Source organism: Dendrobates tinctorius, unplaced genomic scaffold (assembly GCF_039654945.1).
Source record: "Dendrobates tinctorius isolate UK_male_01 unplaced genomic scaffold, ASM3965494v1 ptg000007l, whole genome shotgun sequence".
In the NCBI taxonomy this organism is placed as follows: domain Eukaryota; kingdom Metazoa; phylum Chordata; class Amphibia; order Anura; family Dendrobatidae; genus Dendrobates; species Dendrobates tinctorius.
In genome coordinates, this window is record NW_027361675.1 from 29,891,415 (window position 1) to 30,151,617 (window position 260,203).

The 260,203-nt window shown below is 45.2% G+C and overlaps 2 protein-coding genes and 1 long non-coding RNA gene across 6 annotated transcripts; 2 read left to right on the forward strand and 1 right to left on the reverse strand.

Moving 5' to 3' along the window:
- Positions 1-958: 958 nt before the first annotated feature.
- LOC141087458 (uncharacterized) lies at positions 959-6,015 on the forward strand. Its single transcript, XR_012231654.1, has 2 exons — positions 959-5,493; positions 5,855-6,015. It is a non-coding gene; the product is annotated as an uncharacterized lncRNA (long non-coding RNA).
- A 50,220-nt stretch (positions 6,016-56,235) lies between these two features.
- Positions 56,236-128,400, reverse strand: TUBD1 (tubulin delta 1). 3 transcript variants are annotated; one of them, XM_073573038.1, is made up of 10 exons: positions 128,227-128,400; positions 91,609-91,738; positions 91,341-91,522; positions 91,114-91,261; positions 86,070-86,286; positions 69,223-69,454; positions 68,888-69,052; positions 67,270-67,404; positions 59,761-59,944; positions 56,236-56,502 (listed from the first exon to the last, which is right to left on the reverse strand). In XM_073573038.1, the coding sequence occupies exons 3-10, from the start codon at positions 91,507-91,509 to the stop codon at positions 56,400-56,402; spliced, it is 1,353 nt and encodes a 450-aa protein (XP_073429139.1). In that variant the 5' UTR covers positions 91,510-91,522; positions 91,609-91,738; positions 128,227-128,400; the 3' UTR covers positions 56,236-56,399. The 3 variants fall into 3 exon arrangements, with proteins under 3 accessions (XP_073429139.1, XP_073429143.1, XP_073429145.1); XM_073573042.1 differs by lacking the exon at positions 91,609-91,738; XM_073573044.1 differs by lacking the exons at positions 56,236-56,502; positions 59,761-59,944 and adding an exon at positions 64,634-64,778.
- A 269-nt stretch (positions 128,401-128,669) lies between these two features.
- Positions 128,670-211,693, forward strand: RPS6KB1 (ribosomal protein S6 kinase B1). Of its 2 annotated transcripts, XM_073573024.1 has the most exons (16): positions 128,670-128,915; positions 132,305-132,351; positions 133,399-133,519; positions 153,631-153,699; positions 155,472-155,619; positions 155,726-155,783; positions 162,699-162,799; positions 164,990-165,080; positions 167,335-167,425; positions 185,493-185,600; positions 187,390-187,452; positions 190,179-190,256; positions 192,227-192,334; positions 193,119-193,231; positions 200,281-200,361; positions 208,596-211,693. In XM_073573024.1, exons 1-16 carry the CDS (start codon positions 128,670-128,672, stop codon positions 208,831-208,833), a joined length of 1,761 nt encoding a protein of 586 aa, XP_073429125.1. In that variant the 3' UTR covers positions 208,834-211,693. The 2 variants fall into 2 exon arrangements, with proteins under 2 accessions (XP_073429125.1, XP_073429128.1); XM_073573027.1 differs by lacking the exon at positions 200,281-200,361.
- The last annotated feature ends 48,510 nt before the right edge of the window (positions 211,694-260,203 follow it).

Below are 260,203 nucleotides of genomic sequence, written 5' to 3' on the forward strand. Positions count from 1 at the left end.
ACATTTTGAGGCAATCACTGCAATCAAGCGATTCCTGTAACTGTCAATGAGACTTCTGCACCTCTCAACAGGAATTTTAGCCCACTCCTCAAGAACAAACTGCTCCAGATGTCTTCTGTTTGAAGGCTGCATTTTTCCAGATAGCATGTTTCAGCTCTTTCCAAAGATGCTCAATAGGATTTAGGTCAGAGATCTTAGAAGGCCACTTCAGAATAGTCCATTGTTTTCATCTTAGCCATTCTTGGGTGTTTTTAGCTGTGTGTTTGGGTCAGTATCCTGTTGCAAGACCCATGACCTGCGACTGAGACCAAACTTTCTGACACTGAGCAGCACATTTCTAGAATCCCTTGATAGTCTTGAGATTTCGAAGCAGCCACTGAACGTAACAGTGCCTCCTCCATGTTTCACAGTAGGGACAGTGTTCTTTTCTTGATATACTTCATTTTTCCATCTGTAAACTTAGAGCTGATGTGCCTTACCAAAAAGTTCAATTTTGTCTCATCTGCCCATAGGGCATTTTCCCAGAAGTTTTGTGGCTTGTCAACATGTAATTTGTTAAATTCTAGTCTGGCTTTTTTTATGATTTTTTTCAACATGGTGTCCTCTTTGGTCATCTCCCATGAAGTCCACTTTGGCTTATACAAAAACGGATGGTGCGATCTGACACTGATGTTGCTTGAGCTTGAAGTTCACCTTTAATGTGTTTAGAAGTTTTTCTGTGAGAAAATGGAAACGGTCTTAGGAGCGCAGGAAAGAGACTCAGACAAGAGATGGGTTTAAACCACAACGCGTTTCGACGGAGGATCCATCTTCATCAGGTGGAAGTTTATTAATGACATAGGGGATGGGGTATTTAAATGGGAAGCAGCCAATCACAACAGTCAAAACAGTCACATGTTACGACAAGATGACATCATATATTATAATAAAAAAGAGATAAAAACAACATATATAGATCGTGAGATAAAACGTTTTATATAGGTTGTTTTTATCTTTTTTTTATTATAATATATGATGTCATCTTGTCGTAACATGTGACTATCATAACAAATACATAGATACGAGAACAGAACGGAGCTTACTACATAGATCAAGGAACAGAACTGGATTTACTACATAACTACGGGAACAGATGCGAGCTTATGTCAAAGACATGGGAACAGATCCAAGCTTCTATATAGAAAAAGGGGCAGAACCAGGTTGCTACATAGACACAGAAACAGAACCAAGCTTTCTACATAGATACGGGAACAGAACTGAGCTTACAACAAAGACATGAGAACAGAACGGAGCCTACTACAATGATATGGAAATAGATCCTACAGAGGTATGGGAACAGAACTTAGTTTACTGCATCAATATGGGATTAGAACTGATCTTACAACATACAAGGGGCGTTCATTAAAGATTTCCCCTGACCCACTTACTGTGGACTGAGAGCAATGAAACTTGGCATAGTTATTAGTCCTTCTCTACATAGGTGTCACCTAGGGACACACACTTCTCGTTAAGCAACTGTAAACACCTCACTTGTAGAAGTCGACAGGTTGCTCCAAAACCACGTTGTGACTTCGGAAATCAGAGTCTCATCATCTGGAAAATAAATTCATTGCTGGAAAGAGGTGGAAGTCCGATATTGCTAGGTCGGGTGAATAAGTGGCATGTGGTAGAATTTCAAAGCCACAGGAGCATGCTTCCATTTGGGCAACATGTGAGTTGTGAACTGGTGCAATGTCTTGCAGAAGGTGGTTACCTTTGGTAAGCATGTCACGTCTCTTGGTTTTGATGGTCTCCCGCAATTTACGCAGCAGTGAACCATAGTATGCCCCAGTGGTACCCTTTGTTAGGAAATCCATCAATACTTGTCCGTGCTGGTCCCAAAATACTGTGAGTACAACCTTGCCTACTGAGGGTTAAGCACGTGCCTTCTTTGGAAGCGGTGAGTCATGATGTTTCCATTGCATCGATTGGACTTTAGTCTCAGGATCATAGTGATGGACCCAGCTTTCATCCTGTGTGATCAGTCTGTTGCAAAAGTCCTCCTGGTTTCCATGGCACTTCGTCAATAGAGCCTGAGAGGAATCAGCTCATTTCTGCTTCTGGAAAGGTGTGAGCAGCCGGGGAACGCAGCGAGCGGATACCTTATGCATGTGAAGATAGTCTGGGATGATTTTTTCCACGAACCCCATAATGTCATAATCTTGACATTTTCGGCAGGGTGGCGAATGGTTACGTGGCGATTTTTCAAAATGGCGATCTCCACTTGCTGAATGGTGTGTTCAACAATAGCAGAGTGGGGTCGCCCTGGAATTGGAGCTGTTTGCACCGAAGTCCGACCACATTTGAATTGACAATGCTAGTTCTTGACTTCATCATAATATGGGGAATCATCACCATAAACCTTTCATCTCATCGAACGTCTCCTTTGGTGTGCGGCTTTTCAAGTAAAGGAACTTTATGACTGCTCTGTATGCCACTGGGTCCGTTGTCAAACCTCACGTCACTTCAGCACCTGTAAAATCAAGACCGTTATCAGTTCCAAGTTGAAAATTGGCACGTAACCTATAGAGGCTTATATCATTACACGTGCAGTTTCAGCATCCTGTGATAAATAGAAGTGGGTCAGGGGAAATCTTTAATGAACACCCCTCGTATATACGGGAGCAGACAAAGGGCCACGTCACACATAGCGACGCACCAGTGATCCCGACAACGATATTACCTTGTCAGGATCGCTGGTGTGTCGCTACATTATCGCTGGTGAGCTGTCAAACAGGCAGCTTCACCAGCGATGAGCACCAGCGACACGTGGGTAACAAGCGACGAACGTTGCTTAGTTACCCACCGTGTACCTTAGATATCAGCGCATTGGTGCAGGGAACTGGTAACCAAGGTGCACATCGGGTTTCTAAGCTGCACGCGGCACTTAGAAACCCGATATGTACCTTGGTTTCCAGCTCCCTGCACCAGCGCGCTGGTAGCTAAGGTACACATCGGGTTTCTAAGCGCTGCGCGCCGCTTAGGAACCCGATTTTTACCTTAGTTACCAGCGGCAGCTTGCTGATCGCTGGTCTCCCACCTGTCACACGCAGCGATGCGTGCTGGCTAGCGGGAGACCAGCGATCAAAAAAATGTCCTGGCCATTCCAGGATGATCAGCGATACCCGGCAGGGCGGCCAGTCACTGAGAAGTGTCACACACAGCGATCTCGCTGGTGAGATCGCTGTTGCGTCACAAAATTTGTGACTCAGCAGCGATCTCGCTAGCGAGATCGCTATGTGTGACGGGGGCTTAAGAGAATTCCATGTGAATCACAGTGGCATTTAAATAGTTAAACAGCAGGAACTGAGGAAGCTTTTATTGCTGCTGTTACAGCGTATCAGTCAACATCTGAGGAGCATAGATGGGCTCAGCTCCTGAACCCGCTCCATACATACCCTGACTGTGATGTATAGTTAGACCATTGTGCACTAATGGGTTAATTTCACATGTCTGTTCCTAAAACTGGAAAGACAAATGGAGTTCCGAACAAAGGTGTGAAAGACATCTTACAGATTTATTAACACCTTAAGGACTAGGCAATTATTTTTTTTTGCAATTTTTTTTTTTTCCTTGCCTTATTTCAAGAGACTTAACTTTTGCATTTTTTCCCTTGACAGGTTTTTTTCGGAGATGAGTTGTACTTTTGAATGACATCATCTGTTTTATCATGTGATGTACTGGAAAATGGGGGGGGGATTCCAAGTGTGTTGAAATAGCAAAAAAAAAGTGCACGTTCGCAATTGTTTTTTTATTATTTCTATTTACAGTGTTCATTTAATGGTAAAAATTACCTGGCAATATGATTCACCAGTTCATTACAATTACAGAGATACCAAACATGCAGAATTTGCTTGTGACTCCATTTTCTGAGAGCCGTGCCGTTTTCAGATTTCGGAATATGGAGCTGTGTGAGGGCTTGTCTTTTGCACCCTGTTACAATATTTTATTGATATCAGTTTTTGTGTTGTCTTGGCCGCCAAAAATGCAATTCTGGTGCTTTTTGCTTTTTTCACGTTATACTGGTTACCGATCAAATTAATTTTTTTACATTTTGATAGATTGGCCTTTTACAAATGCAGCAAGCAATATCAAATGCACATTTGTGTTAAAAAATTGTTCTTAATTTATAATAGGGGAAATGGGGGTGATCTTAACGTTTATATTTCTTTCATGTTTTACTTCATATTTTGTAAACCTTTTCACTGTATTTCTCAGCCCCGCCCCCCCCAAAAAACTTGAATTTGAGAGCTCATTCAATGTCTTGTGCTAAACATAGCAGTGCTACAGTTTTGCTGGATATAGCAAAAATCAAGCCACAGGCTGACTTTCGCAGGAGCACCCTCATGAAAGGCACTGGGATCTTCAGCAGACCCTTGGCATCCTGTGATCATGTAACGGTCGCGCTAATGGGCCGGTGGAATGTTGTCAGTATGTTTTAAATGACTCTGTTACAGACTGACAGCAGTATTTGACATGTTAACAATGCACTCCTCCTCCCATCAACGTTATTATTCTCTTAATATACTGCAATTATGAGATGGGTATACCTTGATGTTTGGTAGAGCGTCTTAGGATACATTTTTTGCAAAAAACGTATCAACTAAATACCCTGTTTTGTTATCATCTTTATACTAGCACTTGCTGTTTATTGTTAGATATTTTTTTTACCGTAGAGTATTTTTTCACGTTTGTTGTACTGTGGTTCTCTGTGTTTCAATCATCATATTCTATAGCACTGTGTACTTATAAATACTCATTTTGCCTTTCTACCTAGTAAATTCTTCTCTTTTCTAAGTAGAAAAACAGGAAGTCTGTTTTCTCTGCTAAAACTAAATCCCCCCTTCAACTTCCGACCCATCTGCTCAACTCCTCCCCCTGCCAGGGACTTTTGCAGTGACTTATGAGTCATACAGGGAAAATTGACCTCCTGTTTTTACATAGACTGTAGAAGGATTCAGCTAGTCAGATTTTAATTATGTAATGTCATAGTTCTAATGGAAAAGAAAATAATTAGCTGGAAAGAAGGGCAAAATGAGCAATTGTGAGTACACAGTGCTATACAATATGATGACTAAAATATATTAATAGGATAAAAACTCTGATGGGAGGAGGGCTTCTTTCACAGCTGCAGGTGGAGCTCTGCTCCACTCATGATTGTTATAGCCAGATGAAGGCTGATTTACAACCATGTTTGGCCAGTGTTCTGCCCATTCTGTGCAGCTAGATATTTTTAAGTGCTGTTCCAGCTATCGCCAGTAGGTGTCATAAGTTGCCCTTCTCCTTTTATTCATGTGTGGAATTTTCTGTTCTCCAAATGGTTAATTTTTCAGACCCGCCCCTTCTTTCTGACTGGTCAACAACATGTAACCATTTTTCCAGCCGTCTCCGGAGTAGCTCACACCTGCTCAGCTCAGCTCTTTGCAAACCATTGCTTATAACAAGCGGATTCCGGTAAGGATAATGCAATTATTAGTTATGCATCTCTGTTAGCAGCCATAATGCAGCCCCCTATGATGTTTGCATTGCATGCTCAGCTCCTGTGATGTTATTTTCCTGCATGTTTGTTATAAGCATTCTCTAGTTATGCATCCTCTGTTCAGTGAGTGTAAAGCTGGCAGCCATTAGTGTTAGTTATCTTTCTCCTTTGCTGCTGTGTATGTTATATTGCCCAGCTCTTATATAATGCATGCTAATAGCATCCTGTATCATTGCTACTGATGTGATAATACCCTGCATTGCTATTACCTGCCAGTATTTGTGTATTGTATACTGTCTACCAGTACTGACATGCTGTATTATCTGTCTCTTGTAGTTTTTACCTGAATCATCCACATTGTGTTCAACAATCTTTGATATCATCTACAACTTTGTACAACAACTCCTGATCTCATCTACTACTGCATTCTACTATACCATCTGTTATCATCTCCCATTGTTGTCCATAGCATCCCAATAAATATAGACTTAAGCACCCATACAGTCTTGTTTCTGGGAGTGGATGAAAGGTTAAGCCGTATGCTGGAATCCACACAGCGTCATACGTGGAAGAAGGCAGAACAGTCAGCAAAGATGTGGGCTCAACTTGCGACTTGTACATCATATATCTTTAAGGGGTTAAATTTGCCCCAAACCCACAAATGTTTTTACACATACATGCCACAGAACTCTATTACATAGAAGCACATCATATAAGCATACACAGACATGTACATATACACAAATACATACACACATATTTACAATTCTGTATATATGTACATATACACATATATATATATATACAATTGCACATATACAGGCACATAAACATATACAGTGGTTTGCAAAAGTATTCATCACCTTGGCATTTTTCTCGTTTTACTACCCCACAACCTTTTATTTATTATTCTTTGTTTATATAGCGGTATCTTATTCCGCAGCGCTTTACATACATTATCATCACTGTCCCCATTGGGGCTCACAATTCCCTATCAGTATATCTTCGGAGTGTGGGAGGAAACTGGAATTTCACTGGTTTTTTTTAGGGTTTGTATCAGTTCATGTAACTGTGAAAATTTGGTTTTCATTTTATTGTGAAACAAACAAGACAAAACAACTGAAAACTTCAGTATGTATAAGTATTCACACCCCTAAAGTCAGTACTTTGTAGAGCCTCCTTTGCAGCAACGACAGCAGCAAGTCACTTTTGATAAGTCTCCATGAGCTTTCCACATCTGGCTACTGGGATTTATGCCCATTCCTCAAGACACAACTGCTCCAGCTACTTCAAGTTAAATGGTTTCCTCTGGAAAAAGCAATCTTCAAGTCTGACCACAGATTCTCAATTGAATTAAGGTCTGGGCTTTGACTAGGCCACTCCAGAATATTTACATGTTTCCCCTTAAACAACTCGAGTGTTATTTAGCAGTATGCTTTGGGTCATTGTCTTGTTGGAAGGGGAACCTCATTCTCAGTCTCCAATCACCTGACAGACTGAAACAGGTTTTGCTCATCAATATCCCGGTATTTCGCACCATTCATCTTCCCCTTGACTCAGACCATTTTACCTATCCCTGCTGCCGAAAAACATCTCCACAGCATGATGCTGTTAGCAATTGTGGTTCTGTACTCCCATCTGGGAATTGATTGGGTCCCGTGCTACACTACTACATATCATCACCATATAGTGACTGAATACAATACTGATCATTAATAAAAAAAACACAATACTAATTTTACCATAAGTGCCATTATACACAGGAGCTTTGTATATAGTATACAGTGTATAGTGAGTGAACATAAAATACAGTGATCACCGGTGACATTATACATAGGAGCTCTGTATTTAGCATATAGCATACAAGTAATATAATACCAATGACATTATACATAGGAGCTCTGTATATAGTGTCAGTGTACAGAAAATACAGTGATCACCAGTGACATTATACAGGAGCTCTGTATATAGTGTCAGTGTAAAGGTAATACAGTGATCACCAGTGACATTATACACAGAGCTCTGTATATAGTGTCAGTGTATGGGTAATATAGTGATCACCAGTGACATTATACACAGGCGCTCTGTATATAGTGTCTGTGTACAGAAAATACAGTGATCACCAGTGACATTATACACAGGAGCTCTGAATATAGTGTCAGTGTACAGGTAATACAGTGATCACCAGTGACATTATACACAGGAGCTCTGTATATAGTGTCAGTGTAACGGTAAAACAGTGATCACTGGTGACATTATTCACAGGAGATCTGTATATAGTGTCACTGTATGGGTAATATACTGAAGAATATTTAGAATTGAGAGTCCTCAGTGGTTGATACCTTTTAATGGCTAACTGAAAAGATGGTAACAAATTACAAGCTTTTGAGACTACTCAGGTCTCTTCGTCAGGCTAGATTAATACAACATCTGAAGTATCACATATTTATACACAAGACAGCACATAAATGATGCAATAGATAAGACAAGTGATGTGAACAGAATTGTCATTATGGGAGAGGGTTAAACATAAATATTGGAGCAGTTCATAGATAAGGAGCCTGAAGGTTTTATTGCCCTCTGATGGCGTCTTGTTCTGTGTTGTGATGACCCCAGAAGGTCTGAAGAGCAAATTCCTTATTTGATGTAAAAATACATTCCACCATCCACTTAACACTCAACTATTCCAGCACTGAAATTAACTTTTTAGACACCATCATTAAGCTAAAGAACAATGAAATAGAGACATCCCTGTATCAGAAGCCAATCGACCGTCCAACATACCTTAAATGGGACAGTTTCCATCCAAAACACATACAAAACTTTATTGTCTACAGCCAAGCCATCAGATATAATCGTATATGTCCTCCATATCTTCACTCCACAACACGGACAGTGCCACCACCGCTTTCTACAACGCCACCCTCACATCAGCCATAGACTGAGTCGCTCCTCTCATGCATGGCAAAGTGTGACAAACCAATAGGCAACCCTGGCACAACAACCTCACCAAAAAACGTCGACAAGCATCCAGGGTCGCGGAACGGCATTGGAAGAAAACACGCCTGCCAGACGACTTCACTGCTTTCAAACAAGCTACACTTGCCTTTAAATCAGCCCTCACCTCTGCTAAACAGACCTATTTCACAAACCTTGTATCTTCATTATCCCACAACCCAAAACAACTGTTCAGCACATTTAACTCTCTCCTCCGCCCACCACTGCCACCTCCAACTCCCCTCATCTCTGCTGAGGAATTTGCCACCTACTTCAAAAACAAGATCGACCAAACAAGGCAAACATTTACAGTTCCACCACCCCAGCCACTCCACATACCAGACCTCTGCCCTTCCTTAATAACCTCCCTCTCCAACATCACTGAAGGAGAGCTTACTCATCTCCTTTCCAAATCACGCCTCACCACTTGTGCACTTGACCCTATCCCTTCCCACCTGCTCCCCAACCTCACTAACATGATCATTCCAGCCCTAACCAATCTCTTCAACCTATCACTAACTTCTGGTACCTTCCCCTCTGCCTTCAAACATGCCACCATAACACCCATCCTCAAAAAATCAAACCTTGACCTAACTGCTATGCCCAGCTATCGCCCCATATCACTGCTCCTGTTTGCTTCCAAACTCCTCAAACAGCATGTCCATGCTCAACTTTCCTCCCACCTCTCATCTAACTCCCTCCGTGACAACCTGCAATCTGGCTTCCGCCCCCACCACTCCACTGAAACTGCCCTGACCAAAATTACTAATGACTTACAGCCAAAGCTAACAGACAGTTCTCCATCCTCCTCCTTCTTGACCTGTCCTCTGCCTTTGACACAGTTTACCACTGCCTACTGCTACAGATTATTTGTTCCCTTGGCATAAAAGATCTTGCCCTGTCCTAGATTTCCTCATACCTTTCTGACTGCACATTCAGCGTTTCCCACTCCCACACTACCTCCTCATCCCACCCCCTCTCTGTTGGAGTCCCCCAAGGCTCTGTCCTGGGGCCCCTTCTTTTTTCCATCTATACTCTTGGCCTAGGACAACTCATAAAGTCCCATGGCTTCCAGTACCACCTGTATGCAGATGACACTCAGATCTACCTCTCTGGCCCAGATGTCACCTCTCTGCTGTCCAGAATCCCAGTGTCTATCAGCCATATCCTCCTTTTTCACCTCTCGCTTCCTAAAACTCATCGTAGACAAAGCTGAACTCATTATATTTCCTCCATTTCACGCAGGCGCGGACTGGCCCATAGGGTAACAGGGGAATCCCCCGGTGGGCCCCGTCCAGATCTGGGCAGCAACTCTCCTGTTTGGGCAGTACTTGGCAGAATTCCCTTGATTGACTATGTGCAGAAAAAAGCAGCAATTCATCATTAACCAAACTACCCACTTTATAATTTTATAGAGAAATAGGTACATTTGTGAATGAGGGTAATGTAATATTTATATGCACATGAAAAGTGGGCCCCCAAAGTGAGTGTTACTGGTGGGCCCTTGGCACCCCAGTCCGACACTGATCTCACGTATCTTCCCTACCTGATCTATTTATTATGGTAAACGGCATCACGCTCTTTCCCGCACCTGAAATCCGCTGCCTCGGAGTAACTCTCGACTTGTACATGCCCTCATCATCTCCCGCCTTGACTACTGCAACACTCTCCTCTGTGGCCTCCCTGCCAACTCTCTTGCACCACTCCAGTCTGTCCTCAATTCTGCTGCCCGACTAACCCACCTCTCCCCTCGCATACTCCCCTGTCTCTCCCCTCTGCAAATCCCTCCATTGGCTCCCAATTCCCCAACAAATCCAGTTCAAACTACTAGCACTGACCTACAAAGCCATCCACAACCTTTCCCCTCCCTATATCGATGAAATAATCTCCCAATATCTTCCCTCACATAATCTCCGATCCTCCCAAGACCTCCTACTCTCCTCCACACTTATTTGTTTCTCACACAACCGCCTCCAAGATTTCTCCCGAATATCCCCTGACCTCTGGAATGCCATGCCTCAACACGTCCGATTATCCACCACCCTTGGATCCTTCAAACGGAACCTGAAAACCCATCTTTTCAGGAAAGCTTACAGCCTGCAATGACCATTCTGCCGCCTCACCACCGCCTGAGCTGCTGCACCCCTGACCTTCTGTCTCTTCCCCACTATCACGTAGAATGTAAGTCTGCAAGGACAGGGTCCTCTCATCTCTGCACCAGTTCGTCATTGTAAATTTGTTTACTGTTAACGATATCTATAACTTTGTATATAACCCCCCTTCACATGCACAGTACCATGGAATTTATGGCGGTAAATAAATAAATAATAAATATGTTCCAACCCCATGGATAGAGACAAACACCTTGGTCGCCTCAGAAAGACCTTTTTGAATCAGGGCTACCATCCAAGAACAACTGAAAACCAAATTATAAGCGCCACCAGAATATCAAGGAATCACCTGCTACATTACAAAGCTAAAGAAGAAAATAACTGGGTGCCTCTAGTGGTCACCTACAATCCAAATCTGGAGGTGCTAAGGGGAGCTGCATGGAAATTACAACTTTTACTGCAAAAAGATGCCCAATTGCAATCCATATTTCCAGACCCCCCACTACTGTGTTTTAGGCAGCCCCCAAATCTAAGAAGCATCATTGTCAGAAGCTCCCTGTCCTCTCCAACAGCTGCTGGAACCTTTCCTTGCAACCAGAAAAAATGTAAAACCTGTCCATTCATAATGACCACGGACAAGATAAAGATCCCCAACTCGCATCAGGACTACAAGATCCCAGGTACTGTCAGCTGCATCACATCTAATGTGACAACAAAAATCCCATAAATATGAAATGATGTGGAGACAGGGGACAACCCCGCTCTAACACCATATGCACAAGCTCAAAATCTAATATGAAAACCAGGAAAAGCAAAAGAGCACGCAGTCATTTTAAATATAAAAAATATCAAAATCTTTTTATTAAATACCAATAGTACAAACACATACCAAAGAAGTGCTCATGAACAAGTGTGGGCAATAAATCCCATGACAAACCCCCTCAACCTTCCCTTGATAGAAAACCCGGTAAATGGCACTGATAAGATTGTGACACATATCCTGTGTAGTATTAAAGTACCATATCAACATCCAAGGGCTGAATCTCTACAAGTCAATGGCCAAGTAAAATACAAATATTGACTCCTATAAGGACACAGCACAAGTGTACCATAGAAAACATGCCCCCAAAGCTGCAGAGAGATCCATGCGGCAACTTACCAGGAAAGGGAAGGAGAGGAGAGCCCAGCGTAGGAACCCCCGCCGCGCGTTTCGCGACGTCCCCTGCCGCTTTATCAAGGAGGAGATAGATAATAATGTCCCAGTAGGGCCTTGAAATAGCCCTTGAACCCGGTCACATGACCGGTGTCCACCAATCGTGTTGGCGCTTGCGGCGCATGCGCCATGGTGTCTGAAGGTCCTGCCCTGTAGTCCAGGCGTTAAGCACAGTGCGCACGCGCCGGGTAAACCCAGGGCGAAGCACACTGTGCATACAGACGCCGGCCACAGCGCGGAGCCGCAGACAGCATGGCGATGCACGCGGCCATGAAAAGACGGTGGATCAAAAAGGCATCTACATGTAACCCGGGGTCAGGGAACTAAAAAAGGGCCAGAGCAACATAAGAATTAACCCTATGTCCTCATGCTACACCATGTATAAATGTAGGTAGCAGCCGCTTCAGTAAGCATAATACAGTAGGTATGCACTGAAGCAATAGATGTAATACAAATCTCCTAAATGGGTATATAACAATGCAATGAGTATACACTGAGGTAAAAAATATACATTGAATAAATACATAGTCCCATTAAACATCCTAAATCGAGTGTGCCACTGATAAAGCAGCCTATATCTCCACATATCAATAAGCCATAGATAACACGTTAACAGTTGACCAGATAAATAAAGGGTTTCATGGAGATGCTTGATTGTAGCAGATGATATATCAGATCCACGGTACAGGGCTAGTCCAAGGCCAGACAAGGACACACTGGGTAATAACTAAAGAAATAGAAAGAATAGAAAAACAATAAATAAAGTATAAAAACAAAAAGAGATTAAAAAGCATCCGCTGCTGAGCAGCATGGGAAATATAAGGACATGTGGACACAATAAAAGGAAGAGAACAAGAGAATATCAATATGTAATGTATATCCCTTCATGTCAAATCCAAACATGAGTGGAAACGAGGAAAATATTATGATAAGCCAGAAAGAGGTGGGGGCTTTGATGTCAGCCTGCATAGGGTTTATAAGAATGGGGTGAAACTTAGAACTTCATTGAGGCCTCTCGGACTCATGGTGTCCAATTGGATGATCCATTTCTCCTCCATCTGTCCGAGAACTTTTTTATAGTCACCTCCCCTTATACCCATATGCAGCACATCAATCCCCCTAATTTGTAACAATCCCGCATTGCAGTTATGATACGCCGGAATATGTCGAGGGATGGTTTTATGATCATTGGGGTCAGATATGGTCCTGGCTGCACCAATGTCCCGCACATGCTCCCGTACTCGCACCCTCAGCTCCCTGGTGGTGAGGCCAATATAGATTTTAGGGCACGGACATGTGGCATAATATATGACATTTGACGTGCCACATGATATCCGTTGTTTGATCTTAAATTCCCTCGTACCATCCGAGGAGCTGAAGGTGGAACAGCGCAGGACATTGGCGCAAGCCAGGCAATGTCCACAAGAAAAAGATCCACGAATCGGACCATTGGACCCAAAAAAGATTTTAGGGGTAGGCACATAGTGGCTCCGTACCAAGAGGTCACCCAAATTCCTTGAGCGACGTGGCGTCATGGATGGGGAGTGCCCTAGGGAGGACCTCAGGGATGGATCTGTCTCTAACACGGACCAGTGTTTTTGTAAGATGGCGCGCATATTGCGCCATTCATGATTATACGAAGAGATGAACCGTATGGGTCCATCTCTAATCTGTATACCACTCCTTTTAGTTGGTTGTAAAAGGCCACTGCGCGGGGTATGTCTTGCCCGATTGTAGCCCATCTTGATACACCTGCGGCTATAACCCCTCTTGAGGAAGCGATCACTCAGGTCGTGGGCTTGTCTCTTGAATCGATAATCGGTAGAGCAGATGCGCCGCATGCGGAGAAACTGTCCGACTGGAGTGGCCCTCACCGTGGCCGGCTCATGGGACGATGATGCATGCAATAATGCATTTACAGAGGTGGGCTTTCTGAATACATCCGTCTGGATGCGCCGATGCATATCGACATCCAGGCGGACGTCCAATAAATCCACACTCGTGGCCTCATACTTGCATGTCAAACGAATGTTGCAATTGTTGTCTTTCAAAGACCTCATGAAACCCTCGAGCTGGCCGACAGTACCGTCCCACAAAAATAAAATGCCATCTATGAAGCGGTACCAGCACAGCACATGGGAGATGTCCTGCGGGCCCCTGTCGCCAAAGAGACTCCTCTCCCAGGAGCCCAGGAAGAGGTTGGCGTACGAAGGCGCACAGGCCGCCCCCATGGCCGTGCCCAGCTTCTGTAAATAAAACTGGCACTTAAATACAAAAAAGTTGTGGGTCAAGATAAAGTCGACCAGCTCGAGGACCAGCTCACATAGAGGGCCATCCAGATCGGAGGCCCCCAAAAACAGACGAACAGCATCCACCCCCATTGAATGATCGATACAAGTGTAGAGACTCTCTAGGTCAGCAGTGACCAGAAGAGTGGACGGTTCCACAAGGATGCCATCAACCTGTGCCAGGACGTCCGTCATGTCACGGATATAGGATGGTAGTGCCTCCACCAATGGTTTTAAATAAAAATCAATAAATCGACATACGGGTTCACATATACCTCCAATCCCCGACACGATGGGACGCCCCGGGGGGTTAAGGGCATCCTTGTGGACCTTGGGTAATAAATAGAATGTGGGGGCCCTGGGGGAACTCACCACCAAGCCATCTAAGACCTTCTTAGTAATAACTCCACTTTCAAACGCCCTCTCCAAGATAATTCGAAGTTCATGTGAGAAGGGGACCCTAGGGTCCGAAGGCAGTTTTTGGTATGTTGCTGGGTCCCTCAGTTGACGGAACGCCTCCTTCTCATATTTACAGTTAGGCCACATCACTATATTCCCCCCCCTTGTCAGCTGGCTTAAATACCACGTCCTCCAATGATTGTAATTGGGAGATCGCCAAGCGTTTTTGTGAGTTAGATCATCCCACCTCCTCCGGGAGGACAACTTCTTGAAGTCTTCACTCACTAACTTTGTGAAAATATCTACAGAGGGGCTAATTGTCAAGGGGGGGGAATCTAGTGGATTAGGGCCAAATAGAAGGAGGAAACTTACTTGTAGGCGGACCGTTCTGGACCGGGAGGTTGAGGGGGGTTTGTCATGGGATTTATTGCCCACACTTATTCATGAGCACTTCTTTGGTATGTGTTTTGTACTATTGGTATTTAATAAAAAGATTTTGATATTTTTTATATCACATCTAATGTGGTGTACTTAATTATTTGTACTAAATGTCCAGCTGGGGGTCTGTATGTGGGGGAGACAGGGCAAAAACTGAGAACAAGGATGAATTCTCATTGTCACACAATAAGGCCTCGTTCACACGTACCTTTTTTTCGCGTTTCCGCGGCGGTATTTTCCGAGTGTTTTTGCCGCGAAAACGCGAAAAATAAGCATCCCATGCATTCCTATGGGATTCCGCAATGCTGTGCTAATGCCGCAATTTTTACCGCGGCGGAGTCGCTTCGCGGTAAAAAATGCAGCATGCTCATTAATTTCGCGGAATTGCAGCAATCCCGCACCCATAGGAATGCATTGTTCTGCTTACTTTCCGCATGTGGCTGTGCACACCATGTGAAAAGTAAGCAGAATATTTGCGGATGGTACCCACGGTCCGGAGGAGAGGAGACTGTCCTCCGGGCTTTGGGTACCATATCCCTGTAAAAAATAGAATTTAAAATAAAAAATATTGTTATTCTCACCTTCCGATGTCCCGCGCAGCCTTCCCGCCTCTCTCCACGCTCCCGGTCCCAGTAAGCCTTTGCGAGCGACGACGTCCATTCTCGCGGGATCGCGAAGTCTCGCGATCATTCGCGCAATGTCATCTAAATATTCTTCTATCTACTGGCTAACACAGTACAAAGATATATATCTTTCGGGTAATATACAGTGATCTCCAGTGACATTATACATAGGAGCTCTGTATATAGTATATAGCTTATATCTGGTAACCAGCTCTTTCAATCTCTGCTTTGAATCAACTCCTGTGTGTCTCCACTCCATTCAATGTCAGCAAGCAGTTAATCCTGAATGCTATATATGTGTTTTCAACTATGGAAGCTTATATCTGGTAACCAGCTCTTTCAATCTCTGCTCTGAATCAACTCCTGTGTGTCTCCACTCCATTCAATGTCAGCAAGCAGTTAATCCTGAATGCTATATGTGTTTTCAACTATGCAAGCTAATATCTGGTATATAGTTATTTCAACTTACTCTGCTTGTCCCCTTATGTTATGAGTTCAAGAAACTTTTCAAAGTGCTTTATGATCCATGTAGTGCTGGATATTTGTTTATCTGACCCCAACATTTATTGAGTCCTGCTGTTTCAATTTAGTTTGATTGATTAACGAGAAGAGAGAGCCAAAAAAAAGGAGATCTAAGCCTTAGCCGCCTATATATTCAGACATAGCTTGGGGAAGGCATTTATGCAGGGGGCATTTATGCACATTTAATCGAAGTACATTTAATCAAAGTATGAGGTAGTTTATAACATGGCAGATAGACAGGGCAGGAGACAGGTAAGACCTTTATATACATCTACTCCCTGTACATTTGGATTACAACAAATATATACCATATGCATTTGTGTAATTTATGTCCTGGCCGCTGCATTCACACACATCCACCACCCTGGCATTAACTCTCTACAGTCCATCCATATTGGCCCCTCACTGCTTTCCTCTCCTATGTATAGCACTCATGCTCTTTTTACATTGCTAAATTGTACAGATCCATTCAGTCCCACCATGCAACATCAGAGACGCTCTCACAAATCACTTAACCATCTGCACACTCTTTCTATCCTCCTAGTCGCAGGAGACATTGCTCCCAACCCTGGTCCCCCATGTTATAGAAAGTCAAACCCCCAACTGCTGTACTCAGAAATCCCTCTAATCTTATTAATATTCCCTGCATGCCATTTGTCTCTCTTAATTGTGCCCTTTGGAATTCTCACTCAGTGTGTAACAAACTCTCCTTCATTCATTACTTTTTCCTTTCTAATTCTCTTAACCTTCTGGCTGTTACTGAAACCGGGATCCAGCAGTCAGACACTACCGCTGCTGCTGCTCTTTCATATGGGGACTACACTTCTCTCATACCCCAAGATCAGACAATTGAACAGGTGGAGGCGTTGGTCTGTTCCTATCACCAAAATGTACCTTTCAGGTTATCCCTCAACTACCCTCACTTGTCTTCCCTTCTTTTGAGGTCCATGCCGTCAGACTCTACACCCCCTTCTCCATGCGAGTGGCGGTGCTGTATCGTCCTCCCGGCCACTCCCAACAGTTCCTGGATCATTTTGCCACTTGGCTTCCACATTTTCTCTCCTGTGACCTCCCTGCCCTCATCATGGGTGATTTCAACATCCCCATTGCTCTTCCCCTCTCCCCATCTGCTACTCACCTTTTATCTCTAACCTCCTCGTTTAGCCTTTTGCAGTTTACTAATTCTCCAAAGCATGAACACGGAAACTCCCTCGACTTGGTCTTCTCTCGGCTTTGTGCACTGGATGATTTTGCAAACTCCCCTCTCCCGCGCTCTGACCACAACATTCTTTCATTCTCTATCAAGAACTGCCAGGCCGCTCAGGTCACCCCCACTGTCCAGACTTATAGAAACATACAGGCCATTAACACCCAGAAACTTATGGGGAACTTGCAGTCTTCATTGGCCTCTATCTCCTCCCTCTCATGTCCTGATTCTGCATTGAAGCATTACAATGAAACACTTCAAAGTGCAGTGGATGAATTTGCACCTCCAATAAATAGAACACCACAACACAGACGGCGACAACCCTGGCACACCCTGCAAACACGTTTCCTGCAGCGCTGCTCCAGGTGCGCCGAACGTCTGTGGAGAAAATCCAGTCTACACGAAGATTTCATCCATTATAAGTTTATGCTTAGAACATACAACACTGACCTTCACGTCTCAAAACAAACCTATTTCAACACCCTCATCACCTCACTGTCCAATAACCCTAAACGTCTCTTTGACACTTTTCATTCTCTACTCAACCCAAGAGTACAGGCCCCAACCACGGAGCTTCGAGCTGACGATCTGGCCAATTACTTCAAAGAAAAAATTGACCAGATCCGACAGGAAATTATCTCCCAATCACCTCATACCATGCACTGTCCTCCCTCACCCACTGCATCTAGCTCACTCTCTGATTTTGAACCAGTCACAGAAGAAGTAAGCAGGCTCCTTGCATCTTCTCACCCAACCACTTGCACAAGTGACCCATTTCCGTCACATCTCCTCCAGTCCCTTTCCCCTGCTGTCACCCCTCACCTAACTAAAATATTTAACCTCTCTCTCTTCTGGTATCTTTCCCTCCTCATTTAAGCATGTGCCGCTAACTATAGACCTGTCTCTAATCTTCCCTTCATCTCTCAACTCCTGGAACGCCTGGTCCACTCCCGTCTTATCCGCTATCGCTTTGATAACTCTCTTCTCGACTCTCTCCAATCCGGGTTCCGCTCTTTACACTCTACTGAAACTGCCCTCACTAAAGTCTCTAATCATCTACTAACAGCTAAATCAAATGGTCATTACTCCATGCTAATTCTCTTTGATCTCTCTGCAGCATTCGACACTGTGGATCATCAGCTCCTCCTCACTATGCTCCATTCCATTGGCCTCAAGGACACCGTTCTCTTCTGGTTCTCTGCCTATCTCTCTGACCGCTCCTTTACTGTATCTTTTGCTGGTTCCTCCTCCTCTCATCTTCCCCTTACTGTTGGGGTTCCACAAGGATCAGTCCTAGGCCCCCTCCTCTTCTCTTTGTACACTGCCCTTATTGGTCAAACTGATTTTGAACCAGTCACAGTAGAAGAAGTAAGCAGGCTCCTTGCATCTTCTCGCCCAACCACTTGCACCAGTGACCCATTTTCGTCACATCTCCTCCAGTCCCTTTTCCCTGCTGTCACCACTCACCTAACTAAAGTATTTAACCTCTCTCTCTCTTCTGGTATCTTTCCCTCCTCATTTAAGCATGCCATCATACATCCACTACATAAAAAAACACCCATCGACCAAAACTGTGCCGCTAACTATAGACCTGTCTCTAATCTTCCCTTCATATCTAAACTCCTGGAATGCCTGGTCCACTTCCGTCTGATCTGCTATCTCTCTGATAACTCGCTTCTCGACCTTCTCCAATCCGGTTTCCACTCTTTGCACTCTACTGAAACTGCCCTCACTAAAGTCTCTAATGATCTACTAACAGCTAAATCTAATGGTCACTACTCCATGCTAATTCTCTTGGATCTCTCCGCAGCATTCGACACTGTGGATCATCAGCTCCTCCTCACCATGCTCCGCTCCACTGACATCAACAACACCGTTCTCTCTTGGTTTTCCTCCTATCTCTCGGACCGCTCCTTTACTGTATCGTTTGCTGTTTCCTCCTCCTCTCATCATCCCCTTACTGTTGGGGTTCCTCAAGGATCAGTCCTAGGCCCCCTCCTCTTCTCTTTGTATACTGCCCCTATTGGTCAAACAATCCGTAGATTTGGTTTCCAGTACCATCTCTATGCTGATGACACCCAATTATACACTTCTTCTCCTGACTTCACGCCAGACTTTCTAGAAAACAGCAGTGATTGTCTAAACGCTGTGTCTAACATCATGTCCTCACTATATCTGAAAGTGATCCTGTCAAAGACTGAACTCCTTGTGTTTCCTCCAGATACTAATGTACCTTTACCCGACATTGCCATTTCTGTGTGTGGTTCCACTATTACTCCCCAGCAACTTGCCCACTGTCTTGGGGTCATACTTGTCTCCGAGCTTTCCTTTGTCCCCCACATTCGATCACTGGCTCGCTCTTGTTATCTGCACCTCAAAAACATTTCTAGAATTCGACCTTTTCTTACTTTTGACTCTGCAAAAACTCTTACTGTTTCTCTTATTCATTCTCGACTATTGTAACTCTCTTCTAATCAGTCTCCCTCTTACCAAACTCTCCCCTCTCCAATCTGTCTTGAATGCTGCAGCCAGGATCATATTCCTCGCCAATCGTTACACGGATGCCTCTACCTTGTGCCAGTCATTACACTGGCTACCCATCCACTCCAGAATTCAGTATAAACTTATTACCCTCACCCACAAAGCTGTTATGATTGGGTCACCGAGGAGGAAAGCAAAACCAAGCTAAGCCACAGAAAGTCAGGGAGGTTGGTAACTAAGCAGACCCCTGATGCTATCCACACAACTAGCAGTAGCCGTGGAGCGTACCTACGATGATTCTAGACGCCTCGACACAGCCGGAGAACTAAATAAGCCTAAAGCAAGAAAGGGGAAATCTAAACTGCCCCAGAGCAGACCCCAAAGGAATAGATAGCCCCCAAACATATATTGTCGGTGAGACAAGATGAAAACACAAACACAGGTAGGAAAATAGGCTGAGAAAACGATGGGGCCCACACTAACTAGACAGGACAAGAAAGGAAAGACACTGTCTGCAATCACGCAAAAAAACCTGCAAAAAATGTCCAACACGTCTAATAGAAAAATACTGAAGTCACTCGACTTCGCCCACTATATCAGCACTCTGGCATATTCTAAAAGCAGAGCAAAAAGAGGCCAATCTAATAAGGGACAAAACAAACTGGCACAAGCAGTAACATAAGGATGGAAATTCAGCACAGCCCCAGCCGGGGCTGGCTGACCACATAAAACTGAATAGACAAAACCAAATCAAATGTGAACAATAGCAAAAGAACACTTAGCTTGAGCATGAAGGGACTGAGCTGGAAACTAAGACCTCAGGAGGAAGGAAAAAATCACCAGCATGGATAGACGGAGTCAGCTCTCTTAAATCCAATCAGAAACTCCAGATGTCCAATCACCCTCCTCATTATCAGGTGGCAGACCTCTGTTAATTAGATCAGCTCCATTACCTCCTGTAACCACCAGAGGGAGCCCGGAAAGAGAACTTGTGATCCCTCTGTCAATTTAACCAGCTCCACTACCTTCACTCGTAACCAGAGGTAGGCCAGAAAGTGAATTCACAACAGTACCCCCTCTTGAGGAGGGGTCACCGAACCCTCATCCACACCACCAGGCCGATCAGGATTGGCCCGGTGAAAAGCACGAACCAATTTATCGGCATGAATGTCAGAAGCAGAGACCCAAGAATTATCCTCCTGGCCATAGCCCTTCCATTTGACCAAGTACTGGAGTCTCCATCTAGCCAAACGAGGATCCAATATTTTCTCTACCTCATATTCCACATTGCCTTTAACCAATACAGGGTCAGGAGGTGCCGCCATAGGAACTACTGGCTCCACAAACCTCTTCAACAGAGATTTATGAAACACGTTATAGATCTTAAACGTAACTGGAAGAGCCAATCGAAAAGAAACAGGATTAAGAATCTCCAAAATCTTATAAGGTCCAATGAATCTTGGCTTGAACTTTGAAGACGCAACCTTCATAGGAATATTCTTTGACGACAACCAAATCATATCAACCACTTTAAACCGGAGACCAATGGTCCTATACCAGTTGGAAAACCGTTGGGCTTTTTCCTGAGAGAGGGACAACTTATCCACCACTTGGCCCAAATCTGCTGCATTCTCTCTACCACAGTGTCCACACTTGGGCAGGTCGAAGATTCCACTTGCCCTTAAGAAAATCGAGGATGAAACCCAAAGTTACAGAAAAAGGGCGACATCAAAGTGGCAGAACTAGCTCTATTGTTGAGCTCGAATTCGGCCAAGGGCAAAAATGAGACCCAGTCATCCTGATCAGCAGATATAAAACATCTCAAATAGGACTCCAAAGTCTGGTTTGTTCTCTCAGTCTGCCCATTGGTCTGAGGATGAAACGCAGAGGAGAAAGATAACTGTTTAAACTGTAAAGCGCTGCGGAATATGTTGGTGCTATATAAATAAAGATTATTATTATTATATAAATAAAGATTATTATTATTAACTGAATTCCCAGATTGGAACAAAAGGTTCTCCAAAATCTGGAAACAAACTGGACTCCTCTGTCCGCCACAATGTTCTCAGGAATCCCATGCAACCGAACCACCTGTTGTAAAAACAAGGGCACCAACTCTGAAGAAGATGGCAACTTTGGGAGTGGTACAAGATGAATCATCTTAGAAAATCTATCACAAATCACCCAGATAACAGTCATTCTCTGAGAGACAGGAAGATCAGAATAAAAATCCATTGAGATATGGGTTCATGGCCTCTTGGGCACCGGCAGGGGCATCAACAACCCACTAGAACGAGAACAGGGTTTAGACCGAGAACAAGTCCCACAGGACTGCACAAAATTCCTGACATCACAAGATAAGGCAGGCCGCCAAAAAGAACGGCTCACCAAATCTCTGGTACCAAGAATACCTGGATGACCAGCCAACGCGGAGCAATGAATTTCAGACATCACTCTCTTCCTCCACTGGTCAGAAACATACAATTTTCCCATAGGGCAGCGCTCAGGTTTGTCCTCCTGAAATTCCTTCAGGGCACGTCTCAAATCGGGCGAGATGGCGGAAAGAACTACCCCCTCACCTAGAATGTCAATAGGCTCGGTCACAATAAGAGAATCCGCAAAGAAACTCCTAGAAAGGGCGTCCGCCTTAACATTCTTTGCTAGGAGTCGGATTTCTGCGTTTACTCCGCAGGGATCCAGACCCTCACATTCTGCAGTCTCCTGCTCTTTATCTACTGCAGAGGAGATTGCAGAGGAGATTGCCTTGCAGCAAATCTCTCCTGTGGCTAAGTCCTTCTGTCCTCCTACTGAGCATGCTCATGGGCGATCTCCCATTGGAGATCGGGAGTCATGTGCTCCGGTCCCGCTCCAGATCTCATTGGTCCATCTCAGAGATCTGGAGGCTTGCGGAAGGTCCCGGCTGCCATAAAAGGCGTGCATGGCTGTTCCGCCATGCGCTAGTATAGACTTACTTGCTGCTGTGTGTATGAGGACGGATGCATGATTCTGGTGAATGACTCATTATGAAACCCTTTCCCTCTGATATTACGTATGTGGTCAGGGACTGAGTTAGAATCAGCGCCAGCGCTCCTCTGCTGCAACATCCACAGCTGCTAGTGTCCGACATTGCGCTTGCGTCATAGCATTGTCATTTAGCGGCAGTGTCCACGCCGTGCTGCAGTAGCAGCACTCCTTAGCATCCGCAGCTGCGACGCTGCACACACGGTAGGTCTAGACGGACGTAGTGCCGCCGTCTTGGGCTACTCCTGTGACCGGATACCGTGTGTGTATTTTTGCTGAGTACTGTGAACTCAACAGGCTCAGTCTTTGTGTTTGTGTTTATTTTTGCATCTCTGTGACTTACCGTATTTTTCGGACTATAAGATGCACCGGACCATAAGACACACCCCTATTTTCAGAAGGAAAATAGGGAAAAAAATAATAATGTGCCAAATGGGGGTCCGTCTTACAGTCCGAATTCAGCTTACCTGGGAAGGGATCCGGCACAGGTTGAGAAGTAGTCACAGGGGTCATTCAGTGGTCCAGGCTCGTGCGGTGGTGGCGGCTCTGTGCTGTTGCAGCTGCGCTGGGGCGGGTGGGCTGTGCTGGGGCAGCTGTGCTGGGGTAGGGGCAGCTGTGCTGGGGCAGCTTTGCTGGGGCAGCTGTGGCAGGGGCAGCTGTGCTGGGGCAGGGGCAGCTGTGCTGGGGCAGGGGCAGCTGTGGCAGGGGCAGCTGTGCTGGGGCAGGGGCAGCTGTGCTGGGGCAGGTGGACTGGGGCAGGGGCAGCTGTGCTGGGGCAGGGGCAGCTGGGGCAGGGGCAGCTGTGCTGGGGCAGGTGGGCTGGGGCAGGGGCAGCTGTGGCAGGGGCAGCTGTGCTGGGGCAGGTGGGCTCTGCGGTGGTGGCAGCGGGCGGCGCTCTGTGGTGCGGTGGTGGCAGCGGGCTGTGCTCCAGTGCAGGGGTGGTGGCTCCGCCGGTGTTTCTTCGCAGCCCAGAGGCCCCCGCACACCCCTTGCTGGGCGCCGCCATGTTGCGGTGGCCTCCGGGAGCATGGACGCCGGCAAGATGGCCGTCGGCCTGGGGACGGCGCATGCGCAGCTTCAGATCTCGTGCCGAGATCTCGGGGGACGAGATTCAAACCTCGGCAACGAGATCTCGTCCCCCGAGATCTCGGGACGAGATCTGAAGCTGCGCATGCGCCGTCCCCGGACCGGCGGCCATCTTGCCGGCGTCCATGCTCCCGGAGGCCACTGCAACATGGCGGCGCCCAGCAAGGGGTGTGCGGGGGCCTCCGGGCTGCGAAGAAACGCCCGCGGAGCCGCCGCCCCTGCACCGGAGCACAGCCCGCTGCCACGACCGCACCGCAGAGCGCCGCCCGCTGCCACCACCGCACCGCAGAGCCTCGCCCGCTGCCACCAGTGCACCAGGTACCGTGCATTGCGACCATAAGACGCACCCCCCACTTTCCCCAAAAATTTTGGGGGAAAAAAGTGCATCTTATGGTCCGAAAAATACGGTAACTGAGATTGCTCTGCGCACCTGGGTGAAGTTTAACCCTGTGCGCATTACCGCCATATTGCTCCTGCCACCACTTAGCAGCGGTTATATCACCTACTGCACGGTGGACCCCGAGCGGCGAATGCACTTTATTATTATTTTTATTTAGTGCGTTCCACCGTTCCTAACATTCTTAGTGCCCGGAAGAAAAGAGACCACAAAATTAAAATGCGTGAAAAACAATGCCCACCTAGCCTGTCTAGGATTCAAGCGTTTGGCTGATTCAAGATAAATGAAATTCTTGTGTTCGGTGAGGACCACAACTTGATGTCTAGCGCCCTCCAACCAATGTCTCCACTCTTCAAATGCCCATTTCATGGCCATCAATTCCGATTCCCCACGTCATAGTTACGTTCAGATGAGGAGAATTTTCGAGAAAAGAAGGCACAGGGATTCATGTTAGAAGTCACCGGATCTTTTTGGGACAAAACAGCTCCTGCACCAATCTCAGAAGCATCTACCTCCACGTGAAATGGAAGTGAGACATCAGGTTGCCGTAGAACCGGAGCAGAAGTGAATCTCCGCTTAAGCTCCTGAAATGCCAAGACTGCCTCTGGAGACCAATTCACCACATCAGCACCCTTCTTGGTCAGATCAGTCAGTGGCTTGACAATACTAGAAAAATTACCTATAAATTTACGATAGAAATTAGCAAAACCCAAAAACTTCTGGATAGCCTTCAAAGAAGTGGGCTGAACCCAATCATAAATGGCCTGTACCTTGGCCAGGTCCATTTCAATAGCCACCGGAGACAAAATAAATCCCAAAAATGAAATCCTCTGTACACCAAAGAGGCATTTCGATCCCTTAACATACAGGGAATTTTCCCTCAAAAATCCGAACACACTCCGGACATGTTCCACATGAGAATCCCAATCACTGGAAAAGATCAAAATGTCATCCAGATAAATGATCAAAAACTTATCCACAAAGTCCCGGAAAATATCGTTCATAAAGGATTGGAAGAGAGAAGGGGCATTAGTGAGCCCAAAAGGCATCACCAGGTACTCAAAATGTCCCTCCGGAGTATTAAACGCCGTCTTCCATTCATCCCCGTGCTTGATGCGAATAAGACTATACGCCCCCCTGAGGTCAAGCTTGGTAAACCAGCAGGCACTTTTAACTCTGGAAAATAAATCAGAAATCAGGGGTAATGGGTACTGAAATTTAACAGTGATTTTGCTAAGGGAACGATAGTCAATGCAAAGACTTAATGAACCATCTTTCTTGGTCACAAAAAAACCCTAGCACCTAAGGGCGAAGAGGATGGTCTAATATGACCCTTCTCCAATGACTCCTTGATATAAGATCGCATAGCATCATGTTCGGGTACCGATAAGTTGAAAAGCCAACCCTTGGGAAATTTACACCCGGGCATTAACTCAATTGCACAGTCATAACTCCTATGAGGAGGCAAAGACGTAGACTTACTCTCACTAAATATATCAGAAAAATCAGCCAAATAATCAGGAATATCATGAGACTGAGGAGAGGTGGAGAAAACAGGAGTGTCACTAAGAACACACTGACAACCCCATCTCACCACAGACCCAGATTTCCAATCCAAAACAGGATTATGAGTTTTCAACCAGGGAAAACCCAGAACAATAGTATCATGCAAATTGTGCAGCACCAAAAAGTTACAATTTTTTTGGTGGTCCGGGGCGACCCGCATTATCACCTGGGTCCAAAACTGGGGTTTATTCTCCGCCAAAGGAGTAGCACCAATACCCCTCAAAGGGATAGGAGTCCGCAGGGGTATCATGGGAAAACCAAAACATTTAGCAAAGTTCAAATCCATCAGATTCAAAGCTGCTCCTGAATCTACAAAATCCTTAGCGGAAAATGTAGATAAGGAGCAGATCAGAGTAATTGCCAAAAGGAACTTAGGTTGTACACTGCCCACAGCAGATGTGTGCGCAAAGGGTTTCTCTCATTTAGGGCAGACAGAAAAAGTATGAGAGGCGTCTCCACAGAAAAAACACAGCTTATTACGCCTTCTAAACTACTGACGTTGCGCCCTAGACAAAACCCTATCACATTGCATGGGTTCAGACGTTTGTTCAAAAGGCGGCAACGCCTCTCGTGTAATTTTACGTTCACGTAAATGCCGATCAACTTGAATGGCTAATGGCATAGAATCATCAAGACCAGATGGAACAGGAAATCCCACCATAACATCTTTTACGGTTTCTGATAAACCCTTCCGAAAGAGAGCTGCTAAGGCACCGTCATTCCATGTAGTAAGGACCGCCCACTTTCGGAATTTTTGACAGTATAACTCTGCAGAATCCTGACCCTGGTTCAATGCCAATAGGGTTTTCTCAGCTTGATCAATAGCATTAGGTTCATCATACAACCACCCCAAGGCTTGAAAAAATGCATCCACATTAGTCAGAATAGGATTTCCAGGTGTCAGAGAAAAAGCCCAATCCTGGGGATCACCACGCAGCAAGGAGATGACAATTTTAACCTGCTGCACAGAGCTCCCCGATGCGCTAGGCTTCAAGGCAAGAAATAGTTTACAATTATTCTTAAAATTCAAAAAATCCTCCTACGGCCAAAGAAAAAAAGAGGAATATATATATATATATATATTCTGACACTTTTTTTTTTTTTTTTTACAATTCTCTCCTGCTTTTGAGGTGCCTAGAATCTTCAGTTTAGGCTCGTGATTCTGTTATGATTGGGTCACCGAGGAGGAAAGCAAGACCAAGCTAAGGCACAGAAATCCAGAGAGGTTGGTAACTAAGCGGATTGCAGACCCCTGATCCTATCCACACAACTAGCAGTAGCCGTGGAGCGTACCTACGATGATTCTAGACGCCTCGACACAGCCGGAGAACTAAATAAGCCTAAAGCAAGAAAGGGGAAATCTAAACTGCCCCAGAGCAGACCCCAAAGGAATAGATAGCCCCAAACATATATTGTCAGTGAGACAAGATGAAAACACAAACGCAGGTAGGAAAATAGGCTGAGCAAACGATGGGGTCCACACTAACTAGACAGGACAGGAAAGACTCTGTCTGCAATCACGCAAAAAAACCCTGCAAAAAATGTCCAACACGTCTGATAGAAAAATACTGAAGTCACTCGACTTCGCCCACTATATCAGCACTCTGGCATATTCTGAAATCAGAGCAAAAAGAAGCCAATCTAATAAGGGACAAAAACAAACTGGCACAAGCAGTAACATAAGGATGGAAATTCAGCACAGCCCCAGCCGGGGCTGGCTGACCACATAAAACTGAATAGACAAAACCAAATCAAATGTGAACAATAGCAAAAGAACACTTAGCTTGAGCATGCAGGGACTGAGCTGGAAACTAAGACCTCAGGAGGCAGGAAAAAATCACCAGCATGGATAGACGGAGTCAGCTCTCTTAAATCCAATCAGAAACTCCAGATGTCCAATCACCCTCCTCATTATCAGGTGGCAGACCTCTGTTAATTAGATCAGCTCCATTACCTCCTGTAACCACCAGAGGGAGCCCGGAAAGAGAACTCGCGACCGCTCTGTCAATATAACCAGCTCCACTACCTTCACTAGTAACCAGAGGTAGGCCAGAAAGTGAAATCACAACACAAAGCTCTCCATGGCTCAGCACCACCCTACATCTCCTCCCTTGTTTCAGTATACCACCCTACCCGCGCCCTCCGTTCTGCTGATGACCTGAGGTTAGCATCCTCAATAATCAGAACCTCCCATTCCCATCTCCAAGACTTTACATGTGCTGCACCAATTCTTTGGAATGCACTTCGCAGGTCAACATGATTAGTCCCCAATCCCCACAATTTTAAGCGTGCCCTGAAAACGCATTTATTCAGACTGGCCTACTGCCTCAACACATTAACCTAATCTATCCCTGTGTGGCACAGCCAAAGGTTTTACCATAACCAGGTTCCCCGCATCATGTTCCCACATGCTTTATGCATCCATTAGCCCTCTGTGTCTGTACTGTTACACACTTAACATTATGGCTGGTCCAAACAATCAGGGCAATTGTTACCACCCACCTTTCATGTCTACCTTTTTTCCTCATAGATTGTAAGCTTGCGAGCAGCGCCCTCATTCCTCTTGGTATTTGTTATGATCTATGTGATTATTGTTATGCTGTAATATCTATCGTCTGTACAAGTCCCCTCTGAAATGTAAAGTGCTGCGGAATATGTCGGCGCTATAGAAATAAAATTATTATCATTATTATTATTAGTGTATAGGTAATACAGTTATCACCAGTGACATTATACACAGGAGATCTGTATATAGTTTCAGTGTACAGATAATACAGTGATCACCAGTAACATACACAGGAGCTCTGTATATAGTGTCAGTGTACAGATAATACAGTGATCACCAGTGACATACACAGGAGCTCTGTATATAGCATATAGTGTGCAAGTAATACAGTGTTCACCGGTGACATACACAGGAGTTCTGTATATAGTGCACAGATAACACAGTGATCACTGTGACATTATACACAGGACCTCTGTGTATGCTATGCAGTGTATAGTGTCAGTGTACAGGAAACAGACTGACTCACTGATGACATTTCTAGTTGAAGTCTTTCATCTTCATCCAGCAGAGACTGCCATCACTTCTTCCAGCTAGGACTCATCTCTGCAGAAAATAACACAGTTATCTACAGCACATACCCCAAATTTTGCCCCAAACTCTACACTATGCCAGATGAAGAAAAAAGCGTGCTGCCCTGCACAGTAACAGGAACTCTACTCCCCACACTGAAAACAGTATCATCAAAAATAGTATCCTTTGTAATTAATCCCCTACAGTAATAATGTCCCACATCCTGCTCCTACATGTCCTCCTTTTCTGCTATATATTGTTATCTAACTACCCAGCCTCACAAAAGAAGGTAATTTTATAATATGCAAAAATTAATGTTTACTTTCAAATTTTACTTTATATTCACTATGTTCTAGCAGTGAGGTATTCTGCTCTTTATGTTTATAGTCATGTGCAGAGTTATTTATAATACAGAGATGACGTTCAATCCCATTTATAAACTTGAGTGTTTTAGTTTTACTACAGTATGTATTCAAATACATGGTTTTGTCATATAATATAAAGTTCATCATGAAAAAAGATTAAATCTAGCTGGCAGAAAAGCCCCATCTTGTGGCATGAACCAGCATAGCATGAATCCAGCACATTTTGCATTTTTAAAGAGGATTTGTTCACATGAAAAAAGAACTAGAGTCATCTCAAGGTTTTTAAATTCCAAATTCAAAACCAAGTACAAATAGAGTTGTGCTCAAAAATTGACATACCCCGGCAGAATTTTTGCTTTCTTGGCCTTTTTTTCCCAGAGAATATGAATGATAACACCAAAACTTTTTCTCCACTCATGGTTAGTGGTTGGGTGAAGCCATTTATTGTCAAACTACTGTGTTTTCTCTTCCGTTTCTCTACCGTTTTTTCATCCGTTTTTCGACGGATCTGTTTTTTAAAAATGCCCACAGATAGACAGACAGATCTATGGATGGATAGATAGAGATAGATAGATATGGGATAGATAGATCTATTGTTGAATCTATTTTTATTGAAAGAACAAGTAAACAGAGGAAACATACAGAATAAGAAAAATATGAAAGTTATACACCTTTCTGTACATCGTTACAGCATAAACAGTTACTTATACATCTATCACATCTATTCAAGATGAAATCTTGTAGTTTCTCAGTAAGATGTGTATTAGTGGTTTGCACCCCCGGTTCCTAACCCACTCTGACTGATTGACCTACACTAGGTAATGGTTCACCCATCTGCATAGGACATACCAAATATTTGTTCCTTCTTATTATCACGCGTGGGTAGGTTCATTAAACTATGTTCGTACTTATTCAGAATTCGTTTTGCATAGTTCAGTAGGGGTGTAATATGTAAGAAAAGAGAATGTAGGGAGAGAAGAAAGAAGACATAAGAAATTTCAGAATAGAACTTTTAGGGGTAGTAAGGAGAGGAAGGGAGAGAAAAAAGGAGGGGCTGGGGAGGGATTAGCGGTCCCCAAATCCCGAACCAAACCCCAAAAAGCCACCTCAACCAACTGCGATAACCCAGATAATCCAGAAGGGTTGGATCATAGCGCACTGCCACCATATATGGTACAGTGTGCCCCTCTCAGTTCCACATCGCCAACAGGTGTCCTCCACTGTCGGAAAAATAGACTTTAATCTAACGGGGGACATATACCATCTGGTCAGTATCTTAAAATTTTTCTCCTGTGCGCTCCCGGCCGGGGACATTTTAAATGTAAATAGGTAGGCCTTACTGAGATCCTCTTCCGAGAATTTACATCCCATCTCCTCCTCCCATGCCCGAACATAACTTGGAGTCACCTCCGAGTTCTCAACTCGGAGCTCCTTATATAAACGAGAGATCAAGTGAGAAGGAGGGTCTTGTTGCTGCAATAAGTTTTCCAATCCTGTCATAGGAGGGCGGGAATCGCAGTTCGCCATATGTCTCTGGATAAACGACCTCAGCTGATTATATTCCATCCAGGAGAGCTCCTCATTGGGAGACTGTTCACGGAGAGTCCCCAAGCTTGGAATGTTTCCTCCCACCAGTATCTGTCCCATACGTAAGTCTGAGCTAATATGCCAGCCTAGAAAACAATTTCTGTAACGCCCTGGGGGGAAGTCCGGGTTACCGAAGAGTGGTGTCAACGGATTCAGGGCACTAATCAATTTTTTCTTAATCTTTATAAGATTCCAAAGTCGTAATGTCTCTTGTGCCAAAAATCCAGTCGAACCCACGGAACCGCCCGTAGTAGGATCACAATATCGGATCCAAGGCAGGTGTCTCAAGGGAACACCAAAGGATGTCTGTTCCAGTTGCACCCATTGTTTAGAGCTATAGCTATACTGCCAAACAGTCGTATCAGTATGGAAGCCCTATGGTAGAGTTATAAGTCAGGGAGTCCTGCCCCACCTCTGGACTTTGGATTTGTCAAGCTGGTGTATTTTAAACGAGGCCTAGACGCCTGCCAAATAAAGCGGATCAGCGCGGACCTAATGGTTTGGAAGAATGTCCTTGGCGGTATGATCGGGAACGCCTGAAATAAATATAAAAATCTAGGAAGAACATCCATCTTAAAGGAATTCATCCTACCAAACCATGAGGTGTTCTTTCTTCCATATTCTCTTAATCGTTTCAATGTCGAGTCCAGAAGGGGCAAGTAGTTAAGTTTATAAAGGTCGGTCATGTCTGTAGGGATTTGTACGCCCAGATATTGAATAGCTCCGTTTTTCCATCAGGATAGATAGATCTATACATAGATCAATAGATATTGTTTATCTATCCCATATCTATCTATCTATAGATCGATCTATCTAAATGGAAAAAAATCAGGCAGCACTCCAGTTCAAGGAAAAATTGTGGACTTTAATCTAGCACCAAGTGGTGCAACGTTTCGACCTCACAGCATGGTCTTTGTCAAGCACTGTCTTGACAAAGACCGTCCTGTGAGTTCGAAACTTGCACCACTTGGTGCTGGATTAAAGTCCACAATTTTTCCTTGAACTGGAGTGCTGCCTGATTTTTTTCCAAATATATTTTGCTTTGGACAACCGCATTACTCAGGAAGTATTGCACCCAAAATCTGCTCAAGTTTGTGCTGCTGTCTGTTTTTTTCTATCTATCTATCTATCTATCTATCTATCTATCTATCTATCTATCTATCTATCTATCTATCTATCTATCTATCTATCGAATCCATAGATATATCTATAGATATATCTTTTGATATATATGGATAGATAGATAAATAATAGCATGGCCGATGTTTATTAATGAACAATGTTTAATTTTGAAAAAAAAAAACCGGAAAAAATTGCGTTGGCTACCGCGCAATTTTCTGCGCTAGAGAGGGAAAGCCAACAGCCGGGGGCCAATATTTGTAGCCTGGGAAGGGGGTAATACCCATGGCCCCTTCCCAGGCTATGAATATCAGCTCGCAGCTGTCTGCATACCCTTTACTGGGGGACCCCAGAAAAAAAAAATGACGTGGAGTCCCCCTATATTTTATAGCCAGAAACGCTATGCAGAAAGCTGCCGGCTGATATTCATAGTCTAGGAAGGGGCCATGGATATTGGCCCCCCCGGCTACAAATACCTGTACGATGCGCCAATTCTGGCACTTTGCCTCTCTCTTCCCACTGCCGTGTAGTGGTGGCATATGGGGTAATAAGGGGTTAATGTCTCCTTTGTATTGTAAGGTGACATTAAGCCCGGTGAATAAAGGAGAGGCGTCAATAATACGCCTATCCATTATTAATCTTATAGTATCAAAGGGTTAATAAAACACACACATAAGAATAAAGTATTTTAATGAAATAAAACACAACACGATTTTCAATCTTTATTGCACGCCTAAAAATCATGCGACGCCCTCGATCTCCTGCACAAAATGTAAAATAATAAACCAATCGTATACTCCCTGTTCAGTCCAATTAATAGCGAGTGTCCCACGATGATCTCCCCTATAGAACAGTGACATCAGGTGATGTCACCGCTCTATAGGGCCTCCCAGTGATGAACTGACAGGAGATAATCCTCCTGCAGTGCATCACTGAAGAGGTCAAGTGAGTTCATTCTCTCACTTTACAGCAATGCTGTGTGGGAATTTTCTCACCCAGCATTGCCGGTGAGAGAATGAACTGAAGTGACCTCTCTCCCCGCAGCGGCGGACGGATACACACCGCGGAGGTTACCTCCGCTATCAGTGCATGCTGGAGGCCGTGTAGAGCACTGACATCACCCTATATCAGTGTTCTACACGGGAGATTGTCGTGGGACACTTGTTATTATCTGGACTACAGCGGAAAGGTAAGTATAGGTTGGTTTTCTGTTTTATTTTTATTAAAGGAGACGAGGGCTTCGGGGACTAGGTGTTTGATAAGTGTGTACTCTGTTATGTGTTGTATGTTATTTGTATGTACTGTATGTTATATGTATGTTATGTATGGTTTTTTTTACCTTCTACAGATCACAGCCATTGTCTGATGGGACTCCTTTCCCATCAGCGGCAATGCGGTCATTGTGAGCATTCATTGGCGGATGGGAGCAGTAGTCCTATCAGACAATGGCTGCCTACACAGACACACACAGCGACACACACGCACACACACACAGCCCCGCAGACCCCGCCCACAAACAGACAAGCACACAGTCACCACCCACACACTTCCCTCCTCCCGGTCCACAGCGTTTCTCACACCCACATCCGCAGCAAAACCGCAGATCTTTTTTACATCTGCGGTTTTGCTGCGGAAGTGCCCGACTCAATTGTCGGAGTATGCTCAGTTAAAAAAAAGAGAATCAGTCACTGGATTCTGTCATTTGACAGATTACGACGATGGACGGCGATGGATCCGTTGCTGTCCGATTTTTCGATGTAGACAAAAAAACGTTATGTCATGTTCATTGTCTTAGGCCGACAAACAAACAATTTTCAACGGATCCGGTGAATGACGGATGAAACGTGCAGCCATCCGTCGCAATCCGTCGCTAATACAAGTCAATGAGAATGAAACGTATCCAGCGGCATCAGTTGCCAGATCCATTTTTTTCAAAATTCGACGGATTGCGACTGATAGCAAAAAACTGAGGTGTGAAAGGGGCTTTAGCAACCAGGCAGGTTACATCTTACAATGCATGGATTTACGTGTCGTATACTTTCAAATTAAATGCCGGCATCATATTCAAGCACTAATGCAATGTGCTAACTGTGGATCATTCTAGACTAGAAATATGCAGAATCTAGTTTGGTTCCCATTGAACTTGTTCTTTTCTGAATTGAGAAAATGGGGCGACTACTTAGCATCACCTTTTTGGACACTTGAAATACCCTTATGTTGAAGCGCTACCTATCTGCACTTTCTATGATTTGTATTTGGAATTTAACTCCTTCTTGACCTTGGACATATCCATGCATCCTGGCTGGGAAGGGGTTACTGATCTTGGACGTATGGATATGTCTTGGTAAAAATGTGGCACCGTGACTTTGGTCATGGTGATTGTATCAATGTGAGTGCTGATTCAGACAGCAGGGCACCAGGACTCATCACCACAAGAGGTTTTGCCGTCCCCTCGCAACTTTGATCGCTCTGATCGGCTGTTCAGTTGGAGCACATTGGCTGGGCCTTGTGGTGCCACAGACTTTTTGAAGCCTGTGCTATCACTTCTACTGCTGCTGCTAGAACAGATGTTCATGATCAATTCTTGACAAGTTTCTGTCACCTGCTTTTTCCCAATCCCCCCAATCCCCCTCTTGCCTTTTTCCCCGCTTTCCCTTCCTCCATCCCCCTCTTCTGCTGCGGTTATTCCTGATCGTGGGCATGTACCCCAATGTAGCGACAACATGCTGGTGATCAAGTGCAAGAGGGATGTCCTTTTCTTGACCACCATTAAAGGTGATGCAGCACCAGCACCACTATACGCGGTACCTCTACACAGGTCCACAAGCTAGTCTGTGTCCTGGGGTACAATAAAAATATGGGTGGAATTGATGTTGCTGATCATATCCACCAGCCATATAGTGTCATGCAGAAAGCTAAGGTGTCGTGCAAGAAGCTGGCCATGCACATTGTACAAATGGCACTATATAATGCTTTCATGCTATCACGATGTGCAGGCTAGACCAGTACATTCCTTCAGTTCCACGAGGTAGTGATCATGGCCTTAATATTGTGAAGTCAACAAAAATCGGGCCCCAGTACTTCTGGAACTGAAGGTGCCCTTATCGTACCAGAGCAACATTTCCCAGGGGTGGTCCCTCAAGTAGTGATGAGCGAACGTGCTTGGATAAGGTGCTATCCGAGCATGCTTGTGTGCTAACAGTGTCTTCAGCGTGCTCGAAAAATATGTTCAGACAGCGCAACTACATGTCTCATGGCTGTTAGGCAATTCCTGCATGTGTTGCAGCTGTCCAACAGTAGCATTAGCTTCAGCGTTCTTCTGTGCAGGTGAGTCACTGCTACTTCTGTTGCAGTGACCTCTAGTGTGCATGGCGATAAGGTTCTCTCCCCACCATGCATACATGGGTGACAGGGGCATCAGAAACTGTACAGCTCCTAACTATGCATGAAGGAAGTGGGGAGTGTACCTGGGCAGAAGAACGCTGAATCCAATGTCCATAGAACGGCAGAATAGGTACTCTATATTTGCACTATTGCAGGGCACAGGTGTGGGATTTCGGGGCCACCACTACACATCAGGGCACTTTGACGCTGATGGGAGGGGAATGGTACGCAAATGAAGGCAGGAGGCAGAGCTTTATTCCAGGCACCGCATGCCCCAGGAGTTTGGAAGAAATCATTAGCATAAAGAAATAAAGGATGATTTTTCAACAACAGCACTGCAGATGAGGCAGACAGATAGGACTATTTTAACATTTCTATCAATTGTATGCCCATATTAATAATTATATACATATACAGATTCCCTTTAAAAGTTTGAAAATTGCAAAATTTTCATCACATTTCTGACTTTTTCACAAATAAACACAAGTCATATAGAACAAATGTTACCACTATCATAAAGTACAATAAGTCATGAAAAAACAATCAGAATCACCAGGATCCTTTGAAGCGTTCCAGAGTTATTACCTCATGAAGTGACGATGGTCAGAATTGTAAAATATGGCCTGATCAGGAAGGTGAAAACAGGCTCAGGGTTGAAGGGGTTAAGGACTTGTCCCTTATACTTGTAGATGTTGCCATCCCCATTTACTTTAATGCAGCTGTGGCACTGTTTGTAGAAGGAACCATATTTCCTAATTTTGCTCACCCCTGATAAAGATAGTCTATTAAAATGTTTAAAGGGAATCTGTAACCCCATTTTTTGACTATCAGCTGCCGGAACTGCCATCAGGGGCTTATCTACAGCATTCTGTAATGCTGTAGATAAGCCCCCAATGTAACCTGAAAGATAAGAAAAATGAGTTAGCTTATACCCACCCAGGGGCGGTCCGGGTCCAGTTTCGGTCCGATGGGTGTAGCAGTCTGGTGCCTCCCATCTTCTAACGGTGACGCTCTCTTCTTTGCTTCCTGTCGTGGCTCCTGCGCAGGCACACTCTGCTCTGCTCTCAACAGAGCAGGTAAAGTACACCTGCGCCGGAGCTGCGACGGGAAGCAGACTACGTCATCGCTACAAGATGGGAGGCGCCAGACTGCGACACCCATCGGACCAAGACTGGACTGCCCCCCCGGTGAGTATAATATAACTCGTCTTTCTTCATTCAGGTTACAGAATGCTGTAGATAAGCCCTTGATGGCGGTGCCGGCAGCTGGTAGTCGAAAAATGGGGTGACAGATTCCCTTTAACATTAAAAAAACTAAATAAATTGTTGTGCAAGTCATAGAAATATCAAACAAAAAAATCTTTATAATACTTATTATTATTACACATTTTTATAAGGTCATTTATTCAATGGCGCTTTACGTGTGAAAAGGGGAAAATGTGGACAAGTACTATAAACATGCGCAATGCAAGACACACACACAAGTACAGGAGGAGAGAGGTCCCTGCCCGCAAGGGCTCACAGTCTACAGGGAATGGATGAGGATAGACTAGGAGAGGGTAGAGCTGGTCGTGCAGTGGTTCAGTAGACTGAGGATCACTGTAGGTTATAGGCTTGTCGGAAGAGGTGGGTCTTCAGGTTATCCTGCAAGCAGGAAGAAACAAGGATCGTGGAGTATTCTGGACAATTAAATAAATTTTATTGATACAAAAAATTACATATTTATCAGAGCAATACTCACTAAACAGGCAATAGAAAATATATTAAGGGGTTAAATGTTTGCCCAGCAGTTCAAGTCAGATTTCCTTTCCTTAACAAACAAGTTTTAATATGTAAGTTGCTAATTAATAGAAAATACCTATTAGTCCACCCAATAAACAGGATTTGCATGTGCAGGACTGAGTGTGTTTAGTGAGTGTTGCTCTGATAAATATGTAATTTTTTGTATCAGTAAATTTAATTGTCCAGAATACTCCTCGATCCTTGTTTCTTCCTGATTGCAGGATAAGTATTATAAGGATTTTTTTGTTTGATATTATGTTTTGAGTTGGACTAGTAATGATCCCCATTGGATAGAGGAATTTATTTGGTAGTATTAAGTCATAGAAATAGAAGTAAATGTAAACCTGTATGGTTACAAAGTGATGTGCCTACATGAAAAGTATACAGTGCCTTGCGAAAGTATTCAGCTCCCTGGAACTTTTCAACCTTTTCCCACACATCATGCTTCAAGCATAAAAATACCAAATGTAAATTTTTGGTGAAGAATCAACAACAAGTGGGACACAATTGTGAAGTTGAACGAAATTTATTGGTTATTTTAAATTTTTGTGGAAATTCAAAAACTGAAAAGTGGGGTGTGCAATATTATTCGGCACCTTTAACTTAATACTTTGTTGTGCCACCTTTTGCCGCGATTACAGCTGCAAGTCGCTTGGGGTATGTCTATATCAGTTTTGTACATCGAGAGACTGAAATTCTTGCCCATTCTTCCTTGGCAAACAGCTAAGGCAATGTTCCCCAACTGTGAGGACTGATTTTTCCAGCAAGACAATGTGCCATGCCACACAGCTAGGTCAATCAATGTGTGGATGAAAGACCACCACATCAAATGCCTATCATGGCCAGCCTAATCTCCAGACCAGAACCCCACTGAAAACCTCTGGAATGTAATCAAGAGGAAGATGGATAGTCACAAGCCATCAAACAAAGCACTGCTTAAATTTTTGTACCAGGAGTGTCATAAGGTCACCCAAAAGCAGTGTGAGAGACTGGTGGCAATCATGCCAAGACGCATGAAAGCTTTTATTCCACAAAATATTGATTTCTGAACTCTTCCTGAGTTAAAACATTAGTATTGTTGTTTCTAAATGATTATGAACTTGTTTTCTTAACATTATTTGAGGTCTGCAAGCACTACATTTTTTGTTATTTTGACCATTTTCTGAAAATAAATACAAAATTTAGTGCTTGGAAATTCAAAGACATGTCAGTATTTTATAGAATAAAAGAGCAACTTACATTTTACTCAAAAATATACCTATAAAGAGAAATATCAGACAAACTGAAGATTTTGCAGTGGTCTCTTGATTTTTGCCAGAGCTGCGTATATATATATACACTCACTGGCCACTTTATTAGGTACACCTGTCCAACTGTGTGTTAAGACTTAATTTCTAATCAGCCAATCACATGGCGGCAACTCAGTGCATTTAGGCATGTAGACATGGTCAAGACAATCTCCTGCATTTCAAACCGAGCATCAGTATGGGGAAGAAAGGTGATTTGAGTGCCTTTGAACGTGGCATGATTGTTGGTGCCAGAAGGGCTGGTCTGAGAATTTCAGAAACTGCTGATCTACTGGGATTTTCACGCACAACCATCTCTAGGGTTTACAGAGAATGGTCCGAAAAAGAAAAAAAATCCAGTGAGCGGCAGTTCTGTGGCCGGAAATGCCATGTTGATGCCAGAGGTCAGAGGAGAATGGGCAGACTGGTTCGAGCTGATAGAAAGGCAACAGTGACTCAAATTGCCTCCCCTTACAACCAAGGTAGGCAGAAGAGCATCTCTGAACGCACAGTGCGTCGAACTTTGAGGCAGATGGGCTACAGCAGCAGAAGACCACACTGGGTACCACTCCTCTCAGCTAAGAACAGGAAACTGAGGCTACAATTTGCACAAGCTCATCGAAATTGGACAGTAGAAGATTGGAAAAACGTTGCCTGGTCTGATGAGTCTCGATTTCTGCTGCGACATTCGGATGGTAGGGTCAGAATTTGGAGTAAACAACATGAAAGCATGGATCCATCCTGCCTTGTATCAACGGTTCAGGCTGGTGGTGGTGGTGTCATGGTGTGGGGAATTTTTTCTGGGCACTCTTTGGGCCCCTTGGTACCAATTGAGCATCGTTGCAACGCCACAGCCTACCTGAGTATTGTTGCTGACCATGTCCATCCCTTTATGACCACAATGTACCCAACATCTGATGGCTACTTTCAGCAGGATAATGCGCCATGTCATAAAGCTCGAATCATCTCAGATTGGTTTCTTGAACATGACAATGAGTTCACTGTACTCAAATGGCCTCCTCAGTCACCAGATCTCAATCCAATAGAGCATCTTTGGGATGTGGTGGAACGGGAGATTCGCATCAGGGATGTGCAGCCGACAAATCTGCGCCAACTGTGTGATGCCATCATGTCAATATGGTCCAAAATCTCTGAGGAATGCTTCCAGCACCTTGTTGAATCTCTGCCACGAAGAATTGAGGCAGTTCTGAAGGCAAAAGGGGGTCCAACCCCTTACTAGTATGGTGTACCTAATAAAGTGGCCAGTGAGTGTATATATATATATATATATATATATACTAGCTGAAGAGCCCGGTGCTGCCCGGGCATAGTAACAAACTGTGGTTAGTTACACTGTGTTCCAAATTATTATGCAAATTGGATTTAAGTGTCATAAAGATGTAATTTTTTGTTTTTCAAATAAACTCATAGATGCTATTGTGTATCAGGGCTCTTTGGATCACTGAAATCAATCTCAAATGCTTGTGATAATTAGTTTACCAGGTGAGCCCAATTAAAGGAAAACTACTTAAGAATGATGTTCCACATTATTAAGCATGGCACAGGTTTCAAGGAATTTAGGAAAGAAAAATGATCTCTCTGCTGCTGAAAAGCATCAAATAGTGCAATGCCTTGGTCAAGAGATGAAAACATTAGATATTTCCTAAAAACTTAAACGTGATCATCGTACTGTTAAGAGATTTGTGGTTGATTCTGAGCACAGACATGTTTGTGCTGATAAAGGCAGAATGAGGAAGGTTTCTGCCAGGCAAGTTCATCGGATTAAGAGAGTGGCTGCTAAAAAGCCATTACAAACCAGCAAACATATTTAAAGCTGCTGGTGCCTCTGGAGTCCCTCGAACCTCAAGGTGTAGGATCCTTCAAAGGCTTGCTGTGGTGCATAAACCTACTATTCGGCCACTCCTAAACAGTGTTCACAAGCAGAAATGGTTGCAGTGGGCCCAGACATACATGAAGACTAATTTTCAAACAGTCTTGCTTACTGATGAGTGTCGAGCAACCCTGGATGGTCCAGATGGATGGAGTAGTGGATGGTAGGTGGATGGCCACTATGTCCCAACAAGGCTGCGATGTCAGCAAGGAGGTGGAGGAGTCATGTTTTGGGCCGGAATCATGGGGAAACAGCTGGTAGGGCTCTTTAAGGTTCCTGAAGGTGTGAAAATGACCTCTGCAAAGTATATAGAGTTTCTGACTGACAGCTGTCTTCCATGGTATAAAAAGCAGAAATGTGCCTTCAGGAGCAAAATCCTCTTCATGCATGACACTGCACCATCTCATACTGCAAAGAATACCTCTGAGTCATTGACTGCTATGGGCATAAAAGGAGATAAACTCATGGTTTGGCCACCATCTTTCCCTGACCTCAACCCTACAGAGAACCTTTGGAGTATCATCAAACAAAAGATCTATGATGGTGGAAGGCAGTTCACATCAAAACAGCAGCTCTGGGAGGCTATTCTGACTTCATGCAAAGAAATATAAGCAGAAACTCTCCAAAAAACTCACAAGTTCAATGGATGCAAGAACTGTGAAGGTGATATCAAAGAAGGGTTCCTATGTTTACATGTAACTTGGCCTGTTAGGATGTTTTGGAGTTAAATAGGTTTTTTGTTCGGTGAATGTGACCTCCTAATGCTGCAAATTCCACAAATGAGCATTTTCAGTTCTTTAAAACATATCAAATGTTTAGAAATTCTATTGTGCATAATAATTTGGAACAGTGCAATTTGAGTTTTTAGTCATTTTGGAGATTATACTGTTATCATTGGGAGGTTTCTTCAATAAAATTCGATGTATACTCTAACGACTCTATACTCTAATGACTTTTATTAGACTGACTGTCATTTGTACCGAATATTTAGGAAAATCAGAGAAAAATATAATTTGCATAATAATTTGGAACACAGTGTATAGCAAGTTATAATTATCCTCCATCCCATAGTCCCGTGCCCATATACCCACCATACATATCCACGATCCCATAGGCCCATATACCCATCATACATATCCTCCATCCCATAGTCGAGTGCCCATATACCCATCACACATCCTCCATCCCATAGTCCCATGCCCATATACCCATCATACATATTCTCCACCCCATAGTCCCATGCCCATATACCCATCATACATATTCGCCATCCCATAGTCGAGTGCCCATATACCCATCACACATCCTTCATCTCATAGTCCCATGCCCATATATCCATCATACATATCCTCCATCCCATAGTCCCGTGCCCATATACCCATCATACATATCCTCCATCCCATAGTCCCGTGCCCATATACCCATCATACATATCCGCCATCCCATAGTCTCGTCCCCATATACCCATCATACATATCATATCCTCCATCCCATAGTCCAGTGCCCATATACCCATCACACATCCTCCATCCCATAGTCCCGTGCCCATATACCCGTCATATATATCCTCCATCCCATAGTCCAGTGCCCATATACTCATCACACATCCTCCATCCCATAGTCAACCATTATGACATTATAATGAGCGGCAGGGCTTGCAACCTATGATGACATCAGCGTCGCCATGGCAACCATTATGACATCATAATGAGGGGCGGGGCTTGATACACACACACTTTTTCCCCATTATGTAGATAGGGGCAAAATTGTTTGGTGAATTGGAACGTGCGGGGTTAAAATTTCGCCTCACAACATAGCCTAGGACACTCTCGGGGTCCAGACGTGTGACTGTGCCAAATTTTGTGGCTGTAGCTGCGACGGTGAGGATGCCAATCCCGGACATACACACATACATACATACATACATACATACATACACACACTTGAGCTTTATATATTAGATATATATATATACACAGTTGTGGCCAAAAGTATTGACACCCCTGCAATTCTGTCAGATAATACTCCGTTTCATCCTGAAAATGATTGCAAACACAAATTCTTTGGTATTATTATCTTCATTTAATTTGTCTTAAATGAAAAAACACAAAAGAGAATGAAGCAAAAAGCAAAACATTGATCATTTCACACAAAACTCCAAAAATAGGCCAGACAAAAGTATTGGCACCCTCAGCCTAATACTTGGTTGCACAACCTTTAGCCAAAATAACTGCGACCAGCCGCTTCCGGTAACCATCAATGAGTTTCTTACAATGCTCTGCTGGAATTTTAGACCATTCTTCTTTGGCAAACTGCTCCAGGTCCCTGATATTTGAAGGGTGCCTTCTCCAAACTGCCATTTTTAGATCTCTCCACAGGTGTTCTATGGGATTCAGGTCTGGACTCATTGCTGGCCACCTTAGAAGTCTCCAGTGCTTTCTCTCAAACCATTTTCTAGTGCTTTTTGAAGTGTGTTTTGGGTCATTGTCCTGCTGGAAGACCCATGACCTCTGAGGGAGACCCAGCTTTCTCACACTGGGCCCTACATTATGCTGCAAAATTTGATGGTAGTCTTCAGACTTCATAATGCCATGCACACGGTCAAGCAGTCCAGAGGCAGCAAAGCAACCCCAAAACATCAGGGAACCTCCGCCATGTTTGACTGTAGGGACCGTGTTTTTTCTTTGAATGCCTTTTTTTCTCCTGTAAACTCTATGTTGATGCCTTTGCCCAAAAAGCTCTACTTTTGTCTCATCTGACCAGAGAACATTCTTCCAAAACGTTTTAGGCTTTTTCAGGTAAGTTTAGGCAATCTCCAGCCTGGCTTTTTTATGTCTCGGGGTAAGAAATGGGGTCTTCCTGGGCCTCCTACCATACAGTCCCGTTTCATTCAGACGCCGACGGATAGTACGGGTTGACACTATTGTACCCTCGGACTGTAGGGCAGTTTGAACTTGTTTGGATGTTAGTCAAGGTTCTTTATCCAACATCCGCACAATCTTGCGTTGAAATCTCTTGTCAATTTTTCATTTCCGTCCACATCTAGGGAGGTTATCCACAGTGCTATGGGCTTTAAACTTCTTGATGACACTGCGCACGGTAGACACAGGAACATTCAGGTCTTTGGAGATGGACTTGTAGCCTTGAGATTGCTCATGCTTCCTCACAATTTGGTTTCTCAAGTCCTCAGACAGTTCTTTGGTCTTCTTTCTTTTCCCCATGCTCAATGTGGTACACACAAGGACACAGGACAGAGGTTGAGTCAACTTTAATCCATGTCAACTGGCTGCAAGTGTGATTTAGTTATTGCCAACACCTGTTAGGTGCCACAGGTAAGTTACAGGTGCTGTTAATTACACAAATTAGAGAAGCATCGCATGATTTTTCGAACAGTGCCAATACTTTTGTCCACCCTCTTTTTTTATGTTTGGTGTGGAATTATATCCAATTTGGCTTTAGGACAATTCTTTTTGTGTTTTTTTCATTTAAGACAAATTAAATGAAGATAATAATACCAAAGAATTTTCAGGAAGAAACTGAGTATTATCTGACAGAATTGCAGGGGTGTCAATACTTTTGGCCACAACTGTATATATTATACGGGGCTGTGGGTGTGGAGTGGGCAGGGCTATGTGGAGGGGGCATAGCTTGACACACATGCATACACTCAGTTTTATATATATATATATATATATATATATATATATATAGACTAGCTGAAGAGCCCGGCGTTGTCCGGGCATAGTATCCCCTGTATATAGTATATAACTGTATGTCATCTCCTTTTGTATATAGTATATACCCCTGTATGTCATCTCCTCCTGTATATAGCATATATGTGTATGTCATCTCCTCCTGTATATACCTGTACATCTCTCAGGTTCCCTCCCATCTGTACAGGATTTGGATGCTTCGCCCCCAGCAGTTCGCCCCTGGGTATATTTCGCCCCCGCACATTTCGTCCCCAGCATTGGCCCCCAGGATGTTTCGTCCCTGCACATATCGCCCCCAGCAGTTCGCCCCCGGATGTTTCGCCCCCAGAAGTTGGCACCGGCAGTTCGCCCCCGGATGTTTCACCCCCAGCAGTTAGCCCCCAGATATTTCGCCCCCAGCAGTTCACCCCTGGATTTTTCACCCCCGGATGTTTCACTTACAACATTTTCGCCCCCAGCAGTTCGCCCCCAGCAATTTGCCCCCAGCAGTTCACCCCAGGTACATTTTGCCCCCGCACATTTCGCCCCCAGCATTTGGCCCCTAGGATGTTTCGTCCCCGCACATATCGCCTCCAGCAGTTCTCCCCCCGGATGTTTCGCCCTCAGCAGTTTGCCCCCGGATGTTTCGCCCCCAGCAGTTTGCCCCCGGATATTTCGCCCCCGGCAGTTCACGCCTGGATGTTTTGCCCCCAGCAGTTTGCCCCCGGATGTTTCGCCTCCAGAAGTTCGCCCCCGGATGTTTCGCCCCCAGCAGTTCGCCTCTGGATGTTTCGCCACCGGCTGTTCACCCCTGGATGTTTCGTGCCCGGATGTTTCACCTACAGCATTTTGTTCCTGGATGTGTCGCCATCTGATGTTTTGCCCCTAGCATTTTGACCCCAGATGTTTCACCCTCTACATGGGGTCAACATGCAGGGAACAAAACATCTAGGGCTGAACATACCTGGGGGTAAAATATACAGGACCCCAATTGCTGGGGATTCCTGTGGCTGCCTTTTCAGCAGCTCACCCAGTGTCTCTTCTGGCTGGCCTTAAAGGAGTATTATCAACCTAGAACACAAAAAACCTGACATACTTACATGTCGAAGCTGCAGCTACTTGGGTCCCGTAGTGCAGTCTAGCGGTTCCTCGTGACGTCTTCTCCTGCTTCCAGCTGTCTTTTCATCTTGTCTGGATCACTGTTCCATGAAGCATGAAGAATGCATTGGCAGTGAGGCCCAATGTCTCCTGGCCGCTCACTGACATGACGTCACTCCTGCCCCATTCATCAGTCAATTCAGGGGCACAATGCCTCTCTTGTCACCAAGACACTGCTGCACATGCGCAGTGCCGCGACGAGATCAGGCAGAAGAGGACGCTGGGAAGGAGAGGACTCGTGGTGGCCTCCGGATCCAGCATGGCGATCGGCAGCCCACACAGCCAGGAGATCAGGCAAAGATGAGCAGAAGACCTCTAGGTAAGTACCAGGAGGGGAAGATCGTCAGCATGCTTACCGCAACATGATTGCTGAAAGCATGCTGCCTTATTTTGCTGTTCGGCATGAGAAAACCCTTTTAATGCGGGCTATGTATGGAAGCAGAGGGACTGTTGACTGACAACAGGGATAATCCCACCAACCATCTCTGCAGAACTGAGATATTTGCTTTGCTGAACTAAAGTGGTGGTTAACCAGCTTCTACAGAACCTCTTTATCAGGTCTTCAGAAGGGGGGTTTGGGATTAGCCTTCACAGAACACTCTGCCAGTATACCTATGAATGAAGCAGCAGATAAAAGTGGTATTATCACTTCAGGATCCCTTTTTCTATTGATGCACATTCCTCAGATAAGGCCAAGAATAGGGTCCAGTTGTATTCTGCATTGAACCAGCTGTTTATCAACAGCTTTCAGCACCAACGACAAGTAACTGGAAGCTGCAGCCATAGCTCTCCATTTCAGTGAGATCCAGGGAAGATGTGACAGCGCCTGGTAAAGAGCTGATTCACCGTGACATGCCTTATACATGGGCATGCATTGCTCAGTGCAGAGAAATGCATGTTCTGGACGGGACTTGGTTGTGTGCATCCGGTCTTTCAGTAACAAACGGCCCTTTCAGGACAGCCATTAAATTGGTATGGCCCTTGGTGAATATGAGTTTGACACCCCTGATCTAAGACAAGTGACCATCATTTTACTGTCATGTATTAGTGGAGTTACACTTAATGGCTTCTTTTTGTCATCCATTACATATCATACTGTATCTAGTGATGAGCAAATCCGATCTGGAAAGTTCAGGTTTCGAACATTGGCTGCTCGGGTTCAACCACACCGACCCCAAACAGGCAATGTTTGGAGTTTGCTCATCAGAAAATAAAAATCACTTCCCTCCCCTTTGCTGACGTCCCGACCTGTGTGGGGAGTCTTCTTGACCAAGGGAATCCCTAGCTAGGAATCCTGAAAGGGATTCCCTTGGGTACGATAACATATTCACACAATGTGGAAGTGCATGGAAGAGGACGCTCCGCGTCTGCTGATACCTCAGCAAAGGGGTAAGTAGCAATATATATTTTCTTTTTACTATCTGGTCAGTGATGAGGATGTGGTGGACAGATTCTCCACTCCTCTGAGTCTCCATACCCATTGAGTTCAATGGAGATGATAGTTTGGGGTTGCTGAACCCGAACCCGGATTTTCTTGTGTGTTTGGGACGGAACTGCCCAAACTGAACTTTGGCAGGTTCACATCTCACTAATCATATTTTGGGTCTAAGATGTATAAATGTGATCAAGTTATGTTTTTTTTTAATTCCACAACTTTTAGTTTTCTAGATAAGTAACTTTACAAAGAGACAGAAAAATATTAACAATAGGTCAAACCAACCAACATTGCAGAACAATATATTTAAAGCGTAACTCTAACATATCAAAAGTTTTTTGTTTTTTTTATAGTACCTGTGGCACTGATCTTTTCTAATGGAGACCCCCTTCCAGCAGCTTTAATTTTCTTTTAAATATAATTTTTTTCTAAATTTTATTTAGTTTTGTGTGAAAAGTCCCATCTAAGTTACAGCAGCAGGCTCTATGTGCTGCAGGATTTCAGTGGTTACTAAGGAAGTTGGGCCCCCTTGGTAGCAGGAATTGTGGACGGATTCAGGCTTCCTGTGATACATTCAGGGCTGCTCATTCACAGCCCTCTTGAAAGTTCCCCTTCCCCCTCCCCTCAAGTGCTTCATCCTGGACAAGAGGAGGGCTTCCCCCCTGTGTAAAGCCAGTAAAGGACTGAGCACATGGGGGTTTGGGGAGCTTTGCAGGGGGCTGTGAACTAGCAGCCCTGTATACATCATAGGGGCACGTTGATGCCTCTTCAAGACTTGCTGTTTTCCTGGCAATTACCGTGGCAGTTTAAAACCGTAGCGGTAATCGCCAGGAAGATAGAACATGTTTTAAAATGGCAAACCACACGGCTTTCTGCTGCACAGTTTTCCCTCGATTTGAGCCCATTGACTTGCATTGTACAAATCGAGTGCTAACTAGTGGTTTTGCCGGCGATTACTGCCGCGGTTTTAAACTGCTGCGATAATTGCCATCAAAACCGCTAGTCTGAAAGAGGCCAGACAGTTGCACTTCTCGTGTAGCCACACCCCCTAGAGTCCATCCACAAGTTCTGCTACTAAGGCGAAACAACCTCCTTAGTAGCCACTGAAATCCTGCATCACATGGAGCCTGCTGCTGGAACTTGGATGGGACTTTTCACACAGTTGCTGGAAGGGGGTCTCCATTGGAATAGAAGATCAGTGCCACAGGTACTATAACATAGCAAAACTTGCTTTTTTTGTTTAGCGCTACGCTTTAACTGTATAAATTAAAACTGTTAAACAAAAAACATAAAGGGTAATGAGAGGGAAGGGTTATAGAAAAAGAGGAAAGAAAAGAAAAATTGCAGGTGTTAATGTTTGAATTATTTTACAGCTAAATATGTGACCATCAACTAAAATTCAAAGCTGTAGGCGATGCCTCTCAGATAATCTATCAAGCTTCTATTGCTGAAATCTTGCACAATATATTTAACCCTTGCTGAAATTGCAGCGTATTTTTTGTTTCTTGCAGTGGTGGGATTTCCTGCTATTATCTAAATAATTTCTAAACTGTCGAGCTCTTGCTGATCTTTCAGACACTTAATGAACCGGGATATATTTGGGAAAAGAGTACCACATGTTTCTTGAAAGCTGTTTCTTGAATCCTTCAACATCATTATTTGTTCGCTGTTGATCATTTAATGTTCGTTCATACATATTCCAAAGTTGAACTGGAAACAAAGGTGCCTGATGTCCTCTGCGAGTGGTAGTACGTGTGCCGACTGGGGGTGGTCCCTATCGGCTGCAGAACAGACGGGAGACAGACACAGAAATCCGTTCAATCAGGTCCAAACTTTATTGGGTAGAAAGAACACCGTGAGCACAACTCAAGATGGTGCTAAGGTTAGGTTCCCAAACTGTTAAAGCAACAAATATGAACCTAGCACTCAACTTAAAGGTATTTGTAAGGCGGTTTATTGTAGTACACGAAAAAAGACGTTTCGGTCAATGTGACCTTCTTCAGTTACGTGTGGTATATAGATTGTGTAGAGCTTATAGGCATCTATCAGAAAGGACGATGGTGCTTTAGGCATTGAGGAGAATGATCTCTCTAAGGAAATGAGCTTGTCCACCGCATCTGGAGGCACGTTTGCCCCTCTCCTATATACTGACAAGCTCATTTCCTTAGAGAGATCATTCTCCTCAATCTTCCACTAATTCTAGCTGTTGTCCCACACATATATATACATGTCAGAATAAAGCATTGTATACATCATCTCTTTTACATTTCCATCTTTATCAGACAGGTCCATAGGTCAGTCCACCCCCTACAGAGTCATTTGACTAATATAGGCATCTTATAAATAGTTGGCAGTGGGTATGGCTTCTTGTGGAAAGTCAGGATTTTCCACTAAGGCCGGGGTCACACTAGAGAGGAATATGGACGAGTGAGAGGCGTTAAAAGCACGCATTACACACAGACAAATGATTCTCTATGGGGCAGCTCCCATCAGCCGTATATTTCTCGTCTGTATTCTACGGTCCGTGCCAATCGCAGCATGCTGCGATTGTCAGTGTACTACGCCCGTAGTACACCAATGCAAGTCTATGGGTGCGCTAAAAATACGCATTACACACGGACCAGATGTGTGACTTGCGAGAAATACGCACCCAGTGTCCTTTAGAAAAGCCGGCAATTCAGTGCGCTATACAGTAAAATCACACTGACAGGTTTTATAACACAAATGAAAGGATAGAGACACATAGAATACATACATATATATATATATACACATACATACATGTCATTGAGACACATATATATATATTTATATTTCACAGAGTTCTTCATAGCAGAATAGCCGCTAATTCAATTGCCAGCTTTTGTCAAATCATTCCCCAACCTGACATGAAATGACACATGGTTTACATACAGTAAACCATTTCATTTCATGTTTTGTTTGTCTTTCATTAGTAATTAGATGAGGGTTGATGTGTAAAATTTGGGAGGTGTAGGTATTAATTTAAGGGGTTAATTCGTTGTAAAAAAATGTGTGGGCTCCCGCATTGACAAATTACCGCAGGAGCCCACACATTTTTTTTACAACGAATTAACCCCTTAAATTAACACCTACACCTCCCAAATTTTACACATCAACCCTCATCTAATTACTAATGAAAGACATACAAAATAAAACATGAAATGAAATGGTTTACTGTATGTAAACCATGTGTCATTTCATGTCGGGTTGGGGAATCATTTGACAAAAGCCGGCAATTGAATTAGCGACTATTCTGCTATGAAGAACTCTGTGAAATAGAATATATATATATATATATATATATATATATGTATATGTGTCTATATCTATTCTTTCTTTTGTGTTATAGAACCTGTCATAGGGCTCCATTTTGCAAGCCGGCAAGAAAATCTCAGCATACGGATGGCATACGGATTACATACGGATGCTTACATGCGCAGAATACGCGACCACACCTTGCTTACGGATGACATTCGGAGCACTATTTAGGGGTCATTCATCCGTATTACGCCTGTAAACTACGGACCGTATTTTGCGTCGGTTAGTGTGACCCCGATCTAACGCTTCAAATGAAGGAACATTCTGTGTTGGTAGAAAAGCAAGGGCAGGTATCATGCGTATCCAACTAGCAAATTCATGGTCACCTTGATATTGCACCTTGAGTCCTTCATTTTGAACTTTACGCCAAACTGACTGTGATAGGTGGAAGAAGCAACCGGTCTTCTCGAGGTCAGGGAATTCACTCTCAAATGCTTGGATTGCAGCTAGTTCAAAATCCAACATCAGGTTGTGTGGCTGCAGTCCAGGTTGCACGTTCTTCATCTCTTGTAGCAATCTCTGGTATGTTGAACGGTTCTTTTCTGTCAGCAAGGCATACACTACAGGAACAAGAAGGACATTGTGGACTACATGGATTGTATAAAGTTGGTTGAACAGGGATGGTGTAGTGGAAAACATGCCATCAGCAAACCACTCTTTACTTTAGGCCAGTAGATGGAGATTGTCTCTTGTTCCAAATATCAAGATACAGCTGTTAGGCATCAGGTTTCTCCCTCTGCACAGGAGGAATCCTGAGCCTTGCCTTCTGCGGTCTCCCATTCAGTCCTGGCCGCAGAGGAGCCTGCTCAGCAAAGACGTCATTACCGGCACCTTGCTCAAGCTAGTGCTGTCAGGTTGGTTGCTGCTGTCATCCCTGGTTCAGCTATAGCAGCCTGCACTAGCCAGCGACGAGCAGCTCCTGGGACTAAGTCCTTTTTCCGCTCCACTGAGCATGCCTGTGGCTCAACCTCCCATTGGAGTTCAGGGGTCACATGCTCAGGTCCCGTGCCTGTTCCGATTGGACCACGGGGAAGGTCCCGGAAGGTCGCCACTATAAAAGACTCACATGGCCGCTCGGCCATACACTAATATAGACTCATATTGTCAGTGGAATGTGTGATGATGGATGCATGTACAGTATCTGGTGAATGAATCCTTATGACTCCCTCCCTTTAGTTGTGCTCGTTATAAGGTTTAGAGATAGTCAGCGTCAATAATGGCTGTGTCCACTTCCTAATTAAAAGTGAAAGTATTAGTACAGGAAACAATGAGAGACAAAACAAAAAGTAACAAGTAGCAGACAGAGAATTTCGGGATTAATTCACAATAAATTTTCCTAATCAGAAGCATCTGCTGTTCATATCTCACATTAAAAACTCTCATTTTGCTTCAGATTTTCTGATTTTATAACAGAAACATTAAATTGAAGCAAAATATGGTGTGAAGGGGTTAAACAATAGTTTTTTTTATACATGTATTGTCCCAGTGGAAAAGTTCACATGCCCCGGAAGTGTGTCCTCCATGTGAAGACTTCCTGGGCTTAGACCGCGCTGGAAAATACCGGCGCATGCGCAGTACAGATTATATGCTTCGCCCACAGTTGGGCAAAGCATGCTGCGCAGGCGCCGGAGGCTTTCCAATGCGCAAGCGCGAAAACCAACGTTATCTGTGATATTCACAGCTGAAGATTACGTGCAGCAAGCCGAGGAGGGGGGGAAGGGTACTAAGCCACGCCCATCGGACCAGACCACGGCGATTTGCATACATCCCCAACAAGATAAAAAAAGGTATTTATGCCTCAAAGGTGCGGGGTCGGGGGGAGTCAAAAGCCCTAATAGAATCCTTATGGGACGCACAATTGGGTGATATCACTAAATATGGGTGACAGATTCCCTTCAAAGGAAGGACTTCTACTTTGAAGCTGAGCAGAGAATCAGACTGCAAATAAACAAGTGAGGCATAGTTGGAATCAGTAGGATTCACCCTACATTATACTATCCTCAAAGTTTTCCTTTATGGCAAAAAATAAATAAATCACATAGTATTCTATATCAGCACTGTATAATATATGATTTTTCACATTTTTGTGTAACATAAACTTTGCAATAATTCTGCTTTATGGAAATGTTAAATGCTCACCAGAGTCATGCAGAAGGAACTGCTGCTGGATACCATCAATATTGATCCCCTGGAACTCCAGGGGAATAACAAGTTGATCAAGGGTTTGGGGTAACTTTGGAATATTGCCAAGTTGCCTTGATAATCGTATTGTTCTCTTCAGTGATGCTTTCCTTGGGAGAAGTACTACAACATTAGAATGGGCTCCTGAAATGACTTCTGTGAGAATCTGTTGTGGTGTCTCCTGTGTTGTCCTTGCCCTGGTGACCGCCTCATTGACAAGTCGGATTGCCTCAGGTCTTGCTGCTTGTGCTGCGTGGTTGTGGGGATTGGTTACTTTGATCACTTCGCAAGATGCTTCATTGGTCCAAACACGTCCCTTGAAAGTCGACCATTTTTCACACACCCAGATGGAGTGGACATCGTCAGCCGTTCATTTGGAAAATATGTAAACGTGATTCTCGTAGACCAACTTCTTCCCACGTTTGGATAGAACTGAATTCATACTTGTAGAAAGTGAATTGCTGTGGAAGCTGACTGATTTTTTGTGCTAGCACACCTCTCTCTTTGTAGAGATTTTTGACACTGCCATATTCTGATGTAAAGATGGAATAAAAGCTAGTCTAATGTAACTTGCAGGACACCTGACATGAAAATTGTTACATCTGCAACAAAACTTGCAAAAAAGCAGGTCAGTGCTGGGTCAGGTAAAAGTTCACAAAATATTTTGATTTTAGAGTGGTTTACATTCTCTACCTAAATCAGGCCTCATTCACACTACATTTTTTTAATCTGTTTATTTTTTTCGTGTTATGCTTTTGCAACACAAAAATGTTTTATATCCAAGAAGTATTGTTTCTCCTTGCGTAGAATGACATGCTAAGCATGCCGAGATGAGGAGACTTAAAGCCGCAATGCTCCTCTGGGAAATATGTAAATTGTCTCTTCAGAGAGGAAGAGGGCTAGAACTCTAGTGCCACCTATTGGAAGTAGCAATCCTAAAAGTCAATGTCGACCCTTTAACGAGCCTTGTTACATGACTTAGGATAAAAGCCACAACGAGAATCTCAATTTGCAGACACTGTGTTTTGGGGTACTGCCCCTCATCAGTGCAAAGTGTGAGATCTGGTTTGGCTGTGTGAGAGGCGTCTGACCAATATTCACGAAGTATTGTTTCTCCTTGCGGAGAATGACATGAAACGTTTTGGAAAATGTCTTGTTAAAAGTGCGGGCAAAATGCTCTGACACTATAATGCAATCAGTTGTGAGGTTTATAGATGGATACAGTTGATTTAACATGTCACAAAAGTGCAGCACTCTGTACAGTACTTTTGTGACATGTGGATTGATGACAGACGGGAATTTATGAACCACAAGGACAAACTGATGAAGCATCCAAACACGAAATTCTGGGGGCAAAACAGGGTACAAACATCCGGGGGCGAACCATCTGGGGGCGAACTACCGGGGGCAAAACATCTGGGGGCGAACTGCCGGGGGTGAAAAATCCGGGGGCGAACTGCTGGGGGCGAAACATCCGGGGATGAACTTCCGGGGGCGAAACATCCGGGGACGAACTTCCGGGGGCGAAACATCCGGGGACGAACTGCTGGGGGCGAAACATCCGGGGGCCAACTGCTGGGGGGTGAAACATCCAGGGGCGAAATGCTGGGGGAAAAACATCCAGGGGCAAAATGTGCGGGGGCGAATCTTCCTGGGGGCGAAATGGGCGGGGGCGAACTGCTGGGGGCGAAACTTCCTATAACCCATCTGTACACGGTGGAGGCGCAGTCTCTGCTGAGATGTTTCAGTGGCCCTTGAGGAAGCGGCTCTTGCCTCCCTTTCTTCCATTTCTGTACTCCTTTCTGTAAGTCTTGCCTCCCTTTAATTTTTCTGTAAGTCTTCCTCATTGAGGCATAATACAGCTTTTCTCTTAGAGAAAGCAGATTTCAACCTCGTGGGAGTGTAATACCATTGTTAGAAATTGTTAAGGACTAATTTAGAGTGGCATTAGTTGTAGCTGTATAAATAAGTTTAAAGCAAACCCAGGCATTGTCAGATTGGCGTTGTTACACCGATTAAAATGATACATTGGTTGGAGAAATCCATCTTGTGTTTCTTTTTTTAATCTGTATTTGAATTTTTAAGTTAGGGCACCGTTACACTTGGCGATGCACCAGCGATCCCGACGATATGGATCGCTGGTGCATCGCTAAGTGGTCGCTAGTGAGCTGCCACACAGGCAGATCTCACCAGCGACATAGCAGGGGTCGCTACTTACCTGTCAGACGCGACGATCCTGACGTACTCCCGCCCGCGTCCACACGTCGCTCGTCGGCGCCACAGGAAGCCCAGCAGGAAGTGCCCGACGAGAAATGATCCAGGACCTTCTCGCTCGACCAGCGGGGGAGCCGGTCGGAGGTAAGTATCAGACATAGCGATATCGCTAGCAATATCGCTATAACGTCACAAAATCGGTGACGTTACAGCGATATTGCTAGCGATATCGCTATGTGTAACGGGGGGCTTTAATGAGATGCTTCATGCCAGACAAAGATAAGATCCTGATTCTGGGCTCCCACTGCAGTCTGTGTCAGAGGGTGGTCTGTGTCGACACAGTAATAAATTGTGTTATTTCCAGCTTTACAGAAGTACGATAACACCATAGAAATGATAAGAATAATAGGCCTCCTGTTACCATAACTGTCTACAAGGAAAACTGTTGCTCATAGCAACCAATCACAGCTCAGCTTTCATCTTTTAAACAGCTCTGGTGAAATGAAAGATGCTTAGTGATTGGTTACTATGGGCAACACAGGCAGTGTAACCTGTTGTGGTCAAGAAGATGTGCCTGTCTCTCTTGAAGGGCATTTCCTTGGAAAACTGTGTAAATGACAGAACATCTCTATCTAAAAGCTCATGTTAATCGGACTGCATTCGAATGTAAATTGGCTGTCATTTGGATGCTAAGTGATAAAAATCGCATTGTACTTGCAAGAAAATCGCATGACACTGGTTCCACCTTTCTGGACCGATATCGGACAGATTTTTTTTTAAAATGGTGATGGGTATGGGCTCGTCTGCAGTCACTATGTGCACTGAGATGATTCTCCACTGCCAGGAGTAGGCAGTCATGTGATTGCAAGTTTGCAATTTGCACGCTTCCAGCCACATACTGTCTAGACATGTCCAGCCTCGCTCAATACACGTGTGTGAATTCGGGATCTATTTTGTCTTCTCAGTCCCCATTTTATGCTCTAAATCTAGCACATAGCACCTCTACACAACAACCCCCCTATTGAGAGAGGCCATGCCTATCTAGTTGGCATGTGATCGCATGTATACAGATCACATACTTGTAGTCATGAGCCCGACGCTAGTACCGGACAATCCTCACAGCGCACATTGCACACGATGTGAAAATTCACAAGTCTGCATTCACACAGAATGAGTGCAGACTTGTTGCCCAAGGCCAGACAACCCCTTTAACGACAGTGAATCAACCATATTAGAAGTAGATCAGTGCTAGATTATAAATGGTGCTATTCAAAACTGCAACACATGTAAAAATCAAGCTCTCATATAGCTATTTTACAGAGAAAAGAAAATATTACTCTTGGAAGAAGTGAAGTAAAAAATTAAAGTACAAAAATGGCAGGAAGGGGTTAAAGTTGTATTCCCATTTCGGAAAATGATGACATATCTATAGGATGAGTCCCATGCTTAGTAATTTTTGGAATTTAGTAGAGAGATGTATTTGCTGGACATCTCTCCATTCCCAATGGCGCGATACCAAACCTTATTTTCAAAATATATACGGGTCCTCACAGTGGGACCCGGATCTATCAGACAATTACGGCAAGGGTGGCCATACCATTGGTGCAACCTGTGCACTCGCATAGGGGCCTAAGAGGTAATGGAGCCCAATTTTCATGTTCAAAGCAGGTGGAATTTTGTATTACGATGGGCTACATGACTTGCAAAGGACCCTTACATTGTTCTAGCACAGGGGCATCTTCTGTCTGTGTCCGCTAGTAATTTAGGACATACCTTGTGGTTGTGCAATAAACTTCTGAGATAGAAAAACTGTTAAGTAGCTGCACTGGACCAACAATCTGGTAGACTGTACAGTTTCCATCTAGTTAACACTTTTTTATTTGTAGCAATGACAAAGGCAGAATAAATAAGATTTACGAAAAATACATCTATCTCATAAAAGCGGATACATTTCACTTCGAGGTAGCAGATCCTGCTATAAAGCAAGCAGAATAATCATTAGATCATGGGAATAAATACGGTTCTCATAAAGTGGAGTAACTGGAAATAATTTGTTCAAGTGTTGTAAAACTCTGCAGGAAATCTTCTTCTTCAATGCCATATTTTGTGTATTGGTGAACATATGCTCTGAAATAGAAAAAAAAAATCACTCATGAGTTACTTTACTGGCCAACTCCACCCAAGTAATATTTCCAAGCTGGAAGCAGTTGGTCTGGAAAACCATTGCATTTGTGTGTTGTAATTCTAGACACCGATTTTTATTTATGTGTATTTGACTGTTCATTGCCTTAGAAGGTCTGGTTACTCCACGGACTGGATCTAGCCATCTAATCTAGTCCATTTTTTTTCTAATGCAATATATTAGAGCACCATTCACAGAAAACAAGACCTTAAACAGCGGCATTGACAAGGTGGTGCCACTAATCTAGGTTCCCCGCACTTAGTCTCATACTTACCAGCTGCTCCGGCCATCTTCTGCAGGTTGTGACCTGCCAGATCACTCCAGCGTTTGCTGGACAAGCTGGAAATGACAACTTAGTGTAAGTCTATGAGAGTCAGAACAAGGCCAGAACAAAGCTCTCATAGACTTAAGGTACTGTCACACTTAGCGATGTACCAGCGATCCCGACCAGCGATATGACGCGGTCAGGATCGCTGGTACATCGCTAAGTGGTCGATAGTGAGCTGCCACACAGGAAGATCTCACAGCGATGCAGCAGCGACGCAGCGGACGATACTTACCTTCCACACACAGCGATCCTGACGTCCTCTCGCCCGCGTCCACACGTCGCTCGTCTCACACAGCAGGAAGCTGGCGATGAGAAATGGAGCCGCCCGATCTCGCGCGATCAGCGATGGACAGCGGGGGAGCCGGTCAGAGGTAAGTATCACACATAGCGATACCGCTAGCGATATCGCTATAGCGTCACAAAATCAGTGATGTTTTAGCGATATTGCTAGCGATATCGCTATGTGTAAAACCCCCTTAAAAGTCAAGGACCTCTTTGGCAATGTCCATCTATTGACCATGTATTTCTACATACTTGGCTTTAACAACCTGAAAACCATGGCCTTCTCTAATATCTGCACCCTTGAAAAAAAAAAATGGATGTCAACATTTTTGTGACAGTGCAGAAATTAATGGCATTTTCATAGACAGGGTGACACTGCATAACTCCTATAAGAGTGCAAGGCACGTGCACGACTGATCTGTATTGTGCACGTCTCCTATTCTAGTGAGCAGGACACATCTGCCGAACATGCACAAGTGTCGGCAAGCGTGTGGGGTTGTAATTGATCGGCTCTGCTCAATTCCAATGAGACTCTGGATGATACCAGATATTCCCTTTAATTTAAAAATATAATAATTTAGATTTACTGTGTTTTCATGGAAAATAATAACAATTTCAATCATTTTTCCTACCGACCCTGAACTTTTTACTGGGGACACGTCTGAGGTTCCTTTTAGACACACACATATACATACGCAAAAGTTGATTATTTGTGTTTCCAAATCGCTAAGTGGTCGCTAGTGAGCTGCCACACAGGCAAATCTCACCAGCGACATCGCTGGGGATGGGGGTCGCTACTTACCTGTCACACTAGGTGATCCTGCGTCTTCCCGCCCGGCTCGTCGCTCGTCTCTCCACAGGAAGCGCCGCAGGAAGCTGACGACGAGAAACAGTCCTGGACGTTCTCGCGCGATCAGCGATAACCAGCGGGGGAGCGGGTCGTTGGTAAGTATCAGACACAGCGATGTCGCTAGCAATATTGCTATAACGTCACAAGTTATAGCGATATTGCTAGCGATATCGCTTAGTGTGACAGTACCTTTACACTCAGAGCTTGTGACCGATACCCTCTGACTTCCAGTCGGGCAGAAGTTGGGGTCAAAAAATGGCAGATCGTGACCGGAGTGGTGCTGGGAATAGCTGAAGACAGTGGCTGGTGAGTGTAATACTAGGGTCAGGGATCTTGTGTTGGTGGTACCACTGCAACTCAAATAAAAAAAATACATTGACATGGTGCTTTATATCCCATCTCTAAGATCCTAGTCCAGTATATAGTAGGTGTAATAATACCTCCAATTAGAAATGTAGTATAGTTCCTCTGATTTGCCATGCTACTCACCTCATATGCAGACACTGCAGTAGCTTAGGTATCCATGGTTACAACAACTTATAAAGTGATATTATTGTGGAATTATTTTTACACTCACTGGCCTATTGTTAATAGATGCACGTTCATGCAAAAAAAACGAGTGGCCATTATCAATACGTAAGCGATTTACACTAAATATCAGTGGAAAGATGCGCAAACTTTTATAAAGCTGTTTCATGGCAGCCACATTTTGGCTGTGTGGTATCCGCGTGCCAAACTCTTCGCGAGACCCCCAACCTCAAGCACTGTGCCCAAACACAATGAGGGAGGCCTGTGCGGCTATGATTTTACAACTGCACAGTCCTCTTTATTTTCACCATGGCATCAATTTCTAGGATCTGTTGGTATAGGATGAGAATGTCAGACGTGATTAACCTCAATGGGCTTTAGACCAGAACTGAAGCCTGGAATGGAGGGTAACCCACTGATCATGAGGTATTTCATCCATTGACCACGAGGTAATGATATAAACTGTATGTATTATTTAGACACTGTATTTCCCTATCTTTGAGTATTAGTACTGAACCCTGTAAGATTAGATGTAATCCAACATTATATGGTACTGCTGTTTGGTTACAATACACTGATATTAATTCAGAAACTGTGAGAAACTGCCATTTTATAAAAAAGGGGAAGAAGCCAGCGCTGCTTGTGGTCAGAACGCAATACTAAAGTGCATATGCACATATTAATTTCTAACTGTACTTCAAAATGAGAAGGCAGTGCTGGCTTCTCCCCTTTCTTATTTGAAACTGCCATTCTGTTACATTACTATATACTACCAAAATAATATACCGTACTGTGCCACTTTCTAACACAGTTATGTTAATCGTATGACCGTGATATTTGGGTAATCATTTCAAAGTTTATATTGAGTGGGCTACTATGTGGAGCTTGATTAACCCCATGATGTACTGTGGTAGTAAGTAGACATTATACGATATATCATATATGGGCGAGTCACAACTGTACAGAACAATTTCAGAGTAAAGCTGGCTGAAGCCCACCAATAAAATGTATATATAGGAGCCTCCAGATGTCAAATGTTAGAGATAAGGATAGGTTATATTAATTTTTACTGCCAACTCCTTTTGTTCTAGAGGGGGATAATGGCCAGAGGGGTTTGACAGCTGCTTTCGCTCCTTAGAACACATACACACTCAGCCAGCAATCTGGCCGTCCAACTTAAAAAAAAGAGGGGGGATAAAGCAACAAGGTTCTTACTTTGAGGCAAACATGTTCCATGCTTTTCCAACAATGTTGTCTAAAGGTTTCAGGAGGCCTTGACTGTTGCTCATTAAAGTAGCAGACTTCTCATATTTGTTAAAAGCTCTTGGCGTTTTCCAAATACTAAAGGAATCATCTGGAGTCAACCAAGACGTATACAATGCTGGATCTCTGAAGCCCTCTGCAACGAAATTACACAGAAAAAGCAATTGTCAACGATCAACGTGATGCCTTACAGTGCTGATGGCGCAACAGAAATACCGCTACACAGTAGCGTTGCTACCGGGGAGAGGGGGGCAACTGTAACTGTATCGGTATGCACAGCGTCCCTATACAGTTACACACTGTGGCAGAGCAGGGAGAATCGATCTCCCTGCTCTGCCACCTAGCCGGTATGGGGCCTGGTGTAGCAGTGACCCCCTATCCCCCCCCCCCATCATCGCAAGTTCAACTGTATTGGCTAGATGCCACACAGCTGACCACATTGATGAGTGGGAGCGTTACGCTCCCTCTCCCATCATCCCCCTCTCAGCGTCTGACATCACTGATGCAGACACTGACAGGGGTCATGATGGCATCACTACTCCGCGCCCGCTGAATGGAGATGTGCGGGCGCTCAGAGCAGCAGAAGGGTACGCCTATGGAGTGCATTATACAATATAGTCTGCCTATGGAGAGGTGCAATCTAATATAGAGTCTGCCTATTGGGGTTCAATATACAATCTGTCTATGGGGGTCTGCATTGTGCTATACAGTCTGCCTATGCGGGGTTCAATATACAATACAGAATCTGTCTATGGGGGGGGTGCATTATACCATATAGTTTGCCCATGGGGAATGCATTATACTATAGAGGCCTATGAGGAGTTCATTATACTATATGGAGGCTTATGTGGAGTGCATTATACTATAGAGCAGGGGTCCCCAACCTGTAGCTCGGGACCAACATGTGGCTCGCGATCCCATCAATTGTGGCTCGAGGCTGTCTGCCAGCTTGGCGCATTAGCTCCAGGTCTAGCAAACAGCTATGAAGAGCACATCTCAAAATGGTGAATTTTGTGAGTAGCCCTGCACGGAAGAGCAGAACTGGATGCACATATACAGGGCTTGGGGGTTTAGAGAAAATTTAGGTATGGTACCCTGGAGACAGGATGATACTACCAGTCAAAGGAGGTGCTTGGAGCTGGATGTGACATTGTGCTGGGAGTGCTTGATGGGAGGGTGCTGAATAGGGGTACTATGGGAACCTCTGAATTTTGATATACTGCTTCAGGGTGATTTCTGTTGAAAGGCTTTGGTAATATTCCTTATTCCCATAATGAGGGCTTTGGTTGCATTACTGTGAATAGGGCAGGAGCTGGATGTGGTTCGCAACCCACTCTTGGAGCTGTATGTGGCTCGCGGCCTTCTCACTGAACTGAATGTGGCTCTCAAGATCAGAAAGGTTGAGGACCACTGCTATAAAGAATGCCTATGGGGGGTGCATTATACTATAGAGTCTGCCTATGGGGTGAATTATACAACATTATACAATATAGAGTCTGCCGATGGGCGGTGCATGATACAATATAGAATCTGTCTATGGGGGCTGCATATACTATATAGAGTGCCCATGGAGAATGCATTATACTATAGAGGCCTAAGAGGAGTGCATTATACTATATAGTCTGCCAACAGGGGGTTCATTATACTATATGGAGTCTGCCTATGGAGAATGCATTATACTATAGAGGCCTATGAGGTGGTCATTATACTACATGGAGGCCTATGGGGAGTGCATTATACTATATTGAGAACTATCTGGTGCATTTTACTATATAGAGGCTAGCTAGGGGGCCATCATACAGTGTGGAGATTACAGTGAGGGTGCCATCATACATTGTTGGAGCCATTAAACAGTTTAGGGGCTACTAAGTGGTCAGTATACTGTATGGGTGGTACTATACAGCGAGGGGTCATTACACTGTGTATAGGGGAGCTGTACAGGGGGAGACTCAGGACATTATTAAATTTAAAGTGGGCACTTATTGTTAGAGGGGAACTCAGGTTACTGTGACTGTCAAAGGGGAACACAGAGGGCATTATTACTTTCTAGGTTTCTAGGGGGCAAAATGTGGGCACTGTTTTCTAGGGCACTTGCACACGACACTACTATATTTTAGAGGTTTGTTTTACCATCTAGAGGCACACTGTTCCACAGAGCAGGTGCAGAAATACGGACACATACGTAAGCAGCGGCTCAGCATTGGGATATCAGTAAGATGAGGAGTTTGTGCAGGTTGGGGAAGGTACTGAAAATGAGACGTGAAATGTGTCTGTTGTAATCTCTGCAGATAAGTCGTGGCTGGAGAAGGTGTCATGTCGGTCTAAGCCAGATGGAAAGAAGTGAAAAGTGATGACTCCATCAGAAAGAACGTCAGCCGTAAGTCACCATCTATAACTGTGCTGTAATCACTTATATGTTCCATAGGACTGGTATCTATCACTGACCATATAGCGGTAATATCAATGTTGGTCTTTGTATAAAGATTATTTTCAGTAACAGTGCAGTCATCTGCTGAGGTTCTCCTACATCCACTATTAGGTTGCATCACCCAGTTGTAATCAGGATTAACTGGTTAGGGGCCCATTCAGAAGTTTCTCCCCTCCTGAACCAAAACCCTAGCTACACCTCTGCCTCTACAGCACCACAATTGGTACATTCACAATACGCTGTAGTCAGATGAAGCTCGGCAAGAAGATGTCCTGTTGCAAAGTTTTATGTTAAAACTGTTAAAACCCGAGATATAATAAGCAAATATCCTGCACTAAATAAAGAGCATAGTGCATGAAAATAATGTAGTGAGCTTCGGTAACATAATTTTGATAAAAAAAAAAAAAATGTAAAAGCCGTCCCACCACATCACGGTGACCGTATTCGGGACGGTCCTAAGCTCTAATATTAAAACCTTACCACATATCAAGTGACGTACGTATGGATAAGGGCCGAGAAGGACTGAACCTGGCTAATTGACACCCAGCCATGAATGTAATGTCCAGCTCAAAAAAAAGGGAACCCACATCCTTATTTATGTACCATATGGTGTTTGCTTATAATGTTTTTATCTTAGGGTTTGTCATTTTATTGGCCAGTGTGAACATATGCCTACAAGCTGCATGCACACCACCTTATATTCCAGTTCACCTCTTAAGTTTTATTCGTTTTTTTGCGCTCTGTGCAAATAAGGGTGTGGCCTCCCTTTTCTTTGAGCTGGACATTACATTCATGTAGTTCCCTATGGCGAGTTTGTCCATTAGTCGGCGTCTCAGTCCTTTTCAGTCCTTATCCACATGTGCGCTTGACAAATGGTAAGGTTTTAATACTAGAGGAAAGGACTGTCCAGAATATGGTCACGGTGATGTGATGGGATGGCTTTTACATTTTTTTTTTAATCAAAATTATGTTAACTAACCACCCTGTATTATTGTCCTGCATCATTGCTAGTTATGTATTTATTTATTTACTGCAGGGAATTTGCTGATTGTTTTTATCTTAGGTTTTGTCTGTTTAGTGGCCAGTGTGAACAGGCGCTTACACGCTGCATACACACCAACTTATATTCCAGTTCATCTCTTTAGGTTTTTGTTAAAGTTTTATGTTAAGCAAATATTCCATTATGATAATAGTTGTATTAACCCTTTAAGGACAACGCTATTTTGATCCTCAAGGACAAAGCATTTTTGGGGGATTTTTTTTATATTACTGTACGTTCTAAAGGGGGTTTTACACTAAGCGATATCGCTAGCAATATCGCTAAAACGTCACAGGTTTTGGTATCGCTATGTGTGATACTTACCTCCGACCGGCTCCCCCGCTGTCCATCGCTGATCGCGCGAGAATGTCCGGCTCCATTTCTCGTCGGGCGCTTCCTGCTGAGACTTCCTGCTGTGACGACGCCAGGATCGCTGTGTGTGAAAGGTGAGTATCGTGCGCTGCGTCGCTGCTGCATCGCTGTGAGATCTTTCTGTATGAAAGCTCACTAGCGATCATTTAGCGATGCACCAGCGATCCTGACCGGGTGGGATCGCTGGTCGGATCGCTGGTGCATCGCTAAATGTAAAAGGGCCTTAAGCCATAGTGGTTTGATTGCTTAATTGATAGTCATAACAGAGCCTGTTTTTTTGGGAGGGACAAGTTGTATTTTATAATAGAATGACTTTTTTTTTTCTTTTTTGTGGGTGTGGGTTCTGAGAGATGGTAATTTTTTCCTCTCCAGTATTTTACTTTACCTACAATTGACATGCTAAATTTAGTCTTTGGATCAGCACAATTATGGCTATACCAAATTTGTACAGGTTTTCCTCGAAAAACAAACTATACAGAACTATATTTTGTCATTTTTTCCATCAACAGGGCTGTATGTTAGCTTACTTGTGCCACAAGGTAACATGCTCATTGGAAACATTTTGAGACACGTTTTTAATAATAATAAAATTTATTTTTATATAGCGCTAACATATTCCGCAGCGCTTTACAGTTTTGCACACATCATCACTATCTCCGATGGGGCTCACAATCTAAATTGCAGTTGTTGTCCTTGGTGGGATTTGAACCCAGGACTCCAGCACTGCAAGGCAACAGTGCTAACCACTGAGCCACCGTGCTTTTTTTTTTTATTTTAGTTTATGAGAGGTAGATAAAAGAAAACCATCCATCCTTTTCTTAATACAATGTTCACTCTATGGGTTAGATAGTAAACCACAAGGAAAGAGAATCTCCAGCGCTGGATTACTATTAAAATACAAAAATTTATCGAAAAAATTATTTTAAAAAGATGAAGATTGTATTTCAAAATACATATATGAAAAATTAATAAACAGACATGACCGTAGTATTCCAGGTGGTATAACCAACGCGTTTCAACCTCACAGGGTCTTATTCATGTATTTTAATATTAATCCAGCGCTGGAGATTCTCTTTCCTTGTGGTTTGCTTCGACATCGCCGTGATTCAGGCGGCTCCGTGCGCTTGGAAGCTATGGATACAAATTGAAGATCGGGTGAGCTGACCTTTTTCCCTTCCCTTTTCTCCTGTTATTTCAATGGGTTAGATAGTGTAACATTGTTATAGCTGAAGTCGTTATGAATGTGGAAATGCCAATTAGAATTTTTCATTTTATGTACTAAAGAAACTGATGATGATAAAAGGGCTTTTTTATTTTTAGATTTAACATTAATTTTTTAAATACAGTTTTTATTTTAGTCCCACTTGAGGGCTTGAACTTACATAATATTGAACTCTGATATTATATTGCAATATTTGTGTATTGTAGTGTACTCTCCTGGCTGGCAGACATTCTATTATTACATGACTTGCCATGACAATATGTTAGCACCTCAGTGATGAGACTGTGAAAGGCTATGTGACGAGCCTACAGAGGGGGCTCCCTTTCTCTGTCCAACCAACTAGCTCAAAGGTGCACAATCCGTGACATCACTTTGTGCAGCTACCAACCATATGAGCAGAAAAAACCTTGTACTTACAGGTTAACTATATACAGTCATATGTTAAAGTTTGGGCACCCCTATTAATGTTAACCTTTTTTCTTTATAACAATTTTGGTTTTTGCAACAGCTATTTCAGTTTCATATATCTAATAACTGATGGACTCAGTTATATTTCTGGATTCAAATGAGGTTTATTGTACGAACAGAAAATGTGCAATCTGCATTTAAACAAAATTTGACTGTTGCAAAAGTATGGGCACCCTTATCATTTTCTTGATTTGAACCCTCCTAACTACTTTTTACTGACTTCCTGAAGCACTAAATTGGTTTTGTAACCTCATTGAGCTTTGAACTTCATAGCCAGGTGTATCAAATCATGAGAAAAGGTATTTAAGGTGGCCACTTGCAAGTAGTTCTCCTATTTGATTCTCCTATGAAGAGTGGCATCATGGGCTCCTCAAAACAACTCTCAAATGATCTGAAAACAAAGATTATTCCACATAGCTTTTCAGGGGAAGGATACAAAAAGTTGTCTCAGAGATTTAACCTGTCAGTTTCCACTGTGAGGAACATAGTAAGGAAATGGAAGAACACAGGTACAGTTCTTGTTAAGCCCAGAAGTGGCAGGCCAAGAAAAATATCAGAAAGGCAGAGAAGAAGAATGGCGAGAACAGTCAAGGACAATCCACAGACCACCTCCAAAGACCTGCAGCATCATCTTGCTGCAGATGGTGTCACTGTGCATCGGTCAACAATACAGCGCACTTTGCACAAGGAGAAGCTGTATGGGAGAGTGATGCGAAAGAAGCCGTTTCTGCAAGCACGCCACAAACAGTCGCCTGAGGTATGCAAAAGCACATTTGGACAAGCCAGTTACATTTTGGAAGAAGGTCCTGTGGACTGATGAAACAAAGATTGAGTTGTTTGGTCTTACAAAAAGGCGTTTTGCATGGAGGCTAAAAAACACAGCATTCCAAGAAAAACACTTGCTACCCACAGTAAAATTTGGTGGAGGTTCCATCATGCTTTGCGGCTGTGTGGCCAATGCCGGCACCGGGAATCTTGTTAAAGTTGAGGGTCGCATGGATTCAACTCAGTATCAGCAGATTCTTGACAATAATGTGCAAGAATCAGTGACGAAGTTGAAGTTACGCAGGGGATGGATATTTCAGCAAGACAAAGATCCAAAACACCACTCCAAATCTACTCAGGCATTCAGGAGAGGATCAATTACAATGTTCTGGAATGGCCATCCCAGTCCCCAGACCTGAATATCATTGAACATCTGTGGGATGATTTGAAGCGGGCTGTCCATGCTCGGCGACCATCAAACTTAACTGAACTGGAATGGTTTTGTAAACAGGAATGGACACAAATACCTTCATCCAGGATCCAGGAACTCATTAATAGCTACAGGAAGTGACTAGAGGCTGTTATTTTTGCAAAAGGAGGATCTACAAAATATTAATGTCACTTATGTTGAGGTGCCCATACTTTTGCACCGGTCAAATTTTGTTAAAATGCAGATTGCACATTTTCTGTTAGTACAATATACCTCATTAGAATCCAGAAATATAACCGAGTCCATCAGTTATTAGATATATGAAACTGAAATAGCTGTTGCAAAAACCAAAATTGTTATAAAGAAAAAAGGTTAACATTAATAGGGGTGCCCAAACTTTAACATATGACTGTACGTGGGCAGCCACACAAGGGAATAGTAGTTGCAGCAGGTAAGGAGCAGGGACTCATACATTATGAGCCAAATTTGACATTGTTTAGAAATTAGTGGTGGACCAACATCAATAACCAACATCATCTCACATGCATCTATGATATACCAGAAGATCATCGCAACTAGAAACAAACATCTATTTTGTGACTTTGCCAGAAATATATACATTTGGAGAAATGCCCCATGTATACTATTCACATAAATAAAAAAATATATTCAGCAATAAACATAATACTGTATAATGATAGAAAAAGGATACGTTATAAATGTCATACAAGACTCACCAGGTGAAGCACCTTCTATGTCTTTTCCACGGAATACAGCAAGGTTTGCTACAGATTTGTTGAACTCCAGTCCACCTGTCAAAGAGTTTCTTCCTGTGGCTTCCTCAGATGGGAGTTGAACTTGCCAGTTGATGCCTAAAGATTAAAATGAGAATTCTTAAGTTATTCTTAAGAGTAAAACATTAATTATGTAACTTATCTATGGTTTATAGATCTGAATTAATAAATACTTTAAAGTTTTGGGTGTTGTGCTTGATTACCACTGTGCAGTTGAGCTAAGCTTGACTCTATACTCGTCTCTGTCAGCACTTGGTATCTGTAGCAGAGAAGATATCTGATCAACTGACTAAAGGCCCTTTTACATTTAGCGATGCACCAGCGATACGACCAGCGATACGACCCGGTCAGGATCGCTGGTGCATCGCTAAATGATCGCTAGTGAGCTTCCACACAGGAAGATCTCACAGCGATGCAGCAGCGACGCAGCGGACGATACTTACCTTTCACACACAGCGATCCTGACGTCCTCCCGCCCGCGTCCAGACTTCGCTCGTCTCACACAGCAGGAAGCCCAGCAGGAAGCTGACGAACGAGAAATGGAGACGCGCGATCAGCGATGGACAGCGGAGGAGCCTGTCGGAGGTAAGTATCACACATAGCGATACCGCTAGCAATATCGCTATAACGTCACAAAATCAGTGATGTTTTAGCGATATTGCTAGCGATATCGCTATGTGTAAAACCCCCTTAAAAGTCAAGGACCTCTTTGGCAATGTCCATCTATTGACCATGTATTTCTACATACTTGGCTTTAACAACCTGAAAACCATGGCCTTCTCTAATATCTGCACCCTTGAAAAAAAAAATGGATGTCAACATTTTTGTGACAGTGCAGAAATTAATGGCATTTTCATAGACAGGGTGACACTGCATAACCCCTTTAAGAGTGCAAGGCACGTGCACGACTGATTGGTATTGTGCACGTCTCCTATTCTAGTGAGCAGGACACATCTGCCGAACATGCACAAGTGTCGGCAAGCGTGTGGGGTTGTAATTGATCGGCTCTGCTCAATTCCAATGAGACTCTGGATGATACCAGATATTCCCTTTAATTTAAAAATATAATAATTTAGATTTACTGTGTTTTCATGGAAAATAATAACAATTTCAATCATTTTTCCTACCGACCCTGAACTGGGGACACGTCTGAGGTTCCTTTTAGACACACACATATACATACGCAAAAGTTGATTATTTGTGTTTCCAAAGAGCTTAAATTGTAACACGAAAGTTTATAATGACCCAAGACAGACGAAAGAGCATTAAGTGCCAACTGCACGTCTAGCTGAGGACCCAGATTCTGAGAAGTGTCTGTTTTATTATGGGAGTTAATGTCGAATATTTTGGTGGAGTTTGGATTGTGGGTGCTGCAACCACACTATATGCCGGTAAAGATGCTTCTTTACTGTATGTGGAAGGAGTATTTTTTCCACTGAACCAGCCAAAGTCACCAGAGAAATATCCAACATAAATAAATCTACGACGCTTACAAGAACACACATTCAGGCTGCATAGTTATCTGTATTTATTTTAAGCTCCACTACATGACTGCTCGCACCTTCTTCCATTTTTGCATCAGCAATGAGCATTTGTCTCAGATGTTTGATGAGACCATGCCAAGTAAATGTGCTATACGCCAGGGAGTGTTCAGACATCTGAGGAATGTTACGAAGACCTAACATCTTGAATTCCGGGTGTGGAACCAGGCTCTCCATTAGTTCCCCTGAGAAGTAAGGGAAAAAGCGTGTATTAGCAAATCTGACGAAAGCAAGTATAGTATGCATTATTGTTTCAATGTAAAATAAAGTTTCCAGTATATTGGAATTTCAGATTGCAGATTAGTGTTACTTTACGATCTCGAATCGGTGGCACATAATATACCGTTTCACATACCCAGAGGATTCCTACTGTAGTGTGAGACACCATCTGCTGTGTATGCAGGCTGAAATACACTGCCAAGCTGGTGTGCAATGACTTTATTCACATCCCGAAAAGATATTTGCTTGATATTCATCCGCTGAGAGCAGACCTTGTGGATAATGTCATTCTCATGAACCAAAAGAGCATCAGCGGATTGATAGAGGTGGGAGAGCGTTAAAATGGAGTTGTAATTCTGAACAATTACCTAGGAATGAAAAGGAGACTGCTAAACATTTCTAATAAGCAAACATCAATAAAGAGATTTTCTATAATAAAAATAGCAGCATGAATTACACTTCAATAAGGAATGGTATGTGATGAGGCTAAAAGAACCCAAATCCATATACAAGGTGAAGATTTCTAGTTTTACCTAATTGAGGAGTGCAACTTTCCACTAACCCTTGACTCTGCCCTGTCTTTCACACCACACATTTAAGCCCTTACCAACTCATGCTACCTCCAAATCAAAAATATTTCCAGAATTTGTTCCTCCCTCAATCTACTAAAATATTAGTGCATGCCCTCATTATTTCGGTGTTTTCTGCATGGATTTTTCTTGCAATCTTGCAATTCTGATCCATGGAAATAGTCAATGAAACAGAAACAAGTCTGAACCTCAGGAAGAAGAAGAAAAAATATTTACAACAGGCAACCAGAACAACACACGCACACAAGAGAGATCCCTGCTGACACAAATGGGGAGATGGCTTGCGATGATCCAAGGACTCCATTGACTTGTTCCAGGGAGACCGAATGCAACGTTGTAGTGGACAAGTGTGATATTGGGTGAAGTAAACTGCCTTGAAGACTGAGCCCATCCTGCCCAGCACACGCATGGAAAAACAGATGGAGTAGGTCTACATTTGCAAATCAGCTAGCTCAAAGAAAAGAGAGCAACATCCTACCCACCTCGGTGTCAAAAGTCACACCTAGAAATTTCAGATGATGGGATGGCATTACAAAACACCGCATTCCAAATTATTATTCATATTGTATTTTTTTTTCTGATTTTCCTAAACGGTTGATGAAGACGAGTCGGTATAATGTACAAATCATCAACAGTTAAGAGTATTAATCATATTTTATTGGACAAACCTCCCAATGATAGCCGTATATTTTTTTAACCTAAAAAACAAACAAACCTCAGAATGCACTGTATCAAATCATTATGTACAACAGTTTCCAAACATTTTATAGGTTGTAAAGAACAGAGAAATGCACGGCAAGAACAGTTCGTAACAGGCTCCTAGAGGCAGGGCTCAAGTCATGTAAAGCTAGAAAAAAGCCTTTCATCAATGAGAAGCAAAGGAGAGCCAGGCTGAAGTTTGCCAAAGACCATAAGGATTGGACCATAGAGGACTGGAGTAAGAATCTTCTCTGATGAGTCTAATTTTCAGCTTTGCCCAACACCTGGTCGTCTAATGGTTAGACGGAGATCTGGAGATGCGTACAAGCCACAGTGTCTTGTGTGGATGATTTCACAAACTCCCCTCTCCCGCTCTCTGACCACAACCTTCTTTCATTCTCTATCAAGAACTGCCAGGCCGCTCAGGTCACCCCCACTGTCTATATTTATAGAAACATACAGGCCATTAACACCCAGAAACTTATGAAAAACTTGAAGTCTTCATTGGCCCCTATCTCCTCCCTCTTATGTCTGGATTCTGCACTGAAGCATTACAATGAAACACTTCAAAGTGCCCTGGATAAATTTGCACCCCTATAAATAGAACACCACAACACAGACGGCGACAACCCTGGCATACCCTGCAAACACGTTTCCTGCAGCGGTGCTCCAGGTGCGCCGAACGTCTGTGGAGAAAATCCAGTCTACACGAATATTTCATCCATTTTAAGTTTATGCTTAGAACATACAACATTGCCCTTCACCTCTCCAAACAAACCTATTTCAACACCCTCATCACCTGACTATCCAATAACCCTAAATGTCTCTTTGACACTTTTCATTCCCTGCTCAACCCAAGAGTGCCGGCCCCAACCACAGAGCTTCGAGCTGACGATCTGGCCAATTACTTAAAAAAAAAAAAAATATTGACTATATCCGACAGGAAATTATCTCCCAATCACCTCATACCATGCACTGTCCTCCCTCCCCCACTGCATCTAGCTCACTCTCTGATTTTGAACCAGTCACAGTAGAAGTAAGCAGGCTCTTTGCATCTTCTCGCCCAACCACTTGCACCAGTGACCCATTTCCGTCACATCTCCTCCAGTCCCTTTTCCCTGCTGTCACCACTCACCTAACTAAAGTATTTAACCTCTCTCTCTCTTCTGGTATCTTTCCCTCCTCATTTAAGCATGCCATCATACATCCACTACATAAAAAACCACCCCTTGACCAAAACTGTGCCGCTAACTATAGACCTGTCTCTAATCTTTGGGACAAAGCATTTTTTTTTAAGTAAAATCATAAGTTGGTTACCAGTCAGTGATTCAAACCAGTTTTAACTGCTTTGAACAGGTGCGAGTATACAACCTTGAGTAACAAAATGTGGTTTGACTGGTTTTAGTCAGAAAATAACAGCTAGCTGCCCCCTCAGCTTCAGTTGAGAGCTTGTTTCTGTGAGGAGTGGTTTAGTGTACTTTTTCTCTCAGTCTGATTCGTGCCTGTAAAAATGGATGTTACTCCACAGAAGAGGTCTAGAATTATTACTCTTAATGAACACACAAGTCTGACTGTAAGAGAAATCACTTCCACCGTTGGTATTGGAAAATCTACTGTTTCAAGAATAATTCGCAGACACAATGAAATTGGATCGTTTTCTCCAAAACGAAACGGGAAATGTGGAAGAAAAAGGAAAACGACACCAAGAACTGATAAAACACTTATCAGAAATAAGCCGGATTACTTACCGGTAATGCTCTTTTAATGAGTCCACGACAGCACCCACTTGGAGAGAGGGATCCGCCCATAGGAACAGGAAACCTACAGAGATAAAAGAGGGCGGTCCACCTCTCCCCCTCAGTTGGATTTCAGAGTACCAGGAGGACCGCCAATTATTAGGCCATTATATTATTCAATATTCTAATTTTATTAACTTTACAACTAAGAAGGTGTATATACATTATGTTAACATCTAGGGAGGGTTAGTGAACGGGTGCTGTCGTGGACTCATTAAAAGAGCATTACCGGTAAGTAATCCGACTTTTTACTCTTCGCCACGACAGCACCCACTTGGAGAGACTTTCAGAGACTTTCACCTGGGAGGGCCACCGTGCTGAGGACTGCTCTATCAAAGGCTAGGTCGGATGAGCATGATAATTCAAGCCTATAGTGATTATAAAAGGTAGAGGGTGTAGACCAGGTTGCCGCCTTACATATAGACTCGATTGCGACGTCTCCCCTTTCTGCCCAGGAGGAAGCCATGGCCCTGGCGGAATGTGCTCTGATACCCTCCGGAGGATCTTCATTGCTCTCGGAGTATGCCAGCCCAATTGCGTCTCTGAGACAAAGTACCCCTTGTGACTTCATGTCCCTTCTTTTGGCCCTGGAAGGAAATAAACAGAGCCCTACTCTTCCTCCAGCTACTAGACCTTTCGATGTATTGTAATACAGCTCTTCTAACGTCTAGTGTATGGAACTTTTGTTCCTCTGGAGTAGAAGGGTTACTAAAAAATGAAGGGAGGTGGATCTCTTGTGATCTATGAAACTTCCCTGCTACCTTTGGTAAGTATGAGGGGTCTGGTTTTAATATTAACTGATCCTGAAATGTCAACAGAAAGGGGGGTTCTATTGAAAGGGCTTGTATGTCGCTAACTCTTCTGGCTGAGGTTAGTGCAACTAGTAGTACTGTTTTGAAGGATAGGTGTTTAAGGGATGTTGAATCTAAAGGTTCAAAGGGAGGACGTGTTAGAGCCTCCAGAACTAAATTTAAGTCCCACGGAGGAACTCTAGGTATGTGCACCGGCTCACTCCGTTCACAGGCCGAGATGAATCTGCTTACCCACCTATTGCCTGCTACGTTATAACTATAGAGGGCCCCTAGCGCCGACACCTGTACTTTTAGTGTGTTAACAGCTAAACCTAATTCCTTCCCTTTCTGTAGGAATTCTAGGATTTCTGTAATCGGAATTTCTCCGAAATCCGGCTCTGCGTGGAACTCTAGGAATTTTCTCCATACTCTGGTGAAAAATTTTTGTCGTTGTCACTTTCCGACTTTGTAGGAGTGTATTGACTAATCCTTCCGAGAAACCTCTTGATCTCAACATTTCCCTTTCAAGTTCCAAGCCGTCAAGTGGAGATTGTCCACTTGAGGATGGAAGAATGGCCCCTGTGAGAGGAGCCTGGGGGTTCAGGGAAGCACCCACGGGTCTGTCACTGACATTGCTTGCAGGCAAGAAAACCAAGGCCTCCTGGGCCAGAATGGTGCTACTAAGATTATTCGTGCTTCCTTTGCTCTGATTTTTCTGATCACCTGCGGTAGAAGTATGATTGGGGCAAACGCATATGCCAGTTTGAATTGCCACAGGGCCTGGAGGGCATCCAGGATTTCCGGATTGTCTGTCATACTTAGAGAGGCGAATCTTCGCAACTGTCTGTTCTCTCTGGTGGCGAAGAGATCTATTTGGGGACGACCCCATAGTGTCACGATGCGTGTGAATATCTCCCAGCTTAGACACCACTCTCCTTGTCGCAGTGTATGGCGACTTAGAAAATCTGCCTCCCAATTGTCTCTTCCCCTTATGTGGAGGGCTGAGAGAGACAAAAATTGTTTTTCTGCTAGGGATAAAATCCTTCTTGCGGAAGACATTAAGGTGACTGACCGAGTTCCGCCTTGTCTGTTCAGATATGCGACTACTGTGGTGTTGTCCGAAAGGATTCTCACGTTTTCCCGTTGTAACTGCGGAAGAAAATGACAAAAAGCATGATAGACTGCTTTTAGTTCCTTTAAATTTGACGAATCCTGATCTTCGCCTATATTCCATAGGCCTTGGGCAAAACTATTTCCCATATGGGCTCCCCATCCTGTGGGGCTAGCGTCCGTGATAATTATGCGGGAGGGTGTTATAACCCAAGGTACTCCTCCCGCCAAGTTATCATCCCTTAGCCACCATGTAAGGGAGGTTAGGACCTCCTGGGATAGCGTAATTTTCTTTGTCAGATTACCCCGATCCCGGGATTCCTCTAAGAGAATTTGGTGTTGTAGTTCCCTCGTGTGGAACTGGGCCCAGCGAACTGCGGGGATGCAGGCAGTGAGGGATCCCAGGAGGGACATTGCTTCCCTTAAAGATATGTGTGGCCGATCTATTGCTATCCTCACTTTCTTTTTAATTGCTGAAATTTTTACCTGAGACAGTAGACATTTTTGGTGTATGGAGTCTAGCTCGAGACCTAGGAAGGACTGAACAGACTGCGGCTCGATTCTGGACTTCTTGAAGTTTATTATCCACCCTAGGGCCTGTAGGGACAAGATTGTATCAGTAACCCGTTCATTACACTGCAGAGTTGAATTCCCTACTATTAAAAAATCATCCAGATAGGGTATTATTAGTGTGTCCTTCTGGCGTAAAAAGGCCATCACTTCCAGCATCACCTTTGTAAATACTCGTGGTGCGATGGAAATGCCGAATGGCATGGCTGTGAACTGGAAATGCTGTATGGTGCCATCGAGGAGGACCGCCACTCTGAGGTATCTCTGATATCTGCAATGGATGGGAATGTGATAATAAGAATCCTTCAGATCCAAGCCTGCCATCATACAATTAGGGAAGAGGAGCTTAATCGTGGATCTTATGGATTCCATCTTAAATTTATGATTTATTATAAAGGAATTTAATTTCTTCAAGTTGATTATCGTTCGGAATGACCCGTCTGGTTTAGGTATCAGAAAGAGAGGGGAGTAAAATCCTCTCCCTTCCTGCCTTTTAGGTACATGGACCAAAACTTTTTTGTCCAGAAGGCTCCAAATCTCGGCCTCCAGGGCCTGCTGTTGAATTGGCGAGCTGAAGGATGTTATGATTAACGAATTATGGGGTATTTGACGAAATTCTATCTTTAACCCTTCTTTAATAATGCCCAGGACCCAAGGGCTAAGCGTAATTTTCTCCCATTCTCAAAAATTTTTTTTTAGCCTTCCCCCTACTGGAGGGACTGGCTCCTCAGTTCCTGTCTCTGCGGAAGGAGGATCCCCTAAACATGGCACCTTTGCCCTTTCCTTCCTTTGTGGGCAAGCGGTTTTGATTTTCTGCTGGTCTTCCTCGGCCAAACGGTCTTCTCCTAAACGCCCTCCTATAATATGGGAGAGGAGGGTTAGGGAATCCTTTTTTCCTTTCTTTTGCCTTCATAAGGATTTCATCTAAGGCTTTCCCAAATAAGAACTCACCCTCGCAAGGAATGGAACAAAGCTTTGCTTTGGACTGGGTATCCCCTCTCCAGCTTTTTAGCCATAGGCTACGTCTAGCGTTATTAGCCAACCCTGCTGTTCTGGCTGCCAAACGTAAGGAATCAGCCGAAGCACCAGCTATATATGCCGCTGCACCGCGGATTAGAGGTATGGCGGCCCGTAGCTTGTCTCTGGAGATCTTCTGGTCTATTTGCTGGTCTAGTTGGTCGATCCAGACCAGCATAGAACGAGCTGTGCAAGTACTAGCTATTGCCGGTTTGAACGTGCCGGTAGCTGTCTCCCATGTCCTCTTTAATGAGGCGTCCGCTTTACGGTCCAGGGGATCTTTTAGCACGCCCGAGTCCTCCACTGGTAAGATTGTTTGCTTTGAGGCGGAGGCCACTGCCGCGTCTACCCTCGGGACTTTAACCCATGTCGACAAGTCTTCGTCGTTAAAGGGGTACCTTCTCTTTGAGGTTGAGGGGAGATACCCTCTCTGGTCCTGTCTCTCCCACTCCTTCTTAACCAGAGCTTTTATTGCTGGAATAACCGGAAAAACTTTCCTCTTTCTGTCTGTTAGACCTGCAAACATAATTTCCTGAGCCGTTTGCGGCTCTTTTGTATCTGTGCAACCCATTGTATTCCTCACGGATTTAACTAAATTATCCATATGATCTAATGGGAAACAGCAACGGCCCTCCGCCTCTGAGGAGGATGCCGATGTAGATGCATTAGAATTATCCGAGGATATTTCGCCCTCATCGGTGTCTACGGCGTCTGCTGGCCTAGTTGTTTCGATATAAGTAGGCCTGCTAGACTGATTTAGGGCCTGTAGTTCTTCTCCAATTATAGCCCTTATGTCTACTGCTGATGTTGACACATGCTTTGCCGTTTCGTTTATGCATCCTTTGCACAGTCTTTTTGTGTACGAGTCCGGTAGCGGACGTGTACACAGGGCACATTCTTTATTTTTTGATTTTTCCTTCCTCTTAGTCTGAGATAGAGACATCATGACGGAGGAGAGGGGGAGAGAGAGAGAGAGAGACATTTTATCAGCTTGATAGGCAGAGCGTCGTCCACTCACCCAGAGAAGCTGTAGGTACCGGCTCAGGAGGCTGAGAAGGAGGCTTGTTGGCATGGCTTCTGTGGCTACGATCCGAGGACCCTCGCCTTGCGTGGTCCTTGGCTGCTGCTGCGTCGCCTGCCTGGGGATGCGTGTCCTGCCTTGGTGAAGACATGATTGCACGCCATATTTCCATCCCCCAGGCCTTTTATAAGCCCCTTCATCCTGGTACCTCCCCCTCCAGGTGCGCCCATCTGCGGCTCCTCGCTACAGCGCCGAGACTAGCCATCCGCGCTGTAGATTGAATTACTCCTTTTTTTTTTTCCCTCTCTGGAGGGGGCGGGGAGCGCCTCTGCTTGCAGCGCCGCCCAGCCGCGCGTGCGCTCTGAGCTGAGGAACCTCCGGTAACCCGGAAGTTCCTCCTTACCACTTCCTGCCGCTCTGACTGTGCGTCCTCCTGGACGCTGAAGCCGTTTAGGAATGCCGGAGGCCCGTTTTCTCCGGTTCCTGCGCCCCCACGTGGACCGGAATGGATCCTCCCGCCCGGTGTCATGTTGTCCACAGAAGAACCGCGGTCGGCGCCACCCGGTACCGGGGTTTCTGCCCATCATCCATACCAGCCGAGGAGGGAGCCGATTTCCAGCACTCCCCCGTCGCTGCTTCTGGACCGGAACCCCTGCCGTTCTCACAGACACTGCACAGGCGGTTCCTTGGCCCAGGTAAGACTCTAGCGTATCCTGCGGTTCCCCATCGGAACAGGAAACCAACTGAGGGGGAGAGGTGGACCGCCCTCTTTTATCTCTGTAGGTTTCCTGTTCCTATGGGCGGATCCCTCTCTCCAAGTGGGTGCTGTCGTGGCGAAGAGTAAAAGTAAAATTAATGCAAGAAAAACAAATAAAGACCTCCAAAGAGAGTTGTTTGCTGCAGGTATTGATATTAACAATTCGACTGTACAGCGCTGGCTTCTGGAAGTTGGTCGGAGGGCAACAAAGCCGGTAAAGAAACAACTTCTGACATCTGCAATGAAGGCAAAACGACTCGCATGGGCAAAAAATATATAAATCTTGGACAACTAGCCAGTGGAAAAAGGTAATTTTCTGTGATGAAATCCATCTTTTTGTTCAAGGGTACAGAGCAAGTGTTGTTAGAAGAAGCAAAAATGAACCATTGCGAGCTGATCATATTCAACAAACTGTAAAACACCCTCAAAAACAGGTGTTTTGGGGCTTTTTTACAGCTGATGGTACAGGGAGCTTATTTCCTGTCGATGGTATGATGAATTCATCCAAATACATAGTCGTTTTAAAACATTTTATTGTGCCATTCATGCGTAAATTTGAAGGGACATTCCAACAAGATTTGGCTCCATGCCACAATTCCAAGTGTGTGAAGAAATTCCTGGAAGGAAGAAAATAAAGTAAAAGTGCTGGACTGGCCTGGCAATTCACCAGACTTAAATCCTATAGAAAATTTGTGGAGCATTTTGAAGAGATATCTTGGCAAAATGGACTGTACAACCAAAAGAACACATGATAAACAGTGCCATACAAGTGTGGTTGCATGAAGAAGAATTGAAGAATGTATGCAAAAACTTGGTAGAATCAATGCCAAAACGCACTGAAAATCTCATATCTGCTAAAGGAGGACATATTTCTTAATAAAATTAGTATGTAACAGTGTATTATAATATTTTATTATTAAATATTCAAAAGTATGTGTTTTTTTGCTTTGTCTCAATTAATTTGCACAAAACCAGGGCTGTGGAGTCGGTAAGCCACAGTTGCGACTCCGACTCCTGGATTTTATCAGGCTCCGACTCCTTCATAAATGGCCAATTCATAACAACAAATTTACTGTTGTAAAATATTAAACATCGTGCTTATTCAGTTTCTCACCATCATATAAGTAATCAGACCACTTAGAGCAAAAACTACATTTATTAGAATACAATTAGAATATAGCAAATAACTTTTATAAACTTTTCTAAACTGTAAGTAAATATGCAATAAACACTTTTATGCAGTTAATAAGAAGAAATCTATAAATTTGTCCTCAGAAAAAGTATTGCCTCTGTCAGATCCTCCTTCATGGATGCCCTCAAATCTGATCTAATTATTTTGAGAGCAGAGAACAACCTCTCTACACTAACTTGTGTTGGTGGCAAAGCAGTAACCACTCGGGCAACATCTCTGACAATGTCAGGATACAGAGGAATCGCTTGTTGCACTGTTATTTTTGATGAACGGTCAAATTTCTCAATTTCTTTTAGTGCACATGAAAAATTCTGCTGAAATGTACTGGCTGTGTTCCTTGATGGGGATGACTCTTCTTCTATGCGGGAACGCTTTGCACGGTCCTTGTGATCCAAATATTTTTCGAAATTAAATTCTTCATCAGTTGATGATGAGGGTGAAGATGTGGCATGACGACCAAATTCTTCTTGTTCCTCCTGACTGTTCTGCAACCCTTTCATCCTTACTGCTATTTCAAACAGAGCTTCTTTTCCTTTACTTAGCTGTTGATCATCTAGAAGAATCCGATGCATTGGGTCTACATAAACAGCTGCCAAAAGAATGTTATTTTGTAATAGTAGCTCCTCTCTCCGTTTCATTGATGTAGCAATGCCACTTGCAATTAACCCTCCTCTTTGGGACAGGCGAAACATCAGGTTCTTCCACTCCTTTAAGAAAATACCTGGAGTTAAGTCCTCTGCTTGTAATTTTTTAGTCACTGTAAATGGGTGCTCTAGCAATTTTTCCAGCTCAGTCACCTGATTCCACTGACTTTCATTTAGCGTCAGTTGAGGGTTAGCCATGTCTACAAGAAAGGTTTTCAGTTCAACCAAGCGCTGAATCATTAAGTAAGTACTGCCCCATCGTGTGGCTTGATCAATAATTGCCCCTTTTCCAGCACCTCTCTTCAAAATTGAGTCAACTTTAGGGGTTCTGGCAACAGTAGCCAATTTTCTCACCTTGCCAATCAGTGCAGCAGCATGTCCTTCTTGCAGACTGTCTCTTATAGCCAGCTGTAGCGTATGCACAACACAGCGCATGTGATGAATGAAAGAACATATTGACACAGTTTCAACAAGATCATCTAAACTATCATGTTGCTGTTCATCTGAAGCAACTTCAGTTTTCTCCTCAGTTACAATACTGTGTTCCTCTATTTCAAACATTTCTGTGTCTGTGGACCCAGAATGTTCTTCTAGCTGCTGGTCACCATCATTACTCTCATTCATTAGCTTAATAGTACTTATCATATTTGAAGCATTGTCAGTTACGACAGAAAGAACTTGCTCTTTTTTTAAGTTCATAGTCTTGCAGAACCTTTTCCACCAAGACCTGGAGAAACTCACTGGTGTGATGAGCTTTGGTGTCTTTTACTGCCAATGTCTTGGTAACTATTTCATTCTTGTCACAAACAAATCGGACATTGATGGCAAAATAGTTCACTCTGTGACGTGTGCAGGCATCCATTTTAAGAAACAGAAAGCGTCCCTTGAGAGTTTTTTTTAAGTTCTTCCTTTTGTTTAAAAGCTTCTTCGATTACTAATTTTCTAATACTCTCTCTCTCCAGAAAAACACCAAGCTTGCGGGCCATTTCCCCATTCAAACACATACAGTCAAAGCCAAAAGTATTGACACCCCTGCAATTCTGTCAGATAATACTCAGTTTCTTCCTGAAAATGATTGCAAACACAAATTCTTTGGTATTATTATCTTCATTTAAGTTGTCTTAAATGAAAAAACACAAAAAGAATTGTCCTAAAGCCAAATTGGATATAATTCCACACCAAACATAACAAAGAGGGTGGACAAAAGTATTGGCACTGTTCGAAAAATCATGTGATGCTTCTCTAATTTGTGTAATTAACAGCACCTATAACTTACCTGTGGCACCTAACAGGTGTTGGCAATAACTAAATCACACTTGCAGCCAGTTAACATGGATTAAAGTTGACTCAACCTCTGTCCTGTGTCCTTGTGTGTAACACATTGAGCATGGAGAAAAGAAAGAAGACCAAAGAACTGTCTGAGGACTTGAGAAACCAAATTGTGAAGAAGCATGAGCAATCTCAAGGCTACAAGTCCATCTCCAAAGACCTGAATGTTCCTGTGTCTACCGTAAGCAGTGTCATCAAGAAGTTTAAAGCCCATGGCACTGTGGCTAACCTCCCTAGATGTGGCCGGAAAAGAAAAATTGACAAGAGATTTCAACGCAAGATTGTGTGGATGTTGGATAAAGAACCTCCACTAACATCCAAACAAGTTCAAGCTGCCCTGCAGTCCGAGGGTACAACGGTGTCAACCCGTACTATCCGTCGGCAACTGAATGAAAAGGGACAGTATGGCAGGAGACCCAGGAAGACTAAACTTCTTACCCGAGACATAAAAAAGCCAGGCTGGAGTTTGCCAAAACTTACCTGAAAAAGCCTAAAACATTTTGGAAGAATGTTCTCTGGTCAGATGAGGCAAAAGTAGAGCTTTTAGGGCAAAAGCATCAACATAGAGTTTACAGGAGAAAAAAAGAGGCATTCAAAGAAAAGTACACGGTCCCTACAGTCAAACATGGCGGCGGTTCCCTGATGTTTTGGGGTTGCTTTGCTGCCTCTGGCACTGGACTGCTTGACCGTGTGCATGGCTAATGAAGTCAGAAGACTACCAACAAATTTTGCAGCATAATTTAGAGCCCAGTGTGAGAAAGCTGGGTCTACCTCAGAGGTCATGGGTCTTCCAGCAGGACAATAACCCAAAACACACTTCAAAAAGCACTAAAAAATCGTTTGAGAGAAAGCACTGGAGACTTCTAAGGTGGCCAGCAATGAGTCCAGACCTGAATCCCATATAACACCTATGGAGAGATCTAAAAATGGCAGTTTGCAGAAGGCACCCTTCAAATATCAGGGACCTGGAGTAGTTTGCCAAAGAAGAATGGTCTAAAATTCCAGCAGAGCATTGTAAGAAACTCATTGATGGTTACCGGAAGCGGTTGGTCGCAGTTATTTTGGCTAAAGGTTGTGCAATCAAGTATTAGGCTGAGGGTGCCAATACTTTTGTCCGGCCCATTTTTGGAGTTTTGTGTGAAATGACCAATGTTTTGCTTTTTGCTTCATTCTCTTTTGTGTTTTTTCATCTAAGACAAATTAAATGAAGATAATACCAAAGAATTTGTGTTTGCAATCATTTTCAGGAAGAAACTGAATATTATCTGACAGAATTGCAGGGGTGTCAATACTTTTGGCCATGACTGTAAAAGCTGGTCGTGAAAATAATGAAATAGGCACACTATCCTTTACAACAAGCTCTATGATCTGTTTTTTAAATGTATCTACTGTCATTGTCACAGTAACTTTGTCACTGACAAAATATCTTGCAACTGATGACTGCAAAGTTCTCTGCTCCTTTGTTTGGCTGGAAGAGCTGGGCACTGGTTCATTGGTTTGGATGCAGTCTCTCTCATCCACTGCTTTCAGTACTTCTGGATGAAAGCGCTGTAAATGTCTCTTTAGATTAGAAGCTCTGGTAGGAGCATTTTTTTCTTTGCCTGAATATGCACTCATCTTGGCTTCACAGCATTTGTTTTCGTCTGGATCATTTGTCATACACTGACAGACATAATGTTTTCTATCTTGAGTGATGGTGAAATGTTCAAATACAGCTGATTTAATGTGATCCTTCTTTGACACTCTCAGGTTTTTAATTCTGCATTCACAATCCAAATGACAATTGTTTTTCCTAAAAACAATTGTACAAAATTATTGCCAGGTCGTACAACTGATATAGTGGTCAGTAATACTGTTATTATTCCTCATGTACTCACAGTTAACTGATGCAAAGTTTGTTGAAAGGATAATACTTCTTACAGTCTTCCTCTTCTGAGTAGCAGGCAGCTGTGAGATGCTTGGAAGACGCACACCTAGTATGATCTAGTCTAGAGGAGGAGCTTTACTACTAAGAATTTGCAACACATTTTCACTTTCAGTTTCATACATTGTAAGTAGGGGGGTTGGGGCAGCATGAGGTTAACCAAGTATAAGATTAGATAAGGGCAGTGGAGAACAGTGACACACAAGAAGTAAGAAATGTCTCTATCTCCAGCAGAACTGCTTATCACTGTTGTTCATAGTTTGATAGAACATATATATCTGAGTAACATTTATAAAATTCATATGAAAGTTCAATTATGAAATATTAATACAATTTTTTTAAAGCTGGAGTCGGAGTCGGTACATTTCTACCGACTCCGATTCCAACCAAAACTAACTCCGACTCCACGACTCCGACTCCACAGCCCTGCACAAAACTGTAGTTGGCAAAGGAAATCTGTTGTCAGCGCTGCAGTTGTAGGGAAATCGATTACGGGGCAAGAGAAGTGGACTCGTCCTTGACTTTGAGGGTGTTTCCAGGATAAGGTCCTGCATGAGCAAGGTCAACTTAGTATTCTACTTGGACTGATTAGTCTGAGTCAGAAGTGGTCCCCAGGAAATCAGACAGGGAAGAGGGTAGCAGCATCATGAGCTTTGGCTTTTCCCAGGAATGTCTATGGATGCCAAAAAGGATTTGTAGGAACTTATCCTACTTTTATTGTGAGCATAGATCTGGAATAGACTCAAGTTCTATGTCGGAACATTAATTGACAAGCTGGACTGGCAAGAACTCTAGGAAATAAACCATATAGTAGGAGGGCATGGCCAGGTTAGTTCCTGAGGGGTATTTGAGGGGTCCTGAGCAGGCAGAGGGATAGGGAACTGTGAGCGTACAGAGAGCCTGGTTGACCACATGGCAAATGTTTGTTGAAGTACAAACGAAAAAAGTGGTTTGGTATCGTGTTAGCCAGTAGAAAAAAATATATAAAGTGCTCTCAGTGAGAGAAACAAAATAGGAATCTTGTGGGTATGATAACTTTTAATGGCTAACAAATAATAGTGAATGATGTTACAAAGCAAGCTTTCGAGACAACTTACGTCTCTTCATCAGGCTGATATAACAAAATATTTGAAGAAACCTTATTTATATACAGTTTAAAGCACAGGCAAGGTGTGATACATGGACATTTCAATAAACAAACAATGAGCTTGAAGAGAGAATCCTTAATTAGGTAAGATTACATAAGTGGTGTAAAAGTTCTGTGAGATCAAAGGGCTATTTGGAGGAATATTACCATATCTGAGCTATTTCCTCCAAATAGCCCAAGGTGGTATTTCCTGAAGAATAGGTTGCAAAAAAACCTTGAAACGAGTAGAATAAACCACTGTCAAACTTTATTAACCTTCTGGAATTTCATCATTTGGGCAGCGCGGACGAAATCCACGTATTCCTTGCAGAGTTCTGTTTCAGATAGTCGGTGACCGACTTGTGGATCTGGAGCAGCCCTTATCTATACATGCTTTGAATACCCACTACCAGGTGAGCAGTTTTTTGTCAAACCGCTTACTGTATTTGTGGGAGAAGACCCTATATTGCGCTTGTGTGTGGCAGAAAGACAACTGCAGACTGGATGTTTTTAACGTGCAGAATGACCAGGAGGATTAATGCAAGCAGAGGAGTCACTGGCAGAAGTGAGGATATGGCTGAAGCCAAAAAGAACCCCAAGGAAAAAAGAAGCACCCCCCACCCCCCAAAAAAAAAAACAGTACAAAAAGAGCTGATTGACAGCAGAAAGCCTGGTCTTCATTTCCTCCCTTTGCCCACCGATTAAGGGGTGGGAACTTAGAGGAAGGACCAAGCAATCTAGGGTCTTCGGATACCAACAAGCTTATGCCTTTGGTGACATCTTAGGATTTTGAAGTCACTGCAATCTAATGAGCAAAAGCCCTGACCACCAGGTGATGCATGGAGATGTGGGGTCCGCAGGGAGGAACACAACAGTGGAGTGCATGGAGTGTCCTCATTGAAGTGACAGAAAAAGGTGAGGGACATCCATGCCACTTAACACAAATGGGCTAAAAAGTAAAAAGAGAAGGACAAAAAACGCAAAAGACCATGCACAGATTTTGTCTGTTTAAGCCACGTTCACACATTCAGTATTTGATCAGTAATTTACATCAGTATTTGTAAGCCAAAACCAAGAGAGGAACAATCGGAGGAAAACGATAATAAAAACACGTCACCACTTCTGCATTTATCACCCACTCCTGGTTTTGGCTTAGAAATAGTGATGTGAAATACTGACCAAATACTGAACGTGTGAACGCGGCCTTACAGAGACACTAGGCTAAAAAATGAGCTGTGCAGTGTCTTAGGAGAGGGTACAGCCCACCAGGCAGAGTAAACACTTTTTTTTTTTTATTACTACAAGTCGTGTCAAGGGCGAATACCATGGTCCAATTTCACCCAATCCCAAAAAAAGAAATGAGCATGATCTAAAGCAGGGTTCACCAACTCCAGTCCTCAAGTCCCCCTAACAGATCACGTTTTCAGGATTTCCTTAGTATTGCTCAGGTGATAATTGCATAACCTGAGCAATACAAAGGAAATCCTGAAAACATGATCTGTTGGGGAACCCTGATCTAAATCCAAGGATGACCACACAGTACAGAGAATATCAGTGCATAAATCCTCAGTCCCCTGTCTAAATGGAGCTAGTATTTTGCTTTTATGTCTTCTTCTCCATTCATTTATTTTGGTCTATGGGATCGCTAGTGTGCATGTGTGACCACAGACAGTAAATGGAGCACTAGCATTCGCAAAGACAACATGGATTCCCTTTACCGTGGCTCTACCAATTACACATTTAACACATATCCTGTTCGCAGGTGAAAGATTTGGTTAGTGACATACAAAACAGTAGGAACAAAATACAGTTTGAGCAAAATAAGCCAGCAACAAATTTAAAAGCCATGCTTGTGCCTGTCGTTTTAGGTCATATACATCTGTTTGAACCCTTGGTCTGCAGAATTCTATTTTTTGGCTTCAAATACATAGTTCTGAGTCCTTTAAGGAGTAACTATGACACAGAGACACACAAATAGTACAAAATGCCATTAATGTTTGTACAGTGTTTTGTTTGTACAAACAAGGCTAAAGCAACATTAGAGAATGATCTGAGTCACTAAAGTCCATTGGGCTCTCCCTACAGGACTCGCCCTTCAAATGAATAAATTCCCTCACTGTAGACTGACACCTGATTTCTACAGCAAACTTTAACTGAATAAAACATTTTTTTTTTTAAGAATCAATGCTCTGCAAAAATAAGATTTGGATATAGTGTGTTAACCTTTATATCTGATACTTATTTAAATACATTTTCTTCTAGAAACTATAATTTACAGAATTGAACAATAGACCAAAAAAAAAACAAAACACAAGCTACACAACGAACTAAATCATAGTTAAAAAAAAGTATATGCTTCCAAAAGATCAAGGCATATTCTTGTACTTCTATAAGTGAAAAATGTACAACATATTTACCTCTCCTGTTCCATAAGGCCAAATAACCTCATTAAGTAATAAAGCGTTGGGATAGACATCACGTAAACATCTTGTGATGAAGGTTCCCATGCCAGAGCCAGTGCCACCTGCCATACTCATTATTGTGATGAAACCTCCTAATCGATCGCACTTTTCTGTTTCCTTTCTAACCAAGTTCATGATAAAATCCTTATGTATCGGTCCATGTGCACAGAATCTATAATTATAAAGTATTAGAAAAAAATAAGCCATTACCTTATAGCAAATTATGTATAATACTAAAATCCTAAGTCCTCTATAATAAACTTTATTTAGATTTTTCCCCTGTTTAGGCACAGGACAATCCATGTGTGAGGTTTCTAAAGTTTAAGTTAAATTTTCCACCGAAAGAGTTACCACTATCTCCAGTATAGGTGATAATAATAATAATAAATTTTATTTCTATAGCGCTGACATATTCCGCAGCACTTTACATTTCAGAGGGGGTTTGTACAGACAATAGACATTACAGCATAACAATAATCACATACAGTAGATTATAACAAAATACCAAGAGGAATGAGGGCCCTGCTCGCAAGCTTACAGTCTATGGGGGAAAAAGGGAGACACGAAAGGTGGGTGGTAACAGTTGCCCTGATTGTTTGGACCAGCCATAATGTTAAGTGTGTAACAGTACAGATACAGTGGGCTGATGGATGCATAAAGCATGTGGGAACATGATGCGGGGAACCTGGTTATGGTAAAACTTTTGGCTGTGCCACACAGGGATAGATTAGGTTAATGTGTTGAGGCGATAGGCCAGTCTGAATAAATGCGTTTTCAGGGCACGCTTAAAATTGTGGGGATTGGGGACTAATCGTATTGACCTGGGAAGTACATTCCAAAGAATTGGCGCAGCACGTGTAAAGTCTTGGAGACGGGAGTGGGAGGTTCTGACTATTGAGGATGCTAACCTCAGGTCATCAGCAGAACGGAGGGTGCGGGTAGGGTGGTATACTGAAACAAGGGAGGAGATGTAAGGTGGTGCTGAGCTATGGAGGGCTTTGTGGGTGAGGGCAATAAGTTTGTACTGGATTCTGGAGTGGATGGGTAGCCAGTGTAATGACTGTATGATGGATGTTGGATCCACTGCTGTGACCACTGTGATAGATACAGAAGGGATACCAAGTCTCCTGCTCATTGCGCTCCACTCCCATTGGTGTGGAATGCGGTGAATATTCATTTTTCTTAAGTAGCGGGCACACGTGACCAGTGGCAGCTGCAGGAAGCCGGCGGCTGACACTGTGCGGGCTGCTAAACAGCAATGAATACTCACTGCCCTCCACGCACATAGTCCCGGCGTGGAAAGCAGTGAGTATTCCTGCAACTGTCTTTCGGCTTGTCAGCAGCACACGATGTCCCTGCCATGCGCTGCTTACAAGCATAAAGCAGCTGCTGGCACCGGAACAAGACGTTGCGAGGGAGCGCAGAAAGGTAAGTGTAATTTTTTTTTAATGTTTTTCTGATGGGGCCATGCATACCAGGATGGGGATGGGGGTCAATCATACCAAAATAATGATGGGGCCATGCATACAGGGATGGAAGCCAAGCATACCAGGATAAAGATGGGGCCACGCATACCAGTAAAGGGATTGGGGCCATGCATACCAGTACAGGGATGGGGGCCAATCATACCAGGATAAGGATGGGGCTGTAAGGTGGCTAAGTTGGTAGTCGTGACAATGGGCTGTACTGTTCCCACACCCTGGCACCCCACAGATGAAATATAATGTCCCTTCTGCTGCATGTGTAGCGTGCACAACAGTAAACTCACATTTACTGTCAGCGTCCCCTCGGCTTCTGTCACGCCGGCTCTGCTTCCATGAGCTTCCCAAACCATTTCAGAGACAATGTTCTTTTCCAACAGTTCAACTTTACTTGGCAGAAGGGTGTCCATCACAAATGCAGCATAGTCTATACAGAGTGGCATCTCAAGCTTTCCCTGCCTTCCCGGCACCTTCTATTCCCCTCGGCTTCTGTCACGCCGGCTCCGCTTCCATGAGCTTCACAAACCATTTCAGAGACAATGTCTTTTTTCAACACTTCAACTTTACTTGGCAGAAGGGTATTATTCACAAATGCAGCAGTGTACACAGAGTGGCATCTCTCAAGCTTTATGTGCCTTCCTGGCACCTTCTGTTCCTTATAGCAATCCCTGCTTCGCCTCTGGAAATCCCTGCCTTGCTTCCAGACAATCTCTGTCCCGACCGTGCCTTTAGGCCCACCAGCTTTCTGCCATTCCCCTGGTCTAGCTTCGAGTTACAGGGCAATGGGGCTTGCCGTCTCAGCTGCCCCCTAGTCCCAGCCGTAAGCTTCGGATCCTCCTTGGAATGGTTCTGTCTAAGCTGGTGACCACCTGCACGACACCCAGTCTGGGGCCCCTTCCTGCCTTATCCCCACGGCTACCAGACTGCCTCTCTTCACTGCTGCATCCTGACTAACTACTGACCAGTAAGTGCCTCCCTATATCCCACTGTTCTATGCTGCACCACTCTATAGCTCCTCCCAACTGACAAACCCCTAATGGTCACTATATCTAGTCTAGACTCTGATTCCCTACCACTAATGTGCCCCACTAATCTAACCCCACTATTGTCCTATGCCATCTTCTACTTTATTCCTACTCCTATACATAACACATAGTATTAGATTAGGAAAATTTGTGGGTATCATCCGTGCTGCTGTACAAATACGATCCAGGAAGGTAGAAGATAAAGAATGGTGTTTTTATTTTCTCATCGCATTTCAAAGTCAACAAGACTTCTTCTTCAGGATACATAACACATATCACATACATCCACATTACAGTACATAAACAATACAGCAACATTACGTTAACATTAGTAAACGACAAGATGCCGCACGTGATTCATGTGTACAGTGCCCATGGGGGGGGGGGGGGGGGAGACACCTGTCCATGCATACCAGTACAGGGACGAGGCCCTGCATACTAGGAAAGAGATGAAGGCCCTGCATATCAGGACAGGGAAGAGGGGGACCCATTCCTACCAGGACAGGGAAGAGGGGGACCCATTCCTACCAGGATAGGGATGAGGGGGAACCATTCCTACCAGGATAGGGATGAGGGGGACCATTCCTACCAGGACAGGGATGAGTGGGCCATGCATACCAGAATGGGGGGGGGGGGGGGGCATGCATGCCAGGATGGGGATGAGGGAGCCATGCATACCAGGCTAGGGATGAGGAGGAATGCATACCAGGATAGGGATGAGTGGCCATGTGTACCAGGATGTGGAAGAGGGGATCACAGGGGATATTAAGTACAAAATTGACCACATTTTTTCGTCTTCAATTTTTTTTTTCTAATTTCCTCCTCTAAAACCTAGGTGCGTCTTAATAGTCCGAAAAATACGGTAGGTAAAACAATAGGAAAAAGACCCCAGCAGATAAGATGCTGGTGGCGGAGTCGCCACAAAAAACGATAGCAAGACCGCCAGCAAAACAGTTTCAGGAAAAAGACCACCAGCTTATTACTGTAGAGGCTTCACCGCTGGAATACAGTCAGTGTGTACATAGTCTAAGGGCTTGTCCACATGTTGAGTATTTGACGTGTTTTTATTTTTTCATGTGGTTTTGCTGTGAAAAAAATGCAGTGTTTTCCTGTGCCAGCAAAGAGAATGAGATTAAGGAATTCTCATGCATATGTTGCTTATTTTTTCTTTCCAGATTTGAAGATATTCGTAGTCATGCAGAATGTCAATTCTTTCAGCATTTTTTAGCCAGTCATAAGAAATGTGGAAAAAAAAGCAAAGTTTATTGCATATAATTTACCCAGCATTTTTCTTGCCAAAAGACAAGTATATGCTACAGACATTTCTGCACTAAAATTGTAATGTGTGCACATACCCGTAGTTAAGTGTCCAGTGTATTAATATCAGAGCTCTTACCAGCCAACATTTTCTGTGCCGTTTTGGCTACTGGGAATATGGTGCTATGTAGGGCTGCATATTAAGCTGACAGATACGCTTTAAGAAATCAGACTTGTTAGGGGCAATTGTGCCTATATAAAAAGGCCAAAAAGACAAGTCCCATCTCTGTGACTAGTGAAAGGTTCAAAATCACATCTTTACTGTTTCTAAAGGTACTGTCACACTTAGCGATGTACCAGCGATCCCGACCAGCGATATGACGCGGTCAGGATCGCTGGTGCATCGCTAAGTGGTCGCTAGTGAGCTGCCACACAGGCAGATCTCACCAGCGACATCGCTGGGGACGGGGGTCGCTACTTACCTGTCACACTATGCGATCCTGACGTCCTCCCGCCCGCGTCCACGCGTCGCTTGTCTCCACAGCAGGAAGCCCCAGCAGGAGCTGACGACGAGAAGCAGTCCTGAACGTTCTTGTGCGATCAGCTATAACCAGCGGGGGAGTGGGTCATAGGTAAGTATCAGACACAGCGATATCGCTAGCAATATCGCTATAACTGGTTTGAAAGACCAGCTCACCCACGTCTGACCTCACCGCACCTCAGATTGGTTGTTATGATTAAGGGCGTCTAGCCAGAAACGCGTAAACAATGTTCTGTTGTCTGAACAGCACTCAATAAATCACCAGAGCACTTCAGCTGGATCATTTCTTCTTTTATTACTAATATCGCTATAATGTCACAAGTTATAGCGATATTGCTAGCGATATCGCTTAGTGTGACAGTACCTTAAGGCTAGTCATATAAAAGATCCCATTCAGATTCTGATTTTAGACATTTCTGTTAAAAAAAATCTATCATGTGTGAACTCGAAGAGTTACGTAACAAGACTGCAGTGTCACATAGGGGTGCCATTTAGAGGGCACACACTCGGCAATATTAGGCCACCTTTAACAGACCCCCCTCTTTTAAGGGCGCTTGTTAGAAAGACTGGAATTAAAGTAATCACTTTTTAAAGTGTAAGATAGTAGATGGAACATACCACCGCAAAATAAAACTCCTCTAGGTAGCATACTGTGAAAAGTTGTTTAACAAAGGACTGCAATATATACTTCTTACCCATTTGCCCAGTTGTTCCCCGATCCCTGTTTTTGGGAAAATTGTGATTTCTCATTGTATTTCCATTTACCAGAATGAGCTGCCATTGATAAAGTTTGAGAAATTACTTTTGGTTCCATGTCAAGAAGTACAGCCCGGCTTACAAAATCTATAAAAAATAAATACATATTGTAAATACAGTAAAAGCAAAGAGTCATAACTTATAAAAGTCTGAGAACAATGTATACCTCCAGATTCTGTCTCATCAAAGAATCTCTCCCTAGATGCAGCTTGATAAAGCCCATTTTCCTTCCTGGGGCACAGTCCATTGCTGTGGAAATCATTGCAAATGGCATCAAATAACTCATAGCCAATTTGATTGCCACACTGGCCCAATTGTAGTGTAATAAGAGACATGCCCAGCTTTTATCTGCAGAGAGAAAAGGCAAGAAATATAAAAAATGCACAAAAGTATTCTAGCATATATACTGAGTAGTCTTTTCACTTAAAGGGAACCTATGATAACTTGTGCAACCGCTGTCAATCCTGGGGCGGAGCATGCGTAATAGTCCTGGGTACGTTGCAAGAGCTGAAGTCTCGATCAGTGCATGTGTGACCACCGGGAATGTTGGCATTTGTGCAAGATCTATGGAAGAGAACAGGATTACAGTGACTTAATACAGATGATAAATTTCCCACCATGCTCGCGTTGACGTCACATAGGTTAAGTGAGTTCATTGGCTGTGAACTCGCAGGACCTGTCTGACGGCATCATGAGCTGGAGAACTTTCTCACGCTCGCGGTGCTGTCAGTTAGGTAATAAGAGTTCACAGAGAGACACTGAGTACACTGTGATCAGTGTCTCAGCTAGATGACACACTGTATGGTAGCATCATGCAACCATGCAGCCTGCCATCTAGATGTAGCAGAGCTAGACCCATTGTGGGACAAATGGATTATCATCTCTATGGAAAGATAAGGAATATTGTCGTTTTTTATTTTTAACTCTTTTGCAGATGACAAGGGCATCAAGGGAATGGACGAGGTTGTAAGTATGGTTTAATTAAGATGTATTAAAAGGAGTCTGTGTCATTCTTTCAATTAAAGGATTTTATTCTGGGTGTCTGTGTTTTCATACAATGTTACTATGGGGTTAGTAATGGGCGTGTCTTATTGACGCCTCTCCATTACTAACTTCAGGGCTTGACATCACCTGACAATACAAAGGTGACATCAACCCCCTCCCAACTATCACCCCACTTGCCACCGTCTATTAATATCAGCCTACAGATGTCTGCATAGCCTTTACTGGTTATTAATTATAGGGGGGACCCCACGTTCTTTTTTTTGGGGGGGTCCCCATAAAGGCTAATTATACAGCTGTGAGCTGATATTAATAGCCTGGGAAGCTCCATGGGCATTACCCCCTTCCCAGGCTTCAAACTTCTGCCCCCAGTCGTCGGCTTTCCCTCTGCTGGTTAAGAAAATTATGCGGGAGCCCATGCATTTTTTTTCCAAAAAATAATCTGTTATTAATTAAATTCATGTACAGTAAGTTGCACACACATCTGTATATCTACCTATTCTATCTGTATTTATTGTATGCAATCCATCTATTCTATCCTGTCAGCTCCTGCTGTGATTTTACACTACTCGGCTGCTGAATTGCCAGCTTTATTAGATATTATATATTGTAAGGTAGCGCTTATTGTTTAGTGTTGGGGGACACTTACTTGGCAGCAGATTAATAGGGTCAGGCACAGGTTTTTCCACATAAATAGTCCATTTTGGTTTATTCAAACATCAAACCACTGTAGGCCATGTTACAATTCACAGGCTTAACACATAGTCCAGAACATTTACAGGTTATAGCTTTTCCTTGCAGTCCCTAAACACGCTGGTCCTGTCTGTCCAGTGACCGTGGGCAACCAGACGCCAACCAGTTCATTAACGTTCATAGAACCTCACAAGCACCAACAGTTATTTCCCTGTCCAGGGGTTACCTCTTAGGAGGTCCTGCTCCGCACGCTGACTCCTGTCAGTACTCTCTCTCAAGGAAGCTGCCGAACTGGCATCACCGTCCCAGACAACGCCTTGCTCACCAGGCCACCTGACAGTCCAGATCCACAGACGGACAGTAGCTCCCCCAATGCAGTGCCGTCACTGACTCTACAAACACACGTGGCCTATTCAGGATGTCCGTCCCCACTTTAGAACCGTCCAACACACAAGCAACATCGGGTGCTATTCAGGGATCCAACGCTCCTCCCAGGGTCTCCCAACACACTGGCCACCAGGTCCAGGGCCTCAGCGGGTGCTATTCAAGACGTCCGTCCCCTCCTGAGACCGTCCAACACTGATGCCTCACCAGGTCCAAGGTTGCAGCATGTGCTCCAGGGATCCGATTCTTCTCCCAGAATCTCCCAACACTGACCCTCCAGGACCTTGCACCCTGAACCATTCAGGTACACACTCTCTCCCCATTTGACCAGACCTCAGGCACATTATATCTTACATAACCATACCCACAGGTGAGGTATGGATCACATGGTCATGATCTCACTCCAGGTCCTTTTAACACACCCAGCCAGCCACACACACACAAACACACACAGGCTTTACTTTGGGCGTACAGACACACACCCCTGGGTGGGTTTGTAGGTGACTGGTCCCAGCCATCTCACCAAGTCACCTGGAAGTTTCCCTGATACACAGTAACAAACCCTCAGAAGTACCTCTGCTGATCAATACACGTTCCAGCTTCCATCACAAGGATGAAAATTGTAGATTCACTCTGAAGGCATCAAAACTATGAATTAACACATGTGGAATTATATAATTAACAAAAAAGTGTGAAACAACTGAAAATATGTCATTCTAGGTTCTTCAAAGTAGCCACCTTTTGCTTTGGTTACTGCTTTGCACACTCTTGGCATGCTCTTGATGAGCTTCAAGAGGTAGTCACCGGAAATGGTCTTCCAACAGTCTTGAAGGAGTTCTGAAAGATGCTTAGCACTTGTTGGCCTTTTTGCCTTCACTCTGCGGTCCAGCTCACCCCAAACCATCTCGATTAGGTTCAGGTCTGGTGACTGTGGAGGCCAGGTCATCTGGCGTAGCACCGCATCACTCTCCTTCTTGGTCAAATAGCCCTTACACAGCCTGGAGGTGTGCTTGAGGTCATTGTCCTGTTGAAAAATGTTGGTCCAACTAAACGCAAACTGGATGGAATAGCATGCCGCTGCAAGATGCTGTGGTAGCCATGCTGGTTCAGTATGCCTTCAATTTTGAATAAATCCCCAACAGTGTCACCAGCAAAGCACCCCCACACCATCACACCTCCTCCTCCATGCTTCACGGTCGGAACCAGGCATGTAGAGTCCATCCGTTCACCTTTTCTGCGTCGCACAAAGACATGGTGGTTGGAACCAAAGATCTCAAATTTGGACTCATCAGACCAAAGCACAGATTTCCACTGGTCTAATGTCCATTCCTTGTGTTCTTTAGCCCAAACAAGTCTCTTCTGCTTGTTGCCTGTCCTTAGCAGTGGTTTCCTAGCAGCTATTTTACCATGAAGGCCTGCTGCACAAAGTCTCCTCTTAACAATTGTTGTAGAGATGTGTCTGCTGCTAGAACTCTGTGTGGCATTGACCTGGTCTCTAATCTGAGCTGCTGTTAACCTGCGATTTCTGAGGCTGGTGACTCGGATGAACTTATCCTCCGCAGAAGAGGTGACTCTTGGTCTTCCTTTCCTGGGGCGGTCCTCATGTGAGCCAGTTTCTTTGTAGCGCTTGATGGTTTTTGCCACTGCACTTGGGGACACTTTCAAAGTGTTCCCAATTTTTCGGACTGACTGACCTTCATTTCTTAAAGTAATGATGGCCACTCGTTTTTCTTTACTCAGCTGCTTTTTTCTTGCCATAATACAAATTCTAACAGTCTATTCAGTAGGACCATCACCTGTGTATCCACCAGACTTCTGCACAACACAACTGATGGTCCCAACCCCATTTATAAGGCAAGAAATCCCACTTATTAAACCTGACATATTTTCAGTTGTTTCACACTTTTTTGTTAATTATATAATTCCACATGTGTTAATTCATAGTTTTGATGCTTTCAGAGTGAATCTACAATTTTCATAGTAATGAAAATAAAGAAAACTCTTTGAATGAGAAGGTGTGTCCAAACTTTTGGTCTGTACTGTATATCGGCAATTTACAATCTTGCCGCTTACCATTTCCCCATCACAATAAAGGAAACGCCTGCATGCATGTCCTGGGAAACCCATACACACAAACATACACACACATATACATATACACATATATAACATAGGGCATAGTAACTAACTACGGTTAGTTATAACAAATTATAATGATTATATCTATATACTGTATATATAAAGCCGAGTGTAGAGCCCCGTCCACTCCGCATAGCCACATTCACTATAATATCCCCCATCATCCTGTCATCCAGAGCCACCGGACTACTACCCCTAATATCTCACATCATCCCGTGAGCCAGAGCCACCGGACTACTACCCCTAATATCCCACATCATCCCGTGAGCCAGAGCTACCGGCTACTACCCCTAATATCCCACATCGTCCCGTCAGCCAGAGCCACCGGACTACTAGCCCTAATATCCCACATCATCCTGTCAAAGCCACCAGACTACTACCCGCAATATCCCACATCATCCCGTCAGTCAGGGCCACCAGACAACTACCACTAATATCCCACATCATCCCGTCACAGATGCCGGACTACTCCCCCTAATATCCCACATCATCCCGTCAGCTAGAGCCACCGGACTACTACCACTAATATCCCACATCATCTCGTCAGCCAGAGCCACCGGACTACTCCCCCTAATATCCCACATCATCCCGTCAGCCAGAGCCACCGGACTACTACCACTAATATCTCACATCATTCTGTCAGCCAGAGCCACCGGACTACTACCCCTAATATCCCACATCATCCCATCAGTCAGAGCCACCGGACTACTACTCCTAATAACCCACATCATCTCATCAGCCAGAGCCACCGGACTACTACCCCTAATATCCCAGATCATCCCGTTAGCCTGGGGTCAGAATCATAGCGCTGAGTGGAACAGTCCTGACTTCCATACCAATGATCCCTTTAATAGAAGCCTGGGGTGAGAATCAGAGCGCTGAGGAATTTACCCTAACTTCCATAACAGAAATCCCTTTAAAAGAGGCTTGGGGTCAGTACCAAAGCTCAGAGTGGATTTGCCCTCACTTCCATACTGGGGATCCCTTTAAGAGACTGGGATTAGAACCAGAGCGCTGAGTGGATTTGCCGTGACTTGCGTACCAATGATCCCTTAAATAGAACCCTGGGGTCAGAATCAGAGCGTTGAGGGATTTGCCCTAACTTACATACAGGAGATCCCTTTAAGAGAGCCTGGGGTCAGAACCAAAGCGCTGGATGGATTTGCCCTGACTTCCATACCGGAGATCCCTTTTAGAGACCCTGGGGTCAGAACCACAGAGCCGAGTTGAATGGTCCTAACTTCCATACCAGGGATCCCTTTAAGAGAGGCCTGGGGTCAAAACCAAAGCCCTGGATGGATTTGCTCTGACTTCCATACCAATGATCCCTTTAAGAGGGAAGATGTGCCTACGGGATGGAGGATGTGTGGATGGGGATATGGGCAGGGGTGGGGGGGGATTCATTTCTGTCATATGCTCTCTGCTCCTTTCAGGGGGGCAGACGATGGCTGGGAGCTTATGTTCCCGGGGAGGCTAGATTTCTCCCACCATGTCAGTGTCTGCTGAGGTGTTGTCAAGTGGGAAAACTTTCTCAGCTACTTTTAACCAGCTCTGGTGAAATGAGAGATGCTTAGTGTCCCTGCATTCAGTTGACATGCCCAAACTTGTTGGATAGTCAGCAGTACTTGGCTCAGGCTGTAGTAACATCAGCAGTGCTTGGCTCAGGCTGTAGTAACAATCAAACTTCATAAGTGATCTGTGTGAGCCTGCCATGGCAGCAGGTCGTAAGAGAGACCCTATTTGGGTTCATTTTGTTGAGATGCCAGCAGCAGATCTTGGAAAGAAAGGTGCAAGAGCAAAGTGCAAATACTGTCAAAAGGATATCCAAGGACTTGTTTGCCGTTTGAAATCACATTATGAAAACTGCAACCAGAAGGGAAATGAAGATGTTGATAGTGATACAACTAATGTCAATGAACCCCCACAGCTTCTTATGCACCAGGAGCCTAGTACTAGTGGTAAGTCTGGCAATTAATTTACAACCTATTTTTTTAACAGACATTTTACTGGGATGGTTAAAGTCTATGAAAAGAAAAATTTCTAGCACTGGTAGTTCTGGAGTATAGAATTTAAATTTATGTTAAGGCAATATTTCACAGAAAATTAACGCTAAAGGACATGTGCACCTTTATTTTTTTAAGGTGCACATGTCCTCCCCCCGCAGCGCTCTTACCTCCGATCCCCGCAGCGCTGAGATCCGTGGCTTCGTTTTGACCGTCCGCCTCCCGTCCTCCGGTTGCGGCCTACTCGCAGTGATCCAGCGGCGTGACGTCAGCGGGCCGCACGCTCCATTGAAATGAATGGAGGCGCGCTCGCGGACGGGCAGAACGAAGCCACGGATCCCCGCAGCGCTGACATCGGAGGTAAGAGAGCTGCGGGGGGAGGACATGTGCACACTGTGACTGGCTGCACCTTAAAAAATAAAGGTGCACATGTCCTTTAAGTAAAAATAAAGTGTGTATACGCTTATTTTTTTTTTTTATTGTAGGCTGCAATTCACTTTTGAAGTCTGCCAAATTGACCATTTTAAAAAAAAAACATTTTTAAAACTTTTGTGACATAATTTTTTTCAGTTGCTGAGGCTCTGATATTAGTTACCAGTATTACAGCAACCTCACCGGAAAACTTGAGTAGCATAACTTTTGAGACAGCCCTTATAGGACGAGGACCATTACATTGTTCAAAAAGTTTGTTTCAATATTTTCGTTATATTTCTTCAAATACGCAGTCGATTTATATTTTTAATTTCTGTGCTTTCAGGGTCAAATATGGCTTGTGCTGCACGTGACAATCAATATCTGGGTACAACTTCAACAAAGCAGCCCAAAAAAAAACTTTGCGTGCAAAGTGTAGAAAAATTCATCTTAAAGACTACGACGAGCCAGAAAGAACATTTTGATGAATTAATTGCTAAATTCATATTTGCAACCAATTCTTCTTTCCGACTAGTTGAGCACCCATTGTTTGTACAAATGATCGAAGGAATTAAGGCCCTTTTACATTTAGCGATGCACCAGCGATCCAACCAGCGATCCGACCCGGTCAGGATCGCTGGTGCATCGCTAAATGATCGCTAGTGAGCTTTCATACAGAAAGATCTCACAGCGATGCAGCAGCGACGCAGCGCACGATACTTACCATTCACACACAGCGATCCTGCGTCCTCCCGCCCGCGTCCAGCGTCGCTCGTCGTCACAGCAGGAAGTCTCAGCAGGAAGCGCCCGACGAGAAATGGAGCCGGACAATCTCGCGCGATCAGCGATGGACAGCGGGGGAGCCGGTCGCTGGTAAGTATCACACATAGCGATATCGCTAGCAATATCGCTATAACGTCACAAAACCAGTGACGTTTTAGCGATATTGCTAGCGATATCGCTTAGTGTAAAACCCCCTTTAGACCAGGCTACAAACCACCAAGTAGATTTGATATCTCAGGAAAACATCTTCAGGCTGTATACGACATAGAAAGAGCGGCTTGTACAAAATATTTGAAAGACAAGGTTGTTAACATGAGCTTGGATGGTTGGAGCAACATCCACAACGACCCCATAATTTGCACTTGTGTCACAACAGAAGATGGTGAAACTTACCTTACAGACACAATCGACACATCTGGAAATTCACATACTGCTGAATATTTACTTGAAATTGCTAAGAACTCAATTCACCAATGCCAAGAACAGTTTGGATGTAAAGTAAGGAGCTTAGTTACTGATAACGCAAGCAATGTGGCAAAAATGCGAGCGGAACTGGCACAGGATGACACAAATGTCATTACATACGGTTGTTCTGCCCATTTGTTGCATCTTTTGGCAAAAGACCTGCATATTTTGGGTGTCAAGGAACATGTTGTAGAAATTGTTAAATATTTCCGCAATAATCATTTTGCACATGCAACCTACAAGGAAATGGGAGGACTGAAGTTGGTTCTACCACAAGATGTTAGATGGAATACCTTGGCTGACTGCTTGGAACTGTTTATTAACAACTGGTCAAAATTACTGTCCATTTGCGAAACACATCGGGATAAAATTGATGCTAATATACGAAGCAAAGTATTAAATCTTGGTGTGAAGAGAAATGCCGAGGACCTTTTGGAAAGGTTAAAGCCAATATCGATTGCGTTGGATAAAATGCAGAAAGATACTGCAACCATAGCTGATGCCACAGAAGTTTGGAAAGATTTAGAAGGTTCTCTAGATCTCTTGAACCTCTCAAACAATGTAAAGGTTGCAATACAGCACTGCAAGGACCAAGCATTAAAAGAAGAACACTATTTAGCCAATATCTTGCATCCCATCTACAGAGGGAAAAAATTATCTGAGGCGGAAATCAACTCTGCAATGGAGTGGCTCGCCAATATACTAACCATGACATTGTGGCAACTGTGCTGAAATTGAAGTGTGAATCTGCACCATTTCAAAAATACATGTTTGCAGATAACGTCGTTAATGAACTAAAACCACTGGACTGGTGGAAGTCGCAATCACTTGTTCTTCCAGCAAAGATAATAAATCTAGCTACTCAGCTACTGACTGCATCGGCTTCATCCGCAGGAGTAGAGAGATTGTTTTCTTCATTTGGTTTGGTGCACACAACAGTCCGAAACCGCTTAGGAACTGCTAAAGCAGGACAACTGGTTTTCCTATTAAAAGTCCTAAATAAACAGTAGGCTTAAAGGACTGATGTATTCACTGAAGATGTTTGCTTACTTCAAACGTTAGAGATAGGCTATTGTTAAAAAGTACTTACTCTCTGTAGTTCAATTCTGAGTGTTTAATAGTGCAAATAAAAATTATTAGGTTTCATAATCAACTGTTTTAATATTTTTATTTGTGTAAAACAATTAGATTTGCAAAAAGACAAAGTTTTGCTTGTGTACAACTTGATTAAAAAATCTGATTTAAATCAAATGATTTAAATCAAAAAAATCTGATTTAAATCAAAAAAATCTGATTTTTTTAAAAAAATCAAGATTTTTATCCACCCTGCTTAGTGATTGGTTGCAAGGAAAACTGTTGCTCATAGCAACCAATCACAGCTCAGCTTCTTTTGAACAGCTCTGGTAAAATGAAAGATGCTTTGTGATTGGTTGGTGATACACACACACACATAGATTCATAAATATATGTGACAGTCACTGGTACTGTAATAGAGGGGAGATATGTTTCACTACGCATGTCAGTGATATAAAATCAAGAGTGTTATTTCCTCCAGCACAGTAAGTGTTGCGAGGGTTAAGTTATGTTCAGTGATGAGCGAGTAGCATCGTTGCTTGGGTTTTCCTGAGCATGCTCGGGTGTCCTCTGAGTATTTTGGCGTGCTCGGAGATTAAGTTTTCGTCGCCTCAGCCTCATGATTTGCAGCTGCTGGACTGCCTGAATATATGTGGGAATTCCTTAATAAACAGGCATTCCCTCACATGTATTCAGGTTGTCCAGCAGCCGCAAATCATGCAGCTGCATCGACAGAAACTAAATTTCCGAGCACGCCAAAATACTCAGAGGACACCCGAGCATGCTCGGGAAAACTCGAGCAACGAGTATACTCGCTCATCACTAGTTACGTTATGGGCTTATTTTTAGGGGGACATTCATAGAGCGGGAGGGAGAGTGTCCCCCTATATCTCCCCACTAGAGCTAGCACCACTGGTGCTGACAGGACCTGGGTGAGGTCACAGTCATGTGATAAGTCAAGTAGTTGAGGAGTCACATGATCTAGGCTTAAATGGCTGAAGGAAAGAACTTTCAGTGTTCAGATTGTTCGCCAAGAGAAGGAGCACTGCAGGAGAGTGCTCCATGGACTAGAGAACCTGAACCATGTGTGTTCTGTCAGCAATGAGCAGGAGGAACCCCGCTCACAGAAGGACTTTGTTTTTTCTGCCTCCATTTTGTTTTTGTTTTCCTGTTTTGCCCAGTGGGCTTGTATTTTCTTTACTACCCCTTGGTTTATGCTGCCTACAATAAACCAAAAGAAGTCCTTAAAGCCGCAGTGTACCCATATTTACCTCCATGTGCAGCCGAGTGAGCTGACCTACCACAGGTGGTGTTAGAAGTGTGGCAGCATTTCCAGTGAACACGTTGGATGGCCACAAGCCAGCATGCGACATCAAGCAAGATGGAGGACCTATGCTCAGCCAGGAGCATAGCCCCAGAATTAGTCCATATTTTTTCTCGGACGGGCCTGCCAAAAGAGATGGGCCTGTTCCGTCAGCCATGAGCCGGAGGAACCCCGCTCACAGAAGAATTTTCAGTGTTCAGAGTGTTCACCAAGAGAAGGATCACTGCACAAGAGTGCTCCATGGACTAGAGAACCTGAACTGTGTTTTGTCAGCAATGAGCAGGACGAGCCCCGCAAAAAAGACTTAATACTTTGTGGCAAAACCTCTGTTGGTAAGCACAGTAGTCAGACCTTTTTTGCAGTTGATGATGAGGTTTGCACACGTGTCAGGAGGAATTTTGGTCCACTCCTCTTTGCAGATCATCTCTAAATCATTAAGATTTTAAGGCTGTTGCTTGGCAACTCGGAGCTTCGACTCCCTCCATAAGTTTTCTATGGGATTAACTCCTTTACCCCCAAGGGTGGTTTGCACGTTAATGACCAGACAAATTTTTACAATTCTGACCACTGTCCCATTATGAGGTAATAACTCTGGAACGCTTCCATGGAGCCTGGTGATTCTGACATTGTTTTTCTCGTGACATATTGTACTTTATGTTAGTGGTAAAATTTCATTGATATAACTTGCGTTTATTTGTGAAAAAAACTGAAATTTGGCGAAAATTTTGAACATTTCGCAATTTTCCAACTTTGAATTTTCTTGCCCTTAAATCACAGTGATATGGAGCACAAAATACTTAATAAGTAACATTTCCCACATGTTTACTTTACATCAGCACAATTTTGGAAACAAATTTTTTTTGTTGAAGTTATAAGGGTTAAAAGTTGACCAGCGATTTCTCATTTTTACAACACCATTTTTATTTGAAATCACTTTGAGGGGTCTATATGATAGAAAATACCCAAAAGTGACACCATTCTAAAAACTGCACCGCTCAAGGTGCTCAAAACCACATTCAAGAAGTTTATTAACCCTTCAGGTGCTTCACAGGAATTTTTTTAAATGTCTTAAAAAAAATTTACTTTTTCACAAAAAAATTACTTCAGGTTCAATTTTTTTTATTTTACTAAGGGTAACAGGAGAAATTGGACTCCAAAAGTTATTGTGCAATTTGTCCTGAGTACCCTGATATGTGGGACAAAACTACTGTTTCGGCGCATGGCAGAGCTCGGAAGGGAAGGAGTGCCGTTTGACTTTTTCAACGCAAAATTGGCTGGAATTGAGATCGGATGCCATGTCGCGTTTGGAGAGCCCCTGATGTGCCTAAATAGTGGAAACCCCAGACAAATTACACCATTTAGGAAACTAGACCCCCCAAGGAACTTATCTAGAAGTGTGGTGAGAACTTTGAACCCCCAAGGGCTTCACAGACGTTTATAACGTACAGCCGTAAAATTAAAAAATCATTTTTTCCACAAAAATGATCTTTTCACTCCCAATTTTTATTTTCCCAGGGGAAACAGGACCCCAAAAGTTATTGTGCAATTTTGTCCTGAGTACGCTGATACCCCATATGTGAGAGAAAACTACTGTATGGGCACACGGAAGGGAAGTAGTGACGTTTTGGAATGCAGACTTGGAATAGTCTGCAGGTGTCATGTCGCGTTTGGACAGCCCTTGATGTGCTTAAACAGTGGAAACCCCCACAAGTGACCCCATTTTGGAAACTAGACCCCTCCCCAAGAAACTAATCTAGATGTGTGGTGAGCATTTTGAACTCCCACGTGCTTCACAGAAGTTTATAACGCCCGGGCATGTAATAAAAAAAATCATATTTTTTCCACAAACATGATCTTTTAGTCTCCAATTTTTTTATTTTCTGAAGGGTAACAGGAGAAAGTGGACCCCAAAAGTTGTTGTCCATTTTGTCCTGAGTACGCCGATACCCCATATGTGGGGGTAAACCACTGTTTGGGCACATGGCAGAGCTTGGAAGGGAAGGAGCACCATTTGACTTTTTCAACGCAGAATTGGCTGGAATTGAGATCAGAACGCCATGTCACGTTTGGAGAGCCCCTGATGTGCCTGACCAGTGGAAACCCCCCAATTCTAACTCCAACACTAACCCCAACACACCCCTAACGGGAAAATGGAAATAAATACATTTTTTTCAATTTTATTATTTTTCCCTAACTAAAGGGCTGAAAAAGGGGGATTTGATTTACTATTTATAGCGGGTTTTTATGTTTGGCAGCTGTCACACGCTAAAAGACGCTTTTTATTGCAAAAAATAGTTTTTGCATCACCACATTTTGAGAGCTATAATTTTTCCATATTTTGACCCACAGAGTCATGTGGGGTCTTATTTTTTTGCAGGACGAGCTGACGTTTTTATTGGTACCATTTTGGGGCGCATGTCATTTTTTGATCGCTTTTTATTCCGATTTTTAAGACACAGAATGAACAAAAACCCGCAATTCATGAATTTCTTTTTTTTGGGGGGGAGGAGGGGCGTTTATACCGTTCCGCATGTGGCAAAATTGATAAAGCAGTTTTATTCTTCGGGTCTGTACGATGACAGCGATACCTCATTTATATCTTTTTTTATGTTTTGGCGTTTTTATACAATAAAAACATTTTTATATAAAAAATAATTATTTTTGCATCGCTTTATTCTGCGAAGTATCACTTTTTTATTTTTTCGCTGATGACGCTGTATGTTGGCTCGTTTTTTGCAGGACAAGATGACATTTTCAGCGGTACCATAGTTATTTATATACGTCTTTTTGATCGCGAGTTATTGCACTTTTTGTTCGGTGGTATGATAAAGCATTGTTTTTTGCCTTTTTTATGAAGGGGTTCAGTAAGGGGGTTAACTACTGGGACAGTTTTATAGGGCGGGTCATTACAGACGCGGCGATACTAAATGTGTACTTTTATTGTTTTTTTATTATTTACAAAAAAGAATTTATTAGGTAATTTTTTTTAAATTTAGGAACTTTTTAAAAACTATTTTTTACACGATTTTTTTTTTTACTTTATTATATTGTCCCAGGGGAGACAGGCACTGAGAAGCCACCTCTCTGCAGGACCTGGAAGGCCCCCGCAGCCATCTTGGACCAGGGGCCTGCAGGGAGGAGGCCCTCGGAACAACGCGAGCATATCGTGTTGTTCTGTGGGTCTCAGGGAAGCACGCAGGGAGCCCCCCCCCTGCGTGATGCTTCTCTATGCCCCTAGAACACTGCGGTCATATTTGAGCGCTGTGTCGGGGGTTAATGTGCCGGGAGCAGTCCGTGACTGATCCTGGCACATAGTGCCGGGTGTCAACTGTGATAATCAGCTGACACCTGGCCGCGAATAGCTGCGCTCCCCCCCGTGAGCGCAGCTAAACACTATGACGTACTAGCCCGTCCACGGTCATACAGGCCCAGGGCACCTGGACGGGATAGTACGTCTGATGTCAGGAAGGGGGTTAAGGGCTGGAGAATGGCTAGGCCACTCCGTGACCTTAATGTATTTCTTTTTGAGCCACTCCTTTGGTCCCTTGGCTGTATGTTTTGGGTCACTGTCTTGCTGGAAGAAACCGGTGATGCACTCGGCACTGCTCGCCGTGGACACTGGGCTGCGGCATCGCCACATTTCTGCCTCCTGCATCATGAGGAAGGGCTCCTGTTCCATGCTCCGCCTCACCGCCAACACCGGACCCGCAGCATCGTACCCCACCCAGGACTGCAGCATTGTCCCACTTCTGCCGCCGTCGGCTTTATGAAGAAGGGACCATGACTCCTGTAACCCCGCTCTACCACCGCTGGCCCTCAGGTAAGATACCTTAAATCTTAAATTTGGACAATAAGACGGACTCCCATCTTATAATCTTTTTTTCTGCTATTTTCCACGCCAAAATTTGGGGTGCGTCTTATGATCCGGCGCGTCTTATATTCCGAAAAATACAGTATTTTAACCATTCTATTACCTGTATGCCCATAGTAATAACTTAAAAGTGTCCCAGGGGATGACAGATTCCTTTTAATGACCTTGAAAGTGGCATACGGAGTAGAATGCCAATATTTACAAATGTTAGATGAAAAATGGGGAAAGATTCCGGCACAACCATGCAGGGATAAAATAAGTTCTTTATTCAAACGTAGTTAAAACATTAAGGCTGTGTGCCCACGTTGCGTTTTTGTAAGCGTTTCCGCCGGCTCAGACGCTGCAGAAATGCTTACAAGATGCTTCTAATTCATTTGCATGCGTTTTTGGCTTTTTGTGCCAATGCATGCGTTTTTATCCGCTCAGGAATCGCTTAGCGGCTAAAAACGCAGCATGCACATTATTTTCCGCATTGCTCAGTGTTTTTAGCCATCCCCAATGTTCCCAGAAATCGCGTATCAAAAAACGCGTCAAAAACGCGTAAAAAAACTCGCACGAAACGCGCGTTTTCTGGGAAAGGGGATCCTTTTCCTGAGCGTTTAAAAACGCTAGCGTGGGCACATAGCCTAAAAGGTGAGGCCTCGTACCTGACTCGTTTAAGGTGTATACACACCCTTAGTCATAGGCTAACTAAGGCTAGGTTCAGATTTGCGGATGTCAGAGCTTTGGAGGGCTGCATAATTCCTCCGTGAAGCTCCTCCCACTGCCACACTTCCTCCGTTCAGCTCCGCCTACGTCTGCATGTGGCCTGTGTAACTATCTTTAACATTGGGTATGCAGGCCATGTGGATGTATGCAGATGCGTCCGCATGCAGCATGATTATTACACGAGCATCGACTCTACTAATTAATAAGGGACAAGGATATCAGTGTCTTTTGCTGCATAAGGCATGTAGACAAAGGAAAACTCTCTTTTGACATCCCTATACACTAGAAATATCGGCTTGACTGCAAATTATGAATTGAAGGTGATGAGAGCAAATAATGATGAATTTTGAGGGTGGGAGGAGTAAATGATGATGTATTGAGACTTGTAGATGGGGATAGTAAATGATGAATTGAGGGTGAGGGGGGGACAACAAATGATGAATTAGGGTGGGGCAGCAAATAATGATACAGCGAGGGTGAGGGAGAGAAGTTGATAATGAATTAGAGGCAAAGGTGGGAGAGTGAAAAGGCATGACAATCAATTAGGGCAGAAGGGCATGTAAATATAATGAATCGGGGGAGCGGGAGGTTTATAGTGGGGCCCGTTGAGGATGCAGTGACTTGTAATGAATTAGGGGAAAAGGTACAGGGGCTAATTAATTTATATATTTATTAGGTGGGGAAAATGGCTATTTATAGTTGGTGAGGGCACAGTGGTGGATTATAATTGATATTTGGAATGGTGGGTTCCATAATAAGTAATTATACATTAATGATGGGTGCACATCTGTATTCAGCTGTGTAGTGTAGAAGCATAAAAGTGGGGAATGTGCTCTAGAAGCGGTGCTCTAGATATCTGTCATTTTATGTAGAGATGAGTCCTGGCTAGAAGAAGTGATGGTGGTCTGCTCTGGATGAAGAAAAGAAAGATGTAGGACTTCAACTAGAGATGTCACTGATAACACACTGACTTATCTGTACTCTGACACTATATGCTGTATACTATGTACAGAGCTCCTGTGTATAATGTCACTGGTGATCACTATTACCTGTACACTCACCCATTATACAGAGCTTCTGTGTATAATGTCACCGGCGATCACTGTAGTACCTGTACACTGACACTATATACAGAGCTCCTGTGTAAAATGGCACTTAGTATTGTGTTTTTTTAATTAATGATCAGTATTGTACACTACTCAAAAAAATAAAGGGAACACTTAAACAACAGAATATAACTCCAAGTAAATCAAACTTCTGTGAAATCAATCAGTCCACTTAGGAAGCAACACTGATTGACAATCAATTTCACATGCTGTTGTGCAAATGGAATAGACAACAGATGGAAATTATTGTCAATTATCAAGACCCTCAATAAAGGAGTGGTTCTGCAGTTGGGGACCACAGGCCACATCTCAGTACCAATGCTTTCTGGCTGATGTTTTCGTCACTTTTGAATGTTGGTTGTGCTTTCACACTTGTGGTAGCATGAGACGGACTCTACAACCAACACAAGTGGCCAGTACACCAGGAGACGTGAAGGGTGCCATAGGAGGGCAACTATCCAGCACAGGACTGCTCGTTCAGCCTTTGTTCAAGGTGGAACAGGAGGAGCACTACCAGAGCCCTGCAAAATGACCTCCAGCAGGCCACAAATGTGCATGTGTCTGCACAAATGGTTAGAAACCGACTTCATGACGATGGTCTGAGTGCCCGACGTCCACAGATGGGGGTTGTGCTCACAGCCGAACACCGTGTGGCCCTCCAAAGAAATGCCACCCCACACCATTACTGACCCACTACCAAACCGGTCATGCTGAAGGATGTTGCAGGCAGCAGATTGCTCTGCACGGCGTCGCTAGACTCTGTCACATGTGCTAAGTGTGAACCTGCTTTCATCTGTGAAGAGCACAGGGCGCCAGTAGCGAATTTGCCAATTCTGTTCTGTGGCAAATGCCAAGCATCCTGCACGGTGTTGGGCTGTGAGCACAACCCCCATCTGTGGACATCGGGCACTCAGACCATCCTTTTGGAGACGATTTCTAACCGTTTGTGCAGACACATGCACATTTGTGGCCTGCAGGAGGTCATTTTGCAGGGCTCTGGCAGTGCTCCTCCTGTTCCTCCTTGCATAAAGGCTGAGGTAGTGGTCCTGCTGCTGGGTTGTTGCCCTCCAATGGAACCCTCCACGTCTCCTGGTGTACTGGCCTGTCTCCTGGTAGCGCCTCCAGCCTCTGGACACTACGCTGACAGACATAGCAAACCTTCTTGCCACAGCTTGCATTGATGTGCCATCCTGGATGAGCTGCACTACCTGAGCCACTTGTGTGGGTTGTAGCATCCGTCTCATGCTACCACGAGTGTGAAAGCATAACCTGAAAGCATAACCAACATTCAAAAGTGACCAAAACATCAGCCATAAAGCATTGGTACTAAGATGCGGTATGTGGTCCCCAACTGCAGAACTACTCCTTTATTGAGGGTGTCTGTATAATTGCCAATAATTTCCATCTGTTGTCTATTCCATTTGAACAACAGCATGTAAAATTGATTGTCAAACAGTGTTGCTTCCTAAGTGGACAGTTTGATTTCACAGAAGTATGATTTTATTGGAGTTATATTCTGTTGTTTAAGTGTTCCCTTTATTTTTTTGAGCAGTGTAGTATTCAGTCACTATATGGTGGTAATATGTGATCTGGTCATGTAGTGGTGGTATTTGTATGTGGTGGTAATATATGGTCTGGTCATGGTGTGGCGGTATTTGTTCCTTGTACTTGGTATTATTTGGTCACTATGTGGGGGTAATATGTGGTCTGGTCATTATGTGACGGTATTTGTCCCTTGTATGTAGTATTATTGGTTATTTTAAAAAATAGATGTGACTCATTCCCTTAAAAAAAATAAAGAAAAATATACCTAAAAGAGTATTGTTTATTTTAAGAAATGTTTAATAGGTTAGAGTAGAGTAGGGTGCTGCCAAAAGAGTCTACCATGTCGTGGTGGCGGCTTAAAAAAAATCTTTTGGCCAAACAAAAGCTGCTGGCTATGTATGTGATATGGTGTTTGATGGGAACTGTTAATGAGTGATTGGTGAGGACATGGTGCAGAAGAGGAGTTTTTCCAAGAGTGTGAGGAGGGACTGCGGAAAGTTCGCGGGATGGAGGCAGAGCTGGGGTGGAGCCTAGACTGAGTCTAAAGGGGGCCTTGAAATTCCTAGTGGCAGTCCTGTGTGCAACTATCACCTTCAGAATTATTCAAGCAAAATGTACGCTCCAAAATCCAAATGGCTCTTCTACCTTCTAACCCATGGTATGTGGCCAAACAGTGCTTTCCAATGATATATGGGGTATTGCCGCACTTTTTGAGAAACCGCACAACAAACTGAGGTGCAATTTTACCTATTTACCGTACCTTTGTGTAAATGAAAAACTTGCAGCTAATCAAATAATTACATTTTTATCACTAAAATATTTCCATGTCCCAATGTTATAAAATTCCATGAGGCACCTACAGGTTCAAAGTACTCACTACACCCTTAGATGAATTCCAAAGTCCTTGGGGGTCACCGCTGTGTGTGTTGTGGTGGGTTGTACAGTAGTTCTGATACCTCAGGGGCTCGGCTAATGGCATTCAAAATCCTTTCAAACAAAATCTACGCACCAAAAACCAAGTGACGCCCCTTCCCCCCCCCCATCACTGCTGTGCGGTCAAAGAGTGGTGTACGACATATGTGATACTGCCAGGTTCTATAGAAATTGAATAAATTGTCCTGTCCATTTTCTCCTGTTACACCTTATTCGAATTAAAACTTTGAGACTAAAGTAACATTTCTCTAATTGGGCTGGTCAGGATTGGTGAGGGAACCCCCAGCGATATTACGGGATCACTTCCAAACTTGGTACAACACCTTTAACCCTTTTCTGCTAGCTGACGAGATAGTACGTCAGCTGGCAGTATCCCCTGCTTTGATGAGGGCTCCAGCGGTGAGCCCGCTTCAAAGCCGGGACATGTCAGCTGTTTTGAACAGCTGACATGTGCCTGCAATAGGTGCGAGCAGAATCGCGATCCGCTCACGCCTTTTAACTAGTCAAATGCCGCTGTCAAACGCTGACAGCGGCATTTAACAAGTGCTTCCAGCCGCCGGGCAGGAAATACGCACATTGCTGACCCCTGTCACGTGTTTGGGGGTCAGCGATGCGTTGGCATAACAACCAGAGGTCTCCTAGAGACCTCTATGGTTGTTAATGACGGATTGCTATGAGCGCCACCCTGTGGTCGGCGCTCATAGCAATGCTGTGACTCTGCTACATAGAAGTGATCTGTGCATCACCTCTATGTAGCAGAGGCGATTGAGTAGTGGCAGCTTCTAGGCTATTGAAGCATGCCAAAAGGAAAAAAAAAAAAAAAAGTTAAAATATGAAAAAAAAATTAAACAAATACATAAAAGTGCAAATCACCCCCTTTCGCCCCATTCAAAATAAAACAATAAAAAAAAAAAAAAAATCAGGCTGACCTGAGGTGAAATGATGAGCATGGGAAAAAGTTCAGAAACTTTCAGCCGGGGAGGCTGCGCAGAGATGAATTAATTCATTCGGCAGTGGTTTACAGCGGGGTCGGTCGCATTAGCACCGATCCCCGTTGTAAACTAGTTAACCCCTTGTGATAGTTTGCAGCGGGGGACCTGACTGAACATCGGAGAGGAATGTATATTGTTTATTTTATTTTTTTTTTTTACAGATCCATGGCTTTTTTTTGGATTAGCAGATGAATAAATGTCAAAAACTAAACTTGGTGTGTTTATTTCATTAAGGTATGTTCACACAGTGCGGATTCTCTCGCGGATTTTTCCGCACAAAAACCACAGCTCTTGGCAGAAAACGCAGGTGCATTTTTGATGCGTTTTTACTGCACATTTGCTGCGGTTTTTCAGTGCGGATTTGTATGAGTTTTTGTAAGCTAAATAAAGATATGTTATTTAACAAAAAAAAAAAAAAGAATTGTGATGTCATTTCTGTCTAACCTCCTCTTTTACATTTGTCCAACCCACACTCCATTACACAAACAGACAGATAAAAATATGGGATAGATATATAGATATATCTATGGAAATATCTATAGATATACAGTTAGGTCCATATATATTTTGACAGAGACAACATTTTTCTAATTTTGGCTCTAGACATTACCACAATGAATTTTAAACAAAACAATTCAGATGCAGTTGAAGTTCAGACTTTCAGCTTTCATTTGAGGGTATCCACATTAAAATTGGATGAAGGGTTAAGGAGTTTCAGCTCCTTAACATGTGCCGCCCTGTTTTTAAAGGGACCAAAAGTAATTGGACAGATTAAATAATTGTAAATAAAATGTTCATTTCTAGTACTTGGTTGAAAACCCTTTGTTGGCAATGACTGCCTGAAGTCTTGAACTCATGGACATCACCAGACGCTGTGTTTCCTCCTTTTTGATGCTCTGCCAGGCCTTCACTGCGGTGGTTTTCAGTTGCTGTTTGTTTGTGGGCCTTTCTGTCTGAAGTTTAGTGTTTAACAAGTGAAATGCATGCTCAATTGGGTTGAGATCAGGTGACTAACTTGGCCATTCAAGAATATTCCACTTCTTTGCTTTAATAAGCTTTAATAAACTCCTGGGTTGCTTTGGCTTTATGTTTTGGGTCATTGTCCATCTGTAGTATGAAACGACGACCAATCCGTTTGGCTGCATCTGAGCACACAGTATGGCTCTGAATACCTCAGAATTCATTCGGCTGCTTCTGTCCTGTGTCACATCATCAATAAACACTAGTGACCCAGTGCCACTGGCAGCCATGCATGCCCAAGCCATCACACTGCCTCCGCCGTGTTTTTGATGTGGCATACTTTGGATCATGAGCTGTACCACGCCTTCGCCATACTTTTCTCTTTCCATCATTCTGGTAGAGGTTGATCTTGGTTTCATCTGTCCAAAGAATGTTCTTCCAGAACTGTGCTGGCTTTTTTAGATGTTTTTTTTAGCAAAGTCAAGTCTAGCCTTTTGATTCTTGATGCTTATGAGTAGCTTGCTCTGTGCAGTGAACCCTCTGTATTTTACTTTCATGCAGTCTTCTCTTTATGGTAGATTTGGATATTGATACACCTACCTCCTGGAGAGTGTTGTTCACTTGGTTGCCTGTTGTGAAAGGGTTTCTCTTCACCATGGAGATTATTCTGCAATCATCCACCACTGTTGTCTTCCGTGGGCCCCCAGGTCTTTTTGCATTGATGAGTTCACCAGTGCTTTCTTTCTCAGGATGTACCAAACTGTAGATTTTGCCACTCCTAATGTTGTAGCAATTTCTCGGATGGGTTTTTTCGGCTTAAGGATGGCTTGTTTCACGTGCATGGAGAGCTCCTTTGACCGCATGATTCCTTCAAAGCAAAACCTTCCAAATGCCAGCACCACACCTCAAATCAACTCCAGGCCTTTTATCTGCTTAATTGGGAATGGCATAACGAAGGGATTGCCCACACTTGTCCATGAAATAGCCTTGGAGTCAATTGTCCAATTACTTTTGGTCCCTTTAAAAACAGGGTGGCACATGTTAAGGAGCTGAAAGTCTTAAACCCTTCATCCAATTTTAATGTGGATACCCTCAAATGAAAGCTGAATGTCTGAACTTCAACTGCATCTGAATTGTTTTGTTTAAAATTCATTGTGGTAATGTCTAGAACCAAAATTAGAAAAATGTTGTCTCTGTCCAAATATATATGGACCTAACTATCTATGGAAATCTCTCTCTATCTACCCATCTATCTCTATCTACCTATAGGGATTTCCATAGATATAGCTATAAATATTTCCATAGATATATCTATAGATATTTCCATAGATATATCTATAGATATTTCCATAGATATATAGCTATATAACACGAAAAAAAATTGGCGTGGGCTCCCGCGCAATTTTCTGCACCAGAGGGGGAAAGCCGACGACCGGGGGCCAATTATTTGTAGCCTGGGAGGGGGGTAGTACCCATGGCCCCTTCTAAGGCTATGAATATCAGCCCACAGCTTCCTGCATAGCTTTTACTGGCTATTAAAATAGGGGGACCCCCAAAAAATGACATGGGGTCCCCCTATATTTTATGGCCAGAAAGGCCACGCAGACAACTGCGGGTTGATATTCATAGACTAGGAAGGGGCCATGGATATTGGTGCCCCCCTGTTATGAATGGGTCACCGAGGAGGATAGCAGGCCAGGCTAAGCCACAGAAAACCAGAGAGGTTGGTAACAGGGCTGTGGAGTCGGAGTCGTGGAGTCGGTGCTCATTTTGGTGGAGTCGGAGTTGGTATAAAATGGACCGACTCCGACTCCTAAAATATATAATAAATTGGGTACAGTAGTTCAATGCAGAATATGCTGAATATTTTTTCATAGGAATTTGGGAAAGTTATGAAATGTCCTATAAATGGCTGTTCTATTCCTGATCTAAGGCTACATTCACACACAGCGTTTTTCCTGCGTTTTTTGAGGATACGTTTTTCAGTTGCAAAAGCAGATCAGCTTTTTAAAAAACCGCATCACCTGAAAGGTTTTTGAGCTCATAGATAATGTTTTCAATAGCAAAAGCAGATTAGAAATCTGCTCTATCTATATATCCATTTATCCATATCTGTCTATCCATATCATATCTGTACCAAAAAGAATGAAAACCGGATAGCACACAGACTAACACTCCTTTTTTTTAGCACCAGTCAGGTACACCTCATAGCTGCCCAAAAGGACGCCCAGGACAGGCATTGCTCGTCTTCAGTAACATCAACATCAATTGATAGTTGGAATAAATAGACTGCATTCATCACCACATCTTCTTAAGGTGCAGGCTTTATTTTCAAGTGTAGGGGTGTGAAGTATGAGGTTCTGCAGCAGCTGAGGTGTGCAGTATGAAATTCTGCGGAACAGTATGAGGCTCTGCCCCCCCCCCCCAGGTTTGATCCTGGCTACGCCCATAGTGTGAATGTAGCCTGAGGATCTAGGCTTTATCTTAGCCGAGATAAGTCATAGTGTGTGTGTGTGTGTGTGTGTATGTGTGTGTGTATAATTATATATATATAGGCAAGTTGAGTCTTTTTAAAGCACTGTATATGCACTGTTGCACTTTGTATTCTAGATCTTTGGTCATATGTATATATGTTTAATGGAGCACTTGTAAACGTTACTATGACAATGGCTATTTTGATTATGTAAAACGGATTAATCATTGGAATTTTATACACATGTGTTACTACTATTTAAGTCTGTATTGACTATGAGCACATTGCTTGACAAAGACGGGTCACCGTTGAAACGTTGCCATCTGAGGATCAGTAAAGTATCCACTTTTTTCACATTTAATTTGAGTGCTGCCTATTTTTTTTCCCATATATACTGTATATATACATATATATATATATATATATATATATATATACACACACACACACACACACACACACACACACAGTACAGACCAAATGTTTGGACACACCTCAATCAAAGCGTTTTCTTTATTTTCATGACAATGAAAATTGTAGATTCACTCTGAAGGCATCAAAACAATGAATTAACACATGTGGAATTATATAATTAACAAAAAAGTGTGAAATAACTGAAAATACTGTATGTCTTATATTCTAAGTTCTTCAAAGTAGCCACCTTTTGCTTTGATTTCTGCTTTGCACCCTCTTGGCATTCTCTTGATGAGCTTCATGAGGTAGTCACCGGAATTGGTTATCACTTCACAGGTGTGTCCTACTGAATAGACTGTTAGAATTTGTATTATGGCAAGAAAAAAGCAGCTAAGTAAAGAAAAACGTGTGGCCATCATTACTTTAACAAATGAAGGTCAGTCAGTCCGAAAAATTGGGAAAACTTTGAAAGTGTCCCCAAGTGCATTGGCAAAAACCATCAAGCGCTACAAAGAAACTGGCTCACATGAGGACCGCTCCAGGAAAGGAAGACCAAGGGTCACCTCTGCTGCGGAGGATAAGTTCATCCGAGTCACCAGCCTCAGAAATCGCAGGTTAACAGCAGCTCAGATTAGAGACCAGGTCAATGCCACACAGAGTTCTAGCAGCAGACACATCTCTACAACAACTGTTAAGAGAAGACCTTGTGCAGCAGGCCTTCATGGTAAAATAGCTGTTAGGAAACCACTGCTAAGGACAAGCAACAAGCAGAAGAGACTTGTTTGGGCTAAAGAACACAAGGAATAGACATTAGACCAGTGGAAATCTGTGCTTTGGTCTGATGAGTTCAAATTTGAGATCTTTAGTTCCAACCACCATGTCTTTGTGCGACGCAGAAAAGGTGAACGGATGGACTCTACATGCCTGGTTCCCATCGTGAAGCATGGAGGAGAAGGTGTGATGGTGTGGGGGTGCTTTGCTGGTGACACTGTTGGGAATTTATTCAAAATTTAAGGCATACTGAACCAGCATGGCTACCACAGCATCTTGCAGCGGCATGCTATTCCATCCGGTTTGTGTTTAGTTGGACCATTATTTATTTTTCAACAGGACAATGACCTCAAACACACCTCCAGGTTGGGTAAGGGCTATTTGACCAAGAAGGAGAGTGATGGGGTGCTACGCCAGATGACCTGGCCTCCACAGTCACCAGACCTGAACCCAAATCGAGATGGTTTGGGGTGAGCTGGACCGCAGAGTGAAGGCAAAAGGGCCAACAAGTGCTAAGCATCTCTGGGAACTCCTTCTAGTCTGTTGGAAGACCACTTCCAGTGACTACCTCTTGAAGCTCATCAAGAAAATGCTAAGAGTGTGCAAAGCAGTAATCAAAGCAAAAGGTGGTTACTTTGAAGAACCCAGAATATAAGACATATTTTCAGTTGTTTCACACTTTTTTGTTAATTATATAATTCCACATGTGTTAGTTCATTGTTTTGATGCCTTCAGAGTGAATCTACAATTTTCATAGTCATGAAAATAAAGAAAACTCTTTGAATGAGAAGGTGTGTCCAAACTTTGGTCTGTACCGTATGTATGTAATCGATATTATACAGTGTATTACATATTTACAATTTATTACAGTTTTTTGTGTTCTAAAGTTGTATTCCAAAAAATATACATTATGTTCTATCTAAATGTCTTGATTATTGTATCATAGAAATGATTAAATGTCTGATGTTCACATTGTACTACAATAAATTTTTCACTTAAATATAAGCAATATATGTGGGAGTCGGAGTCGTGGAGTCGGAGTCGGTGTAAGGGAAATTGAGGAGTCGGAGTCGCAGGTTTGGCTTACCGACTCCACAGCCCTGGGTAACTAAGCGGATTGCAGACCCCTGATCCTAGCAACACAACTAGCAGTAGCCGTGGAGCGTGCCTACGATGATCCTAGATGCCTCGGCACAGTTGGAGAGCTAACTAAGCCTAAAGCAAGAAAGGGGAGATCTAAACTGCCCCAGAACAGACCCCAAAGGAATAGATAGCATCCAAACATATATTGTCGATGAGACAAGATGAAAACACAAACGCAGGCAGAAAAATAGACTGAGCAAACGATGGGGCCCACACTGACTAGACAGGACAGGAAAGGAAAGACACTGCCTGCAATCACGAAAAAAACCCTGCAAAAAGTCCAACACGTCTGATGCACAAAAACACTGAAGTCGCACGACTTCGCCCCCCCACTATATCAGCACTCTGGTATATTCTGAAAGCTTAGCAAAAAGAGACCAATATAAAAGGGGACAAAACAAACTGGCACATGCAGTAACATATGGGCGGTGATTCATCACAGCCCCAGCCGGAGTTAGATGACCCGCACAAAGCAGAGATAAACAAAACCAGATCGAAAGCAAACAGAATAGCAAATGAACCACTTTGCTGAACATGCAGGAAAAGAACAGGAGACATCAGACCCCACCTCTGTCAATCAGATCAGCTCCACTACCTCCAGTAACCACCAGAGGGAGCCCAGAAAGAGAATTCTCAATCTGACCAGCTCCACTATCTTCAGTAATCAGCAGAGGGAAGCCAGAAAGAGAATTCACAACACCCCCCCTCTTACAAATACCAGCCCGCAGCCGCCCCAAAAATGGTGCATCTATACGATGCACCAATTCTGGCACTTAGCCACTCTCTTCCCACTCCCGTGTAGCGGTGGGATATGGGATAATATAAGGGGTTAATGTCACCTTGCTATTGGAAGGTGACATTAAGCCCGGTTAATAATGGAGAGGTGTCAATAAGACACCGATCCATTATTAATCTTTTGAAAGGGTTAAAAATACCACATACATAAGAATAAAGTCTTTTAATGAAATAAAACAACACGGTTTTCATATTTTTATTGTACGCCCAGATCCAAGCGACGCCCTCGTCTCCTAGAAAAAAACAAAAAATAAACCAAACATATACTCCCTGTCCAACGCAGTCCAATTAATAACAAGGGTCCCATGATGATCTCCCCTATATAACAGTGACATCAGGTGATGTGACCGCTCTATAGGGCCTCCCAGTGATAAACTGACAGGAGACAATGGCTCCTGCAGTCCAACACTGAGGTTACCTGACTTCAGAGTCTCACTTTACAGCACTGCTGCGTGAGAATTAGAGTTACGGTTAGGGCTAGGGTTACGGGACCTCTTTCCCGGCGGAGGGACACACAGCGAAGGATTACCAGCACTGTCATTTCAGTGCTGGAGCCCCTGGAGAGCGGTCGCATCAGCTGATGCAGCTGTTCTCCACAGGAGATCGTCGTGGTACCCTCGTTATTAATTGGACTACGGCGGAAAGGTAAATATAGGTTGGTTTATTATTTTATTTTTATTACAGGTGATCGATGGCTTCGGCGAATTAGGTGTGTGCAGTGAGTATGTACTCTACGTTATATGTTGTATATGTTCTGTATGTTGTCTGTTCTGTATGTTCTATGTTGTATGGTTTTTCTTTTTTACATTCAACACATTAGCCGGATGATGGGACTACTACTGTCCCATCATTGGCTAATGTGTCACTCACTGTCAAGGGTAGCAGTCATCGCCCGATAGGACTTGTAGCCCCAACGGACAATGCCTGCATACACATTGTTAGGAGTCTGGTTCCTGTCGCTGCACAGAGGTAATCCCGAGCCTTGCTTCCGTCGGTCTCCCATTCCACTTCAGCCGCAGAGGAGGCTGCTCAGCAGGCTCGTCAGTCTCGGCGCCCAGACTAGCTCTGTGGGTTTGGTGGCTGCTGCTACCTCTAGTCCAGCTATAGCAACGCATGCTGGTCAGCAGCGAACTACTCCAGGGACTAAGTCCTCCATTCGGTCTACTGAGCAAGTCTGTGGCACGATCTCCCATTGGAGATCGGAGGTCACATGCTCAGGTCCTTCTCCAGCTTGGATTGAACCATCAGGAAGGTCCCGGAAGGACGCTGCTATAAGAGGGTTGCATGGCCCCTCGGCCATGCGCTAGTATAGACTGCATTACCAGACTATGAGGAGTGAGTGCTGTATGCATGTATGAATGTCTCTGGTGAATGACTAATTAAGAAACCCCTACCCTTGGTACGCATGTGTTGTGCAGCCTAGCCTGTTAAGTGCCCAGGCTTAGGTGTAGGTAGAGGCAGAGTCTGAGACTGGCATCATTGTCCACCCGTGGCTCTGCACGCCACGGTGCACGTGCTCGACACTCCACCATAGTCAGCGTCTATAGTGGTGTCCGCAGGTGTGACGCCGCGCGCTCAGAAGGTCTAGAGGGACTCTGACCCCGTGTCCTTGGGGCAGAGTTCTGTGACCGCATTCTGTGCGCTCCGTTGCCGAGCTCTGTGAGCTAAACAGGCTCCGGCATTTATGTTCTGCAGTAGTGCGGCTCTGTGAGGCAACAGAGTTCGCCCTGTACACCCTGGATGACGTTAACCCGCATGTGTTCTTCCTTTATACCGCCATATAGCGTCCGCCATTACCTAGCAGCAGCATACCACCTCTGCACGGTGGACCCCGGGTTGCGATCGCACTTTCTCATATTTTATATTTAGTGCGATCAGTAACCCTAACACACATACACACACAGCACCGCAGCCCCCCTGCACACCCGCTGGACAGACCGATGACCCACGGACAGCCCCGCAAGACCCCGCCCGACCCCCCCACAGACCCCCCTGACAGCCCGATGATCCCCGCACAGACACCCCCGACAGCCCGATGAGCCCCGCACAGACCCCCCCCGACAGCCCCGAACAGACCCCCCCGACAGCCCGATGAGCTCCGCACAGACCCTCCGACAGCCCGATGAGCCCCGCACAGGCCCCCCGACAGCCCGATGACCACCGCACACACACACATACACGACCAGTCTCCTCCCACACACATACATGCACACAGTCACCACCCACACTCTTCCCCTCTTCCGATCTGCAGCGTTTCATCCGCAGCAAAGCCGCAGATCTTTTTGAGATCTGCAGTTTTGCTGCGGATCAATGCAAGTCAATGGGTGCAGAAAAGATGCAGATCCGCCCAAAGAATTGACAAGTTGCGGAAATAAACCCGCAGCTAATCCGAGCTGATTTTTCAACAGCATGTGCACAGCAGTTTTTAAATTCCATTGCCTAACATTGTACTGTACATCACTTGCGGATCCTCGGGAGAATCCGCACTGTGTGAGCGTGGCCTTAAAATAATTTTTAATTAATGTGTGTGTTTTTTTTATAACCCTTTACTATTCTAGGGTTAATAATGGAGAGGTGTCTTATTGACACCTCTCCATTATTAACCCGGCTTTATTATTATTATTTATTTACAGTTAGGTCCATATATATTTGGACAGAGACAACATTTTCCTAATTTTGGTTCTAGACATTACCACAATGAATTTTAAACAAAACAATTCAGATGCAGTTGAAGTTCAGACTTTCAGATTTCATTTGAGGGTATCCACATTAAAATTGGATGAAGGGTTTAAGAGTTTCAGCTCCTTAACATGTGCCACCCTGTTTTTAAAGGGACCAAAAGTAATTGGACATTTGCCTCCAAGGCTATTTCATGGACAGGTGTGGGCAATCCCTTCGTTATGTCATTCTCAATTAAGCAGATAAAAGGCCTGGAGTTGATTTGAGTTGTGGTGCTTGCATTTGGAAGGTTTTGCTGTGAAGGAAACATGCGATCAAAGGAGCTCTCCATGCAGGTGAAACAAGCCATCCTTAAGCTGCAAAAACAGAAAAAACCCATCCGAGAAATTGCTACAACATTAGGAGTGGCAAAATCTACAGTTTGGTACATTCTGAGAAAGAAAGAAAGCACTGGTGAACATCAATGTAAAAAGACCTGGGCGCCCACGGAAGATAACAGTGGTGGATGATCGCAGAATAATCTCCATGGTGAAGAGAAACCCCTTCACAACAGCCAACCAAGTGAACAACACTCTCCAGGAGGTAGGCGTATCAATATCCAAATCTACCATAAAGAGAAGACTGCATGAAAGTAAATGCAGAGGGTTCACTGCACGGTGCCAGCCACTCATAAGCATCAAGAATCAAAAGGCTAGACTGGACTTTGCTAAAAAACATCTAAAAAGCCAGCAAAGTTCTGGAAGAACATTCTCTGGACAGATGAAACCAAGATCAACCTCTACCAGAATGATGGAAAGAGAAAAGTATGGCGAAGGCGTGGTACAGCTCATGATCCAAAGCATACCACATCATTTGTAAAACACGGCGGAGGCAGTGTGATGGCTTGGGCATGCATGGCTGCCAGTGGCACTGGGTCACTAGTGTTTATTGATGATGTGACATAGGACAGAAGCAGACGAATGAATTCTGAGGTATTCAGAGCCATACTGTGTGCTCAGATACAGCCTAATGCAGCCAAACTGATTGGTCGTCGTTTCATATGACAGATGGACAATGACCCAAAACATAAAGCCAAAGCAACCCAGGAGTTTATTAAAGCAAAGAAGTGTAATATTCTTGAATGGCCAAGTTGGTCACCTGATCTCAACCCAATTGAGCATGCACTTCACTTGTTAAAGACTAAAGTTCAGACAGGCCCACAAACAAACAGCAACTGAAATCCACCGCAGTGAAGGCCTGGCAGAGCATCAAAAAGGAGGAAACACAGCGTCTGGTGATGTCCATGAGTTCAAGACTTCAGGCAGTCATTGCCAACAAAGGGTTTTCCATCAAGTACTAGAAATGAACATTTTATTTACAATTATTTAATCTGTCCAATTACTTTTGGTCCCTTTAAAAACAGGGTGGTACAAGTTAAGGAGCTGAAACTCTTAAACCCATCATCCAATTTTAATGTGGATACCCTCAAATGAAAGCTGAAAGTCTGAACTTCAACTCCATCTGAATTGTTTTGTTTAAAATTCATTGTGGTAATGTCTAGAACCAAAATTAGAAAAATGTTGTCTCTGTCCAAATTTATATGGACCTAACTGTATATAGCACCATTGATTCCACGGTGCTGTACATAAAGCCCCCGTTACACACTGCGATATCGCTAGCAATATCGCTGTAAAGTCACCGATTTTGTGACGTAGCAGCGATATTGCTAGCGATATCGCTACATGTGATACTTACCTCCGACCGGCTCCCCCGCTGGTTATCGCTGGTCGCGCGAGAAAGTCCTGGATCATTTCTCGTCATCAGCTTCCTGCTGTGACGACGAGCGACGCGTGGACGCGGGAGGACGTCAGGATCGCCGCGTCTGACAGGTAAGTAGCGACGCCCGACCCCAGCGATGTTGCTGGTGAGATCTGCCTGTGTGGCAGCTCACTAGCGACCACTTAGCGATGCACCAGCGATCCATATCGTTGTCGGGATCGCTGGTGCATCGCTATGTGTAACGGTACCCTAAGAAGGGGTTACATACAAATTACAGATATCACTTACAGTTTACAAACTTAAAATGACAGACTGATACAGAGGGGAGAGGACCCTGCCCTTTCGGGCTTACATGCTACATTATGGTGGGGAAGGAGACAGTAGGTTGGTGGGTTGCAGCAGTCCAGGTGTTGGTTGAGGTGATATCTCCGGTAGTAGTGAGGAGGTGGTGGTGTCATTGCAGGCTGTAGGCTTTCTTGAAGAGGTGGGATTGATCCTAATGTGGTTGACAGTTGGACATGTTGGGGCAAAGAATTCCAGAGGATGGGGGCTATACGGGAGAAGTTGTGGAGGCGGTTGGGTGAGGAGCGATTAAGTGTGGAGGAGAAAAGGAGGTCTTGGGAAGATTGGAGATTACGTGAGGGAAGGTATCGGGAGATTAGTTCAGAGACATATGGGGGAGACAGGTTATAGATGGCCTTGTAGGTCAGTATTAGTAATTTGAACTGGATACGCTGAGGGAATGGAAGCCAGTGAAGAGATTTGCAGAGGGGAGAAGCGGAGGAGTAGCGAGGAGAGAGATGAATTAGTCGAGCAGTAGAGTTAAGGATGCACTGAAGAGGTGCGAGGGTGTCAGCAGGGAGACCTGTTATGATTGGGTCACCGAGGAGGAGAGCAAGACCAAGCTAAGCCACACAAAACCAGAGGGGTTGGTAACTAAAGGTACTGTCACACTTAGCGATGTACCAGCGATCCCGACCAGCGATATGACGCGGTCAGGATCGCTGGTACATCGCTAAGTGGTCGCTAGTGAGCTGCCAAACAGGCAGATCTCACTAGCGACATCGCTGGGGACGGGGGTCGCTACTTACCTGTCACACCAGGCGATCCTGCGTCCTCCCGCCCGGCTCCACGCATCGCTTGTCCTCACAGCAGGAAGCGCCGCAAGAAGCTGACGACGAGAAGCGGTCCTGAACGTTCTCGCGCGATCAGTGATTACCAGCGGGGGAGCCGGTCGTAGGCAAGTATCAGACACAGCGATATCGCTAGCAATATCGCTATAACGTCACTAGTTATAGCGATATCTCTTAGTGTGACAGGCCCTTAAGCGGATTGCAGAACCCTGATCCTATCCACACAACTAGCAGTAGCCGTGGAGCGTTCCTAGGATGATCCTAGACGCCTCGACACAGCCGGAGAACTAAATAAGCCTAAAGCAAGAAAGGGGAAATCTAAACTGTCCCAGAGCAGACCCCAATGGAATAGATAGCCGGGCCCCCAAACATATATTGTCGGTGAGACAAGAGGAAAACACAAACGCAGGTAGGAAAATAGACTGAGCAAACGACGGGGCCCACACTAACTAGACAGGACAGGAAAGGAAAGACACTGTCTGCAATCACGCAAAAAAACCTGCAAAAAATGCCCAACACGTCTGATAGAAAAATACTGAAGTCACTCGACTTCGCCCACTATATCAGCATTCTGGTATATTCTGAAAGCAGAGCAAAAAGAGGCCAATCTAATAAGGGACAAAAACAAACTGGCACAAGCAGTAACATAAGGATGGAAATTCAGCACAGCCCCAGCCGGAGCTGGATGACCACACAAAACTGAAATAGACAAAACCAGATCAAATGTGAACAATAGCAAAAGAACACTTAGCTGAGCATGCAAGGACTGAGCTGGAAACCAAGACCTCAGGAGGCAGGAAAAAATCACCAGCAGGGATAGAGGGAGTCGGCTGTCTTAAATCAAGTCAGAAACTCCAGATGTCCAATCGTCCTCCTCATTATCAGGTGGCAGGCCTCTGTTAATTAGATGAGCTCCATTACCTCCAGTAACCACTAGAGGGAGCCCGGAAAGAGAACTCGCAACCCCCCGTCAATATAACCAGCTCCACTACCTTCACTAGTAACCAGAGGTAGGCCAGAAAGCGAATTCACAACAGAGACCACAGAAAAGGATGTTGCAGTAGTCGAGGCGGTAGATGATGAGGGCGTGCACAAGCATTTTAGTAGATTGAGGGTTGATGAAAGGACGGATTCTGGAAATATCTTTGAGCTGGAGACAACAGGAGGTAGAAAGAGCTTCGATGTGTGGTTTGAAGGACAGGGCAGAGTCAAGGGTTACTCCGAGGCAGCGGACTTCCGGTACTGGGGAAAGCGTGATGTCATTAATTGTGATAGATAGGTCAGGTAAGGAAGAACTGTGAGATGGAGGAAAGATGATGAGTTTGGATTTGTCCACATTGAGCTTGAGGAAGCGAGAGGAGAAGAAGGAGGATATGGCTGATAGACACCCCAGGATTCTGGACAGCAGAGAGGTGATGTCTGGGCCAGAGAGGTAGATCTGAGTGTCGTCAGCATAAAGGTGGTACTGGAATCCATGGGACTTTATGAGTTGACCCAGGCCAAGGGTATAAATTGAGAAGAGTAGGGGTCCTAGAACAGAGCCTTGGGGGACTCCAACAGAGAGCGGGTGGGAAGAGGAGGTAGTGTGGGATTGGTAGACGCTGAATGTGCGGTTTGAGCGGTATGGGGAGATCCAGGATAGGGCGAGGTCTTTGATGCCAAAGGAGGAGAGGATCTGTAGTAGGAGGCAGTGGTCAACTGTGTTGAATGCAGAGGACAGGTCTAGAAGCAGGAGTATAGAGTATTGTCTGTTTGCTTTGGCTGTAAGTAGGTCGTTAGTAATTTTGGTCAGGCCTGTCTCAGTGGAGTGATGGGGGCGGAAACCAGATTGGAGATTGTCCAAGAGCAAGTTAGATGAGAGGTGGGAGGAAAGTTCAGTGTGGATGTGCAGCTCCAGGAGTTTGGAAGTGAATGGGAGCAGTGATATTGGGCGATAGCTGGACACAGCGGTTGGGTCGAGGGTTGGTTTTTAAAGAAAGGCGTGATTGTGGCATGTTTAAAAGCAGAAGGGAAGGTACCGGACGTTATCGATAGGTTGAAGAGGTGGGTTAGGGATGGGATAAGTGTGGTGGTGAGGAGGTGGGATGGGATGGGGTCAAGTGCACAGGTTGTTAGGTGCGATTTGGAGAAGAGGCGATTAAGCTCCCCTTCAGTGATGTTGGAGAGGGAGGTTATGGGGTTTGGGCATTGGTCTGGTATACAAAGGGGTTGTGGTGGTTAAACAATGAAGACTTGCCTTGTTTGGTCGATCATATTTTTGAAGTGTGTGGCAAAGTCCTCAGCAGAGATGAGGGAGGTTTGAGGGGGCGGAGGAGAGAGTTGAAAGTTTTGAATAACTGTTTGGTATTGTAGGATAGGGAAGATACGAGGTTTGTGAAGTAGGCCTGTTTAGTAGAGGTGAGGGCAGTGTTATGAATGGGTCACCGAGGAGGATAGAAGGCCCTGGCTAAGCCACAGAAAACCAGAGAGGTTGGTAACTAAGTGGATTGTAGACCCCTGATCCTATCCACACAACTAGCAATAGCCTTGGAGCGTACCTACGATGATCCTAAACACCTCGGCACAGCCGGAGAGCTAACTAAGCCTAAAGCAAGAAAGGGGAAATCTAAACTGCCCCGGAGCAGACCCCAAAGGAACAGATAGCCCCCAAACATATATTGTCAGTGAGACAAGATGAAAACACAAATGATGGGGCCCACACTGACTAGACAGGCAGGAAAGGAAAGACACTGTCTGCAATCACGCCAAAAACCCTGCAAAAAGTCCAACACGTCTGATGCACAAAAAACACTGAAGTCGCACGACTTCGCCCCTACTATATCAGCACTCTGGTATATTCTGAAAGCAAAGCAAAAAGAGACCAATATAACAGGGGACAAAACAAACTGGCACAAGCAGTAACATATGGGCGGTGATTCAGCACAACCCCAGCCGGAGCTGGCTGACCCGCACAAAGCAGAGATAGACAAAACCAGATCAAATGCAAACAGAATAGCAAATGAACCACTTAGCTGAACATGCAGGGACAGAGCAGGAGACAGCAGACCTCAGAAGGCACAGGAAGAAAATCACCAGCAGGGATAGAGGGAGTCAGCTGTCTTAAATCCCAATCTGAAGCCCCAGATCACCAATCGTCATCCTCATTATCAGGTGGCCAGCCTCTGTCAATCAGATCAGCTCCACTACCTCCAGTAACCACCAGAGGGAGCCCAGAAAGAGAACTCGTAACCCCTCTGTCAATCTGACCAGCTCCACTACCTTCAGTAATAACCAGAGGGAGACCAGAAAGAGAATTCACAACAGGGCAGATTTGAAAGCGAGTGTTGCCTGTTTGAATGAGGTGAAGTCGTCTTGCGAATTTGTTTTCTTACAACGCCGCTCTGCAGCCCTGGACACTTGCCGGAGCTTTTTAGTGGTGTTATTGTGCCAGGGTTGTCTGTTGGTACGTCGCACTCTGTCATGAACAAGAGGGGCGACCGTGTCAATAGCTGATGCGAGAGTGGCATTGTAGAAAGCAGTGACACTGTCTGTGTCTTGGAGCGAGAATATGGATGCCAGTGGTAGAATAGAGTCAGAGAGCGCATGTGTGTCTAGGTGTGCAAGGTTTCTGTGGAGGTGCGCATGTTGCTGGACATGGGTGCCAGGAGAGTTGGATAGGGATGAGAAAGTGAGTAGATGGTGGTCAGATAGAGGGAGAGGGGAGGTGGTGAAGTTAGAAAGTGAGCAGAGGCAGGTGAAGACCAGGTCTAATGTATGTCCATCTGTGTGGGTGGCTGAGGAGGACCACTGAGTAAGTCCAAAGTATGAAGTAAGGGACAGGAGTTTGGAGGCTGCTGACTGAAGTGTATCAGTGGGGATGTTGAAGTCACCCATGATGATAGTGGGGATGTCAGTTGAAAGAAAGTGAAGAAGCCAGAATTGTTCAATGAAGGCAGTTGTCGGGCCTGGAGGTCGGTATATGACGGCCACTTGGAGGTTGGAGGGAGAGTAGATGCGGACAGAGTGGACCTCAAAAGAGAGGAGGATAAGGGAGGGAAGAGGTGGGATTGGGTTGAAGGTGCAGTTGGAAGAAAGGAGAAGGCCCACTCCTCCACCACGTCTGTTGCCAGGGCGAGGAGTGTGGGTGAAGTGGAGGCCGTCATAACACAGCGCGGCAGGGGAGGTGGTGTCAGAGGGTGTCAGCCAGGTTTCTGTGAGGCCGATAAAGGCAAGATTGCGAGAGAGAAAGAGGTCATGAATCACATGAAGCTTATTGCAGATGGAGCAGGCATTCCAAAGTGCTCCAGAGAGAGGGAGCAGGGGGTTGGGTTGTCAATGGCACAGGTTTTAAGTTGGAAAGATTGCGGTAGTTTTTATTAGATAGGGAGCGGTAGGAAGGGGTAGTAATAGGGGTTATGATCTCTGGGGGTCCAGGATTGGGAGATATGTTGCCAGCAGTGAGGAGAAGCAGAGAAAGGGAGAGCAGATGGGAGGAGAGTGGGCAGCTTGTTTTAAGTTTCATTCGGACAGATTGGAGGTTGAGGAGCATTTCAGCAGAGGAGGTCAGGTGGGGAGGAAAGAGGGAAGGGGAGATGATTATTTGGTTAGAGTGTGCTGGGGTTTTGTGGATAGTGAAGGAGAGTGAGGATTAAAGGAGCACACACTGTGAGGGCATATGTAAACATGGTGAAGGAGTAGGAGGGTGAATTGAAAAGCTAGATACAAGTAATAAGAAGTGCTTACTCAGCAGACATACCCAAAAGAGACAGGTACATAGTGTGGGGTCCTGACTCCTGCCGTGACTAACTGCCGTTGTAATAACTGCATCTTCACGATACTTTTGCTGCAGTAATACTTATGCTGCAGGTAGACACATGCCTGACCTGCACACGTGTCCCCTTAGGAGGCATCTGAATATATAGGACTTAGTGTCACCATTCAATAGCAAGGTGACATTAACCCATTATTATTAACCCATTAGCCACCGCTACAGGGCAATGGGAATAGAGAGGCTAAGTGCCAGAAAAAACGCATCTTACAGGGGTGGCTGAGGGCATATTTTTTTAAGCGGGGGGGGGGGGGGATTCAAAAACAATGGTCCCTCTATAGGCTATTAATAGCTGCCCTCACTCACTGGCTTTCCCTTCTCTGGTGGAGAAACTTCCGCGGGAGCCCACACAATTTCTTTCAACGAATTAACTCCTTAATTTAACACCTACATGTCCCAAATTTTACACACATACCCTAATCTAATTATTATTCGAAGACATATAAAAAACTAAGTGAAATGGATTACTATAAGTAAACCATGTATCATTTAAGGTTGGGTTTTGTAATAATTTTACAGAAGTCGACAATTGATTTTGCGGCTATTCTGCTATGTAGAACTCTATGGATTGCAGACAAGTCTCACGTGTACTGGGTCAGTGATAGGAGTGGCGTAGGACAACAGGAAAAAACTAGCTATAATAAATAACAATAAAAAGAGAGAGTTGAGGCCATTATAATTCTTACCTGCCAGGGAGTGCGCTTGGCTCAGAGGTCAGGCCGCCAGTAACAGGAGTCTCTCTGCAGAGCTCACAGACCCCAGTCATTAGCTCTCTAAAGACAGACTAAGCAGCAGACGTTTGAACGGTTTGCCATCTCCTGCAGCCTGTCCCAAACAGATCATTGTCTGCAGCTAAGGAGCCATTTTGTTGAAGCCTCTAAAGCCAAGTGATAGCTACGTTAGTAATCCCGCTGTACAAGTAGCACACCAGCCGGCACTAGTGAAGGTTTCTCCATTCGTTATTTGCGTGATCATTCAGCAGTAGGACGCTGCATAGAAGCAACGTTATCAATAGCTGCAACTAGAGCGAGTCTCCATACAGAGACTTCCCGTACCAGGCTGCGCAAGCGCACTGACAGCCTACCCTAGTGGCATCTTTTGCGCATGTGCACTTTGCTGTCCTTACTGTATGTTCGCACCCTGTGTTGCCGGGAGCGCGCACGCAGAGGACCTGGGAAGTAGAGGCGTTCGGGGGCGCCGCTGCGCTTCAACGTCCGGTGATGGCGGCCGTGTGTCGGAGCCCATGAGGCGGGGAACCGGGATACCGATCCGCGCTGCGGGGAAGCCGAGAACGTCCGAAGCCATGGCGGGCGTGTTTGATATAGACCTGGACCAGCCCGAAGACGCTATTTCGGATGATGAATTGGAGGACGGGGTGAGTGGAAGCTGCGCCCTGCTAGGAGGCCCCTGAGGACTGGAGGCCGCACTGTGCTAGCATGTGTCACGGAGGCCGGCGGCGCGGAGGCTGCTGGGAGATGGCTGGCTTTCTCCAGACCCGCTGTCCCGGCACATGCTGCTGAGTTCCCCGCACACTTGTAATGTCATCTCTTCCCATCATCAGTGCTCCTGGCCGCAGGCACAGAAGGAGTATTCCAATCTGGAAAATCCAGAGTTCCCTGGTGCCTCCTGCTGATGCCAGAGTGGATTCTGTTAGCATAATAGCATTGGGGTCTTGGGATCCCTCAGGGTGGTCTCCTCCTTGTGACGTGAGTGTTGACCTCGAATGGCTGTGGCAGAGGCAGCTCATGAATTGGGGTCCAGTGAATGACACTTGCTGGATGTTGTATGTCTGTCCTGTCGCCTGCCCCGTGGCCCAATGACTAAGTCTCAAGAGTCTATAAAAATAGAGACCTGGCTCCTGTCTGACCAAAAACTATTGCAATGTCAGATCACATAGGCATAAGTTACTCAGATATTTGCAGCATCTAATTCTCTTGATGTGTTTGGTTATAATAACCATATTGCCTCCTTGAGTGGTGTAACTGCAGGACTTCACGCGCCGCTGCATACCAACAAGTTATACTTGTGGTGAGGCCGCCATCAGCCTTGTGGACAGTCCTGCTGGTGCCCGCTGTGTGCTGTCCTTAGTGTAAAGAATAGATAGTGCCTGTGTGCTGAGCTCTGCCATTTGTTCTTTCACTGTATTCCAACAATACGTCAAACATGAACGGACCGGGCGCTTGTGCTGGACGGACACTTATGGACACAAGTATTAGTACGCCTCTAAATGAATTCACAGTTCTTATATCCACTGGTGTATGAAGTTAAGCCGCTCTCCATGCAGTCTGCCTCTCCCAACAGTTGTGACAGAGTGGCTCGTTCTCCAGATCTCACTGAGTTCAAGCTATGGTACTGTAATGGGAGCAGCTGTTGTAACTAGTTGGTGACGTTCGCTCCTAAATATTCCAGGATCCACTGTTGAGGTGCAGTCAGACAGCCGTTTAACTCGTGAGATGATCGCACCTCTCCGGTCCTGAGCGTGACAGAGTGATGTATTCTATGCAGCTGTCAAGCTCAGGTCAGGAGAGCCGACAGCCAGTACAAGGATTTCGATGCAATCATCGGACAAGTTATATGTCCGTCTGTCTGTGCCTTTAGAAGTATTATTGAAAAGTGGGAAGAGTTTAGGTAATGTTACAGTTGGGTCGCTGAGGCGCGGGATGCCTAAATCTGCCACTCTGACTCAGTAACTAAAGAGTTCTAAACCTTATCTGATCACCAACGACGGAGCACTCAATTGCGGATCTGAATTACGCTATCCTTGCAGCTAATCAGCCCTGGCTTCACTTTCCCCACCTTCACATACATCCACAAGTGAAAGCTGTTGCTGCAGTGACACTTCCTCTTGATGTATGTGATTTGTCCTAAGAGCCCCGTCACACACAGCGATCTGGAGAGCAAGATCGCTGCTGAGTCACAAGTTTTGTGACACAACAGCAATCTCACCAGCGAGATTGCTGTGTGTGACAGCGATCAGCGACCGCTGTGCTAATCGTTGGTGAAGCTGTCTGACAGCTCACCAGTGATCACATAGCGACTTACCTGCGATCCTGACACGTTGATATCGTTGTCGGGATCGCTGGTACGTCGTTATGTGTGACGGGGCCCTAAGGCAGGGACATGAAGCCAGGGCTGATTGGCACCTAGGAATTGCGCGACATAACCATTTTATGGGATCCCTGGGAGAGCCAGTGCCGACACCGCTGGAATGGCGCCTGCAACGGAAGTGAGTATTATTATTTTACAAGGGGGGAATTATAGAGATCGATAAAGAATTGTCTTAGTATTTGACTACGCCTTGAAGTGTGATGTCACATGCAGGGGTGGCACTGGTCTCTCTACACGCTGGGTATTCTGACAACGCTCACCGACATTGCTTTCTGTTGCTGACTCGTCGCTGCCGATCTGAGACGACACGCTGTCATTGTGGACATCGCTCCGTGCCTGTCGCACAGGGGCTAGCGTAGCCCCTGAAACAAAAGGTCACTGATGACGCTTTGTTTCAGGGATGGGACAGTGGCTGCGACAGTGACCTCAGCCACTGCCTCAGGATGATGCTTTGAGTATCCCAGCATGCACTGGGATTGGACTCTGAAACAAAGTATCATCAAAAATGACGCAGGAAAAAAGAAAAGCAATTATGTAGTATAGTTAGGGAAGGACAGGGAACTTTTTATTCAAGTATATTAGAAATTAGTTTAGATTATGACATTGACTAGATGCGGGTTTAGGATGATGAAAATCAATTTTAAATTCGGACGACCCCGTTAAGCTCCACATACACAGCTGTTGGCCGAACGATCATTTGGTTTAAGGGCCAGTCACACTCGGCGAGATCGCTAGCAATATCGCTATAACGTCACTGAATTTTGTGACGCAGCAGCAATATTGCTAGCGATATCGCTATGTCTGCTGCTTACCTCTGACCGCTCCCCCACTGGTTATCGCTGGTCGCGCGAGAACGGCCTGGTCTGTTTCTCGTCGTCAGCTTCCTGCTGGGCTTCCTGTGGCGTGGACGCGGGCGGGAGGATGTCAGGATCGCCACGTCTGACAGGTAAGTAGCGACCTCCGACCCCTGCTATGTCGCTGGTGAGATCTGCCTGTGTGGCAGCTCACTAGCGACCACTTAGCGATGCACCAGTGATCCTGACTGCGTCATATCGCTGGTCGGGATCGCTGGTGCATCGCTAAGTGTGACAGTACCTTTACTGCTACCTCTCCTTACTCCTCCATACACCAGAGGGCTCTGTTCTCTTTGTGAGATATGCTGTGAGACTCCTGGTGGAGTCTTATCTTATCAAGAACAAAAGGAATGGCAGTATTAAATCACACATGTTGTGGAGGCCTCCAGAGAATTTCCTCCGAGCCTGTCGATGTCAGTGCATTCAACCAAAATCCGTATTTCTATGAAGGCCAATAAAAAATTGAATTGGGGGCCAAGCTCTTAGAGCAGTTGTTGCAGGTTGGGGTTATGCAGTCTTCTGCAGATCTACATTTTTATATGGACCTTCCCATTTTGCCATTGCATGTTATATATTCATTAATTTACAGGATGCTGCAAAATTCCATGTTGTGGTCTAAAATAACCGTTTTGTGTTTGTCTTCATGCTTACTTCATCCTATACCACCAAAGAAAGGCAGTTACATGATGACACCCCTAACAGTGACCAGCTCAACGACACAAACATGTTGAAATCTTACACAGATAGCTATTCTGAATGATGGTTACATAATTGTAATTAAATTCTGTTTGTCTTTTTACAGAGTAATATTAATGAATTCATGGACCATGGTGGCATGTCATATGAACTGTAAGTTGTAATGTGTGAGTAGTTTTATTTAAAAGTACTGGGGTCTAAAAGGTTCTTGTATACTACACACAACATTATTTTAAAGAAACTATATTAAATTTAAAAAGAAATAGCTCTAAGGGTCTGATTCATCTGTGTTTGTGCCAGTTTTCTGCTGTAATACTCTTTGAAATATCACTAAATGTTTGTGCAATGTTACAATTTTGCTATTTGGCATAATCACACCATTCCTGGCCAAAACCGTCCATCAGATGTTACACCACTTCAGTGACGTAACCTACTCAAGAAACGTTACCCCAGTAGTTGCATTTGTGGCGAGACTAATGCCCCAAGGTGCACTAAATTCATTGAGTGGAGTGCAGCTCTTAATTAGTTTGGTGCATCTTACCCTGCTACGCCCTTACATTAAGACTAGTCTGTACAATGCCAGTCTTAGTGAATCGGCCCATTAGCGTCATTGTTTTGCACTGTCGATGATGTAATGTGAGAAGGTTTCCATCTGCATATACCTTGTTTGTTCCCAGTACATGCAGTTTAGGGTTGATGTCTTACAAGTGGGCATATCACTCCAAGTAATGCTGCATTTACATTGCCGACTTTGGCTCATCCGTGCACCATATACACAATATATACTTATACACGAGTGTTTCAGAACTCATTTGCAACAAAAAATTATGGGGACAGAATGACCACTAATATGATTGTTCTGTCCCCTTACAGTATCATAATATTGGCAGCACATCCCCTGTTTACTGCTGATACTGATGTGTTCTGACCATCCAGAGAACAAACATTTTGCTTATTCATTGGGCAATCGCCGACCTGTTAACTTTTACACCATAAGAACAGTTGTCGGCGAGTATTTTTGCCTTTACCACAGATCCAATATTTTCCCTTTCAAGTGAACCCACAGAATCAACCTTGCCACTACAATACAGGATTTGGCACTAATTTTGTATACTTTATGTATACATCCAAGCATTAAATGGTCTTGTTTTATTTCATGATATGTTCCATGTTAACAAGCTTCCCTTTTTCTACGTTTAGTGGTATGGAGCATTGTGAAAAGTTTGAGATCTCGGAGACCAGTGTAAATAGGGGTCCAGAAAAGATCAGGCCAGAGTGTTTTGAGCTGCTTCGCGTTCTTGGAAAAGGTGGTTATGGGAAGGTAAGAGATCAAAAAATTTGTTTTTACTACAAGTTTAGTCTTGCCATAACTTAAGCTGCCACTGGACTAAAAATTGGCTTTTCGTTTTTGGGAAATAAAGATTCAAGTGCTGCTGTAATGTTGCCTTCTCATTTAACCTGTTAGAAGAGGATCCATTCACCAGACCAGAGTTTTCAATTCTACCCCTCAACATTCAATAGCATCTTTCCATGTCCAATTTAACATTGTTTTAGTGGAGTTTTAAAAGGAACCTGTCATGAGGATTTTTATACCTCCAAACTAATGACATGAATGTACAGTCGCTTTTATGCTGATTTAAATCCATACCTTGACTGGACAGGACCATGGGTGTTATGCTGCTGCTAGTAGAAGGACACTAAGTGAACATAGAAAGATTAACTCCTCCTCTGCAGTATACACCCTCCTGCTGGCTCAAATTGAACCAGTTCTTGCTTAAGGGCATGTCACACTAAGAGATATCGCTAGCAATATCGCTATAACTAGTGACGTTATAGCGATATTGCTAGCGATATCTCTGTGTCTGATACTTACCAGCGACCGGCTCCCCCGCTGATTATCGCTGATCGCACGAGAACGTTCAGGACTGTTTCTCGTCGTCAGCTTCCTGTGGCGCTTCCTGCTGTGAGGACGAGCGACGCGTGGAGCCGGGCGGGAGGACGCAGGATCGCCTGGTGTGACAGGTAAGTAGCGATCCCCGTCCCCAGCGATGTCGCTAGTGAGATCTGCCTGTGTGGCAGCTCACTAGCGACCACTTAGCGATGTACCAGCGATCCTGACCGCGTCATATCGCTGGTCGGGATCGCTGGTACATCGCTAAGTGTGACAGTACCTTTAGTGTCTGTAGGAGGCACTTTGGTCTGGCTTCAGACCCCAACGTTTTTATTTTCCCTTTTGATTTTTCTGTACATTTTTATTTTTTAACGGAGTGAAGGGGGCGACGGATCCTTTCAAGGGTCCATTCTCCCCCGAATCATCAACAGGCGAGAATGCAGAGTGTTGCCTCCCTGTACTCTCTCCTGTGACGACTGGGTCATACTTGAGCTCACTTTAGGGGCAACGGTTCCTTAACGGTCCCGATCTCCCCACACCAGCAACAGGCGAGCACATGGAGTGTCGCCTTCATGTATCCTCTCCTGGAGCCAGGGCCATAGCCGGAAAACTTGCCCTGTTCCAAGGATATACCGAGGCCCCCACCATGGCGTCCGTGCAACCTCCACTGCATCACCACTGATTGAAGGCGGATGATGGAAGAGGCAGAAAGTCCGTCTCCACCCCCCTGGCTATGGGGATGGTGGATTGAGGGAGGAGTTGCATGACCAGCAACACCGCAGTGCCAGTTCTGCTACTTCTCCTGGTCTGTGAGTATGACTGCGGCTGGCACCATCCGGACGCAGAAGAGGGTCCTGGGCCCTGGGGGAGGGTCGGTCTCCTGTCGTCCAGCGGCGTTTTACACCTTCTTGAGCCCTAGCGGTTTGCACCCCCGCCAGCTCTCATTTCCGGCATGCTTCATAAATTTAATCCCCGGGTTCTAGTCGGCCTAGGCCGTAATTTGCATGGCTCCTCCTAACGTGGTTGGCGCCGCCCACACTTCTGGCGCTTCTCGATTTAAACAAGAAGCGTCCCTTCTGCTCTCGGCAGTCATCTTCCTACACCTCAGAGCAGGGAGCCTGCTTACTGACAGTGGGGACACACAGAACAGCAGCGCTGACAAAAGCACTGCAGTGAGTGAGTACACCCGACACCTTCCCTGGGGACACGAGCAGGACCTGGATAAGCTGAATCCTCTGGAGCTGAGAGCTTAACCCCTTCTCTGTGCAATTTCTCTGCACATTATCTCTGCAGCACATACTCTATCTTTTCAAGTGTACACTATGTCCCAATCTAAGGCATCCGAAAAGTCAAACAAATCAGTGTTTTTTGCCTCATGTATCACTTGCAATACTGCCTTGCCCCGAGCTCCCAATACTCCATTCTGCACGGCTTGTGACCCGGCATGTGCCCAGGTGCCACCTGCCGTCGCTACCACCCTCAGTGATCCTAGTCCCCCTGAATGGGCTGCGTCCCTGTCACGGTCTGTGGCTTCCCTGGCCAAGGCAATATATTCTCTCCAGGGCCCCTCCTTAAGTCAGAACATCAGTTTGTCGGCTGCGGAGGTCCCTTGCGACGGTCGGGAACCGTCCACCAGCAGAGGTCGTACTCTATCAAATGGTGCGCAGGTTGCTAGAAAAAGGACCCATGACACGTCCCCCGAGCATGCTCTTGCTTCGGTGTCTGCGAGTTCACTTTCTCGCTCCCCCCCCCCCCCACCCCACCCCTGAGGTTCGCAGCGAACATGATTTGGAATCAGTCTGATTCCTCCTTATTCCAGGAATCGTGGAATTATCAGGAGACGCTTGATTCCATCATTGAGTCAGTTAACAAGACTGAGGGTGGACAAGGAATCTATATCCGCTCCGGATCACATAGTGTCTTTTAAGAAGGTTAAACCTCCTCATAGGGTGTTTGGCAATCACCCTGAGTTTATGGACATTGTCCAGAACCATGGGGATCGGCCAGATAAACGGTTAACAGGACAGAAGCCTATTGAGTCGAGAGATCCATTTGCTCCGGAATTAAGGAAGGATTGGCTACAGTCTCCTTCAGTGGACCCTCCTGTATTCCTTCTTGCATCCAAAACGCTCCTATCCTTGTCTAATAGTTCCTCAGTCAAAAATCCCACTGATCGTCAAATTAACAACCTTGTTCGGTCAGTCTTTGAGACCTCTGGAGTGGCGCTCTTTCCATCCTTTTCCACGACTTGGTTGGCTAAGGCTATGGTCGCTTGGGCAGAGACTTTAACCGCAGCCATTCATGACAGCAATCTTTCTCTGGAGGCAGTAAGCCTCGCTAGTCAGATATCTCAGGCCGGGGATTTTCGTAGTAAGCACTTCTTTAGATGCAGCCAATTGTATCAGGAGGGTGCTATGACTCAAAGAATGGCGAGCGGATTCTGCTTCCAAGAGGTCCTTAACCTCTCTGCCTCAGCAGAGCGGTCGCTTATTTGGAGAAAAGCTGGACCAACTTATCTCAACGCTACCGGAGGGAAGAGTATGTTCCTTCCCCAGCAAAGGCCCACTAAGCCGTTTCAGAGCCAACAACAGGTTCGGGCCCAGCCTTTTCGCAGCAATACCTACTGGTCCTCTACCACCTTTTCTTTTGGATCAGGGCGGTCCCCGCGTAGGGACAGAGCTTCCCACATCTCATATAGACCTAGTCGTACCTGGAAAAGCAGGCCGAAACCGTCTGGCTCCAAGGGAGCCAGATCCCTTAGATCAGTGTTTCTCAACTCCAGGCCTCAAGACCCACCAACAGGTCAAGTTTTCAGGATTTCCTTAGTATTGCACAGGTGATAATTTCATCACCTGCTCAAGCATTGACAGCATCACCTGTGCAATACTAAGGAAATCCTGAAAACATGACCTGTTGGTGGGTCTTGAGGACTGGAGTTGAGAAACACTGCCATAGATCCTCTACACAATGACTCATTACGGTATCCGGCGGGCAGTCTACTTTCATTCCCCCAAGACTGGCTCTCGGTCGTCCACGACGAGTGGGTCAGAGAGCTGGTGTCCTCTGGATACAAAATAGTTCCCCCCCCCCCCCCCCCCGACATGTTTTTTTCCTGTCTTCTCCCAAGACAAAGGCGACAGCATTTTTCCGAGCCATAGATGCGCTCCGAGAGGACAGGGTCATTATTCCCGTCCCCCAAGACGAAAGGTTCAAAGGTTTTTACCTATTTGTGGTTTCGAAGAAGGACGGAACAGTGCGACCCATACTGGACCTGAAACTATTAAACACCTTTGTCAAAGTGCAACGTTTCAGAATAGAGTGTCTCCGCTCAGTCATCGCCTCGATGGAGAAAGGGGAGTTCCTAGCATCCATCGACATCCAGGATGTTTACCTTCACATCCCGATTTTTTTTCCTCCTTACCAAAAGTTCCTGCGGTTCGCGGGGAACACTTCCAGTTTGTAGTTTTGCCCTTCAGCCTCGCCACCGCCCTCAGAGTCTTCACCAAGGTCATGGTGGCTGTCATGGCCATTCTTTACGCTCGGGGAGTGGTGGTACTTCAGTATCTAGACTATCTACTGAACAAAGGACGGTCTTTTCGGGCCTGCAGGGAGTGCATGATAATCACCGTGGATACTATTTCTCGCCTGGGCTGGAAGATACACCTCAAAAAGTCTTCTTCAGTACCAGCTCAGCAAATTTCCTTCTTGGGAATGATCCTGGTCACTTCCCGCGGGTTGGTAATTATCCCTCCAGAAAAGGTCTGCCTTACAACAGGGAGCACGGATTCTATCATGCTTTTTTTTTTTTTTTTTTTCACACTCCATACGTTTCAGTATAGGGATTCTCGGCAAGATAGTGGCAGCGATAGAGGCAGTTCCATACGCACAGCAACACCTCCGCCCTTTGCCACATGCGCTTCTGTCGGCTTGGGATAGGAACCCGTTCTGTCTGTCTCAGCGGGTCAGGCAGACCCTCAGGTGGTGGACGCTGAAGTCTTCCTTCGACCAAGGGAAGTCTTTCCTTCCTGTACTTTGGCTAGTGGTGACCACCAACGCCAGTCTTCCTAGCTGTGGTGCGGTTTTCCGCCATCACACGGCACAGGGTCGTTGGTCCATTCAAGAGTTGCGCCTCCTGATCAATATCTTGGAGATACGAGCAATCAAGTTAGCCTTTCTGCATTTTCATCATCTCCTGGCAGGTCGCCCCATCAGAATCCAATCCGACAACACCACGGCTGTGGCGTACATCAACCGTCAAGGGGGGACCCGCAGCAGGACAGCCATGCAAGAAGTGAGTCACATCCTCCGATGGGCCGAGAGGAACCATTCGGTCATTTTGGCGGTCCACATCCTGGGTGTGGAGAATTGGGCAGCAGACTTTATCAGTCGCCATGGCCTCGCCTCGTGAGAGTGGCCTCTTCATCCGGAGGTCTTTCAGCAGATTTGTCATCGCTGGGGAACTCTGGATGTTGATCTGATGGCCTCAAGGCTAAGCAACAAGGTTCCCGAGTTCATAGCTCAGTCTCACGACCCAGTCGCCATAGAAGCGGATGCCCTGGTTCTTCCATGGCATCAGTTTTGGCTTCCATATGTATTTCCCCCGCTCCCCTTACTTCCGAGGGTCATCAAAAGATCAGAATGGAGGGGGTACCAGTGATTTTGGTCATGCCAGAATGGCCGCGCCAGGCGTGGTACGCGGAACTAATACAACTAGTCGCCGTCGTTTCCTGGCAACTGCCAGATCGCACAGCTCTACTTTCATAGGGCCCAATTTACCACCAGAACTCCGGGGCCCTGTGTTTAACGGTGTGGCCGTTGAATTCTGGGTTCCAGCTCAAGCAGGATTCTCTCATCAAGTGATCTCCACCATAAATAGTGCTATGAAGCCCACATCTATGCGCATTTATCATCGCACCTGGAGAACCTTCTTCTCATGATGCAAAGACCGTGGACGATCTCCTCTTGTGTTCTCCATTCCTTCCATTTTGGAATTTCTGCAAACCGGATTGGAGTCAGGTCTTTTGCTTTGCTCACTCAAGGGACAGATTTTAGCCTTATCCGTTCCGTTCCAACGCAGGATTGCCACCAGATTACAGGTGAAGACATTCATTCAGGGAGTTTCCCATGTGGCGTCTCCCTATAAAATGCCCTTGGAACCATGGGACCTTAACTTGGTTCTTGGAGTTTTACAGGAGGTTCCTTTCAAACCACTGCAGGATGTATTGCTAACCTTCCTTTTTTGGAAGGTGGTTTTCTTTGTCGCGATCACGTCAATCAGGCGGGAGACGCCCTGTCCTGCTGACCTCCGTTTCTGATTTTCTATCAAGACCAGGTAACTTTGAGGACGTCCCCGTCTTTTCTGCCGAAAGTTGTTTCCTCTTTTCATCTTAACGAGGATATTGTTTTGCCCTCATTCTGTCCGGCACCAGTCCATCGTATCGCGAAAGCTCTTCACACTCTGGATGTGATTAGAGCTCTTATAAGGTACGTCTTTCCGCAAGTCAGATAACCTGTTCATGCTTTCGGAGGGGCATAGGAGGGGCCTATCCGCTTGAAAGGCGACAATAGCCAGGTCGATTCGCTCGGCTATTCAGGAGTCCTACCGTGTCAGGGCCAACCTGTCCCAGCAGGGATTAAGGCACACTCCACTCGGTCAATGGGCGCCTCTTGGGCCATTAGGCACTAGGCGTCAGCAGAACAAGTCTGCAAAGCTGTGACTTGGTCCAGCTTGCATACTTTTACGAAACACTAACAACATACATTCTCAGGCCTCTGCAGATGCAGCTCTTGGTAGTCGAATTCTGCAATCGGCAGTACCACAGCTGTAATTTGGTGGTACATGGGGTATTAGCAGTTGGCGCTCCCCACCCAGGGACTGCTTTAGGACATCCCATGGTCCTGTATCCCCCAATGAGGCGTAGGAGAAATAGGGATTTTTGTGTACTCACCGTAAAATCATTTTCTCCGAGCCAATCATTGGGGGACACAGCACTCACCACCCACCCTGTTAGCCTAATAGCTTGTATTCGTTCTTAGTTTTGACATAGTTTATTCTTGTTAATTGTTAGAAACTCCTACTGCTTTGTTACTGAACTTGTTCAATTTGAGCCTGCAGGAAGGTGTATACAGCAGAGGAGGAGTTAATCTTTCTATGTTCACTTAGTGTCCTCCTAGTGGCAGCAGCATAACACTCATGGTCCTGTGTCTCCCAATGACTGGCTCGGAGTAAAGGATTTCTTTATCGCTTCATTGGGGGACACAGAATACCATGGGTGTATGCTGCTGCTGCTAGGAGGCTGACACTATGCAAAACAAGAAAATTAGCTCCTCCCCGGCAGTATACACCCACCGACAGGCACCAAGTATCTCAGTTTGTGCTTAGTGTCTGTAGGAGGCGGACCGGGATCTCCCCAGATCTGCTTTTAACGATTCCTTTTTTTCACTTTTAGGTGTTGTGTGTGTGGATTAGTCTTTTCCCATTTATTTTTCAGATTCATCTTCGGGAAACGGGGTAAATTTTCACCCTGCTTTCCCATATCACGCGGCTGAGCGAGCAATGTGGTGTTACACACATCGCAACTCTCAGGACCGCAGGCAGGACCTTGTCCCTATCACCCTCGGGTGCTACGGGCTGACAGGTGGCTGGTCCTAGCCGATTCCCCTCCTCACCCCTCTCCCGGGACAGGGCTGAGAGGAAGACTGCAGTCACCGGTGGTGATTCCCCACTTCAGGCAAGGGTTGGTGCCGTCTTCTGCACTATTTGAAGATGGTGCAGGGTAGAGGACCTTTATTCCCAGCGGGCCCCTGTGGTCATCCTCTCCAAGGAGCATGTGGACGGCAGGTAAGCAGCGAAAGGCTACCATCAGTTCCTTGCTCGCCCCACATGGAAGTCAGTGGGGCCGACGCCGCTGATAACACATGTCACCATTTAAACTTCCCGCCCATTCTCTCTCAGGCGCGCGTCCCTCAGCTCTCCCACTCCCGGGTGCTCGTTTCTAAAGGAGCAGACAGCGGGCCCCCAGCCTTTTACCTCCCTCCCCTCTGCGGCTTCACGTGCACCGGGTTTGTCGCTTCAGGATTAGGGACTCCGGGGGCATATACCGACACACTCTCTTTTTTTACTTTCACTTTCTCTTATTCTCCGGTTCACGCCCCCTGCGGAGCGTGCATTTTGTTGGCGCCTTTTATTAGCCCATCACAGGGCTACTTTCTGTTCAAAGCTCCCCACTCTCCTCCTGTAACGGCCCCCCCCGCAGGCCACAGCCAATCGCGCAGCCCTGCCGCCCAGCGCTGCCCATCTCTAAGGTCCTGCGCCTCTCTGAGACCTTGTGTGCGACACACCACGGATCTTCAGGTTGGGGGACACAGCTGCTGTCTGCACATCAATAACGGAGCTGGTCACGGTTGGCTCTTATATTTCTGAGCCCCTTATTCTAGCTCCCTCGGCAGTATTCCCCCTTCACAGATACTGACCACAGTAATACTGCAGTCTTCACATATTCCCAATCCTGCAAGGGCTGCTTGTCCTAGACCCACCACTATCCACTACGCCTGCACGCGCTGCAAAAAGAAGTGGGCGTCAGGTCAATCGTCCCACTTCTGCCCGTCCTGCAGTCCTTCCGATATGTCTGCCCCTCCAGAGCACCCCGAGTCCTGGGAGGAGTGCACTCCCCCAGAGTGGGCAGTTGCGATGTCCCAGTCGGTCTCTGACTTGACTAAAGTCTCTCAGTCCCTGGTCCAGGCCTTAGAACGACTACCTCAGCTATCTACAGCCATCTGTGCGCCGACCGCCTCTCGCGGTGAGTCGCCCGCACCTGACCGCGACCTTCAGACGAACAGACCGGGTAGGAGTTCTAGGAAGCAGGCTCTGTCTGGCTCTTCGTCCAGCTCGTAAGGTCCTTCCGCTTCACCCAGGCTACGTTCTGCCTCTCCGTCATCAGAAGAAGACCTTAGGTCAGACGATGATTCCCAATTGGGATCTGACTCAGAGGCAGACAACATGTCTAAAACTCGGGACATGGTTGATAGTCTTATATCGGCTATTTCTCGTTCGCCTTATTGGGGGACACAGAGACCATGGGTGTATGCTGCTGCCACTAGGAGGCTGACACTATGCAAAAAAAGGTTAGCTCCTCCTCCGCAGTGTACACCCCACCGACCGGCAGGGAATTTCCTCAGTTTAGCTTAGTGTCAGTAGGAGGTGGACACGGGTCCTTCATTGGACCCATATCTACCTCGATGTGCGTTGTTCACTTTCAGGTCTTAGGCGGGATACAGTGTGAATGGTCACAACTGTACTCCCACAAGAGACTATGAGTACGGCGTGTACTGTCACCCCGTATCCTCATAGTTCTCCGGGCGGACCACAGGCTCAGCACAGGACGTGCCAGCGAAGACGGATGGTCCTTGCCCCCTGCCTCCCACCCACTCGCCCACCAGAGCCTGTCGGTTGGACGAGGCGCGAAGACGGAATGGACAGACAGCGTGGGATATGGAAGGTACCTTTATTGGACCGGAAGAAGACACCACCGCTCCCAGAGTCTCCACAAGGACCCCGGGTGGCGGCGCCAAAGTAGCACCGCAGGTTATCAGCGGCCGGCGCTTCCCAGTCGCCGCATCCCTTTTGGCCCCAGCTGCGGTGCGGGCTTTCTTCACCCCACCGCCGGTATTTTTGCGTAGGGTGGCGTCTGAGAGCAGGGCTAGGGCGGCATTCTTCTTAGGGGTGGGCGCGGCTGCGCCGCAGTTCTTCCGCGCCGCCCCGTACTGACAGGCGGCCGCCGTGTCTAATTTAGCCCCCGGCTTCAATTTGGGCCTTCGCGCCCGTCGCAGCCACGCCCCCGTCCGCTCTCATAGGCCGTTGCCTTCCTAAGCCCTCCCACCGCCTCTTCAGGCTTGTGGCTGGGAAGGGGGGGCGGGTTTTCCCTCTGGTGGAGGCGACTAGCTCCGCCCTTCTTCTTGCACAGAAACCGCGCTTTTACTTCCTCACGTCGGGCTGTCGCCATCTTTGCAGCCTGACAGCCGGAGACCAAAGCAGAGACCAGCGCTTCCTGTCGGTCCCTGGCCAGTTGCAGGAGCCTAATTCATCTCTTTCGGGGTCACCAGACCGTGAGTACTTCTGCATCTGCAGACTGACACCCTACTCTGCCTTTCTGTCCCCCCAACCTTCCGGCAGTTCCGCAGGTTTTCATCTTCTCTTCCTTCACCATGTCTACTTCTAAGCCTGATCGTGGCCGTCCGCCAGTCCCCACGGGCACCCTAGTCCAGTTCTTCGCATGCTCCTCCTGCAATCGCAAACTTCCCTCAGGTCAGCCTACTCCCATCTGCCTGGACTGCAGCAATCCCGTTCAGCATGACCCCGTCCAGGAACCACCTATTGCGCCACGGGAAAGCGAACCACCCATTCCTGGCTGGGCCTCGTCTCTTTCACAATCTGTGGCCGACCTCACCAGGGTGTCTCAGTCCCTAGTGGCTGTTCCTGACAAGTTGCCCCTGGACACTTCTGCAGGGTCCAGCAGGTCACAAGACGCTCCATCTGAGCCAGCTAGCAGAAGCCGCAAAAGACCCAGGCAGGATCTCCGGCCGGAATCCTCTCCTGGCCCCTCATCTGCACCTAGTCCTTCCCAGCAGTCGCCCTCCCGTGCCTCCTCACCCGAGTCAGGTGAAGCGTTCTCGGATATGTCTTCTGAAGAGATTGTAGAGCTGGAATCTGGCCAGGACGCGGACATGAAGGTTACAGTACAGAACCTCATCGCGGCAATTAACCACACCTTCGAAATCTCTGACTCCCCTGCGAAATTCTCAGATCAGGAGGTTTCGTTCAGACGGGAGGAAACACCCTCCAGGGTATTTCCTTTTCATTCCGAGTTTGGAAAGATTTTTACAAGAGAAAGGGAAGAACAGACCAGACGCTTTCAAAGAGGAAAGCGTCTCGGCGTACTGTACCCGTTTGCTAAAGAGCTCACTGATAACTGGTCTGCCTCTCCCTCGGTGGACCCGCCCGTGTCCAGACTGTCTAATAACACGGTTCTCCCGCTTTCAGGTGTGGCATCTTTAAAGGATTCTAATGATAGAATTATAGAATCCCTGGCGAAGTCTGCCTTCGAAGCGGCTTCGACGGCGGTATGCCCAATCTTTGCTTCATCTTGGGCAGCAAAGGCCATAGCTACTTGGGCAGAGGATCTTCGTCAGGGAAAGCACAACCAGATCGATTGGCCGATCTCGCCAATCAGATTTCCCATGCGGGGGATTATCTGCTTTCTGCTTCTTTGGATGCCGCATCCTGCACAGTTCAGGCGTCAAGCAACGTCGTGGCAATCCGACGTACAATTTGGCTCAAAGCCTGGCAGGCGGACTTGTCGTCTAAAAAGTCTCTTACTAATCTGCCTTTTCAGGGAGTGCGCCTCTTTGGATCCCAATTGGACCAGATTATTAAGGACACCACCGGAGGCACGAGTTCCCTCCTCCCTCAGTCCAAGCCTCGCAGACCTCCACTAAGGCGTCAGTTTCGACCCCTTCGGGCTTTCCGCCGTTTCGATACGGCGGAGACATCCTCCAACCAACAAAGGCCGCAGGCACGCCAAGATAGGAACAAAGTTTCATTCAGACCCACTCCCTCCTGGTGATCCCACTCTTCACAGGGCAGACCATCCAGATCTGGACGGTCCACTTCAGCATGACTATCCTCTGTCCCTTCCAATTGGGAGGTCGACTCTTGTTCTTCAAGGACGTCTGGCTGGCCTCAGTAGAGGACGCCTGGGTCAGGGAGGTCGTATCGTCAGGATACAAGATAGAGTTCGTCTCTCTTCCACGGGATCGTTTTTTCAAATCCTGTCCTCCAAAAGATCCAGCCTTGATCCCGGGGTTCTTTACAGCCATCGCCTCTCTCCTCAGTTCTGGGGTGATTGTGCCCGTTCTCGAATCGGAGCGGTTCACGGGGTTTTATTCAAACCTATTCGTGGTACCGAAAAAAGACGGGGCGGTTCGACCCATCTTGGATCTCAAGCGGCTCAACAAGAGAGTCCGTCTTCGCCACTTCCGGATGGAGTCGGTTCGTTCGGTAATCACTTCCATGGAGGAGCAGGAATTCATGTGTTCAATAGACATCCAAGATGCCCATCTACATGTTCCCATATTCTCCGGACATCAGAAGTTCCTGCGTTTTGCGGTTCGCCAGGAACATTACCAGTTCGTTGCGCTGCCCTTCGGTCTCGCCACCGCTCCCAGAGTCTTCACGAAGATCATGGCTGCGTTGATGGCCTTGTTGAGGATCAGAGGTCTCGTTCTTTTTCCGTACCTCGACGATATTCTGATCAAAGCTCCCTCTTTTCACCAGGCGCGCCTAAGTTTGAAGATCGTCCTAGACACTCTTTCCAATTTTGGGTGGATCGTCAACAGGAAAAAGTCCTGTCTGGTTCCTTCTCAACGCCTTGTGTTTCTGGGCCTACTGTTCGACACTCGTCGGTCAAGGGTCTTTCTCCCATGAGAGAAGATTCTCTCCCTGCAGCAGGATGTACGATCGCTGCAGACCACACTATTCCCGTCCCTCCGAACAACCATGAGGGTCCTGGGAAAGATGGTGGCGGCGATAGAGGCAGTTCCCTTTGCCCATTTTCACGCCAGACCTCTCCAACATGCCATTCTGTCGAGGTGGAACAGGTCTGCTCTGTCCCTGGATCGCCCTGTTCGTCTTTCATGCCGGATCAAGCGGTCTCTCAACTGGTGGTTGACGTCACCTCTCATCCTCTTGGGGCGGTCTTTTCTTCTTTTCTTCACTGGCAGATTGTAACAACGGATGCCAGCCTCCTCGGATGGGGGGCAGTGTTCCGCAATCACACTGTTCAGGGTCGTTGGTCGACTCGGGAATCAGCCCTGCCGATCAACATCCTAGAGATACGAGCGATTTATCTGGCTCTCGTCCACTGGGAGAGGCTCCTCAGGGGCCTGCCTATCCGGATTCAGACAGACAATGCCACAGCGGTGGCATATGTCAACCGCCAAGGAGGGACACGGAGTGCCTCAGCCCTGACAGAAGTGTCCAAGATCCTTCAGTGGGCAGAGATTTCGGTACCAACAATCTCCGCGGTACACATTCCCGGCGTGGACAACTGGGCCGCCGATTTTCTCAGCCGCGAGGGTCTCGCGGCAGGAGAGTGGTCCCTACATCCGGAGGTGTTTCTTCAGCTTTGCCGTCATTGGGGGACCCCGGATGTAGATCTGCTGGCCTCTCGCCTCAACAGGAAAGTCCCACAGTTTGTATCCAGGGCTCGAGATCCTCTCGCAGTGGGCGCCGACGCTCTGGCTATTCCTTGGTCACAGTTCGAGCTCCCCTACCTGTTCCCTCCCCTGCCCCTTCTTCCCAAGCTGTTGAAGAAGATCAAAGCAGAAGGAATTCCAGTCATTCTCATCGCCCCGAATTGGCCCAGAAGGTCTTGGTTCGCGGACATTGTCAACCTTTTTGCGGACGCCCCCTGGAAGCTTCCAGACAGGGCAGATCTGCTGACTCAAGGCCCGATTTGCCACCCCAATTCTCGGCCGCTCAATTTAACGGCGTGGCTGTTGAGACCGAGGTTTTGAAACGAGCAGGATTCTCCGGTCGAGTAATTCATACCATGATCCGTGCCAGGAAGCCATCATCTTCCAAAATTTACTACCGTACTTGGAAGGCTATTTCACTTGGTGTGAGGCCAATAACATCGCGCCCATGTGCTTTTCGCTCCCTTCCGTTCTGGCGTTTCTTCAGGCAGGGCTGGATGCGGGGCTTGCTCTCAGTTCCTTGAAGGGTCAAGTTTCGGCACTGTCCATTTTATTTCAGAAGACGTTGGCCTCCCGCCCTCAGGTCAAAACCTTTCTTCAGGGCGTGGCTCACACAGCTCCTCCGTACCGAGCGCCCGTGGATCCATGGGATCTTAATTTGGTTCTTGAGGTTCTGCAAGGTTCTCCTTTTGAACCTCTCAGGGATGTTTCCCTTTCTCTCCTTTCTTGGAAGGTAGCTTTTCTGGTGGCCATCACTTCCATCCGGCGCGTGTCGGAATTAGCGGCTCTTTCTTGCCGCTCTCCTTTCTTGGTACTTCACCAGGACAAGGTAGTTCTACGGCCTCCGCCCTCTTTTCTTCCGAAGGTGGTGTCCTACTTTCACCTCAATGAGGATATTGTTCTGCCGTCCTTCTGCCCCAGTCCTACTCACCCTTGGGAGCGGTCCCTGAACAAGCTGGATCTGGTCAGGGCGATGAGAATCTATCTGTCTAGGACGACTTCCTTGCGGAAGACAGACTCTCTTTTCATCATTCCAGATGGGGCGCGGAAAGGTCACCTGGCCTCCAAGGCTACTATTGCTCGCTGGATCAAATCGGCAATTTTGGAGGCCTACCGGGTTAAGCATCGAGTGGCCCCTCCGGGGATCAGAGCGCACTCTACCAGGGCAGTGGGTGCTTCCTGGGCGGTACGCCACAGAGCCTCCACGCTGCAGCTTTGCAAAGCTGCAACCTGGTCATCGGTTCACACGTTTGTGAAATTCTACAAGGTCCACACCTACGCTTCGGCGGATGCCAGCCTAGGTAGGAGGATTCTGCAGGCAGCGGTGGTGAGTCCACTGGCCTGATGGAAGTTTGTTTCCCACCCCAGGGACTGCTTTGGGACGTCCCATGGTCTCTGTGTCCCCCAATAAGGCGAACGAGAAAACAGGATTTTTGGGTTGCTTACCGTAAAATCTGTTTCTCGGAGCCTTCATTGGGGGACACAGCACCCTCCCATGTTCTACAACTCCTGTTCTTACTTTGGTTGATTGGTTACAGTTGAGTTGTTTGTTCTGTTCTCAATCTATTCTGTTACTTCTCCTACTGCTTTCTCACTAACTGAGGAAATTCCCTGCCGGTCGGTGGGGTGTACACTGCGGAGGAGGAGCTAACCTTTTTTTGCATAGTGTCAGCCTCCTAGTGGCAGCAGCATACACCCATGGTCTCTGTGTCCCCCAATGAAGGCTCCGAGAAACAGATTTTACGGTAAGCAGCCCCAAAATCCTCTGTTTTCAAACCCTCAAAATAAAGGAGGATAAGGCACCCCGTCAGGAATTATCTGTTCCCTTTAAGCGAGCGAGACCTCCTTCTCGAACCTTTCCTAATCACAACGAGTTCGATACTTCCTTATCCAAACACTGGGAACACCCTGAGAAGCGTTTCTCAGGCCGCAAGTACCTAGATGTACTATATCCCTTCGATGCGGACCTGCTCGCAAAATGGACCAAAGCTCCCGAAGTGGATCCACCAGTTTCCCATCTTTCCTCTAAGACGGTTCTATCCCTTCCGGACGGGGCATCACTTAAAGATCCAAAAGACAGACAAATAGAATCGCTGGCTAAGTCGATTTTTGAGGCGTCCGACGCGTCCCTCTGTCCTATTTTCGCCTCCGCCTGGGTGGCGAAAGTCATTCCAGCTTGAGCAAAGATTCTTCGCAAGGGCATCTTAGCGGCAGCTTCTCAGGACGAGCTGGCTAACCTAACAGACCAAATTAATCATGCGGGTAAATATCTTTTGGCCGCCTCCTTGGAAGCGGCCGGGTGCGTAGCAAGAGCTAACGGCAATATAATAGCCATATGCCGTATCGTTTGGTTGAAGTCATGGAGTGCGGACACCACTTCTAAGAAGTCGCTCACCAACCTGGCATTTCACGGGTCCAGGCTTTTTGGCGCTAAGTTGGATCAGATAATTTCAGATGCCACTGGTGGTAAAAGTACCTCCCTTCCCCAGTCTCTGTCTAGACTGTTCTTCAACAGAAAAGCTTCTCGGCTGTTTAGGAACTTTCGCCCCTTCTCTTCCGCAGAAGGATCATCTCAGCAGGACCGGCCCTCCGCTTCCAAAGAGCGGAGAAAACCATCGTATAGACCCGCTCCCTGCTGGAAATCAAGAGGCCAACTCTCCAGGTCTTCAGGCTCCCGCTCCGGTAGATTTTCCTCCAAGTAACTGGTCACCCCCACCTGGAAATTTTTCCAGGGTGGGAGGCAGACTTTTCGCTTTCATGGACACATGGCTGTCTGTTGTCGACGACGCTTGGGTCAGGGAAATCATAACATCCGGATACAAAATTGAATTTTCTCGCCCCCCCCCCCCCCCCCAAACAGTCGCTTCTTCCGGTCTCGACCCCCAAGACAGCGGTCCCAGATTCCAGGGTTCCTTCAGGCCGTCTCCTCCCTTCTTTCTGCCGGGGTTATCGTTCCCGTTCCTTCAAACGAATGGTTTTCAGGGTTCTACTCAAATCTTTTCGTAGTCCCAAAAAAAAAGACGGCTCCCTTCGTCCAATTTTGGACCTCAAGTTGCTCAACCGCCACGTGAGGATCCTCCACTTCAAGATGGAGTCCCTGCGCTCGGTAATAGCCTCGATGGAACCCGGGGAGTTCCTCTGCTCTGTGGACATATAGGATGCCTACCTCCACATCCCTGTTTGTTTGCAACATCAGAGATATCTCCGCTTTGCGATTCAGGACAATCACTATCAGTTCACGGCCCTTCCCTTCGGCCTAGCCTCCGTTCCCCGTGTCTTTACGAAGGTGATGGCAACAGTCATGGCCATCCTTCGAGCCAGGGGTATTCTCATCATCCCTTATCTGGACGATCTCCTGATCAAGGGCTCGTCCCGCCATGACTGTCTTCAAAGTCTTCAGATAACCCTGGATGCTTTCGGCCGCCTCGGTTGGATAGTCATCAAAGAGAAATCCATCCTGCACCCTACCCAGTGTTTTAGCAATCCGATCCCTAAAATGCTCAAGGACCATTCCCCTTCGGTCCTGCATGAGGGTCCTGGGGAAGATGATAGCTTCCATGGAAGCAGTGCCTTTCGCACAATTTTACACTCGCCCTCTCCAGCTGTTCCTCCTTTCAGTCTGGGACAAGACCTCGTTTTCTCTGGACCGTCCCATTCTCCTTCCGCTCAGAGTAAGACAATCGCTGACTTGGTGGACGTTGTCGGCGTCAGTTCTCCAGGGAAGGTCCTTTCTTCCGCCTCAGTGGCAAGTCATCACCACCGATGCCAGTGTTCTAGGATGGGGGGCGGTTTTCCATCGGAAAACGGCCCAAGGGCGCTGGAGCGCCCAGGAGACTCTTCTTCCCATCAACCTTCTGGAAATCAGAGCAATCTTCCTTGCTCTCCTTCGTTGGCAGCCTCTCCTTGTAGGCAAGCCAGTCCGCATTCAATCAGACAACGTCACGGCCGTGGTGTACATAAACCATCAGGGCGGTACTCACAGCAGGCAGGTAATGTCAGAAGTGGTAAAGATACTGCGTTGGGCAGAGCGTCCCGTTCCGGCGATCTCCGCCGTTCACATGCCAGGGGTGGAAAATTGGGCAGCCGACTTCCTAAGTCGCCAGGGTCTAGCGTCAGGCGAATGGGCCCTTCACCCCACAGTCTTCAATCCGATATACCAGCGTTGGGGCATCCCGGACGTCGATCTCATGGCATTTCGGATGAACAACAAAGTTCCTCACTTTGTAGCCAGGTCCAGGGATCCTCTAGCCGTCGGTTGCGACGCCCTGGTAAATCCGTGGTCCCAGTTCCAACTGGCTTACCTTTTTCCTCCCCTTGTCCTGATCCCTAGGATGATGAAGAAGATAAAGTCAGAAGGCATCCCAGTAATTCTGGTGGCTCCAGACTGGCCAAGACGACCTTGGTACACGGAGTTGGTGAATATGCTCGCGGACGTCCCCTGGAGGCTTCCAGACCGTCCAGATCTTCTCTCGCAAGGCCCCCTTTACCACCAGAATTCTCAGTCTCTGAGTTTAACGGCATGGCCGTTGAGGCCGCGATTCTGAGAATCAGATTTTTCCAGCCGGGTCATTCAAACCATGATCAGAGCTAGGAAGCCAGCTTCCTCCCGCATTTACCATAGGTACTGGAAGGCTTTTTCCGTTGGTGCGACGATAACTATGTTTTTCCATTATCGTTCTCCATTCCATCCATACTTGGCTTCCTCCAGTCCGGTTTGGATGCGGGCCTGTCCCTCAGTAGTCTCAAAGGCCAGGTATCTGCTCTGGCGATTCTCTTCCAGAAGGATCTGGCCTCCTTACCTCGGGTGAAGACTTTTCTCCCAAGGAGTCGCCCATATGGCTCCTCCTCCTCATTCTCCAGTAGATCTGTGGGATCTCAATCTCGTTCTTGGCGCTCTCCAAAAGGCGCCGTTCGAACCTATCCAGGACATTTCTCTGTCCCTTCTCTCATGGAAGGTGGCTTTCCTAATTGCCATTACATTCATCAGGAGAGTTTCTGAGCTGGCGGCTTTATCCTGTCGTTCCCCGTACCTAATCCTCCATCAGGATAAGGTTGTTCTCAGGCCAGTTCGCTCTTTCCTTCCAAAAGTGGTATCCCCGTTTCACATTAACGAGGATATCGTCCTTCCCTCGTTTTGTCCTGCGCCTGCTCATCCTCTGGAAAAGTTGCTCCACAAACTGGATGTAGTGAGAGCCTTGCGTGTCTACATTGCCAGGACCGCTTCGTTTCGCCCATCCGATTCCCTGCTTGTCATCTCTGAAAGTTGCCGGAAAGGGCTTCCTGCATCCAAATCCACAATCGCTCGCTGGATTCGTTCTACCATTCTGGAAGCCTACCGACTTCAGGAAAAACGGCTTCCTCCGGGAATGAGAGCCCAATCCACCCGGGCTGTAGGGGCTTCTTGGGCTGTGCGACACCAGGCTTCGGCCCTGCAACTTTGCAGAGCCGCAACCTGGTCGTCTTTGCACACCTTCGCGAGGTTCTACAGGGTTCATACCCAGGCCTCGTCTGATGCAGCTTTTGGTAGGAAGGTTCTGCAGGCGGCGGTGGCACATCGACCGACCTAAGCCCTTCCTTCTTTCGTTCCTTTATTGCTGTTCCCACCCTCGGGACTGATTTGGAACGTCCCATGGTAATCTGTGTCCCCCAATGAAGCGATAAAGAAAGAGGGATTTTGGGTTCTTACTGTAAAATCTCTTTCTTGGAGCCTTCATTGGGGGACACAGCACCCTCCCTGTTTAAGTTGTACCGTGTTGAGTCTTCGAGTCCCTTGTTGGGTTGGTACATATGTTGAGTTTTTGGTTGCTTCTCCTACTGCTTTCTCACCAACTGAGGTACTTGGTGCCTGTCGGTGGGTGTATACTGCTGGGGAGGAGCTAATTTTCTTGTTTTGCATAGTGTCGGCCTCCTAGCAGCAGCAGCAAACACCCCATGGTAATCTGTGTCCCCCAATGAAGGCTCCAAATGTATGACTTATCTCTGGATAGAATCATTTTTCTTTTTACTATATAGGGTTGTCCATTATCCAAAATGGCCTTGCAGTGGTTTTACACTACTGTTTTGTAAAAAATACTATACAATATCAAGAAATATTATTGCCAACCTCAATATCAAATGATAAAAGTACTCCTACACAACAGCAATATTCCTATGTAGACTTAGGGGGCAGGCAGCAAAGAGAGCACACCTAACAAAAGTCTAGGAAAAGAAATCCTTTGATACCCTGCTGAATCAAATGAACAGTCCCTTAGTGCCTTTGACTTAAAGGGAAGGTACCGCGTTTGTAGATCTATAATAAATGTAATGCAGCATAACAAGCTGTTATAACCACGTTTTGATTGCATTTGAAACATATTTTGTGTGTTTTAGGAGTTTAAAGAAGGCACTGGGGGCTGACATCTTTCTTTCACAGTAGCAGCACTACACTTTCAGTGTCATAATACAGCACCCCATGGTCATAGGGTCGGAATCTGTCTGTTATCTCCTATCTATTGTAATGGAACTGTCACTACTGTGAACTGGGTACACATCTGTGCGCTGCACAATTCACAGTAGTGGAAGTGTTCTGCTGCCATTTTCATGGAGCCCTCGGCATACTACATATGTCTCTCTCTCTCCCATCAGTCTTCATATGTCTCTCACCCAGATTGCATGTATCTCTCACCCCCCTCCACAATGTCTGGCCATTCACTGCAGACCTGCAGCTCCTTATCTTACTGAGGGATGAATCACAGCTCCTGCCAACAGCTCCTGCTTCTTAATGCTGCTCCATACACACCAGATGTCTTCACTCTTCCTCCGGTCCACAGTGCTGCTGAGTCCACTGTCTTCTGCTTTGCTGTAAACAAGCTGTGCTTCCGATGGAGTAATTGCTGGTGATAGAAGATCACAGGGCAGTCACCCCCAAAATGGCGCTGCCTTGTGATGTTACTCTTCATTCTGCCACAGGGATACTAGAACACCCAAAAGGGGAGGGAAAAGGTGATGTCAGCAGTTACTGCCCCAATTTTCCAGCTAACAGTAAAGCTTTTAATTCTTACTATAGCTGTTTGGGGTCTAAAACGGAAAATGCTCCCCTTAGTGGTAATTATGTATATTTGAAAAAAAAAACCATAATTTTCATATAGAAATGTTTGCAAACATTATATTAATACATTTTAATTATTATTTCAAGCTTAATTTCACAAAAAACAAACTAAAAGGAAACTGGTGGCACCTTCCTTTTAAGAAAAAAAGTATTTGTATAATCTTTATATTGTGTTTGAACTTCCAGTGTGCGTTTTGTGCAGGTTTTTCAAGTACGCAAAGTAATAGGAGCTCATACTGGGAAGATATTTGCCATGAAAGTACTTAAAAAGGTAAGTTTTTCATCTTTACACCCAATTTGTTAGCTCTCACTGTTCCATAGCTTGTTGCAAACATGCTTGTTTTAATCTGAATTGTCCCTTTTTAATAAGGTTAATCAATGAGGCATGGCATTAGAAGCCATTTTCCTTTATACATCTGTTCAGAGTTCCTTGCCAGATCATATTTCGCTCCCCTGTCCTCCAATACTGTTCACTAAATACAGATCTTTATGGAATTTGTACTTGTTAAATGAGGCTAGAGGCACGCAGTAATAGGGAAGCTAGATCTATCGCTATGCAAACACCTCTGTTAAAGTAGGCAGCTCCTGTCCATATGTCCTCTCGGGTTCCTCCTGTGAGACAGAATGTCAAGCTGCATTTAATGAGCAACTTGTTTTCTGGCATACTTATCCATCTGTGTAATATCTGGGTTGCCCACCATGTAATATTACATTTCCCCTGCAGCAGCTACTGTAGGGAGCAGCAGCTGTCTGTGGCCATATCCGCTGTTTAGTGGTTGGGACTTTGGATGATCAGCTGGCTGCCTCGGATGCCACAGTTTGAAATGGGAAGTCTATAACAGAACACCCTTTAAAGCAGCTCTAAATGTGAAACATTAATTTGACTTGTTGCTTTCTTAATCGTAGACCCTTTTTGCCCTTATATTTCCCAATAAAGATATGGGCCTTTTGATTTGGTGCTAATTTTTATTTTATTATTATTATAGCGTCATTTATTCCATGGCACTTTATATGTGAAAAGGGGTATACATAATAAAAACAAGTACAATAATCTTAAACAACACAAGTCACAACTGGTACAGGTGGAGAGAGGACCCTGCCCGTGAGGGCTCACAATCTACCGGGAATGGGTGAGGATACAGTAGGCGAGGGTAGAGCTGGTCGTGCAGTGGCTTTGTCCATCGGTGGTTACTGCAGGTTGTAGGCTTGTCGGAAGAGGTAGGTCTTTAGGTTCCTTTGAAGGTTTCCATGGTAGGCGAGAGACTGATATGTTGTGGTAGAGAGTTCCAGAGTAGAGGGGATGCGCTGGAGAAATCTTGTATGCGATTGTTGGAAGAGGATATGAGAGGGGAGTCGAGAAGGAGATCTTGTGAGGATCGGAGTTCGCGTGCAGGTAAGTATCGAGAGATTAGGTCACAGATGTATAGAGGACACAGGTTGTGGATGGCTTTGTATGCCATGTTTAGGGTTTTGAATTGGAGTCTTTGGGTAATAGGGAGCCAGTGCAGGGATTGACAGGGGAGAGGCCGTGGAATAGCGGGGGGGAAAGGTGGATTAGTCGGGCAGCAGAGTTTAGAATAGATTGGAGGGGTGCGAGAGTGTTAGAGGGGAGACCATAGAGCAGGAGGTTGCAGTAGTCAAGGAGGAAGATGACGAGGGCATGGACTAGGGTTTTTGCAGATTCTTGGTTGAGGAATGTACGGATCCGTGAAATATTTTTGAGTTCAAGTCAGCAGGAAGTGGAAAGGGCTTAGATATGTGGTTTGCTAATTGTTATTGTGTTTACCAAGGGTGCCTTTCTCTTGGGGTAATAATGCAAAACAGCCTAAAGACATACTCCCTTGTGAAGTCCATAAAATCGGCACTATATTAAGAGTTCTCTGTGACTGTATCATGGAAGTAAAGGGAAAAATTACGGAATACTCGGGGGAGCAGTGGGTATAAATTAAGAGTAAAACCTGGCCATCTATGCCATGGTGACAGGTTCTCTATAATGTGGACATTTTCCTATCTAGACTCCTGTATTGTCTAATTTTCTCCTAGGCTATGATTGTGCGGAACGCAAAAGACACTGCACATACAAAGGCAGAGCGTAATATCCTGGAAGAAGTGAAGCATCCTTTTATTGTGGACTTAATTTATGCCTTTCAAACTGGTGGAAAACTCTACCTCATTTTGGAGTATCTTAGCGGTCAGTCACTTTCTGCAACGACAAAATTTGTGGCCTCAAACACATTGGCAATTTTTTTTTTCAAATTTTTTTTATTTCAAGCCTGAAAACTTGTATTTTTATTTAGGTGGCGAACTCTTCATGCAGTTGGAGCGTGAAGGGATCTTTATGGAAGATACTGCCTGGTGAGTAAAATCTGTAACTGATGCAAACATAAACCACTTCCCCTTCTATGAGACAGTGTTGCCCAATATCCTTTCAGCCGATACTGTTGTAGCTTCTGTTTCCTTTTTGAACAAAAGTGATGTGTATTTATGTGTAACAAATTTTACCAGAAAAAAAATTAAAGGGTAATCCTGAGATATAGTAAACCCTAGCCACAGGATAGCGAATAGCTTTCTGATTTCTGGGGGTCCGACCATTGGGCTCCCAGAGATCCCTAAAATGGGGCTCTGGAATCCATAGACTGGTTTTAGCCAACCTACACCTTGAATGGAACAGAGGCATGGTGCACGTGCTTCACCTTTGTTTCATTCATTGTCTACAGGACTGCTGGAAATAGCTGAGTGTTGTGCTCTGTTTTCTCCTTGATATTCACAGACCCCCACTGATCCCCTATGGATATGGGATAACTTACTATCTTGGCAATTACCCTTTAACTATAAAATTGATGTATAACAATGGCGGTAAAAAGTTTGTATGGCGTAAGATGCCACTTTTATTGTAGTTTGTATAGCAGTAGTATTTTTTTAGCTTGTTTACCGTACTTCACCAAAAAAAAAATATCCTCGTAACTGAGCCATAAAGCATAACAATATAAAGACCAAAAAAGTGGAGGAGCTTTAAATATTGACTATGTATAAAAGCAATAATTTTATTGAACAAACCTATAGAATACCATAAAAAAGTGCATATAAAAAGGGAGAAACCACAGAAGAGGCAAATGGTGGGCATGCCTGGATGTTCATATACAAATAGTGATCAAATGATTTGTGCATGATTAAAAAGTTAAATCAAAGATCATGGTATAGGGTAAGCAGTGAAAAGTCTAGCACTCTTATTTCGGTATGCCACTTCTCTAGCAAAAATTAAGAGACCACCACATCAACACCCTGTCATGGGCAGCTTATTCTCCGGACCTGAACCCCATTGAAAACCTCTGGAATGTAATCATGAGGATGATGGATAGTCACAAGCCATCAAACAAAGAAGAATTGCTTACATTTTGGTGCCAGAAGCAGTGTGAAAGACTGGTGGAAAGCATGCCAAGATGCATGAAAGCTGTTTTTAACCCCTTTCTTAGCTGGGACGCAATAGTACGTCCAAGGTCAGATCCCCTGCTTTGTGAGCCCACATCAAAGTCGGAGCATGTCAGCTGTTTTGAACAGATGACATGTGCCCGCAGTAGGCGCAGGTGAAATAGTGATCCACCGGCGCCTATTGACTAGTTAAATGCTGCTGTCAAACACTGACAGCGGCATTTAACAAGTGCTTCTGTCCGCTGGGCCAGAAATACACGCATCGTCGACCCCCATCACGTGATCGGGGGTCAGCGATGTGTTGTCATAACAACCAGAGGTCTCCTAGATATCTCTATGGTTGTTGATGTCGGATTGCTATGGGCGCCACCCGGTGGTCGGCGCTCATAGCAATGCTGTAATTCTGCTACAGATAGGCGATCTGTTCATCACCTATATGTAGCAGAGCCAATCAAGTTTGTTGCAGCTTCTAGCCTCCCATGGAGGCTATTGAAGCATGCCAAAATTAAAAAAAAAAAAAAAAGTTTTAAACACCTATTGGGCATCGCCGTGTTCAGAATCACCTGAACTATGAATAAAAAAGAGGATTAACCCGATCGCTAAATGGCATAGCGAGAAAAAGAATCAAAACGCCAGAATTACGTTTTTTGGTCGCCACGTAGAGTTCTTGGACAGAGCAGAATTATCTCTTCATGTTACAGAAAGAGAAGAAATTCGAAGTGCACCTGAAGAAACAGAGGAATGGAGACATGTGACCCAGAGAAGCAGGAGGATCAGGAGGCAGTCAGCACCCATACTGCTCAGAAACCAGTACCAGGCTCTCACGCAGGAAAACGATTAAGAAATACATCAGGATAAGACTTTGCCAACAAACAGCAACCTTGTACGCCTTCAGAGTCCTCCTGGATGGAGAAAGAAAAATGTTGTGAAGAAGAAACGGAGAGTGGTGGTCATGGGGGATTCCCTGTTGAGAGGAACAGAGGCCGCTATCTGCAGACCGGATATAACTTCAAGAGAAATGTGCTGTCTTCCAGGTGCAAAAATTAAAGATGTGTCTGACAGGATATCAGGACTCTTCAGACCTACAGATGACTACCCATTCCTGCTACTACATGTGGGGACAAATGACACCGCAAGAAACGACCTGGAAACCATCTGCAGAGACTTTGAAGACTTAGGCAAGAAAGTGAAAGAACTGGGAGCGCAGGTGGTCTTCTCTTCCATCCTCCCAGTGGATGGCCATGGAACAAGGCGGTGGAATAAGATTCTGCAGGTGAACAACTGGCTACGTCGATGGTGCCGTCAGCAACGATTTGGATTTCTGGATCACGGAGTGAACTACTTATACGATGGACTACTTGCTAGAGATGGGGTGCACCTTACGAAGACTGGAAAGCATGTATTTGGAAGTCGCCTTGCTACACTTGTAAGGAGAGCTTTAAACTAGAACAACGTGGGAAGGGAAGCAAAAGACCAGAAAAAGCCATACACCTGACAAATGCTATTGAGAACTTTGCTATTAGAAGTGGAAAGGAAGAACAAAGACGAAAGAATCTAATTAATAAAAATATTGGAGAAAGAGAAACCAATCACAAACTAAAATGTTTCTATACTAATGCACAAAGCATGGGCAACAAACCAGGAGAATTGGAACTACTAACACAGGAAAAGAAATATGATGTCATTGGAATCACTGAAACTTGGTGGGACAATACACATGATTGGAATACAAGACTAGAAGGATACAACTTATTTGCAAGAAACAGACTTGATAAACGAGGAGGGGGTGTCGCATTGTATGTTAGAAACGCGTATATCTGCACAGAGATTGAAGCTTCAGAGACTGGGAGTTCTGTGGAAACTGTTTGGGTAAGAATACAAGGACAGAACAATGGAAAGGACACCATTGTAGGCATTTACTACAGGCCGCCTGTGCAAGCTGAAGATATGGATGAACTCTTTATGCATCAAATGGCCAAGTTCTCCAAAAAATATGACATAGTTGTCATGGGAGATTTCAACTATCCAGACATTTGTTGGGAATCTCTCTCAGGCAAAACTAACAGGTCAAGGAAATTCTTATCCTCTCTTGCTGACAACTTTATCTTCCAAAAGGTAAGGGAGAAAACAAGGGGAACTGCTACCTTGGATCTAATTCTTATAAACAGGGAGGAAATGGTTGAGGAGGTAAAAGTGGCTGGGACCCTAGGAGGTAGCGACCATGCTATTTTAGAATTTTGGATAACTAGAGGCGGAAGACCTGTGAAGACTCAGATGTCAAGGTTAGATTTCAGAAAGGCAGATTTTAAGGGATTCAGAAAGAGAATTGGAGGGATCCAATGGCTGGATATCCTTAAAGACAAAAATGTCCAGGAAGGATGGGAAATCTTGAAAAATGAAATTCTCAAAGCACAGTTGTTAACAATTCCGAAAAGAGGGGAGAATAGGAAGCATTTAAGGAAACCAGGATGGATGAACACAGAACTTAAGCACATGCTAAAAAGGAAGAAAAAAATGTTTATAAAATGGAAAGAGGGAGGCATATCTAAAGAAGAATATAATGCTGTCTGCAGAACCTGCAGGGCACAAATCAGATTATCTAAAGCTGAAAATGAATTGAGGCTTGCAAGAGATGTCAAAAGCAATAATAAAGGATTTTGGGGATATGTCAAAAGTAAAAGAAAAGTCAAAGATGCTATAGGATTTTTACAGGATGAAAATGATGAAATGGTAAGACAGGATGTTGAGAAGGCTGAACTTTTAAATTCCTATTTTGCATCTGTTTTCTCTCAGAAAGGAAATGTAACATCAACTGTTATTCACTGTCCTATTAAGGGAATAGAAGAATCCAGGATATCTATAAACAGAAAGATAGTGAGGAAACACTTAGCTAACCTAAATGAATTCAAGTCTCCAGGTCCAGATGAATTACACCCCAGAGTACTGAAGGAGATAGCAGAAGAAATTTTTGAACCCCTCTCCATAATCTTTGAAAATTCTTGGAGAACAGGAGAAGTGCCAGAAGACTGGAGAAGAGCAAATGTTGTTCCTATCTTCAAAAAGGGGAAGAAGGTGGACCCAGGCAACTATAGGCCGGTGAGTCTGACTTCTATACCAGGAAAGATCTTTGAACAAATTATTAAACAACATGTATGTCAATACCTGGATAAGAATGAAGTGATTAAGCAGAGTCAGCATGGGTTTGTAACTAATAAGTCATGTCAGACTAATTTAATTTCCTTCTATGATGGTATTACTGATTGGGTGGATCAAGGAAATGCTGTAGATATAGTATATCTTGACTTCAGCAAAGCATTTGACAAAATCTCTCATACAATCCTTATTGAAAAAATGACTAAGTATGGAATGGACAAGGCAACTGTTAGGTAGATTCATAACTGGCTTAGTGATCGGACCCAAAGAGTGGTCGTAAATGGCTGCACATCCAGTTGGAAGAATGTCTCAAGTGGGGTACCACAGGGCTCTGTCCTGGGCCCTGTATTGTTCAACATCTTTATCAACGATTTAGATGAAGGAATTGAGGGTAAACTGATTAAATTTGCTGATGACACAAAGCTAGGAGGGATAGCTAATACTAGAGAAGAGAGAGAGAGAGAGGATTCAAAAAGATTTAAATAAACTGGAGAAGTGGGCAGCAACTAACAGAATGGTTTTTAACAGGGAGAAATGCAAAGTACTACATCTGGGCAATAAAAATGAAAAAAGCATATATAGAATGGGAGGAATAGGGCTAAGTGACAGCACATGTGAAAAAGACTTGGGTATACTAATAGATCACAGACTGAATATGAGTCAACAGTGTGATGCAGCAGCAAAAAAGGCAAATGCAATTCTAGGATGTATTAACAGAAGCATACAGTCTAGATCACGTGAAGTCATTATTTCCCTCTACTCCTCTTTGGTCAGACCTCATCTGGAATATTGTGTCCAGTTTTGGGCACCACATTTTAAAAAAGACATCAACAAACTGGAGCAAGTTCAGAAAAGAGCGACCAGAATGGTGACCGGTCTGCAAACCCTGTCTTATGAGGAAAGGTTGCAGGATTTGGGAATGTTTAGTTTGCAAAAGAGAAGACTGAGAGGAGACTTAATAGCTGTCTACAAATATCTAAAGGGCTGTCACATTGTAGAAGGATCAACTTTATTCTCATTTGCACAAGGAAAGACTAGAAGCAATGGGATGAAACTGAATGGGAGGAGACACAGATTAGATATTAGAAAAAACTTTTTGACAGAGTGATCAATAAGTGGAACAGGCTGCCACGAGAAGTGGTGAGTTCTCCTTCAATGGAAGTCTTCAAACAGAGGCTGGACAGACATCTGACTGGGATGATTTAGCGAATCCTGCTTTGAGCAGGAGGTTGGACCAGATGACCCAGGAGGTCCATTCCAACTCTACGATTCTATGATTCTATCTGCACATAAATGGTATCCCTAGAAATGTCAGCTCGGCACGCAAAAAATATGCCCTCACCCAACCCCAGATCACGAAAAATGGAGATGCTATGGGAATCGGAAAGAGGTGCAATTTTTTTTTTTTTTTTTTTTAACCAAACTTTGGAATTTTTTTTCTCCACTTAGATAAAAAAAGAACCTAGACATGTTTGGTGTCTATTAACTCGTAATGATCTGGAGAATCATAATGGCAGGTCAGTTTTAGCATTTAGTGAACCTAGCACAAAAGCCAAACAAAAAAACCTGTGAGATTGCACTTTGTTTTTTGGAATTTTTTTTTCCCATTTTCGAGTACACGACATGCTAAAACCAGTGATCTCTTTCCAAAGTACAACTCGTCCCACAAAAAATAAGACCTCACATGGCCATATTGACGGAAAAATAAAAAAGTTATGAGTCTGGGAAGAAAGGGAGCGAAAAACGAAAACGCAAAACCGAAAAAAAGCTCCTGTCATTAATGGGTTTAAAATCATGGTTATTCCACAAAATATTGATTTCTGAACTCTTCCGGAGTTAAACATTAATATTGTTGTTTCTAAATGATTATGAACTTGTTTTCTTTGTATTATTTGAGGTCTATACCCATCAAGAGAAAAATCAGACAAACTGAACATTTGGCAGTGGTCTATTAATTTTTGCCAGAGATATATAAATTTATATATAAATAAATATACTATAATTTCTTTAAAAAAAAAAATGGGGAACTGAGACGGGAGACTGATCACTTGTTGTATATACTAAAGTACAACTGAGTGTAGCTAAATTCATGGTCTCATATGAAGGCCATCCTGTGTACGGGCTGCATACACAAATCCCTGCCTGCCATAGCAACCTATTGACACTGATGGCAACATTTTAAAGGGTTTAAAGCCTGTCAGCAGTCTGCATTGTGAAGAGCATCACATGATGACACTATAACTGAAAACAAGATGGATTTCAGCAACCAAAGTATCATTGTAATCAGTATAACGGCGCCAACCTGAGGCTGTCTATAGGTTACTGAATTAAAACATTTATTGTGTGTGCATGCTGGTAAAGAAAATATATTTTGGAGCACATTAATTTCGCTCAAAAACTTTTTTTTTTTTTTACACTTGTTTTTACGATGTTTCCCCTTAATTAAACTTTCCCAATGGAGTGTTATGCTATCTTGCAGACTGCAACTTTGGCTTGATGTACAAATAGTGCTTCAGAAAGTATTCCTAATTCCAGCCCTGATTCTCTAAAGCATGTTCTAGTTTGCTGTTAACAAGCTACCTCTTGGATAGACTAATAGCCAATGGTGGAATATGATATTTAAATTTAATATTTTTTTCTGTGCTGAATCTGTATATGAAAGTTATATCATTCCTTGTTTATTTTCAGCTTTTACTTGGCTGAGATCTCAATGGCTTTGGGACATTTGCATCAGAAAGGAATAATTTATCGTGATCTGAAACCAGAAAACATCATGCTTAACCATCAAGGTGGAAACATAGCAACTTGCGACTCTCCAACTTATTTTTTATTTTATATAGATGCGATTCAACAGCAGTCTGCTCGCTACTTCAGAGTTTTGTACAGAAGCAGTCCCATCCTAGACTTTTAATATTTATAGAATATTTCCAGAATATGCATGAATAACCGATGACTTAATACCCTTTAAATTCAGACTTGGCTTATTCACATTTGTGCATTAGAGAACCACCATATTTTTTGGACATTTAAGACACACCTAGGTTTTAGGGGAGGAAAATAGAAAAAAAAAAAGATTATAGCAAAAATTGTGGTCATGATTAACTGTTATGGGGGGGATCTGCTGCTGATACTTTTATAGGGGTAATGTCCCCCAATCCTGTACTAATGTGACCCATCCTGGTGTGTATATATACTGTATGTCCCCATTCTGGCATACATGCGCCCCCCCCCCATCCAGGTATACATGGCCCCCACATCCAGGTATAAATGGCTCCCATCACATAAAAAATGTAACCATTTTTCTTACCTTCCCTCCGCTCTCTCGCAGCGTGGTGTCCTGTTGTGATGCCAGCAGTGTAAGCAGCACATAACGTCACTGTCACGTGCCCCCATGTGCCGATGTCAGCTGCTGGAATATTTTTTTTTCTCCATGCCCTGGACTATTGGAGTGGAGAGCAGTGAATATTTTCTTTAATAGGGGGCCGCCTTCTTCCTTCAACGGCTGGCCGATCACATGTGCCCGCTATTAAAGAGAATGACTATTCACTGCTCTCCACTCCCATGGGTGTGAGGAGCAGTGAATATTAATTCTCTTTAATAGTGGGCACATGTGATCACCCATCAGCTGCAGGAGCCACCGGTTGAGGCTAACAGTGTGCTCGCCAATAAAAACGAAAAAAAAAAAATTTCACTCCTCTCCACTCCCATAGTGCCTCCCACCTCTCAGCGTCGGCTTCAGTGCATAGAAGTGGGAGGGTTTATGGGCGTGGGAAGTAGTGAATATTCATTTTCTTTAACAGCTGGCACACATGTTACTGCAGCTGCCGGCTCATGCCTCCTGTGACCAGCTCTTCTGCCGCTGCCACTCCTCACACCATCCACAGCCAGATATGGTACATCCGGACTATAAGACGTAAACATTTTGGAGGAAAAAAGTGCATCTTATACCCCGAAAAATTAAAGATTTTTCCAAGATATTACAAAATCTACTGTAGGGTATGTTATAAACTAATCATTACTTACCCATTGAATACGTTGCAGCTCTGGGACATGTACAAGAAATTGTCACCTGACCCTGCAACCAGTTACTGGCTCCTTTGGTTACATGCCAAACATGCTCATGCGATAACTGCAGAGGCCAGGTGGCTGACGAGTAGAGCAGAATCATTTTCAGTACCAGCGGAGAATTATTTTGTGTATATGTGTGTGTGTGTGTGTGTATGTATATATATATATATATATATATATATATATATATATATATATATATATATATATATTTATTATCTTTTAATGCTTTTTGATTATGGCCCCAATTCATCAACCAGTTTTCGTCATTTTTTTTTACGTAAAATAGCTTGAAATGTGGCTAAATTTTTATGCAACTTGTATCTAGAAAAAAGGTGCACTGCAGTGTAGCAATCCTAGTATGTGGCACTAGAGTTCAAGTTCTCTTCCTCTCTGAGGAGGCTATTTGCATATTTAATTTTCCAGAGGAACATTACATGGCCTATCAGTCGTCTTATGCCGACTTGGCAATCTCCTTAAGGAAAAACGTTCCCTCATAATCCCACAGTTAGAGGCCTCTTATTTATCCAAATCAGATCTCGTGCTTTGCATTGATGAGGGGCAAACTCCACGAAACGTGTCACCAAGTGGAGTGTCTGATTTGGCGACTTCTCCTAAGTCATGTGGCAAGACTTGTTAAAGGGTCAATATTGACTCTTAGGATTGCTACAACTGATAGGTGGCGCCAGATTTTAAATGATAAATTTGATGCATCTTATTCAAGCGGACACTTCATCAAGACTCCTGTAGAAAACACCAATCTGGATGAATCTGGGCACAGAACACCAGTTTTGATGAATTGGGGCCTATGTACATAGTGTTCTGAAACAATGTTGTGATCTGTCTAAGCTTTTATAGAAATAAGCGGTTATCTGTTTTTGAAAATAAATCTCTTTTGTGTTCGTTTTTAGGACACGTGAAGCTGACAGATTTTGGACTTTGTAAAGAATCCATTCATGATGGCACAGTAACGCATACATTTTGTGGAACAATAGAATACATGTGAGCGGTCTATTTTCAATGGTGTTTGCACTAGTTGTTCATACTGTTAAAGGGCTTGTGCAGTATGGACAGGGGCATCTCCTTGGTCCATGTAGTCAAATGTGGTCTTTGCTTTTGCATTGTGATTGTTTTCACACACTTTTGAAACAGAAATGAAAACCTAAATTAAAAAAATAAATGTTTTGCCCCTATACAGGAAAGATATATCTCTTTGTACCGTGTTAACCAGTAGATAGAAGAATATTTAGAATTGAGAGTCCTCAGTGGTTGATACCTTTCAATGGCTAACTGTAAAGATAGTAACACATTACAAGCTTTGGAGACTACTCAGGTCTCTTCATCAGGCTAGACTAATACAAAATCTGAAGAATCACATATTTATACACAAAACAGCACAGAAATAATGCAATAGATAAGACAAGTGATGTGAAGCAGAATTGTCATTATGGGAGAGGGATAAACAGAAATATTGGAACAGATCATAGATAAGGAGCCTGAAAGTTATATTGTCCTCTGATTGGGGTCTGGTTCTGTGTTGTGTGATGACTCCAGAAGGTCTGAAGCGCAAATTCCTTAACTGATGTACATGCAAATTGCCTCTTCAGAAGGAAGAGGACTTGAACTCTAGCGCCACCTGTTGGTAGTAGCGATCCTATAAGTCACAATCAACCCTTTAACGAGTCTTGTAATATGACTTAGGATAAAAGCCAAGTCAGAATCTCAATTTGCAGACACGGTGTTTCGGGCTATTGGCCCTCGTCAGTGCAAACTATGAGAACTAATTTGGCTAGGTGAGAGGCTCTGGACTGAGGTCTAAGGCTAAGTGCACACGTAGATTTTCGTCCTGCGGATTTTTCCTTGCAGATTTTAAGAAATCCGCAGGTCAAATGACCTGTATTTTTCCTACGGATTTCTTCTTTTTTTCTTGCGGTTTTTGTGTGGTTTTTCACTGCAGTTTTCCCCCTGCAGATTTGGAAAATGGAGCAGGAGGAAAACCGCACAAAAGAAGTGACATGCTGCTTTTTTTGGATCGCACAAAAACCGCGCGGAAAAAACCGCAGCGTGTGCACAGCGTTTTTTTTTCATTTATTTACATTGTACTGTAAATCACAGTGCGGATCTGCAGCGTTTCTGCGTGGAAAAATCTGCCGCCGTTCCGCAGGAAATCTGCATCGTGTGCACGTCTAAGGCCTGTTTCACACTTCCGTTTTTGTGTCCGCCAAACGGATCCGTTTCCGTTTTTTTTTACGTAAACGGATGCCAACGGATCCGTTTTAAAAAAAGGATCCGTTTTTTTGACGGATCCGCGGTAACCGTAATGGAAGTCTATGGGACCAAAAAAAACGGATCCTGCAAAAAATGGCGGATCCGTTTTTTTACGGAAAACAACGGATTTTGACGGATTTGAAAAAACGGAAGTGTGAAACAGGCCTAAGGGGTAAGGTTTCTCCTTGTGGAGAGTGACATACCAGCTCTGGCTTGTCAAGGTAAGGAGGCTTATTCGCCGTGCAATGCTCCTCTGGGAAAATAATATGCTGATGTAAAAAGACATTTTTGAAAATACTTTTCATTGGTTCAGGGGGTGATTACATAATAAATATAAAGCTTTTTTCTTCCCCTCACCTACAAGGAAGCCCTCTCTATATGACATTCGGAGAGCACCTGCATAGGATATTTTTATTCAAACCCCTTAAATTAAACCTGAAAGTCTACACTTCAATTACATCTCAGTTGTTTATTTTAAATCCAAAATAGTGACAAACAAAGCCCAAATTGTGAAGATTTGTGGGCATAACTGTATTCATTTTTAATAATTTCTATGTTATAGCCTGGGATCTAGTGAGACCCCAGAGCATAATAAGGAATGTTCAATTTGCATCAAATTACTTCCCTGCAAATCAAATGTCCCTGTGAAATCCGCTCAATTTTGAGAATTCAAATCTTGGCAGTCCAACGTCTCCGTGGCAGTGCATTGCTTAAATGGGAAGGGGAGGTTAGAGAGGGATAGAGAAGCTAGGGTAGCAATTTGTTATGAGTATACTAGTATAAAATCCTGCGTTTACTGAAGACTGGGGGAAGCATCATATGGTTTTTACATAATGTTAGCCAAACATGCAAGTCTACGGATATTCCCATGTTGCTACTGATAACAGCTATCATAGTCACTGTATGGTTTTAGTTCTGGTATAACCGTTTGCTTTAATGTTCTTGTTTTTTTATGAAGTATATAAATACTTTTAATCTTATTTTGCAGGGCTCCAGAGATTCTAATGAGAAGTGGCCATAACCGTGCAGTGGACTGGTGGAGTTTGGGAGCCTTGATGTATGACATGCTAACTGGGGCTGTAAGTGCTAAGATGTTTTTGCAGTAAAAAAAACAAAAAAAAACAGCTGCAATCTATAGAAGTTAGTCTGCTGGCATGTACTAATGAGTAACATAGTATTACCTACCGATATCCATGTACTTGTATGTCGGAATGTAATTCTTGCACGATGCCGTAGTTGTGGCCACGAAATAGCCGTGGATTTACAACCCAAGTACCAGAAAAGTTGGCACGTGGTGTAAAATGTGAAGAAAACATGAATGTAATGATTTAGCAATCTCTTATATCAATATTTCTCTATCGCTTCATTGGGGGACACAGGAACCATGTGTGTATGCTGCTGCCACTAGGAGGCTGACACTATGCAAATAAGAAAGTTAGCTCCTCCTTCGCAGTATACACCCCACCGACTGGCGCTCAATTACTCAGTTTAGCTTAGTGTCAGTAGGAGGTGGACACGGGTCTTTCATTAGACCCTTTTCTACCTCAGTGTGCGTCGTTTCTTTGCAGGTTTCGGAGGGATACAGAGTGAATAGTCACATTTGTATTCCCACAAAGAGACTATGAGTACGGCGTGTACTGCCACCCCGTATCCTCATATGTCTACTGGCCAGGAACACGTATGCGTGTTCGCCTTCTGTCTCTCACCCACTCGCCTACCAGAGCCTGTCGGTGGATGGAGACACGGTCTGCAACTGGAAATGGGGTAAGTCAGGACTGCAGGAGGTAAGTATCGGCAATTCCCCCTGGGCGGTGGGGAACGGGCAAGCTTCCTTAGGCGGCATTACCTGTGTTTAGCGTTCTCAGCACCAGCGCCGCGGAACTGCGGTTCTGTTTAGACCTCTGCACCACCCCGCGCCCTCCGACGGCCGCCGTTTCTAATTTAGGCCCCGGCTTCAGTTCGGGCCTAGTTCTGAGGCGAGGCCATGCCCCCATTTTCAGGTGGGCTTTTTTCGGAACAGTTCCGCCCTCCTGGCACCGCCCACCGCTTCACTGAGGGATAGAGATGTCGCAGGGGCACGCCCACTCCTCCCAGTCATCCTATAGGAGTGAGTGGAGTTTTCTTATTCTCCTGACAGAGCGGTTAGCTCCGCCCTCCTCTCGTGAGCTGATTCCCGCCCACAGCTTTCAGGAGTGCGCCTTTTACCTCACAGCTTTTACATCAGCCTGTCAGCTGCTCGTCTTCGCTTTAGCGTGCTGTTGTACACAGGTTCTGTGAGTAGCTCTGCGCTGCAGACTGACACCCTCCTCAGCTCTCCGTCCCCTAACCATCTGGCACTGTTAGTGGGTTAGCTCATAATGTCGAATTCTAAACCAATTCGCTCTGCTTCTTCCTCTGTGGTAGTCAGTCATTTTGCATGTTCTTCTTGCAAATGCAAGTTTCCATCAGGTCAGTCCTCTCTCCTCTGTCAGGACTGCAGCAAGCCCACTGAAGCCAACGCCCAGGAGCCCCCGGTTGTCCAGAGTGACGTTGAGGCCCCTATCCCAGGGAGGGTTTCCTCTCTGTCTCAATCTGTTGCGGAGCTCACCAAGGTGTCCCAGACCTTGGTGTCCGTACTGGATAAGTTACCACTACAGGCTTCTGCAGGACCCAGCAGGTCACAGGATGCTCCGGTCGAGCCTGTTAATATTAGCCGCAAAAGAGCCAGACGGGAGCACCGGTCCGGTTCCTCTTCCCGTTCTGCATCACCCCATAGTCCGTCTAAACAGCCTCCCTTATCAAGATCTTCCTCCCCTGAGCCAGGCGAGACTTTCTCGGATGGACCCTCCGAGGATGTTTTGGTGCTGGACTCGAACCAAATCGCTGATATGAGGGATATGGTTCAGAACCTCATTGCAGCGATTAACCAGTCCTTCAATATCAAAGATTCTCCTGCAGAACCTTCGGACCAGGAGGTTTCTTTCAGACGGTCAAAACCACCTTCCAAGGTCTTCGCTCATCATTCGGAGTTCCAGAAAATTCTTTCCAGAGAGAGAGAAAATCCGACCAGGCGTTTTCAAAGAGGAAAGCGCCTTGGGGTGTTATATCCTTTTTCGCCGTAACTCATTGCAGACTGGTCAGCTTCACCGGCCGTGGACCCTCCAGTTTCAAGACTATCTAACAGCACGGTCCTTCCGATCTCTGGGGGAGCATCTCTAGGAGACACTAATGACAAAGTCATAGAATATTTTGCTAAGTCAGCCTTCGAAGCGGCGTCTTCTGTTCTAAGAACGGCCTTCGCTTCTACTTGGGCTTCTAAGGCCATAGCGAAATGGGCTAAGGACCTCCGCCAAGGCATTTTGGCCGGAGACCAGCCAGAGCAGCTGGCAGATCTCGCTGACCAAATTTCGCATGCAGGCGAATATTTGGTCTCGGCCTCCCTTGCTGCCGCATCCTGCGCAGCTCAGGCATCAAGCAACTTGGTGACTATTAGACGCACAGTTTGGCTTAAGGCTTGGCAAGCGGACTTATCGTCAAAAAAGTCCCTCACCAGTTTACCGTTTCAGGGATCGCGTCTTTTCGGCGATAGGCTGGACCAGATCATTAAGGGATGCCACTGGGGGGCATAAGCTCCCTTCTTCCCCAGTCAAAATCTCGTCGGCCTCCTCCGAAACATCAGTATCGACCCTTTCGGCCTTTTTGTCGCTTCAAGACAGCAGATACGTCTTCCCATCAGCAGAGGCCTCAACCACGCCTAGATAGAAAAAGAGTCTCCTTTAGGCCCACTCCTTCCTGGCGATCTCATTGTTCCCAGGGTAGATCTACCAGAGCTAGACCTGGAAGATCTTAGTCCGCATGACTGGAATCAGAACACCGGAGCAATACTCCCAGGTGGGCGGCCGTCTTCTTGCCTTCAGGGATGTCTGGCTTGCCTCGGTGGAAGACGCTTGGGTCATGGAAGTTGTATCTTCAGGATACAAACTAGAATTTGTTTCTTCGAATCCCAACCCCCGAAAGACCCTGCCTTGGTGCCGGGTTCCTTTACAGCCATCGCCTCTCTTCTCAAGTCGGGAGTGATTGTTCCAGTACCAGAAAAAGAACGATTCACATGTTTCTATTCGAACCTGTTTGTAGTGCTGAAAAAAGGAGGCACGGTTCGGCCCATTCTGGACTTAAAACTACTGAACAAAAGGGTCCGTCTGCGACATTTCAGGATGGAGTCCCTTCGTTCAGTAATCGCTTCCATGGAGGCACAAGAATTCCTGTGCTCCATAGACATTCAAGACGCCTATCTACATGTCCCAATCTTCCTGGGTCATCAAAAGTTCCTGCGTTTCGCGATACATCAGGATCACTTTCACTATGTCGCCCTGACGTTCGGGCTCGCCACCGCTCCCAGGGTTTTTACAAAGATCATGGCAGCGTTGATGGCCATTTTGAGGATCAGAGGTCTTGTGCTCTTCCCGTACCTCGACGACATCCTCATCAAAGCTCCATCCTTGCCCCAGGCGCTCGAAAGTCTGACCATTGTCTGCGACACTCTTGCTCGATTCGGGTGGATCATCAACACAAAAAAGTCCTGCCTAGTTCCAACACTAGGCGTACTTTTCAAAGGTCTTCCTTCCCGACGACAAGAGAGTAACTCTTCGGCGGGATGTTCGTTTGCTTCAGGGCCCCCGAATCATTTCCCTCCGATCAGCCATGAGAGTTCTATGGAGGATGGTTGCAACGTCGGAGCCCAATTCCACTCAAGACCGCTTCAGCGGGCCATTCTGTCGCAGTGGAACAAGTCTGTCTCCTCACTGGATCATCCAATCCGACTCTCATTTCGGGTCAAGCTGTCCCTCAATTGGTGACTAACATCTCCTCTTATCGCCCAGGGCAGATCGTTCCTTCCTGTACATTGGCAAGTGGTGACGACAGACGCCAGTCTCCTGGGCTGGGGTGCAGTGTTTCTCCATCTCACAGTACAGGGCCGTTGGTCGAGGCAGGAAGCGTCTCTTCTGATCAGCGTCCTAGAGATACGGGCTATTTTCCTGTCCCTGATTCATTGGGACAAGCTGCTCAGAGGTCTGCCAATCCGGATTCAGACGGACAATGCCACAGCGGTGGCATATATCAACCATCAGGGAGGGACTCTGAGTTCCTCGAAGCTGGCCGAGGTATCCAAGATACTTCATTGGGCAGAAATGTCAGTTCCAGCGATATCTGCCGTACACATTCCGGGTGTGGAAAACGAGGCCGCCGATTTTCTCAGCCGCAAAGGCCTCGCGGCAGGGGAATGGTCCTTGCATCAGGAAGTCTTCCATCAGATTTGCCTTCGTTGGGGTACTCTGGACATGGATCTGATGGCGTCCCGCCTGAACAAGAAAGTTCCACGGTTCGTATCCAGGGCCCGCGATTCCCTCGCGGTGGGCGCCGATGCTCTGACCATTCCTTGGTCACAGTTCGCGCTTCCCTATCTGTTCCCTCCTCTTCCTCTTCTTCCCAAGCTGTTGAAGATCAAGGCAGAAGGGGTACCAGTCATCCTCATCGCGCCGGATTGGCCCAGGAGGTCTTGGTTCGCGGACATTGTCAACCTTCTCGCGGACGCTCCTTGGACACTTCCAAACAGACCAGATCTGCTGTCTCAGGGTCCGATTTACCACCCCAATTCTCGGTCGCTCAATTTGACGGCGTGGCTATTGAGACCGCGGTACTGAAAAAGTCAGAGTTTTCAGATCGGGTAATTCACACAAAGATCCGGGCTAGGAAGCCTTCGTCTTCCAAAATATACTATAGAACATGAAAGGCATATTTTCGTTGGTGTGAGTCCAATCTCGTTTCGCCAATGTCTTTCTCGCTTCCTTCTAATCTAGCATTCCTCCAGGTGGGCCTGGACGGGGGTCTGGCCCTTAGTTCTCTAAAGGGGCAAGTTTCGGCGCTTTCAATTCTTTTCCAGAAAACGCTATCCTCTCGGCCGCAGGTAAAGACCTTTTTACAAGGGGCGGCTCATGCAGTTCCTCCGTATCGGGCTCCAGTGGATCCCTGGGATCTCAATTTAGTCCTAGAGGGAGGCTCTACAAGGTTCCCCCTTTGAGCCTCTCAAGGAGGTTTCTCTATCTCTTTTCTCTTGGAAAGTGGCCTTTCTAGTGGCCATTACTTCCATCCGACGTGTCTCGGAGTTGGCAGCTCTTTCTTGTCAACCTCCTTTTTTAGTGATTCACCAAGATAAAGTTGTTCTACGGCCTCCACTGTCCTTTCTTCCCAAGGTGGTATCTGCTTTCCACTTGAATGAAGACATCGTTCTACCTTCTTTCTGCCCGGCTCCAGTTCATCCCCGGGAACGCTCCTTGAACAGACTAGACCTGGTCAGGGTGACGAAGGTCTACTTGGCTAGAACTGATGCTGTCCGGAAGACAGACTCGCTTTTCGTCATCCCAGATGGGGCTCGGAAAGGCTTGTCGGCCTCCAAGGCGAAAATTGCGCGCTGGATCAGATCGGCTATCTTAGAGGCTTACTGGATAAAGAACAGAGTGCCCCCTTCTGGGATTAGGGCTCACTCCACTCGGGCAGTGGGCGCATCCTGGGCGGTGCACCACAGGGCTTCTGCGATGCAGCTCTGTAAAGCTGCAACCTGGTCCTCTTTTCACACTTTTGTAAAATTTTACAAGGTCCACACCTACGCTTCGGCGGATGCCAGCCTAGGAAGAAGGATCTTGCAGGCGGCGGTGGTGAGTCCGCTGACCTGATGGAAGTTTTGTTTCCCACCCCAGGGACTGCTTTGGGACGTCCCATGGTTCCTGTGTCCCCCAATGAAGCGATAGAGAAAACAGGATCTTTGGTTGCTTACCATAAAATCTGTTTCTCGCAGCCTTCATTGGGGGACACAGCACCCTCCCATGTTTTCAACTTCTGTACTTTGTTCTATGTAATATAGTTCTAGTTAAATTGTTGGTTTACTCTATATTCTATTGCTTCTCCTACTGCTTTCTCACTAACTGAGTAATTCAGCGCCAGTCGGTGGGGTGTATACTGCAGAGGAGGAGCTAACTTTCTTATTTGCATAGTTTCAGCCTCCTAGTGGCAGCAGCATACTCCCATGGTTCCTGTGTCCCCAATGAAGGCTCCGAGAAACAGATTTTACGGTAAGCAAGCAAAAAGCACTCATTTAGAAACTGAATGCAGCAATGCATCTCAAATATATTAATTGAGATAGGTTTAACAAACAGCTGGAAAAGTGGCACTAATGCAAAATAGCTGTAGGATTTATTTTCAAATAAGGCCACATGACTGTATAAAAAAGAATGCTAGAGAGGCTGAGTCTCACAGAAGCAAAGGTGGTACAAGTTCAGCAATTTGTGAACTGTATCTAAAAATTGTGGAACAATTTCAGAAAATTGTTCCTCAACGTAAAATAGCAAAGACTTTGATTATCCCATCATCTAGGGAAGGGATGTCAAACTCAATTAGCGGGCCAAAATTAAAAGCTTGAACAAAGTTGCAGGCCAACATTGATATTTATTTAAAAAAAAAAGTCTACAATTGAGGAAGTTTTCCCTTATCAAACATAATGAACATTTTCATATGGAAGCAAGCTTAAAGTGGCTGTCCCTTGAACAAAATACATTTTAATTAATAGATCTTAGAATAAAATATTAGAATAATATTTATTATGGAAGAGGAGTGAAAAGCATATGACCCAATGGCCTCATTTAAATATGTAATAACAAACGATAAAAAACCTTGAATAATCCAAATAATAAAGTATGATGCAATCAAGTGCCCCCAAACACAGTATGATACCCCCACAGTGAATTCCTCCACAGTACACTCCACACGCACGATATGACCCTACTATACGCTACTGTACATTCTCACTCAATCCCCCGACAAAGAATGGTGACCACATCACAGTTTGATTCTCCAAATGTGATCCACATACAGCCCTCAATACAGCATAATGGCCACAAAGTGTTCCATACAATATAATGAGCTCCACATAGTTCTCCATACAGTATAATGGCCCCTCATAGTTTTCCATGTAGTATAATGTCCCCACATAGTGCTCCATACAGGATAATGTCTTTGCACAGTGCTCCATGCAGTATAATGGCCCCACATTATGCTCCATACAGTATAATGGCCCCACATAATGATCCATGCAATATAATGGGTCCACATATTCATCCATGCAGTATAATGGGCCCACATTATGATCCATGTAGTATAATGGCCCCACATAATGCTCCATGTACTATAATGGGTCCAACTAGTGCTCTGTGCAGGACAGTTGCTCCACCTAGTTCTCCATGCCCCACAGAGTGCTCCATGCAGTATAATGACCTCACATTAAAAAAACAACCTCTGCCCAATCACCCACTGCTCTGTTCTCCATATGGTGTCATAACATCCTCTGCACATCTTGGTATAGCGGGCACGTTTCAAAGACATCATTGCGTCCCCTGCACGGAGACTTCAGATGCAGAGTGGCAATGATGGGGGGGGGGGGGGCATCAGCTGACACTCCCTCCTCCACCATTGCTTTCAACTGTATCTGCATCTAGGATGCCGATAACAAAGTGCAATGCTGGTGTTATTGGCCCCTGGCATTGTGGGGCAAATATACTCAGTCTGTGGGCCAGATTTGGCCTGCGGGGCCACAGTTTGACATGTGTGATCTAGAGTATAGAATTTCATCAGAAGATTTACAGTTTTTGAAGAAATCCATGTGCACAAGAGATGAGGCATACAGTCAATATTGGATGCTTGTGATCTATGGACCCTCAGGTGGCACTATTTTAAAAATTTGCATGATTCAATTGTACAAATCACTGACTGGGCTCATGAATATGTCCAGAAATTAGTTTCTGTGAACACAGTTCCTTGTGCAATCCACAAATGCATGTTAACGCCTATCATGGAAAGAATAATCCAAATTCTGGTTTGGGGTGGTGTACAATGGCTTGTAGGTTATTTTTTTTTTTTTTTGTTTTTGCTAAGCCCTTTCTGATCTTGGGACGCAATAGTACATCCAAGGTCAGATCCCCCGCTTTGAGGGTTCCGGCGGTGAGCCCGCATCAAAGTCGGGACATATCAGCTGTTTTGAACAGCTGACATGTGCCCGCAATAGGCGCAGGTGGAATCGCGATCCCTCCCGCGCCTATTAACTAGTTAAATGCCGCTGTCAAATGCTGACAGCGGCATTTAACAAGCGCTTCCGGCCGCTGGGCCGGAAATACGCTCATCGCCGACCCCTGTCACGTGATCGGGGGTCAGCGATGCGTTGGCATAACAACCAGAGGTCTCATAGAGACCTCTATGGTTGTTGATGCTGGATTGCTATGAGCGCCACCCGGTGGTCGGCGCTCATAGCAATGCTGTAATTCTGCTACATATTGGCGATCTGCTCATCGCCTATATGTAGCAGAGCCAGGGCTGTGGAGTCGGAGTCGGTGCTCATTTTGGTGGAGTCGGTATAAAATGGACAGACTCCGACTCCAAAAATATATAATAAATTGGGTACAGTAGTTCAATGCTGAATATGCTGAATATTTTTTCATAGGAATTTGGGAAAGTTATGAAATGTCCTATAAATGACTGTTCTATTCCTGATCTAAGGCTACATTCACACACAGCGTTTTTCCTGCGTGTTTTGAGGATACGTTTTTCAGTTGCAAAAGCAGATCAGCTTTTTAAAAAACCGCATCACCTGAAAGGTTTTTGAGCTCATAGATAATGTTTTCAATAGCAGAGCAGATTTCTAATCTGCTTTTATCTATATATCCATTTATCCATATCTGTCTATCCATATCATATCTGTACCAAAAAGAATGAAAGCCGGATAGCACACAGACTAACACTCCTTTTTTTTAGCACCAGTCAGGTACACCTCATAGCTGCCCAAAAGGACGCCCAGGACAGGCATTGCTCGTCTTCAGTAACATCAACATCAGCTGATAGTTGGAATAAATAGACTGCATTCATCACCACATCTTCTTAAGGTGCAGGCCTTATTTACAAGTGTAGGGGTGTGAAGTATGAGGTTCTGCAGCAGCTGAGGTGTGCAGTATGAAATTCTGTGGAACAGTATGAGGTTCTGCCCCCCCCCAGGTTTGATCCTGGCTACGCCCATAGTGTGAATGTAGCCTGAGGATCTAGGCTTTATCTTAGCCGAGATAAGTCATAGTGTATGTGTGTGTGTGTGTGTGTGTGTGTGTGTGTGTGTATATATATGTATGTGTGTGTGTGTGCATATATATGTATGTGTGTGTGTGTATATATATATATATATATACACACAGTACAGACCAAAAGTTTGGACACACCTTCTCAATCAAGGCGTTTTCTTTATTTTCTTGACTATGAAAATTGTAGATTCACTCTGAAGGCATCAAAACTATAAATTAACACATGTGGAATTATATAATTAACAAAAAAGTGTGAAACAACTGAAAATACTGTGTGTCTTATATTCTAGGTTCTTCAAAGTAGCCACCTTTTGCTTTGATTTCTGCTTTGCACACTCTTGGCATTCTCTTGATGAGCTTCAAGAGGTAGTCACCGGAAATGGTTTTCACTTCACAGGTGTGCCCTGTCAGGTTTAATAAGTGGGATTTCTTGCCTTATAAATGAGGTTGGGACCATCAGTTGTGTTGTGCAGAAGTCTGGTGGATACACAGGTGATAGTCCTACTGAATAGACTGTTAGAATTTGTATTATGGCAAGAAAAAAGCAGCTGAGTAAAGAAAAACGAGTGGCCATCATTACTTTAAGAAATGAAGGTTAGTCAGTCCGAAAAATTGGGAAAACTTTGAAAGTGTCCCCAAGTGCATTGGCAAAAACCATCAAGCGCTACAAAGAAACTGGCTCACATGAGGACCGCCCCAGGAAAGGAAGACCAAGAGTCACCTCTGCTGCGGAGGATAAGTTCATCCTAGTCACCAGCCTCAGAAATCGCAGGTTAACAGCAGCTCAGAATAGAGACCAGGTCAATGCCACACAGAGTTCTAGCAGCAGACACATCTCTACAACAACTGTTAAGAGGAGACTTTGTGCAGCAGGCCTTCTTGGTAAAATAGCTGCTAGGAAACCACTGCTAAGAACAGGCAACAAGCAGAAGAGACTTGTTTGGGCTAGAGAACACAAGGAATAGACATTAGACCAGTGGAAATCTTTGGTCTGATGAGTCCAAATTTGAGATCTTTGGTTCCAACCACCGTGTCTTTGTGTGACGCAGAAAAGGTGAACTGATGGACTCTACATGCCTGGTTCCCACCGTGAAGCATGGAGGAGGAGGTGTGATGGTGTGGGGGTGCTTTGCTGCTGACACTGTTGGAGATTTATTCAAAATTGAAGGCATACTGAACCAGCATGGCTACCACAGCATCTTGCAGCGGCATGCTATTCCATCCGGTTTGTGTTTAGTTGGACCATCATTTATTTTTCAACAGGACAATGGCCTCAAACACACCTCCAGGCTGTGTAAGGGCTATTTGACCAAGAAGGAGAGTGACGGGGTGCTACGCCAGATGACCTGGCCTCCACAGTCACCAGACCTGAACCCAATCGAGATGGTTTGGGGTGAGCTGGACCGCAGAGTGAAGGCAAAAGGGCCAACAAGTGCTAAGCATCTCTGGGAAATCCTTCAAGACTGTTGGAAGACCATTTCTGGTGACTACCACTTGAAGCTCATCAAGAGAATGCTAAGAGTGTGCAAAGCAGTAATCAAAGCAAAAGGTGGCTACTTTGAAGAACCCAGAATATAAGACATATTTTCAGTTGTTTCACACTTTAATTATATAATTCCACATGTGTTAATTCATAGTTTTGATGCCTTCAGAGTGAATCTACAATTTTCATAGTCATGAAAATAAAGACAACTCTTTGAATGAGAAGGTGTGTCCAAACTTTGGTCTGTACCGTATACATGTATACAGTGTATTACATATTTACAACTTATTACAGTTTTTGTGTTCTAAAGTTGTATTCCAATAAATATACATTATGTTCTATCTAAATATCTTGATTATTGGATCATAGAAATGATTAAATGTCTGATGTTCACATTGTACTACAATAAATTTTTCACTTAAATATAAGCAATATACCGTATGTGGGAGTCGGAGTTGGAGTCAGTCGGTGTAAGGGAAAATTGAGGAGTCGGAGTCGCAGGTTTGGCTTACCGACTCCACAGCCCTGAGCAGAGCCGATCAAGTTGTGGATGCTTCTAGCCTCCCATGGAGGCTATTGAAGCATGCCAAAATTAAAAAAAGAAAAAAATTTAAAACAAAATATAAGTTTAAATCACCCCCTTTCGCCCCATTCAAAATAAAACCATGAAAAAAATATCACTCACGCACATATTAGGCATCGTCGTGTTCAGAATCGCCCAGTCTATGAATAAAAAAGAGGATTAACCCGATCGCTAAACGGCGTAGTGAGGAAAAAAATCAAAACGCCAGAATTAAGTTTTTTTGGTCGCCGCGACATTGCATTAAAATGCAATAACGGGCGATCAAAAGATCGTATCTGCACATAAATGGTATCCTTATAAACGTCAGCTCGGCACGCAAAAAATAATCCCTCATCCATCCCCAGATCACGAAAAATGGAGACGATACGGGTATCGTAAAATGGCACAATTTCTCGTTCGCCTTATTGGGGGACACAGAGACCATGGGTGTATGCTGCTACTAGGAGGCTGACACTATGCACAAAAAAAGGTTAGCTCCTCCTCCGCAGTGTACACCCCACCGACCGGCAGGGAATTCCTCAGTTTAGCTTAGTGTCAGTAGGAGGTGGACACGGGTCTTTCATTAGACCCATATCTACCTCGTTGTGCGTCGTTCCTTTTCAGGTTCCCGGAGTGATACAGTGTGAACAGTCACAACTGTACTCCCACAAAGAGACTATGAGTACGGCGTGTACTGCCACCCCGTATCCTCATAGGTCTCTACAGCAGGACCAGGAGACCGTACACGGATGTGTGTCAGGCGATCCAGATGGTCCTCGTCCCCCGCCTCCCACCCACTCGCCTACCAGAGCCTGTCGGTTGGATGAGGCGCGGATACTCTTCGTGACAACACACGCTGGATGAAGGTACCTTTATTATAGTGACGGAGGGTAAGTATGAGGCCCGGGTCCCATTCTCCTCGGCAGCCCCAGAGGTCACTGTGGCGGTACTGCGACGCCTCCGCGCCGCCCGCGCTTCCCGGCGGCCGCCGCATTTAATTCAGGCCCCGGCTTCTCGGCCTGTTCTTCCGCAACTTGCCCCCAGTGCATTTCTAGGGGGGGGGAGTTTCTCCCTTCCGGCCCCAGCGAGCCTCAGGAGCTGTCACCGCGGCAGTGCTGCGGGGCCTCCGCGCCGCCCCGTGCTGACAGGTGAGATTCCATCTGAGTCGGCCAGCGTTAGTCGCAAAAGACCCAGGCAGGATCCCTAGCCGGATTCCTCTCCTCGCCCCATGTCACCACATAGTCCTCGGCAGCATCCCTCCCGGGCCTCCTCTCCCGAGTCAGGTGAAGCGCTCTCGGACGGATCATCTGAGGGGATCTTAGAGCTGGATTCGGATCAGGATGCGAACATGAGGGTTACTGTGCAGAACCTCATTGCAGCGATCCACCAGACCTTCGACATTGCTGACCCCCCTGCGAAATCCTCAGATCAGCAGGTTTCGTTCAGACGGGAGGAAACACCCTCCAGGGTATTCCCTTTACATTCCGAGTTTGGAAAGATTTTTACCAGAGAAAGAGGGGATCTGACCAGACGCTTTCAACGAGGGAAGCGTCTCGGCGTTCTGTACCCGTTTGCTAAAGAGCTCACGGACAACTGGTCTGCTTCTCCCTCGGTCGATCCGGCCGTGTCCAGGCTTTCTAATAACACGTTTCTCCCGCTTTCAGGCGTGGCGTCTCTTAGGGATTCTAATGATGGGATCATAGAATCCCTAGCGAAGTCTGCCTTCGAAGCGGCTTCGACGGCGGTATGCCCAATTTTTGCTTCATTTTGGGCAGCAAAAGCCATAGCCACTTGGGCAGAGGATCTTCGTCAGGGCATCCTAGAGAAAGCACAACCAGATCGATTGGCCGATCTTGCCAATCAGATTTCCCATGCGGGGGATTATCTGCTTTCTGCTTCTTTGGATGCCGCATCCTGCGCAGTCCAGGCGTCAAGTAACGTTGTGGCAATCCGACGTACAATTTGGCTCAAGGCCTGGCAGGCGGACCTGTCTTCTAAAAAGTCTCTTACTAATCTGCCTTTTTAGGGAGGGCGCCTCTTTGGATCCCAATTGGACCAAATTATTAAGGACGCCACCGGAGGCACGAGTTCTCTCCTGCCTCAGGCCAGACCTCGCAGACCCCCACTGAGGCGTCAGTTTCGACCCTTTCGGGCTTACCGCCGTTTCAATACGGCGGAGACCTCCTCCAACCAGCAAAGACCGCAGGCACGCCAAGATAGGAAGAAAGTTTCCTTCAGACCCACTCCCTCCTGACGCTCCCACTATTCGCGGGGCAGACCATCCAGATCCGGATCGGGTCGGCCCACATCAACATGACTATCCTCGGACTCCCGAGGGTCCCTCCCAATTGGGAGGTCGACTCCTGTTCTTCAAGGACGTCTGGCTGGCCTCGGTAGAGGACGCTTGGGTCAGGGAGGTTGTATCGTCAGGATACAAGATAGAGTTCATCTCTCTTCCACGGGATCGTTTCCTCGAATCCCGTCCTCCAAAAGATCCAGCTTTGATCCCGGGGTTCTTTACGGCCATCGACTCTCTCCTCAGTCCCGGGGTGATTGTGCCCGTTCCCGAATCGGAGCGGTTTACAGGGTTTTATTCAAACCTGTTTGTCGTGCCGAAAAAAAGACGGGGCGGTCCGATCCATCTTGGATCTCAAGCTGCTCAACAAGAGAGTTCGTCAGAAGTTCCTGCGTTTTGCGGTTCGCCAGGAACATTACCAGTTCGTCGCGCTGCCCTTCGGTCTCGCCACCGCTCCCAGAGTCTTCACGAAGATCGTGGCTGCGTTGATGGCCTTGTTGAGGATCAGAGGTCTCGTTCTTTTTCTGTACCTCGACGATATTCTGATCAAAGCTCCCTCTTTCCAGCAGGCGCGCCTAAGTTTGACGATCGTCCTGGACACTCTTTCCGATTTCGGGTGGATCAGCAACAGGAAAAAGTCCTGTCTGGTCCCTACTCAACGTCTTGTGTTTCTGGGCCTACTGTTCGACACTCGTCGGTCAAGGGTCTTTCTCCCACAAGAGAAGATTCTCTCCCTGCAGCAGGCTGTGCGATCGCTGCAGACCCCACGATTTCCGTCCCTCCGAACAGCTATGAGGGTCCTGGGAAAAATGGTGGCGGCGATAGAGGCAGTTCCCTTTGCCCAATTTCACGCCAGACCTATCCAACATGCCATTCTGTCGAGGTGGAACAGGTCGGCTCTGTCCTTGGATCGCCCTGTTCGTCTTTCATGCCGGATCAAGCGGTCACTCAACTGGTGGTTGACGTCACCTCTCATCCTCTTGGGGCGGTCTTTTCTTCCTGTTCATTGGCAGATTGTAACAACGGATGCCAGCCTCCTCGGCTGGGGTGCAGTGTTCCGCAATCACACTGTTCAGGGTCGTTGGTCGACTCAAGAATCTGCTCTGCCGATCAACGTTCTAGAGATACGAGCGATCCATCTGGCTCTCGTCCACTGGGACAGACTCCTCGGGGGCCTGCCTGTCCGGATTCAGACAGACAACGACAAAGCGGTAGCATATGTCAACCGCCAAGGAGGGACACGGAGTGCCTCAGCCCTGGCAGAAGTGTCCAAGATCCTTCAGTGGGCAGAGATTTCGATTCCGACAATCTCCGCGGTACACATTCCTGGCGTAGACAACTGGCCGCCGACTTTCTCAGCCGCGAGGGTCTCGCGGCAGGAGAGTGGTCCCTACACCCGGAGGTATTTCTTCAGGTCTGCAGTCGTTGGGGAACCCCGGACGTAGATCTGCTAGCTTCTCGCCTCAACAGGAAGGTTCCACAGTTTGTATCCAGAGCTCGAGATCCTCTCGCAGTGGGCGCCGACGCTCTGGCCATTCCTTGGTCACAGTTCGAGCTCCCCTACCTGTTTCCTCCCCTGCCTCTTCTTCCCATGCTGTTGAAGATCAAAGCAGAAGGAATTCCAGTCATTCTCATCGCCCCGAATTGGCCCAGAAGGTCTTGGTTCGCGGACATTGTCAACCTTCTCGCGGACGCCCCCTGGAAGCTTCCAGACAGGGCAGATCTGCTGTCTCAAGGTCCGATTTGCCACCCCAATTCTCGGCCGTTCAATTTAACGGCGTGGCTGTTGAGACCGAGGTTTGGAAACGGGCAGGATTCTCCGGTCGAGTAATTCATTCCATGATCCGAGCCAGGAAGCCATCATCTTCCAAAATTTACTACCGTACTTGGAAGGCCTATTTCACTTGGTGCGAGGCCAATAACATCGCGCCTATGTGCTTTTCGCTCCCTTCCGTTCTGGCGTTTCTTCAGGCAGGGCTGGATGCGGGGCTTGCTCTCAGTTCCTTGAAGGGTCAAGTTTCGGCACTCTCCATTTTATTTCAGAAGACTTTGGCCTCCCGCCCTCAGGTCAAAACCTTTCTTCAGGGCGTGGCTCACACGGCCCCTCCGTATCGAGCGCCCGTAAATCCATGGGATCTTAATCTGGTTCTTGAGGTTCTGCAAGGTTCTTCCTTTGAACCTCTCAGAGAAGTCTCCCTTTCCCTTCTCTCCTGGAAGGTAGCCTTTCTGGTGGCCATCACCTCCATCCGGCGCGTGTCGGAATTGGCGGCTCTTTCTTGCCGCTCTCCTTTCCTGGTACTTCACCAGGACAAGGTAGTTCTGCGGCCTCCGCCCTCTTTTCTTCCGAAGGTGGTGTCCTCCTTTCACCTCAATGAGGATATTGTTCTGCCGTCTTTCTGTCCGAATCCAACTCACCCTCGGGAGCGGTCCCTGAACAAGCTGTATCTGGTCAGGGCAATGAGTCTATCTGTCTAGGACGTCTTCCTTGCGAAAAACAGACTCTCTTTTCGTCATTCCAGATGGGGCGCGGAAAGGTCACCCGGCTTCCAAAGCTACTATTGCTCGCTGGATCAGATCGGCAATTTTGGAGGCCTACCGGGTTAAGCATCGAGTGGCCCCTCCAGGGATCAGAGCGCACTCTACCCGGGCAGTGGGTGCTTCCTGGGCGGTACGCCACAGAGCCTCCGCGCTGCAGCTTTGCAAAGCTGCAACCTGGTCTTCGGTTCACACGTTTGTGAAATTCTACAGGGTCCACACCTACGCTTCGGCGGACGCCAGCCTAGGTAGAAGGATTCTGCAGGCAGCAGTGGTGAGTCCACTGGCCTGATGGAAGTTTGTTTCCCACCCCAGGGACTGCTTTGGGACGTCCCATGGTCTCTGTGTCCCCCAATAAGGCGAACGAGAAAACAGGATTTTTGGGTTGCTTACCGTAAAATCTGTTTCTCGGAGCCTTCATTGGGGGACACAGCACCCTCCCATGTTCTACAACTCCTGTTCTTACTTTGGTTGATTGGTTACAGTTGAGTTGTTTGTTCTGTTTTCAATCTATTCTGTTTCTTCTCCTACTGCTTTCTCACTAACTGAGGAATTCCCTGCCGGTCGGTGGGGTGTACACTGTGGAGGAGGAGCTAACCTTTTTTTGTGCATAGTGTCAGCCTCCTAGTAGCAGCATACACCCATGGTCTCTGTGTCCCCCAATGAAGGCTCCGAGAAACCGATTTTACGGTAAGCAACCCAAAAATCCTGTTTTTTTTTTTCTTATAGCAAACTTTGGAAAAATGTTTTCACCACTTAGATTAAAAAAAGAACCTAGACATGTTTGGTGTCTATGAACTCGTAATGACCTGGAGAATCATAATTGCTTGTCAGTTTTAGTATTTAGTGAACCTAGAAAAAAAAAAAGCCAAACGAAAAACAAGTGTGGGATTGCATTTTTTTTTTTTTTTTTTGCAATTTCACCGCACTTGGAATTTTTTTTCCCTTTTTCGAGTACACGACATGCTAAAACCATTGATGACTTTCAAAAGTAAAACTCGTCCCACAAAAAATAAGCCCTCACATGGCCATATTGACAGAAAAATAAAAAAGTTATGGCTCTGGGAAGAAGGGGAGCAAAAAACGAAAAATCGAAAAAAGCTTCAGTGATTAAGGGGTTAAGCTCATGCACAAGATATGCTTCATTAGACATTGTATGTGTAGGAGAAAATCTCTGCAAGTCTAGATTCTAAGGTCACCTGTATGGCTATGTACTATGGAGCCAGGAGGCATCTGTGGTTGCCATACACAGGCTTTGCTATATGCATTAGCGTTTCAGCTGAAGTACTGCTCCCTCATTGCAGTTGTACTCCTCTGTCTTACATTATGGTTGGAAGACATCGTATTTCTTGTTTGCAATGAGGCTGCAGAATTTGGTACATGTCTTATTTGTAGGCTAAACAGAAGCCGCGGAGACACCATCACATGTTTCTCAACGCAAGCAATGACTAGCCAGGTCTTTCACCGGGAAGGAACAACCACGGGAAGGGCAGTCTCCAATGAAGGAAACCACCTATGCCAAAACATGGTATCCATCCACAGACAGCTGTTTCGGGGTATTTGCCCCTCATCAGTGTGGAGTAGGAAACTGGCTAGTAGGAGCAATGCCTAGTAGAAGACTATGAAAAATGACGATGATTGACCTCATGGAGATCAACATCCAACACTGCGGAGACACCATCACGTGTTTCTCAACGCAGTGATTCTAGAGCACTGCCCCCATCCCTTATGGGAAATATGCAGAAGCATGCAAAACAGAAGCCGCGGAGACACCATCACATGTTTCTCAACGCAATGTTTCTTTCCCGGGGAAAGACCTGGCTAGTCATTGCTTGCGTTGAGAAACATGTGATGGTGTCTCCGCGGCTTCTGTTTTGCATGCTTCTGCATATTTCCCATAAGGGATGGGGGCAGTGCTCTAGAATCACTGCGTTGAGAAACACGTGATGGTGTCTCCGCAGTGTTGGATGTTGATCTCCATGAGGTCAATCATCGTCATTTTTCATTATTTGTAGGCTAGGCCTGCTAAATGTCCTAAAATCTCACAAGCATTGTCAGGTTTTATGTGGGTCTGTCTCCACATGTAGTGTATTTGTTAACCAAGTTTTCTTTCTTCATTCAGCCACCATTTACTGGTGAAAACCGTAAAAAGACTATTGACAAAATTCTTAAGTGTAAACTTAACTTGCCACCCTACCTCACCCAAGAAGCCAGGGATTTACTTAAAAAGGTAGGTACCTGTATATCCGCTTCTGATTCAAATTCACATTACGGGCACCTTCTGATATCTCTTTATGAACATTTATTGTGAATTTTTTTTTTTTAGAATGGCATTTTTGAAGATCTGTACATTTTGAAAAAAACACCCCATAACCTTAAAAATGTGTGGTGGTGTTTTTGAACATAAGGGAACCCACTTTGAATGAAAACCAGTCTGAAGACCATTTCTGTTCACATGCTGTTTTAGGACTTAAGTGTGTTGTATGTTGAATCCCATGATCAGGACCTCCCTCTCTGAGTCAGAGTAGAAAGACTTGTGAGAGTGGCACAGCTCTTATTACTGATTCGATATGTTGTTGTATTACATGAACAGCCATTCCTCTGAATGCTAGTCATATGATATAACCCCTTCCCTACAGTGGAAGCTCCTGGCTGGCCAACACTTGCCCCAAAATAATGGTCTGCTTCCTGGGAGTTAAGCCCCCGTCACACACAGCGATCTCGCTGCTGAGGCACAAGATTTGTGACACAACAGCGATCCCACCAGCGAGATCGCTGTGTGTGACCGCTATCAGCGACCGGCCCCCCTGCCAGGTATCGCTGATCATTGTTTAAATGTCTGGACATTTTTGGGGTCGCTGGCCATCACGCATCACTGTGTGTGACAGGTGGGAGACCAGCGAGCAGGAGCTGGTAACTAAGGTACACATCGGGTCTCTAAGGGGGTGCGCTGCGCCTAGAAACCTGATGTGTACCTTAGTTACCAGCGCGCTGAGGCAGGGAGCTGGTAACCAAGGTACAGATCGGGTTTCTAAGTGCTGCGCGCCCCTTAGAAACCCGATGTGTACCTTAGTTACCAGCTCCCTGCATCAGCGCACTGGTAACTAAGATACACTGCGGGTAACTAAGTGACGTGCGACGCTTGTTACCCGCATGTCGCTGGTCCTGATCGCTGGTGAAGATGCCTGTTTGACAGCTCACCAGCAATCACATAGCAACTCACCAGTGATCCTGACAAGGTGATATCATTGTCGGGATCGCTGGTGAGTCGCTATGTGTGACGGGGCCCTTAGACTCACGGTAATTAGCTGATCGCTGCACTGTTTTCAGCCTTGATGCAGATGACACAACTAGTGATGAGCAAGGTGTTATCTGAGCAGGCTTGTGTGCTAACAGAGTGTCTTTGGCGTCCTCGAAAAATATGTTCGAGGCCATAAGACATGCAGCCGCGGGGGTCTCGAACATATATTTTGAGCACGCTGAAGACACTCGGTTAGCACACGAGCATGGTCAGATGACTCCTTATCCGCACACATTTGCTCATCACTAGACAGAACTCCTTAAAAACAGTGTAAATTCAGCTTAGAAGAGTTCTCTCAATTTTGTCATCAATGTCCAATTGGTTGAAGTTTGAGCAATGTAAAGTAGAATAAAGTGGCCGTAGTGCTGGTGTAGAATGACAACTTGTCTCCTGCCGGCTTAGCTTTGCTTGTTCTAGAGGCCACACTTTCAGCTATTTTAGAAAATGTCAGTAGTTTATTTTGAACTCTCTTTATTCCTTAAACAAGTGCCCCCTCCCCCCCCCCCCCAAGTGCACATAACTTATTAAATAAAGACATCTTCAAACTCCATGACTTTTTTTTTTTTTTTTTTTTACAAACAACTTACCATGTTGTTAAATAAGAGAAGCATTAATGCTCGTCTTAAACAGCTGATGGAGGATTCTCTGATACTCTATGGCCACTGTGCCATCTTCCTGACATGATTGTGTTCTTTTTTTTTTTTTTTTTTCTTGGAAGCTGCTTAAAAGAAACGCTGCCTCACGCCTTGGAGCTGGTATTGGTGATGCTGGGGATGTTCAGGTAAATGCTCATTCCTTTTGTTTTTCTATTAAAATGCTCTGAAAGCAAAGATTGCCTTAATTTGTAGATGTAGTGGAGCAGAGTGCTTTTCTGGCTACTACTCTGCTTTATTTGCCCTTACTTTTCAAAAGGCTAGTCTGTGCTAATCTAGGAATTGATTCTGTCTTTAGGTAGTCTTGACCAAAGAGTAAGTATAAAGTAAACATTTCCCTGTGGTCTTCGGATAGAATACAATTAGTTTTTTCCACATAGTAAGACATTTGGCACTACACATTAAGGCCCCGTCACACAGCGAGATCGCTGATTTTGTGATGCAACAGCTATCTCGCCAGCGATCTCGCTGTGTGTGACATGCATCAACGACCGGCCCCCCCGCCGGGTAGCGCTGATCATGCAGGAGTGTCCTGGGCCATTTTTTGATCTCCCGCTAGCCAGCACACATCGCTGCGTGTGGCAGCGGGAGACCAGCGATCTCCCAGCGCTGTAAGCAGATGCTGGGAGCTGGTATCCAAGGTACATATCGGGTAATTAAGCGTGCGCATCACTTAGTTACCCGCTGTGTACCTTGGATACCTGCGTGCTTGCGCTGGGAGCTGGTATCCAAGGTACACAACAGGTAACTAAGTGACGCGCGTGCTTAGTTACCCGATATTTACCTTGGATACCAGCTCCCAGCGCAAGCACGCAGGTATCCAATGTACACAGCGGGTAACTAAGTGATGCGCGCGCTTAGTTACCCGATATTTACCTTGGATACCAGCGTCCTCGCTGGTCCTGATCGCTGTAGCCGTGGAGCGTACCTACGATGATTCTAGACGCCTCGACACAGCCGGAGAACTAAATAAGCCTAAAGCAAGAAAGCGGAAATCTAAACTGCCCCAGAGCAGACCCCAAAGGAATAGATAGCCCCCAAACATATATTGTCGGTGAGACAGTATAATAGGCTAGGAAAATAGGCTGAGCAAACGATGGGGCCCACACTAACTAGACAGGACAGGAAAGGAAAAACACTCTGCAATCACGCAAAAACACTGCAAAAAATGTCCAACACGTCTGATAAAAAAATACTGACGTCACTAGACTTCACCCACTATGTCAGCACTCTGGCATATTCTGAAAACAGAGCAAAAAGAGGCCAATCTAATAAGGGACAAAAACAAACTGGCACAAGCAGTAACATAAGGATGGAAATTCAGCACAGCCCCAGCTGGGGCTGGCTGACAACACAAAACTGAATAGACAAAACCAAATCAAATGTGAGCAATAGCAAAAGAACACTTAGCTTGAGGCATGCAGGGACTGAGCTGGAAACTAAGACCTCAGGAGGCAGGAAAAAAATCACCAGCAGGGATAGAGGGAGTCGGCTGTCTTAAATCCAGTCAAAAACTCCAGATGTCCAATCGTCCTCATTATCAGGTGGCAGGCCTCTGTTAATTAGATCAGCTCCATTACCTCCTGTAACCACCAGAGGGAGCCCGGAAAGAGAACTCGCGACCCCTCTGTCAATATAACCAACTCCACTACCTTCACTAGTAACCAGAGGTAGGCCAGAAAGTGAATTCACAACATGACCCCTTAGTAAGAACAGTGTTTGATTTATAAGATGCATCTCTATTTTCCCTCTAATTTTGGGGATCATAAGTGTGTCTTATAATCTGAAATAATACAGTAATACCAATTTATGTGCAACACAAGATTCACAATAGGTAATGTCTGAGCTCACCTTTCCCTATGTAGTAAGCTTTTCACAGGTGACAAAACGTGCCTGGATAACTCCCATGAACATCTTCAGCCATTACATCTTGCGTTCTATGTGCGTACTAATGGATATCTCTAAGTTCAGTTAAAGTACCACTCCAGTGTTTCTTTATTTCAGCGCTGCAGTGGTGCCACTAATGTAAGTTCCCTGACCTTAGTAGTATACTCACCAGCTGCTGTCTTCAGCTGTTCCCGTCGCTGCTTCAGTCCTGTGACCATATTGTCTGACTAACCAGAAGTCAGAGGTAACAGTCACACTCTCTCAATGTAAGTCTGACAGCCATGTCCTGGCTCTCATAGACTTACATTGAGTAGTGACTTCAGGTCTGCCCAGCAAACACTGGAACAGACCAAACAGAGTAGCGCCGAAAACAAAAGACAGCGACTGGAGAGTATAAAACTAGGGCCGTGGAACTTAAACTAGTGACACCACACCAACGGTAAAATAAATAAACCGCTAGAGTGGTGCTTTAACAGAAGTCCGGTTAAGGTGGATGTACCGTCATAATGTACAGAATCATAATAATATTAAAGTTAATCTGTCAACAGTTTTTTGCTACTTCATCTGGGACCAGCATGATGTAGGCAAAGAAACCCTGAATTCAATGATGTGCCACTTAGTTTACTGGTTAATCAGAGTTTTTGGATCTAGCATGAAACGGCTTAGAAAGCTTAACCCCGCCCCCCCAGGCCCTATAGAAAGTGTCTATAGACAGTGAGACTCTTATTACAGAAGTAGGTGGAGTCAGAACAGGAGGCAATGATAAGCACCTGGTGCTAAAACAATCATTGCAAGTAAAGGAAACCACAGGCATTGCTAAAATCTGTGTTTAAATCCCTGCAACATGCGGTTTTCAGATTACATATCAAAAACTTTCTAACAGATTCCCTTAAATAACAATAATAAAAAAAAAATTAAAAAAGGTCAGGTTTTAATTATTAAAAATATACATTTAAATTTGTTTTAGGCGCATCCATTTTTCAGACACATTAATTGGGAAGATCTCTTGGCTCGAAAGGTGGAACCTCCCTTTAAACCACTTTTGGTAAGTTGTAAATGTAGGTTTTTAAATGTTTATGGGGACCAACAGCTTGTGTATGTAAATAATGCAAAATGCTTATTTGTTTTAATTACCAATGAATTTAACCCCTTCCCAACATAGTGTATATTACGTCCTATGTTTCGTCACCAAATATACCAAATATGGAGAAGGCTTTCGTGCTGAGACCAAACCATACCCAGCAGTTGCCAGCTGTGTTATACATCTGGCATTTGTATTAGCAGTGACCGGAACTTGCTCTGACAGCGGCATTTAAACCCTGTGAACTCACTGTAGTGATGGGTTATCATGGCAGACAAATTTGCTGATGGCCCATGGCTGCCATTGTTGTCGTCCGGTGAATAGCTGACATGTGCCCGGAACCACTCGCGGCTATTAACCAGTTAAATGCAACTGTCAAACCGCTTCCGCCTATTGCGCAGGAAATCCACCCATCGGTGACCCTCGTCACGTGATCGCGGGTCACCATGACAACCAGAGATCTTTTGCAGACCTCTATGGTTGTCACTGCCGGATTGCTATGAGCCGGTGGTCGGCACTCATAGCAAGTCAATAATTCTACATACAGACGATCTGATCATTGCCTGTATGTAGTGGAGCTGATCGGACAAGTGCAGCTTCTAGTCTCCCATGGAGACTATTGAAGCATGCCAAAGGTTAAAAAAAAAAAAAAAAAAAAAAAAAAGTTTTCTAAAATATTAAAAAAAATTAAATATATAAAAGTTTATATCACTCCCCTTTCGCCCCTTTCAAAATAAAACAATAAAAAAAATACACATATTTGGTATCGCTGCTTTCAGAATTGCCCGATCGATCAATATAAAAATTAACCTGATCGTTAAACGGTGTAACGAGAAAAAAATTCAAAATGCCAGAATTACGTTTGTTTTTTTTTTTGATTAGTGCAACGTTGCATTAAAATGCAATAACGGATGATCAAAAGATTGTGTCTGAACCAAAATGGTATCATTAAAAATGTCAGTTCGGCACACAAAACATAAGCCCTCACCCAACCCGAGATCAAAAAAAATGGGAGACGCTACGTGTATCAGAAAATGGCGCAGTTTTTTTTTTGTTTTTTTTAACGTTGGAATTTTTTTCCACCTCTTAAATAAAAAAAAAAACCTACACATGTTTGGTGTCTATGAACTCGTAATGACCTGGAGAATCATAATGGCAGGTCAGTTTTAGCATTTAGTGAACATGGTGAAAAAAATCCCAAACTACTGTGGGATTGCACGTTTTTGGAATTTCACTGCACTTGGAATTTTTTTTTCCCGTTTTCGAGTACAGGACATGCTAAAACCAATAATGTCATTCAAAAGTACGAGTCGACCTGCAAAAAACAAGCCCTCACATGGCCATTTGGAAAAAAATAAATAAAAGTTATGGCTCTGGGAAGAAGGGGAGCAAAAAATGAAAATGCAAAACCAAAAATACCTCTGGTCTTTAAAGGGTTAATTATATGATACAATGGGTGGTGTCATTCCATATAGAAGAAAAAATAAAGTATATCTGGCTTTAGTAAAAAGGGGAGGAAAAAAACAAGCACAAAAATTGCCAAAGCAGGAAGGGTACAAAACAGACAAATTGAAGATTGCATTGGTGCCTTTTGTCTCTTTAAAGGAGTTTTCCGTTCTTAAGCTACAAGTTTATTGTCACCCTATGTGACTGCAGACTTGTGAATCCTCACATTGCGTGCACTGTGCTCTGTGAGCATTCTCTGGTACCAGCAGTGAGTGGTCATGCCTTTTGCATACTTCTGACCACGTTCCAACTAGTCTATATCTGGCCTTTCTCAAAACACTTGCATTGAGCGAGGGCGGATTCAGTCTAGTCGGCATGTGTCCTCAGGTAAGTGAATCACCTTACACGTGATCTGCGGATTCATAAGAATGCAGTAGTTGTAGTTTTAGGCTGGACAACTCTTTAAAGTATTTTTTTTCCCTGTAAAGCAATCTGAGGAAGATGTGAGCCAATTTGATTCCAAGTTTACACGACAAACCCCTGTAGACAGTCCAGATGATGCTACTCTCAGTGAAAGTGCCAACCAAGTGTTTGTGGTAAGTTAACCCCTGTGAATGTTAGATTTTGTCTTAAGCAGTGGTTCCCCCTCCCCACACTTGTTAAAGGAAATCGGTCAGCAAGATTCTGCTATGTAATCTGAGAGCACCATGATGAAGAGAGCAGATTCCAGCATTGTCACTTACTAGGCTGTGTTTTGCTGTATCAATACTGTTAGTGTTTTATCAGCAGGTGATTATCACTATAGGACTGGGTGTCTTCTGCCTCTTGGTCCAACCACTCACCCCCACCCCACTGACAATATACACAGAATGCTGTAGTGTTATCAAGTGTTATAAACAGCTCAGCATCTAATCTCTGCTGAATTTGCAGCATAGATAACTGATTCTGTCATAACTGCTGCACCCCGTAAACTAAGTGATACATTGCTGGAACTAGGATCTCTGTCCCTACCTCATACTGCTGTCGGATTACATAGCAAAAACCTACTGACAGATTCCCTTTAACAACTCATTGTTTTGAAAGTAGCATATTTGAAAGTTTTAAAAGTGCCAATTTCTTTCACAATTGTGTATGTAAAAGTTTTTGCGTACATTGATAAGGTTTCTGATCTTTCTTCACTCCCATGGTATCTCCAGTTAGCCTCTCATGATCTTGAGTTGGCAGTAAAAACAACAATACTGAAAATAGCAGTAATGCTTCAGATATACTCTTTGCCCGGTGTGCACTTCTAATTTTGTAGTTGAAACCCATCAATTATAAGGAAAGAAGTTAGAAAGTATCTGTTTACGTGTTTGATAACCATCTGATTGTAACCTGTAGGGATTTACATATGTGGCTCCTTCTGTACTTGAAAGTGTAAAAGAGAAGTTTTCTTTTGAACCAAAAATTCGGTCTCCTCGTCGATTCATTGGAAGCCCAAGGACGCCTGTGAGGTAATGTTGTTGTTTTTTCCCCCACTAATCTTGTTTAGCATTTTTGCTTATGATTAATTTAGTTAAGAATAAATTATATACAGACACAACAGTGTATCATCACCTGACCGGGGCCTTCAATTCAGATTGTGTTCTCTTACCATGTTACCTGGAAGGATTTTCTTGGGTGACATGGAAAATGACAACTTTAGTATGTCTGCCCCTATGAAGCTGTCTGCACACTGCACTTGTGGCCACTGCCAGACGTTTATGTTCATGAGGCTTTTAGTTGACCGTCTTTATAGATGCATTAGTACCTGACCACTTAGAAGGATCAATTGCAAATTTTGCAGTGGCTTCTTCTATAGGAAAGTGCAGTTCAAGGGAACCTATCATGTTAACGCCATTAACCTGCAGATATGGAGTTAGTAGTGTTCTGAAGCCGTGCAGCCACCGCACAGAATGCCAGACGGAAAAAAGTGCATTTCCTCACATCAGCCAGGCTTTCAGTGCAGTGGCCGCTTCAAAATGTTATTAACCTTCAGTTTAACCACATATCTGCAGTTTATTAGTGTTTTTTTTTTTTTTTCAAATAATTTTTAAATTTTTATTAATTTTTCATAAGGGAAGGAAGGGTGAACAAAAAAGAAAAGGGAATAATATAAAACTTAGAGAACTCTTTTATAATAGATGCTTTGCAAAACATGTCATACAATATACTCAATATACTTCGTAAACATTAAACATTTTACTGTTGTATTTATCTTAATAGTATTAAACTAAAGAATAAACTAACCTAACACTACTACCAATCCAGACTTAAAGCTTAACCTGAGTCGCATTCCTGTAGGAACCATAAGCAGCTTATTGTAACTACAAAAATTTTGAGTTCCACCGAGCCCACTTTGTGTGGTATTTATTCAAAGAGTTGCTATTAAAAGCAAATCTTTCTTCTGTAGAGCTATGGAAACGTAATGTGTCTAGAATATCTGAGAAGGAAGGGATATCTGATTTTTTCCAAAAAAAGCTAATGAATTTTTTATAGTTAGAAAGATGTGAATCATTATATATTTGGTTGAAGGATTGATACTCTCCAGATCTAAAGAGAGAAGTACCATCTGCGGGGTTACAGTAATTTCACTGTCATGTAAAGTATTAATATGGATTTTGACTTCCTTCCAGAGGATTTTTAGTTTTGGACAGCTCCAAAAGATATGATATAAATTGCCAGGGTTTCCACATCCTCTCCAACATTGGGATGAGATCTCCTGATTAATATGGGATAGCCGTATAGGCGTATAGTACCATCTATTCATTACTTTATAAAAGGACTCCTGCAAGGCCATAGAAATAGTAGACTTATAGGTATGCCTAATGGCGTACTCCCATTGTTCTGGTTGAACTATAATATTTAAATCAAGCTCCCATTTGTGCATATAATTGTTTTTTGAAAAGGATGTATCTTTGTTAAAATGTGAGTAGATATTTTTAATACTCCATTTAAACTGATGATTAATATTAACTAGTAATGAAGAGACAATTTCCAGATTCTTAGCCCTGCTGCGTAACAGCTTTTTTATATTCTCTTTTACCGTGAAAAAAGAATATATTTCTGACGAGGGCAGATGATATTTGGATTTAAGCTCACTAAAAGTACTAAACTCTTTCCCATCCCATAAGTCTCCAACTTTTTTTATGCGTACCTCATCCCAGGTATCTGGTATTGAGAAATTGTAAATCTGGGCCAAGAAGGAGAGAGGGAGTCTTCTAATCATATCCTCCTTATTCTCTTTCCTATGTAGCTTAGTCAGAATGTTCCAGGCCGAGAATATGGCCTGGAGGATTGGATGGTGGTGCTCCTTCTGCCGAGATTCCAATAAGTAACTGAAAAGAAGTTTTGGAATGGAATTATAATTTATTTGGGCTCTTTCTATATCCAGCCATGCCGGATGCGAACTCTCTTTGAACCAATCCTGACTGAGTTTGATGAGTGTCGCTTGGTAGTATGACCAGATATTGGGCAAAGAGAGTCCGCCATGTCTCTTTGTTTTGTATAAAATATCCGCTGCAATCCTTGCCTTTTTATTTTTCCATTCAAAGAGCTGAATTAAAGTCTGAATTTTTGTTATAAACAAGACATGTATGTTTAAAGGGATAGTTCTAAATAAATAAAGAATTTTTGGTAAGATGAAGACCTTTACCACTAAAATTTTTCCTAGTAGGGTCAGGTCGTGAGTTTTGAATCTATGGAAATCTTTGGAAATAGTTTTAATAAGGTTATCTATATTGGTGGGGATAATGGATTTAAGTTTAGTGGTAATAGTGATACCCAAATAAGTAATTCCCTTTTCTTCCCATACAAAATTGGATTGCTTTTTGATTTTTTCAATTACCGTGTTATTTAGATTGAAGGGTAGAATTTTTGATTTCTCTGCATTGATCTTAAAGTAAGAAACTTTTGAGAATCGGTCTAGGACCTGGGTCAAAGCTTTTATTGAGTTTATTGGATCTGAGATTGAAATGATAACGTCATCAGCAAAAAGTGTTATCTTATGCTGACATTGCTGTGTTTTGATGCCAGATATAGAATTATGACTCCTAATTTTTTCAGCCATGGGCTCAACCGCAAGGGCAAATAGTAAGGGTGATAAAGGACAGCCCTGCCTAGTGCCATTTGAGATGTGGAATTGCGTAGAGAGATGGTTGTTAATATAAATTCTTGCATTCGGTTGAGAATACAGGGAAAAGATTGAGGAGATAGATTTATTATCAAAGCCAAAATTAAATAAAGAAGTTTTTAGATACTGCCAATTCAGTCTATCGAATGCTTTTTCTGCATCTAGACTTACGAGCATAGAGGAGATGTTTGATGTCTTTATCAGATTAAGCAAATTTATAATTCTTCGCGTCCCATCTGAGGCCTGCCTGCCCGAAATGAAGCCAATTTGGTCTTTTCTAACCAGGTAAGGCATGATATTTTTTAGACGCTCTGCAAGGACTTTGGCATATAACTTAATATCACCATTTATTAGCGATATGGGTCTGAAATTTTGGACTTTTTCCATGTCTCCAGTATCTTTTGGTATCATTATTATAGATGCTTCCAACATGTCTGCAGGGAATGCTCCTAAATTCGAGGCATGGTCGAAAAGGGTTTTCAAATGAGGTGAAATAATATCTGAGAATATTTTAAAATATTCGTTTATAAACCCATCTGGGCCGGGAGACTTCAGTGATTTAAGTTTGGTTATAGTGCCTGCTATTTCTTTCACACTGAAAGGTGAATTTAATAGCTCTAAATCTGAGGGAGTTATCTGTGGAAGGTTTAGATCAGAGAAGAAAGAGTCTATGGCAGCTTGATCTGGGCTAGGCATTGCAGAGTCAGACTTTAGACTATAGAGCTTGCTAAAATATTCTGCAAATACATCTGCAATGTCCGAAGGATGGTGTTTAAGATCTCCTGAGGAAGATCTAATTTTCTCTATTCTCCTATGTATGCGTTCTTGCTTTAGTTTGTTAAGCATGCATCTAGTTGGCTTATTCGTGGACGTATAAGCATTATATTTGGATGCCCGAATAATTGAGTCATACTCTGTTAAGAGTTCCGCCCTAAGTTCCTGCCTTAGCTTCATCAGTTCTAAGTGAATGGCATGAGATGGATAGTCAGATTTATTTTGTTGATCCTCTTTTATTTTTATTTGAGATTGCAGGTTGGAAATTTTTTCCCTTCTTTTTTTTTTATGCCTAGCTGAAAGTTGCATTAAGCAACCTCTAATGACCGCTTTGTGCGCTTTCCATAGTATAAATGGGTCAACATCTGATGAGGAGTTTTCAAGGAAGTAGTTATCAATAGTATTCCTAATTATCTCTCTATATTCTGGGATTTTTAGCAATGTCAGGTTGGTTTTCCAAAGAAATGTATTTTTTAATCGGGGGACCTAGAATAAATTCCCCCATAACTGGGGAGTGGTCAGAGAATGATTTGTTTAGTATTTCAAGCTTTTTGAATTGAGGTAATGAGAAAATATTAGTTAAGAAGAGATCAATTCTGGACGATGTTTTATGCACATCTGAATAATGTGTAAATTCTCGTGAGGTTGAATTGAGACATCTAAAGACATCGAAAAGTTCATTTTGGGTGATCCAGTTATTTAGAGTTGGAGCCAAATGACGCACGGTAGACGAGGAATCCATATTTCCATTTGGCACTATATTGAAATCCCCTACTATTAGTAGCTCTCCCCTCTTGGCGGCTTCTATTTTTTTTAATAAGTTTATTAAAGAAGGGAAATTGTCTCTTACTTGGAGCATACACATTGACTATTGTACATATTTTACAATTTAGGCTGCAAATCAGGATGTGGAATCTACCCTGAGGATCAATCTCCTCACTGATCAGTTGGAATGGGATATCTTTGCTTAGAATTGTGATAACTCCTGCCCTTTTTTTGTCATTAAGTGATTTGTACATGTGGGGGTAGTTTTTGTGTTGGAAGTAAGGGTGGCCATCCCTGGCTAACTTGACCTCCTGGAGGCAAATAATATCAGCCTGTGTTTGTTTTATCTCTTTCCAAGTGGCAAAACGTTTGTACGGGCTATTTAAGCCTCTAACGTTGTATGATAGAATTTTTACTTTCATATTTGCTGCCTACGTTCCTACAAGTTATAAATTACAGTCTGGATGTGAACAATCAAAGAAGAATATCAAAGACTTTCTTAACTAAGCCTAAACCTGCTCAGTAATATTTCTAACAAAACTTTGTTCAACTCGAGTAGAGCTCTCCTGAGGGATCACACCTCCAGTGAGACCGCTCTCTAGTTTGGGGGAACAAACAGGAATTGTGGCAAAGAACCCGCCCAGTCACCCCAACACTATACGTAATAAGACCAAAGGAATGTAGACCGTACCTACAAAGAGATTAAGGCATAGTGTTCATCCCTTATCTTTGTGGGCTAGTTCTTCTTGGAGGTAGTGTACAAAGTCTAAACCCTCTTCTATTGTAAAGAGAGGGATATTTTTTCCCTTGTGCCAAATCAGCAATTTAGTCGGGAATCCCCATCTATAGGGAGTTCCCAGATCTCTAAGTTTGGACGTTACTTCTCCAAAAGCCTTTCTAGCCTCCATTGTGGCTTTTGAGAAATCCGAGTAAATTTTGAGGTTGTTATATGGAGGTGGGAAGGACCCCTTTTCTCTAATGGATTTCAAGATTAGTTCTTTCGTTTGAAAAATGTAAGCGCAAGATAGTATCTCGCGGTTTGTCAGCAGCGATGCCTCGTGGACGCGGCAGCCTGTGGATCCTGTCTTTAGTGAGCTGTAGCTCAGATAGAGAAGGAGCTGTTTTTTTAAAAAGGGACTTGGCATAATCTGCAAGGTCATTCTGCAAGACATTTTCAGGGATTCCCCTGATCTTAATATTGTTTCTTCTGCTCCTATCTTCTAAGTCAGTTATTTTTGATCTCAGGGATAAGAGCTCCATTTTTAATTCCAAATTTTCTTTTGCCAGGGATTCTGATTTATTTTCCACTTTTATTATTCTTGCCTCATTGCTTTCAAACCTCTGTGTGAAGCTCCTACATACGTCTTGTAGGTAGGCTTTGTTCGCCTCAAAGCCGAGTCTAATAGACTCGGTCAGGGCTTTGCAGAAATTAGCTATGAATCCCTCAGTAGCTACCTTGTTCGATGTCAAAAACTTATCAAAATTGATTGGTAAAAATGAAGGATCTGCCAAGTCAGTAGACTCCGGGCACCCCCTTTTTGGTTGTGGTTTAGTAGGACTATGGTTGGGGGAGCAACTATGCGACGCACAGGTTGAACCCGTTGCTCGAGGGCTGCCTCCCAAAGCTGCCTCCTCTGGTCCCATCCTTTTATATGACTTAGAGCTGTCCATCTCCTCCTCCAAAGATATCTGCCCCCCTACATTAATATCTATAGAGCTTGCGTTTTGTGGGGGACCATGTGTCTCATTTTGAGATTTTGGGTCCAGAGGTCTTTGGTCCAGCCCTTTTTGTATTACTTTACTGTAAGATGTCATATATAAATTTTTTTTTGAGGGCGTTAGAGGTCATATTTCCTTTTTTTATAGGAGATCTGGACCTAAAGGAGTTAATAGATTTTAAAGAATCTGATGTTGGACCTGTATTATTGGGACCCCTGAATTTTGAAGCCCTAGCAGTGGAGGAGTCCCTCTTTTTTGTGGATTTAACTCTATTGGCCCCAGTTTCCATTTACAGGGCTCCTGTCGCAGGTTCACAGTATGAGCTATTTTATAGGGTCTTCCTTCTGAAAGCAATTTAGCAAGTCACAGTCCTAGAAATCTTATAGTTCCAACAGTACATTAAACCCCACATATAATTCCTAGGAACTCAATGGTTTTCTTCAGAATAAATGTTTTGACCACTGCGGGAGGGGATTATTACTTATTTCGCTTATTAGGAGAAAGCAATCCTACAATAAGTAAGTTAGTCACTGTATATGTAAAAAGGCACTATATAAGTACTATAATAACAGTTCAGTTCGAAGAAATTAGAAGGACTTCAATGTTATCCTTCTGCAACAGATGGCAGTGTTGTAAATAATATCTTTCTCTATTTAACTGCTTGATCTATTAAGCACATATATGTAAATATGCCAGGGACGATGAGGAGTTCATAGAATATATGAATTCAACACAGTATGGCTGTGTTATACTAGTTATCTCAGTCCAGTTATATCGCTGACCTCTGGCTCACGCTGAATCAGGCTGATTTCTGCCTCCCAAATCAGTTCCTATGTATCTCCTAACCTACCTCAGGGTCACCAGTTTTAATTGTATGGTTTATCAATCACTGCCTGACCCTAGGTTTAACAATAGAAGTGTACTCTGAAGCAGCCAAGCTGTTTCCCCTTCTGTTTATTTACAGGGGATTAATGTCAGTCTCTCAGTTATGCCTCTGCTGCTGCCACTCACCGCCTCTCTGGTCCTTCTTATTCAGCAGGTGTCACCGCCATTTTCCTGCCTTATGTCTGGTCTCTGGCTTCTCCTTTTGTCTTGCCGTGCTCAGTGTCTCCAGAGCACTGCTTTCTTCCACAGGTCCCTCCGTCCTTTCTTTACCACAGACCCGACTCACAGCCGCTTCCTGGATCTTGTTGCTTCGTCGCCACTGCGTGTGAGGTAATTCTGCGTGTGAGGTAATTCCCTGTCAGCTGGTGAGCAGTCTTTTCCCGCCGCTTCTTTTCTCTCACCACTGCCAACTTCAGGGGTCTGTAACTCTATAAATTGCTCCTCAAATTCTCTGGAAATGGAGGTAGATGGTCCTCAGGGGTATGTGAATATTTTTTTCAGGTACTCTGGGTTAAAGGTCTTCTGTTGCACCGTGAAGGTCGCTTTATTGGGATGACTGTACAGGAGCCCAGCGCTCAAGCTGCCACCATCTTCAGCGCTCAAGCCACGCCCCCATTAGTGTTTTTTTTTGACCCAACAGGCTCCCTTTAAATTGAATGCAGACACATACCAATTAAAGGGGGCTTAAAAACACTCATTTGGCTCAGCTGAATCTGGGACTGGGGGAATGTTAAAGCATATGCCTGTTTTCCATCTATCTCTACCGTTCTCTAGCTCTATGAAGCCAGAGCTGTCAATCAAAGAACAGAGGTGGGGGTGGAGATTAAGGGGGAAATAATGGATGGGAAGATGTATTTAAATGATTGGCCCTGCGTAAATCACCATGCGGCAGGACTTAGTTTGAACAGTCATTCTGTGCTGAAAAAGTCTCTTTCCATGTGGCGTATTGGCTGCGGATGTTTCCACAGATGTTACAGCATAGTGGAGGGGATTTTATGAAATCCCGTCTCCACTATGCGTGCAGGGATTGTGGGTGACACACCCACGAAACCGGACATGCGGCGCGTCTTTATAGACCGCAGCATGTCTATTTATCTTGCGGAGACGCTCAGTCTCCGCAACAATAATAACACAATCTAATGTATAGGATGTGGTGATTCCGCATGGTTCAATGAACACATGCAGAATCACCGTGCGTAGAAAGCCGGCAGCGCTTTGGACGGAAAAGGCATGTGCCTCTTCCAAAGCGCTGCCGTGAACGTGGAAACCTACCCTGAAGAAGACCTATCACCAAATTTATCATGTTGACCTTGACACACCATGATGTAATAGTGGCTGCAGAGCGGGGTTGTGTTTTTTTTGTTCTGTTTTTTGCCTCTTCGTTGTAGAAATATTGGCAATCAAAAACGTAACTACGGTAGTTTGGAGTCAGATATTTTTCAAAAGTCCAAATGGGTGTTATCAGAGCTTTCAATGAGAGCATGTACTTCTTATCCCTATGCAATGCTGACTAATCAAAAGCAAGCAGCAGCACTCAGAGGATAGAAGAACACTACCACCATAGCGTGGAGCAGGTTTCTCAATGTGAGATCACACTCTGCTGTGCTTGGGCAAGTTGTACTTGCATTGCAGTGTGATATTCCACTGTGCAGCCACTATTGAAGTGTGTCCAGTTCAGCATGAAATTTGGTGAAATGTCCTCAGACATGGCGATTTCAAGTTCCTGGGTCAGGGACCCAGCATATGACTTGTCATCAGAAAAAAAATGAAATGTTATTAACCTGCAGTTATTGTGTTAATCTGCAGGTTAATAGTATTATAACTGTTGGCCTACACTGAGCCTAACGCTGTGGGGAGAAAATGAATTTTATTCTGCCCGGCAGCACACTGGTTTCAGTCATAGGGGCGGTTCTGGCGCTGGTTCCGTCACCACGTCCCCGGCTCGGACTGACAGCCAGCCCGAATCCCAGGGCACGGTTACAGACTGAACCAGCACCGCCCACGTAACTGAAACCATGAACTTGACCCTGGATGACACTGACTCTGCATTGGGGCCAACGATCATTCAGGGCTGGGGTGCGGTTAAAGCCGCTGCACTGTACATTCACAGCGGTGACTAGATCAGCGCCGGCGCTGCCACGTGACTAAAATACAGAAACTCTGGGGTTGGCGGTGATGGGATAAAGTTCAAGTCCTACGCCTCATTGGGGGACACAGAGACCGTGGGTGTTATGCTGCTGGCCACTAGGAGGACACTAAGTAAACTAGAAAAAAAGTTAGCTCCTCCCCTGCAGTATACACCCTCTCGCTGGCTGAGATTCTCCAGTTCTTACTTAGTGTCTATAGGAGGCACTTGGGTCTGGTTTCAGACCCCACCGTTTTTATTTTATTTTTGAATTTTCTGTACATTTTTATTTTTCAATTAACGGAGTGAAGGGGGCGACGGTTCCTTTCTACGGACCGCTCTCCCCCGAGCCAACAACAGGCAAGCACGTGGAGTAACCCTTCCCGTACACTTTCCTGCGACGAATGAGGCTGATTCCTCTGACAATGGTTCCCTTATGGTCGGTACTCCACGGATACGAGGGCAAGCGCAGCAGGATGTAGCACAGGAGTGCATGGAGCAGACCTGAACAGCGCTTTTTCGGATGCCCTGAATCAGCCCCAGAGCTCTCCGTCCCCCTACCACAGGGTGGATCGATTGAGCAATACCCCCGTGTAAAACCTCCTCCAGCTCTGCTACATCGCCTGGAGGATGAAACTGAAAGACCCTGGACAGCGACGACCTGACTGAGCACAGGAGTGGAGGTATGGAGTCTGGTCCTTGTTCCCGGGAGAAGCGCTGACTTAGCGTCAGCGGCGGTACACTGGCGCCCGGTCGAGGCCCCCCTCACCCGGCGCTTACCGCAGGGAGGCCAGAAATTTAGCCCCCGGATTTTTCGGCCTCCTTAGCTGCAATGTAAATAGCGCCGCCCTCGATAGCGCCGCCCCCGGCACCTACAGTGGGTAGGCCAAAAATTTAGTCCCCGGCTTTTCCGGCCTACTAGTCCGCAATTTGAATAGCGCCGCCCGCACTATCGTCACTGCCCCCTCCTCTTGGCGCCTCTCATTCCAAACGAGACGCGCAATTCTAATCTCGGGGGCCATGTCTGTTACCTCTGCTGCAGTTAACCCTTTCAGGAGCAGCCGAGTTCCGGGTGACGCCACAGGGCCACCGTTTTCCTCCCGGGGGACATAACACAGGACCGTGGGTAAGCTGCATCTGCCCTCAGATTAAAGCTTAACCTGTTCCCGGCACATTCCCTGCAGCTGCAGTCAGACTCTGCCATTAACCCTTTCTGGAGTGCTATGCCTCACTCACAGGAGGCTACACGGGCCGCTAAGAAGCACACTGCGCTTTTCTACCGTGTGTACTACCTGCAAGTCGGCCTTACCACAACGAGCATGACTTTCCAGTGCTCAAGCTAATCCGTTATGCACGGACCGCGACCCGGCCTGCGTCCGAACCGCGCCCCGACCCTCACAGCCGCTGCTGACGGGCCTCCTGCGTCTGGTACCCCCGAGTGGGCTGCATCCATGTCACGGTCGGTGGAGCCTCTGACCAAGGCTATATTCCCCCTCCGGGAGGACTGTCTCTGCCAAAGCGGGCTCATGGCACGTACCCTAGTCGCTTTCGCACCTCAGCATCAGCGACTCCTGTCTCTCGCTCGCCCTCTCCTGAGGTTCACAGCAAGCATAACTCTGATTTTGTATCTGTCACGTCAACCCCTCAGAATCCCCCAACTGATCAAGAGTCGCTTGATTCTCTTATGGAATCAGTCAGCAGGATTCTGAGGTTGAATGAGGAAAATATTCCCGCTCCAGCACTCCTCATTTAAGGAATAAGCGTGTGCGCTGGTTATTTACCAGCCGTCCAGTATCATAGGGATCAGCCATAAGTGGTTCACTGGGCAAAAGTTTACTCTGGCTAAATACCCTTTTGATCTAGACCTAATGAAGGATCGATTACAGATCCCTCCGGTGGACCCTCCTGTACCGTGTCTTGCTTCCACAAAGCTCCTATCTGTTTCTGAGGGTTCCTCGGTCAGAAACCCCTCCGATCATCAAATGGACTACCTTGCCTGTTCAATTTTTTGGAAGCTTCAGGAGCGGTGTTTGTTCCATCCTTCGCCAAAGTTTAGGTCACTAAGGCATGGCCGCTTGGGCAGAAGTCCTGATTACTGCTTTCCAGGGCACCAATCTTCCTCCGGAGACGACCTCTGTCGCTAGCCAGATGATTCACACAGTGAACTTTGTAGTAGACGCTTCTTTTCAGGCCGCCTATTGAGCGGCTCATACTGCCGTTAATGCGATCTCCATTAGAAGAGCCCCAGGGCTCCGTGGCTAGTGGGCGGATGCCACATCTAAAAGTTTGTTGACTTCTCCCCCCTTTTCAAGCGGGTCATCTTTTTGGAGAGAGACTGGACCAGCTCATTTCTGATACTACCGGGGGGGAGAAGACAAGTGAATTCCTTCAACAAAGGGCTGTTTGGACGTTTTCGCTCCAACAGCCGATGTGTTTCGATTTTCTCGCAACAATTCCAGTTGGTCCTCCTCTGCCTTCTTTTTCGGATCTGGTCTGTCCCCGCATGGAGACAGAGGCTCCCAGATCTCATACAGATCTAACTGTTCTTGGAAACCCAGGCCTAGGGCTTCTGGATCTAGGGGAGCCAGATCTTAGATCTACCTAATGAAGACAAATAGGTCAGGAAGCTGGTATTCTTCGGATATAATATACAATTTCTCCCCCCCCCCCTCCAACTTGAGTTTTCCTTTCCTCTTCCTCCAAGAGAAAGACAAGAGCCTTCCTTCGGGCTGTTCAGGCTCTTCTAAGGGACGGAGTCATGATTCCGGCCCCCCTTCACGAAGGGTTTTAGAAGATTTTATTCAGTCCTTCTTTTGTGGTTCTAAAAGAGGACAGGACGCTCTGGTTCCGGCTCCTGTACATCTCCCCCCCCCCCCCCCCCCTCTTCCCTTGTTTCCGAGGGTCATCAAGAGATCAGAGCGGAGGTAATGCCAGTGATCCTAGTCGCGCCAGACTGGCCGTGCTGAGCATGGTATGCAGAACTAATACAACTAGTCGCTGACATATATGGATCTACTCAGGGCCCGATTTACCACCAGAACTCCGGGGTCCTGTCTTTGACGGCGTGGCCGTTGAATCCTGGTTTTTAGCTCAGGCTGGTTTCCCTCACTACGTGATTTCAACCATGATTAGTGCCAGGAAGCCTGTGTCCATGCGCATCTACCACCGCACCTAGACAACCTTCCTTTTTTTGTGGTGCAAGGGTTCATGGTCGATCACCTCCGGTATTTTCCATTCTGGCCATATTGGAATTCCTTCAATCCGGATTAATATCAGGCCTTGCGCTTAGCTCGCTCAACGGCAAAATTTCGGCCTTGTCAGTGCTTTTCCAACACAAATTGCCACCAAGCTTCAGCTCAAGACGTTCATTCAGGGAGTTTCCCATATGGCTTCTCCTTAAAGAAGACCATTTGACTCGTGGATCCTTAACCCGGTTCTCGGGGCCTTTCAGGAGGTTCCTTTTCGAACTGCTGCAGGACGTGTCACTGATCATCCTCTCTTGGAAGGTGGTCTCTCTAGTGGCAACTACGTCAATCAGACGAGTTTCGGAATTGGCAGCCCTTTCCTGCTGTTCTCCGTTTCTGAATTTTCATCAGGAAAAGGTAGTTCTCAGGACGCTCCCGTCCTTCCTGGACAAGGTCCTCTCCTCTTGCCATCTCAATGGGGAAATTGTTTTGCCTTCCCTTTGTTCCGGCGCCAGTCCATCGCATTGAGAAGGCTCTCCACACCCTGGATGTGGTTAGGGCACTGAGACGGTACATGTCACGGATGGCTCCTTTCCACAAGTCAGATGCCCTGTTCATACTTCCAGACGGGCATAGGAAGGGTCTAGCCAGGTTGATTCGCTTGGTGATTCAGGTATCCTACTGTGTCAGGAACGCACCTGTCCCAGCGGGGATTAAGGCGCGCTCTACCCAGTCAGTGAGCGCCTCTTCGATCTTTCGGCACCAGGCCTCGGCAGAACAGGTCTGCAAGGCTGCGACTTCGTCCAGTCTGCATACTTTTACAAAAAGTTACCACATTCATTCTCAGGCCTCTCCGCAAGGCTGCGACTTGGTCCAGCTTGCGTACCTTTACAAACATTGCCTAATTCATTCTCAGGCTTTTGCGGATGCAGCTCTCTGCAGACACTGCCTGCAATCGGCAGTACCACGGTGTTCACTCAGTGGTACATGGGGTATTAGCATATGTATGCTCACCACCCAGGGACTGCTTTAGGACGTCCCACGGTCTGTGTCCCCCAATGAGGCGTAGGAGAAATAGGGATTTTTGTGTACTCACTGTAAAATCCTTTTCTCCGAGCCAATCATTGGGGGACACAGCACCCACCCTTTTTAGCCTATTGGCTCACTGTAGCATTCTTAGGCGTTGATATTGTTATGGTTATTGTTAACTGTTTATGCTCCTACTGCTTTCTTCACCGAACTGGAGAATCTCAGCCAGCGAGAGGGTGCATACTGCAGGGGAGGAGCTAACTTTTTTTTCTGGTTTACTTAGTCTCCTCCTAGTGGCCAGCAGCATAACACCCACGGTCTATGTGTCCCCCAATGATTGGCTCGGAGAAAAGGATTTTACGGTGAGTACACAAAAATCCCTATTTTCTCCCCAGAGTGTTCAGCTACGTCCAAGTACCAGCCAGCATTATAACACACTTAGGCTGGTTTCACATTAGCGCTTTTTAAGCGCACGCACGGCCGGGGGTAGCTCCGCCCCCGAGCCGGCTCTCTGCCCGGCGTGACCGCCCCTTGCTTGTAGCGCCGCCTCCTAGCGCACAGCGGCGCCTGCGTTCGGCGCACCCTATCTTTAGCATAGGGTGCGCAGATCGTGCGCAGGCCGTGCGCTAGTTGCGCTTTGACCTGCGCTGCGCACTTTTGACGGTGCGCCGTGCGCGCCAAAATCAAACTTTTCGGATTTTGGCGCGCACGGCGCACCGTCAAAAGTGCGCAGCGCAGGTCAAAGCGCAACTAGCGCACGGCCTGCGCACAATCTGCGCACCCTATGCTAAAGATAGGGTGCGCCGATCGCAGGCGCCGCTGTGCGCTAGGAGGCGGCGCTACAAGCAAGGGGCGGGCACGCCGGGCAGAGAGCCGGCTCGGGGGTGGAGCTACCCCCGGCCGTGCGTGCGCTTAAAAAGCGCTAATGTGAAACCAGCCTTAGCCTGTAGAAAATCCCAATATCTGCAGGGTTCCGAACGTATTCAGTGGACGGAAGGTCCAGATATATGCGACAATGCAGACTCCTGTATTGACCTGCAATATCGGTCCACTACTCTAAGCCACAGAGTAAAAGATGCATGTTACCATCACATATCATACTATACTATACTCTTCAATGCATGCTAAATACCGTATATACTTGAATATAAGTCGAGATTTTCAGCCCCAAAAATTGGGCTGAAAGTCCCCCTCTCGTCTTATATTCGAGTCATATACAAAGGGGGTCGGAGGGGGGGTGGGGGTGTCAGGTCATACTTACCCGTCCTGACGCTGTGTCTTGAGCCCCCAGCTTCTCCCCGTGCTCTCTCTTCCTGCCTTCAGCGGTCACGTGGTGCTGCTCATTAAAACTCATGAATATGCGCATATTCATGAGTTTTAATGAGCGGTACCACATGACCGCTGAAGGCAGGAAGAGAGAGCGCGGAGAAGCTGGGGGCTCAAGACACAGCGTCAGGACGGGTAAGTATAGCGATACTCACCTGTCCTGCGTCCATGGCTGCTTGCTGCTGTCTGTCATCGGTCAGTGACTTCAGATAGCAGAGGGTGCGGTGACGTGATTAGAGCGCGCCGCGCCCCCTGCAGTCTGAACGTCACTGACTGATGACGTGGCAGATAGCGGTGATGAGCAGCCATGGACGCAGGACAGGTGAGAATCTGACACCCAGCGACGGAGAGGTGAGTATGTCTTTTTATTTTTACATGCAGCATGGGGGCAGCATATGGGGGAATAATCTATGGAGCTTCTTATGGGGGCAGCATATGGGGGAATAATCTATGGAGCTTCTTCTGGGGACACCATATGGGGGAATAATCTATGGAGCATTTCCCACCCTAGACTTATACTCGAGTCAATAAGTTCTCCCAGTTTTTTGTGGCAAAATTAGGGGGGTCGACTTATACTCGGATCGACTTATACTCGAGTATATACGGTACTCTTTTGGTGTATGTTGGGTTATGTCACTTAACTGTGTATTTTTGTGCTGTGCTTAAACATTGATTTCAGCAAACATCTTATTTTGTGATGACCAAGAGCCTTTGAATGTGTATAAAAGGAAAACAAGAAAAGTTGTGCAAAGTTGTTTATCCTAAGAAGAGTTTTTTTTATTGCATAAATGCTAAATGAAGGCTATCCTACCTTCGGATCTTGAAAATTGTAGCAATTACTAAATTCACGAAGTCACTTGCCAGCGATTTAACATTCCGTTCCTGTTTAATTTTTTCAGCCCTGTGAAGTTTTCCCCTGGGGATTTCTGGGGACGAGGAGCAGCTGCTGGAGTCACCAATGCGCAAGCACCTGCTGATTTCCGAATGGAAACAAGTGGTGTGGAACAAATGGATGTAACAGTAAGCGGAGAAGCCTCAGCACCCTTACCAATCAGACAATCTAATGTCGGGCCATACAAGAAGCAAACTTATCCATTGATCCCTAAACGACCGGAACATCTACGTATGAATCTATGACATTGTAGTGTTTCCTGACACATTGACTTGTACAGGTGGTGAAACCAACGGACATAAACCTAACTGAAAGCAAAACAAAATATATAGGTTTTGGGTTCTTTTTCAGCTTCCTATGCGTGGGAAAGTGAAATGTCCTGCTTACTGCATGGATCAGTTTGGCAAGATTAAGGTGCGAACGTATAATTTTTAAGATATAATTTATATATATATGCTCAAATATATATATATTTCAATCAGTGGTGCAAAAAAAAAAAGGAAACTGCAATCAGAAATACTGCAATCAGAAATAGAGACAATGTATTAAGCTCCCAGCATACTCTTTCAATGCCATAGTTGAAAAATGAACATATTTTCGCAAGGATTTCACCTTACTTTACACGTTTACATTTTTTTAAATATCACCATAAAATGAGCTCAATGGATGGAAAATATGATTCTGCAAGGACAAGAAGTCGTGATTCAAGTAACAGAAAATGTGTTGTCTTAAAAGCTAAAATGTGTTTTGCACAGAATGATTGAACATGTTGTAGGAGTTTCTTGAACCAAAACACAGTTGCCATGCATAATCTTGAACTTCCCTAATGCCATGTTGGTTAGGGCTAGTTCTACCCAGAAACCATTGGCAGTCTTCCATTGTGTTTTGGGAAATGCATGCATTGGGGTGACTTCTGCATCACTGTGTGATTTCTTGCAATTGTGACGAGTTGCTTTTCGGTTCAGCAAGAGAAAATGAGTATTGATGACCTCAATCGAATCCAAGGCACATGTAAACCTTGACACTGGAGTGTTACATACTACCAGTAATGTATTCCTGTTTTATCTTTTCCTTTTCTCTTCCTCCATATGTAAAGCTTTCTCTGCGGTTAGAAGAACTTGAAATGCTGGGGCTTTCCGATTGTAAAAGTATTATATGGCCTTTCTATTTGTGTCTTCCATAGATGGGGAATACTTTCCCTTGACCTAGGGAATGTTATCACACTGCTGGTCTTGGATTCTGTGTGAATGGTTTAACTCTTTGGCTTATAGGTACAAAGAAATAAAGGTAATTTACCTTATCTGCCTTAACAAAGCAATTTTGTGAACATCTTTGAGAAGGTAAATCATGATCACTTTTGTATTGTACACTTAATGGCATCACATAAGTGTTTTACTTATCTTCTTGTATTCATGTAATAAAGTACATTAAGACTGGAGTATGGTAGCATCACCTGAACCTGCCACACACAACCGTCAACCCATAGTTGAGCCTAGGAAACAAGCCATACCAATGTTTATGTATCGATGTCACTGACTGAATAAAGAAAGCATCCATTTGGTGCAATTGGCATTGTAGCTATTGCTATTTGTTTCATGTATAATGCCCAACCTACCACACTCATAACCATGTCAAAAAGTGGCACCCTACCACAGCTTATATAAAATGGCCGGTCTCCAACAAGTGACTCATCTGCTGTATGTTTTCATTTTCAATGCACACAATGAACTCTGTATTATGTGGACCCATACCAGTGAAGGTACAGTTTAGTAGCTTGAAAGCACAAAGGGGAGCTATTGGTGAACCCCAAAAATGGATAAATGTGTACATTGGACTGTAAAGGACTGCTTTGCAGTATACAGCTGAAGCACTAATGGGTTAATTTGTATTTGAGTTTTATTTCGCACTCATTATTTCCAGTAGAGTTTAGTGTGCTCTAATGATGAGCAGTTCTTACATTTGAAAGTGTTCAGTATGGGTTGTAATTTTAGACCAATTCTTATATTACTGTGCTAATCAAATAATGAAAATGTAGGTTTGCGCCTTACGTTGACAATGATTGAGAAGACTGCTTTTATGCCAAACTTTAAAGAGCTTTAGTTTATATTTCATCAGATATTTATATACTTACAAAATCTTTGCTAGCACAATAGTCAAGGAAAACTCCACCCAAAACCCTAGTGTCAGGTTTAGTGAGCTGTCGCCTCTTGGGGTCACTGTATACTGTTTTACCACCGATAGTTCGTCAGTGGTTTAAACATTTGTTACAATCTGCTGGACATTTCCATGAATAAAGATTCATATTCTGTAGGCAAATACAATCATAGCAACGTTGATTGATGAGTGTTATTTACAGATATCACTAACAATTACCGGTAAGCTTACTGGTTTTCTGAATATAGATTATAGATGAGTGAATCGATTCGCAAGACACAGGTTAACAAGTCAGGTCAATAGTCCTTGGCCGCCTGACGGGAAGCCTGTGAACCACCTCATACCTGAAGACACTCATGGGCTCCTCTTTTGGTTAGCCAGTCTGGTAGGAGGCGGCTCGCAGGGCTCCCATTCATCCGGAGCCACAACATATACTGACTTGATTTCTAGAACAATGTTTTAAAGCAAATGTATTTGTTCATCTCTAATGTAGACTAAATGTTACAATTTCTTTGAAACTAACGAATCATTAGAGTTATTGTTAAATGTACATGGGCCTATACCCACTTTCATGCAGTAAAACATAGGCATACACATTTTCTGTGTGGGAGAATTCTTGGCAAGTACAATTTTGGCAGGTGGGGTTAAAAGCAGATGCCAGAAAGTTTGCTTTTGGTGTGGAGTTTTCCTTTCATGAAAGCTATTTTACAGAATGATTGCTTTTAAAACGTTGGATGTGTTGTTTTGTGAAGCAAGCATACTGTTTAATAGCAGATGTGATGCCTATATTAGAAATAAGTATTGACAGTATTCAGTTCCTTTATTTTAATTTATGATTTTTATAAATTTTGGTTTTTATAACCTTATTTGACTTCTCGTGCTACAAACTGTAAACAGATGCGTGTTTTATCTATTTTCCCTAATAAATTACTTATGAATGCCACAAAATGATCAGGTGGGTGAACACTTCTTCTTTGGTGTTTGTTCATTATTTTACTTATGTTTTGTCTTTAATGGTTAGCTTACCCAATACATAATGGCTAATCACTGTATCACTGTTGGTGGCAATTATAAATCCGCACATATTCTATAGGGTATTCCCATCTTAGATATTTAAATAGCCATAGTTTCAATAAACCCCAGCTCATCTTACAGCCAATGAATTAACTAAATTGTATAGTATCTTATTTGTCCAAAATGATGTTTTTAGCAAAATAAAATCCCTCCAAAGCTTGGTGTCTCCCTTCTAACTTGTTGTTCACTGCCTATTGTGAAGTGTAGTCTGTGTAGCAGTAGATATGCTGAGACATTTACGGGAAGTGGGATGGGGAAAGCCTTCCTCATCGCTCCTGCTCTTCTTTCAAAGTGCTAACAGTCATAACCAAGAGGCAGCCTTGCAGTTGGGGGAGCACAAGACATTTGATGATCGTAGTCGTGCAATGCATGCCGGGATGCTGATTCATAGGAAATCACTCAATCAAGTTAGAGAATGGGAATCGGACAGTTTTGGACATATTTTATGGCTCTTTGCACTAAAAGTAGGTTTAAAGATTTATTTCTCCTACGCCTCATTGGGGGACACAGAGACCGTGGGTGTTATGCTGCTGGCCACTAGGAGGACACTAAGTAAACCAGAAAAAGTTGGCTCCTCCCCTGCAGTTTACACCCTCTCGCTGGCTGAGATTCTCCAGTTCTTACTTAGTGTCTATAGGAGGCACTTGGGTCTGGTTTCAGACCCCACCGTTTTTACTTTATTTTTGAATTTTCTGTAAATTTTTATTTTTTAATTAATGTAGTGAAGGGGGCGATGGTTCCTTTCTACAGCCCGCTCTCCCCCGAACCAACAACAGGTAAGCACATGGAGTAACCCTTCACATACACTTTCCTGCGACGAATGGGGCTGATTCCTTTGACGATGGTTCCCTTATGGTCGGTACTCCACGGATACAAGGGTAAGCGCAACAGGACGTAGCACAGGAATGCATGGAGCAGACCTGAACAGCGCTTTTTCAGATGCCCTGAATTAGCCCCAGAGCTCTCAGTCCCCCTACCACAGGGTGGATCGATTGAGCAATACCCCACTGTAAAACCTCCAGCTCTGCTACATCGCCTGGAGGATGAGACTGAAAGACCCTGGACAGCGACAACCTGACTGAGCACAGGAGTGGAGGTATGGGGTCGGATCCTTGTCCCCGGGAGAAGCGCTGACTTAGCGTCAGCGGCGATACACTGGCGCCCGGTTGCGGCCCTCCTCGCCCGGCGCTTACCGCGGGGAGGCCAAAGTTTTAGCCCCCGGCTTTTTCGGTCTGCTAGGCCACAGTTTAAATAGCGTCGCCCTCGATAGCACTGCCCCCGGCACCTACAGTGGGTAGGCCAAAAATTTAGTCCCCGGCTTTTCCGGCCTACTAGGCCGCAATTTGAATAGCGCCGCCCGCGCTATCGTCACCGCCCCCTCCTCTTGGAGCCTCTTATTCCAAATGAGATGCACAATTCTAATCTCGGGGGCCATGTCTCTTACCTCTGCTGCAGTTAACCCTTTCAGGAGCAGCCGAATTCCGGGTGACGCCACAGGGCCACCGTTTTCCTTCCGGGGGACATACCCACGGTCCTGTGTTAAGCTGCATCTGCCCTCAGATTAAAGCTTAACCCCTTCCCGACACATTCCCTGCAGCTGCAGTTAGACTCTGCCGTTAACCCTTTCTGGAGCGCTATGACTCACTCACAGGAGGCTAAACGGGCCGCTAAGAAGCACACTGCGCTTTTCTACCGTGTGTACTACCTGCAAGTTGGCCTTACCACAGTTAGCATGACTCTCCAGTGCTCAAGCTAATCCGTTATGCACGGACCGCACCCCGACCTGCGCTTCAACGCCCCTCGCAGCCGCTGCTGACGGGCCTCCTGCGTCTGGTACCCCCGAGTGGGCTGCATCCCTGTCACGGTCGGTGGAGCCTCTGACCAAGGCTATATTCCCCCTCCGGGAGGACTGTCTGCCAAAGTGGGCTCATGGCGCGTCCCCTAGTCGCATTCGCACCTCAGCATCAGTGACTCCTGTCTCTCGCTCACCCTCTCCTGAGGTTCACAGCGAGCATAACTCTGATTTTGTATCTGTCACGTCAGCCCCTCAGAATCCCCCAACTGATCAAGAGTCGCTTGATTCTCTTATAGAATCAGTCAGCAGGATTCTGAGGTTGAATGAGGAAAATATTCCCGCTCCAGCACTCCTCATTTAAGGAATAAGCGTGTGCGCTGGTTATTTACCAGCCATCCAGTATGATAGGGATCAGCCATAAGTGGTTCACTGGGCAAAAGTTTACTCTGGCTAAATACTCTTTTTATCCAGACCTAATGAAGGATCGATTACAGATCCCTCCGGTGGACCCTCCTGTACCGCGTCTTGCTTTCACAACGCTCCTATCTGTTTCTGAGGGTTCCTCGACCCCTCCAATCATCAAATTGACTACCTTGCCCGTTCAATTTTTTGGAAGCTTCAGTTTGTTCCATCCTTCGCCGCAGTTTAGGTCACTAAGGCAAGGCCGCTTGGGCAGAAGTCCTGATTACTGCCTTCCAGGGCACCAATCTTCCTCCGTAGATAACCTCTGTCGCCAGCCAGATGATTCACACAGCGAACTTTGTAGTAGACGCTTCTTTTCAGGCCGCCAATTGCGCGGCTCATACTGCCGCTAATGCGATCTCCATTAAAAGAGCCCCAGGGCTCCGCGGCTGGTGGGCGGATGCCACATCTAAAAGTTTGTTGACTTCTCCCCCCTTTTCAAGCGGGTCATCTTTTTGGAGAGAGACTGGACCAGCTCATTTCTGATACTACCAGGGGAGAAGACAAGTGAATTCCTTCCTCAACAAAGGGCTGTTCGGCCGTCTTCGCAACCAACAGCCGACGTGTTTCGATTTTCTCGCAACAATTCCAGTTGGTCCTACTCTACCTTCTCTTTTGTATCAGGTCTGTCCCCGCGCGGAGACAGAGGCTCCCAGATTTCATACAGATCTAACCGTTCTTGGAAACCCAGGCCTAGGGCTTCTGGATCTAGGGAAGCCAGATCTCATAGATCTACCTAATGACGACAAATGGGTCAGGAAGCTGGTATTCTTCGGATATAATATACAATTTCTTTCCCCCCCCCTCCAACTTGATTTTTCCTATCCTCTTCCTCCAAGAGAAAGACAAGAGCCTTTCTTCGGGCTGTTCAGGCTCTTCTAAGGGACTGAGTCATCATTCCGGTCCACCTTCACGAAGGGTTCAGAAGATTTTATTCAGTCCTTCTTTTGTGGTTCTAAAAGAGGACAGTTCCATGCGACCCATCTCTGGATCTCAATTGTTAATCACCTTGTCACGGTACGGCGATTCCAAATAGAAAATCTCAGTTCAGTTGTCACTCCCATGGAAAAGGGACAGTTCCTAGCATTCATCGACGTCAAGAGCGCTTGCCTTCACATTCCGATTTGCCTGTCCCTCCAGTAGCTCCTGCGTTTTGCAACTCACGAGGAACACTTCCAGTTCGTGGCCTTGCCCTCTGCAAGGAATCTGTGGATAACAGTATATACTCTTTCCCGCCTAGGGCGGAAGATAGACTGCAAAAAGTCTCTCCCAGGACTGGCTCACACTTCCCGCGGATTCACCACTCTCCCTCCAGGAGAGACCCAAGCCTTACAACAAGCAGAGCGGCCTCTTTCTCGACCAGTTTCTCTCTCCATTCGTTTCCAGCATGAGAGATCTCGGAAGGATGGTGGCAGCAATGGAAGCAGTTCCATTTGCACAGTTCCACCTCCGTCCCTTACAACTTGCATTGCTGTTAGCTTGGGACGAGAACCCGTTCTCCCTGGACCGTCTGATTCCTCCGTCCCTGCGGGACAGGCAAGCCCTCAGGGAGTAGACACCGAGGTTCTCCCTGAATCAAAGGAGGTCTTTACCCACAGTAAGATGGTTGGTAGTAACCTCCGATGCAAGTCTCCTCAGTTGGGGTGCGGTCCCTTGTCACCTCACGGCACAAGGTCATTGGTCAACCCGAGAGTCACATCTTCCCATTAACTTTGGGAGATAAGAACAATCAGATTAGCTCTAAGGAGATTCCAGCACCTCTTCGCAGGTCTCCCCATCAGGTCTCAATCCGACAACGCCACGGCTATAGCGTATATCAACCGTCAGGGAGGTTTTCGGGGCAGGATGGCCATGCACGAAGTGAGTTTCATCTTCCATAGGTCCGAGACCAACCCTTTGCCCATCTCAGCAAGCCACATCCCTGGCTTGGAAAATTAGAAGATAGATTTTCTTGGTCACCAAGGCATTGCCTCGGGGAGGTGGTCTCTTCATCTGAAACTCTTTCAGCAGATTTGTCATCGTTGGAGGACTCCGGATGTGGATCTCATGGCCTCAAGACTAAACAACAAGGTTCCTCGGTTCATTTTCCGATCGCACGATCCTTGCGACATCGGAGCCTCCCCCTCTTCCCTTGTTTCCGATGGTCATCAAGAGGATCAGAGCAGAGGTAGTGCCAATGATCCTAGTCACGCCAGACTGGCCGCGCCAAGCATGGTATGCAGAACTAATACAACTAGTCGCCGACGTCTCCTGGCGATTTTCATATATGGATCTCTCGCAGGGCCCGATTTACCACCAGAACTCTGGGGTCCTGTCTTTGACGGCGTGGCCGTTGAATCCTTTGTTTTAGGTAAGGCTGGTTTCCCTCACGACGTGATTTCCACCATGATTAGTACCAGGAAGCCTGTGTCCATGCACATCTATCACCGCACCTAGACAACCTTCCTTATTTTGTGGTGCAAGGTTCATGGTCGATCACCTCCAGTATTTTCCATTCTGGCCATATTGGAATTCCTTCAATCCGGATTAATATCAGGCCTTGCGCTTAGCTCGCTCAACGCCAAAATTTCGGCCTTGTCAGTGCTTTTCCAACACAAATTGCCACCAAGCTTCAGCTCAAGACGTTCAGTCAGGGAGTTTCCCATGTGGCATCTCCTTATAGAAGACCATTTGACTCATGGAGCCTTAACCCGGTTCTCGGGGCCTTTCAGAAGGTTCCGTTTCTAACTGCTGCAGGACATGTCACTGATCGTCCTCTCTTGGAAGGTGATCTCTCTAGTGGCAACTACGTCAATCAGAACAGTTTCGGAATTGGCATCCCTTTCCTGCTGTTCTCCGTTTCTGAATTTTCATCAGGAAAAGGTAGTTCTCAGGATGTTCCCGTCCTTCCTGGACAAGGTCCTCTCCTCTTGCCATCTCAACGGGGAAATTGTTTTGCCTTCCCTTTATTCCGGTGCCAGTCCATCGCATTGAGAAGGCCCTCCACACCCTGGATGTGATTAGGGTGCTGAGACGGTACATCTCGCGGATGGCTCCTTTCCACAAGTCAGATGCCCTGTTCATACTTCCAGATGGGCATAGGAAGGGTCTAGTCAGGTTGATTCGCTTGGCGATTCAGGTATCCTACCGTGTCAAGAGCGCGCCTGTCCCAGCGGGGATTAAGGTGTGCTTTACCCGGTCAGTGTGCGCCTCTTCGATCTTTCGGCACCAGGCCTCGGCAGAACAGGTCTGCAAGGCTGCGACTTCGTCCAGTCTGAATGTGGTAACTTTTTGTAAAAGTATGCATTCTCAGGCCTCTCCGCAAGGCTGCGACTTGGTCCAGCTTGCGTACCTTTACAAACATTGCCTAATTCATTCTCAGGCTTCTGCGGATGCAGCTCTCGGCAGACGCTGCCTGCAATCGGCAGTACCATGGTGTTCACTCAGTGGTACATGGGGTATTAGCATATGTATGCTCCCCATCCAGGGACTGCTTTAGGACGTCCCACGGTCTGTGTCCCCCAATGAGGCGTAGGAGAAATAGGGATTTTTGTGTACTCACCGTAAAATCCTTTTCTCCGAGCCAATCATTGGGGAACACAGCACCCACCCTTTTTAGCCTATTGGCTCACTGTAGAATTTTTAGGCGTTAATATTGTTATGGTTATTGTTAACTGTTTATGCTCCTACTGCTTTCTTCACCGAACTGGAGAATCTCAGCCAGCGAGAGGGTGTATACTGCAGGGGAGGAACTAACTTTTTTCCTGGTTTACTTAGTGTCCTCCTAGTGGCCAGCAGCATAACACCCACGGTCTCTGTGTCCCCCCAATGATTGGCTTGGAGAAAAGGATTTTACGGTGAGTACACCAAAATCCCTATTTTACAAATTGATCTAAAACAAATTAGTCACCGAGTAATGCCATTTATCTGCCAATATAGAAGTGATCGGCAAATAAATGGAGTTTAATCCTTTTGTGGCTGACTTACTGGAAGAGCCGCTACTGGTGGAAAATTACAATTTATTGTAATCGCTTCCAGCACTTAATAACAGCCTGCGCTGCACCATGTGTGTGCAGCGCAGGCTGTCAATCAGTGCGCCGGGGAGTGATTACAGCCCCCTGCTCGCAGTAAGCTGGCTACACAGGGTTTGAACACCACTTACATGCATATTAACCCTTTCGCAACATTTGCAGTGTATATATACACATAATAGAAGGGAAGGATTTCCCGACCATTGCACTATATATACACATCATGGTCGCCATGTGTTCTAGCCAGCGTACATCACAGCTGACATCTGGCTCTCACTACTCTGTGCAGTTTAGCCCACTAATTGCTGCGATAAATACCAAGGGCCTGATTGTTGCCATGGTGACCTGAGGTAAGTAGAAAAAAAGTTTTTAATCGCCAAATTAGATAGATATATATATATATATATATATCTATCTATCACCCATAAGGTCCATATATACTTGCGTATAAGCCGACCCGAGTATAAGCCAAGGCACCTAATTTTGCCACGGAAAACTGGGTTAGCTTATCGAGTATAAGCAGAGTATGCATGGTCCCCCTCATCTCTGTCCTGGTATGCATGGCTCCTTTGTCCTCCCCCTTCTGTATGCATGGCTTCTCCATCCTCCCTGTCATACTCACCCCCTCCTGGTGTGGTCTCTGCACTCCATTGCTTCTCCGATGGTCTCCGGTACCAGCAACTTCTTCCTGTGTTCAGCGGCCACGTGGTACCGCTCATTAAAGTAATGAATATGCGCTCCACGCCTGAGCTGTAACTCTCAGAATATAGTGATACAAAAATAATTATTTTTTCTATAAAATAGTTGTAAACGCGCCAAAACATAGAAATATAAATGTGGTATCACTGTAATCTTACTGAGCTGAAGAATAAAGCTGCCTTATCACGTTTGCCACATGCACAACAGCATAAAAAATAAAATTACTCAATTGCTGTTTTTCTTCATTCTGCCTCCCAAAAACCGGAAAACAAAGCGATCAAAAAACGTTATGTAACCGAAAGTGGGATCAATAAAAAAAGTTAACTCGTCCCGCAAAAAACAAGCCCTCGCATGACTGTTGGCAGAAATATGGAAAAATTATAGCTCTCAAATATGCCAATGCAAAGTTTGTTTTTGCAAAAAGAAAAAAAAAAAAATCTTAGTGTGTGACATAAGCCAAACAAAAATGATCGAGAATATATATAATCTCCCGAAAAATAAAGCCCGCACGAGGAACCAATTCTTCACCTGCTGTTGCTTTTTTTCCATTCTGCCTCCCAAAGATCACGGTAAGGCTGCGTTCACACGTCATGGTTTTTTTGCGGCAGTTTTTAACGCGCGATTTAGCCGCGAAACCGCAAAAAACAGCATCCCATGCAATCCTATGGGATTTCACAATGCTGTGCTATTGCTGCATATTTTCCCGCGGCGGAATCGCATCGCTGAATACGCAGCATGCTCATTATTTTGCAGAATCGCGGCAATTCCACCCACATAGAAATGCATTGTTCTGCTTACTTTCTGCATGTGGCTGTGCCCACCATGCGAAAAGTGAGCAGAACATTTGCGGATGGTAGCCACGGTCCGGAGGAGAGGAGACTGTCCTCCGGGCTGTGGGTACCATATTTCTGTAAAAAATAGAATTAAAATCTGGTTATATTCACCTTCCGATGTCCCACACAGCGTCCCCAGGCTTCAGCGATGCTGGGGCAGGTCCCGTTCCCAGTAATGCATTGCGATAATGTCCTTTGCTGACGTCGCTGTCTCGCGATACCGCGTCGTCATCAAAGGTCATTGTCGCAATGCATCACTGGGAACGGGACCTGCCAAAGCATCGCAGAGGCCTGGGGACGCTGTGAGGGACATCGGAAGGTGACTATAACCCGATTTAATTTTTTTTTACTTTTAACATTAGATCTTTTTACTACTGATGCTGAATAGGCAGCCTCAATAGTAAAAAGTTGGTCACACTCGTCAAACACTGTTTGACAAGTGTGACCAACCTGTCAATCAGTTCTCCAAGCGATGCTACAGATCGCTTGGAAAACGCTAGCATTCTGCAAGCTAATTACGCTTGCCAATTGCTAGTTTTTCCGCGGGAATTTAAAATGCGATATTCCCGCAGAATGGAATTCCCGCGGTAACTTCCGCAGGAGTTCCGCTATGTGTCAACTTAGCCTAAGGCTCTGTGCACATTTATCCTGTGTGCGCTACAATGAGCGCTTACACAAGAAATGCGTGATTCTCACAGGTCCCCCAATGGAACATACCCTATAATGCGGCAGATCAATACAATTTGGATGCTATCGTGCCTGTGATCCGGTGATGTCCATCTTTTTAGGTGTTGTAAGGCAGCGGTAGCACCGTATGCATTGAAGAGGCAGTGACCCACAAAATTCAAACACAAAAGTCTCTTTAATGTTTCTCCTTACATCATTAAAGTCCAATTCGCACTCGACCCGATCCCATCCCACTTCATCCCAAACCTCACCACAGTCTTCATCCCAACCCTAACCCATCTCTTCAACCTATCACTAACAACTGGTGTTTTCCCCTCAAGCTTTAAACATGCCTCCATCACACCTATCCTCAAAAAGCCCTCTCTTGACCCATCCTCTGTATCTAGCTATCACCCTATATCACTTCTCCCATACGCCTCCAAGCTACTGGAACAACACGTCTACCTTGAACTGTCCTCCCATCTCTCTTCTTGCTCCCTCTTCGACCGCTTACAATCTGGCTTCCGGTCACACCACTCCACTGAAACTGCCCTTACTAAGGTCACCAATGACCTCTTAACTGCCAAGAGCAAGCAACACTACTCTGTCCTCCTCCTCCTGGACCTGTCGGCTGCCTTTGACACAGTGGACCATTCCCTATTATTACAGACCCTCTCATCCCTCGGCATCACAGACTTGGCCCTCTCCTGGATCTCATCATACCTAACAGACCGGACATTCAGCGTCTCCCACTCACACACCACCTCCTCACCTCGCCCCCTATCTGTCGGAGTCCCACAAGGTTCAGTCCTAGGGCCCCTGCTGTTCTCTATTTACACCTTTGGCCTGGGACAGCTCATAGAATCTCATGGCTTTCAGTATCATCTTTATGCTGATGACACACAGATCTACATCTCTGGACCAGATATCACCTCCCTACTAACCAGAATCCCTCAATGTCTGTCCACTATTTCATCCTTCTTCTCCACTAGATATCTGAAACTCAACATGGACAAAACAGAATTCATCATCTTTCCCCCATCTCACGTGACCCCCCCCTACGAACCTATCAATTACAGTAAATGACTGCCCACTCTCCCCAGTCCCACAAGCTCGCTGCCTCGGAGTAATCCTTGATGCTGATCTCTCCTTCAAACCACATATCCAAACCCTTTCCACTTCCTGCCGACTTCAACTCAAAAATATTTCACGCATCCGTTCATTCCTCACCCAAGAATCTGCAAAAACCCTAGTCCATGCCCTCATCATCTCTCGCCTTGACTACTGCAACCTCATGCTCTGTGGCCTCCCCTCAAACACTCTCGCACCCCTCCAATCTATTCTAAACTCTGCTGCCCGACTAATCCACCTGTCCCCCCGCTATTCCCCAGCTTCTCCCCTCTGTCAATCCCTTCACTGGCTCCCAATTGCCCAGAGACTCCATTACAAAACCCTAACCATGACATACAAAGCCATCCACAACTTGTCTCCTCCATACATCTGTGACCTCGTCTCCCGGTACTTTCCTGCACGCAACCTCCGATCCTCACAAGATCTCCTTCTCTACTCCCCTCTTATCTCCTCTTCCCACAATCGCATACAAGATTTCTCTCGCGCATCACCCCTACTCTGGAACTCTCTACCACAACATATCAGACTCTCACCTACCATCGAAACCTTCAAAAAGAGCCTGAAGACCCACCTCTTCCGACAAGCCTATAACCTGCAGTAACCACCGATCGACCAAACCGCTGCACGACCAGCTCTACCCTCGCCTACTGTATTATCACCCATCCCTTGAAGATTGTGAGCCCTCGCGGGCAGGGTCCTCTCTCCTCCTGTACCAGTTATGACTTGTATTGTTTAAGATTATTGTACTTGTTTTTATGTATACCCCCCTCACATGTAAAGCGCCATGGAATAAATGGCGCTATAACAATAAATAATAATAATTCACACAAGTGCATATAATTAGTATCCATTTCACCATTTGCAGAATATATATTATACAGCATCCTTCATTTTACAGACTAACATGCCAGTCTGGGTGTCTATGCGCTGTATCCAAGACTATTCACACAGCATTACATGTTGCAGGCACTACACACGCTAGTCCTCCTCTGACTAGTTCCCGTGGGTGTATTGCATCACGGTCTCTTTACTCACACAGCCCAGGATATCCTCTGGATCGCAGCCGGGCACCATATCCACCTGTCTTACAATCGTTACACATGCCAGTCTTCTTTCAGGCACTGGACTGTCCACATCCGAGACCAGTCTCCGTGGTTGACTTGCATCTCTGTGTACGCTGCGTGTTGCCAGGCCTCACTCTGGCCCTGACACACATGAGACTCACTAAGCCTTTCCCGCAGGGCTTTTATCACAGAAACCTGTGGCTTTCAGCCACATGGAAAACCTGGGATGGAACAGACTGCACAAACTATTATCATACTGCAATCTGTTTCATACACAACATCCAGAGCAGGTTTTCCCTACCTCTGTTTTGGACATTAACATGTCCAAGACTAACCCTTACTTTTATTATCAGTTTGCATTGCAGTCACAGCTATGACCGTGACTGCCATGCCACACCTATGGCCTTCATACACCTCTGTGCATATCCTGGGGAGATTACACAGCAACCCCTACCTGTGACATCGGTCACTGCTTCCCCATTGCAATCCCAGATATGCCTGTGACCGCAATGCATTCCCATAGCCGCAATACGCCTCCCTGTGTACCCTGGGGAGAACACACAGCACCCCCTAGCTGTAACAGGGGTCACAGCCTCACATATCCCCCTCCCCTGTTCAAACCTGTTGGGTTGAATACTTGGCAGGCCACATGGGCGCGAGACACGGCATTTGCATGCTCCTGTGACATCCATGACCGACACTGCATTAAGAAACCAAAACGGTCTGGCACCATCGATCAGCACATGCATCCATCCCCTTTGTGTTTCACCTCCATACTTCATTACGGGACCACCCACCACGCCGTTTTCCTTTGCAGACGCCACGCTCGCTTTCACGTTTAACCGTAGATTTGGGATGATTTTGGTCTCAACTTTGTTTATTTTGGGTTCACTAACCCTGCAACTCATCCTGTCACCTAAGTACCTGCCTACGGGTCCTTGGTACCCTTTCCCATGCCTTTGTGACTATCACGCTGAAATGCCGCGGTCCGCCCCAGCAACTCCGAGTATCCATCTTTATTACGTCACACCCAAATCTGAGCCGACACTGCGGTCTAGCGAGCGCTATATTTTACCCTGCCTACCTCATCCTTGGCTGGTGCCAGAGGGTTCCTCATGCGCATGGCCCCAGTCGCCTCCGTGACCCTACACTCCTGGTTCTTCCCTGCGTTCTTTTTAAACTTGTGTTTTTTTTACACCAGTTTCTCTGCATGGGACCCTGGAACTGAGCTGTCCTGAAATTACCAGGGGACATTTCCAGCTCTGGATTCAGTGGAGTCTCTACGCTCCCTACTGCCACAACCTCTAGGGGGAGCCTATCGGGGTTACACTGTGTCCCTAAGTTGGCGCCCCCTGTGGCAGATATCTGTGACTTGACATATTTGGGTTTTGCGTCCGAAACATTTTCATCCCCCCCTGCCAATATCTCTAGGGGGAGCTTATCTGGATTACGCTCTGTCCCTAGGTTGGCAACCCCTATGGCAGGTATCTCAACATCCGCGGTTTCTATGCCCGGCACAACCTTTACCGTGAGAGGGTTGACCCTGGTCTCCCACAGGGACCAAAACAGGCAAGTCTCTCCCCAACACAGTCCCATATGGAAGGATCTTTGCCACTCCCACCACATGTTTAATGTCCCCACTTCGTGTGGAAAAATTATCCTCAGCTGTCGAGTACTCCAGGCTTTCCCCTTGGATACCCATCACCTCCACTTTCTGTCCTTTGGGGTTGTCCCTGGCAACAAAGGACCTATGGACCAAAGTCACTTTGCTCTCCTGAGTCCAGGAGAGCCTCTGTGCAGCACCCGTTCATAAGTACCAGGCACAGTCGCTGTTCATTCTCAGCAATGCCCATAGTTTTGGTACAGACCGGCTGGGCACACAGATTCATGGCAAGTATACCCACAGTCCATGGGCTCAGATGTCACAGAACAGTTACTAGCCCCATGTCCAGGCTCTGGCACAATGGCCTGAGTGGTTTTATACCACTCAATTTTATAAGCAGGTCCAGATTGCCCAGGTCCCTTTGCCCGACCCACTGCTGCATGGCGGCCAGCAGAGCCCGTGCCATCTAATCAACAACTCTCTCCATCTTCTCGATCGGGGAAAAAAAACTCAGGCTGGAGCTACTCCTCTACCAACTGCAACAAGTCATTTACCTGAGACCTGAGGGGCCGAGAATCTGCAGAGGTCCACTGGTACGCCCAATGATCACCCCCTTACCTTTGAGGTCTCTTCATGACTCCGCTGATTGCCCCTCGCCTTAGGGGTCTCCTCTTTACCCCACTGAAGCTCTGGTAGATTCCACTACAGCGCCTCTTGCTGCTTTAACTGCAGCTCCTGCTGCTGCAGAACCTCTTGCTGCGACTGCTGCTGACTGTGCACAAACTGCTCCAAAAGTTCCTTCATTTCTGCAGCAGACATCCACAACGATCTGAAGCACTCTCTGGGGTATGTCTCAGTTTACACTGCCTGCATTATTCACCATATGTAAGACAGCGGTAGCACCGTACGCATTGAGGAGGTAGTGACCCACAAAATTCTCTTTAATGTGTTGGCTTCACACAAAAGTCCAATCCACACAAGTGCATATAACTTCAGTGCATATAATTAGTATCCATTTCACCATTTGCAGAATATATATTATACGGCATCCTTCATTTTACAGACACTAAACATGCCAGTCTTCCTCTGAGTAGTTCTCGTGGGTGTCTATGCACCGTATCCAAGACTCTAGTCACACAGCATTACATTACACACACTAGTCCTCTGACTAGTTTCCATGGGTGTATTGCACCACTGCATCACAGTCTATTTATTCACACAGCTGTACCCAGTCCAGGATATCCTCCGGATTGCAGCTGGGCACCATATCCACCTACGCCCGTGACTGCCATGCACACCTATGGCCCTCATACACCTCTTTGCATATCCTGGGGGAGACTACACTGTGTATTGCCAACTGTTCAGCAATAAAGGTTTGGATATGGCTTTAAAGAAGGCTACTACTTGGATATAACCCAAATTTATTATACAATGATTAGCAATTACAGGAAATAGAAAATAGTAGTAGTAAGATATTGCGTATACTTATGTATTCAAACTACAAAGATTTTAGTACATATACTCACATCAGAAGAAAAGAATCTTCACTAGGGGCATTTACGTCATCTGTCCGGAAATTCTTCAACTGGAGGAGCAGTAAGTGAAGACAGAATGCTCTCCTAGGATCTACACTGTGGCTCTCACACAGGTCCACAAGCTCCTGCCTTCAGTGACTGCTTTACCAGCTTTTATATGCTTTAAACAAAAGGTTTACACAATATAATATTGTGTAAACATGAAAATACACAAGTTAGTTGTTTGATGTTCCAATCACATGATAGTGGCCACCTATCATGAATTAATAACATCAAACAAATCTTGTCTTCGGACTATTTACTCTTGCCCTGATATTTACATATGATAAGAACCAAGTTTCCAACACCTTTCTATGACCAGAGCCCTAGCACAAAATATATATTTCAGCTGCAATTGTCTATATGCCTAGTCCACTTTTAACCCCCATATGACACAAATATCAGATGATGCCTTGTCAATATACTCGCACCATTCACTGATCTTAAAATTCAAGTAAGTCAACAGCGTACACAAAGGTTAATCCTTTACAGTAATCCAGATTAAACATACTGTTTCAACAAGCATTGTCTTTTAGTATACTCAACACACAGGCTGCATTTCAATATCCACTGCAGGTCTGACCTCAAACTCTGGTGCTGGATATGGGGCCTTCTAATGCTGACATTACAGGTTAATTTCAATATGGACTAATCAATATATTATAATATGTAGGCTATAAGATATCCATATTTTTATTAGCACCACACACAGCGACCTCTGTGACATCGGTCACTGCTTCCCCTTTGCAATCCCAGCTACGCCTGTGACCATAATGCATTCCCATAGCCTCAATATGCCTCCGTGCATATCCTAGGGAGAACACACAGCGCCCCCTAGCTGTAACAGGGGTCACTGCCTGACAGCTTGCATGAAAGTGTGGTCCGTCACAGTTTTGTGCACTTCTGAAAAAGACACCGCTGAACAGAGGCCAGACAGAGACCAAAGTAACTCTGCTGCCTCATAATGAATAGATCCCTCAGGGTTTCATCTGAATTATGTCATTCAGAGATTTAGATGGAAACCCTGATGCAAGTGCTCACAGTAGAGCGCAGGATAACTATGATCCAAAACATTATGTAAAATGTTTCCAATCAAAGCATCAATTCAATCCATAAAAATGTAAGTCACCACTCAGTCCGTCAGCTGTTAAAATAAATATAGGGGCTTTCACGTTACTGGTAGTACAAAGGCTCTGTAAAAGCTCTCCCCTACAAAAGAAATATAGCAAATTGTGTACTCGCAATTCCAAATGCCACCTCCCTTCCAAGACTCGGTGTGCCTAAACCACATAAGCGTTCACATGGTTGACATTTCTGTAGCGATGACAGTTCACTTAATTTACATGTGCATGTCTCCAGAAGAACGAGCTGGGCATAATGTACTGGGCACAACAGCAGATTTGCAATTTTTAATTGACAACTTACATTCCTGCTTGTTTAGAGTCAAATCATCACTACACCTATGAATAAATTCCTGAAGGGGTATACTTTCCAAAATGGGGACACTTGAGGTGGGTATTCTGCACTTCTAGCACTCGGGGGCTCTGTATATGTAGTCTGCAAACTATTCTAGGAAATCTATACTCCAGGAGTCAAGTAGTGTGCCGTCCCTCCAGAGTCTCGCTGTGTAGCTAAGCAGTACTGTAAAGGCACATATGAGGTATTTCTACATTCAGCAGAAATTGTGGTGTCATTTTTACCCATTTCCCAGTGAAAATGTAATATCTAGGAGTAAAACTATTCTTTTGTGGTAAAAATGTCAATTTTTTTCACTGTCTAATGGTATAAAATTCTGCGACACATCCGTGGTGTCAATATGATCACTGCACCCCTAGATAAATTCATTGAGATGTTTAGTTTGTAAAATGGGGTTACTTATGGGGGTTCTGCTGTTCTGACACCTCAGGGGCTCTCCCAGTGCTGTTCTGGCACCCACAAACCATAGCATCCGAATCTGCACTACAATATGGTGCTCCTTCCCTTTGCCCTGTGCTTTAGAAGTAGTTTTTGACCACATATGGGATATCTGTGTACTCAAGAAATTGCACAAAAAATTTTGAGGTCCATTTTCTCCTGCTATCCTTGTGAAAATTAAAATATTTGGGGCTAAAACAATTTTTGTTGGAAAAATTTAATTTACTCACCATATATCTAGATCAATTCCTTGAGGGGTTTAGTTTCCAAAATTGGGTCACTTGTAGGGGATTTCCACTGTTTAGGCACATCTGGGGCTCTCCAAATGGAACATGACACTCGCAGACCATTCCATCAAAGTCTGCGTTCCAAAACATCAAGCCTTCCTTCCTAAGTCCTGCTGTGTGCCCAAACAGTAGTTTTCCCCCAACACATGGGGTATCGGGGTACGCGGGAGAAATTGCTCAACAAATTTAGGGGGCCATTTCCTTCTGTTACCTTTGTGAAAAACAATGGTGCTATGTGAAAATATGCAGGGGTTGTGTTTAATAAAGTTACTGTAGTGCACAAACAAATGGATTCCAATTAAAAAAGGGAGGAGATATCCTGGTCGACATATTTTCACATGTAGACAGAAATCGAACTTTTCGGATTTTGGCGCGCACGGCGCACCATCAACAGTGCGCAGCGCAGGTCAAAGCGCAACTAGCGCACGGCCTGCGCACGATCTGCGCACCCTATGCTAAAGATAAGGTGCGCCGATCGCAGGCGCCGCTGTCCGCTAGGAGGCGGCGCTACAAGGGGCGGGCACGCCGGGCAGAGAGCCGGCTCGGGGGCGGAGCTACCCCCGGCCGTGCGTGCGCTTAAAAAGCGCTAATGTGAAACCAGCCTAACAGATAACTCTGGCTTTTTTCAAATTAACTGCATTTACACCTGTTTTAACCTTTTAATGACAGCCAATACGTCTTTTAATTGATCTGAGATATAAGAGACTAGCATCCCCATACAGGTGACAATCCAGCAACTGACAACTTGCTGCATCAACCACAGTCAGTGTTGGCACTGTCCATATCTGTTTAACCCCTTAGATGCTGCTGTCAATAGTGACTACATCATATAAATGGTTAACAGAGTGTGGGGGCTTCCTCTAAGGCTGGAGTCACACTTAACGTTTAAAAATAGGGACCGTATTGTACGGTCGTAATACGCAGAAATGGTACCTGAATAGTGATCCGTATGTCATCCGTTGTCAAGGAGTGGTCGCGTATTTTGCGCATGTAAGCATCCGTAAGTAATCCATATTTGATCCGTATAGCATATTTTTCTCGCAACCTTGTAAAATGGACAATTAGCGGTTTTCAGGCCTGCACATAATTTAAATCATCATCAGAAACCCTATTTATTGCCTCTACAACATGTGCAAGCCTCCAATCTGCCCATTTTGGTGCTGTGCTTGTGTTGGTGTTTTTGTGGTTGTTTGCAAACATGTCAGCCACACTACAGTTCACCTCAACTGATCGTGTTCTGTACAACTGGGTTTTGTCCCGCCCCTTTGGCCAACCATACCCAGTGATTGTGGATCTGAGGAGACGAATGTGGGTGCATCCGCATTTGAGACAACGCCTCAATAAAGGCCATTTTCACAGGCTTTATGCATCTCTTCGGACACATCCCGACAAGTTTTTTCCTCTATTGTCGGATGAGCATTGCCACCTTTGATGTTTTGTTGGAGACAGTGAGACCAGGGATCACCTTCCAGGACACCAGGATGCGTAAATGTATCTCTGCTGAGGAGCGCCTTCTCCTTACGTAATGGTAAGTATTCCTCACCTACAGAATGTATGTAGATGATTCGTTTTCAAATTAATTCTGTTAGTCAGTGACCCCTTTTTTGCCGAGTTACCTTCTTAATATATCAAAAATCTATTGTGTAAGTAAGAATACTTTGATGTTTGAGTACAAATTACACAGCCATGTTACGTGTGTATATGTAGTGTAAGCCTTGCTTCTTAGTTACACACTGTTTGGGTGATCTATATGTAATGTGTGCAACCTTTTGCATGTTGTAATGTATATTTTTTCTTCATTTATTTAATTGTAGGTTCCTCACAACTTGGCTTTCTTATGCCGCACTCCATCTGGAGTTTTTAATTGGGAGCGCGACCATATCTGGCATAGTCCGGGATACATGTTCTCAAATCTAGACCAGACTTCATCAAGTGGTCATGCCTGAACCCAAGACGGAGACTGGTTGAGGATTGCCAGGGGATTTGAAGCGCACTGCCCTTTTCCCAATTGTATTGGAGCCCTCACTATTTTTCTGCAGTTTTGTTGGCTCTGGTTGACAGTAACTACAGGTTTATAATTGTAAACATTGGGGCTGATGGAAGAAATGGAGACTCTAGAGCAGTGTTTCCCAAACTCCAGTACTCACAGCCTCCAACATGTCATGTTTTCAGGATTTCCTTAGTATTTCACAGGTGATGGCAGTATCGTCAAGGCATCAGGAATTCTCTCACATGTGTAACGCTATTGAAATCCTGAAAACATGACCTGTTGGGGTCCATGAGGACTGGAGTTTGGGAACCACTGCTCTAGAGTCTTCAATTCTTCCATTATGGGTCGGCGGCTGCGCAATAACCAGTTGGATCTTCCACCACCATGTCAGCTTCCAGGCTCCAATCAAGAAGCGGTGCCTTATGTTCTAGTGGGGGATGAAGCCTTTCAATTGACCAGGCATGTAGTGAGGCCATACCCGCGCAGAAACCTTGACCACCGGCGCAGGATCTTTAATTTGCGCCTATCACGTGCTCGACCACTGGTGGAGTGGGCCTTCGGCATTCTTTGTGCCAAATGGCGGCTCCTCCACTCTGCCATTCAGCTGAGTGAAGCCAGCGTCAATGAGGTCATCAAAGCATGTGTGGTCCACCATAACTTCACTAGACTGCATGATTGTTCCTCATCTGATGTTTCTGAAGGTGTGGTGGACAATGGGGATAGGTCTAGGCCACATGTGCTCCCTTTACGTCATCCTCTCTCAGGACTCAAAGTCCGTAATGTGTTCACCCAATATTTTGTTTCACCTCAGGGTGCTACTACGCAAGATCAGGCTGTATCTATGTTGTGATGTTCTTATGTGTGTGTGTGTGTATATATAAATTTTTTGGGTCCCTTTCATATGGTTTGTGTGTTCTGTTAATTTAGCTTAAAGATGTGTTACTTATTCCATTTCTTAACATAATGAAAGAAGAGACCAAACGTTGCATTTTCAACTTTTTTTTATAAATGCAAAAGTTAACTTATGATAGTGGTTACCATATTATTTTCATATGGCATATTTTGCTCTTAAAATGTGGGCATTTATGTATTAAACATTATTTGGACAACCAAATATATAACCAAAAAGTAACATTTGCTAACGCAAACAAATACATTACTTAGTTTTTTCTTTTATAATTGCTGGTATGTTGGTGGAGGTGAGGCCAGGAGGGCATAATCTCTTTGGTGGGTGGGGTTACCAGCTTGACCATCACCCTGTTGGGGTGGATAATCTTGGGCCTGTGGTAATATATGGCCAGGGTCATGTTGCTTGGCGCCAAAGTGGCCATATGGAAAATGGAGACTATACTCCTGTGGCTGATTGTAGGCCTGGCAATCATACCCCCCCAATATGACCATGTCGAGCAAATCCAGGTTGGGGCCAGCCTCCAACACCACCGGGTTTGTACAAGTGGCCATATTGGGCAGGTTGGTTACAGGCCACAATTTGGGCCTGTTGTGGCCAAGGTTGGTTTTGGGGGGGGAATGTGTGGAGGTGTAGGCACGTGCAGGAGGAACTTCAGATCCTAATTGAGCGTGCACATCTGGGTGTGGGTAAGGCAGAGACGGTTATGGGGTGAGAGCTGCCACCTCTCAAGAAACTCAACCTCATATGGGGTATTGAGGTTTGTGCATGCATCAATTAGGATCTGAATGGATCCTCGCACACGTAGCCTCACCTCACGGGGTAGGGGAAGGAGGTACCGGGCCAGGCTTTCGTAATAAGCCTCTTCACCCTCATCCTGGGCAGCCCTGGACAGGTAATTGAGGACACCTGTGTCTACATGCCTCCGGGTATCAGAGGCAGTGTTCTCTCTCCTACGTCTCCCACAGTGGGATACGGCTGCAGGCTGGGTGGAGCCCTCAAGACGGACAGTAGGGCTGCTGCTGTTGCCGGGATAATAAAGGATGCCGGGTGCTGTTGCAGCTGCTGGTTCTGGACAAAGTAAAGAAACAGATGCTGGTGCTGGTGGAAGGCTCAGAAGATGGGCCAGCCACCTCTTCACCTCCCCCGACCGGGTCTATAATGACCTCAGAATCCGACCCTGTCTCCCTCTCTGTGAGGTTGGACTAAGTTCTGTTAGGACTTGTAGGCAAAAATAAAAAAGGTTGGAGCTCTGACCCTAAACAGCATATGTGTAATGTGGTGTGATGTCTGTACTTACGGTCTGAGATCCATAATAGGAGCCAAAAAAGCCAGGCGGTCAAAATAAATGTATTTGCGCTTGGTCAGTGCTGCTGCCCCACTCCTGGCCCTCTGCTGTCTTTCCCGCCAGTACTGGTCACGGATGCTGCACCAGCGTCTCATCATATCCTCAACTGCAATGTGAACGAAAATTTTAAATTTACATTTGTGAAATTTGATAAGCAACTTTCTAAACATTTCACATAGTCATGGGGCCTAGTAGGGTGTGCTTTAATTACAAGATTATCGCTTACAAACAATGATAACTACACAGTAGAGGATTTTAGGGGCTACTTTGAAAAAAAACTTAGTTCTGGCATTTAAGATGATTGCAAAAAAAAAAATGCGCTAACTTACTCACTTGTTGCTGCGCCTCATGTGGCCGTTCACCAAAATCAGGAAACATCTGCCCACAGATACGCCTCCATGCCACCTCTTTTCTGGCGCGGTCGGAATAATGTGCATCCCATTGGTCCCAAATTTCGAGCCTTTCCTGGACCAAAACGATTAACATCTCCACATTGATGTGTGGAGACATGCTGCTGGACTGCATGGAGGCGTTCTTCTGGGATGTCTAGAGAGCTTTTTGAGCTAATTAGCATGTCTAAACTTCCTGATAATGGATTGGCACATTTCCTGTCACCTGGAGAAGTCTTGCATATTTCTCGCAAGTCACATGTGTGGTCCGTGTGTAATGCTTATTTTTTGCGCACCCATAGACTTGCATTGGCGTATTTCGCCCATAGTACCCTGACAATCGCAAAATACGGCCGAGAAATGTACGCCTGTTGGGAGCTGACCCATAGAGAATCATTGGTCCATGTGCAATGCGTGGTTTTCGCGTCTCTCACTCATCCGAATTTCTCTCTAGTGTGACGCCGGCCTAACTCCATTGGCATCCTGAGATCGTGATTCTGTGGTCCTGATGTTTACCATGGCAAGTCACAGCCAAATAGCAGCCTAAGGGTATGTGCACACCTTGCGGATTTGCTGCGGATCCGCAATGGATTTGTCCCTGCAGATTCGCAAGAGATTTACAGTACAATGCTATTCTATGAAGAAAAAAACCGCTGTGCACATGTTGTGGAAAAATCCGCGCGGCAACGCTGCGGTTTATTTTCCACAGCATGTCAATTCTTTGTGCGGATTCCGCAGCATTTTTACACCTATTCCATTATAGGAGTCCACAGGTGTAAAAACACATGCCAAATTCGCATAAAAAAGCGCAGATTTTGACCTGCGGATTCTGACAAAAATAGCAGATTCCGCACACGAATCCGTAATGTGTGCACATACCCTTAGGGTCTGCCGCCTACAGTGGCCTGTTCAGAAGTCAGTGACATTTAAGTGGTAAAAATACATTTTTTTTTACATTCTGTCATGCCATTTTGCATTCATTTATTAACATTACCTGAAGAGTTAATAAAATACCTGACAGCAGTTTTCAATGTCGAGGGGTGCTATTTTTAAAATGGTATCACTTTTGGAGGTTTTCCAATATCTAGGACCCCAAAAGTCTCTTCAAACCTGAATAGGTCCTTCAAAAAATATGTTTTGTTAATTTCCTTGAAAAAAATGAAAAATTACTGCTACATTTGTAAACCTCCTAAGAGGCTAACAAAATAAAATAACATTTTACAAATGGTTATGATGTAAAGCCGACATGTGGGAAATGTTATTTATGAATGTGCATGACTATCTGGATTAAAGGGGTAATCATTCAAAGTTTGAACATTGCAATTTTTTTTTTTTACAAATAAACACAAAACATATAGAAATAAATTTACCATTAACATAAAGTACAACATGTCATGAAAAACAATCTCAAAATCATTGGGATCTGTTGAAGCATTCCAGACTTATTACCACATAAAGGGACACTGGTCAGATTTCAAAAATTTGGCCCAGTCACTAAGGGGTTAAAACATTTATATATTTGACAACATACATATATGGCAATTTAAGAGCTTTATCATTAAACAGTTCCTCCACCACCTCGGCAACCTCTTCTTAAATTAAAGTACCCCCACTTAAAAAAAATTTTGGTTCTTACTGTAAAATATTTCTCTGCATTATTTTTTTTAATTTATTTTTTAATAATTTTTCTATAGCGCCGACATATTCCGCAGCACTTTACATTTCAGAGGTGACTTGTACAGACGATAGACATTACAGCATAACAATATTCACATAGATCATAACAGATACCAAGAGGAATGAGGGCCCTGCTCGCAAGCTTACAATCTAGGAGAGATTAAGGCTGAGTTCACACTTTGCATTTTTTTCGCGTTTCCGCTGCGGTTTTAACCGCACGATTTTGCCGCGAAAACGCGAAAAATAAGCATCCCATGCATTCCTATGGGATTCCGCAATGCTGTGCTAATGCTGCGGTTTTTACCGCGGCGGAATCGCTTTGCGGTAAAAACCGCAGCATGCTCATTAATTTGCGGAATCGCGGCGATCCCGCACCCATAGGAATGCATTGTTCCGCTTACTTCCCGCATGTGGCTGTGCACACCATGCGGAAAGTAAGCAGAACAATTGCGGATGGTACCCATGGTCCGGAGGAGAGAAGACTGTCCTCCGGGCTTTGGGTACCATATCCCTGTAAAAAATAGAATTTAAAATAAAAAATATTGTTATTCTCACCCTCCGGCGTCCCGCGCAGCCTTCCCGCTTCTCTTCACGCTCCGGTCCCAGTAGTCCTTTGCGAAAATGCTCGCGATGACGTCCGTTCTCGTGGGATCGCGAAGTCTCGCGGTCATCGCGAATTACCGCGAGACGTCGCGATCCCGCGAGAACTGACGTCATCGCGGGCATTTTCGCAAAGGATTACTGGGAACGGATGCACGGGACGTCGGAGGGTGAGAATAACACTTTTTTTTTTTTTTTACATTCTATCTTTTACTATTGATGCTGCATAGGCAGCCTCAGTAGTAAAAAGTTGGTCACACTCGTCAAACACTATGTTTGACGAGTGTGACCAACCTGTCAATCAGTTCTCCAAGCGATGCTACAGATCGCTTGGAGAACGCTAGCATTCTGCAAGCTAATTACGCTTGCAAAATGCTAGTTTTTCCGCGGGAAAATCGCGGGAATTTAAAATGCGATTTTCCCGCGGACTGGAATTCCGGAATTCTCGCGGTAATTTCCGCGAGAGTTCCGGTACGTGTGCACTTAGCCTAAGAGCGTTCCATCTTTCTCAGGTGCTTCATTGGGGGGCACAGGACTCATGAGTGCTGACTGGAGCCACCAGAAGGCTGACACTAAAAACTTAATTCCGCACTATCTTTGCAGGTTAAACCCCCTGCTTACAGAGGCTAATACCAGATTGTGAGAAAGCAGTAAGAAAAGCCAGCTAGATTGCTAGTTATCTTTATTCTTACATGTTCAGCAAACATCCACAACTATCAATTCTAAAAGAAAGTCGTTGGAAAAACCAAAGCACAAAAGGAAATAATTTTTTTTTAAAAACACCCTCAACAGGACAACCAGGATCTAAGCTGTGTCCTCCAAGAGATTACCGTATATATAGAAGAAACAAAAATCCTGTTTTCTCAGGTGCTTCAATGGGAGACAAAAGAATCATGGGACATCATAAAGTAATCCCCTTGGTTTGGATAAAAAGGTAATGAATGACAATTACCTGAGTGACTATCGCCTGTAGAACTTTCCTGCCAATTCTTGTGACTGCAGATGCAAAAGTGTGTACCTTGTAAAACTTAGAGACCACAGGCTTAGGCTGGGTTCATACTGCGCTATGACAGTCCGTGTAACGGACTGCGTTACACCGCGGTGTAACGCAGTCCATTAGCGCTGCCATAGCCTCCCATTAACTAGCGCATCGCGACATATGCCGTAAAGCGGCACACGTTCGCAATGTGCTGTTAAGCACTGACTGAGCCTCGGACGCAGCCTGCAGCGTCTGAGGCTCCGTCACAGCTAGCGCTGATGAATCATCAGCGCTAGCGGTCTAGCATAACGCATATCGTGTTATGCTATAGCGTTAACGCAGCCCGTCAATGCTATGTGAACCCGGCCTTACAGAGTTGCAGTTCCTACACCTGATTACGCATAGCTCAGTATGAACCTACTGCTTGAGGAGGGATCCTTAAGGGGTTGAGCTCTAACCTTCACCCAATAATGGCCCATTGAAACCAGTGAGAGATGGTTGCTTTGGAGACTGCATAACCTTGTGTAGACCCTCAGGGACAAATCCACTACGAATAAAGAGGGATGGATTGCTCTGACCACATCCAGCTTGTGCAGAGCTCTTTCTGTAATCTGAGACTGTGAAGGGCAGAACAAAGGTAGAACTCTCTCTTTGTTGAGCTGAAATGAGTCTACCAGACAGAACAATCCTATCCTTGTGGAAGACAAGGAAACGAGAATGACTAGAAAGACCCACTAGTTCGGAGACTTGTCTGTTGCTATGAAGAAAAACACCTTCTAAGAGATCGGCTGCAGAGTGAATTCCCTGAGCATCTCGAAGGGAGGAGATTGTAGAGAGTACTAAATCAGGGTAAGATCACACAGGTACAACCGTGTCATATCAAATTGTCTACACCCTGAAGAAAGATTTTGATATGAGGTCTAGAAGTTACCTCCTTCTGAAACATAATTGACAATGTATAGATTTGGCCCTTCATAAAACTGAAGGCCAAGCCTATATAGATCTGGCTGCAAGGACAGTTAGGGAACAGTACATGGGAGCGATATTATTCAATTTGCTCTAACGGAAAAGGGCTTTCCACATGCGACGATAGATCTATTACAAGGGTTTCCATGTCTTCATCATGGTTAGGATTATGTGAGCGGAGGGACCAAAAGCTTTCATTGTTGCAGTCTCAACAGCCATGATGTTAAATCCAGCAATTATCAATTTGCATGGAAGAGAGGACCCTGGGGAATCAGGTCTGACCAATCTGGGAGGTTGCAGGTGACATCTGCAACCAGATTACCACTTTTGCCTACCAGGACTTTCTGGTCCAATCTGGAGTTATAAGGATGAATGGAACCCCATATGACTTAATCTTTTAGAGAAGCTTTGGGAGGAGGGGAAGGGGGACCACAGAATTGCCAGAGGATCACAGGGCCTGGACATAAATTGAGGAATCTTGTGGTTTAGCCAGGATTATATCAAATCCATGGCTGGAGCACGCCACTGTAGAAGGATCTAGCCAAACAAGTCAGAGTGGAGGGACCAAGTTGCTGCAATAGCCCCTCTTGGCTTAGGTAGTCTGCAACCCATTTGTCTACTATGGGTATGTAGACCACAGAGATCAATGGAACTCAACGTTCTGGCCAAATGAGGAGCTGGGGCAGTTTCAATTTCCCACTTGATGATTGATGCAAGTCATGATAATGGTATTGTCTATTTGAATCCTGACTGGGAAACCTGCCTTGTCTTGCCAGGGGAGAAGAGGCAGTCAAATGGCTTTCAGTTCCAAGATGTTGACGGAAGCAGGTGTTCTAGAAACCCAGGTGGCTGCAAAATCTTGACATAGTGTTGAGCCTGTGGTCTCAAAGGACTACTTTATTAAGAATTCAATGTCTATCAGTCGGGTCTTTAAAGGGGTTTTCCCACCACGAACAAAGTACTACATCTAGGCAGGGAAGAGTGCAAAAGAGTATACATACAGGATAGCATGTTATCACAGCCACCAAAGTTATGTACCGGTGGCCGGTTTTTCTGGAACTCATGACAGCACACCAAAGAGAGGGATCTGTCCAGCCAGGACAGGAACGCTACTGAAATAAAAGGGTGATACCTCTCCCCCGCTTCAGTTGGGTTACAGAGCATGAGAGGACCTCCAGTTAATTTACACAGATAACCAACATCACATTATATAAACAAAAGACACCCAAACTATAGTGCACACTCAAAAGGTGAGAAGGGGGGGAATATACGGGTGCTGTCATGGGTTCTGTAAAAATCGGCTACCGATAAGTGTCCTTGGTGTTTTCCCTTCACTCATGACAGCACACCTGAGATTTTTGGAGAAATGAAACACCTTAGGGAGAGATCACCGCTTGCAGCACCCTTCTACCAAAGGTCAACTCAGCAGAGGAGGACAGATTCAGTCTGTAGTGCTTAAAGAAAGTAGATGGTAAGGACCAGGTAGCGGCCTTACAAATCTGATCAATTGATACCACAGCCTTTTTTGCCCAGGAGGTAGCCACGGCTCTGGTGGAGCGAGCTTTGATGCCTTCATGAACCGGAGTGCCACTTGCAGCGTAAAACAAACTAATAGCCTCCCTGATCCACCTGGCAATGGTACATTTCTGCTACCCTGGAAGGCTATGAATAGGGACTGGTCCCTTCTACACTAACTGTTCATGGACATATATTCTAACATGGACCTCCTCACGTCTAAGGTATAGAATTTTTCTTCCCTGGATTTTATAGGATTACAGAAGGAGGGCAAAGTGATCTCCTGGCTCCTAGTTAATTTATGAACCACCTTGAGGAAATATGCTGGGTCTGACCTTAGAACAATCCTGTCATCATACACCTGTGTGTAGGGGGGGATATATAGATGGGGCTTGTATGTCACCCTACGGGATGATGTTAGGGCCACTAGCAACACCGTTTTAAGCGTGAGAAATTTTGCAGACAACTCCCGTAAGGGTTCAAATGGTTCCCTAGTTAGCACCTCTAAAACTAGGTTCAGGTCCATGGAGGAATTTTTGGAACTATAACTGGTCTTGATCTACTACCGGATCTTATAAAATCGAGACACCTGTACAGTTGCTAACCCTAGTTGCAATCTCGACTGCAGAAATTCTAGAATGGCTCCTACCAGAGCTAGCGGGGATCTCACCGCAGCTCAGCCCGGCTGGGAATGGAGCCCAGTGACCGGAGGTAATCTCTATGACGTCACCCCAAGTCACTGATGCTGCATTCCCAGCAGGTAATTCACCAGTGGTTCTCAGCCTGGACGGTCGCATCTTGGCACCGTCCAGGTTGAAAACTAATTATCCTCCAGACATGGATTACAGCGTGGGACAGAATGACAGACAAGTATGGTATATTGTTTTATAAATTTTACTTTTATTACAGGAGAACGAGGGCTTCGGTGAAATAGGCATTTGGTGAGCATTAGTGATGAGCGAGTATACTCGTTGCTTGGGTGGTCTCCCAAGTATTTTGGGGTGCTCGTAGATTTAGTTTTCGTTGCCTTAACTACATGATTTGCGACTCGAACAATGCGGGAAGGGAAGCAAAAGGCCATAAAAAGCCATACACCTGACAACTGCTATTGAGAACTCGACTATTAGAAGTGGAAAGAACAAAGACAAAAGAATCTAACTAATAAAAATATTGGAGTAAGAGAAACCAATCATAAACTAAAATGTTTCTATACTAATGCACAAAGCATGGGCAACAAACAAGGAGAATTGGAACTACTAACGCAGGAAAAGAAACATGATGTCATTGGCATCACAGAAACTTGGGACAATACACATGATTGGAATACAAGGCTAGAAGGATCCAACTTATTTGCAAGAAACAGACTTCATAAACGAGGAGGTGGTGTCGCATTGTATGTTAGAAACGCGTATATCTGCACAGAGATTGAAGCTTCAGAGACTGGGAGTTCTGTGGAAACTGTTTGGGTAAGAATACAAGGACAGAACAATGGAAAGGACACCATTGTAGGCATTTACTACAGGCCACCTGTGCAAGCTGAAGATCTGAATGAACTCTTTATGCATCAAATGGCCGAGTTCTCCAAAAAATATGACATAGTTGTCATGGGAGATTTCAACTATCCAGACATTTGTTGGGAATCTCTATCAGGCAAAACTAACAGGTCAAGGAAATTCTTATCCTCTCTTGCTGACAACTTTATCTTCCAAAAGGTAGGGGAGAAAACAAGGGGAACTGCTCCCTTGGATCTAATCCTTATAAACAGGGAGGAATGGTTGAGGAGGTAAAAGTGGTTGGGACCCTAGGAGGTAGCAACCATGCTATTTTAGAATTTTGGATAACTAGAGGAGGAAGACCTGTGAAGACTCAGATGTCAAGGTTAGATTTCAGAAAGGCAGATTTTAAGGGATTCAGAAAGAGAATTGGAGGGATCCAATGGCTGGATATTCTTAAAGACAAAAATGTCCAGGAAGGATGGGAAATCTTGAAAAATGAAATTCTCAAAGCACAATCGTTAACAATTCCGAAAAGAGGGAAGAATAGGAAGCATTTAAGAAAACCAGGATGGATGAACACAGAACGTAAGCACATGCTAAAAAGGAAAAAAAGAAATGTTTATAAAATGGAAAGAGGGAGGCATATCTAAAGAAGAATGTAATGCTGTCTGCAGAACCTGCAGGGCACAAATCAGATTAACTAAAGCTGACAATGAATTGAGGCTTGCAAGAGACGTCAAAAGCAATAATAAAGGATTTTGGGGATAAGTCAAAAGTTAATGAAAAAAGTCAAAGATGCTATAGGATTTTTACAGGATGAAAATGATGAAATAGTAAGACAGGATGTTGAGAAGGCCGGACTTTTAAATTCCTATTTTGCATCTGTTTTCTCTCAGAAAGGAAATGTAACATCAACTATTCTTCACTGTCCTATTAAGGGAATTGAAGAATCCAGGATATCTATAAACAGAAATATAGTGAGGAAACATTTAGCTAACCTAAATGAATTCAAGTCTCCAGGTCCAGATGAATTACACCCCAGAGTGTTAAAGGAGATAGCAGGAGAAATTTTTGAACTGCTCTCCATAATCTTTGAAAATTCGTGGAGAACAGGAGAAGTCCCAGAAGACTGGAGAAGAGCAAATGTTGTTCCTATCTTCAAAAAGGGGAAGAAGGTGGACCCAGGCAACTATAGGCCGGTGAGTCTGACTTCTATACCAGGAAAGATCTTTGAACAAATTAAACATGTATGTCAGTACCTGGATAAGAATGAAGTGATTAAACAGAGTCAGCATGGGTTTGTAACTAATAAGTCATGTCAGACTAACTTAATTTCCTTCTATGACAGAATCACTGATTGGGTGGATCAGGGAAATGCTGTAGATATAGTATATCTTGACTTCAGCAAAGTATTTGACAAAGTATCTCACACAATCCTTATTGAAAAAAATGACTAAGTATGGAATGGACAAGGCAACTGTTAGGTGGATTCATAACTGGCTTAGTGATCGGACCCAAAGAGTGGTCGTAAATGGCTGCACATCTAGTTGGAAGAATGTCTCAAGTGGGGTACCACAGGGCTCTGTCCTGGGCCCTGTATTGTTCAACATCTTTATCAACGATTTAGATGAAGGAATTGAGGATAAACTGATTAAATTTGCTGATGACACAAAGCTAGGAGGGATAGCTAATACTAGAGAAGAGAGAGAGAGAGAAGATTCAAAAAGATATAAATAAACTGGAGCAGTGGGAAGCAACTAACAGAAAGGTTTTTAACAGGGAAAAATGCAAAGTACTACATCTGGGCAATAAAAATGAAAAAAGCATATACAGAATGGGAGGAATAGGGCTAAGCAAAAGCACATGTGAAAAAGACTTGGGTATACTAATATATCACAGACTGAATGAATCAACAGTGTGATGCAGCAGCAAAAAAGGCAAATGCAATTCTAGGATGTATTAACAGAAGCATTCAGTCTAGATCACGTGAAGTCATTATTGCCCTCTACTCCTCTTTGGTCACATCTCATCTGGAATACTGTGTCCAGTTTTGGGTACCACATTTTAAAAAAAAAAGACATGAACAAACTGGAGCAAGTTCAGAAAAGAGCGACCAGAATGGTGACTGATCTGCAAACCATGTCTTATGAGTAAAGGTTGCAGGATTTGGCAATGTTTAGCAAAAGAGAAGACTGAGAGACTTAATAACTGTCTACAAATATCTCAAGGGCTGTCACATTGCAGAAGGATCATCTTTATTCTCATTTGCACAAGGAAAGACGAGAAGCAATGGGATGAAACTGAATGGGAAGAGACACAGATTAGATATTAGAAAAAACTTTTTGACAGAGTGATCAATGAGTGGGACAGGCTGCCACGAGAGGTGGCGAGTTCTCCTTCAATAGAAGTCTTCAAACAGAGGCTGTACAGATATCTGTCTGGGATGATTTAGCGAATCCTGCTTTGAGCAGGGGGTTGGACCAGATGGCCCAGGAGGTCCCTTCCAACTCTGACTGCTAGACAGCTTGAATACATGTGTGGAATGCCTGTTTGTTAGGGAATTTCCACATGTATTCAGCCTGTCTACAAGTTGCAAATCATGCAGCTGAGATGACGAAAACTAAATCTCCAAGCACGCCAAAATACTCGGAGATCACCCGAGCAACGATGCTACTCGCCCATCACTAGTGAGTATAAATGTGTTTGTTATTTTTAAATAAAAAAGTAAAACTGTGTTTTGTTTTATTTCAAATAAAATACTTTATTCTGGCTGTGTCTTTATTTACCATATAACTATAGGATTAGTAATGGATAGGTGTCTTATAGACGCTTCTCCATTACTAAGCTGTGGGCTTGATGTGACCTGACAATACAAAGGTGACATCAACCCCACAAACATGAACCCTACTTGCCACTGCTACAAGGCAAGTGGGAAGAGCCGGGCAAAGCGCCACAATTGGCGCATCTAACAGATGTGCCTTTTCTGGGCAGCTGCGGGCTGCTATTTTTAGGCTGGGGGGGTCAATATCCATGGCCTCTTACCAGCCGCGGGGGTCTGTGCGGCTAGCGGATCCAGCAAAAAACGGATCCGTCGCATCAGTTTTTCATAATCTGCGATGGATCCGTTGATCCAACGGATTGTGACTGACACCAAAAAACTGATATGTGAAAGCAGCCTTAGTCATACCAATTTGAGATAGGATATTTTCATAGTTTTTTTTTTTTTTTTTTTTAGGGAGGAGTTGTGACTGAAAAATGGTAATTGTGCTATGATGTTTACCTATCTGGTTAAATAATTTGATATTTTTATAGGTAAATACAGTTTTCCATTTCTGACAGGGCCATTTACAACGCTGTTAAGGTGGCATATTGTTTAAACAGCATATCGGCGCCCATAATTCGTGGGGTGCCGATGGGTTGCCATGACAACCAGGGTTCTGCTAAAGATGCCTGTGCCTGTCACCAGTTTTCCTCTGAATGCAAGCTTCTGGCTGGTGTTCATAGGATACTCTGATTTGTGCTATACACAGCAGCACCATAGTATTGCTGTGTCTAGTACAAGCAATCAGAAGAATGCAGATTCAAGTCCCCTAAAGGGACTAACACAACAGTGGGAAAAAAATTTAAAAGTTCAAATCGCCTTTTCTCCCCCAAGTGGAAAAAAACAAACAAAAAACAAATTAGACATATATTGTTACATCTGAGTCAAACTTATCAAAATATGAAATTAAATGAACCTAACCTGTAAACTAGGATAAACATTAAAAATCTAGGATCATTGCATTTTTTTATGTTGTAGTAATTGAAAATTAAAAAACCCATAAGTTGATCAAAACATCATATCTACCCCAAAATGGTAATGATACAAATGTTGGCTCGGGGAGAGGGGGTGATATTTTTTTATAATGTAGAACAAGTAATACAAAAATATTTTTTAAAAAATTGTGGCCTTGCACATTTTTTGTGACTTAGTTGCACTTGGAATTTTTTTCCCCATTCCTGTACTTCAGATGTTAAAATGAATGGTGCAGTTTAAAAGTATAACTCATCCTGTAAAAAAGCATTTACAGCTATGCCAGCAAAAAAAAAAAAAATTATGGCTCTTGAAAAAAGGAGAGAAGAAAACAAAAATGCTAGTGATGCAAAAGGGTTAAGGGTCAGTGTTCAGGCCGCAATTTCTGCAACCAACGTGTGTCGTCTGACCTAAACTAACAGTCTTATTGCGGTAGGGCCAGGAATTATGGCTCAAATACATACCGTAAAATATGGTTGTTTAGGTGTAAGCTGCAGGGAGTGTTCACATTTTTGGCTGTATTTTAGTGGGTGCATTAAATGACTCATCCAGCCTGGGTACAATATTTTACACTATATGTACTCAGGCCTACACATTGCTCATCTTTGAAACATTTTTTTTTTTTTTTCTCCCCTTCTTCGAGAAGCCATAATTTTTAATGTATAGCCATATGATAGTCCTGTGCGGATTACATGCAATTTTTACCTGCAGATTTTCGCATCTACTTCAATTCTAAGACCGGGGGTCACACTTGCGATGAATATGGACAAGTGCTGTGTGTTGTGTCCTACGAATGGGAACAACCTGTAATGTATATTCTCTGTGTTGATTTTTTTTCCTCCAATCAGCAAAATTCCCTGTTGTTGCTAGGTAGAATTAGACTGTGTGAAGATTGTCCCTCCAGTAGTTGAGCTCTGTATTACGTTGCTTCTCCCTTCTTCAGTTTAGCCTAAAGCAGCCATTGCTCAAGAAGCATGTGTACTCCCCTGTACAGATTACTCCTTTTTACCTACTGTTCATTGTAAACTAATACAAGATTTTGGAAGAAAACAGCATAATTTCTCCTGGTCTTTCTACAGTTGCAGGGGTGGTTGAGTTAAAACTATCTGCGGATGCCTGGTGGTGTGAGTACGAGTTATACAATTATCTAAGAAGCTGATAATTAGAATGCTTGGGATTTCAGGAAAAGGCAGAATAGTAAAAAGGAATAGCTGTCTTCAGGAATAGTATACAGCTGTAATCCAAGAATAGGATTGCTTATAAGGCTAACTTAAAGCCAAAACAACAGCAGCTTACATGGTTGCAGACATTCTCTGTGCTCTTCACCTCAGAAAATTGCACAGTGAAAGATATACCTGTTACTAAGAACAGTTCACAGCCTGTAAGGGTATGTGCACACGTTGCGGATTCTGCTGCGTTTCCGCAGCGGTTTTGGCCCTGCGGAAACGCAGCAGTTCCGATGACCATGTACAGTACAATGAAACCCTATGGGGTTTCAAAAACGCTGTGCTGACGGTGCGGATTTTTCCGCGCGGTTTTGCTGCGGTTTACAAACCGCAGCATGCCAATTGTTTGTGCGGATTCCGCAGCGGTTTCATACCTTTACCATAGTAGAGGTGTGAAACCGCTAGGCAAAACCGCAGACCAAACCGCAGGTCACTTTACCTGCGGTTTTACCTGCGTTTCTGCGTGGAAAAACCCGCAGCGGAATCCGCAACGTGTGCACATAGCCTAAGCCAGAGAAAGGATCACCTATAAGCTATTGAGAAGCTGCAGTTTTCATAGACTTGTAACACTTTCTCTGTGCTCTTCAGCATAGCTTTTTGCAACTTTGTATTGGTCTCCTTGACAACCAGGAGCAGAACAGCCCCCACCCTTGCACTCCTGCTGCTATGTCCAGACTAAAAGAACCCTTTCACTGCCAGTCCTGCAGCAGCAAGAAATGGAAACAGAACTTATCACAGTTCGCAGTGAAAGATTCAAATGCTCAACCAATCCTACATGGAAGGTCAAAGAGAACCTAGAATCCACCAAAAGTGAATTGCTACACCACACAACTTCCTTATGGAAAAGAGTGCTGAACCAAGTGACTGCCTTAACTGTACACGGCTCACTCGAGTTACCACCAGAGGGAGCCCTTGAACAATTGTACTCTGCATACCAGTTTTATAAAGGCACTTGTAAAATTTACATCTCTACCCTGCTGAAATTAAATACACCAGAGTCTCTAAAGGAATTCCAGGACTTCCAACAGCTTAATGCCGAACAAAACTGCACCGTGCGTGACATTGTGGACAATACAGAAGCAAAAATTGCACAAATGTCAGAAGCGGCATTGCACAGATCCAGGTCCGCTAGGAGCTCAAAGCACTCAATCAAGTCAAGCTCATCTAGGTAGTCAACCCTCAGTGAGCAATTCATAAGAGCACGTGCTGAAGCAGAATCTACGAAATGCAAGCCGTTTTCGCTCAAAGGAAGGCAGAGATGGAAGCTGAATCTGCACGCAAGAAATCAGAGATGGAAGCTGAATCTGCACGCAAGAAGGCAGAGATGGAAGCTGAATCTGCACGCGAGAGGGCGGAAATAGAAGCCCTGCACAAGGAATGTGAACATGCAGCAGCCATGGCAAAGGTAAAGGTCTTCCAGCAAGCCCTAGGTGGGAGCCAAGGAGGCAGCCTCAATTTGTGCGAATTCGACATGGAAGACTCACTTAAGCGCACAAGATACTATGTGCTGAGCCAAACCAACAAACCCGACCACCAACAACATTCCCGTCAGTACCGACCCCTCTCCAAAGCATCAAGATGTCGATCCCCCTGCAGCTCCCAGCTTTCAAGGTCAGTCCAATGTGCCACAAATTCAAACCCAAACCTCCTTCATGCTTCAATGCACAGCCAGATTCTACACCCCAGCAAAGCCAAACAGCTCCAGTCACATCTATGGCACAAACTATTCTCAGTAAACCGGTTACTGCACTAAGTGCTTATGCCGCACCATACTATCCTGCGTTTCTAAGGCTACTTTCACACTTGCGTTTTTGCGCATAAATGCGCATGTGTTTTTTCCCTATACTTAATATGGGTGCGCATTGTCATGCGTTTGTACGGGTTTGTATGCACATGCGTTTTTTTGTAGTGTGCGCCCGGGCGCACAAAATGCATCCTGTTGCATTTCTTGTGCATCCGACCTGTCTCAAAAAAACGCATGCGCACACAGTGCGCACAAAATTCACCCAAAAACACATTAAAGTCTATGGGAACGCTGACATGCGCATGGTCATGCGCACATCAGTGTTTAAAAACTCATGCTTTTTATGCGAAAACGCATTAAAAACGCATGATGCGTTTTTTTATGCGCGTTTGCACTGCGCACGCAGTGCAAAAAAATGCAAGTGTGAAAGTAGCCTAAGTCAAGACGCTACAGACCATATGAACAGCACTACTCAGCCAGCAATTGTCTTCCCAAAGTCAGAGAAAACTGACATGTCTGACTTTGCAAGGTATATGGCTCGCCGTGAAGTTACTAAGACCGGTCTCGCAAAGTTCAATGATCAACCAGAGAACTATAGAGGTTGGAAATGTGCCTTTAAAGCCACAATTAGTGACCTTGGCATCACTGCTGCTGAAGAGCTGGATCTGCTAATCAGGTGGCTTGGACCTCAATCCACAGAGCGGGTCAAGAGGCTCAGATCCGTCCACATCAGTAATCCAGCAGCTGGTCTCATGGCTGCATGGGAAAGACTAGAACGTAGAATTGGAGGTCCTGAATCTATAGAGAATGCATTGTTCAAGAGACTACAGGATTTCCCCAAAATATCCAGCAAGGACAGTTCAAAATTCCTAGAGCTCAACGACCTGCTCTTAGAGCTCCAGCTAGCCAAGGCAGACACGCACCTAACTGACCTCAGCTAACTGGACACCATAGTTGCCAAGTTACCCTACAACATACAAGAAAGGTGGACCATATGGAGGGTCAAACTTTAAAAGACCATACAAAGTGTATTTTCCTCCATTTTCCTATTTCTGTGACTTCTTCAAGGAGATTGCAGAGTTCAAAACCGACCCCAGCTTCTGCTACGAAGAACCCAGCGGCTCTGCTTCATCCCCTGAGTACGGGAGTTCATGCTCTCACAACAGCAACCGCAGCAGTCCGATGTCTGCAAAAAAGACAGAAGTTCTGCCTACAACGACATCAGCACCAGACAAAGTCAATGAAGGTGAGAAGGTGGAAAATCCGATCCACCAGTGTCCAATTCACAAACTGCCACATCCCCTGAAGTGCCTCAGCTTCAGGAAGAAACCCCTTCAAGAACAAAAGGAGCTATTGAAGTTTGGAGTATGTTTCAGGTGCTGCTCCTCTACCGAACATCTTGCTAAGGACAGTGTCATCTCCATCAAGTGTCTAGAGTGCGACAGCGAAGACCACGTACAAGCGCTCCATCCATCACAGCCTGACTCTGTGTCTACACCTTCCTCCACCACAAGCCATGGCGGGGAGAGTTCAGACCAAGCGACAAGACATGTTGCGTCATTTTACTAATGCACTGAAGTCTGCGGAGAAGGTCTTCATGACAAGTCCTGCACGAAGATTTGCCTGGCAAGGGTGTATCCCAAGGGTAATCCAGAGAAGGCAGTCAAGGTGTACGTTAGTCTGGATGACCAGAGCAACAAATCACTAGCCAGGTCAGAACTCTTTGACTTGTTCAACTTTAAGGAGGCATCTATCCCTACACCATGGACACCAGCAGCGGTGTTATAAAAACCTCAGGAAGAAGGTCTGGTGGCCCCATCATATCTTCTATTGAGAAGGATGCCATGGAGATACACTCAACAAGCATGGGTAGTGGTAAACAAATACCATTCAACAGGGAAGAAATCCCAACGCCAGAATTCACTCTTCAGCATCCTCATCTCAGAATAATAACAAAAGAGATGCCAACCGTGGACGACAAGGCGGACATCCTAATTCTCCTCGGCAGAGTCAGTATACGACTGCACAAGATGCGTCAATAAATCCACAGGCTACGCAATGAACCGTACTCACAGCGCCTCAAGCTAGGCTGGGTTATCATCGGCAATGTCAGTAGTGACCAAAGGATCCAGGCAACATCCCCCCTTACAAAACCCTTATCACGTCAGATCACCATGACTTGTCCTCCCTGACAGACCCATGTCACTACTGGATGAAGAAGTCAAATGACACTAAGTGTCAACAATAACCATCTGACAATTCAAGTCTGCTTTATCCTTGAGACTACAACCTCAAGACAACAGCTCTCAAGCCTTCAACCAAGGACAACAACTCCACCTACAGAGGAAGACAAGGTGATCTTCAGGGTTATGAGCATCAAACATGCCGATGACAACTGTAACAGCTGGGTAGCTCCCTCACCTTCTCTTCCCGCAAAGACTGAGTTGCCAAAGGATTCACAGCAAGCAACTGCTAAGTTCCCAGCCTTTGACGCCTATCTCCATCACAAGCCTGGTCAAGCCGAAGCCGTACTAGACTTCATTGCTCAGAGTGAGAGCCCCTCTCTCAACAGCCTACCTTTTAGTGATGGTGCTAGCGTTCTCCCCATGCAACGCAGCCTCAGCACACTGCTGGATGTCGAACAAGAAACACGGGTATTACATACCTGGTAATGTGTTTTTTCATGAGACATGACGGCACCATGAGAGAGGGGATCCGCCCAATGACGGCTCGTCTCTCCGCATCAGTTGTTTTACAGAGCACGAGAGGAACTCCGCAGGTTAGTGTACATATAACTAATACATCCTTTACACTACTAAATTTCTGACACCCAAGGGAGTGTATAATGCACCCAACTAATGATGTGATCAATAGGAAGGGAATATAAGGGTGCCGTCATGTCTCATGAAAAAACACATTACCAGGTATGTAATACCCGTGTTTTTCCATTCTACATGACGGCACCACGAGAGAGTTACAGAGATTTGTATTCTCTTAGGGAGGGATCACTGCTTGTAACACTCTTCTCCCAAATATGAGATCAGAGGTAGCAAATAGGTCTAACCTATAATGTCTGACAAAGGTAGACAGAGCGAACCAAGTGGCCGCTTTACTGAATTGGTAAATGGGAGCGTCTGCTCTCTCCGTCCAGGAAGTCGTCACGGCCCTCGTGGAGTGGGCTTTTAGGCATTCTGGAATAGCCCTGCCTACACTTATCTGCTGGCATAATGACTTTTCTCACTTATCTAGCTATAGTTTGTCTAGAGGCTTTTAAGGCCCCTCCTTGCCCCATTGGAATGAGACAAATAATGCCCCGTTTTCTCCAAGGTCTCGTTACCTCCAAATACTGCAGGAGACATCTCCTCATATCTAGGCCATGAAGCCTCTCCTCCTGGTCGTTAGGGTCAGGACAAAAGAGATGGTAAGGTTATCTCCTGAGCCCTATGGAATTTTGATATCACCTTGAGAAGGTATGCCGGATTTAGTTTTTAACACAACTCAATCATCTATGGCCCGAGTGTAGGGAGGGTCCTGTTGATAATGTGAGTAACTCAACCTACTGGCCGACGTGAGTACCTTTAATAAGACTGTTTAATGTTAGAATCCCTATCTAATGTTGTGTTTTTAAATGGCTCCAACGGACTCTGTCAAAGATGACAGGACTAAATTTAGATCCCAAGAAGGAGGAGTAGAGGACGGACAGAGTCAGCTCTAGTACACGCCTGGATAAACCCGGCCACCCACCTATTGTTAGGTCGCAGCTGAATAAGGCTGCCAGGGCTGAGATGTGTACTTTGAGGGTACTGACAGCTAACCCCAATCCTAAACCTTTCTGCTGAAAATTCCAGTATTGCCACTATCGGGACTTTCCCTTCCCGTATTGGGTCTGAGGTAGATAAGAATTTTCACATATCCTCCTACAAAAAATTTTTTGTAGTCACTGGTTTTCAGCCACTAAGTAAGGTGGATATTAACGCTACTGAGAATCCCTTTTCCTCTAGTAGTGACCTTTTAAATTTCAGGCTGTCAACTGCAGCCCAGATCTCTGAGGGACGCTGTGTTAGAGGGTCCTAGACCTCTGTCACTGACATTACTCTCAGCCAATAGAACCATGGCCTTATCGGCCAAAAAAAAAAAAAAAAAAAGGCTATTAAAATCACTCTGGCTCTGTCCTCCCTGATCTTCCTCAGAACCGCTGGTATAAGGCATATTGGAGGGACGGCATACAGGAGACCTGATGTCCACTCTATCCTGAAGGCGTCTACTGACGATGGTCTGTCCGCTGGACTTAGGGAGCAGAATTTCTGAACCTTCCTGTTGGCTTTTTTGAGGCAGAGAGATCTATACTGGGATTTTCCCACGTGTTCTATCCGTTGAAAAACGGATTCTTTTTGGTACTATTTTCCTTGCCTCAAGTGGTTCCTGCTCAGACAGTCTGCCTTCAGGTTGTCTGTACCTCGGATATGCAGGGCCGATAATGAGAGGGACTGGTGTTCTGCCAGAGTCATGATCCGGCATCAATGCTGTTTAGCGGAGCCCCTTGGAAAAGAGCAGTCACCTTCAACCTGAAAGGTCCGGTGATTATATGCCTCAAGGACTGAGAACGGGTGTCTCCCTGGTGGTTTACCTATGCAACCACTGCTTAGTTGTCCTGATTGGACACCTCGTGAGAGTCCTCTTTAAGTGTGGTAACAATTCCTCTGGCGTTTTTTCGATTGTTAGAAGTTCTCAATCGTTCGAGGATAGATTCTTTTCCTCCTGGGCTCAGGAATCCTGGAGCCATAATGTGTCTAGGTGGGCTCCCCACCGCCAAGGACTAGTGTCCGTTGTGACCACCTTGGAGGCAGTGTGTGTATGTGTGTGCCGGGTACTCCCCTCGGAGAGGACTATCTGTAACCACCACCTGAGTGACTGGAGTACAGAGTCCAGAAGGGTGAGCTTTTGCTCTAACCTTCCCTGCAGTTCACATACCTTTACAGTTCCTTTTTATGGAACTGGGCCCATTTCACTGTTGGTATGCCGGAGGTGAGGGACCCAAACATGGTCCTCCGCAGAGCTATCTCTGGCTTTTTTTTTTTTTTTTTTTAATCTCCCTTGTCTTCCTCTGGGAGGTGATGCTCCTGCTCCACCGAGTTCATTGTTAACCTCAAAAATTTCTAGATCATTGCTGGTTCCAGTTTGATTTTTTTTTTTTTTTTTTGAGGACCAGCTGCCATCCTAACATCTATAGTGTTTTCATTACTAATCTGAGTTGATCTTGACAGTAACGGAGATTTCTTCCCCATTATCAAGAAGTTGTCCCGATAGGGTATCATCAGAGCATCTTTCCTTCTGAGGTGTGCTGTGATTTCTGCGATTAGCCTTGTGAAAACTTGAGGGCTATCACTACTGCCCAGGGCAGATCCCTGTATTGGAAGTGACACTACTGAGACCCATCCCAACTGTCACTGAGACGTATATGGCCTTATTGCCGGATATGGTGATAAGCGTTCATGAGATCTCGGAACTGTTATATAACATTCGAGGAAGGAGGAATTCTACTGCTCCTTATCATCTCCACTGGGATTATCAGATACCTATTGAGGTCTTTTCAGAATTATAATTGACCTCAAGGAACTTATCTGGGCTTCTATCGAAATCTTTTCCAGGACATGTTTGTCTAGGAGTGAGGTTGTTTCCCCTTCCAGACTGTCTTTCTTTGAGAGGATTGCATATGCCCTCTTGGAAGCCAGTGGTGGAACCTTAACTCTAGACCCGAACCCACAATTTGCGGGATCCAGGTGTTAGACTAGAACCTCTCCCAAGCTGGGAGGAAGTGCACCTGAGAATGCCTGTCACTGGGTTTTTTGGTGTCTTTGGAGGGTTTGCTAAAATAGAAGCCTCTCCCACGTATGGATCTTTTGTCAGAGCTGTTTCTGTCTCGATCCTTATATTGCCATTTCCTGGATTAACGGCCCTTCCGAAAGGAGTGCTGAAAGAGTCCTGAAGATGGCTGTCTTTTGGGAAAATTTTCTTTTTTGTTGTCGGTTTTCCCTCATACATCATCCAATGTCTGACCAAAATAGGAAATTTCCTTCACACGGTAAAGGGCAGTTACATCTTTGCCTGGGTGTCCCCCAGACTGATACAGCACAAAAAGAGGACTTGAAAGTCCACCAATAATATAAAACAGCAAAAAGAGCAAAGAGGTTTACCCGTACAGGCCTCCAGACAAATGCACCATCAGGATGCAGTGGACCCATATAATTAAGATGACAACACAGGTGCAAGAATACCGATAATAACAACCGCTCGCAGCCTACCAATATATGGAGGGGGCGGTTGCCTGGTATGTTAATGCACAACAAAACACTTGTATGCGGCGCTGTTCACACTATGGCCATGCACAGCATCCAGGCCAGCCTGGTAGTGACACCCTTCTATTAGCTCAGGCGGGCTGACCCAGCGCTATCAAAATGCATGCCATGTGAACAGACACCGCAGTTTACAAGACCAAATGGGCCCAACTGCACCCTGAATAACGTGGAGATCTTTGATGCAGGTTACGGGCTCACGTATTTTGGCCAAAATATCAGCTAATACTCCACATTTTTTTAATGTGTTTTTTTGCACTTTTTATTCAGGGTGCAGTTGGGCCCATTTGGTCTTGTAAACTGCGGTGTCTGTTCACATGGCATGCATTTTGATAGCGCTGGGCCAGCCCGCCTGAGCTAATAGAAGGGTGTCACTACTAGGCTGGCCTGGATGCTGTGCATGGCCATAGTGTGAACAGCGCCGCATACAAGTGTTTTGTTGTGCATTAACATACCAGGCAACCGCCCCCTCCATATATTGGTAGGCTGCGAGCGGTTGTTATTATCGGTATTCTTGCACCTGTGTTGTCATCTTAATTATATGGGTCCACTGCATCCAGATAGTGCACTTGTCTGGAGGCCTGTACGGGTTAACCTCTTTGCTCTTTTTGCTGTTTTATACTGGGTGTCCCCAAGCCAGCATTTAAGCCATCCTGCACAGCGTCCTACATTAGCTAACATTCTTTGAGCTTGCGGGCTGGTCTCCCCTTCCGGTCCCAGCCCAGCCTCAAGCTGCATTGTGGACGCCACCTGACGTATGCAGTCACGCTCAGCCTAGAATGGCCGGTGGCCTAATTTGCTGTATAGCCTTGCTGAATCCTGCTGAAGTTTCAGCTAGGAACACTGCCGCTGCTCTTATGGCTGGTATTGCCTCTAGGATTGTCTCCCTGGGGATTATTTGCTCTAGCTGATCTTCTAGGTTATTGATCCATATCTTAAGGGATCTAACCACATCAGTGGCCGCGATGGCTGTTCTAAGTGTTTCAGCTGAGGTCTCCCAGGCTTGGTTTAAGACAATTATCTGTCTTTCTATCAGAGGTTCCTTCAGGGAACCTAAATCCTTTAAAGGAGCAGGGAGGACTTTCTGGCGACCTTTGATATCGCTACATCAGTTTCGAAGCCTCCTCCCAGGATGAGGATGCCTCTTCATCAAAAGGGTACCTCCTTTACAGGGAATTGATTATGGGACTTCCTCTCTGGTTTTTCCCATTCCCCCTTTTAATGAGTCATTGCCAAAAATAGGGAAGACTTACATTTTTCCTCGTAGCAAGCTTGTCGAACATAAGTTCTATGGCTTTTGCATCTACCAGCCCCACGGTAGGTCAGACTGCTTTAATAAGCTTGTCCGTACTGTATCCTCTACTAGGAACGTATCTTTCTCATCTGAGCTACCTTCTCAGTAGCGATATTTAACAGAGGTCTCCTATGGTCTTCCTGAGAGACCAATGAGGGGCTGGTCTATTCCTTGCTATCCATGTTTGTTGACTGCAAAGCCCTTCCTGATTGTAGACTTCTGACAATCAGGGATTTCCAGCTCTCAGCAGAGCAGGTGTCTCTTCCTCTACTGTTCTAACACTACAGGTCTGACACAACCCCTTATTCCTAAGGGCCTTTTTTTTTTTTTTTTCTTTTACATAAGGAATATTCCTTATTCCTAGCATTTAATTAACCTCTTTTTTATGGACCTCCAATACTCTACCTCACCAATGTGAGGAGAGGGGAGAGAGGAGACAAGAGAGAGAGAGAGAAAAAGAGAACAGACATTATCGTACTGGACTTTCTCGAACCCCACTCACCACTCGGATGCTTCACAAGACGGGTACCGGATCTGGAGGCTGACCAGTCTGTACACATGACTCCCATCGGGACTGTGGACCCCTCCTTGTTAACACCATGACGATCCTCCCGTACGCTGTCCGAGCGGCTTCCACTGTAGTTATGGCGCGTCTGGCTCCTCACATCTGAGCGAGACCGCCACTCCTGCACCTCCTGGCGCCGCTGTAAGTGCTCTGGCAAAAAAGGCTCTAAATCTTAACAAGTTAGCTGCTGCCGCTTTCAGATAAGAACAGTCACATTCAACCTAGAATGGTTGGTGACCCCTGCCAGCACTTCTGACAGCATTACCCCTTTTTTTTTTTTTTTAAATTAACAGATCACCTGGTTGATCCTGCACCTGCCAGTCACCTGCGCTTCCTGGGTGTTATCCACATGCGCACTACATCCGACTTGTTTGCACCCCCAGTAACCACTACTGGTGTGTGCTGATCTCCTCCGCGTGCCTACCCCGAAGCGTGCCAGCCTTTCCCCTGGGTGCGCGCTCCCTTTCTACGCTCGGGGAGTCTTTCTGGCCAGTTCCTGGTGCGCGTCTCTGTCCTTCCACTATTGGGCACGTCACTTCCAGTGTGCGCCCGGCTCCCGGCGTTCTTCAGACGCCCGGCCGCCATGACACCTGGCACCACCGCCCCCTCCCTACCTGGAACTGCCCGGAGGGGGCGATAACGCTGCACCACCCCTGGCTACCAAGACGTCCGGTGACCTCCACCTCCTCCATACCTGTGCTGGATTTTACCTGGAGGGAGCAATCACGCCGCTGGCCTCCACTGATTCCTGCAGGTACTGTTTCTTCTTTATGGCCCAAATGGTGACCGGCATCCTGGGCTCAACAGGGAGGGATTCCGAGAGGGTCCTCCGAGGAGTCTTAGGCTAGTTTCACACTAGCGTTTCTGCCGTCTGCGCACGGCCGCCGATAAGCCCCGCCCCCTCCTGATATCACCGCCTATTATCGCACATGGCCGCATGCGATCTGCACACCCTATTTTTAATATAGTGTGCAAGACCGTGCGCTAGTAAGATTTGAGTGCGCTGCGCACTTTTGTAGGTGCGCCGAACGCATGTTGCATTTTGGCGTGCTCGGCGCACCTTCAAAAGTGCGCAGCGCACTCAAAAATCCTACTAGCGCACGGTCAGCGCACCCTATATTAAAGATAGGGTGCGCAGATCGCATGCGGCCATGTGCGATAATAGGCGGTGATGTCAGGAGGGGGCACGGCAGGGGGCAGGGCTTATCGGCGGCCATGCGCAGACGGCAGAAATGCTAGTGTGAAACTAGCCTTACCTCTGCCCGGGCACCGATGTGCATCACGGGCTGCATGGCCACCACACGTCAACAGGGAGGGAGCACAAAAGTGGCCTCCGTGGACTCCTATGGGGTATGTCGGCATCTGGGAGGGTACACCCAATGTGGTCGCCGAGGCATCAAACTTCACCCGGGCAATTGCCTCACGGGCTGTGGCTATGCACTCGCTCGGGGGGGGGGCATAGGAATATATGGCCCCCGAGGCGACTACCGGTACCTGGTGACGGGTGTAGCAGACCGGTGCCTGCCAGTAATCACCCGACCCACGCATCCTCTTCTTCCTTCCAGAATCTTCAAGAGGTTTTCATCTTGAGGGTTCCCCATCGAGGACAGGAAACCAACTGATGCGGAGAGAGGAGCCGCCCATTTTATCTTGAAGGTTTCCTGTCCTTATTGGGCGGATCCCCTCTCTCGTGGTGCCGTCATGTAGAATGGAAAAACATTCACTTGCTTAGCATCACCCTGTGAACTTGTTAAGGAACTTGAGCCAAGAGAACCAGAGTCTAGGAAGGATCTCAAGCCAACCTGCATTACAAGTTGTTTGTCCAAGGTGCCAGTACAGAAGCTGAGATCTCATCACCCTGGACATCCTTCCAGCTGGTCAGCCATTGTGCCTACTGACATCCATTTCAGGTTCTTTATCTGCTGGTTCTTTCAAGTAGTAGTCACATGAACTTAAGTTTGTCGCTGGACTCTGCCACGGCGGGGAGCATACCTTCGCATAATACTGCCTTGCTAGGACTCAGGAATATCAGCGTCCAACTGAACTTTGAACTTCCCCTTGTGGACTGAACTTCTACTGTTGTGTTGGTGGAAGAGTTGGCATGTTGCGGCTTCCCCAATCCGAAGATGGGTTTTCTATTGGACTCATTTTTCTATTTTTTTCATTCAAGGACTACATTTTCCTGCAAGTATGGGCTTGATTACTGCATTATTGTTGCATTGTTTTTCCTTCTCTCCTCTCATTGCAGGTTTCACGACGTCAAGGGACAGAGTCGACTCCTTACGTCGCATAAGGACTTAAAAATCTGATGATTTCAGATGGGGAGCGTTGTGTCGCATAAATGGGAACCTGTAATGTATATTCTCTGCGGTGAGTTTTTCCCTCCAATCAGCAAATTTCCCTGTTGTTGCTAGGTAAAATTAGACTATGTGAAGATTGTCCCTATATCATTCCCATAGTTGAGCTCTGTATTAGGTTGCTCCTCCCTTCTTCAGTTTAGCCAGTGTAAGGGGTGAGATGTAATGTCTTTCTTGCCTCCATTCCTTGGATTACCCTTTGTATGTTAATATGTACATATTGCTAATTGATACTGTCTATGATAAATACCTGCACTACTGCTATATAGAAATATGTATTATCACTTATCTCTTATGGTATTGCAACAAGTATATCTGTGTTACCATTCTGTAGAGCAGTGGTCCCCAACCTTTTTTGCACCAGGGACCGGTTTCAAGCAAGACCATTCTTCCATGGCCCGGCAGGGCGGGGATGGAGGTGTGGCAGGGGTGGGGCTTTTGTCATAAGGGGGTGGGGCTATGGACACGGTTGTAGTGTAGCAGTGCATACTTATAATTAAACAACATTTATAATGTGACTCAACTCACCATAGGTTTTGAATGAGTGCTCCATCACCCCCTTCTCCCCATCACTCCATCATTGCCTTCAGCCCATCACTCCCTTCTCCCCATCATTGCCTTCACCCCATCACTGCCATCTCTCCATCATTGCCTTCACCCCATCACTGCCATCTCCCCATCACTCCCTTCTCCCCATCACTGCCATCTCTCCATCATTGCCTTCACCCCATCACTGCCATCTCTCCATCATTGCCTTCACCCCATCACTCCCTTCTCCCCATCACTGCCATCTCTCCATCATTGCCTTCACCCCATCACTCCCTTCTCCCCATCACTGCCTTCACCCCATCACTGCCTTCACCCCATCACTCCCTTCTCCCCATCATTGCCTGCACCCCATCACTGCCATCTCTCCATCATTGCCTTCACCCCATCACTCCCCATCACTGCCATCTCTCCATCATTGCCTTCACCCCATCACTCCCTTCTCCCCATCACTGCCTTCACCCCATCATTGCCTTCACCCCATCACTCCCTTCTCCCCATCATTGCCTGCACCCCATCACCGCCATCTCTCCATCACTCCCCTCACGGTCTTCTCCTCATGTCCCCATCTCCTCCCGGGCCAGGCTACACAAACACAGACCAACACACACACACACATTATATATACACACACACCACCTCTCACCTGTCCGCAGCATCACCCGCGCTTCCTCGCTCTGACACAGCAGCGGCCGCGCTCTCCTCTCTGTGTCAGTCAGAGACAGGAAGCGCGGGCGGCGGGCAGGAAGCTGGACGCAGTGGACGGGTCCTTGCAGCTCCACTCCTGCTATTCCCTCTTGGCTGCCGCTAAGAACTGCTGCGCGCCGCCCCAGCCACGCCACTGACCGCCCCTGGCTCCCCTTGTGTCCACGGACCGGCAAGGGCACTGCAGCGGCCCGGTGCTGGGCCGCGGACCGGCGGTTGGGGACCCCTGCTGTAGAGAACTGTTTTCTATTACCTTGTGTTCCTTTAATATAATATGTGTGACCAATATACATATACAGTTAGGGTCAGTCAGAGCATCCTCTTTGGGGGGACAATAGAGGAGGGCACTTTAGCATATATAGTTTCTATAGATACAGATAAGTGTAATTCTGTTGCGGGCCACTAGATGGGGGGCATACTAGTGGCCCTTATAGATATAGCTGATAGGATGATTATAGAGTGTTAATTGTAGGAGGGGATGCTGGGTACTAAGAGGGAAGCTTGTAGAAAGTTAGGTCAGACAGGGCCAGGGTGTGCTAGTGTTCACATGGGCTATAGGCCCGGACATCTTGGCAACCACGCAACGTTCAAGCGCTATAGCCCACGTTACCCACGGCCACTGTGTGTCATAGCAGTGGGCCAGTGCAGGAAAGATGTGGCGACTTATCGCCTGGGCAGATGCTTTTAGGGCAGGAGTTGGATGGACAGCTAAGATGAAGGAAGTTGGAGCTTCAATGAGATCAGTAAAGACGGGCCGGATGCTTTACCAGAGGCAACCAAACCTGGTGACTGATTTAGAGTCTGAGGCGAAACAAGCAGAAGGAATTGTCATCATGGAGAGGCCAGGAAGGAACTGGGGAGCAGTCTAGGATGGTCCGGGCATGTACTGCCACAGAGGGACTGACAGAAAGGGAAAGATGAGGAAACCATTGAATGTCACGTTATACCAACCATGGATGTAACGTGTGAAGTACTCAGTAAAGAAAGTGTTAAAGTCAACTTGGACTGTGTCTCCATTGCTGGGGGTCACCTGAAAGAGGGGCCATTGTCGCCTGGGAAGTGCCCAGAGGAAGCTAAATCTGGAGCTACAGGTATGCTGGAGAGAAGAGTACAGTTTTCTGTAGGGGAAGGACTGAGCATGGATATTGTGGTTATTCAGGTCACAACTACAGTCCTGTCCCTCCTACAGCAGCCATTACTCAAGACGCATGTGTACTCCCCTGTACAGATTACTCCTTTTTACCTACTGTTCATTGTAAGCTAATACAAGATTTTTGGAAGAAAACTGCATAGTTTCTCCTGGTCTTTCTGCAGTTGCAGAAGCAGTCAAGTTAAAATTATCTGCGGAAGCCTGGTGGTGGGAGTACAAAGTATACAATTATCTAAGAAGCTGATAATTAGAACGCTTGGGATTTGTAGCCATCAGGAAGAGGCAGAATACTATGTGATAAAACATCGCATAGCACAAGGACCAGTATTCCTCTATGGGGCCAGGGCTGTGGAGTCGGAGAGTCGGAGTCGGTTTAAAATGGACCGACTCCGAAAATATATAATAAATTGGGTACAGTAATTCAATGCAGGATGTGCTGAATATTTTTTCATAGGAGTTTGGGAAAGTTATGAAATGTCCTATAAATGGCTGTTCTATTCCTGATCTAAGGCTACATTCACACACAGCGTTTTTCCTGTGTTTTTTGAGGATACGTTTTTCAGCTGCAAAAGCTGATCATCTTTTTAAAAAACCGCATCACCTGAAAGGTTTTTGAGCTCATAGATAATGTTTTCAATAGCAAAAGCAGATTAGAAATCTGCTCTATCTATATATCCATTTATCCATATCTGTCTATCCTTATCGTATCTGTACCAAGAAGAATGAAAACCGGGTAGTACACCAATATA

What these genes read in the sequence shown, in the direction of transcription:
- TUBD1 (XM_073573042.1), bottom strand. Translation starts at nt 91,509, where the DNA reads ATGTCTCTTATTACACTACAATTGGGCCAGTGTGGCAATCAAATTGGC. An exon ending in TGATGAGACAGAATCTGGAG is followed by an intron (nt 91,262 to 91,340) that starts GTATACATTGTT and finishes TATTTTTTATAG; the next exon opens with ATTTTGTAAGCCGGGCTGTA. An exon ending in TGGAACATGTTTGCCTCAAA is followed by an intron (nt 56,503 to 59,760) that starts GTAAGAACCTTG and finishes TTTCTATTTCAG; the next exon opens with AGCATATGTTCACCAATACA.
- RPS6KB1 (XM_073573024.1), top strand. Translation starts at nt 128,670, where the DNA reads ATGTTCGCACCCTGTGTTGCCGGGAGCGCGCACGCAGAGGACCTGGGA. An exon ending in ATGATGAATTGGAGGACGGG is followed by an intron (nt 128,916 to 132,304) that starts GTGAGTGGAAGC and finishes GTCTTTTTACAG; the next exon opens with AGTAATATTAATGAATTCAT. An exon ending in TGTGGAACAATAGAATACAT is followed by an intron (nt 165,081 to 167,334) that starts GTGAGCGGTCTA and finishes CTTATTTTGCAG; the next exon opens with GGCTCCAGAGATTCTAATGA.